The 288,358-nt window shown below is 44.4% G+C and overlaps 6 protein-coding genes, 1 long non-coding RNA gene and 1 pseudogene across 7 annotated transcripts in view; 1 reads left to right on the plus strand and 7 right to left on the minus strand.

Moving 5' to 3' along the window:
- The window catches only part of LOC140723045 (uncharacterized), a 283,480-nt gene extending 248,576 nt beyond the window's left edge, over positions 1-34,904 (minus strand). Inside the window, exon 1 of the mRNA XM_073037667.1 lies at positions 34,773-34,904. The gene's annotated coding sequence lies outside the window, so the exon portion shown is untranslated. The remainder of the gene's footprint in view (positions 1-34,772) is intronic.
- On the minus strand, positions 12,530-15,829 carry LOC140723055 (uncharacterized). The gene is made up of 2 exons (XM_073037672.1): positions 15,736-15,829; positions 12,530-13,863 (listed from the first exon to the last, which is right to left on the minus strand). Exons 1-2 carry the CDS (start codon positions 15,827-15,829, stop codon positions 12,566-12,568), a joined length of 1,392 nt encoding a protein of 463 aa, XP_072893773.1. The 3' UTR covers positions 12,530-12,565.
- A 5,841-nt stretch (positions 34,905-40,745) lies between the features above and the next one.
- Positions 40,746-46,414, minus strand: LOC140723040 (uncharacterized). Its single transcript, XM_073037660.1, has 2 exons — positions 46,349-46,414; positions 40,746-43,678 (listed from the first exon to the last, which is right to left on the minus strand). The coding sequence occupies exon 2, from the start codon at positions 43,286-43,288 to the stop codon at positions 41,957-41,959; it is 1,332 nt and encodes a 443-aa protein (XP_072893761.1). The 5' UTR covers positions 43,289-43,678; positions 46,349-46,414; the 3' UTR covers positions 40,746-41,956.
- A 7,743-nt stretch (positions 46,415-54,157) lies between these two features.
- Positions 54,158-59,554, minus strand: LOC140723047 (uncharacterized). The gene is made up of 3 exons (XR_012097791.1): positions 59,422-59,554; positions 55,499-55,671; positions 54,158-54,297 (listed from the first exon to the last, which is right to left on the minus strand). It is a non-coding gene; the product is annotated as an uncharacterized lncRNA (long non-coding RNA).
- A 7,271-nt stretch (positions 59,555-66,825) lies between these two features.
- Positions 66,826-71,063, minus strand: LOC140723056 (uncharacterized). The gene is made up of 2 exons (XM_073037673.1): positions 70,998-71,063; positions 66,826-68,328 (listed from the first exon to the last, which is right to left on the minus strand). The coding sequence occupies exon 2, from the start codon at positions 67,936-67,938 to the stop codon at positions 66,826-66,828; it is 1,113 nt and encodes a 370-aa protein (XP_072893774.1). The 5' UTR covers positions 67,939-68,328; positions 70,998-71,063.
- A 44,267-nt stretch (positions 71,064-115,330) lies between these two features.
- Positions 115,331-215,436, minus strand: LOC140723057 (uncharacterized). The gene is given in 7 exon segments (XM_073037674.1): positions 115,331-115,343; positions 116,870-117,788; positions 117,993-118,074; positions 188,682-189,047; positions 190,019-190,202; positions 196,833-197,966; positions 213,165-215,436. Coding segments are annotated over 7 exon segments (4,305 nt in total). The 5' UTR covers positions 214,772-215,436.
- A 214-nt stretch (positions 215,437-215,650) lies between these two features.
- Positions 215,651-230,562, minus strand: LOC140723058 (uncharacterized). The gene is made up of 3 exons (XM_073037675.1): positions 230,533-230,562; positions 224,368-225,457; positions 215,651-215,659 (listed from the first exon to the last, which is right to left on the minus strand). The coding sequence occupies exons 2-3, from the start codon at positions 225,085-225,087 to the stop codon at positions 215,651-215,653; spliced, it is 729 nt and encodes a 242-aa protein (XP_072893776.1). The 5' UTR covers positions 225,088-225,457; positions 230,533-230,562.
- A 40,958-nt stretch (positions 230,563-271,520) lies between these two features.
- On the plus strand, positions 271,521-273,167 carry LOC140723065 (uncharacterized; annotated as a pseudogene).
- The last annotated feature ends 15,191 nt before the right edge of the window (positions 273,168-288,358 follow it).

Here is a 288,358-nt window from a genome sequence, read left to right on the forward strand (position 1 = left end):
CGCTGGTTAGGTAAAATTTTTATAGATGCTTTATTTGTACGTAAGTTACCAGAAACAATTTATGAAGCATCTATTTATTTAATTCCTAAAAATGGTGAAGATCTCACTGAATGTGCATCAGACAGACCTATATCATTGTGAATGTTGAATCTAAAATCCTTTCTCAAATATTAGCAATTAGATTGGTGAAGATATTGCCACATATTGTCTCCAAGCATCAGATAGGATTTATTAAAAATCATTATACACATTTTAATGTTTGGAGGTTAATGAACATTGTATACACTACTTTATCTAAGACTCCAGAACGTGTTTTCTCCTTCGATGCCGAGAAGGCGTTTGATACATTTGAATGGGAATACTTGTTTAAAATTCTTGAGAAATTTAATTTTAGTCCAAAATTTATATCTTGGATCCAATTGATATAACATATACCTTTGGCTTCTGTTTCACTAATGATCAGAGATCCCCTTTCTTTAGGCTTTTCCAAGGTACTAGACAAGGCTGCCCTTTGAGCCCCTTACTAACAGATATTGGCCTGGAGCCCTTGGCAATTGCTATTCGTGATTCACCCAGTATATTTGGTGTTACTCATGGGAATGGGACGCGTAAAGTATCACTATATGCAGATGACCTTTCGCTATATATTTCTAATCCAGAGAAATCCATTCCTGCAGTAATAACACAACTTGCTCAGTTTAGTAGTTTTTCTGCTTATAACCTGAATCTTAATAAAAGTCTGCTTTCTCCATTAAATATGCAAGTCTCAATTTATAGACAGTCACCATTTAGATTGCTTGCTGATTATTTTATTTATTTGTTAAAATTACTAAGAAGCACAACGATTTATTTAAAGTTAATGTTTACCCTTAATTGATCATGCTAAACATTTGTTTACTAAATGGTCCCCATTGTCCTTATCCTTGATTGGTTCCATTAATGCTATTAAGATGATAATTTTACCTAAATATCAGTACCTATTTCAGGCGGTATCAATTTTTATCTAACTTTTTTATATATTATTGATTCTAAAATTTCTGCATATATATGGCAGAATAGAAATCCCAGGTTATATTAGAAATATTTACAGAAATCAAACAAAGGAAGGCGGCTTGGTTTTGCCGGATCCTAGATTTTATTATTGGGAATTAATATTCGATATTTAATGTTTTGGACACAAGAGTTGGATGAACCTTGAGCGGGAGTCTCGACCAAAGTTTTCATTGGCTTCTATTTTAGGGGCTGTGCTTCCCTTTGCACTTACTAAATTTATTAAGCAAATGGTAATTCCAATAATTAAACATACAATAGGAATATGGTTTCAATTTTGGTAATTTTTTGTCCAAATAAATATATACTGTCAAGTTCTATGACATCTGTTTTTTTTTCTTTCAAACATTTAGAATTGATCAAGCTTTTCTTTTATGGAAAACAAAGGGAATATCATGTTTTCGTGATTTATTTATGGATGATCTTTTATGGCTTTTGAACAGTTTTCTAATAAATATAATTTGCCTGGATCACACTTTTTCAGATATTTACAGATTAGAAACCGTTGAATGTAATTTTACCGTCTGTTCCGATATCACATCGAATTGAAGTTACGGAAAAGAAATAAGATTAAATCCATATCAGAAGAGTTTAATATCATTTATTTATGATTTAATTATGAAAATACGCTTAGATACTTCTGATAAAATTAAGAATGAGTGGAAAAGAGAACTTCGGATACCTTTACCTATACAGAAATGGGAGAAAATTCTTGAACTAGAAAATACCTCTTCAGTGTGTGTCAGACATGCCTTCATGCAATTTAAGGTGGTTCATCGGGCTCATATGTACAAGGATAAGTTAGCACATTTTTACTGCCATATAAATCCTGTCTGTGATAGATGTAATTCCGAGGTAGCTTCCTTCACACATACGTTCTGGTCCTGTCCTCTTCTAAAAAAAATATTGGAAGGGTATTTTGAGATATTATCTCAGTAGTTCTGTGTATTGATTTACAACCACATCCTATTACCGCTATTTTTGGAGGACCGGTGATAGACTGTAGTCATTTATTCTCGTCAACTTGTCGTCTAATTGCATTTGCTACATTAATAGCCATCAGATCTACTTAAATGGAAAGATTCCTATCTCCCTACTACATTTGAATGGTTTTCCCAAATCATAGCATGTCTAAACTTGGAAAGAATTAGGAGTGGTACTGTGGATCCTTCGGTTGAATCTGAAGAGACTTATAGGCCATTTATTCAATATTTTCATATGATTAAGTTGATCCTTTACGAATCCTGTGTAATAAGTTTTTGTTCATGTATAGACTAGCGGAGTTAACGCCAAATAATTTCAGCCGTTGTAATATGACAGCCTAATTTTGTCTGTTTTTTTTAGTTTAGTGTTTTTTCTAATTTACGATATTTTTCTCCTTATATAATATCTCTTTCATGCTTAGTTGCTATGAGATTGGGAGGTTAAAATATATTTGTCATTTGGAATCTGTGCTTTTACATGTTAACCGTTATTAATGTAATTCCGATCTCTTTGTAACATTATACTATTGCTATGCTTATTAAATTTGAAACTTAATAAAAAGATTGCAAAAGAAAAGGAAACTGGCTGCTGCCAAGTGGACCAATCACAGTTCTTGTCGTCTGCGTCGCTGCGACGCGTAGTTACATTTTTAGGAATGTACGCGTGAGGCTACGGCATACGGTACAGCCTAGGGTGCAGCGTCGGGTACGCGGCTACGTAGAGCCTACGGCGTAGCCTGGACGGAGAAGAATAATTCAGGCTTCAGTGTGTGGGAAGGGATTCACTTGGTCATCTCAACTACAGAGACACCAGCGAGTTCACACTGGGTAGAGACTGATCACCTGCGCAGACTTTAGGAGGAGATTTTCACAGCCAAATCAACCAAAAGCGCATCATTGAGTTCACACTGTGGAGAGGTTGTTCATCTGCTGTGAATGAGGGAAGCGATCCACTCAGTCATCTAACCTTACGTAACTTTCACTTCAGCTGGCAGTTTAATATACGGGGTTTATCTTCTGCCGCATATTCACCTTTAATGGGCCTAGATCTGTGACAAATAAATCAGTTCTATATTAAACACTGTCTCCGGTACTTAGTGAGTTTATAACACACCTAGTGTACAGCAGAGAGTCAACTCAGGCCGGCTGGACCCTGCCAGTGATTCTGTTCCACGACAGACCTTGCAAATCCTCCCCTGTTGTTCACCTCTGACTGTCCCTGTGAATGAGTTCCAAACAGTCACCACTCTCTGGGTGAAGGGGTTTCCCTTGAATTCCCTGCAGACCGAAGAAGTCGAGCTGACTGCAGTTCTGTCTGAGATGTTCTTCGCCCCTCAAATCCCTATGCATCACAAAGAGGAAGTAGTATTCTAAAGCTAAGGTGACAAAACCGTGGCTGATAAGAGAAACCAAAGAAAACATAAAAACCAAAGAGAGGGTATAGAGCAAAAATCACTAGTATGTTGGAGGATTGGGAAGATTTTAAAAACCAACAGAATGCAACTAAAATAGTTAAGAAGGAAAAGATGGAACACTTAAGTGAGCCAGCCGGTAATATTAAAGAGGATACCAAATGTTTCTTCAGGTAATTATAATGTAAAAGAAAGGCGGAAGCGGATATCGAACACTGAAAAGTGATGATGGAGAGGTAGTAATGGGCTGGGGGTGTAAGGTGATGGCAGATGAACTGAATAAGTATTGTACATCACTCTTATCTCTCGAAGACCCCGGCAGGAATACGGAAGTACCAGTTGTCAGTTGGTCAGAATGTGTGAAGTTACGTTACTCGGGAGAAGGTTCTTGGGAAACAGAGATGGTCTGAAGGTAAACAGGTTCCCTGTACCAGATGGTGTACACCCCAGAGATCTGAAAGAGGTGGCTGAAGAGATGTGGAGGCATTAGCAATGATTTTTCGAGAATCGTTAAGGAAATAAAATCCTGTGAAGTTTTTTTTTCCTTCACTGCTCCCCCTCTCGCAGTTTCACCCATCACCGACCACTTCTTCTACCCTTTTCACCCCCACACTTCTTCCTCTGACGTCTCATCTTTTTTCCCCCCAGTCCTGATGAAGGGTCTCGGCCCGAAACGTCGACTGTTTACTATTTCCCATATATGCTGCCTGGCCTCCTCGGTTCCTCCAGCATTTTGTGTCTGTGTTGCTTGGATTCCCAGCATCCACAGAAGTTTGCAGTTGATACAGATAAGAGACAGATAGTTTAGAGCAAAGCTGCAGTCTGCAAAATGACTTCGTTACTTTTGGAGAACGGACAACGAAGTCGTGGATGAAATGTACGGAAATGTACAGTGTATGTAAATGTACGGTCATGTTCAATTGGTGGAAGGAATAAGGGCGTAGAGAAAAATAAATAAATGGGAGAAAATTCAAAAATCAGAGGTATTTGGGAGTCCTTGAGCAGGAGTCCCTAAAGGTTTGCTTGCAGATTGTGTTGATGAAGGATGACAACTGTAATGTTAGCATATAAGAACAAGGATGTGACACTGTGGCTTTAAAACGCATTGGTGAGATCGCTCTTGGTGTATTGTGAACAGTTTACAACCTGCGAAAACAGATGTGCTCGTATTGGAGAGGGTCCGCAGAAGGTTCATGAGCAATGAAAGGGCTAACGTATGAGGAGCGTTAGCCGGATTTGACCCTGTACTCGCTGGTCTGGAAGAAAGAGAGGGGATCTCATTGAAACCTATTAAATATTGAAAAGCCTCGACAGAGTGGCTATGAAGAAGATGCACCCTATACTATGTGAGTCTAGGACCAGAGGCCACAGCCTCAATATATAGGGCATCCACTGACAAGAGATGAGGAGGGATTTCTTTAGTCAGGGAGTGGTAAATCTTTAGAATTTATTGCCACGGACGGAGCAGACACTAAGTCACTGAGTGTATTTTTAATGGATGTTCAAAGATCATGGGGAGAATGCAGGAGAATGGGGTTGAGAGAGATAATCAAGTGGACACGAAAGAATGGCGGAGCAGATTCGATTGGCTGAGCAGCCTCTGCGTGAAATCTCATGCTTCATGGTCTGAAGAAGTGGCGAGTGAGGTTGCATTAGGGTTAGGGTATGGTCAGTGTATCCGCGCCTGGATTATTGTATTCAGTTTTGGTCGTTCTGCTACAGGAGAGAGGACGTTAAGCTGGAATGAGTGCATTGGAGATTTCCAGGAGTGGTGCCGGTACTCGAGGGACTGAGTTCTGGAGAGAGGTTTGGCAGGTTGGGATTTCACAGCTTGAAGTGTAGGAGATTGAGGCTGACCTTGTGCAGTTGTTCCAAACTATGAGTGTACAGAAATGGGGAATGTGTGCAGTCCTTTTCCCCACCTTTGTGGAATCAGCAACCAGAGGGAAACGGTTTAAGGTGAGAGGGATTTAATCGGGATCCCAGGGGAAAATTATTAACCCACTCTCCCTTCCGGTTCATTGTTTAGCTAACACGATGAGTGAACTCTCAGTTTGGAGGAGCAACACCTCATATTCCATCCGGGTAGTTTACAACCTGATGGCATGAACTTTTCTTTTCATCAACCCACACGCCCGTCTCCTCCATTCTGTCTCCCCACTTCTTTCTTCTCCACTGCGGATCGTATCCCTCTAGTTCCTCTTTTACTTCCGTTTTCCCATTGTCAACTCTCCTTTCCTATCAGATTCCTTCTTTTCAGCCCTTTGCATTTTCCACCTACCACCTCAAAACCTCTCACTTCATCTCCCACCTCCCCCACCCACTCACCTTCACTCTTATCTGGCTTCACCTATCATCTACCAGCTTGGACACTTTCCACTCCCCGCAACATCTTATTCCGGCTTCTCCCTACTTCCAGTCCTGATGAAGGGTCTCGGCAGGAAATCTCTGTTTTGCTTTATCCCCTCTATAGAAGCTACCTGACCTCCTGACTTCCTCCAACATATTGTGTCTGTTACTCTGCATCTCCAACATCTGCAGAATCTCATCGGGACAGAGTGCAGAATGCAGAGACGACATCGGGTCTCACTAATGTCGAGGAGGCCAACCTGGAAAACTGGAAACAGTAGATGACCCCAACAGGCACGATGTTGAAAAGTTGTCTCATATGGAAAGACTATTTGGGACCCTGACTAGTGGTGAGGAGAGTGGTTTGGTGCAGGTCTAGCACTTCATCCACTTGTAGAGTTAGTTTCCAGCACCTACACCCCTCCTTATCGCTGTAAACCTCTCCCTTTTGTGGACAACACTGCCACTTAGTGGTGATTTACCACAATAACAGGACCTCCTGACTTGTGGACTCCATTGTCACCAGGTGCCGCTCTGCCGCAATAACGCTGAGAGACAGAAATGTGACGGGTTGTTTAATTCCATTTCCAGCAGACAAGTGTAAAGGAGGTCGAAATAATTATTACACAACACAATAGTAACAACATATATGCACAGCTTATATACCGTGCACGGTTTGATTGTATGTTCATTAAGTGAATAAAACCGGGGTGGGTGAGGAAGGGGTATCTATGGTCCACACTGTCAGGGTGTTGATTTTACCAAGAGACAAAGACTGCAGGGGCGAGAGGTTTTCTGTTGACTAATACAACGTGTGTGGACCCCGCTGGCAATTCTGGTGTTGTGACCCGAATCGAGACAAACACCACGCTACAACACACACAAAATACTGGTGGAACACAGCAGGCCAGACAGCATCTATAGGGAGAAGCGCTGTCGACGTGTCGGGCCGAGACCCTTCGTTAGGACGAAGCGTCCGAAACGTCGACAGCGCTTCTTGTTGTTTGAATTTCCAGCATCTGCAGATTTCCTCGTGCAAACACCACGCTGCCCACTCCACCAACAACACGGCAGAGCCAGACACAAACAGGGGACTTTACATCCCACAACACTGGATTCAGTGATGAAACCCGTGATTAATGTTGTCCCTCTGAAATCAGAAGAAACGTCCTTTAAGGTGTTTTGAAATACGAGCGCTCCGCCACATGTGACGTCGAACAGCTCCGCCCCCACGCGCCCGACGTCACACATGGGCTCCCCACACCGGGATCTGCCCTCATGTGCTCAGTACCTTCCGTCACCCAGGCGCTGGAGAGTTCGAGCTTTATCGGTTTAACGGCTGGGCTAACCACCCTCTCCTCCACCGTTGTAAAGCAGAACATCAGGAGCTGCCCTTTTGCCATTGGTGCACACGAATGTCAATCACTGGTTACACCCAATAGCGGAGGCGGACCAGCTGAGTGGGCGTTACCCCGCTGTGTCTGACTCTTGCTGCTGCGCCGGGCTCAGGTCAGAGCGGAACAAATCCCAAAGTAACTGTCACGCTTTTTGAATATGGTGTAAAATCCCGCTCCCCATACTAACACGGGTTATACAGACCAAAGAATAAACTACCGGAGGAACTCCGGTCGGGCAGCATCTGCTGAGGGAGATGGACCGTCAACATTTCGGGCCGACACCCTCCCTCTGGACTGAGAGTGGACGGGAAATAGTCAGAGAAAAGAGGTGAGGGGTGGGGATGGGGCAAGAGCTGGGGAGTGAGAGATGGATCCAGGTGAGGGGGGAGGTGGGAAGGTGGAAATAGTGATAGGGGTGGGAGGTGAGTGGTTGGGGCAACACGGGGCTGCAGAAGATGGAAATTAATTCCATAGAGGATTAACAAAGAGGTTAGAGAATATTTGTTATAGAGAGTGCAATGAAGATTCGCCAGACGAATCCCTTGAGCGGTGGGGTCATCATAGAAGAGAGATCAAATGTAATAACCCTTTCATTTGGAGAATCGAGGACTGAGAGGTGAACACATTGAAATGCACAACATCATTACTGGTTGAACCAGGGATCCCAGTCTCTGAAAAAGGGGGGTGGACCGTCCGGGACTGAGATGAGGAAATGTATCCACTCTGAGGCTGGTGAATGTCTGTAAATCCCCACGGCAGAGGGCGGTAAAGACTCGCTGATCGTCCTAAAGAAAAACAGAGGCCGCCGGATGTGTGGAGACCGAAGGGATAGAGGAAATGAGGATCCTGCAGAAACATGTGGCTGAGATGGGAGAGCAGCCGCCTTGTAGATGGTTAGAGGGGCTGAATGGCCACATCCCGCTGTTTTTCACTTGATGTTTCAGTGTTCCTGTACAGTGAAGCCGGAGGAATGTGAATAGGAATGTGCTGCGTCTGAAGGCTGAGTCCGGCGGCGCCGTGGAAGTCCATAGTGGGGATATTCCCTTCTGCCGATTGCGTAGGATGACGAGTCTATCGGGACCCTGAGGACTTGTGGAAACTGTCTGGTGGTTTCTTTTGAACTTATAGTTAACATCTTTGGACTATTTTTACTGTGCCCATGGTCTGTTTTTTTTTATCAATTTGGTGTTGGCTGCACTGTTGTAACTATGTGTTAACTATAACTATATGTAACTATGTGGTTTTATGTAGGTCTTGTAGCTTTAGTTTTTGGTTTGTTGGGTGGTAGAGTTGTCCCTTGACTTGGTGTGTCTGGGTATTCTTGTTTTGTCTGCTGGATTTGGATCTCCTTTCCGGGGACGCGCTGAGATGGTAGCACGATATTAATATGGAGCAGCCCCTCCGGACTCTGGATTTGGGGATTACCAAACATTATGTAGATTTTCTGGTGTAGTCTGTTTTGTCGTGTGCTTTTTGTGATATCATTCTGGAGAACATTGTCTCATTTTTTAACTGCATTGCATTTGTGGTTTCTAAATGACAATAAACTGAAACTGAAGAAATTAGTGTTGAAAAACATAGACTGATTTAAATGAAATCCGCACATTTCCCATTTGGGTCTGAATTGTGTGTTGGACCAGGATGGGAATCAATCCCATGAGTCTGTGACCTGGGGGTGGAGGGAAAGGGACAGGGAAGATATGGAGGAAGAAACTAAACATGTATCTGGTGTAAATATGGATTAATGTGGGAAATGCGGTGGATGGGTTGGGCAGAGTGTGAGGGGCAAGGAGCAGAGTCACAGGTTCAGGTGGGAGACCCTCCACCCGTCACCTGATCCCGTTTCCTGTTCACCTTTTCCGCAGATCTGCAGCATCTGCGGGTCACTGCTCTACGTGTACGTGTAGCTTCATCTTTCCCCGTTCAGACAAGACAGTGAGATCCGGATCTGTCACGTCCTCTCATTGTGGGTGAACTATGTGTTTTTTTTCCTGCAATATTTTCAGCATGTGTCATTCCACTGTTTTTACCTGCTGAAGTGCTGCCAATGTTTCTGGGTGTCTGACACATTTATGTGAAAATTTAGCCTTTTCTATTTCTCTGAGCTTCTCATAAATGTGTGCAGTTCAGTTAAGCTTCACTCCACTACTTCCAAAGCAACAACCCAGTCAGTCAAATAGTCGACAAAATTAAAAAAGTTTATTACATCTTTTTTTTTTCATTTGCCTGCTTCCTCAGCTTCAAAACACCTTTTTATTCTGCTTCTTCCCTCTGTTTGGCTGCCTCTCTAGCATCAAGCCCCCTCTGTCTCTCTTTCTCTTCAGCCTCTAATTTAAGTACATCAATCTTCAATTGTTCCAGTCGTAACTGGATCTCCTGTTTACTCACAGGAAACCTCTTTAACACCTCCTTTTCAAAGATCTTCATAGATATATGGCGCTCAACTATTTCCCCCTATTTCTGGCTTTCTCATAGCCACACCCCCCCCCCCCCCCCCCCCATGGCAGCTGCAATTACCAGCTGCACCATCAGCCGGGCATATTAAAGTGTACTGTAGCCGACCATCCTCCTGATACTCTGGGAAACGACTGAGCGGTTGCATTACACCAGCCTAAGTAGATGGGGCTGGATAATTGGATTGTGCTACAGCTAGAGGGGTGCTCTCTGGAGATACTTCATTTACCTCGTATCTGTTTAAGGAGTGGAATGTTTTCTCTCCCCTGCAATGTGCTATGGACTGGCCAGTATCGAATATAAACCCACAGTCAGGAGCTGAGTGATGTCTCTTGGTTTGAGGAGTATTTTGTTCTGTTGTAACCCAGTTCTGTTCAGTTTAGCTGATACAAGTTTGGACTCTGGAACAGTTCTGTTGAGTTTGTAAACATTTTGGTAATAAAACGCCTATTTTTTTCACCTTTACCTGCTCTCCTAGTTTTATGCTTCCCCTGGTCCTTCACACCCCCTTACCTCCTTAAGGTTCAGCCCATTAGCAATAGTCAGCAATTCATTCTTTTTGGCTTTTCCTAATACCTCAGGGGTTGGCGCTTCCAGCAATATATCAATCTCCACTGCTGCTGATTTCCACAAACAAGATAGATAGATAGATAAATAGATAGATACTTTATTCATCCCCATGGGGAAATTCAACTTTTTTTTTCCAATGTCCCATACACTTGCTGTAGCAAAACTAATTACATACAATACTTAACTCAGTAAAAAAAATATGATATGCATCTAAATCACCGTCTCAAAAAGCATTAAAAAGTTCTTAAGTCCTGGAGGTAGAATTGTAAAGCCTAATGGCTTTGGGGAGTATTGACCTCTTCATCCTGTCTGAGGAGCATTGCATCGATAGTAACCTGTCACTGAAACTGCTTCTCTGTCTCTGGATGGTGCTATGTAGAGGATGTTCAGAGTTATCCATAATTGACCGTAGCCTACTCAGCGCCCTTCGTTCAGCTACCAATGTTAAACTCTCCAGTCCTTTGCCCACGACAGAGCCCGCCTTCCTTACCAGCTTATTAAGACGTGAGGCGTCCCTCTTCTTAATGCTTCCTCCCCAACACGCCACCACAAAGAAGAGGGCGCTCTCCACAACTGACCTATAGAACATCTTCAGCATCTCACTACAGACATTGAATGACGCCAGCCTTCTTAGGAAGTACATTCGACTCTGTGCCTTCCTGCACAAGGCATCTGTGTTGGCAGTCCAGTCAAGCTTCTCGTCTAACTGTACTCCCAGATACTTGTAGGTCTTAACCTGCTCCACACGTTCTCCATTAATGATCACTGGCTCCATATGGGGCCTAGATCTCCTAAAGTCCACCACCATCTCCTTGGTCTTGGTGATATTGAGACGCAGGTAGTTTGAGTTGCACCATATCACAAAGTCCTGTATCAGTTTCCTATACTCCTCCTCCTGTCCATTCCTGACACACCCCACTATGGCCGTGTCATCAGCGAACTTCTGCACATGGCAGGACTCTGAGTTATATTGGAAGTCTGATGTGTACAGGGTGAACAGGACCGGAGAGAGTACGGTTCCCTGCGCCGCCCCTGTGCTGCTGACCAGCGTGTCAGACCTACAGTCTCCCAACCGCACATACTGAGGTCTATCTGTCAAGACAGATAGACAGACATTCTTTATTGATCCTGAGGGAAATTGGGTTTCATTACAGTTGCACCACCAAGACTAGTGTAGAAATATAGCAATATAAAACCATAAATAATTAAATAATAATAGCTAAATTATGCCAATTGGAAAAAGACCAGGACCAGCCTATTGGCTCAGGGGGTCTAACACTCCGAGGGAGGAGTTGTAAAGTTTGATGGCCACAGGCAGGAATGGCTTCCTATGATGCTTGGTGTTGCACCACAGCCAGGAAGGTATTCCACAAATAAATCAAAAGGGATTACCCCAATCAAGTCGATAATTAATCGATCAATACGTCCCCAAATTTGTTCATATCCTAGACGCAGGCTCCAATTTTGTTATGAACCGTAATGATTTAGAACCAAACCAGCAGCAATTGACTATACCTGGACTCTCGTTTTGATGTTAAAACCACTATCTTTATTAGTGACTACTTATAATATTGTAACTTAAACAAGATAAACAAAAGTTAAGTGTTATGTGTATAAATGTGTGTAAATATAACTACCAAACTGTTGAGCTCGGGGGAAACAAGGCTTACAGTCTTGAAATGGTAAAGTAGGAAAGTTCAGTTCATCCATGGAATAGGTGATGAGAGAGAGATACTTGTAATCCAGGGTAAATGTTGACAGAAGGCAATTATTTCAAATTCCACAGGTTCCATGGTGGTAAAACGAGAGAACAGTCACTGTAGATTTTATCTGCTGTTCCAAATCAACATAGGAATTATCACCAAAATTGACTTGTCACAAGGGGTATCGTCTTCAAGTGAACAACCAGGCAAGGGTTAATACATAAGTGGTCTTCACAGGATACCACAAATCAGATACACTCCTATGGATCAAAAGAGGTGACAACCACATATTCGATGTATGCTGAATCGATAATTAAACCACCCTTTTGGGCATAGGAAAGTTCTAAACAGTGATCCTTGGCCCTGATTTCAATCCTTCCATTTTTCCTCCATCTCCATCTGACTCTGAGTGTCTGTGTCCTCGGTTAAAACTAAACAAGCTGCGAGCGATGTAAACAAGCTGCAAGTCAGACTGATTCGCCTTCTTAATCTCTCTCTCTTAAAATGACAGTCCACAGCAAACAAAACCTAGAGATTCATAACAGCCACTCCCCATTACGAACTGACTGGTGTGCCAGTAGTTGGGATGACTGAGTGAATCCCTTCCCACAGACTGAGCAGGTGAACGGTTTCTCCCCAGTGTGAACTCACTGATGTACCAGTAGTTTGGATGACAGTGTGAATCTCCTCTGATGTACCTTCAGTTTAAATGAGCAAATGAATCTCTTCCCACAGTCTGAGCAGGTGAATAGTCTCTCTCCAGTGTGAACTCGCTGGTGAGCCAGCAGGTTGGATGACTGAGTGAATCCCTTCGCACATTCTGAGCAGTTGAATGGCTTCTCCCCAGTGTGAACTCGCTGATGACTCTGTAGGTTGGAAGACCGAGTGAATCCCTTCCCACATTCTGAGCAGGTGAATGGCTTCTCCCCAGTGTGAACTCGCTGATGTACCAGCAGGGCGGATGACTCACTGAATCTCTTTCCACAGACAGAGCAGGTGAATGGCTTCTCCCCAGTGTGAACTCGCTGATGTACCAGTAGTTTGGATGACAGTGTGAATCTCCTCCCACAGAATGAGCAGGTGAACGGCTTCTCCCCAGTGTGAACTCGCTGATGTACCAGTAGTTTGGATGACAGTGTGAATCTCCTCCCACAGAATGAGCAGGTGAATGGCTTCACCCCAGTGTGAACTTGCTGATGTACCAGTAGGGCAGATGACTCAGTGAATCTCTTCCCACAGTCTGAGCAGATGAATGGCTTCTCCCCAGAATGAACCCGCTGGTGATTCTGTAGGTTGGATGATTGAGTGAATCCTTTCCCACATTCTGAGCAGGTATACGGCTTCTCCCCAATGTGAACTCGCTGATGATTCAGTAGTGAGGATGACTGAGTGAATCCCTTCCCACAGACTGAGCAGGTGAACGGCTTCTCCGCAGGGTGAACCTGCTGATGTCTCTGTAGGTGGGATGAAAATTTGAATCCCTTCCCACATTCTGAGCAGATGAATGGCCTCTCCTCAGTGTGAACTTGCTGATGTCTCTGTAGGTGGGATGACAGTGTGAATCCCTTCCCACATTCGGAGCAGATGAACGGCTTCTCCCCAGTGTGAATTCGCTGGTGACTCTTTAGGTTGGATAACTGAGTGAATCTCTTCCCACACACCGAGCAGTTGAACGGTCTCTCCCCAGAGTGAACTCGTAAGTGTCTATGTAGGGGGGATGACAGTGCGAATCCCTTACCACATTCTGAGCAGGTGAACGGCTTCTCCCCAGTGTGAACTTGCTGATGACTCTGTAGGCTGGATGACTGAGTGAATCTCTTTCCACAGACCGAGCAGGTGAACGGTCTCTCTCCAGTGTGAACTCGCCAGTGTCTCTGTAGGAGGGATGACAGTGTGAATCCCTTCCCACATTCTGAGCAGTTGAACGGCCGCCCCCTGGTGTGAGCTCACTGGTGTGGCATTAGGTCAGATGATCCCCTCCCTGAAATTGAACAGATGACCACCCTCTGCCCAGTGCGATCTGAGTGCTGTGTCCACTGGTGGGAAGACCCACTGAATCCTTTCTCACAGACAGAACATGTGAATGGTCTTGCCCAGTGTGAACTTGCTGATGTACCTTCAATTCAGATAACTGAGTGAATCCATTCCAACTGTCTGAGCAGGAAGGATGGTCGATTGAATCCCATGCTCCACTTCTTAAATGTCTAGACAGAGACTGCAAAATTGGTGTGCCGTGTTTGAGATTCCAGAAGCCAAGTTCCTTTTCATTTTTAACCTGTAAAGATTTACAAAATCCATCAATGGGTGTAGGAAAACATCTCAGATGAGATTACTTGAGTTGCCAAGGTTTGATCTGGTATCACACTGTTACGAGGAAATTAGATGCAGCATCTCCAAGTTTGCAGATGACATAAAGCTGGGCAGTGGTGTTAGCTGTGAGGAGGATGCTAAGAGGATGCAGGGTGACTTGGATATGTTAGGTGAGTGGGCGAATTCATGGCAGATGCAATTTAATGTGGATATAGGTGAGGTTATCCACTTTTGTGGCAAGAACAGGAAAACAGATTATTATCTGAATGGTGGCCGATTAGGAAACGGGGAGGTGCAACAAGACCTGGGTGTCATTGTACACCAGGCATTGAAAGTGGGCATGCAGGTACAGCAGGCAGTGAAAAAGGCGAATGCTATGTTGGCATTCATAGCAAGAGGATTCGAGTACAGGAGCAGGGAGGTTTTACTGCAGTTGTACAAGGCCTTGGTGAGACCACACCTGGAGTATTGTGTGAAGTTTTGGTCCCGTAATCTGAGGAAAGACATTCTTGCCATAGAGGGAGTACAAAGAAGGTTCACCAGTTTGATTCCTGGGATGGCTTTCATATGAAGAAAGACTGAATCGACTAGGCTTATACTCGCTGGAATTTAGAAGATTGAGGGGGGATCTTATTGAAACATAAAATTCTAAAGGGATTGGACAGGCTAGATGCAGGAAGATTGTTCCCAATGTTGGGGAAGTCCAGAATGAGGGGTCACAGTTTAAGTATAAAGGGGAACCCTTTTAGGACCGAGATGAGGAAAAACTTCTTCACAGAGAGAGTGGTGAATCTGTGGAATTCTCTGCCACAGGAAACAGTTGAGGCCAGTTCATTGGCTATATTTAAGAGGGAGTTAGATATGGCCCTTGTGGCTAAAAGGTGTCAGGGGGTATGGAGAGAAAGCAAGTACTGGGTTCTGAGTTGGATGATCAGCCATGTTCAGATTGAATGGTGGCACAGTCTTGAAGGGCTGAAAGACCTACCCCTGCACCTATTTTTTATGTTGCTATGTTTCTACAGTGAGGTTAAACACAAGCTGGACAGAGAAATCATCTTCTGACTGGGCAGAATGCTGGGATCTGGAATGACCATCAATTCCCTGATGCTCTTCGTGTCTGTATAAGAATGGGGCATTTCTGCCATCTCCAATTTGTACCTTGGCTCAGTTTAACTCTCTCCATTGGTATTATTCCCTGTTCCTGCTGAGAAGTATGGGGGCCTGGCCACACAGTAACTGAAACAGTCTCACAGAAATAGTCTTTCTTGACGCACAGCTGGGAATTCTTTTATGTATCACAGATTTAAAGACTTAAAGTATCACAGATTTAACGCTATGTAGAAAATTCCTGCTGAGATGTATGGTTGGTCCACACCGCTGTTAAAAGAACTTTGAGTGATTTTTTGCAGAATTCCCAGAAGGGGAATACCGAGGATTATTCCCAGACAGGGAGGGAAAAATCCAATAAATCCCTAGAGTTAATGGCTCCACAAAGACAATTGCCTACCCGAATGCTGCCCAATCCACGAGCAGGAGGAGAGATAGCCCTCAGTGATCCCTGTGTATGCTCCCTGGAAGCCTCCGGAAATGATAATGATCATGAATCAGGCCCCAGATGGAAAAGAAAAACCAGCAGAGTTTGCTCCGTGTGTCCACAGTACTACACAAATGTTTAATGCGACTCCGCAAGATTTATTCAGTCTCTGCTGCATGATTCTCTCAGCTGCTGAGGGGCGGAAATGGAAGGCAGAATTGAGATACCAAACCTGTCAGGATTTACAGGCAGGAAACCATAATGACAATGAACATACAGACCAGATTATTCAAGCCTTGGAAAGGGCTCTCCAGCAACCTGTAAACATCACTAAAGTACTTGAATGCAAACGTAAGGCTGGGGAATCAGGACCAGACTATTGGGAGTGATTTGTGGCCTACTATGGCACTTTCACAGGAGACCAAACCTTTAATGATGGGTATCCATCCCCCTAGTTTATGCCCTACTGTTCCAATGGTTACCAACTAAGTTAGCCAACAAGATTAAAACAAATAATATGGATTGGCCTGACAATGGCCGAAATCGAATGCGATGAGCTTTGACATATTACTGGGACCTGACTTTCAAACCTCAATCAACCCCGAAGGGAACTAATATTAAAAGGTGAATACATTCAGCGGGAAGAAGGACGTGAGTGGGTTTTATCTTGGGATCAGAAATGGGATCAAAAACCTACCAAGGGACAGGTGAGGACAACAACCCGTTTAGAAATTGACAAGCAAGGATGCTTCCTACCATGAGTACCATCCCTCAGGAAGAGCCCAGTGTAATATTGCAAGTTGCTGGAAATCCAGTTCCGTTTATGATTGATATGGGGGCAACCACAACACTCTCGATCAGGAAATAGTATTGGAAAAGGGATTCCAGCTATCAGATGCTACAATCACTCTGTCTGGGTTTGAAGGCACGGTATGTACGTATTCACGTACCCAGCCACTGCAGGTGGAATTCCAGGGGAACCAGTGTGAGGTTTCATTTACAGTCACCAGCAGTCGGGGGTGTAGTCTTGCAGAGAGACACTTGCTCTGTCCGCTGGAAATTGAGATTCTATGCACGGGCAAAGGTATCACCACGGGGCTAGCGAACAACTAACAGCTTCTCCAGTTTCCGATCCCTCCAGTGTTGGGCACTTAATCTGGGCTCCACTGCATTCCAACCCCCTTTCCCAGCGGCCAAATCTCATGTGACTCTGTGCTGTGACAGGTGTATAGAGGGATATGGGCTGAGTGCAAGTCAATAGCACGAGGCAGAAAAATGATTCGGCACAGCCAAGAAGGGCCAAAAGGCATGTTTCTGTGCTGTAATGTTCTATGGTTCAATGAACCTACAGGGTGCTCAACTGAGGAAAGCCCATATCTCGAGGGACAGAACTTCCCAGTCACGGTGTTTGGAGATGTTACAGAAAGAGAGTACAGTGCATTACTGGCCGAAATTTCGGATTTCCTTTGGTGACAGTCAGGGCTTGTGATGAAAGTAAACAAAGGGGTACGTAACAAACTAGCTATCAAGCAACAATTCCACTGTGTACACCACCCATGGGCCGCTGGCAGAATGGAAAGAGCCAATGGCACTCTGAAGAGTAAACTGGCCAAACTAACAGCAGAGACTGGACTCTCTTGGTTGATGGTCCTACCAATACCCAGTTCCACATGAGGGTTACCCCACAGGGGAAAACAGGGTTGGCACCAGCTGAAATCATTTATGGATGGCCCATGAAGACACCCTGGGGACTAAGACCTTGTGTACCATTGTTCCCAGAAAGTCTACAAGCAAAATTGGATATACATACCTGAGGGGAAGACACTGGGAAATATATATGCCAACAAACCAAAATATTCTAAGCATTACATTCACAGGTATGACAGGCTTACAAGGAAGAGAACCACTCCACAGAGAGGAGTGACTATCCCACCATAGAACCTGGGATTTTTTTTCCTGATGAAGAACTGGGATTAAGGGAATCTTGGACCTCAGTGGAGAGGACCATATCAGGTGTTACCAACCACTCCCACGGCTGTGAAACTGAAGGGGCAATCTCAGTTGATACATCGATTAGGCGACAAACATGTTACTAAAGGAACTGAGTAGAAGGTCTCTCTCGGACTAATGGAAAATGTATTGGTTGTTAGAGCTTTAAAAAGAGGCCCAGTTTCAGGAGCGGACAGCGTTGGTGCGGGCAGCGGAGTGTGTGGGAGCAGAGTGCTGGGCTTTGGCTCAGCGGGCTTCGGCACAGGAGGACTTCGGTGAGAGGAAATCAGTGAGCCTGAGTACTTACTTGCTGAGGTAAAAAGGTAAGGTCAGTAGGTTCTTTTTTCATTTATTCTGACTAATCTGGGGTCAGGTAATGGGGGAGGCAGTTAGAGCAGTGTTGTGCTCCGTATGCAGTATGTGGGAGGTCAGGGTCAACACAGTTGTCCCTGATGACCACACCTACAAAAGGTGCATCCAGCTGCAGCTCCTATCAGACCGAGTTAGGGAATTGGAGCAGGAGCTGGATGAACTACGGATCATTCAGGAGGCAGAGGCAGAGAGAGATAAGAGTTATTGGGAGGTAGTCACACCGAAAAATCAGGAGGTAGGCAAATGGGTGACAGTCAAGAGAGGCAGGGGGAACAGACAAAGAGAGCAGAGCACCCCTGTGGCCGTTCCCATCAACAATAAGTATACCGTTTTGGATACTGTTGGTGAGGATGACCTACCAGGAATGAGTTGCAGTGGTCCTGTCTCTGGCACTGAGGTTGGACCCTCGACTAGGAAGGGGAGGAGGGAAGAGAAGAGAGCGGTAGTGATAGGGGATTCTATAGTCGGGGTCCGAGACATCTCAGATCAGGTGCAGGTTATTCTCGAGAGGGAGGGCAAGAATCCAGATGTTGTGGTCCATGTAGGGACCAATGACGTGGGTAGGATGAGTGAGGGGATCCTGTGTAGGGAGTTCAGGGAGTTAGGTGCGAAGCTGAAGAGCAGGACCTCCAGGGTAACAATCTCAGGATTGCTACCTGTGCCACATGCAAGAGAGGCAAGGAACAGAAAGATTATACAGATTAATACGTGGCTGAGAGGATGGTGCAGGAGGGAGGGCTTCAGGTTTGTAGATAATTGGGCTTTGTTCCAGGGAAGGTCGGATCTGTTCCGAAGGGACGGTTTACACCTGAACTGGAACGGTACTAACATTCTTGCAGGGAAGTTTGCTAGTGCTTCTTGGGGGGGGGGGGGGGGGGTGAGAGGGTGTTTAAACTAAATTTGCAGGGGGCGGGGATCAAGAATGAGAGAGAGGATAGTGAGATGAAGAACAAAGGACAGGGGGGGACAACACGGTTCTGGAATATTAAGTGTGTAGTAGAGAAACGTGAGGCGGAACAAGTGATAAGGAGGACACATGTACAGAGGGATGGTCTGACTGAACATGGAGTTAAATATGCAGAAAGAATAGGTAAATTTAGGAATGACAACAAAATTCTAGGGGCGTATAGCCCAATGGGAGTTTGGGGAGCTGGGTTAAGCACAATAGGCAGAGATTCAAACAGGGAGAGGAGAAATGGGCTAAAAATTCTATATCTGAATGCACAAAGTGTCAGAAATAAGGCGGATGAGCTTGAAGCTCAGGTGCGAATGGGTAACTATGATGTTGTTGGGATAACGGAGACATGGCTGCAGGGGGATCAGACCTGGGAAATGAATGTACAAGGGTATAAGTGCTATCATAGGGACACAAATGTGGGCAGAGGGGGTGAGGTGGCCCTGTTGGTGAGGAATGAGATTCGGTCCTTTGCAAGGGGGGACATAGGATCAGGAGAAGTGGAGTCTGTGTGGATAGAATTGAGGAACAGTAAGGGCAAAAGGACCCTAATGGGTGTTGTCTATAGGCCACCAAACAGTAGCATGGATATTGGGTGCAAGTTGAATAGGGAGTTAACACTGGCATGTGGCAAAGGTAATGTCGCAGTAGCTATGGGGGATTTCAACATGCAGGTGAACTGGGAGAATCAGGTTGGAGCTGGAACCCAGGATAGGGAGTTTGTAGAGAGCCTACGGGATGCATTCTTGGAACAGCTCGTACGAGAGCAGACCAGGGACAAGACTATTCTAGATTTAGTGCTACATAATGAAAAGGATTTGATAAGCGATCTTGAAGTAAAGGAGCCATTAGGAGGTAGTGATCATAATATGATGTTTTAATCTGCAATTTGAGAAGAATAAGGGCAGCTCGGAGATTGACACATCAAGAAAGTGGGCAGGATTTACACGGGTTCACCGACGGGTCGAAATGGTGATCTTCAAAGGCCTGTCTGGTAATATGTGGGGCATGATACTGCATTATGTCCTAATAGTTCTACATATCTTTGTTAGAATTACTGTTGTACACTGTCTTTACCCACTGATAAGTCAATGCTGTCGTCAGTTGCCTTCTCTGTAAAATGTTACTGTGTTGTTGATAATGTAATGATCAAAAGGAGGGAATGATAAAGTCTGTAAAATGGTTGACACTTCATTAAACAATAGCAGCCAGTTTTTCTGAAAGAAACTGCTGATGATCAACTGATGTGCTGAGCCATGTTTCTTCTCGTGGGTAGCTGGCTAGGGTTTCAAGATGCTTATCTCCTTGTGCATTCACATGTAGAGATAGGACAGCTTCAGTCTGTTCTCTGTGTGTAAACCATTATGACTATTTAGTAGTTTGTCTTTAGGGACTCCAGCCTGTCATGTAGTAAATATGCATTCTTGGAACAGCTTGTACGAGAGCTGACCAGGGACAAGGCTATTTTGGATTTAGTGTTATGTAATGAAAAGGATTTGTTAAGCGATCTTAAGTAAAGGAGCCATTAGGAGGTAGTGATCATAATATGATAAGTTTCTAACTGCAATTTGAGAAGGATAAGGGCAGCTCAGAGGTGTCAGTGTTGCAGTTGAACAAAGAAGACTATGGAGCCATGAGGGAGGAGCTGGCCAAAGTTGACTGGACGGATATCCTAGCAGAAAAGACTGTGGAACAGCAATGGCAGGTATACTTGGGAATAATGCACAAGGTGCAAAATCAGTTCATCCCCCGGAGAAGGAAGGATTCAAAGGGGGGAAAGGGGCCACAGTGGTTGACAAAGGAAGTCAGAGATTGAATAGCATTAAAAAAAGGAAGTATGACAGAGCTAAGGTGAGTGGGAGGACAGAAGATTGGGAAATTTTTAAGGAACAACAAAACTTAACTAAAAAGGTAATACAGGGAGAAAAAAATAAGGTACGAATGCAAGCTAGCCAGGAATATAAAGGAGGATAGCAATAGCTTTTTTAGGTATGTGAAGAGAAAGAAGATATTTAAGAACAATGTTGGGCCCTTGAAGAATGTATTGGGTGAAATTGTTTTATTTATTTATTTATTTATTAATTTTTTAGAAAATTACAAAGAATAAATGTGATGATAAAATAGTAAGAAAAAGAAAAATAATATTAATCCTCCCCTCTCCCCTTAACCCTCCCCCCCCCCCTTAACCCTTATCTAAAGAAAGAAAAGAAAGAAGAAAAAGATTAAAAGATTGCCTGGATATCGGAGGATCCCCACATGCTCCATGGAGTTCAAAATAATTTTAATATTTATTTTTACTTTCCCCAATTACTTTATAATTTTATCTTCAAAGGACCTATGTATTTAATCCTATCTTTTGTAGGTATGGGAGCCAAATTTTCAAAATTATATCATATTCATTTCTTAGATTATATGTAATTTTTTCAAGTGGAATACAACTATATATTTCATTATTCCAACGATCCATAGTTAAATATAAATCAGATTTCCAAGTAACTGCGATAACTTTTTTGGCTCCTGCCAATGAAATTTTTATAAATTTTTTCTGATACTTATTCAATTTAGGTTTCGGTATTGTCCCTTCAATATCTCCTAATAAAAATAATATTGGACTATGTGGGAGTTGAACTCCAGTAATTTGTTCCAATCAAAGTCTTAGATTTATCCAAAATGGTTGAATTTTAAAACAAGACCCAAGTAGAATGTAAAAAAGTACCAATTTCTTGATTACATCAAAAACATTGGTCAGACATATTTGAAATTAATCTATTTATTTTCTGTGGTATTATATATAATTGATGTAAAAAATTATATTGTATTAATCTAAGTCGAACATTTATTGTATTTATCATACTATCAGAACATAAATCTTGACCAACTTTTTCCATCAATTTTAACATTCAAATCAGATTCCCATTTTTGTCTTGATTTATGAATTCCTGATTTAATTGTCTGTTTTTGAATCAAATTGTACATACAAGATGTAATTTTTTTAATTTTTCCTTTTTGAATTAGTATTTCTATTTCACTAGGTTTTGGCATCAACATTGTTTGACCCAGCTTTTCTCGTAAATAAGCCTTAAATTGAAAATAACAGAAAAGAGTGTTGTTTGATACTTTATATTTATTTTTTAATTGATCAAATGACATCAATATACCTCCTTCAAAACAATCACCTATATATTTAATCCCCTTTTGGAACCAATTATGTAAAGGTTTATTATCCATTGTAAAAGGAATAAGCCTATTTTGAATTAAAGTTCTTTTCACTAATAAAGATTTATTTATCTCATCGTCCATATTTACCTTGTTCCATAAATCAATCAAGTGTCTTAATATAGGAGATTCTTTTTTTTTTCCATATCCATTTGGATTCCCATTTATATACAAAATCTTCTGGTATGTTTTCTCCTATCTTATCTAATTCTATTCTAATCCATGCCGGGTTTTTTTCATCAAAAAAAGACGCAATAAATCCAAGTTGATTTGCTTTATAATAATTCTTAAAATTTGGAAGTTGTAACCCTCCAAAATCAAATTTACATGTCAATTTTTCCAATGATATTCTTGACATCTTTCCTTTCCAAAGAAATTTCCTTGCATATTTATTCAGTTCTTGGAAAAACTTCTGAGGTAATTGTATTGGTAAAGTTTGGAATAAATATTGCAATCCAGGAAATATATTCATTTTTACAGCATTAACTCTACCTATTAATGTTATTGTTAACATCATCCATTTATCAAGATCCTCTTATATCTTTTTTAATAATGGCAAATAATTTTGTTCATATACATTTTTTACATCATTATCAACTCTAATACCTAAATATTTTATCTCATTTATTGACCATCGAAATTGAGTTACTAATCAACATTGATTATAATTTCCTTTGATAAGGGGTAAAATTTCACTTTTATCCCAATTTACTTTATACCCTGATACTTTCCCATATTCTTCCAATCTAAAAGATAATCTTTGCAAAGATTGCAATGAGTTTGTTAAATATATCAAAACATCATCAGCAAATAAATTAATCTTATATTCTTCTTGATTAACTCTAAAACCCCAATGTCTGAATCTGTTCTAATTAATTCAGCTAATGGTTCTATTGCCAATACAAATAAAGCAGGTGATAATGGGCAGCCTTGTCTGGTTGACCTCGTTAAGCAAAATGGTGTTGAAATCTGACCATTTGTAACTACTTTAGCTTGAGGATTAGTATTTACGGTTTTAATCCATTGTATAAAAGATTTTCCTAACTCATATTTTTCCAATACCTTAAATAAAAAATCCCATTCCAAATCATCAAATGCTTTTTCTGCATCCAAAGCAACTGCCACACTCATTTCCTCTCTTTTTTGTGCCAAATGAATTATACTAAGTAACCGGGTTATATTATCCATTGATTGTCTGTTTTTAATAAAACCTGTTTGATCCATATGTATTAACTTTGGTAAATATTTAGATATTTCATTAGATAAAATTTTTGCTATTATTTTATAATCTGTATTCAACAAAGAAATAGGCCTATATGATGTTGGTTTTAAAGGATTATTTTTTGTTGGCAATACAGTTATGATCGCTGTTAAAAAAGATTGTGGGAGTTTATGCATTCTTTCCACTTGATATATTAATTCCATAAAAGGAATTAATAAATCTTTAAATTTTTTTTATAAAATTCAGGAGGAAAATCATCTTCTCCTGGGGATTTATTACTGTGAAGTGATCCTAAAGCTTCTTCAACCTCTTTTAATGAAAAGGGCATATCTAATACTTTCTGTTCTTCCAAATTTAATTTTGGAAGGGTTATTTGTGATAAAAATTTATCTATCTCAGCAATCTTACTTTGTGATTCTGATTGATATAGTTCAGTATAATTTTTTTTTAAGTTTCATTAATTTCTAAAGGTTTATAAGTAACCTTATTTCCACTTGTTCTAATTGCATTTATTGTTTTAGAAGCCTGTTCTGTTTTCAACTGCTAAGCAAGAATCTTATGTGATCTTTCACCTAATTCGTAATATTTCTGTTTAGTTATCATAATTACTTTTTCTGTACGATATGTCTGGAGTGTATTATATTGTAGTTTTGTATTAACAAGTTGTCTTCATTTTTCATCTGTCATATATCTTTGAGATTCTTTTTCTAACTTTATAATATCTTTTTCCAATTGATCTATTTCTGCCATGTATTCCTTCTTAATTTTAGATGTATAACATAATCTGACCCCTTAAATATGCTTTCATCATTTCCCATAATATAATTTCATCCTCAACTGAATGTAAACTTGTATCCAAAAAAAATTGAATCTGTTTTTTCATAAAATCACAAAAATCTTGATGTTTTAATAAAATTGAATTAAATCTCCATCTATAGATTGATTCCTCCTTATCCATCATTATCATTGTCATTATCAAGGGGGAATGATCTGACTGTATTCTTGCTTTATATTCCACACTTTTCACTCTATCCTGAATATTTTTTGATAATAAAAAAAATGGGTGAAATTGTTATGGGAAACAGAGAAATGGCAGAAGAATTTAATAAGTACGGTAGATCTGTCTTCACTAAGGAAGACTCAAGCAATCTCCCAGATGTATGGATGGGCCAAGCACATAGGATAACAGAGGAAAGGAAACAGATTGACATTAGGAAGGAAACAGTGATGAGTAGACTGATGGGACTGAAGGCTGACAAATCCCCAGGTACTGATGGTCTGCATCCTAGGGTACTAAAGGAGGAGGCCCTGGAAATTGCGGATGCATTGGTAATCATTTTCCAATGTTCCTTAGATTCAGGATCAGTTCCTGAGGATTGGAGAATGGCTAATGTTATCCCACTTTTTAAAGAAAGGAGGGAGGGAGAAAACAGAGAACTATTGACCTGTCAGCCTAACATCAGTAGTGGGGAAGATGCTAGAGTCCATTATTAAAGATGAAATAGTGGCATATTTAGATAGCAGAGATAGGATTGGGCCGAGCCAGCATGGATTTACCAAGGGTAAATCATGCTTTACTAATCTACTGGAGTTTTTCGAGGATGTAACCAGGAAGTTAGACAAGGAAGATCCAGTGGATGTAGCGTACCTCGATTCTCAGAAGGCATTTGATAAAGTCCCACATAGGAGATTGATGGGTAAAATCAAAGCTCATGGCATTGGGGGAAGACATTGACATTGATAGAAAACTGGTTGGCAGATAGAAAGCAAAGGGTAGCGGTGAATGGGTGTTTCTCGGAATGGCAGGTGGTGACTAGTGGGGTGCCACAGGGCTCCGTATTGGGACCACAGCTGTTTACGATTTACGTCAACGATTTAGATGAAGGCATTGAGAATAACATCAGCAAGTTTGCTGATGATACTAAGCTGGGTGGCAGTGTGACATGTGATGAGGATGTTAGGAGAATTCAGGGTGACTTGGATAGGCTGGGTGAGTGGGCATATACTTGGCAGATGACGTTTAATGTGAATAAGTGTGAGATTATCCACTTTGGGAGTAAGAACAGGAAGGCAGATTATTATCCGAATGGTGTAGAGTTAGGTAAGGGAGAAATACATAGAGATCTAGGAGTCCTTGTTCATCAGTCACTGAAGGTGAATGAGCAAGTGCAGCAGGCAGTGAAGAAGGCTAATGGAATGATGGCCTTTATTACAAAGGGAATTGAGTACAAGAGCAAGGAAATCCTCTTGCATTTGTACAGGGCCCTGGTGAGACCACACCTGGAGTATTGTGTACAGTTTTGGTCTCCAGGGTTAAGGAAGGGACATCCTGGCTGTAGAGGAAGTGCAGCGTAGATTCACAAGGTTAATTCCTGGGATGTCAGGACTGTCTTACGCAGACAGGTTAGAGAGACTGGGTTTGTACACGCTGGAATTAAGGAGATTGAGAGGGGATCTGATTGCAACATATAAGATTATTAAGGGATTGGACAAAATGGAGGCAGAAAATATGTTCCAGATGCTGGGAGAGTCCAGTACCAGAGGTCATGGTTTGAGAATAAGGGGTAGGTCATTTAGGACAGAGTTAAGGAAAAACTTCTTCTCCCAGAGAGCTGTGGGGGTCTGGAATGCACTGCCTTGGAAGGCAGTGGAGGCCAATTCTCTGGATGCTTTCAAGGAGGAGCTAGATAGGTATCTTAAGGATAGGGGAATCAAGGGATATGGGGACAAGGCGGGAACTGGGTATTGATAGTAGATGATGAGCCATGATCTCAAATGGCGGTGCAGGCTCGAAGGGCCAAATGGTCTACTTCTGCACCTATTGTCTATTGGTGTTCAAGTTTATGTCTTTGAGAGGGCTCAACCCAGCATCCGAGTGCACCCATGTTAACACATTTCTGTCTTTCTGTCATACCTATGCCAAACAGGTAGAACTAGGGGCCTGCTGGGTTTGTGCTGAAATTCCACAGCATGGTAAAACTATGCTTCCAATGTCAGTAATCTTACTCAACCAATGTGAGGAACTCTCAGCCTGGGCTTTCTCAAATAAAATCCGGGGAAGTGAGATGAGGACCTGTGTTCCAGTCAGAGATGACTGTGGCTGTCAGTGTTTTGAGGAATGGTGTCTCAGGCCCCCACCAAACGGGACTTCCAATACTGGGAAACATGCATCCTGGCCATACCTGCAGGTGCCCATCAGAAGAGAGGAATAACTGAGACTGCTTGATTTTGGATGATTATTTTTCTCTCCTATGGAGTAGCCAGGAATTCATGACAGATAATCAATTTGGATACAGCACTTGAGGAGCTGGCCACAATACTGCAGGGGCCCTGTCAGAAACACAGGCCCAAGTAACAGAAATATCCACTGAAATGATTGCAATCCAGCAAACAGTCATACAGAATCATACGGCTTTAGAGTTTATCCCAGCTGAGAAAGAGGGAAGCTGTGCTATTATTGACACAGAATGCTGCACCTATATCCCTGATGAATTAACTAACATTACATCCCTCTCTGAGCACACTGCAAAGGAGATTGACACATCAAGAAAGTGGGCAGGATTTACACGGGTTCACCGACGGGTCGAAATGGTGATCTTCAAAGGCCTGTCTGGTAATATGTGGGGCATGATACTGCATTATGTCCTAATAGTTCTACATATCTTTGTTAGAATTACTGTTGTACACTGTCTTTACCCACTGATAAGTCAATGCTGTCGTCAGTTGCCTTCTCTGTAAAATGTTACTGTGTTGTTGATAATGTAATGATCAAAAGGAGGGAATGATAAAGTCTGTAAAATGGTTGACACTTCATTAAACAATAGCAGCCAGTTTTTCTGAAAGAAACTGCTGATGATCAACTGATGTGCTGAGCCATGTTTCTTCTCGTGGGTAGCTGGCTAGGGTTTCAAGATGCTTATCTCCTTGTGCATTCACATGTAGAGATAGGACAGCTTCAGTCTGTTCTCTGTGTGTAAACCATTATGACTATTTAGTAGTTTGTCTTTAGGGACTCCAGCCTGTCATGTAGTAAATATGCATTCTTGGAACAGCTTGTACGAGAGCTGACCAGGGACAAGGCTATTTTGGATTTAGTGTTATGTAATGAAAAGGATTTGTTAAGCGATCTTAAGTAAAGGAGCCATTAGGAGGTAGTGATCATAATATGATAAGTTTCTAACTGCAATTTGAGAAGGATAAGGGCAGCTCAGAGGTGTCAGTGTTGCAGTTGAACAAAGGAGACTATGGAGCCATAAGGGAGGAGCTGGCCAAAGTTAACTGGATGGATATCCTAGCAGAAAAGACTGTGGAACTGCAATGGCAGGTATTCTTGGGAATAATGTACAAGGTGCATAAGGATTCAGAAGGCTCGATTTTCAGAAGGCATTTGATAAAGTCCCACATAGGAGATTGGTGGGTAAAATTAAAGCTCATGGCATTGGGGGGAAGACATTGATATGGATAGAAAACTGGATGGCAGATAGAAAGCAAAGGGTAGCGGTGAATGGGTGTTTCTCGGAATGGCAGGTGGTGACTAGTGGGGTGACACAGGGCTCCATATTGGGACCACAGCTGTTTACGATTTACGTCAATGATTTAGATGAAGGCATTGAGAATAACATCAGCAAGTTTGCTGATGATACTAAGCTGGGTGGCAGTGTGACATGTGATGAGGATGTTAGGAGAATTCAGGGTGACTTGGATAGGCTGGGTGAGTGGGCAGATACTTGGCAGATGACGGTTAATGTGAATAAGTGTGAGATTATCCACTTTGGGAGTAAGAACAGGAAGGCAAATTATTATCCGAATGGTGTAGAGTTAGGTAAGGGAGAAATACATAGAGATCTAGGAGTCCTTGTTCATCAGTCACTGAAGGTGAATGAGCAAGTGCAGCAGGCAGTGAAGAAGACTAATGGAATGTTGGCCTTTATTACAAAGGGAATTGAGTACAAGAGCAAGGAAATCCTCTTGCATTTGTAAAGGGCCCTGGTGAGACCACACCTGGAGTATTGTGTACAGTTTTGGTCTCCAGGGTTAAGGAAGGGACATCCTGGTTGTAAAGGAAGTGCAGTGTAGATTCACAAGGTTAATTCCTGGGATGGCAGGAATGTCTTACGCAGACAGGTTAGAGAGACTGGGTTTGTACACCCTGGAATTAAGGAGATTGAGAGGGGATCTGATTGCAACATATAAGATTATTAAGGGATTGGACAAGATGGAGGCAGAAAATATGTTCCAGATGCTGGGAGAGTCCAGTACCAGAGGGCATGGTTTGAGAATAAGGGGTAGGTCATTAAGGACAGAGTTAAGGAAAAACTTCTTCTCCCAGAGAGCTGTGGGGGTCTGGAATGCACTGCCTCGGAAGGTAGTGGAGGCCAATTCTCTGGATGCTTTCAAGGAGGAGCTGGATAGGTATCTTATGGATAGGGGAATCAAGGGATATGGGGACAAGGCAGGAACCGGGTATTGATAGTAGATGATCAGCCATGATCTCAAAATGGCGGTGCAGGCTCGAAGGGCCGAATGGTTTACTTCTGCACCTATTGTCTATTGTTTATATCTTTGGCTCAAGCCTGTCTTGTGTGGGGGGTATATGGATGGAGATATCTGTGGTGTAAGGGGAATTGTTAGTCAGTTAGTGGATTTGGTGGGAACAGTCACAGACTGTTCCCGTTTCAGTGACTAACTAAGTAAGCCCCGGGTGCTTGGATTAAAGAGTTTGTACCGTACGGTCTCTGAGTGACTTTATCCGGATTCGACTTCCACAGAATAGGAGTGGTTTTAAAGGGCTGGGCTGCTAGAAGTTCATTACCAGACCTGGAGTGATTGCAACTGGGTCTGACAGAGACATAACTGGTACTTATGGGCACTTTCAGTCTCACTCCTACTATATCCCACCTTCCCTTATACAGGTATGTAATGTCTAAAGGACCAGTCTTTGAGTAAATGAGACTCACCAAACTTTCTCCTGACTGAATCAATGGAATCTCCGAGTCTCTTGAGTCAGAAGGCTTTCTCTCCAGTTAATGCTCTCAGTCCTCAGGCTGGTTCACTTGTTGCTGTTCCCTCGTCTTAAGCCGTGGTTTGCTTCTTGTTGGTGTTTTTCTTCAAATAAACCTCTCACCGCAGGTCTAACTTTAACCAGAGAGACAATGAAGCACAATAACAATAAAAAGGAGAACCAAACATTTCAGGTTAATGTTACTAAGAACAAAACGTTGAAGGCTGATATAATGATCTCAGTAAACATTTTTCTATTGTCACTCACACATCACAAAACAATATGGGATAAGGAGGAGCTATCATTCAGTCAGGAACAGAATTAGGTGATACGATCCATCTGGTCTGCCCCACCATTCAACCACAGCTGATTTTCATTCCAACACCATATTCCTGCCTTCCTCCTGTAACCCTGAGCTACTCAGCAATCATGAATATGTTAATCTCTGTCATAAATATACCCAAATGGCAGCTTCATCCAACCTCTGTGGCAACAAATTCCACAGATCAGACATCTTCTGGCCAAATTTTTTCTTCACTCAGTTTTAAAGGGAAGCTTCTTTATTCCGAGACTGTGCTGTCAGACCACAGTCTAATGGAAACATTCTTTCCATGTCCACTGTATCCAGGCTTTTCAGCATTTGGTAGGTTTACTTAACCATACATCCCTCCACCACCCACACCGTCCCTCTGAACTCCATTGAGCACAGGTCCAAAACAATCAAATGCTCCTCATACATAACCCCGAACATTCCTGAGATTATTCTTGTAAACCTTGTTCACAACAACTGTACTGAACACATTTCTAGGAATAATAAACTAATTGGCACCAGGGTAATTTGCAGGGAAAAGTTGTGGTTACTTTATTGTTCAACTATCACAGAGTGAGCCATTTCCACTTCCACATTAAAACTGGTACATTTCAGGAAACATAAACCAATCCAGAGTGAATGTAATAAAAATAAATTGGAATTACCAAACTACTCAGCATTTAAGGAACAGCTGTGGGGAGAGGAACAATCTTTACAATTCAGGTTAATAACATTTTGTCAGGATGACTTCAAACATTTTCAGTTTTTAGTGCAGATCTCCAGCAACTTGAGATTCTGCCCGATTTCCACCACTTTATCCAGATTTGACTTCCACAAAATGCGAGTGATTTTAAAGGGCTGGGCTGCTGGAAGCACATTACCAGACCTGGTGTGATTGCAGCTGTGTCTGACAGAGGCATAAATGGTTCTTCTGGGCTCATTCAGTCTCACCAACTATTTCCCACCTACTATTGTACAGGTATGAAATGTATAAAGGACCAGTGTTTGAGTAAATGAGACTCACCAAACTTCTTCCTCACTGACTCACTGGGAACTCTAAGTCAGCTGATTCAGAGTTGTTCTCTCCAGTTGATGCTCTCAGTCCTCGGGCTGGTTCACTTGTTGCTGTTCCCACAACTTTAGCCATGGTTTGCTTCCAGTTGGGGTTTTTCTTCCAATAAACCTCTCACCGCAGGTCTAACATTAACCAGAGAGATAATGAAGCACATTAACAATGAAAAGGAGAACCAAACATTTCTGCTTAATGTTACTAAGAACAAAACTCACTGAAATTTAAACGTTGAAACCAAATATAATAATCTCAGTGAACAATCTTTTATTGTCCCTCACACATCACAAAACAATATGGGATAAGAAGGAGCCATCATTCTGTCATGGTAATGCATAAGACACAGGAACAGGATTAGGTGATTTGATCCATCTGGGCTATAAACGTGCAGGAGCAATGTGTGGTTAAGTGCCATGCTCAAGGCTACAACACACTGCCTGGCCTGAGGCTCAAACTCATGACCTTCAGATTGCTTAACCACTTGGCCACGTGCACATCACAGAAACCACTCTCCCCCCTAGAATTTCCAGTCCCTCGGTAAAGCAGGCAGTGAAATCAAAGATCCCCAAAACCTGGGACATTCTCCTTTCTCACCCACCCCAATCCGGGAGAAGACACAACAGCCACAAAGCTCACGGACAAATGTGAGCAGCCTCAGGAAGTGAGGCGAGTTGGGGGAAGTTAACGGGACTCAGTGACCAATGTCAGATCCCCCAACACAACATAGAGGAAGCATCCTGACCCATCCGGGGACTCTGAGCAAACACCATGTCATCTTGCATCACAAAGTGAAGGGCAGGGCTGATCGACGGTAAACAGCCTCACATGACCTGTTGGTGGGTCTCCCATTTCAACTCTGCAGAAATAGACAGCCTGGGCTCCAGGCTTGGATCATTCAATGCAGATTAAGTGAAGTCTACACATTTTTGACCAGCCCAGATAATCAGAACATAAATGAGTAATTGGTCCTCAGTTCGGGGCTCACGGCCAACATCGGATCTCCCCGCTCGGGATCGGTCTCAATACTCACCGATGGGAACGCAATATCTTCAGCCCACAGACAGTGATCCCGACCCCTGGCTCCCCCACCCAGGAGGTGAGGACCCTTCCCTCGATCCCACAGATGATGCACTTCAGCACTGAGCGGAAAAGAAAACACCGCCCGGCCGGAGACAGTGAACATGCGCGAAGTGAGTGTCACATCATCCGGAGGGCAGTGCCTCAGAAACAGATGCACAGGTGCTGCCCATCTGCTGTTAAATGGGAGGGGCAAACGGGATCACGTGACCAGTTGGGTCTCCCACCCCAGGCAGAGTTTTCCAGCTACCCACCACTCTGTGTAGAGAAACAAACTTGCTGCTTACATCTCCTCTCACCATAAATATATTAGACATTTCAACCCCCAGGAAAAATAGATTGTCTGTCCACTCAGAATCAGAATCAGGTTTATTATCACCGGTGTGGGTCATGAAATTTGAAAACCATGCAGCAGCAGTTCAATGCAATACATAGTATAGAAGGAAAAAAAACCAAAATAAAATAATAAAAATAAACAACTAAATCATTTACAGTATATCTGGGACCCTTACTCTTTGTGATTTTGATAAATGACCTGGATGAGTAAGTGGAGGGATGGGTTAGGAGGGATGCGTTAGCAAGTTTGCTGATGACACAAAGATTGGGGGAGTTGTGGATAGTGTGGAGGGCTGTCAGAGGTTACAGTGGGACATTGATCGGATGCAAAAATGGGCTGAAAAGTGGCAGATGGAGTTCAGCCAAGATAAGTGTGAAGTGGTTCATTTTGTTAGGTCAAACATGATGGCAGAATATAACATTAATGGTAAGACTCTTGGCAGTGTGGAGGATCAGAAGGATCCTGGGGTCCCAGTCCATAGGACACTCAAAGTTGCTACGCAGTTTGACTCTGTGGTTAAGTAGGCATATGATGTATTGACCTTCATCAATCGTGGGATTGAATTTAGGAGCCGAGAGGTAATGTTGCAGCTATATGTGATGCTGGTCACAACCCACTGTGCTCAATTCTGGTTGCCTCACTACACGAAGCATGTGGAAACCATAGAAATGGTGCAGAGGATATTTACACAGATGTTGCCTGGATTGGGGAGCATGCCTTATTAGAATAGTTTGAATGAACTCGGCCTTTTCTACTTGGAGCAGCGGAGGATGAGAGGTGACCTGATCGAGGTGTATAAGATGATGAGAGGCATTGATCGTGTGGAGAGTCAGAGACTTTTTCCCAGGTCTGAAATGGTTATGAAAAGACAGCACAGGTTTAAGGTGCTGGGGAGTAGTTGCAGAGGAAATGTTACGGATAAGTTTTTTTACTCAGTGAATGGTTGGTGAGTGTGTGGAATTGGCTACCGGCAACAGTGGTGGAGGTGGGTAGAATATGGTCTTTTGGATAGGTACCTGGAGACACTGGAGAAAAATAAAGTCATACTAGCTTAGAAAAGTAGGGGGCTATGGGTAACCATAGTAATTCCTGAGGTAGGGACATGTTGGCACAACTTTGTGGGCCGAAGGGCTTGTATTGTGCTGTAGGTTTTCTATGTTTCTGTGAATAAATTAAAAATCGTGCAACAAACAGAAATACTATATATTTTATATGTGAGGTAGTGTTCAAGGGTTCAATATCCATTTAGCAATCGGATGGCAGAGGGGAAGAAACTGTTCCTGAATCACTGAGTGTGAGCCTTCAGACTTCTGTACCTCTTTACCTGCTGGTAACATTGAGAAAACCACATGCCCTGGGTGCTGGAGGTCCTTGATAATGGACGCTGCTTTTCTGAGACATGGTTTCTAATCCTCTGGTAATCTTATAAACGTCCATCCAGTCTCACTCCAGCTGGCACGACTCCGGAGAAAACGACACAATTTTGTCCAACCTCCCGTTAAAGCTCAGGCCCTCTAATCCAGGCAATATCCTGGTAAACCTCTTCTGCACCCTCTCCAAAGCCCCGATATCCTTCCGAGAATGGGAGCGACCAGATCTGTATGAAACATTCCAGATGTGGTCTAACTAGTTTTATAAAGCTGCAACACAACTTCCCGACTTTTGAACTCAATGCTTCAACTAATAAAGACAACCATGCCATTTGCCTTCTTAACCACCCGATCAATCTGTGCAGTCTCTTTCATGGAGCGATGAACTTGGAGTCTAAGATCCCTCTGATCATCAACAGTGTTCAGGGTTTTGCATTTAACAGTGTACTGTCTCATACATTCGACCTACCGAGCTGCCAAGATGATCATCACTAATCAAATCTCACTGAGATTTCTCAGGTCCTGTTGAATTTATTGCCAAGTGCACAAGTACGGGAACGTACAGGTACAGAGAAACACTGACTTGTGGCAGCATCACAGGCAAGTACATTCAGATAACACACGGGACACACACTATACGATTCTCTGTCAGTAACAAGATAGAAACATGTTTACGTCATCCTGCTAATAGGACCAGAACAACAGGGGCTGTGCGGCGGCTCATCTCAGACGGTTCGGTGTGAAGGTCTCACAACCCGGACCGACCCCGGCAGATTCTGTGAAGGAAGCGAGGCGAGGCCGCCAGTTCGGGAAAGTTCATCCCCTCCCCCTTCAGGTTTCACCGATCACCTTGTGTTTCTCTCTCCCTCCCCACCCCCACCTTTTATTCTCCAGTCCTGCCGAAGGGTTTCGGCCGGTAATGTCGACTGTATTCTTCCCCTAGATGCTGCCCGGACTGCTGAGTTCCTCCAGCATTTTGTGCGCGTTGCTCGCATTTCCAGCAACTGCAGATTTTCTCTTGTTTGAGTTCGGGAAAGTTAACTCACTACCCAACGTCAGACCTCCCCGCTCGGAACCGGCTTCAATACTTACCGAAGGGAAATTGTTGGTGTTGCCCCGCAGAGAATAATCCGTCTCCGGCTCCCCGTCCAAGGGGGCGAGAAGCCCCTCCCGATCCCGATCTCACCGCCGACCCGCTTTCACAAAGAACGAAAAAACACTGCCTTTCCCGGGAATGTGAGCATGCGCAATCTGCTTATTGCGTCACGGGCGTTGGGCGGAGCCTCGGAAAATGCTGACGATCCGCGGTAAAACAGGATCACGTGACTCGGTGACTGTTCCTCCCCCTTCACATATTGCCCGACCCACCGCCGCACTTCCCAAATTATTTCATTATTTCCCTATATTATTTCCATATTTACACCAGACTCGTATTTAATTTTTCCCTCCATATCTTCCCCGATCCCTTTCCCTCCAGCCCCAGGTCACAGAGTTCTCAGAGTTATAATTTCGATTCCCATCCCATCCCGACACACAATTCAGACCCACACAGGAAATGTGCGGGTTTCAGTAAAATCAGTCTATGTTTATAAACACTTAATTATTAGCCCAGCCGTTAAACCGATAAAGCTCGAGTACAGCAGCACGTGGGTGACGTTACACACCGCGCCCGTCAGGGCAGATCCCGGTGTGGGGAGCCCATGTGTGACGTCAGGCGAGTGGGGGGAGCTGTGTGACGTCACCTGTGGGGAGCGCTCGTATTTAAAATCACTTTAATGGATTTTTCGGTGGGACAACAACATTAATCACGGGTTTCATCACTGAATCCAGTGTTGTAAGATGTAAAGTCCCCTGTTATGTGTCTGGCTGTGCCGTGTTGTCGGTGGAGTGGGCAGCGTAGTGTTTGTCTCGATTCGGGTCACAACACCAGAATTGCCAGCGGGGTCCACACACAGTGTATTAGTCAACAGAAAACCTCTCGTCCCTGCAGTCTTTGTCTCCTGGTAAACTCAACACCCTGACAGTGTGGACCATAGATACCCCTTCCTCTCAGAGTCAGGGGATCATTCAGACAGCTGACCGCTGAGAGGAATTATATTTATTGGTCATTAAATTTCGCCCAGATTCGTTTGGACGGATTCGATGTGGAGTTCGGGGTGTCACAGTGAAAGGGCCGAACGCTCTCCGTTGTCCAAGCATCCTTCCAGGTGAGGCGACACTTCACCTGTGAATCTTCCGGGGTCGCCCGTTGTGTCCGCTGCTCCCGATGCGGCCGCCTCTACACTGGTGACACCGGCTCCTCCGCAGTTGTGCGGGGTAGGAGTGTTTTTTCTGGGGGTGGGGGCGGTCGATGATATTGTTCCCTTTTGTGCGGGAGGGGTGGGTTTTGGGAGTTTGATGATCGGGATGCTGTCTTTTTGAAGCGGGAGTTGAGGTGGGAGTTTGATTTTTCTCTCTGAACGACTTTCATGCTCTTTCTTTGTTTCGTGGTTTTCTGGAGAAGAGAAAAAGCTCAAGAATTGTTTACGGATACCTGCTTTGATAATAAATTAACCTTTGAACTATCCGCTCCGAGCGGGACTTCCTGGTGTCCAAACAGTTTCATTCCGATTCCCTCTGGGGAATCTATTGATGTTGAAAATGATCATTTCATGATAAGGAATGGCTACAAGTGGCGGATGCAACTTGTTCATTATCTGATCCAGAAACACGTAATGCCCAGATTGAAAAAGAATTGCTCAGCATTATGTTTCCTTGTGAGACATTTCATCAGTTTGTGTCAGGGCAATCTTTTGATGTTGAAAATTATCATAAACCTCTGATTGCATTGTTTTATGCGGGAGGTGGGGTGGGAGTGTGGTTTTTCTCTCTGATAGATGCTGCCCGGCCGGCTGAGTTCGGCCAGCGTTTTGTTTGTGTTGCTCTGAATTTCCAGCATCTGCAGACTTTGTCGTGTTTGTGATTTACCTCTCCGTTGTCCCTCCCGCCTCCGGTCACTGGTCCCTCTGTAGGGACCTCCGGCCACGGCTGGTGCAGCCCAGAACCTCCTGCTAAACGCAGGCGCAGTGCCGACTGGAGCTGTCGCCGCGGTTCTTCTGTTCAGGCGTCCGTGAAGAAGGGTCTGATCTCGGGTTTGTGGAAATCGGGGGCCGGTTGCCGTCGAATCACAACTTTGTGGGCCGAAGGGCCTGTATCGTGCTGTAGGTTTTCTATGTTTCTATGAAAAGTGCCGGGAACGAGTTCTGCCGGACGGCTGGAGGCTCCGGGCTCTCCGGTCCTGTAGCCCCGGTTTTAGCTTTGCGCCCGAGCCCGGGCTGTGGGATCAGTTAGTTGTGGTTCCCAGGCTGGGAGGGGTTAGGGGTGAGTAGGATCTGTCTGTGTGTGTGTGGGTAGAGGTTATGGGTGTAGTCGGGGGGGGGGGGGGGATGGGGGGTGTGGTTGCTGTTGTGAGAAAGTGGGATGATCGGACGTTCCGTGACCCGGGTCAAATAAAGTTGTGAACGGGGGAGGATCTGCTCCGTTGTATCGGACGCTCGAGTGTCCTTTCAGGAAGCAGCAATTATCTCTTCAAATGAATTACTGTCTAATCTTGCTGTTAACATTGTGTTTGTTACAAAGCCCCAGTGTCTGGAAGAGCTGTCACCGTCATGGGCTGTTGGTGCAGATTGGGATGGCGGTGGGGTGTCAGTGACCTCTGTATCAGAGAACAACACGGGTTTCTACATCCTCCTGTGAGATATAAATGTCCTCACAGTGGATGCGGATCAGCTGGCATAGCTGGAGTTTGCAAAGGGAAAGGGAATAGGGAAGGGGCTGAGGAGAGAGAGTTTTAGTCAGCAAACAATTGTCCGGGGTGGAGGGGTACAGGAGATGTCTGATAGATCGTTTTACAGTAATTGTATTTTTATATAATCTCACAGACGGTGACTGAGGAAGAAGCTTGTTGAGGGAGGATACCCGGAGGTGAGCAGGTCAGACACGGTATCAGGAGAGTGACAGTGATGTGATTTCCTGTGTCACGGGTACAGACAGTCGTCTCCAGTGGGAAGTTTGTGTGGAGATGCAGCTTCCCTGGAGGTGGAGGAAAGAGGACACACCAACAGGTGGAACCAGCTGTGGGAACACATGGTTTGTCAGGTCTGAGGACGAGCTGAATGTACCATAACTTTAAGACTGTATCAAAAAACCATTCTGAGGGTATTTGAATTGTCAGAAGCAGGGGAGATGTGATCACATGTGCAGAGGGCAGGGGTTGTGTCTGCATCAGACCCTCAGTGAGATGGTTCAAGTTACAATGTGCAGGGATGAAATCACGGTGTTTGGGGCCGGATTTAATCACTGATTCTGAAACAGTGAGAGGGTTAGTTTTGCTGTAAGCCGGCAACATTAATGGAAGAACACACAGGAACTTCATCAATTGCCAGTTGTTTAGCAAAAATGATCAATCTCTACGTTACCTTGACAGAAACAGATACTCACAGTGGTGACAAAGGGGTTCAGTCTGGTTTATTTCAGGTTGGAGAGGGATGTGGAGTTTTGAAATCAATGCCTTGCGGTGCCACCATAGTTAATTTAGCATGTCCGGAGTGGTGGATCACACAGCACGGAAACAGGCCTTTGGCCAGCCATACCTGTTCTGACCATCCACTCACTGTCTACACTGGTCCCATTTATCAGCACTTGGTTCATAGCCGACTGAATCTCGGCAGTTTCAATGCTCATCCTGTTCGTAAATGTTGTGAAGGGACCTGCCTCCACCACCACCTCGGGCAGCGAGTTCCAGATTTCAGCTGCACTCTGAGTGAAAAGTCTCTTCCTCAGATCCCTCTAAACCTCTTCATCCTCCGCTTAAATCCATGCCCTCTGATCTGTGACACATCTGTCCCAGGATTGGGGCCGATATGGGCATCAGTGAGGCCTTTGATAAGGTTCACATGGTAAGTTGCTGTGGAAAGTCAGATCACACGGGATCCAGGGAGAGCTGGCTCACTGGATGCACAGTTGTCTTGATGGCAGGAAGCAGAGAGTGATGGTGGGAGGCTGTTTATTGGACTCGAGGCCCGGGCCTAGTGAGGTTCCCCAGGGTTACACCCCATTGCTCTCATTACTCATTGATATTTAATGATATTTGCATTTGCACAGTTTGTTGAATTCTATGCTTCACCTGATCTTTCATTGATCCTGTTACTATTCTATAGATTTGCTAAGTGTTCCTGTAGGAAAAACAATCTCAGGGTTGCATGTGGTGACATATATGTACTCTGATAATAACATTTACTTTGAACATCAAACTTTGCTACTTGTCATCTAGATCAATAATTTGATTAAGAATGTACAGGGTATGGAGAGTAGGTTTGCAGCAAGTTCAAACAATTAGTTTTTCTGAAAGATATTATGTATAAACACTCCGCTCTGTTTCCCTCTCCGCACTCGACCACCCCTCGCATTACTGTCTTCCTTCTCTGCCTCGTCTCCCTCTCACCCTAACATTGGACATATGTTCAGGGTGAAAGTGAATTATTTTCGGGGAATTCTTCACTCAGTGGTTGGTGAGAGTGTAGAATGAGCTGCCAGTGGAAGTGGAGGATGTGGTTTTGATTTAGACACTAAAGAGGAATTTGGGTGAGGACGTGGATGGGAGGTGTATGGAGGCTCTGGTGCAGGTAGCTGAAACTAGGCAGTAACAACAAAAACAGGTCGGCATTGACTGGAACGGCCAAAGGGCCTGTTACATTGCTGCTGCTCTCTTTGACTCCAGTAATATAGTGATTTGTAACTTCCACATCAGTACTTTGCTGTTTATGACTGAACCCAGACATTTACCCAAACAAGAACTGTAAGACTCTTGGTTGGCTACAAAAGGCGTTTACAAGCTGTGTTTCTTGCCAAAGGGGTTGTTACTAAGTACCGACAATATAGGGCGCCCAAACTTTTGCTTCGGGCCCTTTTCCTTTTTTGTTATTTTGAAACTGTAAAAGATGGAAATTAAAATGTAATCTTGCTTAAAATATTAAAGAAATGTGTCATCTTTGACTTTGTTGCCTTTTGGAAATCAGGTCATCTTTTACTCGCTGAGCTATTCACAGGAACAGAAATTTTGACCAGGGGTGCCCAAACCTTTGCAAGCCACTGCTGGACTAAGTGTGTAAATGTAGGACGGGACCACGTTGAAAAATAAATGTGCTAGGTTTTCCAAAATTGACCCCTTCCATCCCGAGGCCACGAACATATCAATCACCCCTCAGATATGTTTTCATCCAAAATGAAGAGGATTCAGCACTCCATGTGTGTATATGCAATCGTGATAAGAAATACAGACCAGAACACGTACATGAGAGGCCAACTCAGAAAAATGAATCACCACTCTGGAAGAAAACATTAACCAATGGATGGGAGACATTAACCAATCCATGGGAGACATCCCAACGATCTGAGCAGACGAGATGGTGACAAAGGAGCCCTGAATAAGGACGTTCACTCCCAATGTCATTCTTCCTCAGCCAGAGATTTGAGGGGCGAAGAACATCTCAGACAGAACTGCAGTCAGCTCGAATTCTTCAGGAAATTCAAGGGACACATCTTCACCCAGATTGATGACAATTTGGAACCCATCACCACAGGGAGAGTGAGAGGTGAACAACAGGGGAGGATTTGAAAGATCTGTTGTGGAACAGAATCAGGTCCAGCCGGCCTGAGTTGACACTCTACTGTACACTAGGTGTGTTATAAATTCACTAAGTACCAGAGACAGTGTTTAAAATACAACTGATTTATTTGTCACAGATCTAGTCCCATTAAAGGTGAATATGCAGCAGATGAAACTCCTCCCATGCCCAGTGACCAGGGTGCAGAACTGGGTGTGGTCAGCAGCAGCAATAGTTGCAGAGTTCAGCACCGACAGACACTCTCGAAATTGCATTTAGCAATGGTGATGGACAAATATGCAGCATGCAGCTCATTGAAACTTTCTCCCCAGTGTGAACCCGGTAGTGTGTCATAAGTGTAACACGCTGTAAGGTTTCACTGCTGATGCAGTGGACTCTCTGCAATGTTTCACTGCTGAGTTAATGGCTTCTCTGCAGCAGCAATGCTTCGAGTAAGACTAGAGATAACAGGGTTTTGGAGTGTGGGACTATCCAATGACAGAAATGTTCTTCCTTGTGAGTCTGGAAGAGAGATTTCCATGGTCTTTTGCTGGGGAGAAATGAGAAGAGAGAGTGGGCCCTTTTTCTTTCTTTTTGATTACTTCACTAACCATATAGTCAAAGTAAGAATTATACATCTCAGTCATTTAATCACATATTGTGTACTGTTTGTTATTTCAGGGTACTGATTTGTAACAGGGGACACATCACACAGCATCCACCCAAACAAGATTTCTTAAGTTTGGTCGGGCTGGGGGGTTATCACCCCCTATATTTAGCTGTTAGCCGAAGCAAGAGTTGCATAGGGTTAGATTACTGAGTGAATCGCTTCCAAAATACACAGCAGGTGAACGGTCTCTCCCCAGTGTGAACTCAGTCATGCACATTAGCTTGATTTCACAGAGAGAATCTCTTCCCAAAGTCTGAGCATCAGATCGGCCTCTCCCCAGTGTAAACTCGTTGGTGTCTCTGTAGTTGAGATGTCCGAGTGAATCCCTTCCCACACACTGAAGCCTGAATTATGCTTCACCGTACGGTCCGCATAGCTGCGTATCTGATGCGGCACCCTAGGCCATACCGTACGCCGTAGCCTAAAGAACACCTTATGAAAATGTAACTGTGCGTCACAGACCGTGAGAACTGTGATCGGTCTGCTTGGTAGCAGCACATTTCCTCCGAGGTATTTCCTGTTGCTTCGAAGTTGGAAGATGGACCAAATCGAGGAGAGGTTACGTGAGGAAGTCAGAAAATATCTACATTTGTACGACTCTCCATTGGTACACTATAAAGACTTGCAAATGGCATGAAATTCGTGTAAAGAAATTTCCACAAACATCGGTTTGGACGTCGTGGACTGCACAAAGAAATAGAAAAGCTTCTCTTTTCTGCGCTGCAGTAATTTCAATAAAAGTAACTCTTGTTCAACATCAATTAGCTCCAACTCCAACAAGATGTACTCAGCAGTCGCCATCGTTCCCAACTCCAGATGAGTCAATTCAATACAGTGACATAGAACCCCAACACCAACTAGCGCTTTGCCAGAGCAATGCAGACACACAAACTCACAAGTAAAAATGCACACAACGGTGTAGGCCACTTGCATGGGCTACTGTGTATGCTACACTGTAGCGTCTACGCAGAGGTATAATTCAGGCTTGAGTCTGTGAACGGCCTCTCCCCAGTGTGAACTGACCAGTGTGCTTGCAGGTGGTATGACTGAGTGAATCCCTTCCCACAGTCTGAGCAGGTGAATGGCCTCTCCCCGGTGTGAACTCGCTGATGTACCTTCAGTTTAGATGACAAAGTGAATCCCTTCCCACAATCTAAGCAGGTGAACGGTCGTTCCCCAGTGTGAACTCTCTGATGTACCTTCACTTGAGATGACTGAGTAAATCTTTTCCCACAGTCTGAACAGCTGAATGGCCTCTCTCCAGTGTGAATTCGCTGATGTACCTTCAGTTGAGATGACCGAGTGAATCCCTTACCACAGTCTGAACAGGTGAATGGCCGCTCCCCTGTGTGAACTCGCTGGTGTGCCAATAGGTGGGATGACTGAGTGAATCCTTTCCCACAGTCTGAGCATGTGAATGGCCGCTCCCCTGTGTGAGCTCGCTGGTGAACCATTAGGTGAGATGACCGAGTGAATCCCTTCCCACAGTCTGAGCATCTGAACGGCCGTTCCCCAGTGTGAACTCTCTGATGTACCTTCAGGTCAGGTGAACAAGTGAATCCCTTCGCACAGACGGAGCAGATGAACGGCCTCTCTCCAGTGTGTACTCTCTGATGTACCTTCAGTTTAGATGACAGAGTGAATCCCTTCCCACAGTCCGAGCAGGTGAACGGCCGCTCCCCAGTGTGAACTCGCTGGTGAGCCATTAGGGTGGATGACTGAGTGAATCCCTTCCCACAGTCTGAGCATGTGAATGGCCACACCCCAGTGTGAACTGACTGATGTCTCAGTAGCTGTGATGACAAAGTGAATCCCTCCCCACAGTATGAGCAGGTAAACGGCCTATCCCCAGTGTGAACTGACCTGTGTGCTTGTAGGTGGGCTGACTGAGTGAATCCCTTCCCACAATCTGAGCAGGTGAACAGCCTCTCTCCAGTGTGAACTCGCTGATGTACCTTCAGTTTAGATGAGCAAGTGAATCCCTTCCCACAGTCTGAGCAGGTGAACGGCCTCTCCCCAGTGTGAACTCGCTGATGTACCTTCAGTTCAGATGAACGAGTGAATCCCTTCCCACAGTCTGAGCAAGTGAACGGCCTCTCTCCAGTGTGAATTCTTTGATGTACTTTCAGTTGGTATGAGCAAGTGAATCCTTTTCCACAATATGAGCAGGTAAACGGTCTCTCCCCAGTGTGAACTCTCTGATGTAGCTTCAGTTTAGATGACTTAGTGAATCCCTTCCCACAGTCTAAACAAGTGAACAGCCACTCCTCAGTGTGGACTTGCTGGTGAACCATTTGGTCAGATGACCGAGTGAAACCTTCCCTACAAATTCAGCAAATGACCAGCCTCTGCCCCAGTGTGAACTAACTGGTGTGTCCACAGGTGGGAAGACCAACTGAATCCCTTCTCACACACAGAACAGGTGGATGGCCTTGTCCCAGTGTGAACTTATTGATGTCCCTTCAGTTGAAATGTCCATCTGAATCCATTCCCACTGTCGTACCCGTTTAAAATGACAGGTGTGCCAGTCGGTCAGATGATAGAGTGAATCCCTCTCCACAGTCTGAGCAGGAATGCTGATCGAGTGAATCGCTTGCTCCACTTCTTAAATATCTGGACAGAGACAGCAAAACTGGTGTGTTGTGTTTTAGATTTCCGTAGAGAAATTCCTTGTGATTTGTAACCTGTAAAAAGATTTACAAAATCCATCAGTGGGTGTAGGACAGCATTTCAGATGAGATCACTGAGTTGTCAAGCTGTGAACTGACATCACACAGATACAGTGAGGTTCAACACAAGTTGGAGAGAGAAATCATCTTCCAACTGGGCACAGTGCTGGCATCTGGAATGACCATCAAACTCTCTCTGATGCTCTTCCTGTCTCTATAAGAATGGGGCATTTCTGTCATCTCCAATCTGTGACCTGGCTCAGTTTGACTCTCTCCATTGGTATTATTCCCTGTTCCCACTGAGCTGCATGGGTTCCTGGCCCCACAGTAACTGAAGCACTCTCACCGAAAAAGCCAGCAGTGCATTCCACACACTCACCACTCTCTGTGTAAAAAACTTACCCCTGACATCCCCTCGGTATCTATTTCCAAGCACCTTAAAACTCTGCTCCCTTGTGTTAGACATTTCAGCCCTGGGAAAACAAACCTCTGGCTATGCACACGATCAATGCCCCTCATCATCTTATACACCTAAAAAAGTCTCTAAACATAAACAAGGAAATTACACATTGCTTTGAGGATTTGTTGGAAGTATACAAGATGATGAGGGAGAAGATTGGGTAAATAAATGCAAGCAGCTTTTTCCACTGAGGTTGGGTGGGATGACAATCAGAGGTCATGGGTAGGTGGGGAAGGTGAAAATTTAATCGGAATATTTGGAAAAGCTCTTTACTGAAATGGTTGTGAGAGTGTGGAATGAGATGCCAGCACAAGTGGTGAATATGAGCTCGGTTTCACCGTTTAAAAGCAGTTTGGATGGGAGCCTGGATGGTAGGGGTATGGATTTGTGTAAAAATGGCCCAAAGGATATCGGGGACCAAATTCACCACAACCACAAACTGTTCCTGCTGCTACCATCCAGGAAACGGTACCACAGCAAAAGGACCAACAGGCTCCGGGACATCATTTTCCACCAGGCCATCAGACTGATTGATTGATTTCTATGTTTTCTAGACTGTCCTATATACAAACTAATTATTATAAATCAATTTCAATTACACATTGCACATTTAGACAGTAATGTAACGTAAATATTTCTACTCCTCATCCATATGAAGGATATTTGTAATAAAGTCAATTCAATTCACCCTCTCCACTATCTGTTCTGTCAATCTAGCTCCCATTCCCCCTACAACTTATTTAAACCACATCAACCCCCCCCCCCCCCCCGCACTACCTCTAGCAAGCCATATCACTAGGATATTAGTTGCCTCTTGGTCTGTTCCCCTAACTAACAAATCTCCTATCACCCCTTTGACTTTCCTCTGTCAGGCAATTACCCCCAACAGTGTCTAAAGTGGTCCACCTGCTGTTGTGCGGGATAGCAACAAAGTACTCTGCGATGGCTATTTAACCTCATTCACCTGCCTGACTCTCACACAGTTTCCTGTGTCCTGCACCTTGGGTGTAACTCACCTCTCTTCATGTCATATCTATCACCCCCTCCAACTGCTGGATGATCTGCAATTCACCCATTTCAAGATCCAACTCCTTAAAGTGCAGGATTACAAGCTGCAGCTGGATGTACATCTTGTAGGTGAGGACATCAGGGACACTTGAGCTCTCCCCTCCTTCCCTCCAATATCCCCTCTAATTTGTAATAACTGATGTGCAGATAAATCTTGCACTGTGCATTTTTTTTACCCAGTGACAAGATGTGCACAGTGAATTTTATATAGAGAGGTATTCATTTTCACAGCTAGCAAATCACTGTCAATAGGAACTTTGATCTCCTCTGGGTTTGATCGAGTTCATCTGCACTCTCACACAACCTATGTAGCAGGCCTGGAACGGGTAATGAAGGATTTTCTCACCAAAGCTTTTGCACATTGTCCATATGTGATTTGCTTGCTAAATTATGCTTTAAAAAGTCATATTTCCAAATAGCACTCCATTTCTTCCCACTTGCAAATTCTCCAGCAACTTTAGCATCACCACAATGCACACAGGTAACACCAGTTTCTGTATTGTACATAAATATTTCCCCTGAAGTCTCCCCCAAGTGACTAACGGTGGTGAACTCAGTGATGGCAATGCCAATGAACATGAAGGGAAGGGCAGTAGTTTGTCTCATTGGAGTCTGGCACATTTGTGAACTGGAAGCTACTTGTTGCCCAGGGCAAGGGTGTTTGATATCATTATGTACCCAGAGAGAATGGGACAAAACATGTTCTCACCGGTAGAAAAGTCCAGAGCAAGAACACACACAAAATTCTGGAGGAACTCTGCAGACCAGACAGCATCTATGGAAAACTGTACAAAAGCTGAGTTCATCCAGCAATTTGTGTTGCTTGGATTTCCAGCATCTGCAGATGTTCTCTTGTTTGTGATTGGAGATAGAACAAAGGTGATTTTCTCAACTGGTGATATAAAAGATTTTGTTCCCTTTCTCCGAGTTCCTAATCCTTGCATTTAGATAGCTGGAGCTCAGCTCTGTCTGAGAGATCCATCTGTTCCCATTCCCTCATCGGCCGGAAGCTCCCCGGGACCCATGTACAGATCGTGGGGCTGAGAGAGAGGGGAGAGAGCAGGAGTGTCCCGGGATTGCGGGTCACGGTGTCCGGATTTCACAGGAATCGTCCCTCAGTCGGTGTTTAAGATAAAAACACAGAGAATCGATCTTACCCGCAGACGGTATTTCCAAGGCCTTCTGTGTACTGTGCGCGTGCGTGATACTTGGTGACGTCATCAGCTCTGACGCCTGCGCATCTGTTCGGTGCTTCAGCGACAGCGAAATTTTAAACGCAGCGCCTTATGGGTAATCACGGTGCCAATTAAATATTTCTGCAGGCTCTGGTTCAATATTCATACCTCATTTTTTTCGTGTGTGTATAGAAAAATCTGCAGCTGTTTTAACTCAGAAAGCTCCCATAAACAATATACTCGATATCAACGTGTATCCAATGCCAAAGTAAAATGCAGATATAAAACACAGGAGATTCTGCAGTTGCTCGAAATACAGAGACGCACACACTCAAAATGCTACATTTTCCAGTGGATTTACAAACCTCTCCTCTCACTCACTTATTCCGTGGATTACTGAACTTTTCCACTTTACCATCTTACGACTTTAAGCATTGTTTCCCAAGCTTGATAGTTTGGGAGCTATATATATGCACAACACTTTGAACTTCTATTTATTTCGTTTAATCTTTTATATTTGGAGTAGATACAGATAAAGCTAGTGGTTTTCACATCGAAACCAGACTCCATTAGTGATCTATTGCTGCTGGTACGTAACAATTGTGCTGTCTGAGGCACAGTCCTTTAAAATTGGTGAAAATGACCCAAAACGTTGAAAAGAGCGGGGAAGAAGGAGTTTAACCAACTTCGTCCGGAGCCCTGAAGAACGTCACAACCGCAGTGAGCTCATCGTCTTATTCAGCCCGGAGAAAATCATGCAGGAAATTCATGCAGGTGTATAAGATGATGAGAGGCATTGGTCGTGTGGATAGTCAGAGGCTTTTTCCCAGGGCTGAAACGGCTAACACGAGGGGGAATAGGTTTAAGCTGTTTGGAAGTAGGTACAGAGGAGATGTCAGAGCTAAGGTTTTTAAGCAAAGAGTGGTGTGTGTGTGTGGAATGCACTGCCAGCGACGGTGGTAGAGGCGGATACAATAGGGTCTTTTAAGAGACTCTTAGATAGGTACATGGAGCTTAGGAAAATAGGTGGCTATGCGGTAGGGTAATTCTAGGCAGTTTAGAGACTAAGTTACATGGTCGGCACAACATTGTGGGTCAAAAGGTCTGTAATGTGTTGTAGATTTCTATGATTCTATGAAATTCAAGGGAAATCTCCTATTCCACGGAGTGGTGACTAGTTGCAACCTGTCATCTCAGGGAGAGTGAGAGGGGAATGGCAGGGATAGATTTTGATATTCTGATATGGAACAGAAACATGGGCCAGGAACAGAATGGCCGAGTGGACTCTCTAGTATACACAGTGAGTGTGGTAGAGACTGTAAGTACCTGACACACGGGATTTGATACAGACTGATTTATCTTTCACAGATCCACAATATTAAACACCAGTCTAGTTTAAGGCTAACATCAGCACCAGACTCCTCCAATGCTCAGTGACCAGGGTTCAGTCCTGGGTGCGATGAGCAGCCGCAAGAACTGCAGAATCTGACAGTAACAGTCCCTCATGAACCTGCAGCTGCCTTCAGTCACCGTGATGGTTAAACATTTAACACAGAGCTGGTTTGAACTTCCTCCCTGATGTGAAGTTGCTGGTGTTGCAGCAGCTGGGATGACTGAGTAAAACTCTTTGCTCACTCCGGACAGAAATGTGGCCTCTATTTATTGTGAACTCACCGGAGCATCACAAGGTGGGTTAACTGAATGAGTCTCTTCCCACACACGGAGCAGGTGAACGGCCGCTTCCCAGAGCGAAGCTGTTGGTGTATCTGCGATGGCTGACTGAATCCTTTCCAAAATGAGAGCCAGTGAATGACGTCACAGTGCTCTGAACGTCATGGCGGTGTATCCAATCAGATCACGGACATGGACACATGGATCACTCCTTGCAGCAAGTGGGGCGCTGTCTTCTCCAGCATCTCCGCCTCCACATTCAAGGATCGGTGGCATTCAAGCGCTGGTGAACTGACAGATACAGCGGAACTAACGTGCTGTTGTGTTGGGATTCCCATACACAAATCTTTTGACTTTTCTACACTGCTAAAATTTTACAAAGCACGTCAGTGGGTGAAGAACAGCAATTCAACTGAAATAATTTGAGTCTTCATGGTGCCTTCTGATAAAAACAATGTCACAACTCAAAACATTTTGAAGGAACAAAGCTTCCCAATGCCATTAGGCTTTACAATTCAACCGCCAGGACTTAAGAACTTTTTAGAAGCTATTATTAATGCTTTTTGAGATAGTGATTTAGATGCATATCATATTTTTTACTGAGTTAAGTATTGTATGTAATTAGTTTTGCTACAACAAGTGTATGGGACATTGGAAAAAAAAAGTTGAATTTCCCCATGGGGATGAATAAAGTATCTATCTATCTATCTATCTATCTATCTATCTATCTATCTATCTATCTATCTATCTATCTATCTATCATCTTTTAACTGGCCACAGTTCCGGTATCAGGCACAATATCAAACTCTCTGCTTCCCTCTCTGTGTCAAAATGGATCATTCCTCCCCTTCATCAGACTGTGACTTGGCTCAGTTTGTCTGTCTCCTTCGCATTCTGAGCATGCGCCACACACCTACTGAGATCACATTTTATTTACACGGCTGTGACTAGAGACTTTCTGATTATTATGTATCTCCCGGCATTTGACGGTGGTAAACTCAGAGTCAACAATGGTATTGAAGCTCAGGAGTAGGTGATTAGGCTTTTTCGTTGGAGATCGATAAACTGCCGGTAGTGTGTGTCTGGATGAGTGGGTCGTTTTCAGACTGGAAGGAGGTAGCGTTTGGAGTACCCCAGAGATCAGTCCCTGACCACAGTTGTTCACAGTTTAATGTCCTGGCGGAGGCAGCGAGATGTGAGATGCCCCAGTCTGCTGGTGACGCAGAGAGTGGAGTTGGGGGAGGGGAGGCCATTCACATGCAATTTCGTAGCTTTGCAATCAGTACATGGTGCACTGTGGGGAGCAGTGGCGGGTTCCAATCTGCTAATTAGATTTGCTGACGGCACTACATTGATCCGCCGGATCCCAAATAATAACGAGGCAGCCGACAGAGAAGTCATCACCCCGACACAGTGGTGTCAAGAAATCCACCTCTCCCTCATTGTGGCAAAACAAAGGAGCTGGTTGTGGATTACAGGAGGAATGGAGACAGGGACCAAATTCAACATTTCCAACTCTGTTATTGACACAAAATGCACATTTTTATATTGATCATGACAAAATGTATTTTTTCATACCGTTAATGACATAAAGCATATTTATAGATTGTTACTGACAGAGATGAAATAGTGGCATATTTAGATAGCAGAGATAGGATTGGGCCGAGCCAGCATGGATTTACCAAGGGTAAATCATGCTTTACTAATCTACTGGAGTTTTTCGAGGATGTAACCAGGAAGTTAGACAAGGAAGATCCAGTGGATGTAGCGTACCTCGATTCTCAGAAGGCATTTGATAAAGTCCCACATAGGAGATTGATGGGTAAAATCAAAGCTCATGGCATTGGGGGAAGACATTGACATTGATAGAAAACTGGTTGGCAGATAGAAAGCAAAGGGTAGCGGTGAATGGGTGTTTCTCGGAATGGCAGGTGGTGACTAGTGGGGTGCCACAGGGCTCCGTATTGGGACCACAGCTGTTTACGATTTACGTCAACGATTTAGATGAAGGCATTGAGAATAACATCAGCAAGTTTGCTGATGATACTAAGCTGGGTGGCAGTGTGACATGTGATGAGGATGTTAGGAGAATTCAGGGTGACTTGGATAGGCTGGGTGAGTGGGCATATACTTGGCAGATGACGTTTAATGTGAATAAGTGTGAGATTATCCACTTTGGGAGTAAGAACAGGAAGGCAGATTATTATCCGAATGGTGTAGAGTTAGGTAAGGGAGAAATACATAGAGATCTAGGAGTCCTTGTTCATCAGTCACTGAAGGTGAATGAGCAAGTGCAGCAGGCAGTGAAGAAGGCTAATGGAATGATGGCCTTTATTACAAAGGGAATTGAGTACAAGAGCAAGGAAATCCTCTTGCATTTGTACAGGGCCCTGGTGAGACCACACCTGGAGTATTGTGTACAGTTTTGGTCTCCAGGGTTAAGGAAGGGACATCCTGGCTGTAGAGGAAGTGCAGCGTAGATTCACAAGGTTAATTCCTGGGATGTCAGGACTGTCTTACGCAGACAGGTTAGAGAGACTGGGTTTGTACACGCTGGAATTAAGGAGATTGAGAGGGGATCTGATTGCAACATATAAGATTATTAAGGGATTGGACAAAATGGAGGCAGAAAATATGTTCCAGATGCTGGGAGAGTCCAGTACCAGAGGTCATGGTTTGAGAATAAGGGGTAGGTCATTTAGGACAGAGTTAAGGAAAAACTTCTTCTCCCAGAGAGCTGTGGGGGTCTGGAATGCACTGCCTTGGAAGGCAGTGGAGGCCAATTCTCTGGATGCTTTCAAGGAGGAGCTAGATAGGTATCTTAAGGATAGGGGAATCAAGGGATATGGGGACAAGGCGGGAACTGGGTATTGATAGTAGATGATGAGCCATGATCTCAAATGGCGGTGCAGGCTCGAAGGGCCAAATGGTCTACTTCTGCACCTATTGTCTATTGGTGTTCAAGTTTATGTCTTTGAGAGGGCTCAACCCAGCATCCGAGTGCACCCATGTTAACACATTTCTGTCTTTCTGTCATACCTATGCCAAACAGGTAGAACTAGGGGCCTGCTGGGTTTGTGCTGAAATTCCACAGCATGGTAAAACTATGCTTCCAATGTCAGTAATCTTACTCAACCAATGTGAGGAACTCTCAGCCTGGGCTTTCTCAAATAAAATCCGGGGAAGTGAGATGAGGACCTGTGTTCCAGTCAGAGATGACTGTGGCTGTCAGTGTTTTGAGGAATGGTGTCTCAGGCCCCCACCAAACGGGACTTCCAATACTGGGAAACATGCATCCTGGCCATACCTGCAGGTGCCCATCAGAAGAGAGGAATAACTGAGACTGCTTGATTTTGGATGATTATTTTTCTCTCCTATGGAGTAGCCAGGAATTCATGACAGATAATCAATTTGGATACAGCACTTGAGGAGCTGGCCACAATACTGCAGGGGCCCTGTCAGAAACACAGGCCCAAGTAACAGAAATATCCACTGAAATGATTGCAATCCAGCAAACAGTCATACAGAATCATACGGCTTTAGAGTTTATCCCAGCTGAGAAAGAGGGAAGCTGTGCTATTATTGACACAGAATGCTGCACCTATATCCCTGATGAATTAACTAACATTACATCCCTCTCTGAGCACACTGCAAAGGAGATTGACACATCAAGAAAGTGGGCAGGATTTACACGGGTTCACCGACAGGTCGAAATGGTGATCTTCAAAGGCCTGTCTGGTAATATGTGGGGCATGATACTGCATTATGTCCTAATAGTTCTACATATCTTTGTTAGAATTACTGTTGTACACTGTCTTTACCCACTGATAAGTCAATGCTGTCGTCAGTTGCCTTCTCTGTAAAATGTTACTGTGTTGTTGATAATGTAATGATCAAAAGGAGGGAATGATAAAGTCTGTAAAATGGTTGACACTTCATTAAACAATAGCAGCCAGTTTTTCTGAAAGAAACTGCTGATGATCAACTGATGTGCTGAGCCATGTTTCTTCTCGTGGGTAGCTGGCTAGGGTTTCAAGATGCTTATCTCCTTGTGCATTCACATGTAGAGATAGGACAGCTTCAGTCTGTTCTCTGTGTGTAAACCATTATGACTATTTAGTAGTTTGTCTTTAGGGACTCCAGCCTGTCATGTAGTAAATATGCATTCTTGGAACAGCTTGTACGAGAGCTGACCAGGGACAAGGCTATTTTGGATTTAGTGTTATGTAATGAAAAGGATTTGTTAAGCGATCTTAAGTAAAGGAGCCATTAGGAGGTAGTGATCATAATATGATAAGTTTCTAACTGCAATTTGAGAAGGATAAGGGCAGCTCAGAGGTGTCAGTGTTGCAGTTGAACAAAGGAGACTATGGAGCCATAAGGGAGGAGCTGGCCAAAGTTAACTGGATGGATATCCTAGCAGAAAAGACTGTGGAACTGCAATGGCAGGTATTCTTGGGAATAATGTACAAGGTGCATAAGGATTCAGAAGGCTCGATTTTCAGAAGGCATTTGATAAAGTCCCACATAGGAGATTGGTGGGTAAAATTAAAGCTCATGGCATTGGGGGGAAGACATTGATATGGATAGAAAACTGGATGGCAGATAGAAAGCAAAGGGTAGCGGTGAATGGGTGTTTCTCGGAATGGCAGGTGGTGACTAGTGGGGTGACACAGGGCTCCATATTGGGACCACAGCTGTTTACGATTTACGTCAATGATTTAGATGAAGGCATTGAGAATAACATCAGCAAGTTTGCTGATGATACTAAGCTGGGTGGCAGTGTGACATGTGATGAGGATGTTAGGAGAATTCAGGGTGACTTGGATAGGCTGGGTGAGTGGGCAGATACTTGGCAGATGACGGTTAATGTGAATAAGTGTGAGATTATCCACTTTGGGAGTAAGAACAGGAAGGCAAATTATTATCCGAATGGTGTAGAGTTAGGTAAGGGAGAAATACATAGAGATCTAGGAGTCCTTGTTCATCAGTCACTGAAGGTGAATGAGCAAGTGCAGCAGGCAGTGAAGAAGACTAATGGAATGTTGGCCTTTATTACAAAGGGAATTGAGTACAAGAGCAAGGAAATCCTCTTGCATTTGTAAAGGGCCCTGGTGAGACCACACCTGGAGTATTGTGTACAGTTTTGGTCTCCAGGGTTAAGGAAGGGACATCCTGGTTGTAAAGGAAGTGCAGTGTAGATTCACAAGGTTAATTCCTGGGATGGCAGGAATGTCTTACGCAGACAGGTTAGAGAGACTGGGTTTGTACACCCTGGAATTAAGGAGATTGAGAGGGGATCTGATTGCAACATATAAGATTATTAAGGGATTGGACAAGATGGAGGCAGAAAATATGTTCCAGATGCTGGGAGAGTCCAGTACCAGAGGGCATGGTTTGAGAATAAGGGGTAGGTCATTAAGGACAGAGTTAAGGAAAAACTTCTTCTCCCAGAGAGCTGTGGGGGTCTGGAATGCACTGCCTCGGAAGGTAGTGGAGGCCAATTCTCTGGATGCTTTCAAGGAGGAGCTGGATAGGTATCTTATGGATAGGGGAATCAAGGGATATGGGGACAAGGCAGGAACCGGGTATTGATAGTAGATGATCAGCCATGATCTCAAAATGGCGGTGCAGGCTCGAAGGGCCGAATGGTTTACTTCTGCACCTATTGTCTATTGTTTATATCTTTGGCTCAAGCCTGTCTTGTGTGGGGGGTATATGGATGGAGATATCTGTGGTGTAAGGGGAATTGTTAGTCAGTTAGTGGATTTGGTGGGAACAGTCACAGACTGTTCCCGTTTCAGTGACTAACTAAGTAAGCCCCGGGTGCTTGGATTAAAGAGTTTGTACCGTACGGTCTCTGAGTGACTTTATCCGGATTCGACTTCCACAGAATAGGAGTGGTTTTAAAGGGCTGGGCTGCTAGAAGTTCATTACCAGACCTGGAGTGATTGCAACTGGGTCTGACAGAGACATAACTGGTACTTATGGGCACTTTCAGTCTCACTCCTACTATATCCCACCTTCCCTTATACAGGTATGTAATGTCTAAAGGACCAGTCTTTGAGTAAATGAGACTCACCAAACTTTCTCCTGACTGAATCAATGGAATCTCCGAGTCTCTTGAGTCAGAAGGCTTTCTCTCCAGTTAATGCTCTCAGTCCTCAGGCTGGTTCACTTGTTGCTGTTCCCTCGTCTTAAGCCGTGGTTTGCTTCTTGTTGGTGTTTTTCTTCAAATAAACCTCTCACCGCAGGTCTAACTTTAACCAGAGAGACAATGAAGCACAATAACAATAAAAAGGAGAACCAAACATTTCAGGTTAATGTTACTAAGAACAAAACGTTGAAGGCTGATATAATGATCTCAGTAAACATTTTTCTATTGTCACTCACACATCACAAAACAATATGGGATAAGGAGGAGCTATCATTCAGTCAGGAACAGAATTAGGTGATACGATCCATCTGGTCTGCCCCCACCATTCAACCACAGCTGATTTTCATTCCAACACCATATTCCTGCCTTCCTCCTGTAACCCTGAGCTACTCAGCAATCATGAATATGTTAATCTCTGTCATAAATATACCCAAATGGCAGCTTCATCCAACCTCTGTGGCAACAAATTCCACAGATCAGACATCTTCTGGCCAAATTTTTTCTTCACTCAGTTTTAAAGGGAAGCTTCTTTATTCCGAGACTGTGCTGTCAGACCACAGTCTAATGGAAACATTCTTTCCATGTCCACTGTATCCAGGCTTTTCAGCATTTGGTAGGTTTACTTAACCATACATCCCTCCACCACCCACACCGTCCCTCTGAACTCCATTGAGCACAGGTCCAAAACAATCAAATGCTCCTCATACATAACCCCGAACATTCCTGAGATTATTCTTGTAAACCTTGTTCACAACAACTGTACTGAACACATTTCTAGGAATAATAAACTAATTGGCACCAGGGTAATTTGCAGGGAAAAGTTGTGGTTACTTTATTGTTCAACTATCACAGAGTGAGCCATTTCCACTTCCACATTAAAACTGGTACATTTCAGGAAACATAAACCAATCCAGAGTGAATGTAATAAAAATAAATTGGAATTACCAAACTACTCAGCATTTAAGGAACAGCTGTGGGGAGAGGAACAATCTTTACAATTCAGGTTAATAACATTTTGTCAGGATGACTTCAAACATTTTCAGTTTTTAGTGCAGATCTCCAGCAACTTGAGATTCTGCCCGATTTCCACCACTTTATCCAGATTTGACTTCCACAAAATGCGAGTGATTTTAAAGGGCTGGGCTGCTGGAAGCACATTACCAGACCTGGTGTGATTGCAGCTGTGTCTGACAGAGGCATAAATGGTTCTTCTGGGCTCATTCAGTCTCACCAACTATTTCCCACCTACTATTGTACAGGTATGAAATGTATAAAGGACCAGTGTTTGAGTAAATGAGACTCACCAAACTTCTTCCTCACTGACTCACTGGGAACTCTAAGTCAGCTGATTCAGAGTTGTTCTCTCCAGTTGATGCTCTCAGTCCTCGGGCTGGTTCACTTGTTGCTGTTCCCACAACTTTAGCCATGGTTTGCTTCCAGTTGGGGTTTTTCTTCCAATAAACCTCTCACCGCAGGTCTAACATTAACCAGAGAGATAATGAAGCACATTAACAATGAAAAGGAGAACCAAACATTTCTGCTTAATGTTACTAAGAACAAAACTCACTGAAATTTAAACGTTGAAACCAAATATAATAATCTCAGTGAACAATCTTTTATTGTCCCTCACACATCACAAAACAATATGGGATAAGAAGGAGCCATCATTCTGTCATGGTAATGCATAAGACACAGGAACAGGATTAGGTGATTTGATCCATCTGGGCTATAAACGTGCAGGAGCAATGTGTGGTTAAGTGCCATGCTCAAGGCTACAACACACTGCCTGGCCTGAGGCTCAAACTCATGACCTTCAGATTGCTTAACCACTTGGCCACGTGCACATCACAGAAACCACTCTCCCCCCTAGAATTTCCAGTCCCTCGGTAAAGCAGGCAGTGAAATCAAAGATCCCCAAAACCTGGGACATTCTCCTTTCTCACCCACCCCAATCCGGGAGAAGACACAACAGCCACAAAGCTCACGGACAAATGTGAGCAGCCTCAGGAAGTGAGGCGAGTTGGGGGAAGTTAACGGGACTCAGTGACCAATGTCAGATCCCCCAACACAACATAGAGGAAGCATCCTGACCCATCCGGGGACTCTGAGCAAACACCATGTCATCTTGCATCACAAAGTGAAGGGCAGGGCTGATCGACGGTAAACAGCCTCACATGACCTGTTGGTGGGTCTCCCATTTCAACTCTGCAGAAATAGACAGCCTGGGCTCCAGGCTTGGATCATTCAATGCAGATTAAGTGAAGTCTACACATTTTTGACCAGCCCAGATAATCAGAACATAAATGAGTAATTGGTCCTCAGTTCGGGGCTCACGGCCAACATCGGATCTCCCCGCTCGGGATCGGTCTCAATACTCACCGATGGGAACGCAATATCTTCAGCCCACAGACAGTGATCCCGACCCCTGGCTCCCCCACCCAGGAGGTGAGGACCCTTCCCTCGATCCCACAGATGATGCACTTCAGCACTGAGCGGAAAAGAAAACACCGCCCGGCCGGAGACAGTGAACATGCGCGAAGTGAGTGTCACATCATCCGGAGGGCAGTGCCTCAGAAACAGATGCACAGGTGCTGCCCATCTGCTGTTAAATGGGAGGGGCAAACGGGATCACGTGACCAGTTGGGTCTCCCACCCCAGGCAGAGTTTTCCAGCTACCCACCACTCTGTGTAGAGAAACAAACTTGCTGCTTACATCTCCTCTCACCATAAATATATTAGACATTTCAACCCCCAGGAAAAATAGATTGTCTGTCCACTCAGAATCAGAATCAGGTTTATTATCACCGGTGTGGGTCATGAAATTTGAAAACCATGCAGCAGCAGTTCAATGCAATACATAGTATAGAAGGAAAAAAAACCAAAATAAAATAATAAAAATAAACAACTAAATCATTTACAGTATATCTGGGACCCTTACTCTTTGTGATTTTGATAAATGACCTGGATGAGTAAGTGGAGGGATGGGTTAGGAGGGATGCGTTAGCAAGTTTGCTGATGACACAAAGATTGGGGGAGTTGTGGATAGTGTGGAGGGCTGTCAGAGGTTACAGTGGGACATTGATCGGATGCAAAAATGGGCTGAAAAGTGGCAGATGGAGTTCAGCCAAGATAAGTGTGAAGTGGTTCATTTTGTTAGGTCAAACATGATGGCAGAATATAACATTAATGGTAAGACTCCTTGGCAGTGTGGAGGATCAGAAGGATCCTGGGGTCCCAGTCCATAGGACACTCAAAGTTGCTACGCAGTTTGACTCTGTGGTTAAGTAGGGCATATGATGTATTGACCTTCATCAATCGTGGGATTGAATTTAGGAGCCGAGAGGTAATGTTGCAGCTATATGTGATGCTGGTCACAACCCACTGTGCTCAATTCTGGTTGCCTCACTACACGAAGCATGTGGAAACCATAGAAATGGTGCAGAGGATATTTACACAGATGTTGCCTGGATTGGGGAGCATGCCTTATTAGAATAGTTTGAATGAACTCGGCCTTTTCTACTTGGAGCAGCGGAGGATGAGAGGTGACCTGATCGAGGTGTATAAGATGATGAGAGGCATTGATCGTGTGGAGAGTCAGAGACTTTTTCCCAGGTCTGAAATGGTTATGAAAAGACAGCACAGGTTTAAGGTGCTGGGGAGTAGTTGCAGAGGAAATGTTACGGATAAGTTTTTTTACTCAGTGAATGGTTGGTGAGTGTGTGGAATTGGCTACCGGCAACAGTGGTGGAGGTGGGTAGAATATGGTCTTTTGGATAGGTACCTGGAGACACTGGAGAAAAATAAAGTCATACTAGCTTAGAAAAGTAGGGGGCTATGGGTAACCATAGTAATTCCTGAGGTAGGGACATGTTGGCACAACTTTGTGGGCCGAAGGGCTTGTATTGTGCTGTAGGTTTTCTATGTTTCTGTGAATAAATTAAAAATCGTGCAACAAACAGAAATACTATATATTTTATATGTGAGGTAGTGTTCAAGGGTTCAATATCCATTTAGCAATCGGATGGCAGAGGGGAAGAAACTGTTCCTGAATCACTGAGTGTGAGCCTTCAGACTTCTGTACCTCTTTACCTGCTGGTAACATTGAGAAAACCACATGCCCTGGGTGCTGGAGGTCCTTGATAATGGACGCTGCTTTTCTGAGACATGGTTTCTAATCCTCTGGTAATCTTATAAACGTCCATCCAGTCTCACTCCAGCTGGCACGACTCCGGAGAAAACGACACAATTTTGTCCAACCTCCCGTTAAAGCTCAGGCCCTCTAATCCAGGCAATATCCTGGTAAACCTCTTCTGCACCCTCTCCAAAGCCCCGATATCCTTCCGAGAATGGGAGCGACCAGATCTGTATGAAACATTCCAGATGTGGTCTAACTAGTTTTATAAAGCTGCAACACAACTTCCCGACTTTTGAACTCAATGCTTCAACTAATAAAGACAACCATGCCATTTGCCTTCTTAACCACCCGATCAATCTGTGCAGTCTCTTTCATGGAGCGATGAACTTGGAGTCTAAGATCCCTCTGATCATCAACAGTGTTCAGGGTTTTGCATTTAACAGTGTACTGTCTCATACATTCGACCTACCGAGCTGCCAAGATGATCATCACTAATCAAATCTCACTGAGATTTCTCAGGTCCTGTTGAATTTATTGCCAAGTGCACAAGTACGGGAACGTACAGGTACAGAGAAACACTGACTTGTGGCAGCATCACAGGCAAGTACATTCAGATAACACACGGGACACACACTATACGATTCTCTGTCAGTAACAAGATAGAAACATGTTTACGTCATCCTGCTAATAGGACCAGAACAACAGGGGCTGTGCGGCGGCTCATCTCAGACGGTTCGGTGTGAAGGTCTCACAACCCGGACCGACCCCGGCAGATTCTGTGAAGGAAGCGAGGCGAGGCCGCCAGTTCGGGAAAGTTCATCCCCTCCCCCTTCAGGTTTCACCGATCACCTTGTGTTTCTCTCTCCCTCCCCACCCCCACCTTTTATTCTCCAGTCCTGCCGAAGGGTTTCGGCCGGTAATGTCGACTGTATTCTTCCCCTAGATGCTGCCCGGACTGCTGAGTTCCTCCAGCATTTTGTGCGCGTTGCTCGCATTTCCAGCAACTGCAGATTTTCTCTTGTTTGAGTTCGGGAAAGTTAACTCACTACCCAACGTCAGACCTCCCCGCTCGGAACCGGCTTCAATACTTACCGAAGGGAAATTGTTGGTGTTGCCCCGCAGAGAATAATCCGTCTCCGGCTCCCCGTCCAAGGGGGCGAGAAGCCCCTCCCGATCCCGATCTCACCGCCGACCCGCTTTCACAAAGAACGAAAAAACACTGCCTTTCCCGGGAATGTGAGCATGCGCAATCTGCTTATTGCGTCACGGGCGTTGGGCGGAGCCTCGGAAAATGCTGACGATCCGCGGTAAAACAGGATCACGTGACTCGGTGACTGTTCCTCCCCCTTCACATATTGCCCGACCCACCGCCGCACTTCCCAAATTATTTCATTATTTCCCTATATTATTTCCATATTTACACCAGACTCGTATTTAATTTTTCCCTCCATATCTTCCCCGATCCCTTTCCCTCCAGCCCCAGGTCACAGAGTTCTCAGAGTTATAATTTCGATTCCCATCCCATCCCGACACACAATTCAGACCCACACAGGAAATGTGCGGGTTTCAGTAAAATCAGTCTATGTTTATAAACACTTAATTATTAGCCCAGCCGTTAAACCGATAAAGCTCGAGTACAGCAGCACGTGGGTGACGTTACACACCGCGCCCGTCAGGGCAGATCCCGGTGTGGGGAGCCCATGTGTGACGTCAGGCGAGTGGGGGGAGCTGTGTGACGTCACCTGTGGGGAGCGCTCGTATTTAAAATCACTTTAATGGATTTTTCGGTGGGACAACAACATTAATCACGGGTTTCATCACTGAATCCAGTGTTGTAAGATGTAAAGTCCCCTGTTATGTGTCTGGCTGTGCCGTGTTGTCGGTGGAGTGGGCAGCGTAGTGTTTGTCTCGATTCGGGTCACAACACCAGAATTGCCAGCGGGGTCCACACACAGTGTATTAGTCAACAGAAAACCTCTCGTCCCTGCAGTCTTTGTCTCCTGGTAAACTCAACACCCTGACAGTGTGGACCATAGATACCCCTTCCTCTCAGAGTCAGGGGATCATTCAGACAGCTGACCGCTGAGAGGAATTATATTTATTGGTCATTAAATTTCGCCCAGATTCGTTTGGACGGATTCGATGTGGAGTTCGGGGTGTCACAGTGAAAGGGCCGAACGCTCTCCGTTGTCCAAGCATCCTTCCAGGTGAGGCGACACTTCACCTGTGAATCTTCCGGGGTCGCCCGTTGTGTCCGCTGCTCCCGATGCGGCCGCCTCTACACTGGTGACACCGGCTCCTCCGCAGTTGTGCGGGGTAGGAGTGTTTTTTCTGGGGGTGGGGGCGGTCGATGATATTGTTCCCTTTTGTGCGGGAGGGGTGGGTTTTGGGAGTTTGATGATCGGGATGCTGTCTTTTTGAAGCGGGAGTTGAGGTGGGAGTTTGATTTTTCTCTCTGAACGACTTTCATGCTCTTTCTTTGTTTCGTGGTTTTCTGGAGAAGAGAAAAAGCTCAAGAATTGTTTACGGATACCTGCTTTGATAATAAATTAACCTTTGAACTATCCGCTCCGAGCGGGACTTCCTGGTGTCCAAACAGTTTCATTCCGATTCCCTCTGGGGAATCTATTGATGTTGAAAATGATCATTTCATGATAAGGAATGGCTACAAGTGGCGGATGCAACTTGTTCATTATCTGATCCAGAAACACGTAATGCCCAGATTGAAAAAGAATTGCTCAGCATTATGTTTCCTTGTGAGACATTTCATCAGTTTGTGTCAGGGCAATCTTTTGATGTTGAAAATTATCATAAACCTCTGATTGCATTGTTTTATGCGGGAGGTGGGGTGGGAGTGTGGTTTTTCTCTCTGATAGATGCTGCCCGGCCGGCTGAGTTCGGCCAGCGTTTTGTTTGTGTTGCTCTGAATTTCCAGCATCTGCAGACTTTGTCGTGTTTGTGATTTACCTCTCCGTTGTCCCTCCCGCCTCCGGTCACTGGTCCCTCTGTAGGGACCTCCGGCCACGGCTGGTGCAGCCCAGAACCTCCTGCTAAACGCAGGCGCAGTGCCGACTGGAGCTGTCGCCGCGGTTCTTCTGTCAGTCAGGCGTCCGTGAAGAAGGGTCTGATCTCGGGTCGGTTGTGGAAATCGGGGGCCGGTTGCCGTCGAATCACAACTTTGTGGGCCGAAGGGCCTGTATCGTGCTGTAGGTTTTCTATGTTTCTATGAAAAGTGCCGGGAACGAGTTCTGCCGGACGGCTGGAGGCTCCGGGCTCTCCGGTCCTGTAGCCCCGGTTTTAGCTTTGCGCCCGAGCCCGGGCTGTGGGATCAGTTAGTTGTGGTTCCCAGGCTGGGAGGGGTTAGGGGTGAGTAGGATCTGTCTGTGTGTGTGTGGGTAGAGGTTATGGGTGTAAGTCGGGGGGGCGGGGGGGGGAGAGGGATGGGGGGTGTGTTGCTGTTGTGAGAAAGTGGGATGATCGGACGTTCCGTGACCCGGGTCAAATAAAGTTGTGAACGGGGGAGGATCTGCTCCGTTGTATCGGACGCTCGAGTGTCCTTTCAGGAAGCAGCAATTATCTCTTCAAATGAATTACTGTCTAATCTTGCTGTTAACATTGTGTTTGTTACAAAGCCCCAGTGTCTGGAAGAGCTGTCACCCGTCATGGGCTAGTTGGTGCAGATTGGGATGGCGGTGGGGTGTCAGTGACCTCTGTATCAGAGAACAACACGGGTTTCTACATCCTCCTGTGAGATATAAATGTCCTCACAGTGGATTGCGCGATCAGCTGGCATAGCTGGAGTTTGCAAAGGGAAAGGGAATAGGGAAGGGGGCTGAGGAGAGAGAGTTTTAGTCAGCAAACAATTGTCCGGGGTGGAGGGGTACAGGAGATGTCTGATAGATCGTTTTACAGTAATTGTATTTTTATATAATCTCACAGACGGTGACTGAGGAAGAAGCTTGTTGAGGGAGGATACCCGGAGGTGAGCAGGTCAGTACACGGTATCAGGAGAGTGACAGTGATGTGATTTCCTGTGTCACGGGTACAGACAGTCGTCTCCAGTGGGAAGTTTGTGTGGAGATGCAGCTTCCCTGGAGGTGGAGGAAAGAGGACACACCAACAGGTGGAACCAGCTGTGGGAACACATGGTTTGTCAGGTCTGAGGACGAGCTGAATGTACCATAACTTTAAGACTGTATCAAAAAACCATTCTGAGGGTATTTGAATTGTCAGAAGCAGGGGAGATGTGATCACATGTGCAGAGGGCAGGGGTTGTGTCTGCATCAGACCCTCAGTGAGATGGTTCAAGTTACAATGTGCAGGGATGAAATCACGGTGTTTGGGGCCGGATTTAATCACTGATTCTGAAACAGTGAGAGGGTTAGTTTTGCTGTACAGCCGGCAACATTAATGGAAGAACACACAGGAACTTCATCAATTGCCAGTTGTTTAGCAAAAATGATCAATCTCTACGTTACCTTGACAGAAACAGATACTCACAGTGGTGACAAAGGGGTTCAGTCTGGTTTATTTCAGGTTGGAGAGGGATGTGGAGTTTTGAAATCAATGCCTTGCGGTGCCACCATAGTTAATTTAGCATGTCCGGCAGTGGTGGATCACACAGCACGGAAACAGGCCTTTGGCCAGCCATACCTGTTCTGACCATCCACTCACTGTCTACACTGGTCCCATTTATCAGCACTTGGTTCATAGCCCGACTGAATCTCGGCAGTTTCAATGCTCATCCTGTTCGTAAATGTTGTGAAGGGACCTGCCTCCACCACCACCTCGGGCAGCGAGTTCCAGATTTCAGCTGCACTCTGAGTGAAAAGTCTCTTCCTCAGATCCCTCTAAACCTCTTCATCCTCCGCTTAAATCCATCGCCCTCTGATCTGTGACACATCTGTCCCAGGATTGGGGCCGATATGGGCATCAGTGAGGCCTTTGATAAGGTTCACATGGTAAGTTGCTGTGGAAAGTCAGATCACACGCGGATCCAGGGAGAGCTGGCTCACTGGATGCACAGTTGTCTTGATGGCAGGAAGCAGAGAGTGATGGTGGGAGGCTGTTTATTGGACTCGAGGCCCGGGCCTAGTGAGGTTCCCCAGGGTTACACGCCCCATTGCTCTCAATTACTCATTGATATTTAATGATATTTGCATTTGCACAGTTTGTTGAATTCTATGCTTCACCTGATCTTCTCATTGATCCTGTTACTATTCTATAGATTTGCTAAGTGTTCCTGTAGGAAAAACAATCTCAGGGTTGCATGTGGTGACATATATGTACTCTGATAATAACATTTACTTTGAACATCAAACTTTGCTACTTGTCATCTAGATCAATAATTTGATTAAGAATGTACAGGGTATGGGAGAGTAGGTTTGCAGCAAGTTCAAACAATTAGTTTTTCTGAAAGATATTATGTATAAACACTCCGCTCTGTTTCCCTCTCCGCACGTCGACCACCCCTCGCATTACTGTCTTCCTTCTCTGCCTCGTCTCCCTCTCACCCTCAACATTGGACATATGTTCAGGGTGAAAGTGAATTATTTTCGGGGAATTCTTCACCTCAGTGGTTGGTGAGAGTGTAGAATGAGCTGCCAGTGGAAGTGGAGGATGTGGTTTTGATTTAGACACTAAAGAGGAATTTGGGTGAGGACGTGGATGGGAGGTGTATGGAGGCTCTGGTGCAGGTAGCTGAAACTAGGCAGTAACAACAAAAACAGGTCGGCATTGACTGGAACGGCCAAAGGGCCTGTTACATTGCTGGCTGCTCTCTTTGACATCCAGTAATATAGTGATTTGTAACTTTCCACAATCAGTACTTTGCTGTTTATGACTGAACCCAGACATTTACCCAAAACAAGAACTGTAAGACTCTTGGTTGGCTACAAAAGGCGTTTACAAGCTGTGTTTCTTGCCAAAGGGGTTGTTACTAAGTACCGAACAATATAGGGCGCCCAAACTTTTGCTTCGGGCCCTTTTCCTTTTTTGTTATTTTGAAACTGTAAAAGATTGGAAATTAAAATGTAATCTTGCTTAAAATATTAAAGAAATGTGTCATCTTTGACTTTGTTGCCTTTTGGAAATCAGGTCATCTTTTACTCGCTGAGCTATTCACAGGAACAGAAATTTTGACCAGCGGGTGCCCAAACCTTTGCAAGCCACTGCTGGACTAAGTGCTGTAAATGTAGGACGGGACCACGTTGAAAAATAAATGTGCTAGGTTTTCCAAAATTGACCCCATCCATCCCGAGGCCACGAACATATCAATCACCCCTCAGATATGTTTTCATCCAAAATGAAGAGGATTCAGCACACTCCATGTGTGTATATGCAATCGTGATAAGAAATACAGACCAGAACACGTACATGAGAGGCCAACTCAGAAAAATGAATCACCACTCTGGAAGACAAACATTAACCAATGGATGGGAGACATTAACCAATCCATGGGAGACATCCCAACGATCTGAGCAGACGAGATGGTGACAAAGGAGCCCTGAATAAGGACGTTCACTCCCAATGTCATTCTTCCTCAGCCAGAGATTTGAGGGGCGAAGAACATCTCAGACAGAACTGCAGTCAGCTCGAATTCTTCAGGAAATTCAAGGGACACATCTTCACCCAGATTGATGACAATTTGGAACCCATCACCACAGGGAGAGTGAGAGGTGAACAACAGGGGAGGATTTGAAAGATCTGTTGTGGACAGAATCAGGTCCAGCCGGCCTGAGTTGACACACTCTACTGTACACTAGGTGTGTTATAGAATTCACTAAGTACCAGAGACAGTGTTTAAAATACAACTGATTTATTTGTCACAGATCTAGTCCCATTAAAGGTGAATATGCAGCAGATGAAACTCCTCCCATGCCCAGTGACCAGGGTGCAGAACTGGGTGTGGTCAGCAGCAGCAATAGTTGCAGAGTTCAGCACCGACAGACACTCTCGAAATTGCATTTAGCAATGGTGATGGACAAATATGCAGCATGCAGCTCATTGAAACTTTCTCCCCAGTGTGAACCCGGTAGTGTGTCATAAGTGTAACACGCTGTAGGTTTCACTGCTGATGCAGTGGACTCTCTGCAATGTTTCACTGCTGAGTTAATGGCTTCTCTGCAGCAGCAATGCTTCGAGTAAGACTAGAGATAACAGGGTTTTGGAGTGTGGGACTATCCAATGACAGAAATGTTCTTCCTTGTGAGTCTGGAAGAGAGATTTCCATGTGTCTTTTGCTGGGGAGAAATGAGAAGAGAGAGTGGGCCCTTTTTCTTTCTTTTTGATTACTTCACTAACCATATAGTCAAAGTAAGAATTATACATCTCAGTCATTTAATCACATATTGTGTACTGTTTGTTATTTCAGGGTACTGATTTGTAACAGGGGACACATCACACAGCATCCACCCCAAACAAGATTTCTTAAGTTTGGTCGGGCTGGGGGGTTATCACCCCCTATATTTAGCTGTTAGCCGAAGCAAGAGTTGCATAGGGTTAGATTACTGAGTGAATCGCTTCCAAAATAGTACACAGCAGGTGAACGGTCTCTCCCCCAGTGTGAACTCAGTCATGCACATTAGCTTGATTTCACAGAGAGAATCTCTTCCCAAAGTCTGAGCATACAGATCGGCCTCTCGCCCAGTGTAAACTCGTTGGTGTCTCTGTAGTTGAGATGTCCGAGTGAATCCCTTCCCACACACTGAAGCCTGAATTATGCTTCACCGTACGGTCCGCATAGCTGCGTATCTGATGCGGCAACCCTAGGCCATACCGTACGCCGTAGCCTAAAGAACACCTTATGAAAATGTAACTGTGCGTCACAGACCGTGAGAACTGTGATCGGTCTGCTTGGTAGCAGCACATTTCCTCCGAGGTATTTCCTGTTGCTTCGAAGTTGGAAGATGGACCAAATCGAGGAGAGGTTACGTGAGGAAGTCAGAAAATATCTACATTTGTACGACTCTCCATTGGTTACACTATAAAAGACTTGCAAATGGCATGAAATTCGTGTAAAGAAATTTCCACAAACATCGGTTTGGACGTCGTGGACTGCACAAAGAAATAGAAAAGCTTCTCTTTTCTGCGCTGCAGTAATTTCAATAAAAGTAACTCTTGTTCAACATCAATTAGCTCCAACTCCAACAAGATGTACTCAGCAGTCGCGCCATCGTTCCCAACTCCAGATGAGTCAATTCAATACAGTGACATAGAACCCCAACACCAACTAGCGCTTTGCCAGAGCAATGCAGACACACAAACTCACAAGTAAAAATGCACACAACGGTGTAGGCCACTTGCATGGCGCTACTGTGTATGCTACACTGTAGCGTCTACGCAGAGGTATAATTCAGGCTTGAGTCTGTGAACGGCCTCTCCCCAGTGTGAACTGACCAGTGTGCTTGCAGGTGGTATGACTGAGTGAATCCCTTCCCACAGTCTGAGCAGGTGAATGGCCTCTCCCCGGTGTGAACTCGCTGATGTACCTTCAGTTTAGATGACAAAGTGAATCTTCACTTGAGATGACTGAGTAAATCTTTTCCCACAGTCTGAACAGCTGAATGGCCTCTCTCCAGTGTGAATTCGCTGATGTACCTTCAGTTGAGATGACCGAGTGAATCCCTTACCACAGTCTGAACAGGTGAATGGCCGCTCCCCTGTGTGAACTCGCTGGTGTGCCAATAGGTGGGATGACTGAGTGAATCCTTTCCCACAGTCTGAGCATGTGAATGGCCGCTCCCCTGTGTGAGCTCGCTGGTGAACCATTAGGTGAGATGACCGAGTGAATCCCTTCCCACAGTCTGAGCATCTGAACGGCCGTTCCCCAGTGTGAACTCTCTGATGTACCTTCAGGTCAGGTGAACAAGTGAATCCCTTCGCACAGACGGAGCAGATGAACGGCCTCTCTCCAGTGTGTACTCTCTGATGTACCTTCAGTTTAGATGACAGAGTGAATCCCTTCCCACAGTCCGAGCAGGTGAACGGCCGCTCCCCAGTGTGAACTCGCTGGTGAGCCATTAGGGTGGATGACTGAGTGAATCCCTTCCCACAGTCTGAGCATGTGAATGGCCACACCCCAGTGTGAACTGACTGATGTCTCAGTAGCTGTGATGACAAAGTGAATCCCTCCCCACAGTATGAGCAGGTAAACGGCCTATCCCCAGTGTGAACTGACCTGTGTGCTTGTAGGTGGGCTGACTGAGTGAATCCCTTCCCACAATCTGAGCAGGTGAACAGCCTCTCTCCAGTGTGAACTCGCTGATGTACCTTCAGTTTAGATGAGCAAGTGAATCCCTTCCCACAGTCTGAGCAGGTGAACGGCCTCTCCCCAGTGTGAACTCGCTGATGTACCTTCAGTTCAGATGAACGAGTGAATCCCTTCCCACAGTCTGAGCAAGTGAACGGCCTCTCTCCAGTGTGAATTCTTTGATGTACTTTCAGTTGGTATGAGCAAGTGAATCCTTTTCCACAATATGAGCAGGTAAACGGTCTCTCCCCAGTGTGAACTCTCTGATGTAGCTTCAGTTTAGATGACTTAGTGAATCCCTTCCCACAGTCTAAACAAGTGAACAGCCACTCCTCAGTGTGGACTTGCTGGTGAACCATTTGGTCAGATGACCGAGTGAAACCTTCCCTACAAATTCAGCAAATGACCAGCCTCTGCCCCAGTGTGAACTAACTGGTGTGTCCACAGGTGGGAAGACCAACTGAATCCCTTCTCACACACAGAACAGGTGGATGGCCTTGTCCCAGTGTGAACTTATTGATGTCCCTTCAGTTGAAATGTCCATCTGAATCCATTCCCACTGTCGTACCCGTTTAAAATGACAGGTGTGCCAGTCGGTCAGATGATAGAGTGAATCCCTCTCCACAGTCTGAGCAGGAATGCTGATCGAGTGAATCGCTTGCTCCACTTCTTAAATATCTGGACAGAGACAGCAAAACTGGTGTGTTGTGTTTTAGATTTCCGTAGAGAAATTCCTTGTGATTTGTAACCTGTAAAAAGATTTACAAAATCCATCAGTGGGTGTAGGACAGCATTTCAGATGAGATCACTGAGTTGTCAAGCTGTGAACTGACATCACACAGATACAGTGAGGTTCAACACAAGTTGGAGAGAGAAATCATCTTCCAACTGGGCACAGTGCTGGCATCTGGAATGACCATCAAACTCTCTCTGATGCTCTTCCTGTCTCTATAAGAATGGGGCATTTCTGTCATCTCCAATCTGTGACCTGGCTCAGTTTGACTCTCTCCATTGGTATTATTCCCTGTTCCCACTGAGCTGCATGGGTTCCTGGCCCCACAGTAACTGAAGCACTCTCACCGAAAAAGCCAGCAGTGCATTCCACACACTCACCACTCTCTGTGTAAAAAACTTACCCCTGACATCCCCTCGGTATCTATTTCCAAGCACCTTAAAACTCTGCTCCCTTGTGTTAGACATTTCAGCCCTGGGAAAACAAACCTCTGGCTATGCACACGATCAATGCCCCTCATCATCTTATACACCTAAAAAAGTCTCTAAACATAAACAAGGAAATTACACATTGCTTTGAGGATTTGTTGGAAGTATACAAGATGATGAGGGAGAAGATTGGGTAAATAAATGCAAGCAGCTTTTTCCACTGAGGTTGGGTGGGATGACAATCAGAGGTCATGGGTAGGTGGGGAAGGTGAAAATTTAATCGGAATATTTGGAAAAGCTCTTTACTGAAATGGTTGTGAGAGTGTGGAATGAGATGCCAGCACAAGTGGTGAATATGAGCTCGGTTTCACCGTTTAAAAGCAGTTTGGATGGGAGCCTGGATGGTAGGGGTATGGATTTGTGTAAAAATGGCCCAAAGGATATCGGGGACCAAATTCACCACAACCACAAACTGTTCCTGCTGCTACCATCCAGGAAACGGTACCACAGCAAAAGGACCAACAGGCTCCGGGACATCATTTTCCACCAGGCCATCAGACTGATTGATTGATTTCTATGTTTTCTAGACTGTCCTATATACAAACTAATTATTATAAATCAATTTCAATTACACATTGCACATTTAGACAGTAATGTAACGTAAATATTTCTACTCCTCATCCATATGAAGGATATTTGTAATAAAGTCAATTCAATTCACCCTCTCCACTATCTGTTCTGTCAATCTAGCTCCCATTCCCCCTACAACTTATTTAAACCACATCAACCCCCCCCCCCCCCCGCACTACCTCTAGCAAGCCATATCACTAGGATATTAGTTGCCTCTTGGTCTGTTCCCCTAACTAACAAATCTCCTATCACCCCTTTGACTTTCCTCTGTCAGGCAATTACCCCCAACAGTGTCTAAAGTGGTCCACCTGCTGTTGTGCGGGATAGCAACAAAGTACTCTGCGATGGCTATTTAACCTCATTCACCTGCCTGACTCTCACACAGTTTCCTGTGTCCTGCACCTTGGGTGTAACTCACCTCTCTTCATGTCATATCTATCACCCCCTCCAACTGCTGGATGATCTGCAATTCACCCATTTCAAGATCCAACTCCTTAAAGTGCAGGATTACAAGCTGCAGCTGGATGTACATCTTGTAGGTGAGGACATCAGGGACACTTGAGCTCTCCCCTCCTTCCCTCCAATATCCCCTCTAATTTGTAATAACTGATGTGCAGATAAATCTTGCACTGTGCATTTTTTTTACCCAGTGACAAGATGTGCACAGTGAATTTTATATAGAGAGGTATTCATTTTCACAGCTAGCAAATCACTGTCAATAGGAACTTTGATCTCCTCTGGGTTTGATCGAGTTCATCTGCACTCTCACACAACCTATGTAGCAGGCCTGGAACGGGTAATGAAGGATTTTCTCACCAAAGCTTTTGCACATTGTCCATATGTGATTTGCTTGCTAAATTATGCTTTAAAAAGTCATATTTCCAAATAGCACTCCATTTCTTCCCACTTGCAAATTCTCCAGCAACTTTAGCATCACCACAATGCACACAGGTAACACCAGTTTCTGTATTGTACATAAATATTTCCCCTGAAGTCTCCCCCAAGTGACTAACGGTGGTGAACTCAGTGATGGCAATGCCAATGAACATGAAGGGAAGGGCAGTAGTTTGTCTCATTGGAGTCTGGCACATTTGTGAACTGGAAGCTACTTGTTGCCCAGGGCAAGGGTGTTTGATATCATTATGTACCCAGAGAGAATGGGACAAAACATGTTCTCACCGGTAGAAAAGTCCAGAGCAAGAACACACACAAAATTCTGGAGGAACTCTGCAGACCAGACAGCATCTATGGAAAACTGTACAAAAGCTGAGTTCATCCAGCAATTTGTGTTGCTTGGATTTCCAGCATCTGCAGATGTTCTCTTGTTTGTGATTGGAGATAGAACAAAGGTGATTTTCTCAACTGGTGATATAAAAGATTTTGTTCCCTTTCTCCGAGTTCCTAATCCTTGCATTTAGATAGCTGGAGCTCAGCTCTGTCTGAGAGATCCATCTGTTCCCATTCCCTCATCGGCCGGAAGCTCCCCGGGACCCATGTACAGATCGTGGGGCTGAGAGAGAGGGGAGAGAGCAGGAGTGTCCCGGGATTGCGGGTCACGGTGTCCGGATTTCACAGGAATCGTCCCTCAGTCGGTGTTTAAGATAAAAACACAGAGAATCGATCTTACCCGCAGACGGTATTTCCAAGGCCTTCTGTGTACTGTGCGCGTGCGTGATACTTGGTGACGTCATCAGCTCTGACGCCTGCGCATCTGTTCGGTGCTTCAGCGACAGCGAAATTTTAAACGCAGCGCCTTATGGGTAATCACGGTGCCAATTAAATATTTCTGCAGGCTCTGGTTCAATATTCATACCTCATTTTTTTCGTGTGTGTATAGAAAAATCTGCAGCTGTTTTAACTCAGAAAGCTCCCATAAACAATATACTCGATATCAACGTGTATCCAATGCCAAAGTAAAATGCAGATATAAAACACAGGAGATTCTGCAGTTGCTCGAAATACAGAGACGCACACACTCAAAATGCTACATTTTCCAGTGGATTTACAAACCTCTCCTCTCACTCACTTATTCCGTGGATTACTGAACTTTTCCACTTTACCATCTTACGACTTTAAGCATTGTTTCCCAAGCTTGATAGTTTGGGAGCTATATATATGCACAACACTTTGAACTTCTATTTATTTCGTTTAATCTTTTATATTTGGAGTAGATACAGATAAAGCTAGTGGTTTTCACATCGAAACCAGACTCCATTAGTGATCTATTGCTGCTGGTACGTAACAATTGTGCTGTCTGAGGCACAGTCCTTTAAAATTGGTGAAAATGACCCAAAACGTTGAAAAGAGCGGGGAAGAAGGAGTTTAACCAACTTCGTCCGGAGCCCTGAAGAACGTCACAACCGCAGTGAGCTCATCGTCTTATTCAGCCCGGAGAAAATCATGCAGGAAATTCATGCAGGTGTATAAGATGATGAGAGGCATTGGTCGTGTGGATAGTCAGAGGCTTTTTCCCAGGGCTGAAACGGCTAACACGAGGGGGAATAGGTTTAAGCTGTTTGGAAGTAGGTACAGAGGAGATGTCAGAGCTAAGGTTTTTAAGCAAAGAGTGGTGTGTGTGTGTGGAATGCACTGCCAGCGACGGTGGTAGAGGCGGATACAATAGGGTCTTTTAAGAGACTCTTAGATAGGTACATGGAGCTTAGGAAAATAGGTGGCTATGCGGTAGGGTAATTCTAGGCAGTTTAGAGACTAAGTTACATGGTCGGCACAACATTGTGGGTCAAAAGGTCTGTAATGTGTTGTAGATTTCTATGATTCTATGAAATTCAAGGGAAATCTCCTATTCCACGGAGTGGTGACTAGTTGCAACCTGTCATCTCAGGGAGAGTGAGAGGGGAATGGCAGGGATAGATTTTGATATTCTGATATGGAACAGAAACATGGGCCAGGAACAGAATGGCCGAGTGGACTCTCTAGTATACACAGTGAGTGTGGTAGAGACTGTAAGTACCTGACACACGGGATTTGATACAGACTGATTTATCTTTCACAGATCCACAATATTAAACACCAGTCTAGTTTAAGGCTAACATCAGCACCAGACTCCTCCAATGCTCAGTGACCAGGGTTCAGTCCTGGGTGCGATGAGCAGCCGCAAGAACTGCAGAATCTGACAGTAACAGTCCCTCATGAACCTGCAGCTGCCTTCAGTCACCGTGATGGTTAAACATTTAACACAGAGCTGGTTTGAACTTCCTCCCTGATGTGAAGTTGCTGGTGTTGCAGCAGCTGGGATGACTGAGTAAAACTCTTTGCTCACTCCGGACAGAAATGTGGCCTCTATTTATTGTGAACTCACCGGAGCATCACAAGGTGGGTTAACTGAATGAGTCTCTTCCCACACACGGAGCAGGTGAACGGCCGCTTCCCAGAGCGAAGCTGTTGGTGTATCTGCGATGGCTGACTGAATCCTTTCCAAAATGAGAGCCAGTGAATGACGTCACAGTGCTCTGAACGTCATGGCGGTGTATCCAATCAGATCACGGACATGGACACATGGATCACTCCTTGCAGCAAGTGGGGCGCTGTCTTCTCCAGCATCTCCGCCTCCACATTCAAGGATCGGTGGCATTCAAGCGCTGGTGAACTGACAGATACAGCGGAACTAACGTGCTGTTGTGTTGGGATTCCCATACACAAATCTTTTGACTTTTCTACACTGCTAAAATTTTACAAAGCACGTCAGTGGGTGAAGAACAGCAATTCAACTGAAATAATTTGAGTCTTCATGGTGCCTTCTGATAAAAACAATGTCACAACTCAAAACATTTTGAAGGAACAAAGCTTCCCAATGCCATTAGGCTTTACAATTCAACCGCCAGGACTTAAGAACTTTTTAGAAGCTATTATTAATGCTTTTTGAGATAGTGATTTAGATGCATATCATATTTTTTACTGAGTTAAGTATTGTATGTAATTAGTTTTGCTACAACAAGTGTATGGGACATTGGAAAAAAAAGTTGAATTTCCCCATGGGGATGAATAAAGTATCTATCTATCTATCTATCTATCTATCTATCTATCTATCTATCTATCTATTTATCTATCTATCTATCTATCTATCATCTTTTAACTGGCCACAGTTCCGGTATCAGGCACAATATCAAACTCTCTGCTTCCCTCTCTGTGTCAAAATGGATCATTCCTCCCCTTCATCAGACTGTGACTTGGCTCAGTTTGTCTGTCTCCTTCGCATTCTGAGCATGCGCCACACACCTACTGAGATCACATTTTATTTACACGGCTGTGACTAGAGACTTTCTGATTATTATGTATCTCCCGGCATTTGACGGTGGTAAACTCAGAGTCAACAATGGTATTGAAGCTCAGGAGTAGGTGATTAGGCTTTTTCGTTGGAGATCGATAAACTGCCGGTAGTGTGTGTCTGGATGAGTGGGTCGTTTTCAGACTGGAAGGAGGTAGCGTTTGGAGTACCCCAGAGATCAGTCCCTGACCACAGTTGTTCACAGTTTAATGTCCTGGCGGAGGCAGCGAGATGTGAGATGCCCCAGTCTGCTGGTGACGCAGAGAGTGGAGTTGGGGGAGGGGAGGCCATTCACATGCAATTTCGTAGCTTTGCAATCAGTACATGGTGCACTGTGGGGAGCAGTGGCGGGTTCCAATCTGCTAATTAGATTTGCTGACGGCACTACATTGATCCGCCGGATCCCAAATAATAACGAGGCAGCCGACAGAGAAGTCATCACCCCGACACAGTGGTGTCAAGAAATCCACCTCTCCCTCATTGTGGCAAAACAAAGGAGCTGGTTGTGGATTACAGGAGGAATGGAGACAGGGACCAAATTCAACATTTCCAACTCTGTTATTGACACAAAATGCACATTTTTATATTGATCATGACAAAATGTATTTTTTCATACCGTTAATGACATAAAGCATATTTATAGATTGTTACTGACAGAGAATCGTACAATTTGTGTTCCGTGTGTTATCTGAATGTATTTACCTGTGATACTGCCACAAGTCAGTGTTTCTCTGTACCTGTACCTTCCCGTACTTGTGCACTTGGCAATAAATTCAACAGGACCTGAGAAATCTCAGTGAGATTTGATTAGTGATGATCATCTTGGCAGCTCGGTAGGTCGAATGTATGAGACAGTATACTGTTAAATGCAAAACCCTGAACAGTGTTGATGATCAGAGGGATCTTAGACTCTAAGTTCATCGCACCCTGAAAGAGACTGCACAGATTGATCGGGTGGTTAAGAAGGCAAATGGCACGGTTGTCTTTATTAGTTGAAGCATTGAGTTCAAAAGTCGGGAGTGGTGTTGCGGCTGTTACGAGCCTGCGGTCGTACTGTGACTGTTTCTTTAAGAGCGCCGGCATGAGGAGGCGGGATTATGACGTCAGTCACAGGCTGACAGCGCTGACTGTGGACTGAACCATAAGAGAGAGAGAGCGATCGGCAGACAGGCAGTCGGCCAGTCTAAAGAGAGAGAGAGAGAGACTGGAAAAGCTGATCGCTTCAGTTAGTCGCAGCTGAAGCTTGGAACTCTCCTATGCCCACAAGAGTGGGTTGATCATCGGTACACGGAACCACAACGAATGTGTGTGGCTGTCACTTCGTATAATCCATAGGAGTGGGTTTTGGAATATATTGTGTTAACCCTTGCCTGGGTATGTTGTGTGGTAACCCCTGGAAGACGGTATTCCTGTGACAGGTCACTTTCGCTGATAACTCGTCTGTGGACAGATTCAACGGATAAGAACTTCGTCTACGGTTATTTTGAAGTAACGGACTTTTCTCTACGTTTCACCCTGGATTACAAATATCTCTCTCCCTTCATTTATTCCGTGGATTTCTGAACTTTCCTACTTTACCATCTCAAGACTTAAAGTTTTGTTCCCTCAGGCTCGATAGTCTGGGAATTATATTTACACATATATACACAGAACACTGTTAACTTTCCTTTATTTCATTAAGTTACTACATCATAAGTAGATACTAATAAAGAGAGTAGTTTTAACATCAAAGTCAGACTCCACTGTGAACTATATTTCTGCTGTTTCGTTTCTAAAACGTTTCAGTTCGTAACACAGTTTTATAAAAGTAGTTAGACCACATCTGGAGTGTTTCATACAGTTCTGGTCGCCCCCATTCTCGGAAGGATGTCGGGGCTTTTGAGAGGGCGCAGAAGAGGTTTACCAGGACACTGCCTGGATTAGAGGGCATGAGCTGTAACGAGAGGCTGGACAAACTTGTGTTGTTTTCTCCAGAGCGGTGCAGGCTGGGGTGAGACTGGATGGACGTTTATAAGATTACGAGAGGAATAGATAGAGTGGACAGACGATATATTTTTCCTGGGGGTTGAAATGTCTAATACATTTAAGGTGAGAGGAGATGTGAGCGGCAAGTTTGCTTCTTTCCACAGAGTGGTGGGTAGCTGGTTCTCCGTCTGGGGTGGGAGACCAAACCGGTCACGTGATCCCGTTTCCTGTTCACGTTTTTCCGCAGATCTGCAGCATCTGCGGGTCACTTTACGTGTACGTGTAGCTTCATCTTTCCCCGTTCAGACAAGGCAGTGAGATCCGGATCTGTCACGTCCTCTCGTTGTGGTGGGCAATATGTTTTTTTTTCTGCAATATTTTCAGCATGTTTCATTCCACTGTTTTTATCTGCTGAAGTGCAGCCGATGTTTCTGGGTGTCTGACCCATTTATGTGAGAATTTAGCCTTCACTGCACTTCTTCCAAAGCAACAACCCAGTCAGTCAAATAGTCGACACAATTAAAATAGTTTATTACATTAAAAAATATTTTTGTACTATTTATATAATTTAACTACTTAAAATGTATATTTTTATTTTAAGTCACAATTGTTAAAATCTATTGTTATGAATTAGGTTCTACTGCTGCCGCAGGGACAACGAATTTCATGACATATGCCGGTGCTATTAAACCTGATTCTGATATTGATATGGGAGACCCACCACCGGTCACCTGTTCCCAGTTACTGCAGATCGTAATGTGAGTTTCAAGCCTTTTCCATATATTTGTATTCCACAGAAATGACAACAGTTAAGTTTCCTTCTGAGGTTCCAGAGCAGAAGCTCAGTCTGTCTAATATTTCCACACAATTAAAATGGGGAATTTCTTTATTCTCATCATGTAATGAGCTACAGTGAAAATCTTGCCTGACGTACCATCCACACAGATGGATACATTTCAACAGTACAATGAGCTGATATACGACAAAACAATAACTGTAACAAAGCATTATGGCTGCAGAGAAAGTGCAGTGCAGATAGACATATGGTGCAGGGTCACGTCGAGTTACATTGTGAGGTCGAGTCCATTTTATCATTCATTTGGCTTATAAACACAGGCAGGAAGCTGCCCTTGAGCTTGTCATTACTAAGAACTGCAGGTCTTCTTTTTTTCACACTTTCTCGTGGCACTGGACAGGGATGTCCGTTAAGCCATTTATTATTTAATCTTGTATTGGAACCTTTAGCTATAACACTACGTGAAGCTAAAAATATTCTTGGTATCTCTATGAATGGAACCATACATAAGATTTCTCTTTATGCAGATGATCTTTTGGTTTTTATTTCAGATCTTGAGGAATCAATTCCTAATCTTTTGGAAAAACAAGATTTCGCTAAATTTTCTGGATATAAACTTAACTTGGATAAAAGTGAATTGTTTCCATTAAATGTCCCTGTTAGTATATATAACGACATTCCTTTTAGAACTGTTAATACATTTAGATATTTAGGTATTATAATTACTAAAAAAATATAAAGATCTCTATAAAGCGAATATAGTTCCTTTAATGGACTCCATGAAACAACAATTTTCTAGATGGAACCCACTTGCTTTTTCTTTAATAGGTCGTATTCATGCTGTGAAAATGATTTTACCTGGATTTTTATGTATTTTCCAAAATATACCTATCGTTTTAACTGAAAGAAAATTCGATCAAATTGACTCACTTATTTCTTCCTTTATTTGGAACAATAAGAGTCCAAGAATTAATAAGTATCATTTACAAAAATCTGAAAAAGATGGTGGACTTGCACTTCCTAATTTAAGACTATATTATTGGACTGTGAATATTAGACAATTATGTTTTTGCTTATATTGGCTTGATAAGAACCAAAATCCATTATGGGTTGATTTGGAATTAAAAGCAGTTAAACTATTTCATTTAACTTCATTATTTGGAGCTACATTACTTTTACAGCTCTCCAAAATTCCAAATTTAAATCTTTACGCAGTTATTAAACAATCCCTACGGATTTGGGTTCAGTTTCGATTTTTAAAATTTTTTAAAGAGTTTAAGATGACTAATTTTTTACATCGAAACTTCTCGTTTATACCTTCAACAACTGACCCCATTTTTCTCCTATGGAAAAATAAAGGGATCCATTCTTTTACAGATTTATTTTGTGATGGTCCATTATGATCTTTGAAGAGTTAATTAACAAATTTCCTCTCGCTCATACACATTTTTTGCAATATGTTCAGTTTAGACATTTTTTACAATATTTACCTAAGATTCCATGTTTACAAGAATCTGATTTGTTGGATACCATTTTGAAATTGAATCCCTTAGTGGAAGGTTCCATTGGCAGAATTTATAATTTATTTTTGTTACAAAACGAGAACCTATCACTAAAGATTAAACAAGATTGGGAGAGAGAACTTAATATGACCTTTGTTAATGAAGATTGGCTTCGAGTTTTGAAAAATGTAAATTCTTCTTCTGTATGTGCCAACCATTGTTTAATTCAATTTAAATCTGTTCACCGTTATTATTTAACAAAGGGGAGACTATCTAAAATATTTCCTAGCATAGACAAATGCTGAGATAGATGTAAAACTCAAGAAGCTACTTTGTCACATATGTTCTGGTCATGTTCTTCATTAAAATAGTTTTGGAAATCTTTATTTTCTACAAGTTCTAAAGCTCTGAAAATTAATTTACAACCTGATAGATTGACTGTTCTATTTGGAATAGCTCTACATCATAATCAGGGTATTTCATCTTCAGATCAACATGTAATTGCATTTGTTACACTAGTGACAAGAAGGGCTATTTTATTAAAATGGAAAGATATTTCTTCCCCTACATTAATTGAATCGTTTTCTCAAGGAATGTTATGTCTTAGTTTGGAAAAACATAGAAGTAGAACTTTTGATCCTCGATTCGATTTTGAGAGAAGATGGGGTTCCTTTGCCAAATATTATCATTTAATTTGAATTATGTTATATGGTTTCCATCCAATTTTATATTTTATAAATACGAAATTACGGTTGATGATTCTTTTTTAAAAAAATTAGATGTTGATCAAACATATTGCTCCGGAGGGTTCATTCCTAATGGATTTTTCCTCTTTTTTTGTGGTTTCTTGGTTTTTCTCCGAGTTAGATGGGGTAATTATTTCCCTTATTTTTCTATATATATTTTTTCCATTTTTATATTTTACGATCAGTTTTTTCAGCTTTATTAATTGTATACATATTAATCTATTGACGTTTTGTATCATTTTATAGCTGTAGAAGTTTATGTATCAATAAAAAAGATTCTAAAAATGAAAAATGAAACTGGCAAAACAATCACTAGACATATGGTGCAGAGTCACGACGAGTTACATTGTGAGGCCGAGTACATTTTATCATTCATTTGGCTTCTAACCACAGACAGGAAGCCGTCCTTCAGCCGGGTGGTTCGCGCTTTAAGGCTTTTGTATCTCTTACCCGATGGGAGAGCGGGTTTGCAGCAAGAATGTCCAGATTGTGAGGGTCTTTGAGTACATGGCCTGCTTTTCCGAGGCAGGGGAAGTGTAGGGAGAGTCCATGAAGGGGAGGCTTGTTTCTCTGATGTTCTCTGCTCTCCAAAGTTCTCTGCAGTTCCTTGCAGTCATGGGCAGAGCAGTAGCCATACGAAGGTGTGAAGTATCGACAAGAAGCTCAGAGACCTCGGCCTTCACCCTGCCTTGTGTAGCTGGATCCTGGACTTCCTGTCAGATCCGCGGCAGGTGGTAAGAGTGGGCTCCCTCACCTCTGTCTCTCTGACCCTCAGCACACATACCCCACAGGGTTGTCTGTTTAGACCCCTCCTTTACTCTCTGTATTCCATGACGTGTCGCCACCCACAGCTCCAATCTGCTAATTAAATTTGCTGACGACACTACACTGACTGGCCTAATCTCAAATAATAACGAGGCAGCCTACAGAGAAGAAGTCATCACCCCGACACAGTGGTGTCAATAAAACAACCTCTCCCTCATTGTGACAAAAACACAGGAGCTGGTTGTGGATTACAGGAGGAATGGAGACAGGGACCAAATTCAACATTTCCAAGACTGTTATTGACACAAGATGCATATTTTAATATTGATCGTGAAACAATGTATTTTATATATTGTTAATGACCAAAACATATTTACAGATTGTTACTGAGAGAGAATCGTATAATTTGTGTTCCGTGTGTTATCTGAATGTACTTGCCTGTGATGCTGCCACAAGTCAGTGTTTCTCTGTCCTGTACCTTCCCGTACTTGTGCACTTGGCAATAAATTCAACAGGACCTGAGAAATCTCAGGGAGATTTGATTAGTGATGATCATCTTGGCAGCTCGGTAGGTCGAATGTATGAGACAGTACACTGTTAAATGCAAAACCCTGAACAGTGTTGATGATCAGAGGGATCTTAGACTCCAAGTTCTTCGCTCCCTGAAAGAGACTGCACAGATTGATCGGGTGGTTAAGAAGGCAAATGGCACGGTTGTCTTTATTAGTTGAAGCATTGAGTTCAAAAGTCGGGAGTGGTGTTGCGGCTGTTACGAGCCTGCGGTCGTACTGTGACTGTTTCTTTAACAGCGCCGGCGTGAGGAGGCGGGACTATGACGTCAGTCACAGGCTGACAGCGCTGACTGTGGACTGAACCATAAGAGAGAGAGAGCGATCGGCAGACAGGCAGTCGGCCAGTCTAAAGAGAGAGAGAGAGAGACTGGAAAAGCTGATCGCTTCAGTTAGTCGCAGCTGAGGCTTGGAACTCTCCTATGCCCACAAGAGTGGGTTGATCATCGGTACACGGAACCACAACGAATGTGTGTGGCTGTCACTTCGTATAATCCATAGGAGTGGATTTTGGAATATATTGTGTTAACCCTTGCCTGGGTATGTTGTGTGGTAACCCCTGGAAGACGGTATTCCTGTGACAGGTCACTTTCGCTGATAACTCGGATGTGGACGGATTCAACGGATAAGAACTTCGACGGCGGTTATTTTGAAGTAACGGCCTTTTCTCTACGTTTCGCCCTGGATTACAAATATCTCTGTCCCATCATTTATTCCGTGGATTACTGAACTTTCCTACTTTACCATCTCAAGACTCTAAGCTTTGTTCCCTCAGGCTCGATAGTCTGGGAATTACATTTATACATATATACACTTAACACTGTTAACTTTCCTTTATTTCGGTAAGTTACTATATTATAAGTAGATACTAATAAACAGATTGTTTTAACCATCAAAACCAGACTCCAGTGTGAACTCTATTGCTGCTGGTTCGTTTCTAAAACGTTTCAGTTCTTAACACAGTTTTATAAAAGTAGTTAGACCACATCTGGAGTGTTTCATACAGTTCTGGTCGCCCCCATTCTCGGAAGGATGTCGGGGCTTTGGAGAGGGCGCAGAAGAGGTTTACCAGGACACTGCCTGGATTAGAGGGCATGAGCTATAACGGGAGGCTGGACAACCTTGTGTTGTTTTCTCCAGAGCGGTGCAGGCTGGGGTGAGACTTGGTGGACGTTTATAAGATTACGAGGGGAATAGATAGAGTGGACAGACGATATATTTTTCCTGGGGGTTGAAATGTCTAATACATTTAAGGTGAGAGGAGATGTGAGCGGCAAGTTTGCTTCTTTCCACAGACTAATGAGTAGCTGGATTCTCTGCCTGGGGGGGGAGGGGGTCACCACTCCTGACACGTGATCCCGTTTGCCCCTCCCATTTAACCGCAGATGGGCAGCATCTGCGCGTCTGTTTCCGAGGCCCCGCCTCCCGATGATGTAACAATCTCTTCGCGCATGCTCACAGTCTCCGGGTGGACGGAGTTATCCTCTCCGCTCAGAGCTGAAGTGGGTCGGCTATGTGTTCGGGAAAGCCTTTCGTCTCTTCCGTCGGGATCTCTGTCTGCGGGCCGAAGGTATCACTTTCCCATCGGTGAGTATTGAGACCAATCCCGAGCGGGGAGATCCGATGTTGGTCGTGAGCTCCGAACTGAGGGCTAGTTACTCATTTATTTTCCAATTATCGGGGCTCGTCAGAAATGTGTCGAATTCACTTAATCTGCATTGAACGATCGAAACCAGGAGCCCTGGTTGTCTGTTTCCGCAGAATTGAATTGGAAGTCCCGCCGACAGGTCACGTGAGCTGCACATTTGCCCCGCCCTCCGCTTTGTGACGCCAAATCACGTGGTGTGATTTTGTCCACTGAGTTCCATTAACTTCCCCGAACTCGCCTCGTTTCCTGAAGCTCCTCGCATTTGTCCTGGAGCTTTATGGCTGTTGTGTCTTCTCCCGGAGTGGGGTGGGTGAGAAAGGAGAACGTCCCAGGTTGTGGAGATCTTTGATTTCACTGCCTGCTTTACCGAGGAACCGTGAAGTCTCGGGGGGAGAATGGTTTCTGTGATGTGCCGATCTGTATCCAAAGGTCTCTGCCGTTCCTCACAGTCACGGGCAGAGTAGTTATCGTGCAAAGCGTGAAGTGTCCGGATGGGAAACTTTCTATGGGGTGTTGATAAAAATTTGGTGAGGGTCAAAGAATATATGACAAAGTTCTTTTGGTTTCTTCTAACTTTGTTATTTCTGAATGTTTTATACAGTAGTATGTATCATTAATTCAGTAGCTGTGGTGTGTTCTGACGTCTCCGGATCGGCTTTTCCATGTTTACAACAGTAGAAATCGACCCGTGAGTCTGGTGTTCAAATCGTGTTTGGAAATCCCCCCCCCCCCCCTCACTGTCACTAGTCTGTCATTCGGTGGAAATCAGGCAGAATCTCAAGTTGCTGAAGATCTGCACTAAAAACTGTAAATATTTGAAGTCATTCTGACAAAACATCATTAGATAGATAGATAGATACTTTATTCATCCCCATGGGGAAATTCAACATTTTTTCCAATGTCCCATACACTTATTGTAGCAAAACTAATTACATACAATACTTAACTCAGTAAAAATATGATATGCATCTAAAATCACCCTCTCAAAAAGCATTAATAATAGCTTTTAAAAAGTTCTTAAGTAGTTTACTTAAATGCATTGAGTCCTAACCCCGGCACTTTAACATATCTTACTCCTGGCGGTTGAATTGTAAAGCCGAATGGCATTGGGGAGTATTGACCTCTTCATCCTGTCTGAGGAGCATTGCATCGATAGCAACCTGTTGCTGAAACTGCTTCTCTGTCTCTGGATGGTGCTATGTAGAGGATGTTCAGGGTTTTCCATAATTGACCGTAGCCTACTCAGCGCCCTTCGCTCTGCTACCGATGTTATACTCTCCAGTACTTTGCCCACGACAGAGCCTGCCTTCCTTACCAGCTTATTAAGACGTGAGGCGTACCTCTTCTTAATGCTGCCACCCCAACACGCCACCACAAAGAAGAGGGCGCTCTCCACAACTGACCTATAGAACATCTTCAGCATCTCACTACAGACATTGAATGACGCCAACCTTCTAAGGAAGTACAGTCGACTCTGTGCCTTCCTGCACAAGGCATCTGTGTTGGCAGTCCAGTCTAGCTTCTCGTCTAACTGTACTCCCAGATACTTGTAGGTCTTAACCTGCTCCACACATTCTCCATTAATGATCACTGGCTCCATATGAGGCCTAGATCTCCTAAAGTCCACCACCATCTCCTTGGTCTTGGTGATATTGAGATGCAGGTAGTTTGAGTTGCACCATATCACAAAGTCCTGTATCAGTTTCCTATACTCCTCCTCCTGTCCATTCCTGACACACCCCACTATGGCCGTGTCATCAGTGAACTCCTGCACATGGCAGGACTCCGAGTTATATTGGAAGTCTGATATGTACAGGGTGAACAGGACCGGAGAGAGCACGGTCCCCTGCGGCGCTCCTGTGCTGCTGACCACCGTGTCAGACCTACAGTCTCCCAACCACAGATACTGAGGTCTATCTGTCAAGTAGTCCACTATCCAATCCACCATGTGAGATTCTACTTCCATCTCCATTAGTTTGTGCCTTAAGATCTTGGGCTGGATGGTGTTAAAGGGACTAGAGAAGTCCAGGAATGTAATCCTCACAGCACCACTGACCCCATCCAGGTGAGAGAGGGATTTGTGCAGCAAATATGTGATAGCATCCTCCACTCCCACCTTCTCCTTATACGCAAACTGAAGAGGATCCCGGGCGTGCCTGGTTTGTGGCCTCAGATTCTGTATTATCAGCCGCTCCATGGTCTTCATCACGTGCGACGTCAAGGCAACAGGTCTGAAGTCATTCAACTCCTTTGGTTGTGGTTTCTTCGGTACCGGGACAATACAGGATGTTTTCCACTGTCTGGGTACTCTTCTCTGCTCCAGGCTCATGTTGAAGATGTGATGTAGTGGTTCTCCCAGCTCAGTCACACAGGCCCTCAGTAATCGTGGGGATACTCCATCCGGTCCAGCCGCCTTGTTGGTACAGATCTTCCTCAGTTGACCTTCCACCTTTGCAGCCGTAATCCTGGGCGTGGGCAAGGTCTCCTGTGAGTGGCTATTTTCCTGTGAGGGAAGTAAGAGGGAGGACAAGTAGAAAGACAAGCCTGGTGTGGAGTTCTGCGGTGAGGATGAGATTGTGCTGTCGAACCTATTGAAGAAGTTGTTCAGCTGGTTCGCTTTCTCCACATCTCCACTTATGTTTGCCCCCCCGCTTTGCACCGCATCCGGTGATGATCTTCATCCCATCCCACACCTCCGTCATGCTTTTTTTCTGCAGCTTTTGTTCTAGCTTCCTCCTATACTGCTCCTTTGCCCCCCTTATCTGTACTCTGAGTTCCTTCTGAACTCTTTTAAGCTCCAACCGATCACCATCTTTAAAGGCCCTCTTCTTCTGATTTAGGAGGCCTTTGATGTGACTAGTGATCCAGGGCTTATTATTGGGATAGCAGCGAACAGTTCTAACAGGAACAACGACATCCACACAAAAGTTAATATAGTCCGTTGTGCATTCAGTGACCTCCCCAACGCCCCCACAAAGCCCCCCTTGCAGTACATCCCAGTTAGTAGTACCGAAGCAGTCTCTCAGGGCCTGTTCATCTTCAGGAGTCCACTTTCTAAAAGAGCGTGTAGTAGTGGGATGCCTCATCACAATTGATTTATATCTGGGCTGTAACAAAACCAGGTTGTGATCAGCTTTCCCCAGTGCAGGCAGCGGGGATGCACTGTATGCATCCTCTACGTTTGCATACAGCAGGTCAATAGTCCTGTTACCCCTGGTGTAACAATCCACGTACTGGGAGAAAGCAGGTAGTGGGGTGAACCAAATTGGTAAGGGTGCTGAGGAAGAGGATTTCTTAGAATGTGTGCGGGATGGTTTTCTGAACCAACATGTCGAGGAACCAACTAGAGAGCAGGTCATTCTAGACTGGGTATTGGGCAATGGGGAAGGGTTAATTAGCAATCTTGTCATGCCAGGCCCCTTGTGTAAGAGTGACCATAATATGGTGGAATTCTTCATTAAGATGGAGAGTGACATAATTAATTCAGAACCAAATGTTCTGAACTTAAAGAAGGGCAACTTTGAAGATATGAGACGTGAATTAGCTAAGATAGACTGGCAAATGATATTTAAAGGGTTGATGGTGGATAGAAAATAGGTGCAGGAATAGGCCATTCGGCCCTTCGAGCCTGCACTGCCATTCAGTATGATCATGGCTGATCATCCAACTCAGAATCCTGTATCTGCTTTCTCTCCATACCCCTGATCCCTTTAGCCACAAGGGCCATATCTAACTCCTTCTTAAATATAGCCAATGAACTGGCCTCAACTGTTTCCTGTGGCAGAGAATTCCACAGATTCTCCACTCTCTGTGTGAAGAAGTTTTTCCTCATCTCGGTCCTAAAAGTCTTCCCCTTTATCCTTAAACTGTGACCCCTCGTTCTGGACTCCCCCAACATCAGAAACAATCTTCCTGCATCTAGCCTGTCCAATCCCTTTAGAATTTTATACATTTCAATAAGATCCCACCTCAGTGTTCTAATTTCCAGTGAGTATAAGCCTAGTCGATCCAGTCTTTCTTCATATGAAAGTCCTGCCATTCCAGGAATCAATCTGTTGAACCTTCTTTGTACTCCCTCTATGGCAAGAATGTATTTCCTCAGATTAGGGGAACAAAACTGCACACAATATTATAGGTGTGGTCTCACCAAGGCCTTGTACAACTGCAGCAGAACCTCCCTGCTCCTGGACTCAAATCCTTCTGCTATGAATGCTAGCATACCTTTCGCCTTTTTCACCGCCTGCTGTACCTGCATGCCTCCCTTCAATGACTGGTGTACAATGACACCCAGGTCTTGTTGCACCTCCCCTTTTACTAATCGGCCACCGTTCAGATAATAATCTGTTTTCCTGTTCTTGCAACCAAAATGGATAACCTCATATTTATCCACATTAAATTGCATCTGCCATGAATTTGCCCACTCACCTAACCTATCCAAGTCACCCTGCATCCTCTTAGCATCCTCCTCACAGCTAACACCGCCGCCCAGCTTCGTGTCATCCGCAAACTTGGAGATGCTACATTTAATTCCCTCATCTAAATCATTAATATATATTGTAAACAGCTGTGGTCCCAGCACTGAGTCTTGCGGTACCCCACTAGTCACTGCCTGCCATTCTGAAAAGGTCCCGTTTACTCCCACTCTTTGCTTCCTGTCTGCCAACCAATTCTCTATCCACATCAATACCATACCCCCAATACTGTGTGCTTTAAGTTTACACTCTAATCTCCTGTGTGGGACCTTGTCAAAAGCCTTTTGAAAATCTAAATATACCACATCTACTGGCTCTCCCCTATCCACTCTACTAGTTACATCTTCAAAAAATTCTATAAGATTCGTCAGACATGACTTTCCTTTCACAAATCCATGCTGACTTTGTCCGATGATTTCACCTCTTTCCAAATGTGCTGTTATCACATCTTTGATAACCAACTCTAGCATTTTCCCCACCACCGACGACAGACTAACTGGTCTATAATTCCCCAGTTTTTCTCTCCCTCCTTTTTTAAAAAATGGGGTTACATTAGCCACCATCCAATCCTCAGGAACTAATCCAGAATCTAAGGAGTTTTGAAAAATTATCACTAATGCATCCACTATTTCTTGGGCTACTCTGGGATGCAGACCATCTGGCCCTGGGGATTTATCTGCCTTTAATCCCTTCAATTTACCTAACACCACTTCCCTACTAACATGTATTACCCTCAGTTCCTCCATCTCACTAGACCCTCGGTCCCTTACTATTTCCGGAGGGTTATTTATGTCCTCCTTAGTGAAGACAGAACCAAAGTAGGTATTCAGTTTGGTCTGCCATGTCTTTGTTCCCTATGATCATTTCACCTGTTTCTGACTGTAAAGGTCCTTACATTTGTCTTGACCAATCTTTTTCTTTTCACATATCTGTAAAAGCTTTCACAGTCAGTTTTTATGTTCCCTGCCAGCTTTCTCTCATAATCTTTTTTCCATTTCCTAACTAAGCCCTTTGTCCTCCTCTGCTGGTCTCTGAATTTCTCCCAGTCCTCAGGTGTGCCACTTTTTCTGGCTAATTTATATGTTTCTTCTTTGGACTTGATACTATCCCTAATTTCCCTTGTCAGCCACGGGTGCACTACCTTCCCTGGTTTATTCTTTTGCCAAACTGGGATGAACAATTGTTGTAGTTCATCCATGCGATCTTTAAATGCTTGCCATTGCATATCCACCGTCAACCCTTTAAGTATCATTTGCCAGTCTATCTTAGCTAATTCACGTCTCATACCTTCAACGTTACCCTTCTTTAAGTTCAGAACCTTTGTTTCTGAATTAACTATGTCACTCTCCATCTTAATGAAGAATTCCACCATACTATGGTCACTCTTACCCAAGGGGCCTCGCACAACAAGATTGCTAACTAACCCTTCCTCTTTGCTCAATACCCAATGTGGAATGGCCTGCTCTCTAGTTGGTTCCTCAACATTCATATGCAATGGCAAGCATTTACAGATTGCATGGATGAACTACAACAAGTGTTCATCCCAGTTTGGCAAAAGAATAAACCAGGGAAGGTAGTGCACCCGTGGCTGACAGGGGAAATTAGGGATAGTATCAAGTCCAAAGAAGAAACATACAAATTAGCCAGAAAAAGTGACACACCTGAGGACTGGGAGAAATTCAGAGTCCAGCAGAGGAGGACAATGGGATTAATAAGGAAAGGGAAAAAAGATTATGAGAGAAAGCTGGCAGGGAACATAAAAACTGACTGTAAAAGCTTTGAGAGATAAGTGAAAAGAAAAAGATTGGTTAAGACAAATATAGGTCCCTTACAGTTAGAAACAGGTGAATTGATCATAGGGATCAAGGATATGGCAGACCAATTGAATAACTACTTTAGTTCCGTCTTCACTATGGAGGACATAAATAATCTTCTTGAAATAGTAGAGGACCGAGGGTCTAGTGAGATGGAGGAACTCAGGGAAATACATGTTAGTAGGGAAGTGGTGTTAGGTAAATTGAAGGGATTAAAGGCAGATAAATCCCCAGGGAACTCAGAGTACAGATAAGAGGGGCAAAGGAGCAGTATAGGAGGAAGCTAGAACAAAAGCTGCAGAAAAAAAGCATGAAGGAGGTGTGGGATGGGATGAAGATCATCACCGGATGCGGTGCAAAGCGGGGGGGCAAACATAAGTGGAGATGTGGAGAAAGCGAACCAGCTGAATAACTTCTTCAATAGGTTCGACAGCACAATCTCATCCTCACCGCAGAACTCCACACCAGGCTTGTCTTTCTACTTGTCCTCCCTCAAACTTCCCTCACAGGAAAATAGCCACTCACAGGAGACCTTGCCCACGCCCAGGATTACGGCTGCACAGGTGGAAGGTCAACTGAGGAAGATCTGTACCAGCAAGGCGGCTGGACCGGATGGAGTTTCCCCACGATTACTGAGGGCCTGTGCGACTGAGCTGGGAGAACCACTACAGCGCATCTTCAACATGAGCCTGGAGCAGAGAAGAGTACCCAGACAGTGGAAAACATCCTGTATTGTCCCGGTACCGAAGAAACCACAACCAAAGGAGTTGAATGACTTCAGACCTGTTGCCTTGACGTCGCACGTGATGAAGACCATGGAGCGGCTGATAATACAGAATCTGAGGCCACAAACCAGGCACGCCCAGGATCCTCTTCAGTTTGCGTATAAGAAGAAGGTGGGAGTGGAGGATGCTATCACGTATTTGCTGCACAAATCACTCTCTCACCTAGAGGGGGTCAGTTGTGCTGTGAGGATTACATTCCTTGACTTCTCTAGTGCCTTTAACACCATCCAGCCCAAGATCTTAAGGCACAAACTAACGGAGATGGGAGTAGACTCTCACATGGTGGATTGGATAGTGGACTACTTGACAGATAGACCTCAGTATGTGCGGTTGGGAGACTGTAGGTCTGACACGGTGGTCAGCAGCACAGGGGCGCCGCAGGGAACCGTACTCTCTCCGGTCCTGTTCACCCTGTACACATCAGACTTCCAATATAACTCGGAGTCCTGCCATGTGCAGAAGTTCGCTGATGACACGGCCATAGTGGGGTGTGTCAGGAATGGACAGGAGGAAGAGTATAGGAAACTGATACAGGACTTTGTGATATGGTGCAACTCAAACTACCTGCGTCTCAATATCACCAAGACCAAGGAGATGGTGGTGGACTTTAGGAGATCTAGGCCTCATATGGAGCCAGTGATCATTAATGGGGAATGTGTGGAGCAGGTTAAGACCTACAAGTATCTGGGAGTACAGTTAGACGAGAAGCTAGACTGGACTGCCAACACAGATGCCTTGTGCAGGAAGGCACAGAGTCGTCTGTACTTCCTAAGAAGGTTGGCGTCATTCAATGTCTGTAGTGAGATGCTGAAGATGTTCTATAGGTCTGTTGTGGAGAGCGCCCTCTTCTTTGTGGTGGCGTGTTGGGGAGGAAGCATTAAGAAGAGGGACGCCTCACGTCTTAATAAGCTGGTAAGGAAGGCGGGCTCTGTCGTGGGCAAAGTACTGGAGAGTTTAACATCGGTAGCTGAGCGAAGGGCGCTGAGTAGGCTACGGTCAATTATGGATAACTCTGAACATCCTCTACATAGCACCATCCAGAGACAGAGAAGCAGTTTCAGCGACAGGTTACTATCGATGCAATGCTCCTCAGACAGGATGAAGAGGTCAATACTCCCCAATGCCATTAGGCTTTACAATTCTACCGCCAGGACTTAAGAACTTTTTAAAAGCTATTATTAATGCTTTTTGAGATAGTGATTTAGATGCATATCATATTTCTTTACTGAGTTAAGTATTGTATGTAATTAGTTTTGCTACAACAAGTGTATGGGTCATTGGAAAAAAGTTGAATTTCCCCATGGGGATGAATAAAGTATCTATCTATCTGTCTGTCTGTCTGTCTATCTGTCTATCTATCTATCTATCTATCTATCTATCTATCTATCTATCTATCTATCTATCTCTGCATCCCAGAGTGCTTTAGAAAGTAGCCCAAGAAATAGTGGATGCATTAGTGATAATTTTTCAAAACTCCTTAGATTTTGGATTAGTTCCTGAGTATTGGAGGGTGGCTAATGTGACCTCACTTTTTTAAAAAATGAGGGAGAGAGAAACCGGGGAACTATAGACTGGTTAGCCTGACATCGGTGGTGGGGAAACTGCTAGAGTTGGTTGTGAAAGATGTGATAACAGCACATTTGGAAAGAGGTGAAATAATAGGACAACATCAGCATGGATTTGTGAAAGGAAAATCATGTCTGGCGAATCTTACAGAATTTTTTGAGGATATAACTAGTAGAATGGATAGGGGAGAACAAGTGGATGTGGTATATTTGGATTTTCAAAAGGCTTTTGACAAGGTCCAACACAGGAGATTAGTTAGCAAACTTCAAGCACACGGTATTGGGGGTATGGTATTGATGTGGATAGAGAATTGGTTGGCAAACAGGAAGCAAAGAGTGGGAATAAGCGGGACCTTTTCAGATTGGCAGGCTGTCACCAGTGGGGTACTGCAAGACTCAGTGCTGGGACCCCAGTTGTTTACAATATATATTAATGATTTAGATGAGGGAATTAAATGCAGCAACTCCAAGTTTGCAGATGACACGAAGCTGGGCGGCAGTGTTATCTGTGAGGATGCTAAGAGGATGCAGGGTGACTTGGATAGGTTAGGTGAGTAGGCAAATTCATGGCAGATGCAATTTAATGTGGATAAATGTAAGGTTATTCACTTTGGTTGTAAGAACAGGAAAACAGATTATTATCTGAATGGCTGATTAGGAAAAGGGGAGGTGTAACGAGACCTGGGTGTCATTGTATACCAGTCATTGAAAGTGGGCATGCAGGTACAGCAGGCAATGAAAAAGGCAAATGGTATGTTGGCATTCGTAGCAAGAGGATTTGAGTACAGGAGCAGGGAGGCTCTACTGCTACTGTACAAGGCCCTGGTGAGGCCACAGCTGGCGTACTGTGTGCAGTTTTGGTCCCCTAATCTGAGGAAAGACATTCTTGCCATAGAGGGAGTACAAAGAAGGTTCAACAGATTGATTCCTGGAATGGCAGGACTTTCATATGAAGAAAGACTGGATCGACTAGGCTTATACTCGCTGGAAATTAGAACACTGAGGTGGGATCTTATTGAAACGTATAAAATTCTAAAGGGATTGGACAGGCTAGATGCAGGAAGATTGTTTCTGATGTTGGGGGAGTCCAGAATGAGGGGTCACAGTTTAAGGACAAAGGAGAAGGCTTTTAGGACCAAGATGAGGAAAAACTTCTTCACACACAGAGTGGTGAATCTGTGGAATTCTCTGCCACAGGAAACAGTTGAGGCCGGTTCATTGGCTATATTTAAGAGGGAGTTAGATATGGCCCTTGTGGCTAAAGGGATCAGAGGTATGGAGAGAAAGCAGGCACAGGGTTCTGGGTTGGATGATCAGGCATGATCATACTGAATACGGTGCAGGCTCGAAGGCCCTAATTGCCTACTCCTGCACCTATTTTCTATGTTTCTATGTGTGGAAAATTAAAATCTCCCACAATCACAACCTTGTGCTTACTACAAATATCTGCTATCTCCTTACAAATTTCCTCCTCCAATTCTCACTCCCAATTAGGTGGTTTATAAGACACCCCTATAGGTGTTACTATACCTTCCCCATTCCTCAATTCCACCCAAATAGGCTCCCTAAATGAGCCCTGTAATCTGTCCTGTCAAAGCACCGCTGTAATATTTTCTCGGACAAGCATTGCAATACCTTCCCCTCTTGCCATTCTGATTCTGTCACACCAGAAGCAACAAAATATTGGAATATTTAGTTGCCAATCACACCCCTCCTGCAACCATGTTTCACTAATAGATACAACATCATCTTTCCAGTTATCAATCCATACTCTTAGCTCATCCACCTTTCTTACAATGCTTCTAACATTAAAATAGATGCATTCAAGAAACTTTCCACCTCTTCCTCTCTGTTTATCCCTAACGGTGCAAATAACTTTATTCTCTATTTTCTTGCCTTCTCCCCTACATCTTCAGTCTGAGCGCTCCTACATCAGGGAGGAAGTTCAAATCATCTCCGTGTTAAAAGTTTAGCCATCATGGTGACTGAAGGCAGCTGTAGGTTCATGAGGGACTGTTACTGACAGATTCTGCAGTTCTTGCGGCTGCTCATCGCACCCAGGATTGAACCCTGGTCACTGAGCATTGGAGGAGTCTGTTCTGCTGATGTTAGCCTTAAACTAGACTGGTGTTTAATATTGTGGATCTGTGAAAGATGAATCAGTTCTGTATCAAATCCCGTGCCTCAGGTACTTACTGTCTCTACCACACTCACAATGTACACTAGAAAGGCCACTCAGCCCATCTGGTTCCTGCCCATGTTTCTGTTCCATATCAGTATATCAAAATCTCTCCCTGTCATTCCCCTCTCACTCTCCCTGAGATGACAGGTTGCAACTAGTCACCACTCCGTGGGATAGGAGATTTCCCGTGAATTTCATGGAAACATATAAATGCACAACACATTACAGATGCTTTGTCCCACATTGCCGTGCCGATCATGTAACTTACTCTAGAAACTGCTCAGAATTACTCAACCACAGAGCCACCTATTTTCCTGAGCTCCATGTACCTATCTGAGAGTCTCTTAAAAGACCCTATTGTATCCGCCTCTACCACCGTCGCTGGCGGTGCATTCCACACACACACCACTCTTTGCTTAAAAAAGTTAGCTCTAACATCTCCTCTGTCCCTACTTCCAAGAAGCTTAAACCTATTCCCCTCATGTTAGCCATTTCAGCCCTGGGAAAAAGCCTCTGGCTATCCACACGACCAATGCCTCTCATCATCTTATACATCTGCTTGATTTTCACCAGGCTGAATAAGAGGATCTCACTGTGGTTTTGATGTTCTCTCTCTCTCTCCCTCTCTCTCCTTGTGTCTGACGTCACAGCCCCGCCTCACTCAGGCACTTAAAGCGACACTCACAGTAAATGAACCCGCGGTCTCGCAACACAATGCACCTCTAAAGTCTGACAGCAGACCAGTGAGTAAATCTTCGATGGTGCAGAGTCAAAAACCAAAAAAGTTGCCAGCCTGAGTCAGGGCTTTGGGGCTCCAGAGAGAGATGTGGTCCAGAGTTTACCAGGAGGAGGAGGAATCAGACCAACAGGATGTGGCTACAAAAGAAAGATCAGAAACATTTGTAAACTGGTTGACCGATAAAAAGGTGGTTAATTTCAGGCAGCAAATGTGGAGAGGAATAAAAAGACAATGTTTAGGCCGAGCCCCTTCAGCATACCTAGCCTGTGTACTCCGCTGCTTAGTTGCTGCCTGAACTGCACAGTTCCTCCAGCATTGTGTGTGTGTGTGCGTCTCTGTATTTCCAGCAACTGCAGAATCTCCTGTGTTTTTTAACTGCATTTTACTTTGGCATTAGATACACGTTGATATTGAGTATATTGCTTATGGGAGCCGCTTTCTGCGTTAAAACAGCTGCAGATTTTTCTATACACACGAAAAAAAATGAGGTATGGACATTGAACCGGTGCTTGCAGAAATGGTTAATGGCATCGTGATTACCCATAGGGCCATGCGTTAAGAATTTTGCCGGCGCTGAAGCACCAACGAAATGTGCAAGCGTCAGGCTGAGGACGTCCCTGAGTTTCACGCCTTGAAAATGTCGGTTGCAGGTAAGAGCGATTCTCCGTGATTTTATCTTAAACACCGAATTCACAACAATTCCTGTGAAATCCGAACACCGTGGCCAACAATCCCGGGACAGTCCTGCTCTCATCCCTGTCTCTCAGCCCCACGATCCATACACGGGCCCCGGGGAGCTTCCGGCTGATGAGGGAATGGGAACCGATGGATCTCTCAGACAGAGCTGAGCTCCAGCTATCTAAATGCAAGGATTAGCAACTCGGAGAAAGGGAACAAAATCTTTTACATCACCAGCTGAGAAAATCACCTTTCTTCTACCACCGATCACAAACAAGAGAAAATCTGCAGATGCTGGAAATCCAAGCAACACACACAAAATGCCAGCGAAATTCAGCATTAGTACTCTTTTCCATAGATGCTGCCTGGCCTGCTGAGTTCCTCCAGCATTTTGTGTCTGTTGCTTGTTCTACCACCTCTTGTTCTGGACTTTTTTACCCGTGAGAACATGTTTTGTCCCATTCTCTCTGAGTGCATTATGATATCAAACACCTTTGTCCTGGGCAACAAGTAGCTTTCACATCACAAATGTGCCAGACTCCAATGAGACAGACTACTGCCCTTCCCTTCATATTTAGTGGCATTGCCATCACTGAGTTCACCACTGTCAGTTTTTGTCTGATGTGTGTATTGTGGCGATGCAAACATTGCTGGAGAATTGGGGGAGGCTTCAGGGGAATATAGAAACTGAGTTCACCACTGTAGTCATTGGCGGGGGGGGGGGGGAGGGTTCAGGGGAAATATTTATGTAGAATACAGAAACTGGTGATACTTGAGTCCCCTGTGTGTATTGTGGTGTTGCAAAAGTTGCTGGAGAATTTGCAAGTGGGAAGAAGTGGAGTGATATTTGGAAATCTGACTTTTTAAAGCGTAACTTAGCAAGCAAACCACATATGGACAATATGCAAAATCTTTGGTGAGAAAATCCTTCATTACACATTACAGGCCTGCTACATAGGTTGTGTGAGAGTGCAGATGAACTGCATCGAACCCAGAGGAGATCAAAGTTCCTATTGACAGTGATTTGCTAGCTGTGAAAATGAATACCTCTCTATAAAAAAATTCACTGTGCACATCTTGTCACTGGGTAAAAAAAATGCACAGTGCAAGACTTATGTACACACTGGTTATTACAATTAGAGGGGGTATTGGAGGGAAGATGGGGAGACCTGTAGTGTCCCTGATGCCCTCACTTACAAGAAATGCATCCAGCTGCAGCTTGTAACCCTGCACTTTAAGGAGTTGGAACTTGAAACGCATATGGGGATTGATGGTCATTTCAGATACCAGCACTCTGCCCAGTCAGGAGATGATTTCTCTTCCAACTTGGGTTTAACCTCACTGTAACAGTGTGATACCAAATCAAACCTTGGCAACTCAAGTAATCTCATCTGAAATGTTGTCCTACACCCATTGATGGATTTTGTAAATCTTCTACAGGTTAAAAACGAGAAGGAATTTGTCTCCAGGGATCCCAAACACAGCACGCCAGTTTTGTTGTCTCTGTCTAGATATTTAAGAAGTGGAGCAAGGGATTCAATCAACCATCCTTCCTGCTCAGACTGTGGGGAGGGATTCACTCTGTCATTTCAACTGAAGGTACATCAGCAAGTTCACACTGGGCGAGGCCATTCATCTGTTCTGTGTGTGAGAAAGGATTCTGCCGGGCATCCCACCTGTGGACCCAAGAGTCAGATCACACTGGGCAGAATTTCAGAGTCATCTGCTGAATTTCGGGGAAGGGATTCTCTCGATCATCTGACCTAATGGCACACCAATGTGTTCACACCAGGGGGCAGCCATTCACCTGCACAGTCTGCGGGAAGGGATTCACTCAGTCATCCACCCTACTGGTACATCAGCGAGTTCACACTGGGGAGAAGCCATTCACCTGCTCAGAATGTGGGAAGAGATTCACTCAGTCATCCACCCTACAGATTCATCAGCGAGTTCACACTGGGGAGAAGCCGTTCACTTGCTCAGTCTGTGGGAAGGGATTCACTCAGTCATCCAGCCTACTGAGTCATCAGCGAGTTCACACTGGGGAGAAGCCATTCACCTGCTCAGACTGTGGGAAGAGATTCACTCAGTCCTCCCACCTACTGAGTCATCAGAGAGTTCACACTGGGGAGAGGCCATTCACCTGCTCAGTCTGTGGGAAGGGATTCACTCATTCATCCCACCTACTGAGTCATCAGCGAGTTCACACTGGGGAGAAGCCGTTCACCTGCTCAGAATGTGGGAAGAGATTCACTCAGTCATCCCACCTACTGAGTCATCAGCGAGTTCACACTGGGGAGAAGCTGTTCACCTGCTCAGTCTGTGGGAAGGGATTCACTCGGTTAGCTAACCTACAGAGTCACCAGCGAGTTCACACTGGGGAGAAGCCATTCACCTGCTTAGAATGTGGGAAGGGTTTCACTCATTCATCCAGCCTTCTGAGTCATCAGCGAGTTCACACTGGGGAGAAGCCGTTCACCTGCTCAGAATGTGGGAAGAGATTCACTCAGTCATCCACCCTACAGATTCATCAGCGAGTTCACACTGGGGAGAAGCCGTTCACCTGCTCAGAATGTGGGAAGAGATTCACTCAGTCATCCACCCTACAGATTCATCAGCGAGTTCACACTGGGGAGAGGCCGTTCAGCTGCTCAGAATGTGGGAAGAGATTCACTCAGTCATCCCACCTACAGAATCATCAGCGAGTTCACACTGGGGAGAGGCCATTCACCTGCTCAGAATGTGGGAAGGGATTCACTCAGTCATCCAACCTACTGGTACATCAGCGAGTTTACACTGGGGAGAAGCCATTCACATGCTCAGAATGTGGGAAAGGATTCACTCAGTCATCACAACTACTGGCACACCAGTCAGTTCACAGTGGGGAGTTATGAATCCCTGGGTTTTGTTTGCTGTATACTGTTATTTTAAGAGAGAGAGAGATTAAGAAGGCGAATCAGTCTGACTTGCAGCTTGTTTACATTGCTCGCAGCTTGTTTAGTTTTAACCGAGGACACAGACACTCAGAGTCAGACGGAGACGAAGGAGGAAAAACTGAAGGATCGAAACCAGGGAACTAGTGGCCAAGGGTCACTGTTTAGAACTTTCCTATGCCCACAAGGTGGGTTAATTATCGATTCATGTACATAGAATGTGTGGTTGTCACCTTGTTTGATCCATAGGAGTGGATCGGATTTGGTGTATCCTGTGGAGACCCTTATGTGTTAACCCTTGCCTGGCTGTGGTGTGGTAGTTCACTTGAAGACGATACACCTTCTGACAAGTCACTTTCGGTGAGAATTTGTATGTGGATTTGGAACGATGATGGATAAAATCTACAGCAACTGTTCTCTCGTTTTACCACCGTAGAACCTGTGGAATTCTACATATTTGCGTTCTCTCGCCATTTACCATGGATTACAAATCTCTCTCTCATCGTCTATTCTGTAGTTGAACGGAACTTTCATACTTTACCATCTCAAGACTCCAAGCCTTGTTTCCCCCGAGCTCAATAGTTTGGGAGTTACATTTACACACATCTATAAACTTAACACTGTTAACTTCTGTTTATCTTGTTTAAGTTGCAATATTACAAGTAGATTCTAATAAAGATAGATTTAACATCAAAACCAGACTCCAGGTGTAGTCTATTGCTGCTGGTTTGTTTCTAAAGCATTATGGTTTGTAAAAAATTTGGGGCGTGGGTCTGGGATATGAACAGATTTGGGGGCTATTGATCGATGAATTATCGATTTGATTGGGGAAATCCCTTTTCATTTATTTGTGTGGAAATCAGCAGCAGTGGAGATTTATAAATTTCTGGAAGCGCCAACCCCTGAGGCATTAGGAAAAGCCAAAAGGAATGAATTGCTGACTGTTGCTAATGGGCTGAATCTTAAGCAGGTAAGGGGGTGTGAAAGACGAGGGAAGCATAAAACTGGGAGAGGAGGTAAAGGTAAAACAATAGGGGTTATATTATAAAATATAGGCATCCATCCCCTTTTTCAGAGACTGTGATCCCTGTTTCAACCGGTAAAGATGTGCATTTCAATGTGTTCATCTCTCAGTCCTCGATTATCTAAATGCAATGGTTATCACATTTGATTTTTCTTCATATGATGACCCAACCATTTCAGGGATCAGTCTATTGAAACTTCATTGCACTCTCTATAACAAATACTCTCTAACCACTTTGTTAATCCTCTGTGCAAAAAATGTCCATCTTCTGTAGCCCCGTGTTGCCCCAACCACTCACCTCCTACCCCTGTCATTGGCCCCACTTGCAGGTCAACCGTCTGCCGGTGTTTCGCCCCCAACGTGAATCCATCTGCTCGCCACCAGCGTGGGCTCAGACATTTCCACAGATTTCCACCGGGACAAACATCCTGTCCGCCCCCTCTCACACCATCTTTTTCCTTTCAATAAAATCCCTCCTCTCCCTCCCCAGGGAACTGGCATCAAACTGACGGGCCGAGCGGTCTCCTCCTACCTCTCGGCGACACATCAGACTCCAGCCACAGAAGACGCTTCACAAACCCCCCAACTTTCCTTGGAGGAAAATGGAAATAAATCAAAAAACGGACATTTACTCCGCATGATGTGGAGTTTGAGGCCGGAGCGGGAGGCGAACTCAGCGGGGGTAACGCCCTCTGGACTTGTCCACCTCTGCGACTGGTGGTAACAAGTGATTGACATCGCTTTGCACCAATGGGAATAGCGCAGCCCCTGAATCCTCTGTTGACAGCGGTGGGGGAGGGCTGGTCACGTGATTATTAGCCCAGCTATTAAACTGATAAAGCCCGAGCTCACCAGCGCATGGATGACGTAAGATGCTGTGCACGTAAGGGCAGATCCCGATGTGGGAAGCCCATGCGTGACGTCAGGCGCGACGGGGGTCTGTGTGACATCACCTGTGGGGATGCGCTCGCATTTAAATGCACCTTAATGTGTGTTTCTTATGATTTGAGAGGGACAACAACATTAATCACGGGTTTCATTACTGAATCCAGTGTTGTGAGATGTAAAGTCCCCTGTGCCGTGTTGTTTGGGGGCTATTGATCGATTAATTATCGATTTGATTGGGGAAATCCCTTTTGATTTATTTGTGTGTGGAAATCAGCAGCAGTGGAGATTGATAAATTTCTGTAGGTTGGATGACTGAGTGAATCCCTTCCCACGTATTTCCTCATCCAGGTCATCCACTCTTGGTCTTCCTGGAATCATTCTTTGAAACTTCTCCGGACCCACTCCAATAAGAACACATCTTTTGCTCAGATAATAAGTCGGAAGTACAGGTCGGACTCTGCTCACCATACACCAACAGTGATCTGCCCAATGCGTTATAAAGCTATAGTATCGCATCCTTGCTCTTATATTGCTAACATTGCAGTTGTCATCCTTAATCAACTCCATCTGCAAGCAAACCTTTAGGGCCTCTTGCTCAAGGACTCACAAGCACTTATGCACCTCTAATTTTTTCAAGTTTCTCCCATTTATTTTTTTCCTACACCCAATTACTTCTACCAAATGTACATGACTTGCATACACTGTATTTCAACTGCTACTTTGCTGGCATTCTCCAGACCTATCGAAGTCCTTCTGCAGACTCCCGCTTTGCTCTAAACTACCTGTCCCCTACCTATCTTTGTATCAACTGCAATGTTCGTCACCAAGGTATCAATTCCATCATCCATATCATTCAGATTTAACATGAAACGATGCGGTCTCAATACTGACCCCTGCAGAACAGCATTAGTTACCGACAGCAAAACAGAATTGCCCACATTATTCTGACTCTTTCTCCCTTGTCAGTACAAGTTTCTTTCCTGTAATTCCATGAGCTGTGATCCTGTTAAGCAGCCTCACGTGCAGCACCTTAGAAACATAGAAAACCTGCAGCACGTTACAGGCCCTTTAGCTCACAAAGCGATGCCGAACATGTCCTTGCTCTAGAAATGCCAAGGGTTACCTACAGTTCTCTATTTTTCTCAGCTCCGTGTACCTATCCAGGAGTCTCTTAAAAGACCCTATCGTGTCTGCCTCCACCACCATTGCCAGCAGCCCATTCCAAGCACTCACCACTCTCTGTGTAAAAAAACTTACCCCTGACATCTCCTCTGTACCTACTTCCAAGCATCTTCAAACTATGCCCTCTCATGCTAGCAATTTCAGCCCTGGGAAAAAGCCTCTAACTATCCACACGATCAATGTCTCTCATTTTCTTGTACACCTCCATCAGGTCACCTCTCATCCTCCATCACTCCAAGGAGAAAAGACTGAGTTCACGCAACCTATTCTCAAAAGGCATGCTCCCCTATCCAAACAACATCCTCGTAAATCTCCTCAGCACCCTTTCTATGGCTTCCACATCCTTCCTGTAGTTTGGCGACCAGAACTGAGCACAGTACTCCAAGTGGGGTCTGACCAAAGTCCTATATAGCTGGAACATTACATCTTGGCTTTTAAACTCACGCCTGCGGTTGATTAAGACCAATGTAAAGCATGGCTTCTTAACCACAGAGTCAACCTACATAGCAGCTTTGAGTCTCCTATGGACTCCGTCCCCAAGATCCCTCTGTTCCTCCACACTGCCAAGAGGCTTACCATTAATACTATATTCTATCATATTTGACCGAAGAAAATGAACCACATCACACTTTGGGTTGAACTCCATTTGCCACTTCTCAGCCCAGGTTTGCAGTCTATCAATATCCCCCTGCAACCTAACCCAACCTTTGTGTCATCAGCAAATTTACTAACCCATACCTCCACTTCCTCATCCAGGTCATTTATAAAAGTCAAGAAGGGTAGGGGTCCCAGAACCGATCCCTGAGGCAGCCCACTGGTCACCGACCTCCATGCAGAATATGACCAGTCTACAACCACTCTTTGTCTTCTGTGAGCAAGCCAGTTCTGGATGCACAAAGCAATGTGCCCTTGGATCCCATGCCTCCTTACTTTCTCAATAAGCCTTGCATGGGGTACCTTGTTGAAGATCATGTGAAAATCCAAGTAAACAACATACGCTGCCTCTGCTTTATCTATCTTGCCTGTTATTTCCGCAAAGTATTCCAAGAGATTTGTCAGTCAAGATTTCCTCGAAACAATCCGGCTGACTTTGGCCTACTTCATCATGTTTCCCCAATTACAGTACCCAAAAAACACACTCTTAGTACACTCCTACATCTTCCTGACCACTAAGGTCAGACTAACTGTCCAATAATTTTCTTTCTTGTGCCCCCTCTCTTAAAGAGTGGAGTGACATTTGCAAATTTCTGTTCCACCAGAACCGTTCCAAAATCTAGTGATTTCTGATAGATCATTACTCATCACTTGAAGAGAAAACTAAGGGGGAGCTTTTTCATTCAGAGGTGGGGAGTGTGCACCGAGCTGCCAGAGCAAGTGGCAGGGACGATTGTAATCTTTAAGAGAAGTTTGCTTAGGTCACTGGATGAGAAGCATATGGAGGGCTATGGTCCAGGTGGAAGTTGTTGGAACTCAGAAGATTAATGCTTTAGCACGGACTAGACTGGCCGAATGGCATATTCCTGTGTTGTAGTGTTTTATGACTCTAATGCCTTCACAATCTCTTCAGCCTCCTCTTTCTGAACTCTGCGGTGCCTTATCTACCTTCAGGCCTTTCAGCTTCAAAAACACCTTCTCTCCTTGGTAAAAGCATGTATCCTCACTTCTGCCCCAGGTACTGCTGAATGTTTGGCATTTATGTAATAAATTTAATGACACAGCTGTAGTGGGTGACTTCAATCTGCAGGAGGATTGGGAAAGTCAGATTGGCGTGAGATCACAAAAGAGGGGATGTATTGAATGCAAACGAAATGGGTTTTTAGAGCAGCTGATGGTTGAGCCTACTCGGGGAACTGCTATCTTAGATTGGGTGTTGTGTAATAACCCAGATCTTATTGGGGAGGTCAATGTAAAGGAACCATTAGAAGGCAGTGATCATATATGATTGAATTCCTACTGCAATTTGTGAGGGAGAAGCACAGGTCACATGCGTAGTATCGCAATGGAATGAAAGGGAATTTTAGAGGCATGAGAAAGGTGATTCCCCAGGTGGATTGGAGGATGCTGGTGGAGATGGCGCCAGAGTAGAAATGGCTGACGTTTCTGGGAATAGTTCATAATGTACAGGATAGATATGTCCCACAGACGTAGTTCTCAAACAGCGGGGCTAGGCTATCGTGGCTGACAAAGGAAGTTAAGGACTGCATAAAAGCATATAAGGTAGCAAAAGTGAGTAGTAGGTTGGATAATTGGGTAGCTTTTAACATCCAACAACAGGCAAATTTAAAATAAAAGCTATAATGGGGAAGGTGAAATATGATAGCAAACTATACAATAATATAAACCAGTTATAAAAAAATACGAAAGGGAGGTGAGAGTTGATATTGGACCACTGGGAAATGATGCTCTTGGGGTACAAATGGGGAAGAGCTGGTAGATGAACTAGATAGGTACTTTGCATCCGTCTTGTCTGTGGAAGACACCACCAGTGTGCCAGAGATCCGTGAGTGTCAGGGTACAGGAGTGAGTGCCATTGCTATTACAAAGGAAAACGTGCTCGGCAAACTCCGGTTCTTAAAGTGGATAAGTCACCTGGACCAGATGGACTACATCCCAGAGTCCTGAGAGAGGTTGCTGGAGAGATAACAGATGCATTGGTCATGACACGTTAAGAAGCACTTGATAACAGATGAGGTTTTGGGGTACTGGGAGACTAATTATATAATAAGTCAAAGCCAGCATAGGTTCTATGCAGGGAAATCTTGCCTGACAAGTCTGTTACAGATCTTCAAGGAAGTCATAAGCAGGATGGACAAACGAGAGGCAGTGGATATTATTTACTTGGATTTTCAGAAGGCATCTGATAAGGTGTCACACATGAGACTGCTTAACAGGATAAAATCAGAAGAAATACTGGCATGGACAGAGGAATGGCTGACAGTCAAGAGGCAGCAAGTGGGAATAAAAGGGGCCTTTTCTGGTTGGCCAGCAGTGTCTTGTGGTCTTCAGGGGTCAGTATTCGGTCTGCTACTTCTCACATGGTTTGTCAGTGATCTGGATAATGGAACTGATGGGGTTGTGTGGCTCAGACTGTGGGAAGAGATTCACCATATCATCTCACCTACTGACTCACCAGTCAGTTCACACTGAAGTGAGGGACTTCACCTGCTCAGTCTGTGGGAAGAGATTCACTCATCATCTAACCTACAGAGTCACCAGCGAGTTCACACTGGGGAGAGGCTGTTCACCTGCTCAGACTGTGGAAAGGGATTCACACAGTTAGCTAGCCTACAAGTACACCAGTCAGTTCACACTGGGGCCAAGCCGTTCACCTGCTCAGTCTGTGGTAAGACATTCACTCAGTCATCCAACCTACAGACACACCAGCGAGTTCACACTGGGGAGAAGTCATTCACCTGCTCAGACTGTGGAAAGGGATTCACCACATCATCTCACCTACTGAGATCACACAGCAGAGAGAGATTTCACCCGCTCAGATTGTGAGAAGGGATTCACTCAGTCATCTGATCTGCTAGCACACCAGTGAGTTCCACTGGGGAGAGGCCGTCGACCTGTGAATGTGGGAAGGTATTTACACGATCATCTCGTCTACTAAAACACCAGCAAGTTCACACCAGTTGGAGGCTGATCGTCTGCTCAGACTTTGGGAAATGATTCTCTCAACCGTCTCCATCAAGGCTGCATCATTGTGTTCCCCTGGGGAGAGGCCGTTCACCTGCTGTGAATATGGGAAGGGATTCACTCAATAATCTAACCATGTAACACACGACCGGGTTCACATTGGGGAGAAAGTTTCAATTAGCTGTAGGCTGGATATTTGTCCATCCCCGTTGCTGAATGCAATTTCGAGAGTGACTGGGGGAGTCTAGTACAAGAGGGCATGACGTAAGGTTTGCAGGGCGCTCATTCAGAACAGAGATGCGGAGAATTTTTTTTAGTCAGAGGGTGGTGAATCTGTGGCATTTGTTGCCATGGCTAGCAGTGGAGGCCAAGTCATTGGGTGTGTTTAAGGCAGAGATTGATAGGTATCTCAGTAGTCAGGGCGTCAAAGGTTATGGTGAAAAGGTGGTGGAATGGGACTAAAGGGCAGATTGGATCAGCTCATGATGAAATGGTGGAGCAGACTCGATGGGCCAAATGGCCGATTCTGCTCCTGTGTCTTATGGTCTTATGTGATTTTCTTTCTCATGTGCGTTATTCCTTTTCCTCCTTCTGTCCAAGGTAGTGTTAATCTAAGTGGGTTTGAGTGTAAATAGTCTTTTCTAAACTTGTCATTTCAGTTCTTACTTATCTTTGTACATTTTACTGATTGAAATGGGACTAAGATATTTTCATTATAAAAAGTCAATGTCGGTGTTGATGGAAGTGTTTATTGCCTTTGTTGTATTTGTTAACTATTGAGCTCTGTTCGGCAGTTTTTTAAAGCCTTGAAATAAATTTTGTCAAAGGTTTTCCCAATATTGCGTTACTTTCTATTGTTTTTGCTTGTTGATTTTTTTAGATACGTGGTTATCAAGAGTCCCAAAGAAGGGTCATGGCCGGAAATGTTGATTCCCATCCATAGATGCTGCCTGACCAGCTGAGCTTCTCCTGCACTTCGTGTGAATTTCTCTTGAGTTCTTGCATCTGCAAGTCCCCTTGTTTCCCAGATATTTATATGTTTAGTGAAATAACAAGCTGGTCGTGGGGTTGTGTGGCTCTGTTGGTGAAATATTAAATAAAATCATTAAATAAGAGATGGCATAGGGTTGGGTGGTGTAGAATCTGTGGGTAGAATTAAGGAACAGAACAGCAAATGTACAAAAAAAAATCCCTGATGGGAATTGTATAGTGACCCCAAAACAGTAGTAAGTAAGTAGTCCACAAATTACAATGAGAGATAGAAAATGCGTACCAAAGGGTAATGCTACAATAGTCATGGGGGATTGTCATGCAGGTGATTAGGAAAATCAGGATGGTGTTTGTCTCAAGAGGAGGAATTCCTAGAATGCCTACACGATGCTTTTTTTTAGAGCAGCTCGTGGCTGAGCCCACTTGGGGGGTCAGCTATTCTGGATTTGGTGCTGTAATGAATCGGAATTAATTTGGTCACTTGAGTTCAAAGAACCCTTCGGGACAAGTGATCTTAATCTGATGAAATTCACCCCGACATTAGAGAAGGAGAAACTAAAGACAGATGTGGAATAAAGAATTAGAGAGGCATGAGAGAACAAATTGTCAAAATTGATTTGAAAAGAACACGGGCAGGAATGAAAACAGAGCAACAATGGCTGGAATTTCTAGAAGCAATTCAGAAGTCACAGAGAGGAAGTGGTATTCTAAAGGTAAGCTGACAAAACCGTGGCTGATAAGAGAAACCAAAGACACCATATAAAACAAAGAGAGGGCACAGAACAAAAACTTCTAGAAGTTGGAGGATTGGGAAGCTTTTAAAAGCAAACAGAATGCAACTAAAATCATTAAGAAGGATAAGATGGAATACTTCGGTGAGCTAGCCAGTAATATTAAAGAGGATACTATTTTTAATTCAGGCACATATAGTGTAAAAGAGAGACAGAGGCGAATATCAAACCAATGGAAAATGATGCTGGAGAGGTATTAATGGGGTGAGGGTGAAATGTGATGGCTGATGTACTGAATCAGTATCGTACATCACTCTTATTTGTAGAAGACACTGGCAGGAATATGGAAGTCCCAGATGTCAGTGGTCAGAATGTGTAAAGTTACGTTACTCGGGAGAATGTGGAAAGAAATGTGGGCAGTAATTTTTTTACTGGAAGGAGAAATCGATATTCATGCCTTCAGGTTGGAGCTATGCAGTTGGAATATGATGTGTTTCTCTTCAACCCTGAGGCTGTCAAGTGGAGCAACTCCAGCCATTGCTATTCTGCCATCATCCCTGCTAGTGTCCCCTTCAATCAACTTTAGTAATCTCCTCTCCCGTGCCTCCGTAGTTCCACTCACCCTACTAATAATGATGCATCTTGTTGTACCTTTCCCCTCTCAAAGTGCAGGGTGAATTGCAACATGTTATGATCACAGCGTCAACATGGTTCCTTTACCATAAGCTCCCTAATCAAATTTGGTTCTTTGGACAACACCCAATCTAGAATCAACATTTCTCAAGAGGGCACAATTACAAGCTATTCTAAAAGCATCTCATTAGTATTTTCCAAATGCCCTCTCTTGAGATCAAGCACCAATCTAATTTTCACGATCTACCTCCACCCATCCCACTCATGGACTATTCATCTCACTCTCATTAGTGGGTAGATGCGCAGGATCCTCACCAGGACTACCAGCCTCTGAGACAGCTACTTTTCCCAAGCAGTAAAGCTAATAAATATCTCTACCCTCTAACCCACCCTTCCACAACACCAAACACCTCGACTTTAACATTTCCTGTCTGTCATCTTATATGCAGGCGTCCTATGCCGAGCGTCACTTTATGAACATACAATCAGTCCGTGCACAGTATATAAGCTGTGGATATATGTTGTTACTATTGTGTTTTTGTGCTGTATTGGAGCCGGAGTAATAATTATTTCGACCTCATTTACACGTGTCTGCTGGAAATGGAATTAAACAACCCTGAATCTTGAATTAATATTTCAGCAGGCTGCAGCGTCACATTTCTGTCTCTCAGCGTTATTGCGGCAGAGCGCCACCTGGTGACAATGGAGTCCACAAATCAGGGGGTTATTGTGGTAAATCACCACCAAGCGGCAGTGTTGTCCACAAAAAGGAAAGGTTTGCAACGGTTAGAAGGAGTCCAGGGGCTGCAAGTCGATGAAGTTCCAGACCTGCCCCTAACCACTCTCCTCACCACGAGTCAGAGTCCCAAACAGTCCTTCCATATGAGGCAACTTTTCAGCATCGTGCTTGTTGGGGTCATCTACTGTTTCCAGTTTTCCAGGTGTGGCCTCCTCGACATTAGTGAGACCCGATGTCCTCTCTGCATTCTGCTCTCTGTCCCGATGAGATTCTGCAGATGTTGGAGATGGAGAGTAACATACACAAAATGTTGGAGGAAGTCAGGAGGTCAGGTAGCTTCTATAGAGGGGGATAAATCAAAACAGAGATTTCCTGCCGAGACCCTTCATCGGGACTGGAAGTGGCGAGATGCCAGAATAAGATAGTGTGGGGAGCGGAAAGAGTCCAAGCTGGTAGATGATAGGTGAAGCCAGATAAGAGTGAAGGTGAGTGGGTGGGGGAGGTGGGAGATGAAGTGAGACGCTGTGAGGTGGTAGGTGGAAAATGCAAAGGGCTGAAAAGGAGGAATCTGATAGGAGAGGAGAGTCGACAATGGGGAAGAAAGTAAAGGGGAACCAGAGGAAGACGATCCGCAGTGGAGAAGAGAGCAATGAGGAGACAGAATGGAGGAGGCTGGCGTGTGGGTTGATGAAATGAAAACATGGAGATAGAAGTTAAAGGTATCGATGCTCATGCTACCGGGAAGTAATATGAGGTGTTGCTCCTCCAACCTGAGAGTGCACTCATCGTGTTAGTTAAATAATGAAACAGAAGGGAGAGTGGATTCATAATTTTCCCCTGGGATCCCTATTAAATCAATCCCCCCTCACTTTAAAACCGGTGCTCTCTGGTTGTTGATTCTACAAAAATGGGGGTGAAGAAAAATAAACAGAAATACATATACAACCTACAGCACAATACAGGCCCTTTAGCCCACAAAGTTGTGCTGAGCATGTCCCTACCTTATAAATTACTGGGATTACCCATAGCCCTCTATTTTTCTAAGCTCCATGCACCTATCCAGGAGGCTGTTAAAAGACCCTATCGTTTCCCCTGCACGAACACTGCCGGAGCCCATTCCATGCACTTATCACTCGCTGTGTAAAAACGTACCCCGACATCTCCTCTGTACCTATTTCCAAACACCTTAAAACTGTGCCCACTGGGGCAGCCATTTTAGCCCTTGGAAAAAACCGCTGACTATCCACACGATCAATGCCTCTCATTATCTTATACACCTCTATCAGGTCACCTCTCATCCTCAGTCGCTACAAGGAGACAAGGCTGAGTTCTCTCAACTGTACACATTCCCCATTTCTGTACACTTATAGTTTGGAACACCTGCATAATGTCGGCCTCAATCTCCAGCACTTCAAGGTGTGAAGTCCCAACCTGTCCGACCTCTCTCCAGAACTCAGTCCCTCGAGTATCGGCAGCATTCTCGTAATTCTTTTCTGCACTTATTCTAGCTTAGCGTCCTCTTTCCTATAGCAGAACGACCAAAACTGAATACAATAATCCAGGCGTGGATACCCGAGCAATACCCTAACCCTAATGCAACCTCACTGGCCTCTTCTTCAGACCATGAGCCATGAGATATGAGACAGAGGCTGCTCAGCCAATCGAGTCTGTTCCGCCATTCCTTCCTGTCCAATTGATTACCTCTCGCAACCCCATTCTCCTGCCTTTTCCCCATAATCTTTGAGCATCCCTTTAAAATACACTCAATGACTTGGTGTCTACGCTTGGGTAGCTTTTAAAATCTAGTACAGGCAACTAAAAAAAAAGCTATATGAAGGGGAAAGGTGAAATATGAGAGCAAACTAGACAATTCAATAAACCATTATAAAAATGCGAAAGGGAGGCGAGAGTTGATATTGGACCACTGGAAAATGATGCTCATCTGGTAGAAATGGGGAAGAGATGGTAGATGAATTTGGTAGGTATTTTGCATCCGTCTTCTCCGTGGAAGACACTAGTAGTGTGCCAGAAAGAGTGTCATTGCTATTACAAACGGAAATGTGCTAGGCAAACTCAGGTTCGTAAAGTGGATAAGTCACCTGGACCAGATGGACTACATCCCAGCGTCCTGAGAGAGGTTGCTGAAGAGATAACAGGCGCAGTGGACATGACTTCTTATGAATCACTGGATCCTGGCATGGTCCCGGAGGACCAGAAAAATGCAAAAGTCATTTTACTCTTTGAGGAGAGAGGAAGGCAAAAGAAAGCAAATTATAGTCCACTTAGCCTAACCTCATAGTTTCTGCATAGGGAATCTTGCCTGACAAGTCTGTTACAGATCTTCGAGGAAGTCATAAGGAGGATGGACAAACGAGAGGCAGTGGATATCATTTACTTGGATTTTCAGAAGGCTTCTGATAAGGTGTCACACATGAAACTGCTTAACAGGATAAAAATCAGAATAAATACTGGCATGGATAGAGGAATGGCTGACAGCCAAGAGGCAGCGAGTGGGAATAAAAAGGGCCTTTTCTGGTTGGCCAGCAGTGACTTGTGTTCTTCAGGGGTCAGTATTCGGTTCGCTACTTTTCACATTGTTTGTCAATGATTTGGATAATGGAACTGATGGCTTTGTGACAAGGTTTGCGGATGATACAAAGATTGGTGGAGGCGTTGGTAGTGCTGAGGAAGCAATGCGATTGCAGCAGGACACAGACAAGTTTGAAGAACGGGCAAAAAGTGACTGATTTAATACAATATTTCGAAATGCACGATAATGCATTTTTGGAAAAGGAACAACGGTGAATAATTGTCTGATTGGGAGAAGGTTCAAAAACGGAAGTACAGAAGGAAATATCAGTCCTCGGGCAAGACTCCCAGAAGGTTAACTTACAGGTTGAGCCTGTGGTAAAGAAGGCAAATGCAATGCTGGCATTTATTTAAAGTGATGTAGAATATCTAAGGAGAAGGATATTGAATGGTGTAAGGTGTGGGAAACAAGTAAGGAAGTTATGGAACCTATGACAATTAAAGAGGTGGAAGTACTGGCGCTTTTAAGAAATTTAAAAGTGGATAAATCTCCGGGTCCTGACCGGATATTCCCCAGGACCTTGAGGGAAGTTTGTGTAGAGATAGCAGGAGCTCTGACGGAGATCTTTCAGATGTCATTAGAAACGGGGATTGTGCCGGAGGATTGGCGTATTGCTCATGTGGTTCCATTGTTTAAAAAGGGTTCTAGAAGTAAGCCTGGCAATTATAGACCTGTCAGTTTGACATCAGTGGTGGGTAAATTAATGGAAAGTATTCTTAGAGATAGTATTTATAATTATCTGGATAGACAGGATCTGATTAGGAGTAGCCAGCATGGATTTGTGCGTGGAAGGTCATGTTTGACAAACCTTATTGAATTTTTTGAAGTAGTTACGAGGAATGTTGACGAGGGTAAGGCAGTGGATGTAGTCTATATGGACTTCAGCAAGGCCTTTGACAAAGTTCCACATGGAAGGTTAGTTAAGAAGGTTCAGTCGTTAGGTATTAATGCTGGAGTAATAAAATGGATTCAACAGTGGCTAGATGGGAGATGCCAGAGAGTAGTGGTGGATAATTGTTTATCGGGATGGAGGCCGGTGACTAGCGGGGTGCCTCAGGGATCTGTTTTGGGCCCAATGTTGTTTGTAATATACATAAATGATCTGGATGATGGGGTGGTAAATTGGATTAGTAAGTATGCTGATGATACTAAGGTAGGAGGTGTTGTGGATAATGAGGTGGGTTTTCAAAGCTTGCAGGGAGATTTATGCCGGTTAGAAGAATGGGCTGAACGTTGGCAGATGGAGTTTAATGCTGAGAAGTGTGAGGTTCTACATTTTGGCAGGAATAATCCAAATAGAACATACAGGGTAAATGGTAGGGCATTGAGGAATGCAGTGGAACAGAGAGATCTAGGAATAACAGTGCATAGTTCCCTGAAGGTGGAGTCTCATGTAGATAGGGTGGTGAAGAAGGCTTTTGGAACGCTGGCCTTTATAAATCAGAGCATTGAGTACAGAAGTTGGGATGTAATGTTAAAATTGTACAAGGCATTGGTAAGGCCAAATTTGGAATATTGTGTACAGTTCTGGTCACCGAATTATAGGAAAGATATCAATAAATTAGAGAGAGTGCAGAGACGATTTACTAGGATGTTACCTGGGTTTCAGCACTTAAGTTACAGAGAAAGGTTGAACAAGTTAGGTCTCTATTCATTGGAGCGTAGAAGGTTGAGGGGGGATTTGATCGAGGTATTTAAAATGTTGAGAGGGATAGATAGAGTTGACGTGAATAGGCTGTTTCCATTGAGAGTAGGGGAGATTCAAACGAGAGGACATGATTTGAGAGTTAGGGGGCAAAAGTTTAAGGGAAACACGAGGGGGTATTTCTTTACTCAGAGAGTGATAGCTGTGTGGAATGAGCTTCCTGTAGAAGTAGTAGAGGCCAGTTCAGTTGTGTCATTTAAGGTAAAATTGGATAGGTATATGGATAGGAAAGGAGTGGAGGGTTATGGGCTGAGTGCGGGTAGGTGGGACTAGGTGAGATTAAGAGTTCGGCACGGACTAGGAGGGCCGGAATGGCCTGTTTCCGTGCTGTGATTGTTATATGGTTATATGGTTATATCTAAGCAAGGCGATAATACTGGTGTTTATAAGACACTACTTAAGCCGCACTTAGAATATTTGGGACCCATTTCTCAGAAAAGGTGTGTTGTCGTTGGAAAGAGTCCAGAGGATGTTCAAGAAGATGATTCCGGGAATGAAGGGGTTAAGATATGAGGAGCGTTTCCAGCCTTGGGCCTGTACTCCTGCACTGACTTATATTAAATAAATGTGGGTCGGGGTGTTAAATCTCACTGAAACCCACCGAATGTGGAAAGGTCTGGATAGCGTGGATGAGGAAAGGACTTTTCGTATGGTGGGGGTAGCCATAACGGAGAGCACAACTTCAAAACTGAGCAGCGACCTTTTGGAGTAGTCAAAGAGGATTTTATTTAGCCAGAGAGCAGTGAATCTGTGGAATTTTCTGACACAGACGGCGATGGGGGACAAGTCTGTGGGTACATTTCAGGCAGAAGCTAAAAGTTTGCTGATCAGTCAGGGCATTACAGGATATGCCGAGGAGGCAGGTGAATGGGGTTGAGTGAGAACCGGGATCAGCCATGATAGAACGGCAGAGCAGACTTGATGTGCTGAATGACCTAATTCTGCTCCTATGTCTTATTGTCTTATCCTGCTAGTGTCTTGCACAGTGAAGATTGACACAAAATACTTGTTACATTCGACCGCTATTTCTTTGCTCTATTACTAACTGCTCTATCATCTTCCAGCGGTACAATATCAACTCTTGCCTCTCTTTTACTCTTTATATATCTGAGCAACTTTTGATACGATATTATTGGCTCACTTACCTTAATTTATCATCTTGTCTCTCTTGTGTGTGTTTTTTGTTGTCTCCTGTTAATTATTTAAAAGCTTTCCAATCCTCTAACTTCCCACAGTTTTCTTGCTGTATTACATGACCCCGCTTCTGGTTTTATCAAAAACAGGAGAAAATCTGTGGATGCTGGAAATCCAAGCAACACAAACACAAAATGCCGAAGGAACCTAGGAGGCCAGGCAGCATATATGGGAAATAGTAAACAGTCGACGTTACGGGCAGAGACCCTTCATCAGGACTGGGGGAAAAAAAGATGAGACGTCAGAGGAAGAAGTGTGGGGGTGAAGCGGTGGAAGAAGTCTTCGGTGACAGGTGAAACCGCGAGAGGGGGAGTAGTGAAGTGTGAGGATGAGAGGGGTGGAAGAAGTGTGAGGGTGAAGGGGTGGAAGAAGTGGTCGGTGATAGGTGAAACCGCGAGAGGGGGAGTAGTGAGGTGTGAGGATGAGAGGGGTGGAAGAAGTGGTCGGTGATAGGTAAAACTGCGAGAGGGGGAGTAGTGAAGGAAAAAACTTATTAGGAATTTATTTCCTTAACGATTCTTGAAAAATCATTGCTAATGCCTCCACATCTCTTCAGTCACCTCTTTCAGATCTCTGGGGTGTACACCATCTGGTCCAGGTGACCTATTTACCTTCAGACCATCTCTGTTTCCCAAGAATCTTCTCCCGTGTAACGTAACTTTACACATTCTGAGCACTAACATCTGGGACTTCCATATTCCTGCTGGTGCCTTCGAGAGATAAGATTGACGTACAATACTTATTACCCCATTATTACCTGTCCAGCATCATCTTTCAGTCCACCCCCTTTTTCAGAGACTGGGATCCCTGGTTCAACCGGAAATGATGTTGTGCATTTCAATCTGTTCATCTCTCAGTCCTCGATTCTCTAAATGAAATGTAATCATATTTGATCTTTCTTCATATGATGACCCCACCACTCCAGGGATCAGTCTGGTGAATCTTCATTGCACTCTCTATAACAAATACTCACTAACCTCTTTGCTAATCCTCTTAGCAGTTAATTTCCATCTTCTGCAGCCCCGTGTTGCCCCGACCACTTCCGCCTCTCTTTTGCACTATATGTAGCTGAAGACAAATTTGGTATCCTCTTTAATATTACTAGCTACCTCACCGATGTATTCCATCTTTTCCTTCTTAATAATTTTAGTTGCATTCTGTTTGTTTTTAAAAACTTTCCAATCCTCTAACTTCCTAGTAATTTTTGCTCTATGCCCTCTCCTTGTTTTTTACGTTTTCTTTGGTTTCTCTTATCAGCCACGGTTTTGTCACCTTCCCTTTGGAATACTACTTCCTCGTTGTGATGTATATATCCTGTGCCTTCCGAATTGCTTCCAGAAATTCCAGCCATTGTTGCTCTGTTTTCATCCCTGCCCGTGTTCTTTTTAAATCAATTCTGACCAGTTTTTCTCTCATGCCTCTCTCATTATTCCGCATCAGACTTTTGCTTCTCCTTCTCTAATGTCAGGGTGAATTTAATCGTATTAAGATCTCTTGTCCCTAAGGGTTCTTTGAAATTAAGTGACCGAATTAATTCCGGTTCGTTACATCACCCAATCCAGAATAGCTGATCCCAAATTGAGCTCAATCACGAGCTGCTCTAAAAATGCATCTTGTAGGCATTCTAGGAATTTCTCCTCTTGAGACCAACCCCATCCTGATTTTCCTAATCACCTGCATGACAATCCCCCATGACTATTGTAACATTGCTTTTTTGGCACGCATTTTCTATCTCTCATTGCAATTTGTGGACCACATACTTACTACTGTTTGGAAATCTCTATACAATTCCCATCAGGGAGTTTTTTTTTTACATTTGCTATTCCTTCATTCCACCCACAGATTCTACACATTCAAACCCTACGCCGCCTCTTTCTAATTATTTTATTTAATATTTTACCAACAGAGCCACAAACCCCACTACCAGCTTGTTCTCTCAAGAAATATATAAGTATCTGGGAAACAAGAGGACCTGCAGATGCTAGAAATCTAGAGAACTACACACAAAGTGCTGAAGGAGCCTAGCATGTCAGGCAGCATATATGGATGGGAATCAACATTTCGGGCCAATACCCTTCATCGGGACTTTTTGTTGTAATTTATTTTTTTAATGAAGTTCATCATCAACAAACATTTCCATAAGATGTATTTCAGGTACTGTACATATATATTTGCCACAAATCTCCACATAATTTTCATCTGAGTTATACACTTATAGAAAAGAGAGGAAAGAAAGAACAAGCGAAAGGAGAAAACTATGTACAAGTAGGCAGTGATCTTTTTTTTTACAATATTTTCATTCATTTGTGAGAATAAAATCAGGTCTATGAAGTGTTATGTAGTTAAAACATTTTTCCCCAGTATGAATCAAATTGTTCCAACTTATGATTAACAGATGTTGTTATCTTCTCCATTTTATAAATGTCCATTGTAATTTTCATTCATGCGTTTAAGGTTGGGCTGTCCTGTGATAACAACTTCTTGGTAAAAAAAAATCTTTTTAACAGCAACCAGCAGAAAATTCATTAAATATTTATCTCTTTGTTAGCATTCTTGAGGTATATACCCAAAATATATGGTCTTACTTTCTAAAGGTATTTCACATTTAAAACGTCTTTCAGGGCATTGTGTATCCCACTCCTGTAGTCTTTGATAACAGGGCAATCCCAGAAAATATGATAATGGTTTGCATTTTCATTTCCACAATTTCTCCAGCAAACAGGAAGTTAACTATCATAATGGGATTTCTGAGAGGGTGTAATAAAATATCTTATCAAGGTTTTCTATCCAAACTCCGTCCATTTCTGTGAACTGGTATACCTCCATTGATAACTCCATAATATTGTCCATTCTTCCTCAGATATAATTATTCCTCATTCCTTGTCCCATTTTGTTTTAATGTACACGCTTGGAATTATTCTACAACCATTATCTGAATTATACTTTTCTTTCTTCTAAATAGCTCTATCAAACATGAATTTGCCTTGGTTAAATTTTTAACCCTCTTATTAATATATAGTGGAGTGGCGGAGCAGACTCACTTACTTCTGCTCCTTTGTCTTGTGATCTTGTAATATTGCCCTTTTGGTACGCATTTTCTATCTCCCATTGTAATCTGTGGACGACATACTTACTACTGTTTGGAGGTCTCTGTACAATTCCCATCAAGGAGTTTGTTTTTACATTTGCTATTCCTTCATTCTACCCGCAGATTCTACCAACAAACAAACAAAGCAGTAAGTGCAGAAAATGTCAAGAGAAACCAGAGACAATCGAAGACATTCCAGGCTCCTGCAGCAGTTTAACTCAATCTGATTACTTACAAAAGTACAATCAAGTGGCAAATATCATTCACCAAAATCTTTAAAATACAAACTCATGAATGCCCTCTATCACTTCATAAAGGCACCATAAATTCAAGCCTTATCCAATTTTAGAGACAAAATCTTACAAATTATATGATAATCAATACATTGTTTCAGATAGGACAATCCATAATACCCATCCGGATATAATACTACAACATAAACAAGCAGGAACAACAACCTTAATAGATAAAACCATTCCCAACACACACATGTTCCACAACCAGTGGAGCACCTCACCACAGTTATTGTTTCTCTCATCAGTCAGACAAACAAAAGATTTTCTCCGTCAATCAGCTTCCAAATGTTGCTACTCTGTCATTCGTTGCCACGCCCCGCTGCTGCTTCCCTTCTCATCATCATACGTTCATAATCCAGAGCCCCAAACTCTGCCCTGTGCAGACACCCCTCGGGTTTCTGACCCTGCTTCGTTGAACATCCAACAGATGGTTTTCCATTCTGCTTTCAGTCTTTAAAGGACAGGGGTGTTTTCAACAACTTTTAGAAGCAGGAAAAATGACACATAATGTGGAAATGAGTCGTGAATAAGGAGGTTAACTACCAAAGTCATTCTTCCTCAGTCCAGAGATGAGAGGGGTGAAGAACATCTCAAACAGAACTGCAGTCAGTTCGTCTTCTTCAGTCAGCAGGGAATTCAAGGGAAGCCTCTTCACCCACAGAGTGGTGACTGGAACCCATCCGACAGGGAGAGAGAGAGGGGAACAACCGGGGAGGATTTAAAGGACTGTCCTGGAACAGAATCACTGGCAGGGTCCAGCTAGCCTGAGTTGACTCTCTACTCTGCACTAGGCATGTTATAAATTCACTAAGTACCAGAGACAGAGTTTAAAATAGAACTAATTTATTTGTCTCAGATCCAGAATATTAAACTCCACTTGTCACAAGGTTAGATTACTGAGTGAATTCCTTCCCACATTCACAACGGGTGAACAGCCTCTCCCCAGTGTGAACTCAATGACGCACATTTGGTGGAGATGGCTGAGAGAATCTCTCCCGAAAGTCTGAGCAGATGATCGGCCTCTACCCAGTGTGAACTCGCTGGTGTCTCAGTAGATTAGATGACCGCGCGAATCCTTTCCCACAGTCTGAGCAGGTGAATGGCCGCTCCCCACTGTGAACTCGCTGGTGTCTGTGTAGGTTAGATGACTGAGTGAATGTCTTCCCGCAGACTGAGCAGCTGAATGGCCTCTCCCCGGAGTAAACTGACTGGTGTGTCTGTAGGTGAGATGCGAAAGTGAATCCTTTCCCGCAGACTGAGCAGGTGAACGGCCTCTCCCCAGTGTGAACTCGCTGGTGTCTTTGTAGGTCGAATGGCCGCGTGAATCCCTTCTCACAGACTGAGCAGGTGAATGGCCTCTCCCCAGTGTGAACTTGTTGGTGCTTCTGTAGGTCGTATGATCGATTGAATCCCTTCCCACAGTCGGAGCAGGAGAATCGCCTCTCCCCAGGGTGAACTACCCGGTGTCGCCTCAGGTAGGATGAATGAGTGAATCCCTTCCCACAGTCTGAGCAGGTGAACGGCCTCTCCCCAGTGTGAACACTCTGATGTACCTTCAGATGAGATGATCGAGTGAATCGCTTCCCACAGTCTGAGCAGATGAAGGGCCGCTCCCCAGCGTGAACTGACTCGTGTGCTTTTAGGTTAGATAACTGAGTGAACCCCTTCCCACACAAAAAACAGATGTATGGTCTCTCCCCAGTGTGAAGTCTCCGATGTGCCTTCAGCTGAAAGGACCGAGTGTATCCCTTCCCACAGTCTGAGCAGGTGAACGGCTTCTCCCCAGTGTGGACTGACTGGTGTTTCAGTAGGTGAGATGATTTAGTGAATCCCTTCCCACAGTCTGAGCAGGTGAACGGCTTCTCCCCAGTGTGGACTGACTGGTGTTTCAGTAGGTGAGATGATTTAGTGAATCCCTTCCCACAGTCTGAGCAGGTGAACGGCTTCTCCCCAGTGTGGACTGACTGGTGATTCAGTAGGTGAGATGATTTAGTGAATCCCTTCCCACAGTCTGAGCAGGTGAACGGCTTCTCCCCAGTGTGGACTGACTGGTGTTTCAGTAGGTGAGATGATTTAGTGAATCCCTTCCCACAGTCTGAGCAGGTGAACGGCTTCTCCCCAGTGTGGACTGACTGGTGTTTGAGTAGGTGAGATGACTGAGTGAATCCCTTCCCACAGTCTGAGCAGGTGAATTGCCCCTCTCCAGTGTGAACTCGCTGATCTGCCATTACGTCAGATGACCTTCCCCACAAATTCAGCGGTTGACCGGCCTCTCCTTAGTGTAAACCGACTGGTGTGTCCGTAATTGGGATGACCGAGTGAATCCCTTCCCACAGTCTGAGCAGATGAATGGCCGCTTCCCGGTGTAAAATGACGGGTATGCCAGTAGGTCAAATGACCGAGCGAGTCCCTTCCCAGTCGAAACAGGTAGGATCGGGAAATGAGCAGGAAGGATGATTGCACGAATACCCCATTCCACTTTTTAAATATCTGGGCAGACACAGCGAGACTGGCGTGTTGTGTTCGAGATTCCCGTAGACAAATTTCTTGTCGTGTTTAACCTGAAAAAAAAAGCAAAATCAATCAGTGGGTGAAGGACAACATTTAAGATGAGATCACTTTGGTCGCCGAGGTGTGATCTGACATCACACTGTTACAGTGAAGGTCAACCCAAGTTGGAGAGAGAAATGACCTTCTAACTGGGCACAGTGCTGGGAAATGGAATGCCCATGAAATTCTCTGATGCTCCTCCTGTCTCTATAAGAATCGGTGCCGGTGAGTTATCAGGCGTAAGATTTTTACACAGAGAGTGGTCCGTGTGTGGAATGGGTTGCCGGCGACGGTGGTGCAGGCGGATACAATTGGGTCTTTAAGAGGATCCTGGGCAGGTATATGGAGCTCAGAAAATTAGAGGACTATGGCTACCCCTGGGTAATTTCTCAGGTAATAACATGTTCGGCACAGCTTTGTGGGCCGAAGGGCCTGTATTGTGCTGTTGGATTTTTTTCCATGTTTCTGCTGTCTCCAAACTGTGACTTGGCTCAGTCTGGCTCTCGAATTGGTATTATTCCCTGTTTCCACTGAGCTGCATTGGTGCCTGGCCCCAGGGCAACTGAAACAATCTCACACAAGTAACCTATGTTGACTTTCTTTCATGTACTGTCAATTTAAAGTGCCACATTTTTAAAGCCATGTAAATATATCCTGCTGAGATGAATAGTTGATCCACACAGCTGTTCAAAGGATTTAGAATGAATATTAGTATTATTTCAGGTTCTTGTAACAGAGTCATACAAAGTACAAGACGGAAACAGGCCCGTTGGCCATCTGCCCACTCCCATATCGCTACCATCCAGGTACCTGTACAAACCTCCAACATGCCGAAATCGATCTCGCATGCACAACTTGAGCTGGCTGCTCATTCCACACTCGCACGATGACATGATGATGTTTCGCCTCATGTTGACCTTAATGTTTCACCTTTCACTCCTAACCCATGACGTTTGGTTGTGGTCCCACCCAATCTCAGTAGCAAAAGTCAGCTTGAATTTACACTACCTATGCCCTCATAATTTTGGTACACTTCCATCAAATCTCCCCTCAGTCTTCTGCGTTCCAAGGAATAAAGTCCAGTTCAATCTCTCCTTATAACCCAAGACCTCCTGACCTGGCAACATCCTTGCGAATTTTCTCGGAACTCTTTCAACTATTTTAAAATCTTTCCTGGGGATGGTGACCAAAGCTACACACAATACTCCAAATAAGGCATCATCATTGTCTTGTACAACGTCAACATCACATCCATCTCCTGTACTCAGTACTTCGGTTTATGAAGGCCTATGTGCCAAATTCTTTCTTTTTGTCCCTATCCAACTGTGACACATCTTTCAGTGAATTATAGACCTATTGCCCCATCCCTTTCTTCAACAATACTCCTCAGTGCCCTATCAGTCACTGTGTAAGACCTATCCTGGTAGATCCTACCAAAGTGTAATACCTCGAAATTGGCTGCATTAAATTCCATTTTCCATTTCTCAAACCATTTCTCCACCTGGTCCGGTTCGCACTGCAAGCCATGATAGTCTTCTATCAGTCTGCTAAACCCGCAGTCTTGTTTTCATCCACAAATTAGCTGATACGGCGATGCATGTTATTACCCGGATTACTGATATAGATGACAAACAACAACAGATCCAGCACTGATCCCTGTGGCTCACCACTAGTCACATGCCCCCAGTCAGAGAGGCAATCATCTGCTACCAAACTCTGAAATCTGCCAGAGACAGTGTCTCATCCAATTTACTGTCTCATCTTGAATGCTGAGTGACTGAATCTTCTTGACCAACCTCCCATATGAGACTTTGTCAATTGCCTTGCGAAAGTTCATGTAGACCAGGGGTGTCAAACTCATTTAGGTCACGGGTCGGATTGAGCAAAATGCAGCTTCATGCGGGCCGGATCAGTCGGACGCGTGCGAACGCAGCTTTCGTTGCCTCCGTTTTTTCAGCCTGCTCTCATGTGTCTCAGTCTCTGCTATAACTACAAAGTGTTTCACTTTACAAATTCCGTTTCTTATGAAGAAGACTGCCGAGCAAGACTGCCGAATAAACACTAAAACCCCTGAAAACTTGGTACCTGAATAAACTCAGCATTAGCCATATCATACGCCATAGGCGCTTCGATTACTGGTGCCAGCTTTAATAGTAATTAGATATTACCTCGCGGGCCAAAGATAATTCCACCGCGGACCGGATTTGGCCCGCGGGCCTTGCGTTTGACATATATGATGTAGACAATATCCACTGCCTTGCCTTCACCCACTTTCCTGATAACTTCCTCGAGAGACTAGAGAGAAGATTGGTTAGACATGACCTACCATGCACAAAGCCATGCCATCTATCCACGTAGATCCAAATACTTATATATTCTGTTTCTGCGCAAATGTTCCAATAAGTTTCCCACTACTGATGTCAATTTCCTCGTTTATTTTTAGAACCTTTCTTGAACAGAGGAACAACATTCGCTGTCCTCCAATCCTCCAGTACCTCACCTGTCACTAAGGATGGTTTAGATATCTGTGCTTAGGCCTCGACAATTTCTGCACTTATCTTATGCAGGGTCCTGGGGAACAGCTTGTCAGGCCCTGGGGATTGATCCACGCTAATTTTCCTTCAGACAGAAAACACCTCCACCTCTGTAATCTGTACAGGGTCCCTGAAGTTGATGCTGCCTTGCCTCACTTCTATAGACTCTGTGTCCATCTCCTGAGTCAATACGGATGCAAAACTACTATTTAAAACCTCCCCCATCTATTTTGTCTCCCGTATTGATTACCATTCTGATCGTCCAGAGTGGGCATGTTTCTGTTCTGACCTTCTCCATGTTTCTGTGACAGAGAAGCTGGCCAAACCTGACTGGAAGGGGAATCTGGTAGGAGTGACGACAGAGCAGCAATGGCTGCAGTTTCTGGGAGCAACTTAGGAGGTGCGTGGTAGATACATCCCAAAGAAGTGGAAGCATTGGAAAGGCAGGAGGACACAACCATGGCTGAAATGAGAAGCCAAATCCAACAGAAAAGCCAAAGAAAGGGCAAACAAACGAGCAAAACCCATTGGGAAGCTTTTAGAAACCAACAGAAGACCACTAGAAAATGACAACTGAGCACACGGCGTGGAATGATGTAGTCATGTTGTCATGATGCCATGATGTAGTCATTAATGACTCTTGGCTGCACCCAACAGTCTGAGGCATTTAGAGGAACAAAATATCCGGGGCCTCAATATTTCTTGAAAACCAAGGTAACCTGCACCAGTTCCCTTTCAACTTTTATTTAGGCAAGCATATACAAACTAGACATCCTCAATATTTCACTTCTGAAGGCCTCCCACTTACCAAGTACTCCTTTGCCAAAAATCATTCTGTCCCAACCCACACTTGTCAAATCCTTAAAATTGAGCTTTCTGCAATTTGGAATCTCAAGAGAGGTCCAGGCCTCTGTCTTTCCGTATTTACTTGGAATCTCATGGCATTATGATCACTAGACACAAAGTGTCCCCATTCACTAATATATGTCTCTCGTCCTGGATCATTTCCTAACCTCTACATCGAGAATTCTACGTACTGATTAAGGGAACATTTGACGCCTCTACCCCATCTATTCCTTTTACAGTATGGGAGTCCCAGTCAATATATGGAAAGTTAAATTCACTTACTAAATGAAAAATTGTTTCTTGGCATAGTCTGCGATCTCTCTATAAATAGGTTCCTCTAAATCCCTCAGACTAAATCCCTGACGTCTGAACAACATCTGTCTTTTGTCAACAAAACAACCTCTCCCTCATTGTCACAAAAACTAAGGAGCTGATTGTGGACTACAGGAGGAATGTAGACAGGCTGATCCCCTTTGACATCAGTGGATCTGGGGTTGAGAGGGTGAACAGCTTTGTCAGTACTCCATCAGTACTGGAAAGGAAGGGGGAAGGGCCAGATGTTTGATTGATTAGGGAGAAGTGGGTTGTGGTTCTGTGGGACTTGGTTCTGTGTGTCAGCTGCTCCCTATCCACGCAAACTCCAATTTACCCAACAACTCACTCTCGTTTGGGTATGATCAAAGCCGCTTTCATATTTCACTCAACCCGTTGCCCTGCGGGGAAACAGATAAAACCTATACCCTGATACAGGGGACACCACTTACCTCTGATGCTGTAACAGGATGGCGTTCGGTGCGGTCACGGGTAACCTCACTCTGACTTCCCGGTTGGGCGGCAGTGGATCTGGACCAGGGTGCTTAACCTGCGCGGAGAGTTCAGTCTGAGATGAGGCAGAGATTGACACTTTTCGGCACCAATGGAGCTAAATAACTCGCACGTCTCCTGACGACGGTTGTCTGGCAGATGACGGGCACACAAGGTTCCCCAAATCGTCTCAGTGTGAGCCCCGCACCTTAATTATAAATTAAATTTATAATTTAATAAATTAAATTATTTAAATTCCAGCTTTGTGTGTTGATTATTTACAGGCAGGAGAAAATAATCAACGCACGAAACTGGAAATTAAAACATAAATCGATTTATATTTGTTTCCAGTTCAACCCTACAATAAAATCCTATCCCTCTTCGCATGCCGTCATTATACTAAATTGCACTGATTAAATTGTCAGAGCTTTTCGTGTCAACATACCAATACGTAGAACTGGACCACACGGCCGCTCGAATGTGCTGCTGCAGATCATGAAGCCATGTCATATCTGATCTAAAATGTCATTACGCATTCTCCCCCCCCCCCCACACCCCCGTCCATCCCTGAAACATTTCAAACCCGCTGTTTATCAACAATATCGGCCGTAAACTGAGTCAAAGACTTTGCTCCCACTGGCCATTGAGGAGAAGAGTTCAAAGCTCTCCCAATCGGCACAGGAACAATCGATATATTCGCCTGAAATAAGACATTCTGAAAACGAAGCAGGTGTTTGCTGGACGGATCTCGTATCTTTGCTTTGAAACGGGCGGTCATTGTTCTACAGCTGTTCTTAATCTTTACTTAACTTGTGGAAAATGGCAATTGTGCAAACAGGTAACAGTCGGAAGACAAAAAGCACCACAGACAAAAGTGGCTTAAAATATCTCCTTGACCGCTGAATCGATGCACAGAGGACTGGCTAATTGGAAATAAAGATCCGAAATAAATATCAGAAGCTGAATTATTCTCACCGTAATTCCCCAAGAATATTCTGAGAGTGTGGATACCGTGTGTCGTTTCTGACAAATAACCCCGCCCACTACCCCACACGGATCTCTCGTAACCATGGCAACACACAATACTGGAGGAACTCAGCAGGTCAGGCAGCATCTATGGATGGGTGTAAATAGTCGACGTCACGGACCGAGTCCCTTCATTAGGACTGGAATGGAAAAGGCAAACGGCCAAATGATCGACTGATTGGGAAGGTGCGGCTTGTTCTGTGAGACTCGGAGCCCAGTGTCTGCGTGCAAGTATTTGCCTGCTCGTACACATTCCTCAGAACAGGGAGCGGCCGCTCTGCAGAAACTAAATCCAACCGGTTGGACAAAACACTGCCCTTCAAATCTGAAGGAAGTTTAACCCTTTCTGCTACAGGAAGAGATAGTCCCAATGACGTGCTGCACAGAACATCACGTGTGGTCGCGATCCCACAACGTTACCAGTTACTTTGCTACGAGTTTCCAGCATTTTGCGTTTAATCTCAGATTCGCTTCATCTGGAGATGTGATGAAATAATTCTCAGGCTTCCTTCAAATAAATCGAACCGAGGCATTACCAAAAGCGACATTCTGTAATATAACTGGGATCTCGTCCTGTTACTTTAAGTAGTTGTGTTTTAATGAGGGAGAGAGAGACCAGTGATAGGTCACTACCCCATGGGATTTCACGTGTCACTATCGGGGTGAAAGATGCCTTCAGTTCCCACTCATTAGAAACCACCCTGGAGAGTATTTCTGGTTGAAGGCAACGGCATCGTTTCTCTTAATCCATTTGGACAATGATTGTCTGGTTAACATGAACATGTCAGGACTCCCTTCTCCCACTAAATTCACTCCCGATTCCGATCAAAGCCGAGCCTCGCTGTAAACGCTGAATCGTTGTGCAGAATCATAGACAACACTTACCTCTGATGTTTAACCGGACGGCGTTCAGTGTGGTCCCGGGATATCACAGTCTGACTATTCGGGTGACCGACAATGGCCCTGCACTGATGTGCTCACCCTGTACGGAGAGTTGAGTCTGAGCCGCTGCTCCCGAGGCCACTCGGCTGTGATGTGTCCGTCGCTCATTACAGATGGACAGGGCCGGGTGAGCCGTGGAAGAGCGGGACTGCCGCAGTCGGGGTCACACTAACTCTCACCGGCTCAGGACGGGTCTGACAGCGGGAGGAGGCGGGAGTGGGATCAATGTAGCAACCCTAAAGAGGGAAACAAACAGGCTGCGTTAACCTTTCTGTCCGGATTTCCGTGTAGCTCTCTCCTTTTTCTTTCATCGTAACCAGTGGGGCGGAGTTTCTCTGTTTAACTCAGCGAGTCCCAGGCTGCGAATTTGATCCAGTCCGGGTTCTGGGAGGATCTGAGCTCCGCCCCGTGTGTAAATAGGACTGCCCGGCGTAGGTATAGTTTCAGCTCAAACGTCTGTCGCCTGTCCAGGTACAGGGAGCAGCATTTCTGTTGAAATTAATGCAGACACGTTCGACTACATATTCCAACTCAATTTGGAAAAAAAAATAAATGGTCAATGATTTTCTCAGCACCTCTCGATTCAGAGGAGTTTATTAACATTTATAAACTCCATCATTGAGAGATTATTGTATTTCCATCTGGACAACTGTTGTCACAAGAAATCCCCTCGCCCACGGTTAACAGCGGGTTTCGTTTCACAAGCAGTGATTGTTGATTCACACCCTGCCGGAAATACTTGTAGAATTTGTTTCACTTAAAATTCGGCTATTCCAAATGGTCAGATGTTTTACCAAGGGGGCGTGATGATGGGCTGATTAAAAATGAACTATCAGAGTGGGGTGGGGAGTAGTAGTGTGCTGATTAAAAACGGGACTCTCAGTTCGCTCTATCGCCTGACCTAAACCTTACTCTCCCCATCCCTCTACCCCATGTAACCTATCAATACCCTCATGAATGTGTAGACCTCTATTAAATCTCTCCCAGATCTTCTGCGTGTCATGAGCAAAGTCGTAACCTTTTCAATCTTCACTTATAACTCGGGTCTTCCAATCACAGTAACATACTTGTAAATTGTCGTTGTACTCTGTTAAACTTATTTACATTTTTCCTGTGGGTAGGTGACGTAAACTGCTCATAATACTCCAAATTAGACCTCAGAACCTTCTTAACTCACGGAATCTCCTGTACTGAATACTTTAACTTATGAAGGACAATGTGCCAAAGATTTCTTTACTACCATATCTAGGTCCGCCCCCACTTTTAACGAATTGTGGACCTGTATTCCCAGGCGCCCTTGTTCTACCGCAGTTCTTAGTGCCCTACCGTGCACCGTGTAAGACCTCTCCTGCTTGATCATACCGAAAAGCAACAACTCGCAGGCCTGCATTAAATTCCATCTGCCATTTTCAGCCCATTTTCCCACCTGATGCAGATCCCTCTGCAAGCTCTGATAGTCCTCCTCGCTGTCAACTGCATCCAAAACTATGGTGTCATCCGCAAATTTGCCGATCCAGTTAATCAAATTATCATCCATATCATTGATATAGATGACAAAAACAACGGATATCAGCACCGATCCCTGAGACATTCTGCCAGTCACAGGTCTCCAGTCAGAGAGGCAACCAGACCATCAGTCAGTCAGACCATCATCCGATGTGGGACCTTGTATAAAGTCCAGGTAGAAAATATCCAATGCCTCGCCTTCATCAATTTTCCTGGTAACATTCCTCGCACATTCTTCAAAAAAATCTATAAGATTGTCTAGAACACCCGAAATCCCTAATCAGACCTGTTGTTCAAATGCTAGTTATTTTGGTCATTCCAGTGCCTTCCACTACTGATGCGAGGCACACTGGCCTATAGTTTTCTAGTTTAAATTTAGAGCTTTTCTTAAAAAAAAGTGAACAAAATTAACAAAACAGAGTACAAATCCTCTGGTAGAACTCCTGTCGATAAACATAATTTGAACTTATCGGCTACGTCCCTACAATTTCCGTACAAGCCTCCTTCAGGGTCCGAGGGGGTTAACCTGTCAGTTGTTCGGGATGTATCTGCCTTAATTCGTCTAAGCGCCGCCTCATCCGTGACGTGTATAACGTCCATGGCCTCACTTCTACAGATTCCGTGTCCTCTTTACGAGTGAACACAGATGCAAACATCCACTTAGGAACTCCTCTATAGTTTTTTTTTTGGCTCCACGCATACATTACCATTCCGATAATCCAGAGGATCAGTTGTGTCCTCTGCAAACCTTTTGACCTGTATAATCCCTTAGGATTCTTCCTCATCTTCTCTGATAAGGCAAACTTATGCCACCTATTAACCTTCTTATTTTGTTTCTCCATGTTATCTTGCTTTTCCTCGACTCCATAATCATCTCATTGTTTTTCGTGGAACATGGATGGGAGGGGATGGAGAGCAGATCAATGGGATTCGATAGATTAACAGATCGACCTGAGACCGGGAACTGTACACAGTGAATCTCCTGCTGTGGGATACAGAGAATGGAAATCATGTGCGGTAAAGCATGGAATGGTGCGCGATAAGATTTATTGAGAATTCCCGTGTAGAATCGCAAACCAGGAACCTTTCGTGGTGAACATCCCCGCTGTGGTGTCCCAAGACAAGGAACAGCAATCTCACACTGGATTTGTTCAGTGACTCGTGAAAAGCCATGATGAACATCCTTGCAATTGTAGATAAATAAATACTTGTTCCAATAATTCTGACCTCGCCACTCTCTTTCTCTCCATCACCGTTATTCTCACCCTCCTGCCCCTCCGCAGCAAACACGTTCCCCCCTTTTGCCTCCAACCCGTCTCGCTCACTGTCGTCATTGATGCCATCTCACTCACTCGTTGTTCTTCGCCGTTCGACTTCGTCACCCTGTTTCTTCGCAGAGTCCACCATCCCTCCCTCCCTGCAGACCATCTCACGCATCCTCAGTTACATCCCTCCTTGCTCGCTACCCCTATCACACACCGATTTCTCCTCGACGCACACCTCTCCTTCCGCATCCCACTCCCTCAGCCCCTCCTCGCCCCCGTTATTTCCCCTCCCCCTTTCAATCTCCCTAATCCTGTCTCATACGCCATCTGTTTCTCCCTCACTACTACTCATGTTCCTCACTCTCCCTACCCCTTGCTCCTCCCTGGTCTCCTACCCTTCTCTCACCCTCGCTCTCCATTTTCCTAATGCTTTCTCCTCTCGCCTATCCCACTCTTCCCATACGCCTCTCATGACCCTCTGTCCCATTCCTCTGGCACCGTTCCTCGCAGCCCCTACACCTCCCCCATATCAGCTATGGCCCCTGCACTTTCCGCACTTGCCTCCCTCGGGGTCTGAGGGATCAACTTGTCAGTCTCATGGGATTTATCCACTCTAACTTGCTTCAATGAGCAAGCACGTCCTCTCTGTAATCTGTATCACGTCCATGACCTACTTCTGCTGTGTCTCACTTCTATAGATTCTGTCCGTTTCCTGGGTAAACACAGATATAAAATCTCCATTTACGATCGCCCGCATTGTTTTTCTTTTGTCTCCACGCCTAAAGTACCATTCTAAAAATCCACAGGTCAATTTTGTTTTTGAAATCCCTTTGTTCTTAAAATATCTGTATAATCCCATCGGATTTCCATCCCCTTGTCTGCTAAGGCAACCTCATGCTTTCTTATAGAGATGCTGATTTTTTTCTTAAGCATTCACTGTTATTCCTATACTCCACAGATACCACATTTATTCCAACCTGCCTCTGCATCACACACACCTCAATTTTTCTTTTTACCAGGGCTCAATATCTCTTGAAAATCAAGATTCCCAAAAAGTGTTACTTTTTCTTTTTATTCTGACAGACCCAGAAAAGCTTAAACTCTCAAAATTTTACCTTTGATGTTCTCCCACTGACATAGTATATTTTCTTTCCAGAAAAGAACCTGTTCCAATGGACACTTGTCGATTAAGGTGAGTATTAAGGTGGATCGGACCCAAAGTTTAATTAGCCCCGGGTTATTGAAGGAGACGGGAGTTGAGATTGCCGGCCCCTTGACCTGTATCCTTGTCATCTTTTGCCACAGGCAATGTCCCGAAGGACTGGCCAGTAGCCAATCTTGCTGTTCAGTTTGTGAAGGGAACAAGGGAAAGTCCAGGGTGAATCGGCTGCCTGAATTCGGAACTGTATTGCGTATAGAAGACAGGTGGTAGTGGTTGAAGGGACATTCGAGCGGGAGGTCTGTAATGAGGAGAGTCTGCAGCGATCGGCGCTGGAGCCTCTGTTGTTTGTGCTGTTTGTAAATAACCTGGTTTGGTGGTAGAGGCAGATACATTAGAGACTTTTAGGAGACGTTTGGGTAGGCACATAGAGGTAAGGAAGTTTGGGAGATATGGACATGACATACGTCGAAGGGATGTAGTGATTTGCATTTTAGCTTGTTCGGCACAACATTTTGGCTCATGTCCTGCTGCTGTGCTGTATTTTTCTGTGTTGTATGTGGACATGTTCTCCAGTCTGACCTGACTGAGTCATCATGACATTTTGCCTGAATAGTGACGCCACCAGCCCCTTTAATTACCCCCCCCCCCCACCCACCAACTTTGTTGAGTCTGAAACAACGGAGCTGCGGAACATTGAGGTGCCAGTCCTATCACATTCCCCGCTCTCTACCTCTGTTACTTATCGTCTCACCATTCTTCATAATCCAGTTCTTCTACACTCATCTCTTGTAACTCAAGCTCTCGCCCCCTCTAGTTACCCCGCTCTTTGTCGCTTACACTCCTCCTACTTTCCTCCCCCTCCTCACACACACTCTCTCTCCTCTCTTTCCATCTCTTTCTCTGTCGCTTCTTCTCATTCTCTCAACCTACTCACAGAGGGAAACACATCTTCAGCTTCCCCCTCACGAACTTCCACACACACCCCCTGCCCTTCCCCTCCCCCTTGATACAGTTCTTTATATTGTGTCATGTCGCGGTTGGGACTGCCGCGGGTTGATTTATTTAAAGACATCGTGAAAACAACAGCAGGTAATTCGAATTTGAGGGGAGCATAAAATCATCCGGTGCCTCTCCTGTCGCTAAGCGTATTTTCAATATGTCTGCTACGACCCTTACAATTTCTGTAATTTCATCTCTCAGTATCCAAGGGAACAACTTGTCTCGCGTTGGGGATTTATTCACCCTGATTTGCCTCAAATCCGCAAACTCCTCCTCCCCCGCATTCTGTCCAGGGTCCATGACGTCGCTGCTGCTTTGCCTCACTTCGGTAGATTCTGTGTCCGTTTCCTGAGATAACACAGATGCAAATAAACCATTTAAAATCTCCCCCATTTTGTTTGTCTCCATGCATAAATTGCAATAAATTGTATAAATTGATAATCAAGAGGGTCAATTTTGTCCCTGACGATCATTTTGTTCTGCAAATATCAGTATAATCCCATAAGATTCTCCATCACCTTGTCTGCTAGGGCAAATTCATGCCTTCCTTTAAACATTCTGGTATCTTTCTCAAGTATTTTCTTATGTTCCCTCGACCCCAAACATACCGCATTTGTTTCTAACTATCTATACCTGTTATGCACCTACATTTTCTTTCTTTACCAAGGCCCCAATATCTTTTGAAAACCTCGGTTTCCCCAAACTGATACACTTAGTTCTTATTCTGAGAGGCACGTACAGGCTTTGAACTCTCACAGTTTCCCTTTTGGAGGTCTCCTGTTTCCCACGTACAGATTTGCCAGAAAATTGCTGCTCCCAATCCACACGTCAAATCCTTTCCGATAGATTTCTCCAGTTTAGAATCTCAACACGGTGCACTGTTTTTCCATAGTTCAGTTGGATTTACTGGCTTTGTGATCTCTAGGAGCAAAGGGTTTCCCTAAACAAGCCTCTGTCACGTGCAATAGGGCCATAATACGGGAAGATATAGGAGCAGAGTTAGGCCATTTGGCCCATCGGGTCTGCTCCGCCATTTCATTATGCTGATTCATTTTTCCCCACAGCCCCAGTCTACTGACTAATCTCCGTATCCCTCTTGCCTTGATCGATCAAGAATTTGTCAAACTGCCTTAAATATAAATAAAGACGTCGCTTCCCTAGCTGCCTGTGGGAAATAGTTCCACTGATTCACCACTCTCCGGCTAAAGCCGTTCCTCACCAGCTCCGTTTTAAACAATGCATCTCAATCCACACACGAGGAAATCTGCAGGTGCTGGAATGCAAGCAACACACACAAAGTGGAACACAGCAGGCCAGGCAGCGTCTATAGGGAGAAGCACTGTCGACGATTCGGGCCGAGACCCTTCGTCAGGACTAACTGAAAGAAAAGATAGTAAGATATTTGAAAGTAGGTGGCGGAGGGGAAATGCAAAATGATAGGAGAAGACCGGAGGGGGTGGGGTGAAGCTGAGAGCCGGAAAGGTGATTGGGAAAAGAGATACAGAACTGGAAAAGGGAAAGGATCATGGGACGGGAGGCCTACGGAGAAAGAAAGGGGGAGGGGAGCACCAGATTGAGATGGAGAACAGGCAAAGTGATGGGCCGAGAGAGAATAAAAAGGGGAGGGGGAGCTAAATAAATAAATCAGGGAAGGAGCATTTCTGATGAGTTTTGGCGTGATGTGGGTCAACAAGCGCTGCTTGTGAAATGAAGCCCGTTGTTGACGGCCGGCGACGGTTTTCTTGTGAAACATTTGTCCGGATGAAGACGCAATAATACCTTAATGTTAGTGTTAATAAAGCAATATTAATAGATTTTCTGTAATCGAGAATCTCTCAGAAATATACGTCAAAAGTTGTTCAGATTTCCTCTGGGGGAAATTTGTCCAAAGTGCTTGGTTTGATTTCAGCAGAGCTGCGACTCCCGGTACCGAGACAGGTCAGGAATGTTTGAGCTCAAACTCGTCCAGCGTCGGGAAGCCCGTCCTCACGCAGGGTAAAGAACAAAACCTTTCAGAATCCCTTCCACAGCCTGGGAATCACTAAATTAAACAGCGAACCTCCGCCCCATTGGTTGTGATGGAAGAACAAGGGAAATGTGAGATCTACACGGAAATCCGGACAGAACCGAGCTGCCACCGCGACTGACAGTCACCCCAGTCTTTAATATTCCCGACTGTGCCTCCTCCATTTGTCCCAGTCCCCTCTCCTCCCGATATCCGACACGTCCCAGACTGGCGAGGGTTTGCGGAGACAGAACTGCTGTAATCCACATTTACCCCGTCTCACTCGAACCTGTGTATCTGTAATGAGCGATAGACGCAATATAACCGAATCGCCTCGGGAGCAGCGGCTCAGACTGAAATCCCGGTGCATGGTGATCACACCGGTCACCCGGGAACTCACTGAACTCCGCCCCGTTTCAACATCAGAGGTAAATGGTGTGTCCGCTGCTCAGGAACCAGTGAGCGTTTACCCCGCCGCTCGGCATCTGTCGGGATAGGGAGGGAATACTAGGGGAGAAGGGAAATGTTCAAGTGAACGAATTAATTTTTGACCAAATGGATTGAAAGAAAAGACATTGTTAACTTCAATCACAAACATTCTCTGATTGGTTTGTACTGAGTCGGCGCAGAAGAACCTTTCGCTCCGACAGCGACATCCGAAATCTCTCAGAGGACAGAGTCCCGTCTCTGATCTCTCTCTCTCTTGATCTTTAACACAGAGACGCGCGCGCACACACACACACACACACACACACACACACACACACACACACACACACACATACAATTCAGAATAACTGAGGGACTGTTCGGAATGTCTCCGGTCAGAATGCCACAGTTCACAGATCGATTTCTTTAATTAAATTGCACAAAACGCACATTAAAACAGTAGATGATGGGAGTTTGAGGTAACATTAAAATACTGGAATCTAATAAGTCTGATAGCAATTATAGCAAGTGGACATCAGATTGCAGACACCGGAGATCCTGCGTTTCTATATCATTCTTTTTATAGTTTATTCCCTGTAACAGAAGTATTTAAAGACAGTATTGAGACAACTTTGTCCACAGTTGACTGTGAGCGCGGAATGTCGAACCATTTGGATTTGGTTTCAGCAGAGAAGCCGCTCCCGCTCTGAGGAATGTCTGCGTGTCGGAATCCGCCCTGCCGACAGGCAGCAGCTTGACACAGAAACCCGCGCTGTGAGTCTCACAGAACAGCAACCCGGTCCCTCCCCCATATGTACGAAATGATCCTCGCCTGATTGTCTGTATGAAGGGGGAAGAAAGCGACCTGAAAATAATATCCAGATGGAGACAGAACATTCTTGGATAATTGAGGTGAGACGAATTCAGCTTCTGATATTTATTTCCGATCTTTACTTCTAATCAGCACCTTATCTGTGTTTTGGATTGCAACCCTCCACTTGCGGAGGTGGTGTTATTGACGCTGCAGTTTTCGTTTGAACTATTGAGATCGTCGCGATTAAAAAAAGATACAGTTCTCAGATCAGGGGTTACGATTTCAATCACACGGGCGAAAGGCTGTTTCGGCAGTAGGAGCTTCGTTTCAAAGTCTTATCACTTCAGATGAATTCGTGTTGTTTTCTCTTTGCGAATGTGTTTATTGTGGGTGTTTCAATCTGATTTCCTCAATGTCCTGCGGAAGCAAAGACTTTAATTCTGTTCAAGGACTCGATACGTAGTCAGCAGTTGTGGGGGAAGGTGGGAGGTGACCAGTTACAGTCAGAGGCGGGCGGCGCTGCGGAATAAAAACCATGATTTCTCTGCGTGGGGCAGAAGGCTGGATGGGCAAAATGGCCAATTTCTGCGTGGTATGTTCACAGGAAAATCCCTGACCACAGTTATTCTGAACCGGTTTAATGAGTACAGTCCAAGGCACATATGTTACCTCTCGCAAAACCGAAAACAAACATTGCAGTAATTATATCATCCACTGCGCTGACATAGATGTTACGCAACAATGGACCCAGCGCCGATCCCCGCGGCACCCGACTACTCACTGGCGAGGATCAGTCCATCTTCTACCCCTTACTGACTTCTCCCGAGAAGCCGATGTCAAAGCCAGTTTAACACATCATCTCGAATGCCAGACCTCTGAAATCTCTTAACTAACCTCCCACGTGAGTCTCTGCCAAATACCTTGCTAAATTGTTCAAAATTATTCTGGAATATTTTTAATTCGGTATATCAAGTGTCCTTTCTCCCAGATCATGAAGGAGACAGACAGACAGAGTGTCAGACAGAGTGGTCAGCAGCACTGGGGCTCCACAGTGGACTGTCCTGTCTCACTTTCTCTTCACCATCTACACCTCGGACTTCAACTACTGCACAGAGTCTTGCCATCTTCAGACGTTTTCTGATGACTCTGCCATAGTTGGATGCATCAGCAAGGGAGATGAGATGAGATGAGCTGAGCCGACAGTGGGAAACATTGTCACTTGGTGCAAGCAGAACATTCTGCAGCTTAATGTGGAAAAGACTCAGGAGCTGGTGGTGGACCTGAGGAGGGCTAAGACACCGGTGACCCCTGTTTCCATCCAAGGGGTCAGTGTGGACATGGTGGAGGATTAACAATACCTGAGGATACGAATTGGCAATACACTGGACTGGTCAAAGAACGCTGAGGCTGTTTACAAGAAAGGTCAGAGCCGTCTGTATTTCCTGAGGAGACTGAGGTCCTTTAACATCTGCCGGATGATGCTGACGCTGTTCGACGAGTCTGTGGTGGCCAGTGCTATCATGTTTGCTGTTGTGTGCTGGGGCAGCAGGCTGAGGGTAGCAGACAGCAACAGAATCAACAAACTCATTCGTAAGGCCAGTGATGTTGTGGGGGTGGAACTGGACTCTCTGACGGTGTTGTCTGAAAAGGGGATGCTATCCAAGTTGCATGCCATCCTGGACAACGACTCCCATCCACTCCATAAGGTACTGGTTAGGCACAGGATACATTCAGCCGGAGACTCATTCCACCGAGATGTAACATTGAGCGTCATAGGAAGTCATTCTTACCTGTGGCCATCAAACTTTACAACTCCTTCCTCGGAGTGTCAGACACCCTGAGCCAATAGGCTGGTCCTGGACTTATTTCCACTTGGCATGATTAACTTATTATTTAATTATTTATAGTTTTATATTGCTATGTTTCTTCACTATTCTTGGTTGCTGCGACTGTAACGAAACACAATTTCCCTCGGGATCAATAAAGTATTTCTGTCTGTCTTTTTGTCTTGCCACAATCCGGTCCGCTAGCCACTCCTTTTCCCTGTGTTCCACTGGGCTCCTTGATTAGGGCACCTGATCCTTTTTCGAACCGGCAGTACAGAAACTCCGGCTCACATCTACCCGCTGCGGGTGCGTCTCCGGGGTTGTGTGGCAATGCTCGTTCCGGGCCGCCAAGAATTTGGACCATCTTACAAGCCAGTGCGGCAATTCACTTTCCGGGACGCCGAGAATAGTGGACTCTAAGTTGCTTCGGTGCCCGGGGTTGCTTTGTGAATTCTGTTGTTTTCCTGGCCAGCTGATTTGCCGGCCGTTTACCGCCACTCTGAGCCACGATACGAATGGACTGTCATTGTTTAGTTTTGTCGTATCGTGTCCAGCTGAGGATTGCAGGTCGTTTGCCGCTATTTCAAATCAAGATCCGAATTGTCTGTCGTTGTTTGTTTTTGTCCTCTTGTGTCCAGCTGAGTGTTGCAGGCCGTTGTGCCGGTACTCCGAACCAAGATACGAATGGACTGTCGTTGTTTGGTTTTGTCGTCCCCCGTCCAAATCCAAGTCCAAGTCCAGGCTCCGTGTCTGTGACCACTCTTTTCCTTCAGTGGGCAAGCCAGTTCTGGATCCACAAGGCAATGTCCCCTTGGATCCATTGCCTCCTTACTTTCTCAATTAGCCTCGCATGTGGTACCTTATCAACTGCCTCACTGAAATCCATATACACTACATCTACCGCTCTACCTTCATCAATGTGTTTAGTCACATCCTCAAAAAAATCAATCAGGCTCGTAAGGCACGACCTGCCTTTCACAAAGCTATGCTGACTATTCCTAATCATATTATGCCTCTCCAAATGTTCATAACTACTGCCTCTCAAGTTCTTCACAATTAACTTACCAACCACAGAATTAAGACTCACCTGTCCATAATTTGCTGGGCTATCCCTACTCCCTTTTTGAATGAGGGAACAACATCCGCAACCTTGCAATCATACTTTTGTTATCCTGCTTTATATTATTGGCTAGTCTGCTCTCATATTTCATCTTTTCTATTTTTATAGCTGTTATTAGTTGCCTTTTGTTGGATTTTAAAAGTTTTCCAATCATCCATCTTCCTACTCAGCTTGCTGCCTTATTTGCCATTTCCATGGCTTTTATGCAGTTCTTAACTTCTTTTGTCAGCCATGGTTGCCTACCCGTAGCATTTGAGAATTTGCTCCTTTGTGGGGCATAATAATCCTGTGCCTTGTGAGCTTCTCCCAGGAACCTCAGCCATCTCTGCTCTGCCGTCATCCTGTCAGTATCCTCCTCCAAACCAGCTGGGCAAGCTCCCCTCTCATGCCTCAGTAATTCCCTTTGTTCCATCGCGATGCTGATACATGTGAGTTATGCTTCACCTTCTCCAACTGCAGTATGAATTCGATCATATTATGCCCACTGCCTCCTAAGGGTTCCTTTACGTTAAGCTTCCTAATAAGATCTGGATTATTACTCAAGACCCAGTCTAAGAGAGCCTTTCCCCGAGTGGGCTCAAGCACAAGCTGCTCTAAAGAGCCATCTCGTAGCCATTCAATAAATTCGCTCTTACCAATAGAGACACACTACAGCCAATGACCTCCTGCCTGTCCTTTCGAAAATAAATGCATATCCTTTGATATTTATCTCCCAACTATGGGCTTCTTTCAGCCACGAATGTCTCCCAACAGCTCTAGTAAATATGCCCACGAGAATATAGGGCCCCCTCGGGTTTGGTACAGTTCCCACCCGTACAAATGTGAAATTACCATGTACAGCAGCAGTATTTCATTGACTTTCTGGTCATTGCAAGCTGCAATGATATACTGACACTCGAGTGTATTGTTGGGCAGCCTCTGCTGAGAGCAAGCCCTCTTGGAGCGACATGTCCCAACTTAGCATTTCTTTTAGTCCTGTGCAAATACCAACCAGTAATTTACATTTATATACGTCAGGTATCCTTAGGTATTTTCTATGAATTGAATTGTCAGATTCTTTGACCCTGTGATTAAGGAGAAGTGGGAATTGGAAGGAAGCTCTGTTCCCATTTCAACGTGTACAAAGGGAACGGGATATACCTTGCAGGCAGTTCTGCTGGAGTTGCTGGTGTCTGTTTAAACTCGGCTGATATGAAGGATGGAAGCTGCATGTTAGGTCAAATGATGGAGCAGTGGATAGAAGTGTAGACTAGACATTCAGAGAGACTGTGTCAGGATAAGCTGTGGACTGGGCATCATGTACTCAGTTGGATGCTTTGAAACGTGTTCACGTCAATACTGTCAGTATGAAGAATGGCAGTAACTTAGTACAATGTTCAGTAGATAAATGATACATATTTACACCATCTTTTATATGTGAAAGTGAGAAATGATCACACTGGGAATGCTCTATAGTACCTCCCCACCCCAGTGTTCACTGGGACAATGAGTAGCCGGCACGTATTCAGTGTAGGTGAATGTCAGAAACAGTAAACCTGTAACACACACAAAACGCTGGAGGAACTTAGCAGGTCATGTAGCAACTATGGAAAATAAAATAAATGTCGACGTTTCAGACTGAATCCTTTCGAGGGGACTAGTGTAATGGCAGGAAAGGAATAATCGCTCTGGAAGTATTCGGTAGTCTTCCCTACCCCTAATGACATTGGGACAATGAGCAGATGATAAACTGGTAGCTTCTGGAAAGGTGAAAATATAACCTGAATGTTATAGTTGATGATTTCAATTCCCCCAGTGTTTATTTCCACCTCTTTATTAAAACATGTTTCAGTAAACGGGGCAGAACGCTATGCGAATCCAGGAATGATTCCGGACATAGTTTGTGGATGAGATGCCGTAGTGTGTCTGACACTAGGCAGTGAACTTGATTAGGCGCCTGACCTCTAGGTGGGCTTCCTTTTTGGAGGTGGAACCCAAATTGGGAGTGAGATTTATGGTGAGAGGGGAATATTTAAAAGGGATATGATCCACCACTTTTTCAAGCAGACTTTGTAGAGTATGTGTAGTGAGCTGCCAGAGGGAGTAGCTGAGGTACGTCGTTTTATGCAGTATTATTCAAGAAGCAGTTTATATTGGTACATGGAGGCGCGGGACACTGATCGATCTGGGACTATCAGGGGAAGTTGGGAGCATCATGGTGGTCACTGTGGTCATTGGGCTGAAGGGACTGTATACGTGACTATGACTCTATCATTGGGATGCAACAGATATCAGTGGACAGGCATGAAGACATGGTGTGGACGTTGATGGTACTGAGGAATGTTTGCTCCCTACGCCGACGGCTGATCCGATACAGAGGATGGAGATACTGCCATGTTTGCAAAGTGATCGTACTCTCTCTGACTCACCAATAAGAGACAATCTGACTCAATGTCTGCCCGTTTTGTGTAATTCAGGACGTCACCAGCAGGTGGAGCTTTCCTCCGCCTGGACCAAAGTGTAAACAAGAAGACGACAATCAACAATCGTCAGTCAGATTCAGAATGGACAGGGATTTTTATACTTAAAATTCTATCCTGTTGGTGCACATGCAACTAAAATATCAGAGAAAGAAGCATACACAGAGAAAATGCCATCAATACTGTAAATCGGCCTTGAGCACAGGAATAATCAAACAGTTCCAGCACAGGGACGTTGTACCGGGAATGGTCGAACACTCTGCTGAACGCGTAAAGCCTCACCTGAGTGAAAGGATCAGGAGGTCCTGAATCATGTGGACGTGGATGGAACAGACAGGAAGTCAACAGTGATTCTGTGAGCGACGTCAGTGCTTAGACAACAGGCAGGGTCTGTTTCACCCCCAGACTGTTCCTGAAAGAAAAGATGCTCCAACTGCAATTATAACAGGGAGAAGCAGATGTCTGGAACATTGCCAGGCGGTCACAAATGTCAGAGTATTGTTCAGGGTTCGGAGGGCCGACGATCAATTTCCCAGCGTATTTCCTGGTTCCTGTTCAGTGAATATTAGCGGAGTTTCCCGGAGGTGTTTGCCCTGCCAAGCTCAGCACGTTTCCAGTGAAGGGAACTGGGAGTGAACGCTAGCCGGGAGACGATAGGTGTGTGGGAAAGGACAAGGGCTGGAGAAAAAGGGATGCAATTGGACAGGAGAGTGGAAAACAGTGGAATAGGAAGGAAGCGGGACCCTGAGTGAAGATACAGGTAGGTGAGAAGAGGCAAAATGGCAGTTTGGGGAATAGAGCGAAGTTTGTTTAACCGAAGGAGAACGTGATTTTCATGCATTCATGTTGGAGGCTACCAAATGGGATACAGGGTAAAATCGCAAACAAGAGAAATTCAGTGGATGCTGGACATTAAAGTAATTTACATGAAATGCTGGAGGAACCCAGCCAGCAACTACGGAAAAGAGTAAACAATCGGCGTTTCGGGCAGAGACCTGGAGTCGTGATGAAGGACTTTGTTTAAGTTCGAGACAGCATCAGATCAGTGAACAATGGCCATTGGTTCAATGGTAGTAAATCACAGGAATGGCCGTGTTTCTCGCTGCCTGTGACACGTCCATGGACCTTGTTCCTAACTGCATCAGTCGCTGTGTCAGAGCTTCACAGCCTCTTTCTGTTCAGGGCCAGGAGAGGGAGGGGGGTACATCTGTGGCATTCTGCTCACCCCGTTCCCCTTCCTGCGTGAGTTACTATCATCACTCTCTCCTGCAAGACTCTTGTCATTCCCGCCACGCCAGCCATCCGGATTTCTTGTCTCTCTCCATTGTCGGCCTCATTTCAAACCACCCCTTCCTCTGCGATTCACTTCCTCAACCCCCTCCACTGGTGAGATCTCTTTTTCTCAATCCTCTCCCTCCTGTGGGGATCTCTCTTCCCCATCACCCCCTCCTGCGCAATCCCTGTTGTCCTCCCCTCTCCCGTGTGAATTATCCCACTAACTACTTTGGATTATTTCCCACCCATACTCCACCTTCTATAGGACTTCCTCGCATCCATCCCCCTAGTCCCCTCTGACCCTCTCATGTCAGAAATATTTCCCTCCGTCGGCGAGTCAGTTTACCGAGCACACTGGAGCTGGGGTGTGAGGGGCATTGACAGACTGACATTTCCGGAAGGTTTGATGCTTCGTGAATTTTACTTTATTTTATTGTAAAGATAAGGAAGAGGAACAGGACCTACGGACCCAACAATTTCTTCCTATCCAATTACACTAATATGACCAATTAACCTACGGAACCGTACACCTACGGGAAGTGGGAGGAAACTGGAGCACCCGGAGAAAACACACACAGTGACGGGCAGAATGGACAAACAGACAGTCTCAGGAATGGAACCCGGATGTTGGTGCTTTGATAGCAGAATGCTCACTGCTACACTACAGTGCAGATCCTAAATTACCCAATGGCAGAGAAACTCCTCCGGACCCAGGGTTTGAGTCACTTTGTTTTTGTTTGTTTAGACTTGTCTGGAATGACGTGATTGATTCAGTGTGGAACCCGAGTCTGCGGCTCTGAGGAACCCGGAGTGTAAAATACAGAAACTGTGGTAAGTACCAGACTGTGGGAGATTGTGTTTACAGTCACTGGGTGTCTGACACTGAACATTAATGTGATCAGTAATTGTTTTACTGATAAACACTGGGGATTTGTACCGCTTTTGAGCAGCGGCCAATCTGAATCCGCAGTGTCCGATGAATCCGAAGACGTCGCCCAATCAGGTTCGCCGACTGAGTACGTAAAGCATCGGCGCGCGGCAGGGAAGCTGGGAAATGTACAGAAGAGTCGGTTTGCCCCTGAACTTGGGGGGCGGGGGGAATAAATCCCCAGCATGGAATAAATCCTTGGTCGCTGATTCACAAAAGTCCACGGGTTGATTACACAAAGATCCGATGTAAATATCAGAAGTTGTATTATTCACTCCTGAATTCCCCAAGTATGTTCTTGGATCCGTTTTGAAGTCGTTGAAACTGCCCCGCCTACGACACCAAACGCTCCCTCTCGCCAGTCTGGGAAGAGGCCGGATTACTGATTGATTCGGAAGGTTCGGGTTGTTGTTCTGAGAGACTCGGGGCTCAGGTCTGTGTGACAGCAGCGGCCTGTCCGCCCACATTCCTCAGGACAGGGAGCGGCCTTTCTGCTGAAATCAGATCCTACCGCTTCAACGATTCACTCTCATTCAGGTGTGCACAACGCCACTTTAATATTGTATTTAACCATTTCTGCTGCAGGGAAGAGTGATAGGATCATTAACGTGATTCAAAGAAAACTACCTGGGGTCTTCAACTCGCAACTTTACCAGTCACTCTACCCCGTTCGCAGCGAGTTTCCTGCATTTTATTTTTACTCCAGACTCGCGTCATCTGCATTATTTTAAAATATTTTTTAAATATAAAAAGAACAAATTTTAGAAGAATTGAGTTGTGAGGAAAGATCAAATAGGTTCGAACGTTATTCCTTTGAACGAAGAGGATCGAGAGGAGAAATAACAGAGGTAGAGAAAGTTATTAGAGGGATTGAGAGGGTAAATGCAAGCAGTCGTTCTCCACTGCGGTTGGGTGGAGCTACAGCCAAAGGTCATGGGTGAAGGGTTGAAAATGAAAAGTTTAAGGGGATCATGAGGGGAAACATCTTCACTCAGAAGGTCCAGAGAGTGCGGAACGTGCTGCTGGCTACACAGGTTACAAGCGAGTTCGATTTCAACCGTTAAGAGACAGTTTGGATGGGAGGGGTGTGGAGGGGTGTGGAGGGCTTTGGCCCCGGTACAGCTCGAAGGGATTAGGCAGTTTAAATGGCTCAGCCGAAAGGCCTGTTTTTGTGTTGTATGTTTCTATGTCTCCTTGATCTCTGATTCATAACAGAGAACGGGTTAACTAAACAGAGATCAGAAATAATTATCAGAATTTTAATTTTTCACAGCTTAATTCCACAAGAATATTCTAACAAGGAGGATATGTTCTGAAGACTTTTCAAGCTGCTCTTCTCTCTGCCCCACGCGCTGATCTTTCGTAACCATGGGAACACACAAAATGCTGGAGGAACCCAGCAGAACCGGTCACATCTTTGGAACGGAGAAATAAGTCGAGCTTTCGGGCCAAGACCCCTCAGTGGAACTGGGAAGGAAGGGTAAAGAGGACAGATCATGGATGCGGGTTGTTGTTCTGTGAAACTCAGAGCTCAGGGTCTGTGTGGAAGCATCGGATGGACCCGCACATTCCTCGGAACAGGGAGCGGCCTTTCTGCTGAAATCAAATCCGACCGGTTCGACAATTCACTGTCATTCATGTGTGAAATCACTCACTTTTATAATGTATTTAACCATTTCTGCTGCAGGGAAGACCGATAGAACCATTAATGTGTCTTTAAGAAATTTACCTGGGGTCTCGAACCAGCAACAATACCCGTTACAGTACTGCGAGTTTCCAGCATTTTATGTTCCCCTCGGACTCGCATCAGCTGCAATTATTTTACAAGTATTTTCAGGATTCCTTCAAATAATTCCTAACCGCAACATTAACTTGGCTGTGTTCCCAGTTACGGCTGCCAGTAATTTTTAAATGTTTCCTGAAACCGCGAGGGTGAGGGGGGGGGGGGGGAGGGAGAGGCGGATGGAAAGGAGGAGCGTGCGGGTTGAAGGGGTGAGCAGGCGGAGGAGGGGCAGGATGAGTGTGTGGAAGTTGGAGAGGGGGAAGATAAAGTTGCGTCAGGAGCAGGAAGAGTGGGAGAGAGTTAAAGAGATGGGAGACATGGAGAGGGTGAGAGAGAAGGGAGAGACAGAGGAAGAGGGGACAGTGAAACAGATGGAGGGAAAGGGGAGAGAAAGGAAGGGGCAGATAGAGGGCGGAGAGAGAGGGAGAGTTTGAGAGAAAGGGTATGAGGCATCGGGAGAGGGTAACTGAGAGGGGTATCGAGCGCGTCTGGGAGAGATGATAAAGAGTTGGAAAGAGGGTGAGTCACGGGTAAGGAGGGGAATAGGATCAGAGAGAGAAGGGTGGGAAAAGGGGAGAAGGGAGAGAGTGGCGGGAGAGGGTTCAGCAGAATGGGAGAGACGATGATGGAGAGGGGTGCGAGGAGGGTTTGGTGAGGGAGAGGAAGGGGTGTGCACGAGGAGGCGTGGGAGGGCTGAGAGGGAAGTGCAGTGAGCAAGAAGGGTAAGTGACCGGGAAGCATAGAGGAGAGGAATGAGTGAGGTAGGCGCCAAGGAGAGAGAGGTGTGGAGGGGTACTCTTTGCATCTCGTAATCACAATGGCACCGTAATCAAAGAAAATATGGAAAAGCGTATCTGCATGGGTTGCGATTAAAATTTGGAAAGGACAATTTGATGGTATCAGGAATGACCTGGCCACTGTGGAATGGGTCAGGCTGTTTTCTGGCAAAGGCATTCTGATAAGCGGGGTCCTTCAAGGGAGACATTTTGAGAGTATAATGTTTTGAATGTGCCTATCAGAATAAAAGGCAAGGATAACTGGCTGAGGGATTGTTGTTTTATTTTTGAGAGATGTTGAGGCTCTGGTTCCTTAAAAGGAGTTCCTTAGTAGGTTAAGGGTGGCAGGTACTTACTGAGTATACGAAATGCTAGGTAGCACTTTAAAAGAAATCAAGTGTGCTAAATGAATGCTTTGGGTGAAGGTTAGTACTAACGGATTATGCAGATTAGAACAAAAGGATTACAAGGAATAACACTGGTCGCCTGGAAGATCAGAACAGTAAACCATACATGGAGCCAAAGGAGATGCGGAGATGACAAGATGGTAGAGATGGATGTTCTGCATCTGTAATTCCGCAGGAGATGGATACAGAGTCTGTATAAGTACTGAGGTCCTGGATCCTCTGTGGATTAGAGAGGATCCTCTGTTTCAGAAAAAGTCTAAAACTCTGTGAGAATGTTATAGGCAGGAGAGTCTCATATCAACAGTGGGAAAGATGTTGTGAGCTATTCTAAGCGATAGGACATATGAATTATTTGATGGACATTGACTGATTATGGATAGTCAGCATGGCGTCGTACGTGGTTGGTCTCGTCTCAGCAAACTTATAGATATTTTTGATGGTGTTACCAAGAAAGTTGATGAAGACAAGGCAGTGGATATAGTCTTCATGGACTTTAGAAGAGAATTGCAAAGGTCTGGCATGGGAGGATAGTCAAGAAGGTTCAGACACTCGGCATTCAATAAACTGGATAAGACATTGCCCTGGTGGTAGAAATCAAAAAGTAGCAGTTGATAGTTACCTCTCTGACTGGAGGCCTGAAACTAGTGAAATGCTGCAGAGATCAGCGCCGGCTCGGTTGTTCTTTGTCATCGAAAGCAACAATCTACATGATAATGTCGTTAACTGGATCAGAAAATTTGCAGAGAACGCTAAGATTAGGGGTGTAGTGGATAGTGAGGAAGGTTATCATGGCTTGCAGCGGGAATTGGATCAGCTGCAAAAATGGGCTAAAAAACCCAAAAGTAATTTAACGCAGTGCGAGGTTTTGCACTTCAGCAAGACCAGCCAGGGTAGGACTTAAGCAGTGAACGACAGGATACTGAGGAGTGTGGAGGAACGAAGGGATCTGGGGTTACAGGTCCATAATTCATTGAATGTAGCCTGACAGTTAGATAGGGTCGTAAAGAAAACAATTTCAAACATTAGCCTTTATAAATCTATGTATTGAGTACAGGAGATGGGATGTTATGTTGAACTTTTATTAGACTTTGGAGTACAGTGTGAACGATTGGTCACCGACCTGCAGTAAAGATGTGAATAAGGTTGTAGAATACTAAAACAATTTACAAGAATGTTGCCGGGTCTGGATGACCTGAGGTATAAGGACAGATTTAATAGGTTAGAAAATTGAGAGGGGATTTGATCGAGGTATACACAATTATGAGGCATATAGGGCAAGTTTAAACAATCTTTTTCTACTGATGGTGAGTGGGACTGCAACCAAAGGTCACGGGTGAAGAGTGAAAGATGAAAAGTTTAAGAGGAACATGAGTGGAAACTTCTTCACTCAGAGGGTCGTGGAATGAGTGGCCAGCAAAAGTAGTGCATGAGAACACGGTGTCACTGTTTAACTGATCGATTGGATGGTAGGGGTATGGTGAGCTAAGGCCCTGGCGCAGGCCGATGAGAGTAATCATTTGGATGGTAGGGGTATGGTGGGCTATTGTCCCGGCGCAGGTCGGTGGGATTAAGCATTTGGATGGTAGGTGTATGGTGGGCTATGGCCCCGGCGCGGGTCGGTGGGATTAAGCATTTGGATGGTAGGGGTATGGCGGGCTATGGTCCCGGCGCAGGTCGGTGGGATTAATAATTTGTATTGTAGGTGTATGGTGGACTATGGCCCCGGCACAGGCCGATGAGATTAGGCAGTTTACATTCCTCGGCCGAAGGACCTGTTCCTGTGCTGTACTTTTCTATGTCTCCATTTGCTCCTAGATCTCCGATCCATAATACAGACAAGGGGCTGATTAAATGATTGTCCAAAATAAATATCAGAAGTTGAATTATTCACACCTAATCACGCCGCCCAAATAAAATCCAACAGCATGGATGTGTTTTGAAGTAGTTTCACACTACCTTGTCCACTGTCCCACAAGTTTCCACTCGCTGATCTTTCGTAACCATGGTAACACACGAGATGCTGCAGGAACTCAGCAGGTCTGGCAGCATCTATGGAACTGAATCATTAATCAATGTTTCGGAATGAGGAAGAGGCCAGATCATTGTCCGGGCCCATTCCTCAGAACAGGGAGAGGCTTTCTGCTGAAATCAAATCGGACCAGTTTGACAATTCACCCTCATGCGGGTGTGAAACAAAGTCACTTCAATAATGCATTTAACCATTTCTGCTGCAGGATAATGCGATTAAAAGCTGAAACATAATTTATAGTAAATTGCCTGGGGTCGTGAACCCGCCACGTTACCGGTTACAGTTGCTGCCCCGTTTGCTGCGAGTTTACAGCACTTTATGTTCACCTGAGACTCACATAATCTGCTGCTGTTTGAGAAACTATTTTTCATGATGCCTTTAAATAATTCAACCTTTGGCATTCCCAACCTCGACGTTCCACAATGTAAACAACTGTATCAAGTATCTGGAAACTGGTTCATACCCAGTCACAGTTACCAGTAAACTTTTAAATGGGGCTGATTTACGGGTGAGAGTGAGGGGAAGGGGCTCTGTGATGTGCATGGTCAGGGGGTGAGCAGGGTAGGGTGTGGGTGTGGAAGTTGGAGAGGGGAAAGCTGAAGATGTGTTTCACTATTTGGGGCAGGTAGAGGAAGGGAGAAGGGGGAGCGAGCGAGCGAGCTAGGGAGAGAGATGGAGAGAGAGGAGAGAGTGAGAGGTGAGGAGAGAGAGAGAGCGGAGAACAGCGAGGGGATAGAGGGTGAGTTAGAGGAGGAGATTGTGAGAGAAAGGGTCTGGAGCATAGTGAGAGGGTGAGTAAGAGGGGTAGAGAGTGTGTAAGTGGGATAGAGAGAGATTGGTGGACTAAAACGGGGATAGGGGAGGGAGTAAGGAGTGAGGAGAGTGAGGAATCTAAAGGTTAAGAACGATATGATAATGTCCTGATGGTGATATGACTAATATTTCAGTGTAATAATCACTGAAGGACAGGCAGATGAGCTACTGTAGCCATTAGACTTGTTTACAGGCCGACAGGCCTGGCAGCTCAGAATTTCGGGGTTCCGTTGTTTTAGACATAAAGCTGTGGGAGAGATTAAAGGGGGGTTGCGGCGTTACTAGTCAGGGAAAATGTCACGTCATTGCTCAGTCAGGACAGACTGGAGAACTCGTCCACAGAGAACACAGAACAGCACAGGAACAGACCATTCGGCCCACAATGTAGTGCCGAAGCACCTCAGAGGCAAATCAAAGCACACAGACACTAATCCCTCCTACCGACACCACGTCCATATCCCCAGTCTTCCTTACATCAATGTGCCTATCCAAACGTCTCTTAAAAACCTCTAATGTCTTTGCCTCTCCCTCCATACCAGGCAGCACATTCTCTGAGCAGGACTCTGAATGAAGAAGCTTACCCCTCACATCCCCCTTGAAGCTACCCCCTCCTGCCTTCAATACATGCCCTCTGGAATCAGACATTGCAACCCTGGGAAACAGAAAACCCCTGTCCACTCCATTTAAGCCTCTCATCATGTTTTAAAACTCTATCAGATCTCTGCTCAGCTTTGTTGCAACAGTGAACAACCTATTTATCTAGCTTCTCATGTTAGCTCATACGCTCTGTACAGGGCAGCATCTGTGTAACCCTCTTCCACACCTTCTCCAGAGCCTCGACATCCATTCTATAGTGAAATGACCAGAAATGTACCAGTTCTCCAGATGTGGCCTTACTAGAGTTTTATAAAGTTGCAATATAATCTCCTAACTTTTTAGCTCAGTGCCTCGACTGATATAGACAAACATTCCATAAGTCTCCTTAACCACCTTATCGACCTGTGTAGCCACTTTCACTGTGTTATGAACTTGGATCACACATCTCTCTGCTCAGCAACACTGTTAAGGATCTTGTTCCTAAGAGTGTACTGTCTCCTTGCATTTTGCCCTACCGAAGTGCTGCATCTCATATTTATCTGAGTTAATCTCCATCTGCCATTTCTCAGCCACATCTGTGACTGTTCTACATCACGTTGTATTTATTGCCAGTCTTCTACACGACCGACAATTCCACCCGTCTTAGTATGATCCACAAATGTACTAAATGACTCCTCTGTATTTTCATGCGGATCATTTATATACAGCACAGACAGCAGAGCTCCCGATGCAGATGCCTGCGAAGCTCCACTAATTCCAGACCATCAGCTCGAGTTAGTCTCTTCAGCCGCTACCACCTATCGTCTATGCACAAACCAGTTCTGAATTCAAACAGCGAATTCGCTGCGGATCCCGTGCACCCTCCTCTTCTGGATTAGCCTGCCATGAGGGACTGTCAAAAGGCTACTAAAATCCATGTAGACAACATCCAGTGCCCCACTCTCATCAATCTCTCTAATCGTCTTGTCAAAACGCTCAATCAATTTGGTACGACACGACCTAACAAACACATAGCCAAGCTGGCTCCCCCTAATTTGGCCATGGTTTCCCAATGCTCAAAAATCCTAACCCGAATAATTTCGTTTAGCAACTTCATTCCAACTGACGTGAGACCCACCGGTCTACAGTTCCAAGGATTTTCCCCTCACTCCTTTCATAAAGAGAGTTACACAATTATCGGATTGCCTGTTCTCCGGGACCTCGCTGGTGGCTAGAGAGGACAGAAAGATACTGGGCAAGGGCCCAGCAATCTCATCTCTTGTTTCGTTCAATAAAATGGAGTAAACCCCATAAAGCTCTGGGAACCTATCCACCGATCAAACGTTATGGGGAAAAGTCCAGCGAGCAGGTCTAAGGGGTAAATAAAAAGATCAGACACTATTAAATGGCGAAGCGGACGATGGGCCAAATGGCCTAATTCTACTCCTACGTCTTATGGTCTTATAGTCTTAATACTCATTAGGAGGCCCAACACCTCATCATGTGTTCTGTTTGATCCTAACTTCTGAAGCTTAAAATAGGTTTTCTTTTCCTTCTTGACTAAATTTATCACTTCGCTGTTCGTCTGACCTTCTCTTATCTTTCCATCCCCGTCCTTACTTTTAACAGGAACATACCTTTCCTGTTCTCATTAATTGACCATTCAACACCCTGTACATATCTGATGTTTTCTGTCCAGACAATATGTTCCCAATTAACGCTTCTTACTTCCTGTCTAATACACTCGAAGTTTGCCCTACTTCAATTTAAAACGTTCCCACTGGAACTATGCTTCTCCTGAACCATCACTATCCTGAAAGTTAAGGATTTCTTTTCAATGTTCCCTGACTGTTCACCCACGGAAAGGAGAAACTCGTTATCCAACACCATATCAACTATGACCCATCCTCTCGTTGGACCGTCCACATGTTACTTTAGGAAACCTTCCTGTATGTACTTAAGAAATTCTGCCCCATCTAAACCCCGACACTAAAAAGGGCCCTGTTTATATTAAGGACGTTGAAATCCACCATGACAACAACCCTACGTTTTACACATTTCCTTAAACTGATTACATATCTGTGCCTCAGTGTCCCGGTGGCTATTAGGGCGTCTGTAGTACAAAAGCATCAGTTTGATTACACCCTCCCTCGTCCTGAGTTCCACCAAATGGACTCTGTCTGACCCCTCCATTATATCTCCCCTGAGTGCAGCTATGATATTGTCCCTGATTAGTCGTGCAACTCCCTCCTGCCACTTTCACCACCTCCTGTATATTTTCTATAACTTCGAAAATCTAGTACATTTATTACCCGTTCCATCATAGTTTCATGTCCTGATCCATGCCGTAAGTTAATCACCTTTACCCATAATGCTCCTAGTATTAAAATATACACACTCAACCTATCCGATCAGTCATACCAGTTACATCCATAATGCGAGGCAGTCGATGTTGTCTACTTTGCATTTGACAAGTTCCAGCGTGAGAGGCTGACTGAGAAAAGTCATTTGCCTGACATTCAGAGTGAGGTAATAAATTAGAGTAGATATTGGCATTGTGGGAGAAGGCAGAGAGCGGTAATAGATGTTTGCCTCTCCTGTGTAGACTTGTGACCAGTGGAATACCGAAGATATCGCTGCTGGTCTGTTGCTGTTTGTCATGTATATCAGTGATGTGGATTTCAATGTGGTTAATTGAATCATCACGTTTGCGGATGACACCAAGATTGGGGCTGCAGTTAACAGCGAGGAAGACTATCAATTTGCATTGGGATCTGGACCAGCTGGAAAGCTGTGCTGAAAACGGAAGATAGAATTTAATACAGACAAGTCTGAGTTGTTTCGCTTGTGTAGAATCAACCAGGGTAGGTCAAACACAGTGAACGGTAGGGCACTGAGGAGTGCGGTAGGGCAAAGACGTCTGGAATACAGGTCCATAATTCATTGAAAGTGGCGGCACACCTTGATACGGTAGTAAAGAAATCTTCTGGCACATTGGCCTTCATAAATTATTCGGTACAGGAGATTGCATGTTATGTTAAAGTAGCATTAGAGGTTTATGAGGCCCTATTTGGACTGTTGAGTGCAGTTTGCGTCATGTACCAACAGGACAGATTTAAATAAGGTTGACAGAGTAGAGTGAAATTTGACAAGGATGTTGCTGCGATTAGAGGACCTGAGTTACAAGGGAAGGTTAATAGTTTACGACTTGTTCATTTTGTACGGTTCTGATCACCGAATTATAGGAAAGATATCAACAAATTAGAGAGGGTACAGAGAAGATTTACTAGAATATTACCTGGGTTTCAGCATCTAAGTTACAGAGAAAGGTTGACCAAGTTAGGTCTTTATTCTTTGGAGCGTAGAAGGTTGAGGGGGGACCTGATGGAGGTATTTAGAATTATGAGCGGATAGATAGAGTTGACGTGGATAGGCATTTTCCATTGACAGTAGGGGAGATTCAAACAAGAGGACATGATTTGAGAGTTAAAGGGCAAAAGTTTAAGGGTTACAGGAGGGGAGAGTTTCTTAACTCAGAGCGTGGTAGATGTGTGGAACAAGCTTCCAGTAGAAGTGGAAGAGGCAGGTTCGGTATTGTCATTTAAAGTAAAATTGGATAGGTATATGGACAGGAAAGGAATGGAGGGTTATGGCAGAGTGCGGGCAACTGGGACTAGGTGAGTGTAAGCGTCGGCACGGACTAGAAAAGCCGAGATGGCCTGTTTCTGTGCTGTAATTATTATATGGTTATATGGTTAAACGCAGAAGATGTTGGGAGACAATTGACGGAGGTCTACAAAATCATGAGGGGTGTAGATGTGGTAGATGGGGTAGAGGGACGGGGAGAGTGAGGGGTAGATCAAGGGATAGTGGGGAGTGAGGCTCCCATTTTAAAGCAGCACACTATTCCCTCTCTGGCGCTGATTTTCAATTACTACGTCACTCCCTCCCAGGCGGCCATTCTGACAGCGGTCTTACTTAAGTTTTTGCATCACTCCCTCAGTAACGCCCACTTTCAATCAGCCCATCCCCCCCCCTCCCCGCCCCTCTCGGTAAATCTTCTGGTCATTTAGAACATAGGACTTTTCAGAGAAACGAATTCCACAAGTATTTCCGGCGGGGTGTGGATCAACAATCTGCTTGTGAAATGATCCCCCGTTAACTGTGGGCGAGGGGGATTCTTGGGACAATAGTAATCCGGGTGGAAATGCAATAATTTCTCAATGATAGCGTTAATTAATGATTTTTGGTAAATTACCCTGAATCGAGAAGAGTTGAAAAATCTTTGACCAGATTTATTCCAGTTGAATGTAAATGCATATATATAGCCGAACTCTTTGGTTTAATTTCAACAGGAAGGCGGCTCCCTGTACCCCAACAGGTGAGGGATGTTTGATCTGAAACTGTACTGACGCCGGGCAGTCCAGTTTACACACAGGGCGGAGCTCAGACCCTCCCAGAACCCAGAATGAATCAAATCCGCAGCCTGGGTCTCGCTGAGTTAAACAGAGAAACTCCGCCCCACTGCAGCGGTGAAAGAAAAATGAGAGATCTACGCGGAAATCCGGACAGAAAGGTTAACGCAGCAGCTCAGACTTAACTCCCCGTACAGGGTGAGCACACCGGTGCAGGACCATTGTCGATCACCCGGGTAGTCAGACTGTGATTTCCCGGGACCACACTGAACACTGTCCGGTTACAACATCAGAGGTAAGTGTTGTCTATGATTCTGCACAACGATTCAGCGTTTAGAGCAAGACTCGGCTTTGGTCGGGGTCGGGAGTGAATTTAGTGGGAGAAGGGAGTCCTGACATGTTCATGTTAACGAGTCAGTCACTGTCCAATTGGATTAAGAGAAACGATGCCGTTGCCGTCAACCAGAAATACTCTCCTGGGTGATTTCTACTGAGTGTGAGCAGAAAGCATCTTTCACCCCGGTAGTGAGATGTGAAACATCCCCCGGGGCAGTGACCCGTCACCGATCTCTCTCATACAAGAGAAAAGAGCAAATGCTGGAAATCCGAACAACATAACACAAAATGGTGGAGGAACTCTGCAGGCCAGGCAGCATCTATGGAAAAAAGTACAGTTACATTGGAGGTTACAGGTAATGTTCTTTACATCGCGCCATGAAGCAAAAAGGGTTAAATACAATATTAAACTGTCTTCACATTTGAACAACAGTGTCTTGTCGAACCGGTTGGATTTGATTTCAGCGGAACGGCCGCTCCCTGTTCTAAGGAATGTGACGGACAGACAGCTGCTTGCTCGCAGACCGTGAGCACCGAGTCTCACAGAACAACAACCCACACCTTCCAAATCAGTCAATCGTCTGCCCGCTTCCCCTTTCCATTCCAGACCTGATGAAGGGGCTCGATCGCCAACGTCGACTGTTTACACCCATCAATAGATGCTGCCTGACCTACTGAGTTCCTCCAGCACTGTGTGTGTTGCCATGGTTACGAGAGATCCTTGTGGGGCTGTGGGCGGGGCTATTTGAAACAAACGACACACAGTATTCACATTGTCAGAATATCCTAGGGGAATTCAGGTGACAATAATTCAGCTTCTGATATTTATTTTAGATCTTTATTTCCAAACAATCGGTTGTCTGTGCATTGGATCAGCGATCAAGGCGATATTTGTTTTTTAAGCCACCTCTGGCAGCGGTGATTTGTGTGTTCCTACTGTTGCCTGCGTGCACGATTTACGTTTTCCACAGGTTAGGTAAGGATTAAGAATAACGGCCACCAGTTTCAAAGCAAAGGTGTGAGAGATGTACAGCAAACACCTGTTCCGTTTCCAGAATTTCCTTTTTCAGACGAATGCATCTACTGTTCCTGTGCCGATTGAGGGTGTTTTGAAATCTGCTGCTCAATAGCCAGTGGAAGCAATGTCCTATTCTGTTTAATGCCGAGATTTTTGATAAACAGCAGGTTTGAAGTGTTACAGGGATGGACATGGGGAAATAGAGAATTACATTTTGGATCACTTCAGCCGTGATCTCATTATCTGCAGCAGCAGTTTCGAGGGGCCGGGTGGTCCAATTATGCATGTTGTTGTGTTGACTGGAAAAACTTTGACAATTTAATTAATGTAAGCTTACTAGTATGTGAAGGGAGATATGATTTTATTGATATAGTTGAACTGAGCACAAGAAGTTTGCTTGAATCAACGATTTGCATTCAGCTTTGTGCGTTAAATGTGTGCTCCAGCTGCATTGGGGTGTCGAACTTTTGACTCATTCGGTGAGCTGGCCAGCACGGTACGGGACCGACGGACGCGTTTCCTATTCCTTGTCCCTGACTCAACAGTCTGCTCATCTGCCGCGCGCACCAGCTCACCGCCCCGCCCACTGCGCACGCGCGCACTACATGTGGCCAAAGTATTTGAGCTTTTCAAGCCTCCTCATCAGCAGTCTGGCTGTACTTCTTCAAGTATAGTCTTATTAGGTCTTCTTGCTGGCTAATGCACTCTTAACACTTTCCTCCAGCATCCGATTTCAACGATGTTGATTCTTTTGTATTCAGCCTCTCTGATAGTCCAGCTTTCGCAGACATAAATCATAACTGGAAATATCATATACTTGACAAAACGGATCTTCGTAGACAATGTTCTGTCTCTGCTCTTCAGTATTTTGTCTAAATTCCCATTGCTGCCCTCCCCAGAAGTAAGAGATCTTTAATTTTGTGGCTGCATTTAGCCTCCATAGAAAACTTTGAACCGACAAAATCTGTTAACTGTTTCCACTTCGTTTCTATTTATTACCATGAAGTTGATAGGGCTGTTTGGTATTCTTAATATTGAACATCACGTCAACATTTCCACTTTCTTCTTTCGCTTTCATTAGAAGCTTCATCAGATCCTACTCACTTTCAGCCATTACAGTAGTATCACCTGCATATCTGAGGTTGTTAATTTTTCATCCGGCAATTGTGATTCCAACACTTTGAGTCCTCGAGACCAACATTCCTCATGAAGTGTTCAGCGTATAGATTAATTAAGTAGGGCGACAGTACGCAGCCTTGTCGTACTCTTTTCCCAATGTTGAACCAGTTTGTTGTTCCGTGTTCAGTACTAACTGTTGTTCTTGATCTTCGTACAAGATTTTCATAAGGCAGATCAGATGTCCAGGTATCTCCATTTCTTTAAGGATTTTCCATAGTTTCAAGGTTTTAGAGTCTTCATGAAAACATAGATAACTACTTCCCTGAAATTCCCTGGATTTCTCCATTATTCAGTGTAAGTTAGCAATTTTGTCTCTGGTGCCTCTGCCTCCTCTAAAACCAGCTTGTACATCCGGCTGCTCACGTTCCATATATTGCTGCAACGCACACAAAATGCTGGTGGAGCGCAGCAGGCCAGGCAGCATCTATAGGGAGAGGTGGAGTCAATGTTTCGGGCCGAGACCCTTCGTCAGGACTCTTATATTGCTGTACTCTGGCTTGCGTGAGCTTTAGTATTACCTTGCCACCATGTGAAATTGTTTGGTAATTTGAATATTCCTTTACATTTCCCTCTTTTGGAATTGGGATATAAACAGTTTTTTTTTTACCATTCTAAAGCCCATTGTTAGGTTTACCCGATCTGCTGGCAAATTACATGCAACACTTTTACATCATCACCTTTCAAAATTTTAAACAATTCAACAGGACTCCTGTCACATCGTGCAGCTTTATTATTGGCAAAGTTTTCTATAGCCCATTCGACTTCACTTTCCAGAATGTCTGGCTCTAGATCGACGGGGGAGTCCATATAACCGTATAACAATTACAGGACGGAAACAGGCCATCTCGGCCATTCTAGTCCGTGCCGAACGATTACTCACAGCTAGTCCCACTGGCCCGCACTCAGCCCATAACCCTCCATTCCTTTCCTGTCCATATACCTATCCAATTTTACTTTAAATGACAATACCCAACCTGCCTCTACCACTTCTACTGGAAGCTCGCTCCACACAGCTACCACTCTCTGAGTAAAGAAATCCCGCCTCGTGTTACCCTTAAACTTTTGCCCCCTAACTCTCAACTTATGTACTCTTGTTTGAATCTCCCCTACTCTCAATGGAAAAAGCCTGTCCACGTCCCCTCATAATTCTAAATATCTCTATCAAGTCCCCCCTCAACCTTCTACGCTCTGTTACGCCTGCGCCCCAACTCTGAGGGGCCGAAGGTTTGAAAGTAGCCCCCTCCTTTGTGAGAATCGCAAGATCGCTATTAATGCAGGTCAGGAGACCCAGGAAATGAGAGAAAGACGCAGAATCCACAGTGGGTTTGGAATGTCCTGGCCCCTCAACGATACAAAGCCACGGGAAACGGCCATTGTCTCTTGGAGACGGAATTGTGTATTGAGCGCTGTGCTATTCATCGATGCCCTCAAGGAATGAGCAACGTGGGCTGGTTGGGGGGATGGCATCCTCCCAACCTGATTGACATCTGAGACCCCGTGAGTAAGGATAAAAGAGGGTCTGGGGAACAATCCCTTTCAGACGCACCAGGAGAACGCTAGAAATCCCGTGACAGCGTAGAAGCGACAGCCGGTGGAAAGCCCACGTGCGTCCTTTTCCATTTGCCTCGGAATTGGTGGGACTGACCACGGAAGACGGCTTAGCTAAAAAGAAAAGGACACCGACGACATTTCGAAAGGATCGACATCATAGAAAGGAAATCGGGCAAGTTCTAAACCCCGTCTCTCTCTCCAACCAAAAGCTGCAGCCTAAATGAACTTGAGTGACTTTTATATTTCCATCGGACAATACATTATCCCCTAGACAACGATAGAGCTATTTCTTATTGATTATTATTATACCCGCGCTTTTAGATTTAGTATTGACGACGTATATTATCTGTATGTTTGCATTGATATTATTTCAGTGTATTTTTATCAATAAATTCTGTTAAAAATAGTACCATCAGACTTCAACGTACCTCTCTATCTTTGCTGGTAAGTGACCCAGTTACGGGGTACGTAACAGCTCCAAAGAATAAAGACCTAACTTCTTCAACCTTTCTCTGTGACTTAGGTGCTGAAACCCAGGTAACATTCTAATAAATCTTCTCTGTACTCTCTCTGTTTTGTTGACATCTTTCCTATAATTCTGTGACCAGAAATGTACACAATACTCCAAATTCGGCCTTACTAATGCCTTGTACAATTTTAACATGACATCCCAACTCCTATACTCAGTGCTCTGATTTATAACGGACAGCATACCAAAAGCTTTCTTCTTCACTCTATCCACATGAGATTCCACCTTCAGAGAACTATGCACCATTATTCCTAGATCACTCTGTTATTCTGCATTCTTCAGTGCCCTACCATTTACCATCTATGTCCTATTTGGATTATTCCTACCAAAATGTAGCATCTCACATTTATCAGCATTAACCTCCATCTGCCATCGTTCAGCCCACTCTTCTAACTGGCCTAACTCTGTCTGCAAACTTTGAAAACCTATTTCATTATCCACAACGCCATCTACCTTAGTATCATCTGCATACTTACTAATCCAATTTACCACCCCATCAGCCAGATCATTCATGTATATGAGAAACAACATTGGACCCAGTACAGATCCCTGAGGCCCACCACTAGTCACCGGCCTCCAACCTGACAAACAGTTATCCACCACTACTCTCTGGCATCTCCCATCTAGCCACCGTTGAATCCATTTTACTACTTCAATATTAATACCTAACGATTGAACCTTCCTAACTAACCTTCCGTGCGGAACCTTGTCAAAGGTCTTACTAAAGTCCATATAGACAACATCCACTGCTTTACCCTCGTCAACTTCCCTCGTAACCTCTTCAAAAAGATTTGTCAAACATGACCTTCCACGCACAGATCCAAGCTGACTGTTCCTAATCAGACCATGTCTATCCAGATAATTTTATATATACCATCTGTAAGAATACTTTCCATTAATTTACCCACCACTGACGTCAAACTGACAGGCCTATAATTGCTAGGTTTACTCTTAGATCTCATTTAAAACAATGTAACCACATCAGCAATACGCCAATCCTCCGGCACCATTCCCGTTTCTAATGATATTTGAAATATTTCTGTCAGAGAACCTGCTATTTCCACTCTAACCTCCCTCAAGGTCCTGGGGAATATCCTGTCAGGATCCGGAGATTTATCCGCCTTTATATTCCTTAAAAGCGCCAGTACTTCCTCCTCTTTAATCGTCATAGTTTCCATCACTTCCCTACTTGTTTCCCTTACGTTACACAATTCAATATCCTTCTCCTTAGTGAATACAGAAGAAAATAAATTGTTCAAAATCTCCCCCACCTCTTTTGACTCCACACATAGCTGTCCATTCTGATTCTCTAAGGGACTAATTTTATCCCTCACTATCCTTTTGCTATAAAATTTAACTGTAGAAACTCTTCGGATTTATTTTACCTTACTTGCCAAAGCAACGTCGTACTTTCTTTTAGCTTTTCTAATTTCTTTCTTAAGATTTCTTACATTCTTTATATTCCTTGAGCACCTCATTTACTCCATGCTGCCTATATTTATTGCAGATATCTTTCTTTTTCCGAACCAAGTTTCCAATATCCCTTGAAAGCCATGGCTCTCTCAAACTTTTAACCTTTCCTTTCAACCTAATAGGAACATAACGATTCTGTACCCTCAAAATTTCAGCTTTATATGACCTCCATTTCTCTATTACATCCTTCCCATAAAACAAATTGTCCCAATCCACTCCTTCTAAATCCTTTCGCATCTCCTCAAAGATAGCCTTTCTCCAATCAAAAATCTCAACCCTTGGTCCAGTCCTATCTTTCTCCATAATTAGCTTGATACTGATGAAATTGTGATCACTGGACCCGAAGTGCTCCCCAACACATACCTCCGTCACTTGACCTATTTTATTCCCTAACAGAAGATCCAACACTTCCCCTTCTCTAGTTTGTACCTCTATGTATTGCTGCAAAAAACTATCCTGCACACATTTCACAAACTCCAAACTATCAACCCCTTTTACAGTATGGGCTTCCCAGTCTATGTGTGGAAAATTACAATCTCCCAAAATCAGAACCCTGTGCTTACTACAAATATCTGCTATCTCCTTGCAAATTTGCTCCTCCAGTTCTGGCTCCCATTAGGTGGTCTATAATAGATAGATAGATAGATAGATAGATAGATAGATAGATAGATAGATAGATAGATAGATAGATAGATAGATAGACACTTTATTCATCCCCATGGGGAAATTCAACTTTTTTTCCAATGTCCCATACACTTGTTGTAGCAAAACTAATTACATACAATACTTAACTCAGTAAAAAATATGATATGCATCTAAATCACTATCTCAAAAAGCATTAATAATAGCTTTTAAAAAGTTCTTAAGTCCTGGCGGTAGAATTGTAAAGCCTAATGGCATTGGGGAGTATTGACCTCTTCATCCTGTCTGAGGAGCATTGCATCGATAGTAACCTGTCGCTGAAACTGCTTCTCTGTCTCTGGATGGTGCTATGTAGAGGATGTTCAGAGTTATCCATAATTGACCGTAGACTACTCAGCGCCCTTCGCTCAGCTACCGATGTTAAACCCTCCAGTACTTTGCCCACGACAGAGCCCGCCTTCCTTACCAGCTTATTAAGACGTGAGGCGTCCCTCTTCTTAATGCTTCCTCCCCAACACGCCACCACAAAGAAGAGGGCGCTCTCCACAACTGACCTATAGAACATCTTCAGCATCTCACTACAGACATTGAATGACGCCAAACTTCTTAGGAAGTACAGTCGACTCTGTGCCTTCCTGCACAAGGCATCTGTGTTGGCAGTCCAGTCTAGCTTCTCGTCTAACTGTACTCCCAGATACTTGTAGGTCTTAACCTGCTCCACACATTCTCCATTAATGATCACTGGCTCCATATGAGGCCTAGATCTCCTAAAGTCCACCACCATTTCCTTGGTCTTGGTGATATTGAGACGCAGGTAGTTTGAGTTGCACCATATCACAAAGTCCTGTATCAGTTTCCTATACTCCTCCTCCTGTCCATTCCTGACACACCCCACTATGGCCGTGTCATCAGCGAACTTCTGCACATGGTAGGACTCCGAGTTATATTGGAAGTCTGATGTGTACAGGGTGAACAGGACCGGAGAGAGTACGGTTCCCTGCGGCGCCCCTGTGCTGCTGACCACCGTGTCAGACCTACAGTCTCCCAACCGCACATACTGAGGTCTATCTGTCAAGTAGTCCACTATCCAATCCACCATGTGAGAGTCTACTCCCATCTCCGTTAGTTTGTGCCTTAAGATCTTGGGCTGGATGGTGTTAAAGGCACTAGAGAAGTCAAGGAATGTAATCCTCACAGCACAACTGACCCCCTCTAGGTGAGAGAGTGATTTGTGCAGCAAATACGTGATAGCATCCTCCACTCCCACCTTCTCCTTATACGCAAACTGAAGAATACACCCCTGTAAGTGTTACTACACCTTTGCCATTCCTCAATTCCACCCAAATAGACTCCCTAGACGATCTCTCTAATCTATCCTGCCAGAGCACCGCTGTAATATTTTATCTGACAAGCAACGCAACACTTCCCTCTCTTGTCCCTCCGATTCTATCATACCTGAAGCAACGAAATCCAAGAATATTTAGTTTCCAATCACACCCCTCCTGCAACCATGTTTCACTAATATCTACAACATCATATTTCCAAGTATCAATCCATGCTCTAAGCTCATTCAGCTTTCTTAAAATGCTCCTAGCATTAAAATAAATGCATTTAAGAAATTCTCCACCTCTTCCTCTCTGTTTATCTCTAATAGTACAAAGAATGTTATTGTCTTCTTTTTCTTCCTTCTCCCATACATCTGTTCCTGCACTCTGGTTCTCCTCCCGTCTGATATCTAGTTTAAATCCACTGGAGATTCTCAGGCAAATCTACCTGCAAGAATATTTGTCCCTCTCCAGTTCAGATGTAAACCGTCCCTCTGGAACAGTTCCCACCTTCCCTGGAAAACTGCCCAATTGTCTATAAATCTGAAACCCTCCCTCCTGCACCACGTCTTCAGCCACGTGTTGATCTGCACTAACTTATTATTTCTCAACCCATCTGCACGTGGCACTGGTAGCAACTGTGGAGACCATTACTGTAATGACTGAACTACGGACAACTGTTAAAAATGATTCTTTCTGAACAGGCTGACCTTCGAGTCAGCTGCAGGCAGAGGGGCACAGTAAAATCTGGAGAAAAGGAATGCCTCCTGTTCAAAAGAGAACATTATTCCAAATACATAATATTCCATCAGTGTTGAGAGCGCCCTTCCTTCTGCTGTCTCTGTGGAAGTAGCTGATGAGTTTCCGTAACACTCATACTACACGGTCTGGCACCAACAATCACTCCACGGTACACTGCAGATGCTGTGGTCAAATCAAGACGTACAAAAAAGCTGGATGAACTCAGCAGGTCGGGCAGCATCCGGTGAAAGAAGCAGTCAACGTTTCGGGCCGAGACCTTTCGTCAGGTCTAAAGAAGGAGGGGCCCTATAAAGAACGTGGGGGGGGGGGGCGGGTGGAAAACCAAACAGAGGAAAGATCAAGGGTTGGGGGAGGGGAAGCAGGGAGGGGATAGGCAGGAGAGAAGAAAAAGGAATCTAAGGGGAAAGCACTATGGGTAGTAGAAGAAGACAGAATCATGAGAGAGGTGATCGTCAGCTAGAGAGGCGGCAGAGTGAAGGTGGGATGGTGGAAGGGAAAGGGAGGGAATTACCGGCAGTTAGAGAATTCAATGTTCATACCAAGGAGCTGGAGACTACCCAGACGGTATATGAGATGTTACTCCTCCTGCCTGAGTTTGGCCTCATCATGGCAGTAGAGGAGACCATGTATGGGCATATCCGAATTGGAATGTGAAGGAGAGTTGAAGTGAGTGGCAACCGGGAGATCCTGTCTGTATGTGCTCAAGAAAGCGGTCCCCCAATCTGCGTCTGGTCTCGCCGATGTAGAGGAGACCGCACCGGGAGCACCGGATGCCGTAGACCACCCCAACAGACTCACAAGTGAAATGTTGCCTCACCTGAAAGGACTGATTGGGGCCCTGAATAGTGGAAGTATTTTTACCCGCAGTGGTGGCAGAGAGAGACAGGGTCCGTTGGTATCTCCGCATGGCGGTGAGCGTGGTTCGGAGAAGCGGAGGGAGCAACGGTCAATAAAACGGCGGTACCAGGGATCCTCGTTGGGCCCAAATCGGTGCAGGAGTAGGCCATTCGGCCCTTCGAGCCAGCACCGCCATTTAATGTGATCATGGCTGATCGTCCACAATCAGTACCCCGTTCTTGCGTTCTCCGCATATCCCTTGACTCCGCTATCTTTAAGAACTTCATCTAACTCTTTCTTGAAAACATCCAGAGAATTGGCCTCCACTGCCTTTTGAGGCAGAGCATTCCATAGATCCACAACTCTCTGGGTGAAAAAGTTTTTCCTCAACTCTGTTCTAAATTGCCTACCTCTTATTCTTAAACGGTGGCCTCTGGTTCTGAAGTCCCCCAACATCGGGAACATTCTTCCTACCTCTAGGGTCTCCAATTCCTTAATAATCTTACATGTTTCAATCAGATCCCCTCTCATCCTTCTAAATTCCAGTGTATATTCCGGTCAATGTCACTTACATGACATTTATTTCCTATTCAGATGTTTGGCCTGAATAACAACTGAACTCGTTGACCATACCTGCATGTGTTTATGCTTTCATTTGCAGGCAGATGATTAACAGATTCGCATTAATGAGCTGGTGTACAGTTGTACCTAACAAAGAGGCCATTTAGTGCATTTCCCATTTAGACAAACACTCACCCATCTCGAATCTGAACAAGGGCCTGGGCCTGATTATTGACTATTTGCATGCATGCAACAACGAGTTGTCGCTAGCAAGGCAGTGGACTGTACACTGTTATAAGGCGGGGGTCACTTGGAGAGAGAGACCCGTCACTGTTCCCTCTAAACTGCGCATCCGCGTAACCAAACTGCTTCCGCGAACGGAGCCTTTGTTGCAGCGCCGATTGAATTAAACACTGCCGGATAAACGTTTATGAAACCTGAAAGTTCTTCTTTGTTGTACTACATTTTTATCCTAAACTTTAATTAATAATTTAAGTCAAAACAATGTTTTCTTTCCGTGTTTGTCTTCATTCTAAATATGCATAGAAGCACATTACAAAAAAAGAGCATATATACGATGTTGCACTATATTGAGGCCGCATGAAAATTTCCGGCTCAGAGCAATGTTTGATCCACGCAGCTGAAAAAATAGTAATTAGTGGGAACATTGAAGACCGAACTATGTTACTTTCTATGCATATTAATCACGATTGAATGTTGTACATTATCGTGCTCCCTGTTATAGACGAGATGTTAAAAGTCAATAGAGTGGTCAAAACTGTTCCACCGGAAGCCTCTCTGGTATCTGGGAAATAGTAATGAATAACGCAAGAAAAATTAATAATAATTTCGCCTTGTCCGAGGGAGCATACTGTGAGGCAATGAGGCTCAAGTGATTAACAATACAGAACTAATGTTGAACAGCGAATAACTAGAAGGTCCATTTACGATGAACTCAAGAGCTTTTTGTTTTCGTTTCCCGAATGATCACTATCAATGCCCCGATAAGCACTTTTACTACCTTTTCAGAACACTGGGTGTAGTACCTCCCCCATTATAGGTATCAGCAAGGATGAGATCCGGGCCAAATTGCGCAATTAAAAGTTCAGCATACCACGCAGCATCTTGGACAATCCCAGTTCTGATACCACAGTGTCTTTTTACACAGATCCAATCTGATTTACCGAGTTTCCAGCACTTTATGAGAGGAAGGCAGGAATACGGCGTTGGGGTGAGAAAAAGAATCAGCTATGATTGAATAATGGAGCAGACTCGATGGACTGAATCACTTCATTCTGCTCTGATATCATGACTGAATGATGAGTCCTTCGTATCCCGTATCAGGATTTGTGACGTGTGAGGGACTATTACAGATTTGTTCACTGAAATCCTTTTATTTGTCTTCAACGCTTAAATTTCAGTGAGATTTGCTTTTGAAACATTGAGAAGAAATATATATGTTTTTCTCCTTTGTATTGTTAATGTGCTTCATTATCTCTCTAGTTAAAGTTAGACCTGCGGTGAGAGATTTATTGGAATGAAGCCCACAACTGGAAGCAAAACACGACTGAAAACAAGGGAACAGCGATAAGCGAACCAGCCCGAGGACTGAGAGTACGAACTGGAGAGAACCTTTCTGATTCAGACTTTCCATTGATTTAGTCAGGACAAAGTTTGGTGAGTCTCATTTACTTGAACACGGGTCCTTTAGTCATTATATATCTGTACAAAGGAAGGTATGTGATAGAATGGACTGAATATGCCCAAAAATACCAGTTATGTCTCTGCCTGACCTAGTTCCAATCACTCCAGGTCTGGTAATGTGCTTTTAGAAGCCCAGCTCTTTAAAATCACTCACATTCTCTGAGTGTTTGCTCATTTGAAGGTCCTGCATCATCTGAAGTAGCTTTTGGTCAGTTCTGATATTTCCTTGTTACGTCATAGTCATCTCAAAATGTGTTGACAAATTCCTCCCTTTATAAGAAGCCCCAAGTGCGTCGTACTGTAGTGATCGTAGAAAGGTGGAATTATCATGAACTGCAGCAGCATGCCATTGATTCCTCTGGCTATAGCAATCTGCAATGATATACTTACCCTCGAATATATCTTTGCGTAGGCCTCTGCTGAGAACAGACCTTTTGTAAAACAAAACGTCCCAACATCGCAGTTTATTCAGTCCTCACTAGCAAATGGCAACCAATAATTTACATTTACATACCTTGGCCTTGTCAAGTACTTTTCTACTAATTACACTGTCAGAACCTGTGAACGTGACATTAAGCAGAGGTGGAAATTCAAAGTTATGCTCCCATGGATGTTGTACATGGGACGTCTCAAAGCCTTTGACAAGGTGTCACAGGACAGCTCGGTCTCGATGATCAGGTCCCATACGGTCCGGAGAGAGCAAGTGGGATGTTTTCAAAATTAGCTTCAAGGTAGCAAGCAAAGAGTGCTGGTTGAAGGTTTTTCCTTGAAATGGAGGCGAGTAATTAGCGGTGTGCCACAAGGCTACAGGTTGGGACCTTTGATATTCCTTATTTTATAGCAATGATTTGGATGCGGTTGCACAAGGACAGGTAAGTGTGCAGAATGAACAAAATTAGTAGTTGCTTTCACAGAGATTATCATATGAAATCTAAATGGACAGGGAGTCAAAACCAACTCGAGCAGCAACGGATTCATGCAGATGTTGGGGAATATGTGGAGGAAACAGCCAAAGGAAGTGGGTGAGGCAGACACAGCCGCATAATTCAAAAAGCAGCTGGGTTGTGTAAATGGAGTGAAAAGGCCAGAAGGGAGATGGCCCCATCACAGGAAATTGTGACCATCTCAGTGGGCACTGTGGTTGGCATTGTCTCGTTGGGCTGAGCGCTCTGAATTTCGACTCTACTGCTCTGTGGCTCTGTCAGTAGATGCGCCAGGTATCACTGGACAGACATACAGATATGGTGTAGAAGTTGTTATTAACGGGGAATGTTTAGTCCCAAAGCTAACTGCTGCTCTGATACAGGAGATGGAAATACTATCATATTTGCAAAGTAATCCTACTTTCTCTGACTCACTGTCTGCTTGTTGTGTAATTCATGGCATCACCAGCAGGTGGAGCTATCCGGCACCGGGACAAAAGTGTAAACAAGACGACAATCAGCAATCGTCAGAATGGACACAGGTATGATCACAGGGATCTTTGAATCAAACTTTTGTCGTGTTGGTACGCAGTATGTACGTGTATGAAGAAACTTGCACAGAGTTAATAGGGCATAGAAAAGTTTCATCAAGCAGTGACATTTATCCCACTGGTAAAGCGGCGTTGAGTAATTGATTAATCTAACAGTTCCAGCGCAGGGAATTGACACCGGTAATGGTCAAATCACTCCACTCACCATGTAAAGATTCACCTGAGTGAATGAAACGGGGACTCCTGAATGAGGTGGTTGTGAGTGAAACACAGACAGGAATGCGACAGCGATCTTGTGGTTCATGTAACTGTTCAGGGTCAGGGTCCGTTTCACCTCCAAACAAGTAGTGAAGTGTAGGACATCTCCAACTTTCATTTATAAAATTCAGAACCAGATAATAGGAGCATTTCCGGGATTTCAGAGATTGTGTGATAACAGAGCATTTCAGGATTTGGAAGGAAAGCTACCAACTCCCCCCTGGTTTTTCTTGGCTGCTGCACAAACGAGAAGTGGGGTGTTTCCAAAATCTGTTTTCTGTAGCTGAGCGGAGATCATTGCCGGTGTTGGGAATGGCTGAGGATCAGGAGACAGCTCATTGTAGATACACTTGTGGTCTGCTTCGGAGTTTTAACACCCTATTGAATGTCTGGGCTGTGGAGAAACGGTGAACGTGAGTTTCTAAATATTTCACTCTTCAGATAATCTTCTACCTGAATTTAAATTCTCAGGATCTCTGCTGGGAGACCTGATATAACCAATGACTAAATGTCTCTGTCACCTGTAGACATTGTGATTGTGTTCAAATCTGTGATTCCAGGTGGAATAAAAAAGATGTTACAGCCTGGAAACGGGTCCTTCTGCCCATCTAATTCATGCAGTTCTAAATGTCTGAGCTTGCCCCATTTTCCTGCATTTTTACCAAATTTCCCCTGGAAACTTCTTCTATCATTTTTCCTGCTCACATGCTCTCAACTTCGTAATTTTATTAGTGTCTGTAGCCTCCTCTGGATGCACGTCATTTATATCCATCACCCACCACGTGGAAAAATGCCCCTTTGATCCCTTTTAAATGTCTGTGCTGAAGTCTTAGACTCCCCTACTCTGTGAAAAAGGTTGTGATCATCTACCCTATCTGCACCCCTGATTATGGTATGTGTGTGTGTAAGGTCACCCTTCAAGCTCCTGAGCTCCAGGGCTAACTGTCCCAGCGCAACCATATAACACAAAGAACAACAGCCTACTCCGGTACCGTAGTGTTCATTCTCCGCTACACACGTTCCAGCTTAATCACCTCCATCCTATAGATTATCAACTGCTACTACACGCAAAGCTCTATAACCAAGACTTTGCCAGTGACTTGCATAGTTGTTACATGACGATCATCAGGCGGGGGATAAGATGGGAACCAGGGGAGCGGTCAGCATAGATCTCAAGGTAATGGTCAGTCTGCGACCCAGGGGACCGGACGATGTGCGTCTCAAGGGAATGGTCAGTCTGTGACCAAGGGGTCTGGACATCGTGTGACAAAGCGATCAGAGAATGTGTGATCCAGCAGACTAGACGATGTGTAAACCCGTTGCTGGTCTGTGTGTGGCACAGACTACCGGACAGTTGGTGACCCTGGGAGATTTTAGCTTGTGGAAGATAATCGCAAAATGTAGCGGGGGGGGGGGGGGGAAGTGTGGGTGTGGTACATGTTGTGTAGTGGGCAGCCATTGCCCCACTACAGGAAATGTCCTGCCTGCTCTGAGGATTTCCAGGATGTGTATTGGAGGAATGCAGCTGTCCAGATGAGGAGAGTGTTTCCAGGATGTGAATCAGGGGAAATGTATTCGCCAGGATGGAGAGAGTATCTTTGGGAAGCGAATATTACCGACAGTCCCAACATTTATGCCCATCCAAAATTGAAATAGGTGAGTGGGTCGCATGGGGGAATGGACTGGTTTATATTAAATGTGGTCCTTCTATTACGTAATGCCTAGAACATTGTTGGGTAGGTTTTAGGGCAAGTGTTAGAGTCAAGTCCAGTCAAGTCACTTTTATTGCCATTTCGACCATAATTGCTGGTACAGGACATAGTAAAAATGAGATGTTTTTCAGGATCATGGTGTTAAAAGACTCATTAAAAAATAGACTGACCTACGTAAAAAACAACACAGAGGAAAAGAAAAAGAAACACACACACACACACACACACACACACACACACACACACACGCACACACACGCGCACACACACGCACACACACGCGCGCGCGCACACACACACATACACACACACACACACACACACACAACAAAAACTACACTAGACTACAGACCTACCCAGGACTGCATAAAGTGCACAAAACAGTGCAGGCATTACAATAAATAATAAATAGGAAAATGGGGCAATGTGTCAGGCCAGGCGCTGGGCATTGAGGAGTCTGATAGCTTGGGGGAAGAAACTGTTACATAGTCTTGTCATGAGAGCCCAAATGCTTCCGTGCCTTTTCCCAGACGGCAGGAGGGAGAAGAGTTTGTATGAGGGGTGCGTGGGGTCCTTCATAATGCTATTTGCTTTGCGGATGCAGCGTGTCGTGTAAATGTCCGTGATGGCGGGAAGAGAGACCCCGATGATCTTCTCAGCTGACCTCACTATCCGCTGCAGGGTCTTGCGATCCGAGATGGTGCAATTTCTGAACCAGGCAGTGATGCAGCTGCTCAGGATGCTCTCAATACAACCCCTGTAGAATGTGATGAGTATGGTGGTTGGCAGATGGCTTTTCTCAGCCTTTGCAGAAAGTAGAGACGCTGCTGGGCTTTCTTTGCTGTGGAGCTGGTGTTGAGGGACCAGGTGAGATTCTCCGCCAGGTGAACACCAAGAAATTTGGTGCTCTTAACGATCTCTACCGAGGAGCCGTCGATGTTCAGCAGGGAGTGGTCGCTCCGTCCCCTCCTGAAGTCAACAACCATCTCTTTTGTTTTGTTCACATTCAGAGACAGGCTGTTGGCTCTGCACCAGTCCGTTAGCCGCTGCACCTCCACTCTGTAAGCTGACTCATCGTTCTTGCTGATGAGTCCCACCACGGCCGTGCCATAGGCGAACTTGATGATGTGGTTCAAGCTGTGTTGCAGCACAGTTGTAGGTCAGCAGAGTGAACAGCAGTGGACTGAGCATACACCCCTGGGGGCCCCCGTGCTCAGTGTTTGAGATGGGGAATTAATCCCATTTTGTATCTGTAGGCAGGTTCAAGGCACGTTTTTTGTTGAGTTGGGTGAGAGCGGTGGAGATGAGGGATATATGAGTTCAAGCCTACTTTTTCCTTTTTATATTCACAGAGCCAGGGTTTACAATCTCCGACCTCCTGGCACAGGGGGAGGAATATCGACTGTATCAACTGACAAAGTTCTACAGGGACAGGATAAAACAAGCAATTGAAGAAAAGGTTGAGAGACTCGGTTTGATGTTGACAGAGGAGGGACATTTCAGTAGAGAAGAAAATAAAGTGAGTGCAGTTCGTGTATTGTCACCGAACTGTTGGTATCAGAGGGAATAGTGATCAACATTAATCTGCTGCTTGTTTAAGGAGATGACTTGGGAATGGAGACTTTGATCTCTGACTTGTCTCCAGCAGATGTGGTTTCAGCTGTTAAGGTGGGGAGCACTGGGAATTACAGGTTCAGCGTCACCCTTTCCTCTCACACCTGCTGCATTTATCAGTGTGAAGTAAGATCAGTGGCTGCATATCTGGACTTCCAACAGGCATTCAGTCTGAAACTAATTTCAAATCTTGGCTGAACCGTCTGGCAGATTTATCTCATTTCATTAATCCAGGATGAATATTAAACTGTCAGATTTGGCCAACTGACTTCACTGCCGTACCTGAGGGAAAGAAATCGGCTAACCACAGCTGGCCTTGGCTCCATCAGTTCCCAAACAATGTGTGGCTGACTTGTCATAGTCATAGAAAATTACAGCACAGAAGCAGGCCGTTTGGCACATCTATTCCATACCGGACTACTGTAACTGCCTATTCCCATTGACCTGCACCGGGCCATGGTGCTCTATACCCTTATTACGCATTTATCTATCCACACTTCTCTTAACCACTTGTACTGCTTGCGCTGCTAGCTCGTTCCACAATCTCAGCATCCTCTAAGTAAACAGTTTTCACCTCTGTACCCTTTGAACTTTACACCTTCCCCCTTTACTGAGAAGCTCTTGTTGTAGTATCTCTTTACCTCAGTACAAAATGCCTACTTGCATTTATGGTGTCTATACCCCATGTAATTGTGTAAACTATCAAATCTCCGCTCAATCTTTCATGTTCTAATGAATAAAGTCCTAACCAGTTCGCCCTTTTCTTATAACTTAGGCCTTCAAGTCCTGGCAACATCCTTGTAATGTTTTTTTCTGTACTCTTTCAAACTTATCTCCATCTGTCCTGTAGGTAGGTGAGCAGAACTGCACATAATATCCAAATTAGGCCTCACCAACGTCTTATACAGCATCATATCCCATCTAATGTACACGATATTTTCATTTACGAATGTTAATGCGCTAAGAAACCTGCTTTTAGAGCCTATCAACATTTGCGGCCACTTCCAATGGCTTATGTACCTGTATTCCACGATCACTTTGTTCTACCAGTCGCAGTGTATGATCTACCCTGCTTGGTCTATCTAAAGTGCAACATCTTGCACCTGTCTGCATTAAATTGCATCGGCGCCTTTTAAGCCCATTCTCCAGTTGGTCTAGATCTCACTGCAAGCTCTTGTAGTCTTCCTCTTTGTCCACTGCACCTTCCCGATGTTGGTGTCATCCGCAAATTTGCTGATTCTGTTAACCATAATTTCATCCAGATAGATGACAAACAACAACAGACACCGGCAGAGCACCAATCCCTGTGACACTGCACAAGCTACAGGCGCCCATCAGAAATACAACAGTCTATAGTGACACTCCGGATTCTTCCAAAAATAATAGTCTAATCCAGTTGACTACTTTATCTTGAATCTTGAACAATTGAATCTTCTTGACTAACCTCCTATGCGGAACCTTGACAAATACCGTGCTGAAGTCCACGTAGACAATATCCACAACCTTGCCTTCATCAACATTTCTGGTAACTTCCTCGAAAATCTCTGAGATTGTTTAGAGGTGAAAGATCAAGCACAAAGCTGATAATCTCAAGAACACAAACATCAACAGTTTGACCTAAAAGGGAAGAAGAAAGAACAAAACATAAAATAAAGCTGCTGACTGGCTGATATCTCATAATCCCAAAAATCAACATGTTGTCCTGTCACGTCCCTAGTGACCGGGTTAAAGAACCAGCAGAAATGGAAAACACTCTGGAGTCTGGAATTACCATGAACTAATGGTGTTTATTAGTAAACTACACAATACAGGACTATAAATGCAAATATAGCAAACAGGTTAGCAAATATCTATATCTATATATATACACACACACAGAAGTGTGGAAATAGGAACCAGAAATAGGCTCTTTCAGACCTAGGAGTAAATGGATACAGTCTTATAATGTGATGAAGAGAGTCCAGTTCAGTTCGAGGTAGCTGGTTGAGTAACGTTGGAGAGAGAGAGAGAGAGAGAGGTGATGAGAGGTGATACCGTTGCCGTCGATCGTCCCATTGTCTCCCGAAGTCCTGTGGTGGTCACCGACTATGGCCATACTACATATGACCGTTCTTCGCGGTGTAACTATCACCCTGGCAAGGATGGACACACAAATAATTCCCCACCGGTCGCACCTTTTCACACTGTGAGCCACTGATCGATTCCTGAATCGATCATCCAAGACCCCTACCTTCACGAGGGTGCATAATGCTCGTTCAGTCTCACCATGCTGGACACCGGCTGTCCATCAACCTGCTCCGCCCTGCTCTCTCTGCAGGAATCTTAACAAGCAGTCAAAATGTCCTTGGGGAAAAGGTAAACAAGCTGGCAGAAGAAACCATAACATTAATTATCTCTCTCTCTCTACCTCTACCTCCACCTCTCTCTCTCCCTCCCCCTACCTCTCTCTCTCTCTCTCCCTACCTCTCTCTGTAACAGCTCAAACAGTGACCAAAAGCCAGTCTCATTCTCCCGACATTTTAAAGTGATTGTCCACAGAAAATATGAGCCCTCGGGGTACGTAACAATCCTAAAAAGGAAGAAGATCAATTGGTTGTCCTGAAAGAGAAAGGAAAAAAAAAGAAAAGGACATCTGCTAACCTGCAGAATATCTAACTAATGAGAGACAGGGACACACTATTTTAGGTCCTCTTTGGACTTTTCACAATTACATCACATATTTTCTCTGATCAGCGTCTAACACCATTCACAATATGCCAGTGCGGTCTAGCAAGTGCTTGTTCTGATATCCTAATCCTCTCGAAATGAATGCTAACATTGTTTTTGCCTTTCCTAACACCGACTCAGACTGCCCGGAATCCTGCACTAGGTCTCCTGAGACTCTAAAACATACTCTATATCTTCATTATTTTTGCCAAAGTGTATGGTCATGTACCTCCCTATACTACTTTCCAATTGCCAATAATTTGTCCATTTTTTCATCAGTGGAAATCCCTGCTTCCTCAGCGCTTCTCCCTCCGCATAACTTCGTAACGTGCGCAATCTGGGCCATAAAGCCTTCAAATTATTGACATAATAGAAAAAGAAACTGTCCCAAAGCCCTATTTGTTCCCATTCTGTGCGTCCTGACAATTAGACAAAATCTGTCTGGAGAAAACATGATTCCTCCATCCAAACTGTCGGCCTTTGTCTTGCTAAACAGCTTCATGTGGGGCACCTGGTCAAAGGTCCTCGGGAAGTCCAAGTAAACAACTTGCACAGACTCTCCGTTGTTTACCCAACATGCTATTCTCTTCAAAAATTCCAACAGTTCTATCAGGCAAGATTCCCTTCCATGGATTTTGGCCTTTTTTATCATGTGCGTCCAAATACCCTGAAACCTTATCCTCAATTATCAACTGCTGACATCTTCCCAAACGCTGATCAGACTAACTGGCCTATAATCTAAAGAACCATTCCAAAATCTAGTGATTCGTGAGCGATCATTACTAATGTCAGCACAATCTCTTCAGTCTCCTCTTTCAGAAGCAATCGTGTGCAGTTGATCTGGACTCATCTATCTTCAGTTCTTTCAGCTTCCCGAGCGGCTTCCCCTCAATGATTGCAAATACACTCACTTCTACCTCCTGACCTTCTCAAATATCTGGCACGTTCTAGTGTTTTTTGTACAGTGAAGACTGACACAAAATACTTACTAATACCTTCCGGCATTTCCTTGTCCCCTGACAGTACCTCACCACTGTCATTTTAGAGCAGCCCAATATCCATTTTCCTCTCTTTCACTCTTCATATATCAGGCGAACCTTTTGCTAAGCAATTTTACATTATTCGCTAGCCTACCTTCATATTTCATATTTTTTCTACTTACGGCTTTTTAATTACCTTCTGTTGGTTTGTAAAAACAACCCAGTCCACCAGCTTTCTGCTATACTTTGTAATATTCTGTGCCCTCTCCTTTGCTTTTGTGCTGCTTTGACTACGTCGTCAGCCATGGTTGATCATCCTCCCTTTAGAATAATTCTTCATCATTGTGATCATTTGTCCTGCGCCTTCTGAATTGCTCTGAGAAACTTCAGCCGTTCCTGCTCTGCCATTGTCCCTGTTAGTGTCACCTTTGAGGTTATTTGCTCAGTTCCTCTCTCATGTCTCTGTAATTCCTTTATCCAATTGTCATACTGATACATCTAATTTTACCTACTCCCTCTCAAACCGCAGTGTGAGTTCTGTTATTTTATGATCACCCCTCTTAAGGGTTTATTTACCTGAAGCTGCCTAATCAAATCTGCTGTAATACACAACACCAAATCCAGATCCGCCTTTCCTATAGTGGGATCAACCATAGGCTTCTCTCAAAAGCCATCTGATAGGCATTCTATAGATTCCCTCACTTGGGATTCAGCACCGACCTGATTTTCCAAAGCTACCTGCATATTGAAATTCCCCATGACTATTTTCACATTCGCCTTTTTTCATGCCTCTCCTCTCTCCCATTGTAATTTGTAGCTCACAGACCTGTATACAATTTCCAACAGGGTTATTTTACCTATGCAGTTTCTTAAAATTTCCTTCGTTCAATCCAATATCAACTCTTTCTCGGGACATTGCATTTCTCATGACAACATAGTAAACCCAACCCTTTCATCTACCTGCCTATCCGTTGGATTAAATATTTATCCCTAAATGTGAGCACACAACTATGATTTTCTTTCAGCCATGATTCAGTGATTCCCACCATCCATTTTTTTTGCTCTCTCACTCTCCCCTCTCTTACCATCTTGTTGTCATATCTTGTTGATGTAATGCTGCACATTGACAGATCGAGGAAATTAATCACATTGCATCTACTGCAGGGCGTCAGTGAATCCTTATTCTTTCACACTATTGATTTAGAATTTCCTTCAGTTACTGTTTCTCTGTTAATGACTGAACCCAGAGAGGATGAGGCAGCAGCCCAGTGACTGCATCTGTTCTGAAGCTACCGAGACCATGAACAGATATTTTCCTCCACATTCTCCATGTCTGTCTGTCTGCTCCACAATAAATACATTGTTTCCTTTTTGTAGAAAGTCACTGAACTGACAGAGAAGGGAAACCGGACAGAGAGTTCCAGACTCTTCCTCAGTTTGGTGATGGGCAAAGGCTCCCGGGCCCGGAGGGCGATGTGGGAATCCTTTGTGACATGGAGGACTGAGTTACCGAAGCTGGACAGAATACTGAGGGAAATACAGGAACTCGGTATGTTAAAACCACGCATTGAACACAAAGGCACATTGAAATAAACATTTTAGTTATTTTAATTATTTTAGCTCTGTTTCCATGGATTTTGTTTTATATTTAAACAGGTCCTGATCCACAGGAATACATGAACATCACCCAAGGGTTATCTGAGTTACCCACTCAACTGATTGGTGAGTGATGCAATGCACAGTTCAAACCACATCTCAAATGTTAGTCTGTGACTTTGTGAAATCTGGGAATGAAAATTTGCCAATAGTCATTCGCTGATCTCTGGATTCAAGTAACAATTCAAAGAATCTCTCTGCAGCCTGAATATTGTACAATGTATTTTTCTAATAATCCAATCCAGCTGTTGGTTCTGCTGAAGACTTCACTCCAGGTCCTCACGCTCTGGGATTCCCCGCACTCCCCAGGCAGGCTCCTGATACACTGTATCTTCCAGTCCAGGTGACTTTTCTATCTTCAGACCTTTCAGATTCCGAAGCACCTTCTCCTTCGTAACAGCAAATGCACTCAATTCTGTCCGTTGATGCTCTTTACATTTTGGAATTCTGCTGGTGACTTCCACAGAGTTTGTCTGCCATTTCATCTTCACCCGTTACTACATCTATAACAACTTTTTCAGCAGTCCGATAATGACACTCTCCCTTTTTCCTTTACTCTTTATATGTTTGGGAAAGAGAAAAAAAATAAACTTTGGTATCCTTTCTTACATTATTGACCATATCCTTGCATTTCCTGTACATTCATGTATATCTAGGAGCATCTGTAATATAATTGCCTCCGACATGACCCAGACAGTAAATTCCAGCACCCACAGCTCTGTGAAAACACTACCCACAATTGCTGTAAATTTACCCCATCTCACCTTAACCAAATGCCCTCTGGTATTAGACACCCGTCTTAAGTGAAAAATAACAAACAAAGTACAGATTGTCGACCCAAACTCTCATCTCTCAAACTTGCACACCTCAGTCAGATGCTTATTGCACCACCAGAGTAAACAAACCAAGTTTATCAAACCTCTACTTGTAGCACATGTCACCGAATCCAGGGAGCGTCCTGATGAACCTGTTCTGCACCCTCTCCAATCCTTCCAAGAGCTGGACTATCAGAAGTGAATACAATACTCCAGATGCTCCCTAAAACCATAAGACGTAGGAGCCATTCGGCTCAGTGAATTTCCTCCGCAATTCCTCTGAACCCCATTATACTGCCTTGTGTAAATGTTGACACTCTTCCGAATCAGGGACATATCAAGCTGCATTTTAAATGCATCCAATGTTGTGTCTTCCTCAGCCCTCTATGACAATAATTTCACAGATTCACCACCAACCAGCCAAGAAATTTCTCCTAGTATGGGTCCTCGCAAGCCAGGACAATTCACACAGTTCCCAAGCACGTTAATGTTCTGTATGAACCTCCCATGTGGGACCTTGTCAAAGACTCTACCAATATACAAGTAGAAAATCTCCATGTGTAACTTCATCCATCACCTTTGTCACTTCCTGGAGGAACTCAATCAAGTTGGCAAGACACAAACCCGACCCAAAGCTTTGCTACTGAACCCCAAACCACCTCAAACATTCTCTCTTTCATACTCCCATGGAGCAGAAGATATAAAAGGCTGAAGGTGTGTACCACCAGCCTCAAGGACAGATTTAATTCTGCATTTATAAGACTATCGAATGGTCACCTACTATGTTATTATTGGCTCTTAATAATAATAAGACAATTATATATATATATAAAATTGTAGCATCGTGCATCTCGTAACTAATAACAACTCACTCAGATAACCAGAATATACTGGTATATAACAGAATATAACCTTAGAAGGTTGGCGTCATTCAATGTCTGTAGTGAGATGCTGAAGATGTTCTATAGGTCAGTTGTGGAGAGCGCCCTCTTCTTTGTGGTGGCGTGTTGGGGAGGAAGCATTAAGAACCTGGTAAGGAAGGCGGGCTCTGTCGTGGGGAAAGTACTGGAGAGTTTAACATCGGTAGCTGAGCCAAGGGCGCTGAGTAGGCTACGGTCAAATATGGAAAACTCTGAACATCCTCTACATAGCACCATCCAGAGACAGAGAAGCAGTTTCAGTGACAGGTTACTATCGATGCAATGCTCCTCAGACAGGATGAAGAGGTCAATACTCCCCAATGCCATTAGGCTTTACAATTCAACCGCCAGGACTTAAGAACTTTTTAAAAGCTATTATTAATGCTTTTTGAGATAGTGATTTAGATGCATATCATATCTTTTACTGAGTTAAGTATTGTATGTAATTAGTTTTGCTACAACAAGTGTATGGGACATTGGAAAAAAAGTTGAATTTCCCCATGGGGATGAATAAAGTATCTATCTATCTATCTATCTATCTATCTATCTATCTATCTATCTATCTATCTATCTATCTATCTATCTATCTATCTATCTATCTATCTATCTATCTGTCTATCTATCTATCTATCTATCTATCTATCTATCTATCTATCTATCTATCTATCTATCTATCTACTCACAGGAGAGCAGAAAGAATACCGTTTGGGTGTGAACAACAGACAACAGATTATGTAATTCTGTTTCAAGCCCTGTGGAAAGCAGAAATATTTCAGTGATATATTGTCTATCAAAACATTTGATTCTGTCCCTCGCGTGTTTAAGAGATATTCCAAATATATATAAAATTCATCCAATACTTGTGAAATTTCGGCAACATCTGATGAAGCATTGGCGTAAAATAGTCATCCTATTAACAACCACAGAGGAACAATCACCATTATCAAAATAAATTGAGAGATTTTCCAGAGCGACTCAGTTAGCCTAAAATGGTTCTGTCTAGCTTTGAATCCACTCATAATTTACTGAAACGGACAAAAATCAGGTATCAAATCAGGAAAAAAAACGAATTATACCTTGACACAGCTATACATTGATGAATTGAAATTATTTGCTCTTGCGTCAGTAAACCTAAAACAAATAATTCAAATAATGGAACTGATTTCCAAAGATATAAGCATGAGCTTGAGACTAGAAAAGTACAGAACATGAAACATAACGAAAGGTGCAATAGAACCAGTAGAATATCAAACAGAGCATCAGGACACAATGCAACAGAATATGAAACATATATTTAGGATATCAATTAGCAAAAAAAATAGATAGTCGTGTGATAAAAGAAAACCTTCCAACAAAATTTACTTCATGGCTGAAGAAAATCTGAATTTACTGCAATCCTGAAGAAAATCTGAATTTACATCAAGAATCCTGCAGTAATTTAACTGAATCTCATGACTTGCACAAGCAAAATCAGGTGGTGGACAACATTTACTAAAATCTTACTGATGAAAAACACAATGATTACTATAAGTACAAGCCTGCTCCACTTTTAGAGTTTTTGCGGCCTCTGTCTCGTGAGATCATGGATTTACACCTTGGAAGGTATGGAAGTACTGGAAGTTGCCCATGCTGCAAGTCTCCACTCTCCACGCCACCAATATCCAAGGGCTTGGCACCGGTGACATCGCAGATGTGTGGTTAAGTGCCTTGCTCAAGGACACTACAGTGCCTCAGCTGAGGCTTGAACTGGTGACCATCAGATCACTAGACCTACGCTTTAACCAGTTGGCCACACGCCACCTGGTTAAGAATTAGAGTCCTTCATATCATACAGTGACCGATCATTATTTCAGATATGACAATCCATGGTAACCGTTCGGATGTAATTTTACAGGATAAACAAGCAAAAACAACTTTTTAAATATATATAACCATTCCAAACACACATACAGAAATGAATAAGGAAAAACACCAGAAATATGCTGAATGAAAAGGGAAAAATGAAAGATCTATGGAACACGAACAGGTTATTCATTATCCCAATCGTAATATTGATAACCGGTATCATCCCAAGGGCTTTACACAATAGTGTTAACCAATTAGTCCCCTACCCGGCAATACTTGTGTAAAACTTTGAAACCCCACAATACTATACACCATGAGAATAGTCTGAAATTTCCTGTCAATTCAGACATGAGTGTTCTTGGCCATGCCCGTACCTCAAGTTTTCCCAGTTTAGGCAAATCAATTAAATAAAGCTTTTAGAGGGGTGCAAAGTTATGGAGAAATCGAGATCTAGAGGACAAAGATGAGGGGAGAGATTAAATAGGAATGTAAGGCGCAACTTTTTCATCAATAGAATGATATTAGTTAACTCCTGTTCCACGTTCACTTTCTGCTTTCCCTTGAAACACCTGAACATATATGTTCTATACCTTAATCCTCATGAAAGTCACAGTGATGGCTGATTTCATGCAACGCTAAAGCTCTAACTATGCATATCTTCAGCATGCCAGGGACTTGCTTACTGGATCATTTGTGTTTCATGAGATTACACCAAGGCCTGTGGACGAATTTCTCAAGGAGACAACAAGCTACATTGTAAGCTATTTTTCCCATGTCGGCAAGCTCCTTCTGACATATTTGTTCTGAGGTGCAAAGTAATCTTGGAGCACCAGCTGATGCAACTCATCCTGGTCCTAATTGGTCAAGATGGCGCCTGTGCAATGCTCCTACAGTCGACGTCATCTGAATAGATCATGAGACCATATATTTCACTTCTTTCAACGTTTCTGCTTCATCTTGAATATGATTCTGGAACTGTGTGAGCCCGTGATTTGCTGTTTTGAGATTGTTTGGGTGTTACAGCACTCTGCAGTCTCCGAGAGGCAGGCTGCGTGATGGGGCACGACCCGATGTTCGACTCTGTTGTCAGTACTTCAGACTTCTGCACAATACTGTAGTTTTAAGTGTTGAATTCTACGCTTTGGGAGCATAGATCCAAAAACCAAACCCTGACCTCCAAATGATTCTTTGGCCTTCTACCTTATTGTCTGCCTGCACTGCATTTTCTCGGCAACTGAAACGCTGTTTCCCTGAACTATTCTGTTCCGTTTTTCCTTGTACGACCTCATTGCACCGATCTGATGTAATGATCTATTTGGATCGCGTTCAGAAAAGTTTTCCATTTTACCATTGTGCATGTGACAATAATAAAACAATTTACCGATTTACTGTTGTCAATAGTACATAGCCCCTTGCTTGCTTAAGATTGTGATAGTATTGGGGATGAGCTGCCATGACCTGTTAAATGCTCCCAGTGGAGTGCAACTAAAATAGTCTCTGACAACAAAGTCCAGCTCCTGGTCTTCACGTGTGGTTTAGCCACTAAGCCCGGTGGAAGTGTTTCTTCTGACAGGAGAAGGGGCAAAGGCGGGTTACTGGAGCCTTACAGCCATTCACTTTGGGCAGATGGAGCTCATCGGCCGTGATTGGCAGCTCACCCAGGAGTAGGAAAACTCTGATCTCAAAACTCCACTGCCGTGCAAATGTAACCCTTATGGCGAGGAGTTTGGGAGTAAACCCACTGGGAAAACTCTTCACCTGGAGCCCCTAAGTCAGTGTTAAATGGTGTTCAACGCAGACTGGCATCTCCTGCGACACCTCTGGTGCCAATTTGTGTCAGGCTCTGCCGTTCCTTTGTGTTAATCAGATGCATGGAGAGAGGGAACTTGCTACATCGGCAAAAGTTTCTTCTCCATATCGGAGTGTCCCGGTTTGCAGGGGCAGGACATCCACGGTCGACTCTGACAGACGGAGGCCTCATAGGACAGCGCCCTACACCCCCACAGCAAGACTGAGGAGTAGCAGTTGCCAAGACTTCACCATCCTCTCCCACAAACACGATGTGCATCACTGAGACAGACGCTTGTAGTTTCTTCCATTAACACAGATTTCATCTTTCCACCAATCCTCCATCACTGCGATTGAAAACTACCCATTTTCTTTCTTGTCATTCCGATGGATTATCGATCCGCAACTTCACTGTGATCCTCCCCCAGACGCTGCCCGACTTGAGTATTTTCCGCATATTCTGCTCCTGTTTTGATGCAAGAGCAGTGGACACCTGTGACTCCCCAGTGTTCAGACTTGCCAAATGCACAGTGTCCTGCTCTCCGTATTTCCACACCAGATCAACATTAACATCGTCTGTTAATGATGCAAACAACGCTTTAATTATAGTGAAATGTTGTTGTAACGGGGCTTCAGTAAAGATTGCAATAGGATATCAGGGGAAAGCTCACCATCACAAGTCATTAGTACCAGAACATGAGAACTGGACATTTTCTGGGACATCCTTCGCTGTCAGTTTCGGTATCTTTGAACAGAATTTCAAAGCATGAATTAATGGCAGCATTGAATTAATTCATGTAATCTCAAACACAGATATTTGAATTTATAATTTTTTTTGGTCTGTTGAGCCATTTAACATTTTGACCATGTTCTCTGTTCCCATTGAAGATGTTCAACAGAAACACAAGGAGACTCTGCGGGCACAAACTGAAACACTGAGAGTGAACACGATCCTGATGAGGGAGAAGGTGAAGGATTTCCAGCTGGTTGATCGATACGCTGAGCTCACGGTCATTTCTACTCTTCGAGATCGGACACTAGTGGAACATGAGCTACTGGCAAGAGGCAGAGACCATGAAGAATTGAAAGGGCAACATCTCCGCCGAGAGCTGGAAAAAATACGGACTGATCAGTTGTTCCAGAGCAGCTTTTCCCGGAGTAAATCAAGATCTGGGAGTTCGGCAGCAGTGGCCGGAGTCGCGGGGATCGGGAAAACAACAATGGTACAAAAGATTGTTTATGACTGGGCCACGGGAAAAATATACCAAAAGTTCCAGTTTGTCTTCAGTTTCAAATTCCGGGATTTAAACACCATTAACTGTAGAATAAACCTAAAGGAACTGATTCTGGATCAGTATCCTTACTTTAGGAATATCCTGAGAGAGGTCTGGAAGAACCCAGAGGGATTGCTGTTTATATTCGATGGTTTGGATGAATTCAAACACAAAATCGATTTTGCTGAGAGTCGGAGAGATACAGAACCCAAGCACCAGTGCCCAGATCCCGAGTGGTGGTGTGAAGTGTCTGACATTGTGTACAGTTTAATCCAGGGCAAGCTGCTCCCACGGTGTTCAGTGCTGGTGACCACCCGCCCCACTGCGTTACATTTATTAGAAAAGGCAAAGATCAGTGTCCGGGCTGAAATCCTGGGATTTACTGGAAAGGAACGGAAGGAATATTTCATCAGACATTTTGAAGATCAGACAGTAGCAGCAGCTGTTTTCAAATATGTGAAGGAGAAGGAGATCCTGTACACCATGAGCTACAACCCCTCCTACTGCTGCATCCTCGCTCTGGCACTGGGCCCCTTCTTCACACAAAGAGTCAGGGACCCACAGCGAGTTCCCAAAACCATCACCCAACTGTACTCCTACTATATTTACAACATCCTGAAAAATCACTGCCGTGAGATTGAGAACCCCCGTGATGTGTTACTCAGGGTTGGTCAGATGGCCTTCAGAGGAGTGTCCGAGAAGAAGATTGTGTTTACTGATGGAGATTTGATGAAGTACAATCTGCAGCCTTCCCAGTTCCTGTCCGGGTTCCTGATGGAACTTCTGGAGAGAGAGGATTCTGCCCGGAGCGTGGTGTACACATTTCCACACCTCACCATCCAAGAGTTTGTAGCTGCACTCGCACAATTCCTGAATCCACATCCCGGGGATATCCTGATATTCCTCACTGAAGCCCACAACACGACAGATGGGCGATTTGAGGTATTTCTCCGTTTTGTTGCTGGTCTCTCCAACCCAATGGCAGCTCGGTGCCTGGAGGAGTTTCTGGGCCCATTTCCTCTTGAAACAACTTGCCGGGTGATTGACTGGGTGAAGGAGGAGGTTAAACGCCAGAGTGGAAACACAAGGAGTGAAGCTGGTAAAAGGAGCCTCCTGAACACATTGCACTACCTGTTTGAGTCTCAGAATCGTGGGCTGGCTCAGGCCACACTAGGATCTGTGGAAAAAATTTCATTCAGTGGAATAACACTGACACTGATTGACTGCGTGGTCCTGTCTAATGCCATCGGACTCTGTGATACAATAAAAAACCTCAACATGGGAAACTGCCACATTCAGTGTGAAGAAATCCAGCGGCTGGGACCCGGGCTGCACAAGTGCCAGGAATTGAGGTAACTTGATTCATCTCTCACTCTGAACTGTGAAACTGTTCCATTGTGTTGTTTTAATGTAAAGGGATTTGGGTAAAACTGTAGTAAATCAGATTGTGAAGAATTGTGACAAATGCCCAGAGGATCGGTCAGTAATTCCCCAAGGACGGGACGGTTCTGTGGTTCCTTGTGAAGGGATGTTGGAGACTTCATCAGATCAGTGAACAATGGCCATTGTTTTAATGGTAGTAAATCACAGGAATGGCCGTGTTTCTCGCTGCCTGTGACACGTCCATTGACAATGTTCCTTCTCACTGTTACTGACACCCAGACCGACACTGACTGCAGCAGGTCGGTCAGAACTTCACACCACCTTCCCGGTGAGGGACAAGAGACCGTCAGCAGACTGTCCCAGTGAGAAGGAAAGAAATACCATTGTGAGATTGTCCTCACCTGCCATTCCCCGTGTTTGACTTTGCTCACTTCCAGATACGCAGAGAGAGAGGGCGCATCTCCTCTGGGGCTCTGTTCAGACCCAACACACACGTACAAACATTTATGCATCCACTCGTCTTGTAGGATTATCGTTTACCCTTGGAGTCCTCCAGTAGGACCTCTCATCCCAATCCCACTTCCATTCTTAAGGATTTCGTCCCCATCCCCATTCCTACTGTGGGCTCACTATTACACTTTCATCATTCTCCTGTGGGATGTCTTTTCCCCACACCCCTTCCTCCTGTGGGATCTCTCTTCCCAATCCCCCTTCCTCCTGTGGGATCTCTCTTCATCATCTCACTTCTTTCTGTGGGATCTCTCTTCCCCATCCCACTTCATCCTGTGGGATCTGTCGTCCCCATCCCCCTTCCTCCTGTGGGATCTCTCTTCCCCATCCCCCTTCCTCCAGCGGGATCTCTCTTCCCCATCCCTCTTCATCCTGTGGGATCTCTCTTCCCCATCCCCCTTTCTCCTGTGGGATCTCCCTTCCCCATCCCACTTCTTCCTCTGGGATCTCTCTTCCCCATCTCCCTTCCTCCTGTTGGATCTCTCTTCCCCATCCCCCTTCCTCCTGTGGTATCTCTCTTCCCAATCTCCCTTTTCCTATGAGATCGCTCTTCCCTATCCGCTTCCACATGTGGGATTTATCATCGACTCCCCGTTCTTCCTGTGGGATCTCTTTTCCCCATCCCCCTTCCTCCAGTGGGATCTCTCCTCCCCTTCCCCCATCCTCCTGTGGGATTACCCTTCCCTATCTCCCTTCCTCTTGTGGGATCACTCTTCCCTGTCCCCCTTCCTCCGGTGGGATATCTCCTTCCCATCCACTATCCTCTTTGGGATCACTCGTCCATCCGAAATCCTCCTGTGGGCTCTCCCTTCCACATCCCGCTTCCTCCCATGGGATCTCTCCTACTGATTCCCCCATCCTCCTGTCTGATCTCTCCTCACCATACTCGATCCTCCTGTGGGTTTCCCTTCCCCATCCACTTTCCTCATGTGGGATCTCTCTTCCACATCCCCCATCATGTGGGATCTCTCTTCCGCATTCCCCCATTTTCCTGTGAGATCTCTCTTCCCCATCCCCCTTCCTCTTCTGGGTCATCTGTTCCATCTTCCCACTTCCTGTGGAATCTCTCTTTCCCATCCCTATTCCTCCTGCGGTAGCTTCCCTACTCATACCCCATCCTGTTGCATGATCTCTCTTCCCCATCCCTCTTCCTCCAATGGGATCACTCTTCTCTATCCGCCTTCCTCCTCTGGGATCTTTTGTCCCCATCCACCTTCCTCCTGCGGGGTCTGTATTCCCATTCCCACCCCCACTTCCTGTGGGATCTCTTTTCCCCATCCCCCATTCTCCTGTGGGGCCTCTGTTCCCATTCCCCTTCCTCCTGTGGGATATCTCTTCCCCTTCCCCTTCCTCCTGTTGGATCTCTCTTCCCCATTCCCCTTCCTCCGGTGGAATCTCTCTTCCCCACCCCTTTTCTCCTGTTGGGTTTCTCTTCCCCATCTCCCTTCCTCCCGTGGGATTTCTTCTCCATCCTCCTTTCTCCAGTGCAGCCTCTATTCCTCCCCCCCCCCCCCTCCTGTGGGTTCTCTCTTCCCCATCCCCCTTCCTTCCGTGGGATATCTCTTTCCCATCCACCCTCCTCCTTTGGGATCGCTCGTCCATTCGAAATCCTCCTGTGGGCTCTCCCTTCCACATCCCTCTTTCTCCTGTGGGATCTCTCCTACTGATCCTCCATCCTCCCGTCTGATCTCTCTTCACCATTGTCGATTCTTCTGTGGGATGCCCCTTCCCCATCCGCTTTTCTGCTGTGAGCTCTCTCCTCCCTATCAAATTCCTGCAGTTGGAAGCCTCTTCCTCATCCCCTTTCCTCCTGTCGGATTCCCTTCCCCATCCACTTTCCTCTCGTGGGATCTCTCTTCCCTAACGCCCTTCCTCCTGTGGGATCTCTCCTCACCATCTCCCTTCCTCCTTTGGGATCTCTCTTCCCCATCCCCCTTCCTCCCGTGGGATCTTTCTTCCCCATCCCGCTGCCTGCTGTTGGGCCTCTGTTCCCATTCCCCTCCTCATGTGGCACCTGACTTTCGCATCTCCCTTCCTCCTGTGGGATCTCCCTTCCCCATCACCCTTCCTCCTGTGGGTTTCCCTTCCCCATCCACTTTCCTCTTGTGGAGTCTCCCTTCCCCATCCCTCTTCCTCCTTTGGGGTCGCTCGTCCATCCGACTTCCTCCTGTGGAGTCTCTCTTGCCACACCCCGATCCTCCTGTGGGTAATCTGTTCCGATGCCCATTCTTCCTGTGGGAACTTTCTTCTCCATCTCCCTTCCTCCTGAGGGATATCTCTTCCCTTTTCCCCATCGCCCTGTGGGATCTCCCTTCCCCTTTCACGTTCCTCGTTGGATCTCTCGACTCCATCCTCCTTCTTCCTGTAGGATCTCTCTTTCCCATCTTTCCTCCTGTCGGATCTCTCTTCCCCATCCCCCTTCCTCCTGTGGAATCTCTCTTCCCCATCCACTTTCCTCCTGTGAGATCTCTCTTCCTCATCTCCCTTCCTCACTGTGGGACTTTTTCCCCTTCAGCCTTGCCCCTTCCAACCCTCTCACATTAGGAATATTTTGTCTGGCCTTCAGGGAATGAGACAGTATATGCGTGGTTTACAGTATATGCGTGTCACACCGACAGACTAAATTACTGACATTCAGTGAATACCCTGGGTCTGGTCAGTGAGGGACATTGACAGTGATAGGAACTCCGATCAGTGATATACTGAAGGGTTTAATGTTTCCTGAATTATCTGAGTGGGAGAAATACCCTCAGAATCACGGTTTGAATCAGTTTGTTCATCAATTTGTTTGTTTGTGTTTAGACTGAGTTTTAATAAATTGGGAGATTCAGGAGTGAAACTGATGTCTGCGGCTCTGAGGAACCCAGAGTGTAAAATACAGAGACTACTGTAAGTACCAGACTGTGGGAGATGGTGTTTACAGTCACTGGGTGTCTGACACTGACCAATAATGTGATCAGTAATTGTGTTACTGATGAACACTCGGGATTTGTACCGTCTCCTGTCTCTCTGTGTCCTTTACTGTCACACTCTCTCTCATCTCCAGACTGTGGGATGTCGGTCTCACAGATTCTGGTGCCGAGGATCTCGCCTCCGCTCTCAGTACAAACCCATTACTGATGGAGATGGACCTGGGTGAAAATAAACTGGGAGATTCAGGAGTGAAACTGGTGTCTGCGGCTCTGAGGAACTCGGAGTGTAAAATACAGAAACTGTGGTAAGTACCAGACTGTGAGAGATTGTGTTTACAGTCACTGGGTGTCTGACATTGAACATTAATGTGATCAGTAATTGTGTTACTGATAAACACTGGGGATGTGTACAGTCTCCTGTCTCTCTGTGTCCTTCACCCTCACTCTCTCTCATCTCCAGGCTCAGCAACGTAGGTCTCACAGATTCTGGTGCCGAGGATTTCGTCTCCGCTCTCAATACAAACACATCACTGACGGGGCTGGACTTGAGGTGGAACTCGCTGACAGACCTATCTGTCCCCGCTCTCCGCCGCCTCATACTGACCCACCCGAGTCTGGAGTGGATCTGGTGAGTGTTTGTGTTAATGTTCAATGTGATAAAATATCAGCGGATCCGCGGGTTTTCTGGTGATATTTGTCTGTGAGTGTTGTTGAAACATTAACCCCAGTCCCCTGTTGCTGACACTGTTGTGTAATCTGTTTATTGCATCTTTATTCTACCATCTGTTTCAGGCTGTGGGGGAATCCGTTCAGTGAGACCGGAGAGAAGGAACTGAGATCTCTGGAGGAACCCAGACCCGGACTGACAGTGATCCTGTGACCATCTTAATGTGTGAACATCCCCGCCAGCGGGGTGGGGATATTTTTGCCGATTCCCCGCCCTCCCCTTTAACCCCTGCTTTAACTCCCGCCCTTATCTTTAATAGCCGCGCCCCAGGTTTAATTCCCAAATATTTTAAGGGAACCAGCTCAGGTCTTGCACTGTGTGTCGCTCAGAACAGTCCCGCAGTGACGCATTTCCGCCTGTTGTCCGGCGGCGCAGCTTCCGCCGGATGTCCGGGTTCGAGACTCCCCACGTGACACCCCGGGGAATTACACAGACAGGAAGAGCCCGGGGGCCGGGGCTCAGTCTGAGACTCTGGTGTCCCGGGGTGGAATTATCCCGGGAGAGAATCCTTTTGCTCCCTTTGCTGAGGACGGTGCATTCGGCAGTCTGGCCGATTTAATTATGTTAAATTTACAAATACCTCGGCAGTGACCCTGGATCTGCAGCAATCCCGGACACAGCCCGGAAATGTGATTTTACAAACATCGGTTCCCCAATGCAGAGTGACGGTGAGAAACGGGACTGATTATTCAACCGGTCACTCGGTCAGTTAATTGTGTGTAACTGTGAGTGAGTCGATTTACATTTGTCATGAGGAAATCAATAAACCACTGCAACTTCCTGACTTGAGTCTCATTAGAGGAGAAACAGTGACCTGGGGTTACTGCTGCCCCCTGCACACAATGAACTGAAATAACACATGGTAAATGGTAGGGCATTGGGGAATGCAGTAGAACAGAGTGATCTAGGAATAATGGTGCATAGTTCCCTGAAGGTGGAATATCATGTGGATAGGGTGGTGAAGAAAGCTTTTGGTATACTGGCCTTTATAAATCAGAGCATTGAGTATAGGAGTTGGGATGTAATGTTAAAATTGCACAAGCATTGGTAAGGCCAAATTTGGAGTATTGTGTACATTTCTGATCACCGCATTATAGGAAAGATGTCACCAAAACAGAAAGAGTACAGAGAAGATTTACTAGAATGTTACCTTGGTTTCAGCACCTACGTTACAGGGAAAGGTTGAACAAATTAGGTTTTTATTCTTTGGACCGTAGAAGGTTGAAGGGGGTCTTGATAGAGGTATTTAAAATTATGAGGGGGATGGATAGAGTTGACGTGGATAGGCTTTTTCCATTGAGAGTAGGGGAGATTCAAACAAGAGGACACGAGTTGAGAGTTAGGGGGCAAAAGTTTAGGGAGAACTCCTTTACTCAGAGAGTGTGGAACGAGCTTCCAGTAGAAGAGGCAGAGGCAGGTCCGGTATTGTCATTTAAAAAAATATTGGATAGGTATATGGACAGGAAAGGAATGGACGGTTATGGGGTGAGTGCAGGTCGGTGAGACTTGGCAGAGAGTGAGCGTTTGGCCTGTCCCATCACACACTCCTGGGGTCAGACATAGACGGAAGCTCACTCTACACAGTCACAATACACACTCCCGGGCTGAGACACAGAGTGAATCTCCTTCTGCACTGTACCATCACACACTCCTGGAGTCAGACTCAGACTGAATCTCTTTCCCCTCCGTCCCATCACACACTCACGGAGTCAGACACAGTTAATCTCCCACCACACCGTCCCATTACACACTCCCGGGATGAGACACAGAGTGAATGTCCCTCCACACCGGCACAACACACACTCCTGGGGTGAGACACAGAGTGAATCTCCCTCTGCACTGTACCATCACACACTCCTGGAGTCAGACTCAGAGTGCAGCTCCCTCAAAACCATCCCATCACAAACTCCCAGGTTCAGACACAGAGTGAATCTCCCTCCACACCGTCCCATCACACACTCACGGAGTCAGACACAGTTAATCTCCCTCCACACAGTCGCATTACACACTCCCGGGATGAGACACAGAGTGAATGTCCCTCCACACCGTCACAACACAAACTCCTGGGGTGAGACACAGAGTGAATCTCCCTCTGCACTGTACCATCACACACTCCTGGAGTCAGACTCAGAGCGTAGCTCCCTCCACTCCATCCCATCACACACTCCTGGGGTCAGACACAGAGTGAATCTCCCTCCACACCGTCCCATCACACACTCCCGGGGTCAGACACAGAGTGAATCTCCCTCCACACCGTCCCATTACACACTCCCGGGATGAGACACAGAGTGAATGTCCCTCCACACCGTCACAACACACACTCCCGGGGTGAGACACAGAGTGAATCTCCCTCTGCACTGTACCATCACACACTCCTGGAGTCAGACTCAGAGTGAAGCTCCCTCAAAACCATCCCATCACAAATCCCAGGTTCAGACACAGAGTGAATCTCCCTCCACACCGTCCCATCAGACACTCACGGAGTCAGACACAGTTAATCTCCCTCCACACCGTCCCATTACACACTCCCGGGATGAGACACAGAGTGAATGTCCCTCCACACCGTCACAACACACACTACAGGGGTCAGACACAGAGTGAATCTCCCTCTGCACTGCACCATCACACACTCCTGGAATCAAACTCAGAGTGAAGCTCCCTCAAAACCAACCCATCACAAACTCTCAGGTTCTGACACAGAGTGAATCTCCCTCCACACCGTCCCATCACACACTCCTGGGGTGAGACACAGAGTGAATCTCCCTCCACACCGTCCCATCACACACTCCCGGGGTCAGACACAGAGTGAATCTCCCTCCACACCGTCCCATTACACACTCCCGGGATGAGACACAGAGTGAATGTCCCTCCACACCGTCACAACACACACTCCCGGGGTGAGACACAGAGTGAATCTCCCTCTGCACTGTACCATCACACACTCCTGGAGTCAGACTCAGAGTGAAGCTCCCTCAAAACCATCCCATCACAAATCCCAGGTTCAGACACAGAGTGAATCTCCCTCCACACCGTCCCATCAGACACTCACGGAGTCAGACACAGTTAATCTCCCTCCACACCGTCCCATTACACACTCCCGGGATGAGACACAGAGTGAATGTCCCTCCACACCGTCACAACACACACTACAGGGGTCAGACACAGAGTGAATCTCCCTCCACACCGTCCCATCACACACTCCCGGGGTCAGACACAGGGTGAATCTCCCTCCACACCGTCCCATCACACACTCCTGGGGTGGGACACAGAGTGAAGCTCCCTCAAAACCATTCCATCACACACTCTCTGGGTCAGACACCGAGTGGAGCTTTTCTGAATGCGCTGGGAGAAATCGAGGAAAAACTGCTGTATTAAGGTCATGAGATACTTTGGAGATGCTTCGAAACGTCTCTTGAACATCTAAGTGAGCGTCTGGTTTATTGTGGAAGCTTCGTTCGGAGTTTTTCTGCCAGTTTGGACGGGGTCCGTTGACGGCTGCGAACTGCGTAGCACCCAGCTGTGGCCGCTGGCAACTCGCCAGGAAGCCGGGTCGCTCCAAAAACCGGAGACAAATGCCGTTGTTCCCCCACTGACATCGGTACAACATCCTTCCATCTCTATCGTCGGGATTCTCGTTCGGTGTAGGAGCCGAAACATCGTTTGAGACGTCTCGACCTCTCACGGTCTGGAAGTTCTGCAGGACTAACGGAGCCTTTCCTGGCGTTGGAATTTCTGGCACTGAGCCAGCAAGGTACTGTCGAGTACAAACTTTTCCGGCCAGTTACTCAACTCGCTCCAGGACTTTATAAGCAGCACCACCACCGTATCATTCTCGATTCGGACACATAAGTAACATGCCGGACAAGTCTACAGGGAGTCGCAGGCCTTCGGGGAGTTATGCCAAGGCGGCTGCCTCTCCAGCCTCGGACAACGCCCTGTTTCGGTCGGTGAAAGTGGAACGCGGGGTGCAATGTATTTTGCGAACTGGAACTACCCTGGAAAAGTGCGCGGAGGCTATGGAGGACTTGTTGGGGAGAGATGGTGTTTTGGCCACTGAGAAAGAGTTCGGGAAGGCAATGTTTTACCTGAGGAATGATGAGTTGGTGCATCGGGCCCTCAGTAGAGGGATCACGGCGGAGAATATCTTTTTACAGATGAGCTGGTGACAGCTCCCACACAACGCATCGCCCTCGGTCACGTAAAGCCTTTCATCCCCAACGAGGACCTGCTTCCCGCACTAGCCCGCTTGGGGCAAGTAAGTTCAGAAATAACTGCCATCAGACACAAATTCAGGAGACGCACCCTTCGTACCGTAATCTCTTTCCGGCAACAGGTATTCATGCAGCTAGAAAAGGAGGACGAAGTTGAGGGCCGGTTTCCGCCGAGCTCAATAGTTCGGGAGTTACATTTACACACCTACACATAACACTGTTAACTTTTGTTTATCTTGGTTAAGTTGCTATATTATCAGTAGATACTAATAAAGATAGTGGTTTTAACATCCGGGCACTCCAGTGACCACTGCCGATGGTGCCGCTAAGCTGGGGGCTCCCTGGACTTTGAACGGGACCCGCTGGGTTTGCGGCCAGCACGCCTACCCGTGACTCCCCGCGAGCTGGTCCGGCTGTTGTTTTATGTGCCATAATTGTTGTCCTTTATCCACCCCCTGAACGATCTGGGGGTGCACCCGACACACAGCGGCCACCGGGACAAGAGGGCCATCACGGAGGCGGAGAGGTTCTGGTTGATAGCTTCTCCCAGATACGGCACGGCCCGATTGCCCCATGAGGTGATCCAGATGACCAGTGTGCTCGGGACGCCGGCCAACGAGACGGCAGTGGCACTGCCACACACCGAAGATGCCCTCACCCGAACGGCGGCAGAGCTGGCGGCCGTCCGGATGGTCACCCTGCAGTATCGACAGGCCCCGGATTACCTACTGGCGGCTGATGGTGGTACCTGTGCAGTGATTGGTAAGGGGTTCTGCACGTTTACCCCTGACGTGTGGAGCAACATCACCCACTTGGCTGGTCACATTCGGGACTCGGTGGCTAAAATTCAAAAATCGGGGGACCAGCTCCTCCGGCACGACACCTCATGGGGAAACTGGTGGCCGTTTGGGTCCTCAGTGGGGTGGTGGGCAACTGTCATTCACTGATCGATTGCACGCAATCTCGTTATCATTCTGTGTGTATATTATGCTGTGCTTGTCAAACTATCCAGACCACGTCTGCCTTTCTTTAGAAATAGTTAAGTGTAAGACTTCCATTAAGATATATTACTTTCCTTCTCACTGCGTTACATGTAATGAATTGGGAGATTCAGGAGTGAAACTGGTGTCTGCGGCTCTGAGGAACCCGGAGTGTAAAATACAGAAACTGCGGTAAGTACCAGACTGTGGGAGATCGTGTTTACAGTCACTGGGTGTCTGACACTGAACATTAATGTGATCAGTAATTGTGTTACTGATAAACACTGGGGATTTGTACCGTCTCCTGTCTCTCTGTGTCCTTCACCATCCTTCTCTCATCTCCAGGCTGTGGGATGTCGGTCTCACAGATTTTGGCGTGGATCCGAAGGGTAGACTGTATTGGAGGGGTCGTGACTGTCACATGACGGAACTGCCCACTACCTGGTCGGAAGGCACGCCACCTGCCAATCAAAGTTTGACCCCTCCTCGTCCATCAATGCGCACCTCACCATTGTTCCCTTTAAGTAGCCTTCCTTGTACTTGGCCTCGAGCAATTGGCCTTTGTAATCGGCTTAACTCTGCTGGCACCCAGCCATTGCCCCCACTGTGAATTACCAGGGCGGGACCCTCCAGCCCTGCTGCACTATAAAGGGTGCCACGTGTGCTGGACCCTTTCCCTTTGCCAACTCCGAGGGACCACCCTACTTCACCCCAGGCTGAGAACCGTGGAACGGAGCTGGAGGAATTGTTGGTGAGCTGTGTATTGAATACTGTTGGGAGCGTTGATTACTGTCGCTAATAACATAGAGCCGAGCCTGCACAGAGTCAAGGGGTGGAAAGTATCGTATTGACTTTTCCCTTGGTTGTGCATGTGTGTGTGTACTTTGTTCCCAGGCGATTTTCCCACGTTCGATAGTAATTGTCCGTGTGTGTTTTATTGCCGATCTGACTTTCCCCACGACTGCTGTAAATTGTGTGCGTGTTGCTTCTTTTGCCATTTTCCCACGCTTGACTTCTGTAAATAAAATCCTTTACTACCATTACTGTGTGTGTCCGAAGTCCTTGCCTTTGAGACCTACCGAATCTGTTTCCCCACTTAAACAATTGCTCAGCCAATTTACATTTTACTATGTTCATGCGATATGGGTGTTGTTTAATCGGTTTGGCTTGACCAATATCTATGTCATGTACTGCGACCGTGGTTTGCTTGGGAACATCGGGAAATAAATCTTTAAACTTCAGAATTAATTCCTTCAGCTGATGTTCTTGCTTTGGCTGCAGGTGAGCCAACTTGTTCTCAATGTTTTCTAGAACAACCGAGTTCATTAGCCTAACTGGGACCACGTTTGGCTTGTGAAATGTCTCAGACGAGTCAATTGTTTCATTCTCAGGGTTGCCAGATTCATATGATTTGACAACAACACTCACTGCCTGTCAAAAAAAAGGCTTTATCATATTATCTGTAACACCTGTGTTAGTTTACGTCGGTCGGGTGTTTTAATAACATAATTCACATCATTAATTTGAGAGACTATTTCATACAGTCTGTTGAATTTCGCCTGAGGTGGATTCGTCAACATTGGAGAAAAAATAAGTTAAGATAAGATAAGATATCCCCCACCTGGTATTTTCTTTCGCAAGCCCGCTTATCAAACCAACACTTCATTTTGTTTTGAGAAATCTTTAAGTTTTGTCTTGCTAGAGTACAGGCCTGGTGTAGTTTATTTTTGAACTTCAAAACATAGTCTAACAAGTTAACATGTACATTCCAATCAACCCACTGTCCCTTTAACAAGGTCAAAGGTCACCTCACTCTGCGACCAAATACAAGTTCAAATGGACTAAAGCCCAGTGATTCCTGTACCGACTCTTACTGCGAACAAAAGCAAATATATTCCTTCATCCTAGTCTTTTCCATTTTCAACACAGTATGTCTTTTGTTGGCGTGTGCGTGCGTGCCTCCGATTATGTATTTTTCAAGCCTTTACAAGGCACGGAGCGAGAGAGAGAGATTGTGTGGTACACATTATGTCTTAATCATTGTTTTGAGGGTAGAATGAAATCTTTCTAGAACCGACTGTGATTCCGGATGGTACGCGGACGATGTAATTTGTTTAGCTCCCAGTTCATAAACTACCTGCTGGAATAATCCAGATGTAAAATTACTTCCTTGATCAGACTGGATTTCTTTAGACAAACCAAATAAAGTAAAAAAAACTTGGTAACAGCCTTCACCACAGTTTTAACTTTAATATTTCTGAGAGGTATTGCCTCTGGGAATCTGGATGCAGTACACATAATAGTGAGCAAATACTGATGGCCAGCTTTAGTCTTTGGCAATGGGCCAACACAATCCACTATAACTTTAGAAAAGGGTTCACCGAATGCAGGTTTAGACCACAGTGGGGCCACTGGGATGACCTGATTAGGTTTACCCACAACTTGACAAGTGTTATAGGTTCTGCAAAAGGTCACAACATCTTTCCTCAAATTAGGTCAGTAAAATTATTTCATAATCCTGTTTACAGTTTTATTCACTCGAAAATGTCGACCTAATGGCATACTATGGGCCAAAGTTAAAATTTCAGCCCTATAAACTTTAGGAACTACAACTTTGTGAAAAATTGCCCATTCCTCACTCGCTGGTATAGCAGGTGGCCTCCACTGCCTCATTAACACTCCATCCTCGAGATAATACCTTACTGGCACTTTCTTAATCTCATCATCTGAGACAGCTGTTTCTTTCAAAGCTTCAATCTCAGGGTCTCGGTTCTGTTCTGCTATAAACTCCTTCCTACACTGGGATAAATCTTTCTCATCAGACTTACTACCTGAATCCTGTTGAAACAATGAAGGCAGAAAAGTCCCTGACAAGTCATCATAACCTGAATCCCGATTTTGGCTATCATGGGTAGGTATCAGAATCATGCTGCACAGAACTGTCTGTGTCGGCAGACATTTTAGCCATACTTCGAGTTACTTTGAGTTACTGCGCTGGAAGGATAAATGTTAAAATCCATCTGTGGGTCGTCAGTGGTTGGCTTAGTTGTCAACTACACTACAGGAACAACTTTACCATCTGCCAGGTCATTCCCTAACAGCAAAGTAACATCTTCCACCGGTAAACTGGAGCATAATCCGAACTTAACAGGTCCAGAAACCAATCCTGACTGTAAAGTTACCTTGTGCAATGGCACAGAAACCATGCCACCCCCAATGCCTTTAATAAGATTTATCTCATCAGTGTCAGTCTCATCACCAAACTTTAGAACGCTGTCTAATATAAGTGACTGAGAAGCCCCTGTATCTCAAACAATTTTCACTGGTACCGGGGTTGACCCTTCCTTTACTAATACAAACCCATCTGACATAAAATAATCAAATCCCTTCTTAACTCGGTCAGACCTCTCAGTCCTTAACTGAACCTCAACAGAATTTTCAGAACCCTGTGGGTTTATAGGTGCATCAACATACTGAACACAGGCATTTGGGACTGCCTCCTTTTCCTTTTTCTTCTTCAGGATGGAACAATTAACCATCATATGACCAGCTTTCTTACAATCGTAACAAGTAAGACCAGAATATTTCTCCTTCAACTGCTTCCCTTCATCCTTACTGTTGTCACTAGTCACAGCTTTAATTTCTGGTTTACCCTGCTGATCCCTGCTATTCTTTTGGAAGATCTTATTTGGGGTGAACTTAACCTTATGAGTTAAAGCAAACTAATCTGTTAATGTAGCAGACTCCCGTAAAGTGGCAGCATCCTTTTCATCTGAATATGTCTTTATGTCATCATAGACGCACCTTTTGAATTCTTCAATTAAAATCAACTCTTTCTATCTGTAAAAATCATCATTTATATTTTTATATGTGCACCAGCGGTCAAAGCACACAAACTTCTCAGAAGCAAATTCCATATAAGTCTGATTCACAGATTTCCACAAATTTCTAAACTTTTGCCTGTATGATTCTGGGACCAACTCATAAGCTTTGAGCACAGCCTGTTTCACTATGTCATAATTAGCTGCATTTTCAATTGATAGGGCAGAATTAGCTTGTTGAGCCTTACCCTTAATTATACTTTGTAACTAAAGAGTCCAGCTTCCTTTCGGCCACTTTTGACTTTGAGCCACTTTATCAAAATGCTGTAAGTATTTACCAACCTCAGTCTCATCAAATGGAGGGACCAATTTAACTTCCTGGCTGGCAATAAACGGTGCAACCAACTCCTTTGAGACAGCAACTTCTTTCTCGAGCCTTAACTTCTCTATCACAAACTGCCTCTGTCTTTCTCCTTCTTCCCTCTGTTTTTCTGCTTCCTCAGCTTCAAAACTTTTTTATGCTTCTTCTGTCTGTTTGTATGCCTCTTGAGCATCAAACCCCCTCTTTCTCTCGTTCTCTTCAGCCTCTAATTTAAGTACATCAATCTTCAATTGTTCCAGTCGTAACTGGATCTCCTCTTTACTCACAGGAAACCTCTTTAACACTTCTTTATCAAATACCTTCATAGATATATAGTGCTCAACTATTTTCCTCTGAATTTCTGGCTTTCTCATAGCCCCCTATGGTGGCTGCAATTCCCAGCCGCACCATCAACCGGGCATATTAATGTGTCCTGTAGCCGACCGTCCTCCTGATAATCTGGGAAACGACTGAGTGGCTGCATTACACCACCCTAAGTAGATGGGGCTGGATAATTGGATTGTGCCATTCTACTACAGCCAGAGGGGTGTTCTCTGGAGCTACTTCATTTATGGCATATCTTTTTAAGGAGAGGAATGTTTTCTCTCCCATGCAATTTACTATTGAATGGCCAGCATCCAATATAAGCCCACAGCCAGGAGCTGAGTGCTGTCTCTAGGTCTGAGGAGTATTTCACTATGTTGTTGTAACCCAGTTTTGTTCCGTTTAGCTGATTCAAGTTTGGACTGTAGAACAGTTCTGTTGAGATTATAAACATTTTGGGTAATAAAACCCCTATTTTTTTCACCTGTACCTGCTCCCCCAGTTTTATGCTTCCCCTGGTCCTTCACACATTCTTTCCTCCTTAAGGTTCTGCCCATTCGCAATAGTCAGCAATTCATTCTTTTTTGCTTTTCCTAATGCCTCAGGGGGTTGGCGCTTCCAGACATATATAAATATCCATTGCTGCTGATTTCCACACACAAATAAATCAAAAGGGATTTTCCCCAATCAGATTGATAATTATTTGATCAATAAGCCCCCAAATTTGTTCATATCCCAGACGTAGGCCCCAATTTTGTTATGAACCATAATGCTTTAGAAACAAACCAGCAGCAATAGACTACACCTGGAGTCCAGTTTTGATGATAAAACCACTGTCTTTATTTGTAACTACTTATAAAATTGTAACTTAAACAATTTAAACAAAAGTTAAGTGTTATGTGTATAAATGTGTGTAAATATAACTCCCAAACTACTGAGCTCGGGGGAAACAAGGCTTTGAGTCTTGAGATGGTAAAGTTCAGTTCATCCACAGAATAGGTGATCAGAGAGAGATAGTTGTAATCCAGGGTAAATGTCGAGAGAAGGCAATTATGTCGAATTCCACAGGTTCCACGGTGGAAAAATGAGAGAACAGTCGCTGTAGATTTTATCCGTCATTCCAAATCCACATACAAATTATCACCGAAAGCGAATTGTCACAAGAGGTATCGTCGTCACACCCAGGAAAGGGTAAGACATAAGTGGTCTCCACAGGATACGCCAAATCCGATCCAAACCTATGGATCAAACCAGGTGACAACCACACATTCGATATACGGTGAATTGATAATTAACCCGCCCTTGTGGGCATAGGAAATTTCTGAAAAATGACCCTTGGCCACGAGCTCCCTGGTTTCGATCCTTCCATTTTTCCTCCATCTCCGTCTGACTCTGAGCGTCCATGTCCTCGGTTAAAACTAAACAAGCTGCAAGTCAAACTGATTCACCTTCTTAACCTCACACTTTCTCTCTAAAAATGACAGTCCACAGCAAACGAAACCTAGGGATTCATAACAACGGCCACTCCCTGTTGTGATCTGACTGGTGTGCCAGTAGTTGAGATGACTGATTGAATCCTATCCTACATTCTGAGCAGGTGAACAGCTTCTCCCAGTGTGAACTCGCTGATGTCTCTGTAGGTAGGATGACTCAGTGAACCCCTTCCCACAGACTGAGCAGGTGAATGGCTTCTCCCCAGTGTGAACGCTCTGATGTACCTTCAGTTTAGATGAGGTAGTGAATCCTTTCCCGCACAGTGAGCAGGTGAACGGCTTCTCTCCAGTGTGAACTCACTGGTGCACCAGTAGGTTGGATGACGGAGTGAATCACTTCCCACAGACTCAGAAGGTGAATGGCTTCTCCCCAGTATGAACTGACTGGTGTGCCAGTAGTTGGGATGACCGAGTGAAACTCTTCCCACAGTCTGAGCAGGTGAACGGCTTCCCCCCAATGTGAACTTGCTGATGACTCTGTAGGTGGGATGACTGAGTGAATCCCTTCCCACAGACTGAGCAGGTGAACGGCTTCTCCCCAGTGTGAATTCGCTGATGTCTCTGTAGGTTAAATGACTCTGTGAATCTCTTCCCACAGACTGAGCAGGTGAACAGCTTCTCCCCAGTGTGAACTCGCTGGTGTCTCTGTAGGTTGGATGACTCAGTGAATCCCTTCCCACAGACTGAGCAGGTGAATGGCCTCTCCCCAGTGTGAACTCGCTGATGTCTCTGTAGGTAGGATGACTCAGTGAATCCCTTCTCACAGACTGAGCAGGTGAATGGCTTCTCCCCAGTGTGAACTCGCTGATGTCTCTGTAGGTTGGATGAATCAGTGAATCTCTTCCCACAGACTGAGCAGGTGAACGGCTTCTCCCCCGTGTGAAATCGCTGATGTCTCTGTAGGCTGGATGACTCAGTGAATCTCTTCCCACAGACTGAGCAGGTGAACGGCTTCTCCCCAGTGTGAACTCTCTGATGACTCTGTAGTCTGAATGACTGAGTGAATCCTCTCCCACAGACTGAGCAGGTGAATGGCCTCTCCCCAGTGTGATCTCGCTGATGTACCAGTAGGTTGGATGATGCAGTGAATCTCTTCCCACAGACAGAGCAGGTGAATGGCTTCTCCCCGGTGTGAACTCGCTGATGGACCAGTAGGCGGGATGACAGTGTGAATCCCTTCCCACATTCTGAGCAGGTGAACGGCTTTTCTCCAGTGTGAACAAACTGGTGTGCCAGTAGTTGGGATGACCAAGTGAATCTCTTCCCACAGACTGAGCAGGTGAACGGCTTCTCCCCGGTGTGAACTCGCTGATGTACCAGTAGGTGGGATGACACAGTGAATCTCCTTCCACATTCTGAGCAGGTGAACGGCTTCTCTCCAGTGTGAACTCGCTGATGACTCTGTAGGTTGGATGACTCAGTGAATCCCTTCCCACAGGCTGAGCAAGTGAACGGCTTCTCCCCAGTGTGAACTCGCTGATGGCTCAGTAGGTGGGATGACTGAGTGTATCCCTTCCCACAGACTATGCAGGTGAACGGCCGCCCCCTGGTGTGAAGTCGCTGGTGAGCCATTAGATCAGATTACCGAGAGAATCCCTTCCCCGAAATTCAGCAGATGACAGCCTGTGCCCAGTGTGATCTAACTGATTGGTGTGTCCACAGGTGGGATGACCAACAGAATCATTTCCCACACACAGAATGGCCTTGCCCAGTGTGAACCTGCTGATGTACCTTCAGTTGAGATAACCGAGTGAATCCATTCCCACTGTCTGAGCAGGTGAAAGGCCTTTCTCCTGTGTAAAATGACGGGCGTGCCAGTCGGTCAAATGACCAAGTGAATCCCTCCCCCCCCCCCCCCCCCCCACAGTCTGAGCAGGAAGGATGGTCGATTGAATTCCTTGCTCCACTTCTTAAATATCTAGACAGAGACAACAAAACTGGTGTGCCGTGTTTGAGCTTCCTGGAGACAAATTCCTTCTTGTTTTTAACCTGTAAAAAGATTTACAAAATCCATCAATGGGTGTAGGACAATATTTCAGATGAGATTACATGAGTTGCCAAGGATTGATCTGGTATCACACTGTTACAGTGAGGTCCTACCCAAGTTGGACAGAGAAATCATCTCCTGACTGGGCAGAGTGCTGGTATCTGGAATGACCATCACTTCCCTGATGCTCTTCCTGTCTCTATAAGAATGGGGCATTTCTGCCGTCTCCAATCTGTGACCTGGCTCAGTTTGACTCTCCATTGGTATTATTCCCTGCTCCTGCTGAGCAGCATGGGTGCCTGGCCCCACAGTAACTGAAACAGTATCACACAAATAGTCTTTCTTGACGTGCAACTGGGATGTTCTCTTATGTATTATTAACTTAAAGTGCCACAATTTTAACGCCATATAAAAAATTCCTGCTGAGATGAATGGTTGGTCCGCACAGCTGTTAAAAGGGCTTAGAGTGAATGTTTGTAATATTTCAGGTTCGTGTAGAAAAGTACAACACAGAAACAGGCCCTTTGGGCCATCTAGTTTGTGCTGAACTATTTAAATAGCCCACTCTCATATATCCCTACCATCCAGGTACCTACACGAAGCTCTTAAATGTTGAAATTGAGCTCACATGCACCACTTGTGATGGCTGCTCATTCCAAACCCAGATGACCATCTGTGTGAAGAAGTTTCCCCTCATGTTCCCCTTAACATTTCACCTTTCACCCTTAACCAATGGCCACTGGTTGTACTCCCACACCAATCAGTGGTAAAAGCCAGCTTGAATTTACACCTTCCCTTTAGTTGAATATACTCAAACGGCGCTTTCTAAATGGTCACCTATGTCAATGTCATTGATAGGTCGAATAAATGCTATAAAAATGGCTATTCTACTGAAATTTTTATATATATTTCAAGCAGTTCCCTCTTTTGTTCCAAAAACATTATTTGATAAAACAGATTCTTTGATTTTATCTTATGTTTGGAATAATAAAGGCTCTAGAGTGAATAAACTTTTATTGCAAAAATCAAAAAAAGATGGAGGACTGGCTTTACCAAACTTTAGATGTTATTATTGGGAAATTAATATTCGTTATATTACTTTTTGGATTTATGATACAGACGACCAAGATCGCCCTTCATGGTTACAGTTGGAGGAAAATCCAGTAATGGGGTTTTCGTTAGCTTCTTTATTAGGAGCTCCTCTTCCTTTTTCGTTCTCCAGAATAGGTAGACAAGCTCTTAACATTATTGTTAAACATACTTTTAAAATTTGGTTTCAATTTCATAGATTTTTTGAATTAAATTATTTTTTACTTTCTAGTAATGTTTATTCTAATTTCTTTTTTAAACCATCAACTTTGGATAAGGCTTTTTTAACATGGAAAATTAAGGGAATAAAGACTTTTTTAGATTTGTTTTTACAAGACTGTTTAATGTCTTTCTCACAGTTAATGGATAAATATGATATCTCTAATACACATTTTTTCAGGTATTTACAGGTTAGGAATTTCTTACATGATTTTTTACCGAATTACTCCTTGGCCTGCTCTTCAAATTTGGCTTATGTTATTTTTCAGTTTAAACCTTTTCAAAAGCAATTAATAGCTATCATGTATAAACAGTTAATGAATGCTCACATGTCGCCTAATAATTGGGTTCAACGTACCTGGGAAGTAGAACTTCAACATTCACTTTCAGATAATCAACGGAGTAAAATGTATTACTTAGTCAATAATTCATCTATCTGGTCACGCTATATCTTAATTCAGTTTAACATAGTACATAGGGCTCATATGTCCAAAGACAAATTGGCGCATATTTTACCGAATATAAGCCCTATTTGTGACAGATGTAACACAGAAATGGCTACTTTAACTCATATGTTTTGGTCATGTGTAAGTTTAAATAATTTTTGGAGGAATGTGTTTGGAATATTATCTGAAGTTATAGATATGGATGTTTAACCTAATCCACTAACAGCAATTTTTGTGATTATTCCAGAGGAAGCAAGCAAAGTGTCTGCTTCCACCCAACATGTGATAGCTTTTTCAACTTTACCGGCTAGGAGAGCTATTTTGCTACATTGGAAAGAATCTAACCCACCTACTGTTTTCTATTGGCTCTCCTCCATTATGTCATGTCCAAGCTTGGAGAAAATTAGAAGCTGAACATTTGATACATCCTTTAATTTTGAACAAGTCTGGCGACCTTTTATTCAATATTTTCACATGATTTAAATTTTTTTTTTTTTTTTAAATTCTCTTCGGGAAAATCCTTATCCATGAAGGTTTGGAGATGACTGGAAGGATGTGTTTTTTTTCTCTCTGTTTTCTTTAATTTTATCCTCAATTGGACTGCCCAATCTTTCTTTTTCTTTCCTTTTTTTTCTCTTTCTTTTTTTTTGTTTTTTGTTTCAGTTTAGTTAGTGGGTTTTTTTTCCTTATCAATAAAATCTCCAATCTTTTTTTATGATTATTATGAGTTATAGTTTTTTTTGACCATTGTATATATAACAGGATAATATTTTACTTATTTGATTTTGATATTATATACTTTTTGTTTTTACTGTTGCTGTTTATATGTCTTTTATATTATCTACTTGTTAAACTCCTCTTCCGATTTGTATATTCTTTATTTGGAAATCAATAAAAAAGATTGAAAAATGAATTTACACCATCTATGCCCCTCTTTCACAATCAAATCTCCCCTCAATCTTCGACATTCCAAGGAATAAAGTCCTGAGAAGATGAACTGATCTCCAAAAGTCATGAAGTTAAAGATGAAACATTCTTTTCAACATTTTAAGCAAGATTAGAGTATTATTTTTGTTTTTACAATTTCAGAGTGGAATAAAAAGGAAAGGAGCACCATGCAAAAGTTTGGGAACCCCAAGAGATTTGAGCTCTCAGATAACTTTTACCAAGGTCTCAGATTTTAATTAGCTTGTTAGAGCAATGGCTTGTTCACAGTCTTTTTTTTTTATTAAACTTTTTTATTGTGTTTTCAAGTAATTACAGTCTTCATTAGGAAAAGCCAGATGTTGCAAATTTCAAAGCTCTATAAATACCCTGACTCCACAAACTTTGTCCCAACAATCAGAGCCATGGGCTCCTCTAAGTCCCTGCCTAGCACTCTGAAAATTAAAATACATGATGCCCACGAAGCTGGAGAAGGCTATAAGAAGATAGCAAAGCGTTTTCAGGTAGCCATTCCCTTAGTTCGTAATGTAATTAAGAAATGCCAGTTAACAGGAACGGTGGAGGTCAAGTTGAGGCCTGGAAGACCAAGAAATCCTTCCGAGAGAACTGCTCATAGGATGACCAGAAAGGGAAATCAAAACCCCCGTTTGACTGCAAAAGACCTTCAGGAATATTTAGCCGACTGAAGTGGTGGTGCACTGTTCTACTGCGCAGGGACACCTACACAAATATGACTTTCATGGAAGAAACATCAGAAGAAAACCTTATGCATTTTGGAAACAAGTCCTCTGGACTGATGAATTTAAAAAAGAACTGTTTGGCTGCAATGAGCAAAGGTATGTTTGGAGAAAAAAGGGTGCAGAATTTCATGAAAAGAACACCTCTCCAACTGTTTAGCACGGGGGTGGATTGATCATGCTTTGGGCTTGTGTTGCAGCCAGTGACACGGGGAACATTTCACTGGTAGAGGGAAGACTGAAATCCATTCAATACCTGCAAATTCTGGAAGCAAACATCACACCGTCTGTAAAAAAGCTGAAAATTAAAAGAGGATGGCTTCTACAACAGGATAATGATCCTAAACGCACTTCAAAATCCACAATGGACTACCTCAGGAAGCGCAAGCTGAACATTTTGCCATGGACCTCACAGTCCCCCGACCGAAACATCATCAAAAATCTGTGGATAGACCTCAAAAGAGCAGTGCATGCAAGACGGCCCAAGAATCTCACAGAACTAGAAGCCTTTTGCAAGGAAGAATGGGCAAAAATCCCCAAACAAGAATTGAATGACTCTTAGCTGGCTACAGAAAGCAGTTAGAAGTTGTGATACTTGCCAAGGGGGTTGCTACTAAGTACTGACCATGCAGGGTGCCCAATCTTTCACTTCAGGCCCTTTTCCTTTTTTATTATTTTGAAACTGTAAATGATGGATACAAAAGAGTAATCTTGCTTAAAATATTAAAGAGTGTGTCATCTTTAACTTTATGCCTTTTGGAAATCAGGTCTTTGTTTTACTCGCTTAGCTATTCACAGGAACAGAAAGGTGCCCAAATTTTTGCATGTCACTGTATGCAATTTTCTTGCTAAATGATGCTTTAAAAAGTCGGACTTCCAAATATCACTCCCCTTCTTCCCACTTGCAAATTCTCCAGCAATTTTTGCATCACCACAATACACACAGGTAACACCAGTTTCTGTATTGGACATACATATTTCCCCTGAACCCTCCCTCAGGTGACTGACGGTGATGAACTTGGTGATGCCAGTGAATATGAAGGGAAGGGCAGTAGTCTGTCTCATTGGAGTCTGGCACATTTGTGATCTGAAAGCTACTTGTTGCCCAGGGCAAAGTTGTTTGATCTCATTATGTACCCAGAGAGAATAGGTCAAAACATATCCTCACGTGTACAAAACTCCAGAACAAGCAACACACACAAAATGCTGGAGGAACTCAGCAGGCCGGGCAGCATCTATGGGAAAGAGTACTAATGCTGAGTTCCTCCGGCATTTTGTGTGAAATTCCCCCGGATTTCCAGCAGCTGCAGGTTTTCTCTTGCTGCGGTTGGAGGCAGTACAAAGGTGATTTTCTCAACAGCTGATAGAAAGATTTTGTTCTCTTTTTCCGAGTTCCTAATCCTTGCATTCAGACTGCTCGAGCTCAGCTCTGTCTGTGAGATCTATCTGCTCCCATTCCCTGATTAGCCGGAAGCTCCCCGGGGCCTGTATACCAATCGTGGGGCTGAGAGAGAAGAAAAAGACCTGGCCTGTGCCGAGTTTGCGGGCCACAGTCTCCGGTTCTCATAGCAATTGTCACTCAATTAGAGTCGAAAAATCCCTTACCTTTCCGATTCTCCCGACATTTTGTATACTGCGCGCATGCGTAATTATCGGAGACGGCAGCAACCCTGCGCCTGCGCATTTGATCGGTTCTTCAAACGACAGCGAAATTTTAAACGCGCGGCTTTATGGGTAATCATGGTGCCATTAAAAAATTATGCAAGCACCGGTACCATGTCCATATCTCAGTTTTTTTTGTGTGTGGAAAACTCAGCAGCTTTCTTAACGCAGAAAGCGGCTCCCATAAATGATAGACTCAATATCAACATGCACTTCGTGTATCTCATGCCAAAGTACAATCCTCTTACAAATGCAGATGTGAAACAAAGCGATTTTGCAGTTGCTGGAAATACAGACAGACACACACACACACACACACACACACACACACACACACACACACACACACACACACACACAATACTGGAGGAACTCTGCAGTTCAGGCGGCAACGAAGCAGAGGAGTGCACAGTCTTGACATGCAGAAGGGGCTCGGCTTAAATGCTGCCCATTTATTCCTCTCCACATTTGCTGCCTGATCTGCTGATAACTTGCAATGTTTTGTAGAAATTAACCATTTTGTTTTTCAATTAACCAGTTTCCAAATGTTTCTCATCTTTCATTCATAGCCACATCCTGCTGGTCTGGTTCCTTTTCCTCCTCCTGCTCGTAACCTCCAGACCCCGTCTCTTTCCTGAGCCCCAAAGCCCTGACTCAGGCTGGCAACTCTTCGGTTTCTGACTCTGCACCATCGAAAATTCACTCGCTAGTCTGCTGTCAGGCTTTAGAGGTGCATTACAACAACTCAGATGTCTGAAGCACAGTCCTTTGAAATTGGTGAAAATTTGAAAAGAGCAGGGAAAAAGGAGTTTAACCACCTTAGTCCAGAGCTCTGGGGAAGATCAAATACTCACCGAGCTCATCGTGTTAATTAGCCTGGGGGAAATCATGCAGGAAATTCATGCAGGTGTACAAGATGATGAGAGGCATTGATCGTGTAAATAGAAAGAGGGATTTTTCCCAGGACTGAGATGGCGAACACGTGGGGGGCATAGTTACGTACACAACGCTGGAAGAACTCAGCAAAAGGTGGGAGGGCATAGTTAAGGTGCTTGGAAGTAGTTCAAGGGAGATGTCAGAGATATATTTTTTTATACAGATAGTGGTGGGTGTGTGGACTGCACTGCCAGCGACGGCGGTACAGACGGGTACAGTAGAGTCTTTTATGAGAATCTTAGAGAGGTACATGGCCCTTAGGAAAATAGAGGGTTCTGTGGTAGAGTAATTCCAGGCATTTTCTAGAGTTGGTTACATGGTCGGAACAACATTGTGGGCCGATGGGCCTGTAATTTGCTGCAGATTTCTCCGATTCTAAGAAATTCAAGGGAAATCTCTTCTCCCACGGAGCGGTGACAAGTTGCAACAGGGAGAGTGAGAGATAAATTTTAAAATACTGATATGGAACAGAAACCTGGGCAGAGAACAGATGGACCGAGTGGCCTCTCTAGTGTACATTGTGAGTGTGGTAGAGACTAAGTACCTGACACACGGGATTTGATACAGAACTGATTTATCCTTCACAGATCCACAATATTAAACACCAGACTAGTTTAAGGCTAACATCAGCAGAACAGACTCCTCCAATGCTCAGTGACCAGGGTTCAGTCCTGGGTGCGATGAGCAGCCGCAAGAACTGCAGAATCTGACAGTAACAGTCCCTCATGAACCTGCAGCTGCCTTCAGTCACCGTGATGGTTAAACATTTAACACGGAGCTGATTTGAACTTCCTCCCTGATGTGAAGTTGCTGGTGTTGCAGCAGCTGGGATGATTGAGTAAAACTCTTTGCTCACTCCGGACAGAAATGTGGCCTCTATTTATTGCGAACTCACCGGAGCATCACAAGGTGGGTTAACTGAATGAGTCTCTTCGCACACACGGAGCAGGTGAACGGCCATTTTCCAGTGCAAAGCTGTAGATCTCGGTCTTCGGTCTTGGTCCGAAACGTTGACTGCTCATTTACACGGATGCTGCCCGACCTGCTGAGTTCCTCCAGCATTTTGTACGTGTTGCTTTGACCATAGCATCTGCAGTTTACTTTGTGTTCAAGCTCTGGTGAACTGAGAGATAGAGCGGAACTAACGTGCTGTTATGTTTGAGATTCCCATACACAAATCCTTTGAATTTTCTACACTGTTAAAAGTTTATAAAGCACGTCATTGGGTGAAGGACAACATTTCAACTCAGGTCAGCAATGGTCTTGAACATCGGGAGTAGGTGATTAGGCTTTTTCGTTGGAGATCGATAAACTGCCGGTAGTGTGTGTCTGGATGAGTGGGTCGTTTTCAGACTGGAAGGAGGTAGCGTTTGGAGTACCCAGAGATCAGTCCCTGACCACAGTTGTTCACAGTTTAATGTCCTGACGGAGGCAGCGAGATGTGAGATGTCCCAGTCTGCTGGTGACGCAAAAAGAGTGGAGTTGGGGGAGGGGAGGCTATTCACATGCAATTTCGTAGCTTTGCAATCAGTACATAGTGCACTGTGGGGCTGCAGTGGCGGGTTCCAATCTGCTAATTAGATTTGCTGACCACACTACATTGATCGGCCGAATCCCAAATAACGAGGTAGCCTGCAGAGAAGAAGTCATCACCCCGACACACGTTGAGTTTCTTTTCCTTCTCCAGAGAGCCACGAAACAAAGAAAGAGCACGAAAGTCGTTCAGATAGAAAAATCAAACTCCCACCCCAACCCCAGCATAAAAAAGAACGACATCCCGATCATCAATCCACAACCCCCCCCCCACACACACACACACACAAAAGGGAACAATAACATCGAACCTCCGAAAATAAACACCCCTACCCCGCACAACTGCGGAGGAGCCGGTGTCACCAGTGTAGAGGCGGCCGCATCGGGAGCAGCGGACACAACAGGCGACCCCGGAAGATTGACAGGTGAAGTGTCGCCTCACCTGGAAGGATGTTTGGACAACGAAGAGAGTTCGGCAGTCCGGCCCTTTCACTGTGACACCCCGAACTCCACATCAAATCCGTCCAAACGAATCTGGGCGAACTTTAATGACCAATAAATATAATTCCTCTCAGCGATCAGCTGTCTGAATGATTCCCTGACTCTGAGAGGAAGGGGTATCTATGGTCCACATTGTCAGGGTGTTGAGTTTACCAGGAGACAAAGACTGCGGAGACGAGAGGTTTTCTGTTGACTAATACACTGTGTGTGGACCCCGCTGGCAATTCTGGTGTTGTGACCCGAATCGAGACAAACACCACACTGCCCACTCCACCAACAACACGGCACAGCCGGACACATAACAGGGGACTTTACATCCCACAACACTGGATTCAGTGATGAAACACGTGATTAATGTTGTTGTCCCACTGAAAAGTCCATTAAGGTGCTTTTAAATGCCAGCGCTCTCCCACAGGTGACGTCAGACACAGCTCCCCACGCGCCTGACGTCACACATGGGCTCCCCACACCGGGATCTGCCCTCACGTGCGCGGTGTCTTACGTCACCCACGCGCTGCTGTGCTCGAGCTTTATCGGTTTAACGGCTGGGCTAATAATCACGTGACCAGCCCCACCCCTCCCCCACCGCTGTCAACAGAGGATTCAGGCGCTGCGCTATTCCCATTGGTGCGAAGCGATGTCAATCACTGGTTACAACCAGTCGCGGAGGCGGACAAGCCGAGTGGGCGTTACCCCGCTGAGTCCGTCTCCCGCTCAAGCGCCGACCGCCTCCTCAGAGCGGAGAAAACCTCAAAGTAAATGTCCGCTTTCTGATTTATTTCCATTTCCCTCCGAGGGAAGTTGGGGCGTTTGTGAAGCGTCTCCTGCGGCCGGAGTCTGATGTATCGCTGAGAGGTAGGAGGAGACCGCTCGGCCCGTCGGTTTGATACCGGTTCCCCGGGGAGGGATTTTATTGAAAGGATGAAGATGGTGAGAGAGGGGTGCGGACAGGATGTTTGTCCCGGTGGGGCAGGAGGGGCTCATCTGTGGAAATGTCTGAGCCCACGGTGGTGCCGAGCAGAGGGATTCACCACATTGGGGGCAAACACCGGCTGAACCAGGGATCCCAGTTTCTGAAACAGTGGGTTGACTGTCCGGGACTGAGATGAGGGGAAATGTCTCCATTCCGAGGGTGGTGAATATCTGTAAATCCCCACCACAGAGGGCGATGAAGACTCAGAGATCGTCCTCACATAAAAGTGAGGCCGGCAGATGTGTGGAGACCGAAGGGATCGAGGAAATGAGGATCGGACAGAAACATGTGGCTGAGATGGGAGAGCAGCCGCCACCTTGCTGATGGTTAGAGGGGCTGAATGGCCTCCTGCTGTTTCTCATTTGATGTTTCTGTGTTCCTGTCCACTGAGTCCGGAGGAATGTGAACAGAAATTAGTGTTTATAAACACAGAGCTGATTTAAATGAAACGTGAACATTTCCTGTTTGGGTCTGAATTATGTTTTGGACCAGGATGGGAATTGAGCCGGTGACTCTGTGACCTGGAGGTGGAGGGAAAGGGATCAGGGAAGATATAGTGTGGAAAAGTAGACATGTATCTGGTGTAAATATGGAATAATGTGGGGAATGCGGCGGATGATAGATAGATAGATACTTTATTCATCCCCATGGGGAAATTCAACTTTTTTTCCAATGTCCCATACACTTGTTGTAGCAGAACTAGTTACATACAATACTTAACTCAGTAAAAAAAAATATGATATGCATCTAAATCACCATCTCAAAAAGCATTAATAATAGCTTTTAAAAAGTTCTTAAGTCCTGTCCCATACATTTGTTGTAGCAAAACTAATTAAAACTAATTAGATGGGTCGGGCAGCGTGTGAGGGGCGAGGAGCAGAGTCACCGGTTCAGGAGGGAGACCCTCCATCCGTCACCTGATCCCGTTTCCCGTTCGTGTTTTTCTGCACATCTGCAGCATCTGCGGGTCACTGCTCTACGTGTCCGTGTAGCTTCATCTTTCCCCGTTCAGACACGTCAGTGAGATCCGGATCTGTCACGTCCTCTCGTTGTGGGTGGACAATGTCTTTTTCTCTGCAATACTTTCTGCATGTTTCATTCCACTGTTTTGAGGCGCTGAAGTGCAGCCAATGTTTCTGGGTATCTGACCCATTTATGTGAGAATTTAGCCTTTTCTATTTCTCTGAGCTTCTCATAAATGTGAAAAGTTTAATTCAGCTTCACCTTAGAATTTCCAAAGCAACAACCCAATCAGTCAAATAGTTCCACACAATTAAGATAGTTTATTATATCTTTATTTTTTTTTCTATTTTTGTACTATATATGTATATTCTTATTTTAAATCACAATTGTTAAAAACTATTGTTAAGAATTAGGTTCTACTGCTACCGCAGGGACAACGAATTTCATGACATATGCCGGTGCTATTACACCTGATTCTGATATTGATATGGGAGACCCACCACCGGTCACCTGATCCCAGTTACCACAGATCGTAATGTGAGATTGAAGCATTTTCCATATATTTGCTTTCCACAGGAATGACAACAGTTCAGTTTCCTTCTGTGGTTCCAGAGCAGAAGCTCAGTCTGTCTAATATTTCCACACAATTAAAATGGGAAATTTGTTTATTATCATCATGTACTGAGCTACAGTGGAAATCTTGCCTGACGTACCATCCACACAGACAGATACATTACAACAGTACATTGAGCTGATATACGACAAAACACTCACTGTAACAAAGCATTATGGCTGCAGAGAAAGTGCAGTGCAGATTGACATATTGTGCAGGGTCACGTCGAGTTACATTGTGAGGTTGAGTCCATTTTATCATTCATTTGGCTTGTAACTGCAGACAGGAAGCCATCCTTTAGCCTGGTGTTACGCGCTTTAAGGCTTTTGTATCTCTTCCCCGATGGGGGAGCGGGTTTGCAGCAAGAATGTCCAGGTAATGAGGTTCTTTGAGTACATGACCTGCTTTTCCAAGGGAGGGGAAGTGTAGGAAGAGTCCATGGAGTGGAGGCTTGTTTCTCTGATGTTCTCTGCTCTCCAAAGTTCTCTGCAGTTCCTTGCAGTCATGGGCAGAGCAGTAGCCATACAAAGGCGTGAAGTATCGACAAGGAGCTCAGAGACCTCAGCCTTCACCCTGCCTTGTGTAGCTGAATCCTGGACTTCCTGTCAGATCGCCGGCAGGTGGTAAGAGTGGGCTCCATCTCCTCTGTCTCTCTGACCCTCAGCACACATACCCCACAGGGTTGTCACTTTGGCCCCCTCCTTTACTCTCTGTGCACCCATGACTTGTGTTGCCACCCACAGCTCCAATCTGCTAATTAAATTTTGCTGACAGCACTACATTGATTGGCCTAATCTGAAATGCTGATAACAATCAATCATATGCCTTCTGACAAGGCTCAGTCCAAATAAACTTTTCACCCTTCTTCAGGAGATCAGTCAGAGGCGGAGCGATAGCAGCAAAGTTCTTACAGAACTTACGGTAACATCCATCCATTCCCAGAAACCTTCTAAGAGCCTTCTTAGCAGTCAGAATAAGAACTTGAGAAATTGCCTGGGCTTTTGCCTGAACAGGAGCCAACTTGCTTTGACCTACAACATAGCCAAGACAGGTCACACTGGCATGGCCAAATTCACTCTTAGCCAAGTTAACTGTAAGGTTGTCTTAGGAAAGCCTGTCAAATAGCTTTTCTACTGCAGAGATATGCTCTTCCCAAGTGCCACTCCCTGTAACTAAGTCATCAATATAGGTTTCTGTGTGTTCTAACCCTCGAATTACAAAATCAATCATTCTCTGGGATGTTACTGGAGCATTTTTCCTTCCAAAAGGCAAAACATTGTATTCATACAACCCAGATGGTGTCACAAATGCAGAAATTTCTCTACCTCTGTCCGTCAATGGAACACACCAATACCCTTTCAACAAATCAATCTTTGTAAGAAATTGGGTTTTCCAGCCTCATCGATGCAATCATCCACTCTAGGGATAGCATAGGCATCTGTTTTTGTTACTGCATTTACCTTTCTATATTCAGTGCAAAATCTAACACTACCATCAGGTTTGGGCACAATAATGCAGGGTGACTCCAATCTCATTTTGAAGGCCAAATAATACCATTCTCCAGCATATACTCAATTCCCTGGTCAGCCAATTTACACTTTTCTACGTTCATGCAAAGTGGGTGTTGTTTAATCAGTTTGGCTTCACCAACATCTACATCATGTACTGCGACCGTGGTTTGCTTGGGGACATCGGGAAATAAATCTTTAAACTTCAGAATTAATTCCTTCAGCTGTGGATGTTGCTTTGGCTACAGATGAGACAACTTGTTAGCAATGTTTTCTGGAACAACCGAGTTCATTAGCCTAACTGGGACCATGTTTGGCTTGTGAAAAGTCTCAGACGAGTCAATTGTTTCATTCTCAGGGTTGCCAGTTTCATTTGTTTTGACAACAACACACACAGATGGTACCTGCTTGTCAAAGCAGGCTTTATCATATTTATGTGTACCACCTGTGTTAGTTCAAGTCAGTTGGGTGTTTTAATAACATAATTCACATCATTAATTTGGGAGACTATGTCATACGAATTTCACCTGAAGTGGATTCGTCAACATAAGACAAGCACGTTATCTCCCACCTGGTATTTTCTTTCGCAAGCCCTGTTATCAAACCAACACTTCATTTTGTTTTGAGAAATCTTTAAGTTTTGTCTCGCTAGACTACAGGCTTGGTGTAGTTTATTTTTGAACTTCAAAACATAGTCTAACGAGTTAACTTGTACATCCCCATCAATCCACCGTTCCTTTTAACAAGGTCAGAGGTCCCTCTGTGACCAAATTCAAGTTCAAATGGAGTAAAGCCCAGTGATTCCTGTACTGACTCTCTTTCTGTGGACAAAAGCAAATGTATTCCTTCATCTGGACAAAAGCAAATGTATTCCTTCATCCCAGTCTTTTCCATTTTCAACACGATATGTCTTAATCATTGTTTTGAGGGTAGAATGAAATCTTTCTAAAGCCCCTTGTGATTCTGTATGGTACGCAGATGATGCAATTTGTTTTGCTCCCAGTTCAGAAACTACCTGCTGGAATAATCCAGATGTAAAATTACATCCTTGATCAGACTGGATTAATTTAGGCAATTCGAATAAACTGAAAATTTTGGTAAGAGCCTTCGCCACAGTTTTAGCTTTAATATTTCTGAGAGGTATTGCCTCTGGGAATCTGGATGCAGTACACATAATAGTTAGCAGAAACTGATGGCCTGCTTTAGTCTTTGGCAATGGGCCAACACAATCAACTATAACGTTGGAAAAGGGTTCACCGAATGCAGGTATAGTCCACTGGGGTGAGCTCATTAGGTTTACCCACAACTTGACAAGTGCCTTTTGGAAACTCTTATTCAGGGTAAACATAACTTCATGAGTTAAAGCAAACTGATCTGCTAATCTAGCAGATTCCTGCATAGTGGCAGCATCATTTCCATCTAAATACGTCTTTATGTCATCAGGGACGCACCCTCTGAATTCTTCAATTAAAACCAACTCTTTCAAGCTGTTAAAATCATCATTTACATGTTCAGATGTGCACCAGCGGTCAATGCACACAAATTTCTCATAAGCAAATTCCGTATGTCTGGTTCACAGATTTCTTCAAATTTCTAAACTTTTGCCTGTCTGCTTCTGGGACCAACTCGTAAGCTTTGAGCACAGCCTGTTTCACTATGTCATAATGTGTGGCGCGTGACCATGTGGTTAAGGTGTTTAACTAGCGATCTGAAAGTCATAAGTTCGAGCCTCAGCTGAGGCAGCGTGTGTGTCCTTGAGCAAAGCACTGAACCACACACTGCTCCTGCACATTTATAGCCCAGTGGCGATGATTGGGGCAGCATAAATAAATAAATTTTGTGTGTGTTGTTTGAATTTCCAGCATCTGCTGATTTCCTCGTGAGTGATATGTGTATAAATATAACTCCCAAACTATTGAGCTCGGGGGAAACAAGGCTTGGAGTCTTGAGATGGTAAAGTATGAAAGTTCTGTTCAACCACAGAATAGGTGATGAGAGAGAGATATTTGTAATCCAGGGTAAATGTTGAGAGAAGGCAATTATGTCGTATTCCACAGGTTCCATGGTGGTAAAATGAGACCAACAGTTGCTGTAGAGTTTATCTGTCATCCTTCCAAATCCACATACTAATTATCACCCGAAGTGACTTGTCATAATTGGTATCATCTTAATGAATTACCACACCACAGCCAGGCAATGGTTAACACATAAGTGGTCTCCACAGGATACCCCAAATCAGATCCACTCCTATGGGTCAAATGAGGTGACAACCACACATTCGATGTACGGTGAATCGATAATTAGGCCACCCTTGTGGGCAAAGGAAAGTTCCAAACAATGACCCTTGGCCACTAGTTCCCTGGTTTCGATTCTTCCATTTTTCCTCCTTCGTCTCCGTTTGACTCTGAGTGTCTGTGTCCTCGGTTAAAACTAAACAAGCTGCACACGATGTAAACAAGCTGCAAGTCAGACTGATTCACCTTCTTAATCTCTCTCTCTTAAAATGACAATCCACAGCAAACAAAACCTAGGGATTCATAACAATGGCCACTCCCCATTGTGAACTGACTGGTGTGCCAGTAGGTGGGATGACTGAGTGAATCCTTTCCCACATTCTCAGCAGGTGAACGGCCTCTCTCTAGTGTGAACTCGCTGGTGTCTCCGTAGGGTGAATGACTGAGTGAATCCCTTCCCACAGACTGAGCAGGTGAACGGCCTCTCCCCAGTATGAACTCGCTGATGTACCAGTAGGGTAGATGACTGAGTGAATCCCTTCCCACAGAATGAGCAGGTGAACGGCTTCTCCCCAGTGTGAACTCGCTGATGTACCAGTAGGGTAGATGACTGAGTGAATCCTTTCCCACAGACTGAGCAGGTGAACGGCCTCTGCCCAGTGTGAACTCGCTGATGTACCAATAGGGTAGATGACTGAGTGAATCCTTTCCCACAGACTGAGCAAGTGAATGGCTTCTCCCCAATGTGAACTCGCTGGTGTCTCTGTAGGGTGGATGAGCGAGGGAATCTCTTCCCACATTCTGAGCAGGTGAATGCTTTCTCCCCAGTGTGAACTCGCTGGTGACTCTGTAGTTGGGATAAATGAGTGAATCTCTTCCCACAGACTGAGCAGGTGAACGGCCTCTCCCGAGTGTGAACTCGCAGGTGATTCTGTAGGTGGGATGTATGAGTGAATCCCTTCCCACAGACTGAGCAGGTGAACGGCTTCTCCCCAGTGTAAACTCGCTGGTGTCTCTGTAGGTTAGCTAACCGAGTGAATCCCTTCCCACAGACTGAGCAAGTGAACGGCCTCTCCCCAGTGTGAACTCGCTGATGACTCTGTAGTTGGGATAAATGAGTGAATCTCTTCCCACAGACTGAGCAGGTGAACGGCCTCTCCCGAGTGTGAACTCGCTGGTGACTCTGTAGTTGGGATAAATGAGTGAATCTCTTCCCACAGACTGAGCAGGTGAACGGCCTCTCCCCAGTGTGAACTCGCTGATGACTCTGTAGGTGAGATGAATGAGTGAATCGCTTCCCACAGACTGAGCAGGTGAATGGCCTCTCCCCAGTGTGAACTCGCTGATGACTCTTTAGGGCGGAAGAGTCAGCGTATCTCTTCCCACATTCTGAGCAAGTGAATGGCTTCTCCCCAGTGTGAACTCGCTGATGTCTCTGTAGGCTGGATAAATTAGTGAATCTTTTCCCACAGACTGAGCAGGTGAACGGCTTCTCCCCAGTGTGATCTCGCTGATGTCTCTGCAGGCTGGATAAATTAGTGAATCTCTTCCCACAGACTGAGCAGGTGAACGGCTTCTCCCCAGTGTGAACTCGCTGATGTACCAGTAGGGCAGATGACTGAGTGAATCCTTTCCCACAGACTGAGCAGGTGAATAGCTTCTCCCCAGTGTGAACTCGCCGGTGTCTCTGTAGGGTGGATGAGCGAGTGAATCTCTTCCCACATTCTGAGCAGGTGAACGCTTTCTCCCCGGTGTGAACTTGCTGGTGACTCTGTAGGTGGGATAACTGAGTGAATCCCTTTCCACATTCTGAGCAGGTGAATGGCCTCTCCCCAGTGTGAACTCGCTGGTGACTCTGTAGTTGGGATAAATGAGTGAATCCCTTCCCACAGACTGAGCAGGTGAATGGCTTCTCCCCAATGTGAACCCGCTGGTGAGCCATTAGGTCAGATGACTGAGTGAATCCTTTCCCAGAATTTCAGCACATGACCAGCCTCTGCCCAGTGTGGTGTGAACTGATTGGTGTGTCCACAGGTGGGAAGACCGACTGAACCCCTTCCCACACACAGAACAGGTGAATGGCCTTGCCCAGTGTGAGTTTGCTGATGTACCTTCAATTGTGATAACCGAGTGAATCCATTCCCACTGTCTGAGCAGGTGAAAGGCCTTTCTCCTGTGTAAATTACAGGCGTGCCAGTTGGTCAAATGACCGAGTGAATCCTTCCCCACAGTCTCAGCAGGAAGGATGGTCAATTGGATCCCTTGCTCCACTTCTTAAATATCTCGACAGAGACAACAAAACTGGCGTGCCATGTTTGAGCTTCCTGGAGACAAATTCCTTCTCATTTTTAACCTGTAAAAAGATTTACAAAATCCATCAATGGGTGTAGTTCAACATTTCAGATGAGATCACTTGAGTTGTCAAGGTGTGATCTGGTATCACACTGTTACAGTGAGGTTCAACGAAAGTTGGACAGAGAAATCATCTCCTGACTGGGCAGAGTGCTGGTATCTGGAATGACCATCAAATCCCTGATGCTCTTCCTGTCTCTATAAGAATGGGGCATTTCTGCCGTCTCCTGGCTCAGTTTCACTCTCTCCATTGGTATTATTCCCTGTTCCCACTGAGCTGCATGGGTTCCTCGCCCCACAGTAACTGAAACACTCACACAAATAGTTTTTCTTGACGTGCAGCTGGGATCTTCTTTTTATGTATTATTAACTTAAAGTGCCACAGTTTTTTTTAAAAAAAATATTTAATTGAGTTTTTAGGTAATTACAAGTGTGGAAAAAAATGTATATATCCCTTCCCCCCTCCCCTCTAACTTCCCTATATCAAAAGAAGAGAAAGTTAGAAAGAAAGAAAAAGAAAGTGCCTGGTTGTTGGAAGATCTCCACATGCTCCATGGAGTTCTTAATAACTTTAGTATGTATATTTATTTCTTTCCCCAAGTAACCAATTGTTTCATCTTCAGAGCACCTATATATTTAGTCCTGTCTTTTGTAAATAAGAGCACCAAATTTTCAAAAATGTTTCATATTTATCTCTTAAATTATAAGTAATTTTCTCTAATGGAATACAGCCATAGATTTCTTTCTTCCAACAATCTATACTTAAATATGTATCCGATTTCCAAGTAACTGCAATAGCCTTTTTGGCTACTGCCAGTGCAATTTTTATGAATTCTTTCTGATATTTATTTAGTTTGAGTTTCGGTTTTATCCCTTCAATATCACCTCATAAAAGTAATATTGGATTATGAGGAAGTTGTATTCCCGTAATTTGTTCCAGTAAAATTCTTAAATTTGTCCAAAAATGTTGAATTTTAGAACAAGACCATGTAGAATGTAAAAATGTACCAGTTTCTTGGTTACATCTGAAACACTGATCAGATAAACTTGGATTTAATTTATTTATTTTTTGTGGTGTAATATATAATTGATGTAGAAAGTTATATTGCACTAATCTTAACCGAACATTTTTTGTATTTGTCATACTATCAAGACATATTCTTGACCAATTTGTTTCTTCAATTTTAATATTCAAATCACTTTCCCATTTTTGTCTTGACTTATGGACTCCTTGTTTAATTGCCTGGTTTTGAATCAAATTATACATACAAGATATAAATTTTTTAATATTTCCTTTTTGAATTAAAATTTCTATTTCATTAGATTTTGGCAATAACATTGTATAACCTAGATTTTCTCTTATATAAGCCCTTAGTTGAAAGTAACAAAATAAAGTGTTTCTTGATACTTTATATTTATTCTTTAATTGATCGAATGACATTAATATACCTCCTTCAAAACAATCTCCTATGTATCTAATCCCTTTTTGAAACCAATTATATAAAAGTTGATTGTCCATTGGAAAAGGAATAAGTCTATTTTGAATTAAAGATCTCTTTGCTTATAAAGATTTTTTTGTCTCATCATCAACATTTATCTTATTCCATAAATTAATCAAATGTTTTAATATAGAAGCTTCTTTCTTTTCCCGTATCCATTTAGATTCCCATTTATATATAAAATCTTCTGGTACGTTTTCTCCTATTTTATCTAGTTCTATTCTAATCCATGCCGGTTTATCTTTCTCAAAAAAAGATGCAATAAATCTAAGTTGATTTGCTTTATAATAATTCTTAAAATTTGGAAGTTGTAACCCTCCTAGATCAAATTTCCATGTCAATTTTTCCAACAATATTCTTGACATCTTACCTTTCCAGAGAAACCTCCTCACATATTTGTTTAACTCTTGAAAAAACTTCTGGGGTAATTGTATTGGTAATGATTGAAATAAATATTGTAGTCTCGGGAATATATTCATTTTTATAGTATTTACTCTACCTACTAATATTATTGGTAATGCCATCCATTTATCAAGATCTTCCTGAATTTTTTTCAAAAGTGGTGAATAATTTAATTTGTATAAGTTTTTTATATCATTATCAACTCTTATACCTAAATATTTTATACCATTTGCCGGCCATCTAAATTGAGTTATTAATCGACATTGACTATAATCTCCATTAGTAAGAGGTAAAATTTCACTTTCATCCCAATTTACTTTATAACCTGATATTTTCCCATATTCTTCTAATCTATAAGATAATTTACATAATGAATGTAATGGATCTGTTAAATAAAGTAGAACATCATCAGCAAATAAATCAATCTTGTATTCTTCCTGATTAACTCTGAAACCCTTAATATCTGGGTCCATTCTAATTAATTCAGCTAATGGCTCTATTGCCAACACAAACAAAGCAGGTAATAATGGTCAACCTTGCCTAGTTGATCTTGTTAACTGAAATGGTGTCTAAATTTGACCATTTGTCACTACTTTAGCTTTGGGATTAGTATTTAAGGTTTTAATCCATTTTATAAATGATGTTCCTAATCCATATTTTTCCAATACTTTAAATAAAAAATCCCATTCCAATCTTTCAAATGCTTTTTCTGCATCTAAAGCAACTGCCACACTCGTTTCCTCCCTCTTTTGCGCTAAATGGATTACCGTAGATTCCGGATTTTAAGCCGCTACTTTTTTCCCACATTTTGAACAGCTTTGAACTTTGCGGCCAATAATCCGAAGCGGCTAATGCATGGTTTTTTTTCATGCCGCCTCGTAAACATTTTGCCTCGTAACAGTAGACCAATAAAATTGATGAGTAGTTCACAGAGGTCCAATGAAATTGTACGATAAATCAAGCGCACTTTCACAATTAAATTATTGTAAATCAGTCATTTGTACTCACCCTCATCAACATGGAAAACACTCGAAGCATTGTGCTACCTACCCTACTTAGTTTAAACTATATTTGTTTTCTGTACTACATCGCGGGATGCTATGACGACACACCCGGTTTCGCGGTGTCTTGTGGGAAAATGCCATTTGCGATGAAACGGGACGGAGGGGGGGAGCGCATTACGCGAGCGGCTTTGGATCCGAGCGAAATCTGCTTTTAAATGCCGTTTGCGATGAAACGGGACGGAGGGGGGGAGCGCATTACGCAAGCGGCTTTGGATCTGAGCGAACTCTGCTTTTAAGTTAAAGGTATCAATAACTTTTCCTGGTAGGCTGCAGTATATATATTTTTTACCAGTCGTTAGGAGATATTGGAATGTTGTTCAGTAAAGAAGTATACGCAACGTATATTTAAAAGTAGCCGCGTACGGGCACGGTTCGAAAAAAAGCATTTGCAATATGTATTTGTTTTTGTTACCATATGGATTTAATTAAAAGTTAAAAAAATCCTCACGTGTAATATCTTTCTGTGTAAATATCTCATATTACAACGTGGGACACCTGCGGCCGAAAATCCGGTGCGGCCTTTACAATTAAAAAAATGATTTTATTTCTAAAATTAGAGCCAGCGGCTTAAAATCAGGTGCGTTCTGTAGTCCGGAATCTACGGGTATACTAATTAACCGGGTTACATTATCTGCCAATTGTCTATTTTTGATAAATCCTGTTTGATCCATATGCACTAATTTTGATAAGCATTTAGATAATCTATTAGATAAGATTTTTTTAAAAACTTTTTTTATTGTTTTCAAATTTTATAATCAGTATTTAATAAAGAAATAGGTCTATATGATGCTGGCTTTAAAAGGTCTCTATCTTTTTTTGGCAATACTATTAAAATAGCTGTTGAAAAAGATTCTGGAAGTCTATGCGTTCTTTCCACTTGATGTATTAACTCCATAAAGGGAGAAATTAATAAATCTTTAAACTTTTTATAAAATTCAGGTGGAAAACCATCTTCTCCTGGAGATTTATTACTTTGAAGTGATCCCAGAGCTTCTTCAACCTCCTTCACTGTAAAAGGCATACCTAATCCCTTCTGTTCTTCCGTATTTAATTTAAGTGCCACAGTTTTAACGCCATATGAAAAATTCCTGCTGAAATGACTGGTTGGTTCACACAGCTGTCAAAAGGGGTTAGAGTGAATGTTTGTATTATTTCAGGTTCTTGTCACAATCATAGAAAATTTCAACACAGAAACAGGCCCTTTGGGCCATCTAGTTTGTGCTGAACTATTTAAACAGCCCACTCCCACACCTCTACCATCCAGGTACCAACACAAACCTCTTAAATGTTGAAATCGAGCTCGTATGCACCACTTGTGCTGGCTGCTCATTCCACAGCCGGATAACCGTCTGTGTGAAGAAGTTTCCCCTCATGTTCCCCTTAACATTTCACCTTTCACCCTTAACCCATGGCCGCTGGTTGTCATCCCACCCAATCTTCGTGGAAAAAGCCAGTTTGCATTAACACTATCTGTGCCTCCATATCAGAATCAAATCTCCCCTCAATCTTCTGCATTCCAAGGAATAAAGTCCTGATTTGTTCAATCTTTCCTTATAACCCAAGTCCTCCAGACATGGCAACATCCTTGTGAATTTTCTCTGAAATCTCTGAACTTCTTTTACATCTTTCCTGTAGGTAGGTGACCAAAACTGCACACAATACTTCAAATTAGGCCTCACCAATGTCTTCTAGAAGTCAACATAACATCCATCTATTGTTATCAGTACTTTGGTTCATTAAAGGCAATGGGCTGAAATCATTCTTTCCATCCCTATCTACCACTTTCAGTGAATTAAGGACTTGTATTCCCAGGTCCCTTTCTTCCACAACACTCCTCCGTGCCCGACCAATCACTGTGAAAGACCTCCCTTGGTAGGTCATACCAAAGTGCAACAACTCACACTGGTCTGCATTAAATTCCATTTTCCATTTCTAAAACCATTTTCCCATCTGGTCCAGATCACACTGCAAGCCATGATAGTCTTCTCGCAGTCCGCTAAACCCCCAGTCTTGTTGTCATCCTCAAATTTGCTGATCCAGTTAACCACACTATCATCCAGATTACAGATATAGATGACAAACAACAACAGATCCAGATCTAAACATAGTCTAACAATTTAACAGGTACATCCCCATCAATCCATTGTTCCTTTAACAAGGACAAAGGTCCCCTCACTCTACAACCAAATACAAGTTCAAATGGAGTAAATCCCAGTGATTATTGTACCAACTCTCTTACTGTGAACAAAAGCAAATGTATTCCTTCATTCCAGTCTTTTCCATTTTCAACACAATATGTCTTAATCATTGTTTTGAGGGCAGAATGAAATCTTTCCAAAGCCCCTTGTGATTCTGGATGGTATGCAAATGTTGTAATTTGTTTAGTTCCCAGTTCATAAACTACCTGCTGGAATAACCCAGATGTAAAATTACTTCCTTGATCAGACTGGATTTCATTCGGCAAACCAAATAAAGTAAAAAAAAAACTTGGTAAGAGCCTTCGCCAGTTTTAACTTTATTATTTCTGAGAGGTATTGCCTCTGGGAATCTGGATGCAGTACACATAATAGTTAGCAGATACTGATGGCCAGCTTTAGTCTTTGGCAAAGGGCCAGCACAATCCACTATAAATTTTGAAGAGGACTCACCAAATGCAGGTTTAGACTGCAGTGGGGCCACTGGGGTGACCTGATTAGGTTTACCCACAACTTAACAAGTGTGATAGGTTCTGCGAAAGGTCACAACATCTGTCCTCAAATTAGGCCAGTAACATTTTTTTGATAATCCTGTTTAGTTTTATTCACTCCAAAATGTCGACGTAAGGGTATACTGTGGGCCAAAGTTAAAATTTCAGTCCTATAAACTTTAGGAACTACAACTTGGTGAACAATTGCCCATTCCTCACTCGAAGGTACAGCAGGTGGCTTCCACTTCCTCATTAGCACTCCATCCTTGAGATAATACCCTACTGGCACTTTCTTAATCTCATCATCTGAGAGAGCTGTTTCTTTTAAAGCTTCAATATCAGGGTCTTCGTTCTGTTCTGCTATAAACTCCTTCCTAGACAGGGATAAATCTTTCTCATCAGACTTACTACCTGAATCCTGTTGAAACAATGAAGGCAGAAAAGTCCCTGACTGGTCTTCATAACCTGCATCCCGATTTTGGCTATCATGGGTATCAGAATCATGCTGCACAGAACCGTCTGCGTCAGCAGACTGTTTAGCCATACTTCAAGTTACTGCGCAGGAAGGATAAATGTTAAAATCCATCTGTGGGTCGTCAGTGGTTGGGTTAGTTGTCAACTGCACTGCAGGAACAACTTTACCATCTGCCAGGTCATTCCCTAACAGCAAAGTAATATCTCCCACCGGTAAACTGGAGCATAATCTGATCTTAACAGGTCCCGAAACCAATCCTGACAGTAAAGTTACCTTGTGCAATGGCACGGAAACCATGCCGCCCCCAATGCCTTTAATAAGATTTACCTCAGCAGTGTCAGTCTCATCACCAAACTTTAGAACGCTGTCTAACGTACAGACAGACAGACATACTTTATTGATCCCGAGGGAAATTGGGTTTGGTTACAGCCGCACCAACCAAGAATAGTGAAGAAATATAGCAATATAAAACCATAAATAATTAAATAATAATAAGTTAATCATGCAAGTGGAAATAAGTCCATGACCAGCCTATTGGCTCTGGGTGACTGACACTCCGAGGGAGGAGTTGTAAAGTTTGATGGCCAGAGGTAGGAATGACTTCCTAGGACGCTCAGTGTTACATCTCGGTGGAATGAGTCTCTGGCTGAATGTACTCCTGTGTCTAACCAGGACATTATGGAGTGGATGGGAGTCATTGTCCAAGATGGCATGCAACTTGGACAGCATCCTCTTTTCAGACACCACCGTCAGAGAGTCCAGTTCCACCCCCACAACATCACTGGCCTTATGAGTTTGTTGATACTGCTACCCTAGCCTGCTGCCCCAGCACACAACAGCAAATATTATAGCACTGGCCACCACAGCCTCCTAGAACGAGTAACTGAGGAGCCCCAGTAACTCGAAGAATTTTCACTGGTACCGGGGTTGACCATTCATTTACTAATACAATCCCATCTGACATAAAATGTTCGAATCCTTTCTTAACTCAGACCTTAACTGAGCCTCAACAGAATGTTCAGAACCCTGTGGGTTTATAGGTGCTTCAACAGACTGAACACAGGCATTTGGGACTGCCTCCTTTTCCTTTTTCTTCTTCAGGACAGAACAATTAGCCATCACATAACCAGCTTTCCTACAACAGTAACAAGTAAGACCAGAATATTTCTCCTTCAACTGCTTCCCTTCATCCTTACTCTTATCACTAGTCCAAACTTTAATTTCTGGTTTGCCCTGGTTATCCCTGCTACTCTTTTGGAAGCTCTTATTCGGGATAAACTTAACCTTAGGAGTTAAAGCAAACTCATCTGCTAATCTAGCAGACTCCTGCAAAGTGGCAGCATCCTTTTCATTTAAATATGTCTTTATGTCATCAGGGACGCACCTTTCGAATTCTTCAATTAAAACCAACTCTTTCTATCTGTAAAATCATCATTTATATTTTTATACATGCACCAGTGGTCAAAACACACAGACTTCTGAGAAGCAAATGCCAGATAAGTCTGATTCACAAATTTCCAAATTTTTTCCTGTGTGATTCTGGGACCAACTCGTAAGCTTTGAGCACAGCCTGTTTCACTATGTCATAATCAGCTGCTTCATCAACTATCAAAGCAGAACAGGCCATGGCCTCCTCTACTGTCAAGATGAAGCCACACTCAGGTTGGAGGAACAACACCTTATCTACTGGTAGCCTCCAACCTGATGGCGTGAACATTGACTTTTCTAACTTCCGTTAACACCACTCCTCACCTTCTCACTCCATCCGTGATATATTTAGATTTTTTGTTCCCTGTCTCTGCCCATCACTCTGCCTGTTCTCCATCTCCCTCTGGTGCCCCCCTCCCCCTTTCTTTCTCCCTAGGCCTCCCGTCCCATGATGCTGTCCCTTCTCCAGTTTTGTATCCCTTTTGCCAATCACCTTTCCGGCTCTCAGCTTCACCCCACCCCCTCCGGTCTTCTATCTTTCACATTTCCCCCTCCCCCTCCTACTTTCAAATCTCTTACTATCTTTCCTTTCAGTTAGTCCTGAAGAAGGGACTCGGCCCGAAACGTCGACAGTGCTTCTCTCTCTAGATGCTGCCTGGCCTGCTGTGTTCCACCAGCATTTTGTGTGTGTTGCCCAAACTATTGAGCTCGGGGGAATCAAGGCTTAGAGTCTTGAGATGGTAAAGTAGGAAAATTCAGTTCATCCACAGAATAGGTGATGAGAGAGATATTTGTAATCTAGGGTAATTGTTGAGAGAAGGCAATTATGTCAAATTCCTCAGGTTCCACGGTGGTAAAATGAGAGAACAGTCGCTGTAGATTTTATCTGTCGTCATTCCAAAATCTCACATACTAATTATCACCCAAAGTGACTTGTCACAAGGGGTATCATCTTCAAGTGAATTACCACACCACACCCAGGCAAGGGTTAACACATCAGCAGTCTTCACAGGATACCCCAAATCAGATCCACTCCTATGGATCAAACGAGGTGACAACCACACATTCGATGTATGGTGAATCGATGATTAATCCACCCTTGTGGGCATAGGAAAGTTCCAAACAGTGATCCTTGGCCATTAGTTCCCTGGTTTTCATCCTTCCATTTTACCTCTTTCATCTCCATCTGACTCTTGAGTGTCTGTGTCCTCGCTTAAAACTAAACAAGCTACAAATCAGACTGAATCACCTTAATATCTCTCTCAAAATGACAGCCTACAGCAAATGAAACCTAGCGATTCATAACAATGGCCACTCCCCAGTGTGAACTGACTGGTGTGCCAGTAGTTGGGATGACTGAGTGAATGCTATCCCACATTCTGAGCAGGTGAACGGCTTCTCCTCGGTGTGAACTCGCTGATGTCTCTGTAGGCTGGATAAATGAGTGAATCTCTTCCTACACACTGAGCAGGTGAACGGCCTCTCCCCAGTGTGAACTCGCTGGTGACTCTGTAGGGTGGATGACTGAGTGAATCCCTTCCCACAGACTGAGCAGGTGAACGGCTTCTCCCCAGTGTGAATTTGCTGGTGTCTCTGTAGGGTGGATGAATCAGTGAATCTTTTCCCACAGACTGAACAGGTGAACGGTTTCTCCCCAGTGTGAACTCGCTGGTGTCTCTGTAGGGTGGATGACTGAGTGAATCTCTTCCCACATTCTGAGCAGGTGAATGGTTTCTCCCCAGTGTGAACTCGCTGGTGACTCTGTAGGGTGGATAACTGAGTGAATCTCTTCCCACAGACTGAGCAAGTGAATGGCTTCTCCCCAGTGTGAACTTGCTGATGTCTCTGTAGGGTGGATAACTCAGTGAATCCTTTCCCACATTCTGAGCAGGAGTACGGCCTCTCCCCAGTGTGAACTCGCTGATGACTTTGTAGGTTGGATAACTCAGTGAATCTCTTCCCACATTCTGAGCAGGTGAACGGCTTCTCCCCAGTGTGAACTCGCTGATGACTCTGTAGGTTGGATAACTCAGTGAATCCTTTCCCACATTCTGAGCAGGTGAACGGCCTCTCCCCATTGTGAACTCGCTGATGACTCTGGAGGTGGGATAACCGAGTGAATCTCTTCTCACAGACTGAGCAGCTGAATGGCCTCTCCCCAGTGTGAACTTGCTGATGTACCAGTAGGGTGGATGACTCAGTGAATCCCTTCCCACAGACTGAACAGGTGTACGGCTTCTCCCCAGTGTGAACTCGCTGATGTTTCCATAGCGTGGAAGAGTGAGTGAATCTCTTCTCACAGACTGAGCAGGTGTACAGCCGCTCCCTGGTGTGAACTCGCTGGTGAGCCATTAGGTCAGATGACTGAGTGAATCCTTTCCCAGAAGTTCAGCAGATGGCCAACCTCTGCCCGGTGTGGTGTGAACTGACTGGTGTGTCCACAGGAGGGAAGACCAACTTAATCCTTTCTCACACACAGAACAGATGAATGGCCTTGGCCAATGTGAACTTGTTGATGTACCTTCAATTGTGATAACTGAGTGAATCTACTCCCACTGTCTGAGCAGGTGAACAGCCTTTCTGCTGTGTAAAATGACGATTGGTCAAATGAAGAACGGTCAATTGAATCCCTTGCCCCATTTCTTAAACATCTAGGCAGAGACAACAAAACTGGCATGCCATGTTTGAGATTCCTGGAGACAAATTCCTTCTCATTTTTAACCTGTAAAAAGATTTATAAAATCCATCAATGGGTGTAGGACAACATTACAGATGAGATTACTTGAGTTGCCAAGGTTTGATCTGTATCACACTGTTACAGTGAGGTTCTACCCAAGTTGGACAGAGAAATCATCTCCTGACTGGGCAGAGTGCTGGTATCTGGAATGACCATCAATTCCCTGATGCTCTTCCTGTCTCTAAAAGAATGGGGCATTTCTGCTGTCTCCAATTTGTGCCTTGGCTCAGTTTGACTCTCTCCATTGGTATTATTCCCTGCTCCTGCTGAGCTGCATGGGTGCCTGGCCCCATAGTAACTGAAACAGTCTCATGCAAACAATCTTTCTTGACATGCAGCTGGGATCTTCTTTTATGTATTATTAACTTAAAGTGCCACAATTTTAAAGCCATATAAAAAATTCCTGCTAAAATGAATGGTTGGTCCACACAGCTGTTAAAAGATCTTAGAGTGAATTTTTGTAATATTTCAGGTTCTTGTAGAAAAGTACAACACAGAAACAGGCCCTTTGGGCCATCTAGTTTGTGCTGAACTATTTAATTTGCCCACTCCCATATCCCTACCATCCAGGTACCTATACAAACCTCTTAAATATTGAAATTGAGCTCACATGCACCACTCATGATGGCTGTTCATTCCACACCCGGATGACCATCTGTGTGAAGAAGTTTCCCCTCATGTTCCCCTTAACATTTCACCTTTCACGCTTAACCCATGGCCACTGGTTGTAGTCCCACATCAATCAGTGGTAAAAGCCAGCTTGAATTTACACCTTCACTTTAGTTGAAAATACTCAACAGGCGCTTTCTAAATGGTCACCTATGTTGATGTCATTGACAGGTCGAATAAATGCTATAAAAATGGTTATTCTAATGAAATTTTTATATATATTTCAAGCAGTTGCCTCTTTTGTTCCAAAAGCATTTTTTGATAAAATAGATTCTTTGATTTTATCTTAGGTTTGGAATAATAAAAGCTCTAGAGTAAATAAACTTTCATTACAAAAATCAAAAAAGATGGAGGACTGGCTTTACCAAACTTTAGATTTTATTATTGGGCAATTAATATTAGTTATATTACTTTTTGGATTTATGATACAGACGACCAAGATCACCCTTCATGGTTACAGTTGGAGGAAAATTCAGTAATGCGGTTTTCGTTAGCTTCTTTATTAGGAGCTCCTCTTCCGTTTTTGTTCTCCAGAATAGGTAGACAAGCTCTTAACCCTATTCTTAAACATACTTTAAAAATTTGGTTTCAATTTCGTAGATTTTTTTAATTAAATGATTCTTTACTTCCTAGTAATATTTATTCTAATTTCCTTTTTCTACCATCAACTTTAGATAAGGCTTTTTTAACATGGAAAATTAAGGGAATTAAAACTTTTTTAGATTTGTTTTTACAAGACTGTTTAATGTCTTTCTCACAGTTAATGGATAAATATGATATCTCTAATACACATTTTTTCAGGTATTTACAGGTTAGGAATTTCTTACGCGATTTTTTACCGAATTACCCCTTGGCCTGCTCTTCAAATTTGGCTTATGTTATTTTTCAGTTTAAACCGTTTCAAAAACGATTAATAGCTATCATTTATACACAGTTAATGAATGCTCGCATGTCGCCTAATGATAGGGTTCAACGTACCTGGGAAGTAGAACTTCAACATTCACTTTCAAATAATCAATGGAGTAAAATTTATTATTTAGTCAATAGTTCATTTATCCGCGCACGACATATCTTAATTCAGTTTAAGATAGTACATAGGGCCCATATGTCCAAAGATAAATTGGCGCATATATTTCCAAATATAAGCCCTATTTGTGACAGATGTAACACAGAAATGGCTACTTTAACTCATATGTTTTGGTCATGTGTAACTTTAAATAATTTTTGGAGGGATGTGTTTGGAATATTATCTAAAGTTATAGATATGGATGTTCAACCTAATCCACTTACAGCAATTTTTGGGATTATTCCAGAGGAAGCAAGCAAAGTGTCTGCTTCCACCCAACATGTGATAGCTTTTTCAACTTTACTAGCTAGGAGAGCTATTTTGCTACATTGGAAAGAATCTAACCCACCAACTGTTTTCTATTGGCTCTCCTCCATTATGCCATGTCTAAGCTTGGAAAATTAGAAGCCGAACATTTGATACATCCTTTAATTTTGAACAAGTCTGGCGACGTTTTATTCAATATTTTCACATGATTTAATTTATTTTTATTTATTTATTTTTTAAATTCTCTTTGGGGAAAATCCTTATCCATGAAGGTTTGGAGATGACTGGAAGGATGTGTTTTTCTCTCTCTCTCTCTCTCTCTCTCTCTCTGCTTTCTTTAATTCTATCCTCAATTAGACTGCCCAATCTTTCTTTGTCTTTCCTTTTTTTCTCTTTCTTTTTTTTTGTTTTTTATTTCAGTTTAGTTAGTGTATTTTTTCCCTTATCAATAAAATCTCCAATCCTTTTTTTATGATTATTATGAGGAGTTGTAGTTTTTTTTACCATTGTATATATAACAGCATAATATTTTACTTATTTGATTTTGATATTATATAATTTTTGTTTTTACTATTGCTGTTTATATGTCTTTTATATTGTCTACTTGTTAAACTCCTCTTCTGATTTGTATATTCTTTATTTGGAAATCAATAAAAAAGATTGCAAAATGAATTTACACCATCTATGCCCCTCTTTCACAATCAAATCGCCCCTCAATCTTCGACATTCCAAGGAATAAAGTCCTGAGAAGATGAACTGATCTCTAAAAGTCATGAAGTTAAAGATGAAACATTATTTTCAACATTTTAAGCAAGATTAGAGTATTACTTTTGTTTTTACAATTTCAGAGTGGAAAAAAAAAGGAAAGGAGCACCATGCAAAAGTTTGGGAACCCCAAGAGATTTGAGCTCTCAGATAACTTTTACCAAGGTCTCAGACCTTAATTAGCTTGTTAGAGCAACGGCATGTTCACAGTCTTCATTAGGAAAAGCCAGATGTTGCAAATTTCAAAGCTCTATAAATACCCTGACTCCACAAACCTCGTCCCAACAATCAGAGCCATGGGCTCCTCTAAGTCCCTGCCTAGCACTCTGAAAATTAAAATACATGATGCCCACGAAGCAGGAGAAGGCTATAAGAAGACAGCAAAGCATTTTCAGGTAGCCATTTCCTTAGTTCGTAATGTAATTAAGGAATGGCAGTTAACAGGAATGGTGGAGGTCAAGTTGAGGTCTGGAAGACCAAGAAATCCTTCAGAGAGAACTGCTCGTAGGATTACCAGAAAGGGAAATCAAAACCCCCGTTTGACTGCAAAAGACCTTCAGGAATATTTAGCCGACTCTGAAGTGGTGGTGCACTGCTCTACTGCGCAGGGATACCTACGCTTGAGTGCTAGGCAGGGACACCTATGACTTTCATGGAAGAAACATCAGAAGAAAACCTTTCCTGTGCCCTCGCCACAAAATTCAGCTTCAGATATTTGCAAAGGAACATCTAAACAAGCCTTATGCATTTTGGAAACAAGTCCTCTGGACTGATGAAGTTAAAAAAGAACTGTTTGGCTGCAATGAGCAAAGGTATGTTTGGAGAAAAAAGGGTGCAGAATTTCATGAAAAGAACACCTCTCCAACTGTTAAGCATGGGAGTGGATTGATCATGCTTTGGGTTTGTGTTGCAGCCAGTGGCACGGGGAACATTTCACTGGTAGAGGGAAGAATGAATTCAATTAAATACTAGCAAATTCTGGAAGCAAACATCACATCGTCTGTAAAAAAGCTGAAAATTAAAAGAGGATGGCTTCTGCAACAGGATAATGATCCTAAACGCACTTCAAAATCCACAATGGACTACCTCAGGAAGCGCAAACTGAACATTTTGCCATGGCCCTCACAGTCCCCCGACCGAAACATCATCAAAAATCTGTGGATAGACCTCAAAAGAGCAGTGCATGCAAGACGGCCCAAGAATCTCACAGAACTAGAAGCCTTTTGCAAGGAAGAATGGGCAAAAATCCCCAAACAAGAATTGAAAGATTCTTAGCTGGCTACTGAAAGCATTTAGAAGTTGTGATACTTGCCAAAGGGGTTGCTACTAAGTACTGACCATGCAGGGTACCCAAACTTTCACTTCAGGCCCTTTTCCTTTTTTATTATTTTGAAACTGTAAATGATGGATACAAAAGAGTAATCTTGCTTAAAATATTAAAGAGTGTGTCATCTTTAACTTTATGCCTTTTGGAAATCAGGTCTTTGTTTTACTCGCTTAGCTATTCACAGGAACAGAAAGGTGCCCAAATTTTTGCATGTCACTGTATGCAATTTTCTTGCTAAATGATGCTTTAAAAAGTCGGACTTCCAAATATCACTCCCCTTCTTTCCACTTGCAAATTCTCCAGCAATTTTTGCATCACCACAATACACACAGGTAACACCAGTTTCTGTATTGGGCATAAATATTTCCCCTGAACCCTCCCTCAGGTGACTGACGGTGATGAACTTGGTGATGCCAATGAATATGAAGGGAAGGGCAGTAGTCTGTCTCATTGGAGTCTGGCACTTTTGTGATCTGAAAGCTACTTGTTGCCCAGGGCAAAGTTGTTTGATGTCATTATGTACCCAGACAGAATAGGTCAAAACATATCCTCACGTGTAGAAAACTCCAGAACAAGCAACACACACAAAATGCTGGAGGAACTCAGCAGGCCGGGCAGCATCTACGGGAAAGAGTACTAATGCTGAGTTCCTCCGGCATTTTGTGTGAAATTCCTCCGGATTTCCAGCAGCTGCGGTTTTCTCTTGCTGCGGTTGGAGGCAGAACAAAGGTGATTTTCTCAACAGCTGATAGAAAGATTTTGTTCTCTTTTTTCCGAGTTCCTAATCCTTGCATTCAGATTGCTCGAGCTCAGCTCTGTCTGTGAGATCTATCTGCTCCCATTCCCTGATTAGCCGGAAGCTCCCCGGGGCCCGCGTACGGATCGTGGGCCTGTGCCGAGTTTGCGGGCTACAGTCTCCGGTTCTCACAGCAATTGTCACTCAATTAGAGTCGAAAAAGCCCTTACCTTTCCGCTCCTCCCGACATTTTGTATACTGCGCGCATGCGTAGTTATCGGAGACGGCAGCAACCCTGCGCCTGCGCATTTGATCGGTGCTTTAAACAACAGCGAAATTTTAATCGCGCGGCTTTATGGGTACTCACGGTGCCATTAAAAAGTTCTGCAAGCTTCGGTTTCATGTCCATATCTCAGTTTTTTTTTGTGTGTAGAAAACTCAGCAGCTTTCTTAACGCAAAAAGCGGCTCCCATAAACGATACACTCAATATCAACAGGCATTTCGTGTATCTAATGCCAAAGTTCACTCCCCTTACAAATGCAGATGTGAAACAAAAGAGATTCTGCAGTTGCTGGAAATACAAAGACGCACACACACACAATACTGAAGGAGCTCTGCAGTTCAGGCAGCAACTAAGCAGAGGAGTACACAGTCTAGACATGCTGAAGGGGCTCGGACTTAATGCTGCCCATTTATTCCTCTCCACATTTGCTGCCTGACCTGCTGATTACCTGCAATGTTTTGTAGAAATTAACCATTTTGTTTTTCAATTAACCAGTTTCCAAATGTTTCTCATCTTTCATTCATAGCCACATCCTGCTGATCTGGTTCCTCTTCCTCCTAATGCTCGTAACCTCCAGACCCCATCTCTTTCCAGAGCCCCAAAGCCCTGATTGGTGCTGGTAACTCTTTGGTTTCTGACTCTGCTCCACTGAAGATTCACTCGATAGTCTGCTGTCAGGCTTTAGAGGTGCATTGCAGCAACCCAGCTGTCTGAGGCACAGTCCTTTGAAATTGGTGAAAATGACACAAAATTTGAAAAGAGCAGGGAAATAGGAGTTTAACCACCTTAGTCCAGAGCCCTGGGGAAGGTCAAATACTCAGCGAGATCATCGTGTTAATTAGCCTGGGGAAAATCATGCAGGAAATTCATGCAGGTGTATAAGATGATGAGAGGCATTGATCGTGTGAAAAGTCAGAGGCTTTTTTCCCCCCAGGGCTGAGATGGCTAACACGTGGGGGGCATAGTTACGTACACAACGCTGGAAGAACTCAGCAAAAGGGGGGGGGGGCATAGTTAAGGTGCTTGGAAGTAGTTCAATGGAGGTGTCAGAGATATATTTTTTTATACAGATGGTGGTGGGTGTGTGGACTGCACTGCCAGCGACGGTGGTATAGACGGGTACAATTGAGTCTTTTAAGAGAATCTTAGAGAGGTACATGGAGCTTAGGAAAATAGAGGGTTCTGTCGTAGGGTAATTCTAGGCATTTTCTAGAGTTGGTTGCTGTGGGCCGAAGGGCCTGTAATTTGCTGCAGATTTCTCTGATTCTAAGAAATTCAAGGGAAATCTCTTCTCCCACGGAGTGGTGACAAGTTGCAACAGGAAGAATGAGAGATAATTTTTAAAATACGGATATGGAACAGAAACCTGGGCAGAGAGCAGATAGACCGAGTGGCCTTTCTGGTGTACATTGTGAGTTTGGCAGTGACAGTAAGTACCTGCGACATGGGATTTGATACAGAATTGATTTATCTTTCACAGATCCACAATATTAAACGCCAGTGGGGCGCTGTCTTCTCCCGCATCTCCAACTCCACATTCAAGGATCGGTGGCATTCAAACGCTGGGAAAGGCAACACGTACAACACACTGGAGGAACTCAGCAGGTCGGGCAGCATCCATGAGAACGTTGTGTAGAGGGGGTTTCTTATTAGTATAAGGGGGTTTATTTTTCTTTTTTGTTACTGCGTATGTTAATCAAATGGCTTCTTAGTTTTGTTATAAAAGAGTGCTGGAAGCTTGTTTGAGTTAAATTTACTGATAACGGAAATTGTATTCATTTGTTAACCAATTGGAATTAATGTTATTCTCTCTTCTGGTTCTGTAAGCTACTGTTGGCGGGCTTTTGGGGAGATCGCCGCGAGGGGGTGAGAGAGAGAGAGAGAGGACGGGATGCTGTAAACTGGGTGAGGAACGGACCCCGAGTGGGGCTCCGAGGCCAGGATGTTCGGCGAGGAGAGAAGACGAAGATAGATGTGCTTGGTTGATCACTTCGAGTGGTCCTGAGCTACGAGTCGAGGAGTTCGGAGGGGATCAAATAGTGGCCAGAAGACTTTGTTAATTGAGCTCCAACGGTTGTACACGAAGTGGTTTGGACTTTGATAAGTTTGGCGCCTTTTCTTTATTTTCTTTTCCTTTATATATATTGTATCATTATTAATCACATAGTTCTAGTAATATCTATAAAGTGTTATCATTTAATCGCATATGGTGTGCTGTCTATTATTATTTATTAAACCCAGAGTTTCGAGCTGCTTGGGAGGACTTGTGTAATAGCCACGGGCCGGTACCGAATTCAAACGAGAGCCGGTGGTGGTACTGCCTGGGGCAAGTATCTGAGGGTGAGACCCTCTTAGTGGACGCTCCGAAATACCACGAGGGAGGGGAGTTGACCGCTGAAGACACCTCGGTGAGAGAGAGAGAGGTCGCGGCGACTGGGCCCTGAAGCCGTGGGAGACGTAGGCAGCGTGTGTGTGGATTATATTGCGCTGAAGAGGCGCACTGTCAGTGACCAGAATACGGCCCCGAGGGCCGACGAGGCGATGGCCTGTCTGAGTGGTGCGACGTGGTTTAAGGTGCTGGATCTGAGGAGTGGATGTTGCCAGATCCCGATGAGTGAGGCCGACAAGGAGAAGACGGCCTTTATAGATCCCCTAGGATTCTTCCGGTACGAAAAGATGCCAGAGGGCATATCCGGAGCCCTTGCAAACTTCCCGCTGGGCATGTGGAAGACCATGGGGGATGTGGAGGTGTTTGGAGTTTTGGCGTATGTGGATGTTCTCCTGGCATTTGGATTTGCCTCGGGAGAATCTGAAGCGAGACTGTTGCAGGAGCGACTGAGAACTAAAGAGCTAAAGCTTTCTCTGGTCACGTGTCAGGTCTGGCGAAGGTCGCAGCTCGTGAGTGACTGTCTCTACGGAATCAAGTTTGATGTGGAGATGGAGAGGCCGAATTCTCAGCAGAGACCGGAGAAAGTGATCCGGTATCAGTTGGGAGAACAAGAAAGTTATCTGATTAAGAGTAACAGCAAACCGAGAGAGCGGAGAGGGGAGTTTGAGGAGGTGAAGCAATTGCGGACAGATCTTGGAAGAGGGAATCGGAAGTTTGAAGGGAACCTGAAGATGACCATCGACAGTCCAAATGAAGTGGAAACCCTGAAGGTTGACCTTGAAGAAGTCATCAGGAAGGAAAAGCTGGAGATAAGTGCAGTGAATACAGAATTGTTGAGACTGTGGCGGGAGTTGGAGGAGCCAGAGAGGAAGCTGATGTTTCGATTGCGGGAGGCTGAAGAGGCTGGGGGAGCAGTGCAGGCCACGTGCTTCCGTTTGGAGAAGATCAAACAGCAGCTACCGATCGCAGAAGTGAGGAAGAATACGGATTCGAAGGATGATGCGCTGAATGTGTGGTACATGCTGCCTTTTGCTAAATTCTCCTCGATTGAGGAAGAGTCCTTTTGGCCCTTCTACCACTGAGTCAGGTGTAGTGGGGAGGATTAGCCGTGTACAGCAGGGGGCTCAGAGTTGCAAGGGGTTATGAGTGAGAGATTGAGAGAGTTGGCAAGCGGACCCGAGGTATCCCCGGTTGTGTCCGAGCCCGGAGGGTTTTGCTGAAGGGGTACGGAGATCTCGGAGGGTTAAGGAACTCCCAGATAAGTTGACCTATGTAGCGCCTGAGGAACAGGGCGTGAGGTCTACTGTTTGGGGAGCAATATCACAGTTTGTGCCTGGGTTAGGGTTTGTATTGGCAGGAAGAGTTGGGGAGTTATTTAGAAGTCATGAGGACATGACTTTTATTTGGTGGGGGGAGAGTGTAAATGGCGTTTCTTCTTTGTTACTCCGTCTGTTAATCAAAATGGCTTCTTTGTCTTGTTAAAAGTAAGAATGCTTCTTTGTTATAAAAGAGTGCTGGAAGCTTGTTTAGGTTAAAATTTACTGATAACGAGAATTGCATTCATTTGTTAACCAATTGGGATTAATGTTATTCTCTCTTCTGGGTCTGTAAGCTAATTTTGGCGGGCTTTTGGGGAGTCGGCCCGAGGGGATGAAGGAGAGAGGACGCGATGCTGTAAGCTGGGTGACGGAACCGAGGCCAGGTTGTAGATGTACATCTGTACAAAAATGACAGGAAAAATATAAATGGACCGTGAGCAATGGCTACAACCGCGACAGCGCAGGGATCTACCTGCAAATTAACTGTGATTGTGCAGGTAGCTCATTGCATTAGTTTCCATTCATTAGTACCGATTACAGAAACAACATACCATCTCGATTTCAGACAAAACCTAGGTTCAGCAGCAGATTCTATTAGTGCCAGATATTGTTACAATCAGAAACTATTTCTGCCCAATCAATTCTAAGTGCTGACTATAGACAGCGCAATGCGACAGATTATGTGAACACATGACAGGGCCTTTCTGTGAAGTTTCTGTCCATATTCCACTTCAATCGACCGCTTAAACGTCCAAGTTTTGCAATTCCCGCGATGTGCTCTTCGGTGAGATTAAAGAATGTTTCAGTGTCGTCAGGGACAGTGAATATGGAGCACAGAAACAGATATAACGGCGGTCTGAAGTTATTTATTTATAAGTCAATTTGCCAGATTTTTAAAATATCCATTTTAGTAATGCAGTGAATAATGTTCCATGTTTGCCGGAGCATAGAGAGCAGGTGTTACTGAGGTTAAAGTAATGGAGAGCCCTGTCTGTTTACCTATGTCAGTAACCGAGGGATATACTGTGCCCATGATTGTAAGCAGGTTCCTCAAAGTCGTTCTGCACAGCAGCCGCTTCATGTGACGTCACCGCCGACTGTGCAGTGAAGCTCCTGAAGTTTTGAGAGGTAGTTATGCCTCTCAGAATGCAGAATTCTGAGCAGCGCCAGTGTGACCACGGAGTTAATGTTACAATCCGCAGCCGCTTGCCATACTACAATTACCTATCATGGAGCATGAGAGTCTGTGGAACGCTCTGCTACAGTCTGCGGTGGAGGACAAGTCTTGCTTTACATCTCAAGCGCAAGTCTGTCGTTTCCTGAAAGGTCAGGGCATCAAAGGATATAGTGTGAAGACACTATATGGGGTTGCGTGGAATCCAGGATCAGCCATGAACTGGCGGAGCAGACTCGATGCCCAATTCTGACATTTCGTCTTCTGATCTTATGGTCCTCTGGAGCTAAAACTGGAATATGGAGAGTCCTCCATATCCCTCCCGTCCATGTGTATTTTGTATTAGATTAATAAATCGGGAAGATGGGGAGTTAGAATCTCTGCTGAAATTAGAGAAAACACGTTCGACAATTAACTCCCACTCAACAGGAACAAATGTTGGCAATTATTTTCTCAGTGATTCTAGAACTAAAGGAGTCTATTCACGTTCATTATTTAACACAAACATTAAGAGATTATTGCCATACCATCCGGGCAACTGCTGTCGCAAGAAACCCCCTCCTCCACGGTAAACAGCGGGTTTTATTTCACAAGCAGGGGTTGTTGACCCCACCCAACCGGAATCATCTGTGGAATTTGTCTCCCTGAAAGTCCACAAGACAAAATGACCATAAGACATCGGTGCAGAATCAGCCCATCAGATCCATCGAGTCTGTGCCGCCATTTCATCATGACTGATTCCATTTCCGTCTGAGTCCCAGTCTCCTGCCTTCTCCGTGCATCCATTCATGCCCTGACCAATCAAGAGACGATCAAACTCTTCCTTAAATATACATAAAGATTTGGCCTCCACAGCAGCCTGTAACAAAGAATTCCACACATTCACCGCTTCCTGGCAAAATAAATGCCTTCCAGAAGGACGCCTCTCCATTGTGAGGTTGCGTCCTCTGGTCTCAGACTCTCCCACCAGAGGAATCATCCTCTCCACATCCACTCCGTCAAACTCTTCAGTCAGGCTTCAATGACGTCACCTCTTATCCTTCTGAAATCCAGTGAATACAGGCCCAGAATCAAACACTTTTCATATGAAAAGCCGTTCAATCGCAGAATCGTTTTCGTCAACTTCGTCTGAACTCCTTCCAGGTTCACAGCACTTTTTCTAAGGTAATGGCCTGAACTGCTGACAGTGCGGCCTCACCAGTGCTTTACAGAGTCTCAACAGGACATCTTTGCTTTTATATTCTATTCCTCTTGAAATGAATGCTAATATTGCACCTGCCTTCCTCACCACGGACTCACCCGGAAATCTCACCTTTAGGGAATCCTACACAAGGACTCCCAAGTGCATTGGCGCCCTCGTGTTTTTTCGTAATTTCCCTCCGTTTCGAAAATACCCAATCCTTCCACTTCTTCAACCAAAGTGCCTGACAGTACATTTGCAGACACTGTGTTCCAACTGTCATTTCTTTGTCCACTCTCCTAATCTGGCTGTCCGTCCCCCTGTACCTCCTCAACTTCCTCAAAACTACCTGCCCCTCCACCCTTCTTCATCTCACCTGAAACTTTTCAACAAGGTAATCAATTACATCATCCAAATTCTGGCGTACAACGCAAAAAGAAGCAGTCCCAACACATGTCCCTGTGGAACACCACTGGCCATCGCCAGCTAACCAGAATAGGCTCGATTTATTCCCGCTCTTTGCCGCCTACCAATCAGCCACTGATTTATCTATGCCAGAATCTTTCCTGTAATACCACGAGTTCGTAACTTGTTAAGCAGCCTCACTATAGGAAGGATGTGGAAGCATTCGAAAGAGTACAGAGGAGATTTACCAAGATGCTGCCTGTTTTAGAGAGTATGGATGATGATCAGAGATTAAGGGAGCTAGGGCTTTACTCTTTGGAGCGAAAGAGGATGAGAGGAGACATGACAGAGGTGTACAAGATATTAAGAGGAATAGATAGAGTGGACAGCCAGCGCCTCTACCCCAGTGCGCCACTGCTCAATACAAGAGGACATGGCTTTAAGGTAAGGTTCACGGGAGATATTAGAGGAAGGTTTTCTACTCAGAGAGTGGTTGGTGCGTGGAATGCACTGCCTGAGTCAGTGGTGGAGGCAGATACGCAAATAAAGTTTAGGAGACTACTAGACAGGTATATGGAGGAATTTAAGGTGGGGGGTTATATGGAAGGCAGGATCGACACAACATTCTGGGCCGAAGGGCCTGTAATGTGCTGTACTATTCTATGTTCTATGTATGGAATCTTGTCAAAGGCCTTCTGAAAATCCGAGTACACAGTTTCGATCGATTCTCCTTTTCCTCTCCTGCTTGTTATGTCTCCAGATAATTCCAACAGATTTATCAGTCGAGATTGTCCTTTGAGGAAACCATGCTGACGACGGCTTACCTTATCACGTGACTCCAAGTACCGTCAGAGCTACTTAATAATAGACACCAACACCTTTCCAACCCGAGGTCAGCCTAACTGGCCTACAATTTCCTTTCTTCTGACTCTTTCCCTTCTGGAAGAGTGGAGTGACACATGCAAACTTCCAGTGTTCTGGAACCTTTCCAGAACCCAGTGCTTCTTGAATGATCATTACTAATGCTTCCACTATCTCTTCAGACACCTCTTTCAGAATCCTGGGATCTACACCATCTGGTCCAAGTGACTTATCTTCCTTCAGACCTTTTAGTTCCCCAACAACCTTCTCTCTAATGATGGTAACTTCACACACTTCATGAACCATGACACCGGGAAATCCCACCATATTGCTCGTGTCGTCCACAGTGAAGACTGATGCAAAATACTCATTCAGTTCGTCCGCCATTTCCTTTCCCCATTACTATCTCTCCAGCGTCTTTCCCCAGCGTCCGACACCTAGTCTCACATCTTGCATCCGACTGTATGTTTCGAAAGAAACTTTCGATGTCCTCTTGAAATGTCGCTTATTCCAAAGGGCCAAATGATTTAACACGGGAAAGAGTGATGGGCTGATCCAAAATGGGAACCATGGAGGGAGTGAGGCACGAACTTGAGTAAAAAATTGTTGTCAGAATGTCGTCTGGGAGGGAGAGATGCACTCACTGAAAATTTTCACCTGTGTTAAAATGCCCGAAGGGATGGTATAACGACCTGATTGACAATTAGCGAAGGAGTGAGCCGCGGATTGAAAATGGCCACCTGTGATGAAATGCACTGACCTCTTCAGGCTGTAGACCGGGGAAGGTGTCTTCAATGGATTTCTGTGCCAACTGGAGGCGAGGTTTAAAGGTGCGAGTTGGTTAGCGTCAATCAAGACCATCTTCTACAGGGGACATGGAGAGCGGGAGAGGGTGATGGGAAGAGATTGGGGAAGAGAGTGGGGAAAGCGAAGTGTAGAAGAGGAGGAAAGATGAGTGAAACCATCATCACCCCTGTGTGCTCCATCTCCACTTACCCTTCACATTTCTGTCCCTCTCTCCACCAGTCTTTCCACCCACTCTGCACTCTCTCAACCCCCTCGCTCTCCGCCCACACTCTCGCCTCTAGCTCTGCACCGCTCCGTCAGCACCCCCCTCACCACCACTGTACTATCCTCTGCACATTCTTCGTCCTTCATTCCCCTTTCCCGCGGTCTATCCCTCTCTTCCCATCCCTCCGCTCCATTAACCCTACCTGTAATCCTCATAATTTGTATAATCTCTATCAAATGTCCCGGAAATCTACATTCCAAGGAATAAAGTCCTAACCTATTCAATCTTTCCTTATATCGTAGGTCCTCCAATTGCGGCATTATCCTTGTAAATTTTCAATGTATTCTTACAAACCTATTTACATATTTCATGCAGTTAAGTGACCAAAACTGCAGACAATACTCTACATTAGGCCTCACCAACTTCAACATAACATCCCATCTCCTGCACCCAGTACATGAAGTCCAATGCGTCAAAACATTTCCTTACGACCCTATCCACATAGGACGCCATTTCCAACGCATTGTGACCTTGTATTCCCCGAACCCATTGTTGTACACACTCATCAGTGTCCGACTTTTAATCTGTAAACCCTGGCCTCTGGTTCCTACCGAAGGTCCATTTGCTATTTATCCAGCTGATCCAAATCCCTCTGCAAGATATGATGGCCTCCTTCGCTGTCCAATATACACTCACTTGGTGTACATACAGAAACTTGGTTAAGTACATGGATGGGAGGGCATGATCTGACGGATTTACAGTTCGACACAGAGACCGGGAGCAGTGCGTGGAAATCGCAATACCCCCAACCCCCCGCCTCACCCCACAACACCCCCTACCCCACCCCAGCGTCGGGTTGCAGAACCGGGGCCATGTGCGGTAAAAGTTTCGCTGTGGGATTCCGAGACGAGGGCCACAATCTCAACCGTGACTAACATATTCGCCACTGTGGATAAATAACTGGTTAGTTTAATCATTCTGACCAGACGCACCGCCTCTCACTCATCCATGACTCCTCACTGCCGCTCCCCGTCACAATGGACTCTTCTTCCAGCCTCACCCTCTTCCCTTCCAAATCGCTCCACTCTCCTCGCCACCCAAAACACTGAACCCTCCTTTCCACGAACCCGGTCAGTTTACCACACCCTCCACACTGCACTCATTCACTCATTTACGCTGCAAACTCGTCTCCCCCTCTCCTTTCTCTTGACGCCATTTTCACTCACATCTCCTTCCTCGCCACCCCTATAGCTCACCCCCACCACCTCGGTATCCTGCACACCCATCCTTCCTCACCCCTTTCTGTAGCCCACCACGCCGCCTCCCCCTCCCCCACCAATTCCACCTTTCCATCCAAGTCCGTAAAAAAAAAACTCCCACTCCCTTTCTTTTAGCCCTCTATCCCTTTCTCTCTACCTCGCTCTCCTCACTCTCCAGCTCTCTCCCCTCGCTCCAACCATCTCTAAATCGCCCTCTCTATACCCCCCGTGACTGTCCACTCTCAACATCATACATTGCCAGGTGTGATGATGCGCCCATCACTGAATCGTGGCTGAAGGATGATTGCAGTTGGGAGCTGAATGCCCAATGTTACATGTTATATCAGAGGGATAGGAAGGCAGGCAGAGTGGGTAGTGCGGCTCTACTGGTAAAGGTAGGGAGATGTTACATAGGACCGGAAGATGTTGAATCCTTGTGGATTGAGTTAAGAAACAGCAAGTGTAAAAAGACGCTGATGACAGTTATATAGAGGCCTCTAACAGTGGTTGAGAGGTGGACCACAGGTTACAACAGGTAATAGAAAAGGCGAGTCAAAAGGCCAATGTTATGGTAGTCATGGGACATGTTAACATGAAGGTCAACTGGGAAAATCAAGTTAGTAATGGATGTCAAGGGAGTGAGTTTGTTGAATGCCCGAGGGATAGCCTTTCAGAACAGTTTGTCGTTGAGCCTACTACGGAATCAGCTGTACTGGATTGGGTGCTATACAATGAACGGGAGGCGATTAGGGAGCTTAAAGTAGAAGAACTTTGGAAAATGTGATCGCAACACGAGTGCGAGCAACTAAAATCATTAGAAGGGAAAAGATGAAATATGAAAGCAAGCTGAGAAATAATATCAAAGTGGAATATAAAAGTTTTTCCCCAAGTGTATATTAAAAATAAAAGAGAAATTGGAGTGGATCAAGGACCGCTAGAAAACGAGGCAGGAGAAATAATAACCGGGTACAAGGAGATGGCTGATGAAACTAATTGAGTATTTTGCATCATTCTTCACTGTGGAAGACACTAACAACACGCCTGATATTGTGGTGTGGGAAGGAAGAGAAGTGGGTGCAGTTACTATTACAAGAGAGAAGGTGCTCAAAATACTGAAAGACCTAAAGGTACACAAGTCACCGTGACTAGAAGAACTGCACCCCGGGGTGCTGAAAGAGGTAGCGTTATTGATTCTGCTGGCATTAGAAATTATCTTGCGATAATCATTAGACTCCAGCATGGTGTCGGAGGACTGGAAAATTGCAGATGCCACTCCACTCTTTAAGAAAGGAGGAAGGCAGCAGAAAGGCAACTATAGACCAGTTAGCCTGACCTCAGTTGTTGGGAAGATGTTAGAATCAATTGTTAAGAATGAGGTGATACAGTATCTGGTGACACAGGACAAGATAATACAAAGTCAGCATGGTTTCCTTCAGGGACAATCATGCCTGACGACTCTTTCGGAATTCTCGAAGGAGATTACAAGTAGATTAGATAAAGGTGATGAATTAGATGCTGTACATTTGGAACTCCAGAAGTCCTTTGACCAGGTGCACACACATGAACTGCTTACCAAGTTAAGAGTCCATGGTATTACAGGAAATTCACTGAAGTGGTTAGAGCATTGGCTGATTGGCAGGACGCAGGGAGTTAAAATAAAAAGGACCCTTTTCTGGTTGTTTGCCAGTTACTAGTTCCACAGGGGTCAGTGTTGGGACCGCTTCTTTTTATGCTTTATATAAATGAGTTAGATAATGGAATAGATTGTTCTGTTGCCAAGTTTTCAGATGATGCGAAGGTTGGTGGAGGGGCACCAGTGTTGAGGAAACAGGTAGGATGAAGAAGGACTTAGATTAGGAGAATGGGGAAGAAAGTGGCAAATGAAATACAATGTGGGAAAATGCATGGACATGCAAATTGGTAGCAGAAACAAATGTGCGGACTATTTTTTAAACTGGGAGAAATTCCAGGAATCTAAGATGCAGGGGGAGATGGGAGTCCTTGTGCAGAACACCATGAAGGTTAACTTACAGGCTCATTCGGTGGTGAGGAAGGCAGATGCCATGTTAGCATTCATTTCAAGAGGTCTAGCATACAAGAGCAAGGATCAGATGCTGAGGCCTTATAAGGCACTGGTGAGGCCTCACCTTGAGGATTTTGAACAGCTTTGAGACCGTCATCTGGGAAAAGATGTCCTGCCATTGGAGAGGGTCCAGCGGAGGTTCACAAGGATGATTCCAGGAATGAAAGGGTTATCACACGAGGAGCGTTACATGGCTCTGTGTCTGTACTCGCTGGAATTCAGAAGGATGAGGGGGAATCTCATTGAAACCTTTCGAATGTTGAAAGGCCCAGACAGAGTAGGTGTGGGAAGGATGTTTCCATCGTGGGAGAGTCTAGGACAAGAGGGCACAGCCTCGGGATAGAGGGGCGCCCTTTCAAAACAAATATCCGGAAAAATTTCCCGAGCCAAAGTATGGTGGGTGTGTGGAATTGGTTGCCACATGAAGCTTGGGTGGCCAGATCGTTGGGTATATTTAAGGCAGAGATTGATATGTCCTTGATTGGACATGACAATGAACATTACGGGGAGAATAGCGGGAACTGGGATTGAGGAGGTGAAAGGTTTATTCATGATTGAATAGCGGAGCGGACTCGATAGGCCAGATGGTCTCATTCTGCCCTTCTGTCTTATGGTCTCTCTTTCTCCTCCTCTCTTTTCCTCACCATCTCTCCACACACTCACTTTCATCTGCAGCTACCCGCTCTCCACTTTGCACGCACAACTTTCTCAACACCTCTCTCCACTTCACACGCCTCCTATTCTTCAGCCTCATTCTACCTCTACCTTTACCCTCATATAAAGATCACTTAACAAGTCAGTAGCTCTGTAACCGCGAACGCTGCAGATTCCAGATTCTCGGTAATGTTCGTTATATTGAGGAAATCACAGTTAGGAACGCAACGGGCTGGTTTATATATGTTGCAAGGGGGGCGCTGGTAGCGGACCCAAATGCAAGACACAGACACTGAAGTACTGGGAGCAGGGCTAAGATTATCCAGAATGCAACGGAAGTCAGGAGGAAAGGACGCTGGACATGGACACCGCTCCTGGACGAGACAAGCAGACCGAGCCTGGGCTAGGACACAGACTATGAAAGCGGGACCTGGATGAGGAACCTGGAACTAAATGTCTGCACTAGGACTCCGAGCCAGAGACTGGACAGGGACCCGGAACATGGGTCTTGACTCGGGCTCGGAACCCGGCGAGGACTTGGGACTAGGAACAGACTAGACACAAGATAACACTGGGATCACAGGGACGTGGCTTGGACTAGACCAGGATCTTGGACGTGTCTAGGGCTGGACGAGGAATCCCCAGGACCAGGCTGGGCGAGGTACTCCTGGGCTCAGTGAGGCACCAGAACTGGATGAGGACACGAAGCTCAGACTTGGACGGGGCTGGAACACGGCGCCCTGACTTGATCTTGGAACACAGAGCCTTGGTGTTGGAGTACAGGGTCACAGAGCCGGGACACCTCCTTGGAAACAGGTCTGAGAGCCGGGGTTCTACACAGAACACAGAACCAGGACCCCTCCTTGGGAACAGGACTTAGAGCCGGGGATCTATACAGAGTCAGGACCCCTCCTAAGGCCGGGACTCTTTCCTTGACGGACACTAAACACAGGGACACAAAGAGACAGATCCAAACTCAGTAATAGATACCTCCATATCTTGGCATGCTGAGGCTCCAGTCTCACTCCGGCGGTTGAACTTAACGGCGATACAGGCAAGGACGCAGTCGAGGTTACAGGCAAGGTAGCAGGCGCAGGAAACTGACGAAGGTTAGTGCCAAAATAACTGTTGAGATAAGATGCCGAACTAACTGCCAGAATTTCAGAAGTGCAGGGACAGGAAGAAAGGAGAGAACAGTCCAGCAGACGGAAGATGAATCCCGAAGCTATTTATGGAGCCAGCGCAAAACGAGAATCAGGTGCCTCAATTAAGGCAGCCACTGGACCCAGGGAAAACAGGAAATCCCGGAATGAGGATCGATGAACCGGACCGTAAACCGGAATGCGGATTTCACGGACCGGACCATGACACTCACTCCAGTACAATCGCATGTTTATTGTGATTGTTTTTCTCAGTTAATCTGAGAGGGGGTAAGTTCAAAGGAGATGTGAGAGGCAAGTTCTTTCACACAGAGATTGGTGGGTGTCTGGAATGCCTGGGCTGAGGTAGCGGCAGATATATTAGAAACTTTTAAGAGACGCTGAGACAGGCACATAAATGTGAAGAACATGGAGGGAGATGGACATTGTGCAGGCACAAGGAATCAGTTTAGTGGCCATTTAGTTGCTAATTTATTTGGTTGAGCTCAACATGATGGGCCGAACTTTGTTGACGTACTTTGTTACGTCAGCAATATTTCAATGTTATTTTCAGTTCGGTGCATTGTTTTACCGTACCGAGCTGCAGAAATTCTTTCAGCCTTTTGTCCAACTTTGCAAACTCATTCCTGATTCCCACATCACTCTCTGGGACTGGGAGCCTTTCCCCATCACCAGGTCTGAGGAAAAGCGGGGAATCCTCTGTCGCGGTTTCCTTCTCTGTGAGTTCTGTGATTTCCTGTAAACATGGAAGGTGTTGAGTGATGGACTGAGTGAAGGAGAATGGTGAAGACATTATCTGCTCAATGATGAGACGTCTCAGTGACTTTGATCACAGGAACAGTCACTGGGCAGCCTCTACACCCATGCTGTAAATTATTGGGTTCGATAATTAGCAGCAAAGCACATGACTGTGGAAATTACAAATCAGAATGCTATTAGAGTCACAGAGCCCAGCAGCACTGGAACAGGCTCTTCGGCCCTTCTAGTCAATACGGACCTGTTTTTGTTTTTACTGTCAACAACCTGCATACAGTTCCCATCCATGCCCTTACCCAAATTTCTCTTTAGTTTCTAACTCGTACCCACATCCACCACTTCCATTGGCAGCTCATTCTACACTCTCACCAACCTCTGAGTGAAGAATCCCCCTTCAGATTCTCCAAAAATATTTCACCTTTCACCCTGTGACAGTGGGAGAGTGGGTATGGAACCGGAGGAAATAGCAGAGGTACTTAATGAATACTTTGCTTCAGTATTCACTATGGAAAAGGATCTTAGTGATTGTACTGATGACTTGCAGCAGACTGAAAAGCTTGAGCATGTAGATATTAAGAAAGAGGATGTGCTGCAGCTTTTGGAAAGCATCAAGTTGGATAAGTCGCTATGGATATGAACATTTGGAGTGCTATAATATGATTAGTAATAGTCAGCATGACTTTGTGAAGGACAGGTCGTGCCTTACGAGCCCGGTTGAATTTTTTGATGATGTGACTAAACACATTGATGAAGAAAGAGCAGTAGATGTAGTGTATATGGATTTCAGCAAGGCATTTGATGAGGTAACCCATGTAAGGCTTATTGAGAAAGTAAGGAGGCATGGGATCCAAGGGGACATTGCTTTGTGGATCCAGAACTGGCTTGCCCACTGAAGGCAAAGAGTGGTTGTAGATGGGTCATATTCTGCATGGAGGCCGGTGACCAGTGGAGTGCCTCAGGGATCTGTTCTGGGACCCTTACTCTTTGTGTTTTTTATAAATGACCAGGATGAGGAAGTGGAGGGATGGGTTGGTAAGTTTGCTGATGACACAAAGGTTGGATGTTTTGTGGATAGTGTGGATGGCTGTCAGAGTTTACAGCGGGACATTGATAGGATGCAGAACAGGGCTGAGAAGTGGCAGATGGAGTTCAGCCCAGGTAAGTGTGAAGTGGTTCATTTTAGTAGGTCAAATATGATGGCAGTGAAAATGTCGGGACTGAGATGAGGGGAAATGTCTCCACGCCGAGGGTGGTGGATGTCTGTAAATCCACACCACAGAGGGTGTTGAAGACTCGGTGATCGTCCTCACATAAAACAGAGGCTGGCAGATTTGTGGAGACCCAAGGGATCGAGAAAATGAGGATCGATAGAAGCATGTGGCTGAGATGGGAGAGTAGACTCCATCTTGCTGATGGTTAAAGGGGCCGAATGGCCCCCTCCTGTTGTTTCTCACTTAATGTTTCAGTGTTCCTGTCCAGTGAGGCCAGAGGAATGTGAATAGAAATGAGTGTTTATAAACATAGACTGATTTAAATGACAAACACGAGGAAATTTGCAGATGCTGGAAATTCAAGCAACACACACAAAATGCCGGTGGAACGCAGCAGGTTAGGCAGCATCTATAGGGAGAAGCGCTGTCCACGTTTCGGAACGTTTCAGGACTGACGAAGGGTCTCGGCCCGAAGCGTCGACAGCGCTTCTCCCTATAGATGCTGCCTGACCTGCTGCGTTCCACCAGCATTTTGTGTGTGTTGACTGATTTAAAAGAAACCAGCTCATTTTCTGTGTGGGTCTGAATTGTGTGTCGGGATGGGAAGTGAATCAAAACTATAACTCTGAGAACTCTGTGACCTGGGGCTGGAGGGAAAGGGATCGGGGAAAATATGGAGGGAAAATCTAAATACGTATGGAAATGATATAGGGAAATAATGAAATAATGTGGGAAATGCGGCGGTGGGTGGGGCAGTATGTGAAGGGCGAGGAACAGTCACCAGTCACATGGGAGACCCTCCAGCGAAACGTGATCATGTTTTACCGCAGATCGGCAGCATTAGCGGGTTTGTTTCCGTGGCCCCGCCCACCGCCTGTGACGCAATGAGAATCACATTGCGCATGCTCACAGGCCTGAGCCGCCAGGCAGTGTTTTTTTCGTTCTTTGTGGAAGTTGGTCAGCGGCGCGTCCGGGTCCGGGTCCGGGTTCGGGATCGGGATCGGGATCGAGAGGGGGTCCTCGCCCCCTTGGACGGGGAGCCGGAGACGGATTATTCTCTGCGGGGCAACACCAACAATTTCCCTTCGGTGAGTATTGAAGCCGGTTCCGAGCGGGGAGGTCTGACGTTGAGTGGTGAGTTAACTTTCCCGAACTCAAACAAGAGAAAATCTGCAGATGCTGGAAATGCGAGCAACGCGCACAAAATGCTGGAGGAACTCAGCAGTCCGGGCAGCATCTAGGGGAAGAATACAGTCGACATTACCGGCCGAAACCCTTCGGCAGGACTGGAGAATAAAAGGTGGGGGTGGGGAGCGGAGAGAGAAACACAAGGTGATCGGTGAAACCTGAAGGGGGAGGGGATGAAGTTTCCCGAACTGGCGGCCTCGCCTCGCTTCCTTCACAGAATCTGCCGGGGTCGGTCCGGGTTGTGAGACCTTCACACCGAACCGTCTGAGATGAGCCGCCGCTCAGCCCCTGTTGTTCTGGTCCTATTAGCAGGATGACGTAAAACACGTTTCTATACTGTTACTGACAGAGAATTGTATAATTGCTGTTCTGTGTGTTATCTGAATGTACTTGCCTGTGATGCTGCCACAAGTCAGTGTTTCTCTGTACCTGTACCTTCCCGTACTTGTGCACTTGGCAATAAATTCAACAGGACCTGAGAAATCTCGGTGAGATTTGATTAGTGATGATCATCTTGGCAGCTCGGTAGGTCGAATGTATGAGACAGTACACTGTTAAATGCAAAACCCTGAACAGTGTTGATGATCAGAGGGATCTTAGACTCCAAGTTCATCGCTCCCTGAGAGAGACTGCACAGATTGATCGGGTGGTTAAGGAAGCAAAGGGCATGGTTGTCTTTATCAGTTGAAGCATTGAGTTCAAAAGTCGGGAAGTTGTGTTGCAGCTTTATAAAACTAGTTAGACCACATCTGGAGTGTATCATACAGTTCTGGTCGCTCCCATTCTCGGAAGGATGTCGGGGCTTTGGAGTGGGCGCAGAAAAGGTTTACCAGGATATTGCCTGGATTAGAGGGCCTGAGCTTTAACGGGAGGTTGGACAAAATTGTGTCGTTTTCTCTGGAGCCTTGCCGGCTGGGGAGAGACTGGATAGACGTTTATAAGATTACCAGAGGATTAGAAGCCATGTCTCAGAAAGGCAGCGTCCATTATCAAGGACCTCCAGCACCCAGGGCATGTGGTTTTCTCAATGTTACCAGCAGGTAAGGAGGTACAGAAGTCTGAAGGCTCACACTCAGTGATTCAGGAACAGTTTCTTCCCCTCTGCCATCCGATTGCTAAATGGATATTGAACCCTTGAACACTACCTCACATTTAAAATATATAGTATTTCTGTTTGTTGCACGATTTTTAATTTATTCACAGAAACATAGAAAACCTACAGCACAATACAAGACCTTCAGCCCACAAAGTTGTGCCAACATGTCCCTACCTTAGGAATTACTATGGTTACCCATAGCCCTCTATTTTTCTAAGCTAGTATTTCTTTATTTTTCTCCAGTGTCTCCAGGTACCTATCCAAAAGACCATATTCTACCCACCTCCACCACCGTTGCCGGAAGCCAATTCCACACACTCACCACTCTCTGAGTAAAAAAACTTATCCGTAACATTTCCTCTGCAACTACTCTCCAGCACCTTAAACCTGTGCTGTCTTTTCATAACCATTTCAGACCTGGGAAAAAGTCTCTGACTATCCACACGATCAATGCCTCTCATCATCTTATACACCTCTATCAGGTCACTTCTCATCCTCCGTTGCTCCAAGTAGAAAAGGCCGAGTTCATTCAAACTATTCTAATAAGGCATGCTCCCCAATCCAGGCAACATCTGTGTAAATATCCTCTGCACCATTTCTATGGTTTCCACATGCTTCTTGTAGTGAGGCAACCAGAATTGAGAACAGTGGGGTGTGACCAGCGTCACATATAGCTGCAACATTACCTCTCGGCTCCTAAATTCAATCCCACGATTGTTGAAGGTCAATGCATCATATGCCTTCTTAACACAGAATCAACCTGCGTAGCAACTTTGAGTGTCCTATGGACTGGGACCCCAGGATCCCTCTGATCCTCCACACTGCCAAGAGTCTTACCATTAATGTTATATTCTGCCATCATGTTTGACCTAACAAAATGAACCACTTCACACTTATCTTGGTTGAACTCCATCTGCCACTTTTCAGCCCATTTTTGCATCCTATCAATGGCCCACTGAAACCTCTGACAGCCCTCCACACTATCCACAACTCCCCCAACCTTTGTGTCATCAGCAAACTTGCTAACCCATCCCTCCACTTCCTCATCCAGGTCATTTATCAAAATCACAAAGAGTAAGGGTCCCAGATATACTGTAAATGATTTAGTTGTTTATTTTTATTATTTTATTTTGGGTTTTTTCCTTCTATAATATGTATTGCATTGAACTGCTGCTGCACGGTTTTCAAATTTCATGACACACACCGGTGATAATAAACCTGATTCTGATTCTGAGTGGACAGACAATCTATTTTTCCTGGGGGTTGAAATGTCTAATATATTTAAGGTGAGAGGAGATGTAAGCAGCAAGTTTGTTTCTTTACACAGAGTGGTGGGTAGCTGGAAAACTCTGCATGGGGTGGGAGACCCGACTGGTCACGTGATCCCGTTTGCCCCTCCCATTTAACAGCAGATGGGCAGCACCTGTGCATCTGTTTCTGAGGCACTGCCCTCCGGATGATGTGACACTCACTTCGCGCATGTTCACTGTCTCCGGCCGGGCGGTGTTTTCTTTTCCGCTCAGTGCTGAAGTGCATCATCTGTGGGATCGAGCGAAGGGTCCTCACCTCCTGGGTGGGGGAGCCAGGGGTCGGGATCACTGTCTGTGGGCCGAAGATATTGCGTTCCCATCGGTGAGTACTGAGACCGATCCCCAGCGGGGAGATCTGATGTTGGCCGTGAGCCCCGAACTGAGAACCAATTACTCATTTATTTTCCGATTATCTGGGCTGGTCAAAAATGTGTCGACTTCACAATCTGCATTGAACGATCCAAACCTGGAGCCCAGGCTGTCTATTTCCGCAGAGCTGAAATGGGAGACCCACCAACAGGTCATGTGAGGCTGTTTACCGTCGATCAGCCCTACCCTTCACTTTGTGATGCAAGATGACGTGGTGTGTGCTCAGAGTCCCTGGCTGGGTCAGGATGCTTCCTCTTTGTTGTGCTGGGGAATCTGATGTTGGTCACTGAGTCCCGTTAACTTCCCCCAACTCGCCTCGTTTCCTGAGGCTGCTCACATTTGTCCTTGAGCTTTCTGGCTGTTGTGTCTTCTCCCGGACTGGTGTGGGTGAGAAAGGAGAACGTCCCAGGTTTTGGGGATCTTTGATTTCACTGCCTGCTTTACCGAGGGACTGGGAAGTCTAGGGGGGAGAGTGGTTTCTGTGATGTGCATGTGGCCGAGTGGTTAAGCAATCTGAAGGTCATGAGTTTGAGCCTCAGGCCAGGCAGTGCGTTGTATCCTTGAGCATGGCACTTAACCACACATTGCTCCTGCACGTTTATAGCCCAGATGGATCAAATCACCTAATCCTGTTCCTGTGTCTTATGTATTACCATGACAGAATGATGGCTCCTTCTTATCCCATATTGTTTTGTGATGTGTGAGGGACAATAAAAGATTGTTCACTGAGATTATTATATTTGGCTTCAACGTTTAAGTTTCAGTGAGTTTTGTTCTTAGTAACATTAAGCAGAAATGTTTGGTTCTCCTTTTCATTGTTAATGTGCTTCATTATCTCTCTGGTTAATGTTAGACCTGCGGTGAGAGGTTTATTGGAAGAAAAAACCCCAGCTGGAAGCAAACCATGGCTAAAGATGTGGGAATAGCAACAAGTGAACTGGCCCGAGGACTGAGAGCATCAACTGGAGAGAACAACTCCGAATCAGCTGACTTGGAGATCCCAGTGAGTCAGTGAGGAGGAAGTTTGGTGAGTCTCATTTACTTAAACACTGGTCCTTTATACATTACATACCTGTACAATAGAAGGTGGGAAATAGTTGGTGAGACTGAATGTGCCCAGAAGAACCATTTATGCCTCTGTCAGACACAGTTGCAATCACACCAGGTCTGGTAATGTGCTTCCAGCAGCCCAGCCCTTTAAAACCACTCCCACTCTGTGGAAGTCGAATCTGGATAAAGTCACTCTGAGACCATACGGTACAAACTCTTTATTCCAAGCACCCAGGGCTTACTTAGTTAGTCGCTCAAACAGGAACAGTCTGTGACTGTTCCCACCCAATCCACTAACTGACTAACAATTCCCCTTACACCACAGATATATCCATCCAGATACCCCCACACAAGACAGGCTGGAGCCAAAGATATTTACTACATGACAGGCTGTAGCCCCTAAAGACAAACTACAAAATAGTCATAATGGTTTACACACACAGAACAGACTGAAGCTGTCCTATCTCTACATATGAATGTGCAAGGAGATAAGCATCTTGAAACTCTAGCTAGCTACCCACAAGAAGAAATATGGCTCAGCACATCGGTTGATCATCAGCAGTTTCTTTCAGAAAAACAGGCTGCTATTGTTTAACGAAGTGTTAACCATTTTACAGACTTTATCCTTCCCTCCTTTTGATCATTACATTATCAACAACACAGTAACTTCTTACAGAGATAGCAACTGATGACAGCATTGACTTATCAGTGGGTAAAGACAGGGTACAACAGTAATTGTAACAAAGATATGTACAACTGTTAGGACATAATGCAGTATCATGCCCCACATATTACCAAACAGGCCTTCAAAGGTCACCATTTCGACCCTTCGGTGAACCCGTGTAAATCCTGCCCTACTTTCTTGATGCTGTCAATCTCCTTTGCAGTGTGCTCGGAGAGGGGTGTAATGTTAGTAGATTCATCAGGGATATACGTGCAGCATTCTGTGTCAATAACAGCACAGGTTCCCTCTTTCTGAGCTGGGATAAACTCTAAAGCTGTACGATTCTGTATGACTGTTTGCCAGATTGCAATCATTTCAGTGGATATTTCTGTTACTTGGGCCTGTGTTTCTGTCAGGGCCCCTGCAGTATTGTGGCCAGCTCCTCAAGTGCTGTATCCAAATTGATTATCTCTCATGAATTCCTGGCTACTCTATAGGAGAGAAAAGTAATCATCCAAAATCAATCAGTCTCAGTTGTTCCTCTCTGCTGCTGGGCACCTGCAAGTATGGCCAGGATGCATGTTTCCCAGTATTGGAAGTTCCGTTTGATGGGGGCCTGAGACACCATCCCTCAAAACACTGACAGCCACAGTCATCTCTGACTGGACCACAGGTCCTCATCTCACTTCCCCAGATGTTATTTGAGAAAGCCCAAGCTGAAAGTTCCTCACTCTGGTTGAGCGGGATTACTGAATTGGAACCATAGTTTTACCATGCTGTGGAATTTCAGCACAAACCCAGCAGGCCCCTAGTTCTACCTGTTTGGCATAGGTATGACAGAAAGACGGAAATGTGTTAACTTGGGGGCCCCCGGATGCTGGGGTGAGCCCTCTCAAAGACATAAATATGAACACCCCTAACAACCAATACATTTTCCATTAGTCCGAGAGAGACCTTCTATTCAGTTCCTTCAGTAACATGTTTGGCGCAAAATGATGTATCCACCGAGATTGCCCCTTCAGTTTCACAGCCATGGGAGCGGTCGGTAACACCTGATCTGGTCCTCTCCACCGAGGTCCGAGTTTCCCTCAATCCCAGTTCTTCATCAGGAAAAAAAATCCCAGGTTCCATGGTGCAGAGTAGTTCTCTTCCTTGTAAGCCTGTCATACCTGTGAATGTATGCTTGGAAAATCTTGGTTAGTTGGCATATATATTTCCCCATGTCTTCCCCTCGGGTATGAATATCCAATTTTGCTGGTAGACTTTCTGGGAGCAATGGTACACAAGGTCTTAGTCCCCAGGGTGTCTTCATGGGCCGTCCATAAATGATTTCAGCTGGTGACAACCCTGTTTTCCCCTGTGGGGTAACCCTCATGTGGAACTGGGTAACGGTAGGACCATCAACCATGTGAGTCCAGTCTCCACTGTTAGTCTGGCCAGTTTTCTCTTCAGAGTGCCATTGGCTCTTTCCACTCTGCCAGTGGCCCGTGGGTGGTGTACACAGTGGAATTGTTGCTGGATAGCTAGTTCGTTACGTACCCCTTTGTTTAACTTCATCACGAAGTGTGGGTCATTGTCAGAGCTCAGCATCTCTGGCAGGCCGTACCTGGGAAGTATTTCCCGTAATAATACCCTCACAACAGTCATAACAGTATTATTGGTAGTTGGAACAGCTTCAACCCATCTACTAAACACATCACTAATATCTAAGCAGCATCTATAGCAATGTACTCTAGGTAATTCAATAAAATCAACTTGTAGACACAAAAAGGTCCACCTGGCAAGGGAGTCGTACCCGGTGTGCAGGGTACAGGTTACCAACCATTCCCTCCTTTCCCAGGTGTGTACAATTATGTATATAATCGGCCAATATTGGTAAAAACTGTGTAGGAACACAAACCTGTTCCACTGGGGTGATCCAAAAACCTAGGTTGGGGTCTTTCTGGCACCCCATCTGGGACCACAGTTTTCACTCCTCCTCAGAGGCGCCCCCTGAGAAGAACAAAACTCGAGATAGCTGTACAGCAGTGAGTAAGTTGTTTACAAAGGTGGCATTACTAATGGGGTGGCCAGAGGAAGTTAGGAATCCCCACGTTCCCAGAGAGCCCCGTAGTCATGTACAATTCCAAATGCATAACGGGAGTCTGTGTAAACGTTCCCACTTTAGTCCGTTGCTGGGATACAGGCACGAGTCAGAGCAAACAGCTCAGCCTTCTGGGCGGAGACAGCTGCTTCAAAAGAGGCTTGCTCAATTACTTCATCGTCCGTCACTATCGCATCGATTCCCTGCTGGATCCACAAAAGAGCTTCCATCCTCATGAAACGGTGTCTCGGGATTGAGGGGATATTGCTAAATGGATGGGAGCGTCTGTCCTTCTTTCGTGGTGATCCGGACAGGGGGGCAGTTGGTGCAACAGACTTCTTGGCCTGAAATTGCACAGAGATGGGGTACAGCGTCTTGGGATCGGTCAATATTAAAAGGTTGTCTTACCAGATATCCCGTCTTCACCTCAGACTCCTTCCCATATTGGACTAGACCCACGGCCAAGTCTTGCCAGTCTCCCTCGGTGCTGGAGGCTTGTTCTTTTAGGGTGTAGGCCAGGAACCCTGGGCTCTTTGGCTTGAACCCACTGCAAACCCTAATGGTGGTATGGGGAACTACCAGTTCTGTCTGTCGCCAAAGGAAATCTGGAAATTCGGCCAGTAATGCAATACCGTCTCTTCCTTTAACCTGTCTAATCACCGTGACTGGGAACTTCTGTCCATCGAGGGGTGCACAATATTGGCTTTCCTCAGTGGCGCACCCTGTAGGGTCAAAGCACAGAGTCACATGAGGGTCGGCTGCTGGCAGAAGGAGTGGAGTCCAAATTAAGTGCCCTCCACTTGGGGGTCAGAAACTGGGGAAGCTGTCGGTTGTCACCTGTCAAGGGTGACAGCATTGTCTGTGCAAAGAATCTCGATTTCCAACAAACAGAACATGTCTCTCCCTGCTAGATTACACCCCCGTCTGGTGGTGACTGTAAATGAAACCTCACACTGGCTCCCCTGGAATTCCACCTGAGTGGCTGGGTACATGAATATGTACGTTCCGTGCCTTCGAACCCAGACAGAGTGATTGTAGCATCTGATAGCTGGAATCACTTTTCCGATACTATTTCCTGATCGAGAGTGGTTGTGGTTGCCCTCATATCAATCATAAATGGAACTGGATTTCCAGCAACTTGCAATATTACATTGGGCTCTTCCTGATAGTTGGCACTCATGGTTGGAAGCATCTTCTTGTCAATTTCTAAACGGGTTGTTGTCCCCACCTGTCCCTTGGTAGGTTTTTGTTCCCATTTCTGTTCCTCAGATATAGCCTGCTCGCGTCCTTCTTCCAGCTGAGCATATTCACCTTTAATATTAGTTCCCTTCGGGGTTGATCGATATTCGAAAGTTGGGTCCTAATGATATGTCAAAGCTCGTCGCATTAGATTTCGGTCATTGTCAGTCCAATCCATATTATTTGTTTTAATCATGTTGGTGAACTTAGTTGCTAAGCATTGGAGCAGTAGGGCATTGAACTGGGGGGACAGATTCCCATCATTAAAGTCTTGGTCTCCTACGAAGGTGCCATAGCAGGCCACAAATCGCTCTCAATAGTCTGGTCCCGATTCCCCAGGCTTAGGTTTGCATTCAGGTACTTTAGTGATGTTTACAGGTTGCTGGAGAGCCCTTTCCAAGGCTTGAATGATCTGGTCCATCTGTTCATTCTCATTATGTTTTCCCATCTGTAACTCCTGATAGGTTTGGTATCTCAATTCTGCCTTCCATTTCCACCCCTCATCAGCTGAGGGAATCATGCAGGAGAGACCGAATAAATCTTGCAGAGTCGCATTAAACATTTGTATAGTACTGTGGACACACTGAGCAAACTGTGCTGGTTTTTCTTTTCTATCTGGGTCCTGATTCATGATCATTATCATTTCTTGAGGCTTCCAGGGAGCATACACAGGATTCACTGAGGGCTGTCCCTCCTCCTAGTCCTAGGGGGAGCATTTGCTACTGCTGTTGTTACGTATTCAGGCAACAATAATTATAGATGAGTTAGACGAAGGGTTTTATAACAAATAACACGTTTATTAAACACTGATAACAAACCCCCTTCAAATGTAAACAAACCCAAACAATGATCCGAGCTCAGCTGCTCAAACAGTCCTTAATAGCGTTGCAGTCCCAAACAGTCTTTAAAGCGGTATTGAAAAGAACTCAGTTCGTTAAAACGGTATGCCGAAAGAAAACAGACTTTAAAACGATATGCCGACAGTTCAAAAGCTCACGGTACTTTTAAAAGGAGAGACTTTTTAAAGCGATGTAAATTCTCTTCCACGTCGATGTCCTTCGATTCCCAGCGTCGAACTCCCACGTCGAATTTTATTAAATATAACAACTTAAAGTGACTGACCTTCCTTCCACAATATTCTCAATCTCCCGCTTTTTCCAGCGGAGACTATCATGAGAATAGTAAACGAAATCCTTCCGAATGAGGATCACACAAGGTCGAAGTCAATCCATCGAAAATCGATTCTTCTCGATTTGTCTTCCAAACTTCACTCTCCATTAGCAAAGTAACCGTTGGCTCTGACCTTTTAAACTTTAGGCATTATATAAAACTTCATTTTTAACTAAACTGCGTCATCACATTAAATCACACAGTAATATGAAGTCATCTTGGCAAATCCTGCCACGAACTGCCCCACCTGACAGGGTGGGTCTTCCTTTTGTACCCTGTAGAAAAAACCTGTCACATGACCTCTACTGGCGGGAAAATGACATCACTCCACCATTACCTCATGTCCAGTATAACTTCAACCCCAGTCACGTGACAAGGGTACCACTGTCACGTGTCACGGGTACGTAACACCTCCCTCCAAAAAAAACATTTTTGGTCTGACAAGAACAAAAATTTTAACAATCACTTACAAGAAAAAAAACAAATGTATAAATCATATAACATACACAATATACAATACAGTAGGAGTGTTACAATAAAAAAAACCACTCCAAAAAAAAAACATTGTACATTCAATATCGAGATAGACAATCAGCAACCACATTATCTCTACCTTTAATATGAGTTATCACAATATTGTACTCTTGTAACATCAAACTCCAATTTAACAATCTTCTGTTTTTGTTTTTCATCTTACTCAGAAAAACTAACGGATTATGATCAGTGTAAACAATAAGTGGTTTTTGAGTTGTACCAACATATACCTCAAAATATTCCAAAGCTAAAACAAGAGATAACAATTCTTTCTCTATTGTTGAATAGTTTCTTTGATGCTTATTAAATTTCTTAGAAAAGTATGCTACCGGATGATCAACCTCATCACCCTCATTCCTTTGCATCAATACTGCTCCCGCAGCTTCATCACTAGCATCTACAGCTAATGAAAAAGGTTTTCCAAAGTCAGGTGCCTTAAGCACAGGTTGTTCACATATCATTGTTTTCAATTTTTCAAATGCTTCCTGACAAAACACTGTCCACACAAACTTCACATTCTTCTGCAGAAGGTTAGTTAATGGAAGGGCAACATTAGCAAAATTCTTACAAAATTTTCGATAATATCCTACCATTCCCAAAAACCTTCTGAGAGTTTTTTTCCCCGTCGGAGTGGGAATTTCTAAAATTGCCTGAACTTTTGCCTGAACAGGAGCTACCTTACCTTGACCCACAACATAACCAAGGTAAGTCACAGTAGCATGTCCAAATTCACTCTTGGCTAAATTAATAGTCAAGTTAGCTTTTGAAAGCTTTTCAAACAATTTCTCCACCGCAATAATGTGTGCTTCCCAAGTATCATTTCCTGTCACTAAATCATCAATATAAGCATCAGTATCTTTCAATCCCTGAATCACAGAATTAATCATCCTCTGAAAAGTACCTGGGGCATTCTTCATCCCAAATGGAAGAACATTATACTCATATAACCCAGATGGAGTTACAAATGCAGAAATCTCTCTACCTCTGTCCGTTAATGGAACACACCAATACCCTTTCAATAAATCAATCTTTGTAAGGAACTTTGCTTTTCCAACCTTATCTACACAATCATCTACTCTAGGAATTGGATATGCATCTGTTTTCGTTACAGCATTCACCTTCCTATAGTCCGTACAAAACCTAATACTACCATCAGGTTTTGGCACCATTACACATGGCGAACTCCAATTCGAGTTAGAATGTCTAATAATATCATTCTCTAACATGTATTCAATTTCTTTCTCAGCAAGTTCACATTTTTCCATGTTCATCCTATATGGATGTTGTTTAATAGGTTTGGCATCTCCAACATCTACATCATGTGAAGCTATAGTAGTCCTTCTCGGAACATCTGGAAACAAATCCTTATACTTAAAAATCAATTCCTTCATCTGTTGTTTCTGCTCTAGCTGTAAATGTGCTAATTTCTCATCCATATTTTCCAAAATAGTTGAATTAGGTAACCTAACAGAAACAATGTTAGATTTAGAATGAAAGTCAGATGAATCATCTATCATGTTCCCAGTTAAATCCAACTCATTCTCACTAACCACAACAGTCACAGTATCAGATTGTTTCTCAAAATATGGTTTAATCATATTTATGTGGCAAAGTTGTGTTGACCTTCTACGATCTGGAGTTTTTATTACATAATCCACATCATTAACTCTAGACACAATTTCATAAGGTCCATGAAATCTAGCTTGTAAAGGATTTGTCTGCACTGGGAAAAGAACCAACACCTTATCTCCAGGCTTAAACATCCTCATCCTAGCTTCCTTATCATACCAAGTTTTCATTTTCTCCTGAGCCAACTTTAAATTTTCCTTGACTAAGCTACAAGCTCTATGTAACCTGTCCTTAAATTTCAAAACATAGTCCAACAAATTAGTATGCACTTCCTTACTAATCCACTGTTCCTTCAATAAAGCTAAAGGTCCTCTAACTCTATGTCCAAACACAAGTTCAAATGGACTAAACCCTAAAGATTCCTGTACCGATTCCCTTACTGCAAATAAAAGTTTATACTCTCATCCCAGTCACTTTCATTCTCCACACAATATGTCCTAATCATATTCTTGAGAGTAGAATGAACCCTCTCCAAGGCACCTTGCGATTCTGGATGGTATGCAGACGAAGTAATTTGCTTAGCTCCCAATTTATAAACTATCTGTTGAAACAATCCAGACATAAAATTACTACCTTGATCAGTTTGTATTTCCTTAGGCAATCCAAAATAAGTAAAGAATTTTATAAGAGCCTTCATCACAGTTTTAGCTTTTATATTCCTAAGTGGTACTGCCTCTGGAAACCTAGACGAAGTACACATGATAGTCAACAAATACTGATAACCAGTTTTTGTCTTTGGTAATGGACCAACACAATCTACAATAACTTTAGAAAACGGTTCACCAAATGCTGGAATAGGTTGTAATGGAGCTACTGGTGTAACCTGATTTGGTTTACCCACAATTTGACAAGTATGGCACGTCTTACAAAACATCGCCACATCTTTTCTTAAACCAGGCCAGTAAAAATGTTTTAAAATCTTGTCCACAGTTTTCCTTACCCCTTGATGTCCACCTAAAGGCACACTATGAGCTAAAGTCAAAATCTCATTCCGATAAACTTTAGGAACAACTACCTGGTAAACAACATTCCATTCCTCACTTGCAGGAATTGTAGGCAACCTCCACTTCCTCATCAACACTCCTTTTTCCAAGTAATATCCTACTGACACCTTCTCAATTTCACTACCTAGTAAAGCTTGTTCCCTTAATTTTACAATCTCAGGATCTCTATTCTGCTCTGCTATCATCTCCTTCCGAGACAGAGATAAATCTTCATAGTCAGACTTACTCCCAGAATCTTGTTCAAACAACGAAGGTAAGAAAGTTTCTGACACATCCTCAAAACTCAAATCCTAAGTTGAACAGTCATGAGTAACAACCTCATTCTGCACATCAATCTTTTTAGCCATAGCTCTAGTCACAACACAAGAAGAATCTGTGTTAGAATTCACCTCTGGTTCCTCTGATTCCATTGTCAAATGCACTTCAGGAAAAACTTGTCCACCTGCCAAGTCATTACCTAACAATAAAGAAATACCCTTCACAGGTAAGCTATGCTGTAATCCTACCTTAACAAATCCTGTAACTAACCCTGACTTTAAATTTACTTCATGTAAACGTACAGGCATAAAATCACTTCCAACACCTCTTATGTAATTTACCTCACCAGTATCACTCTCTTCATTAAACTTCAACACACTATCTAACATCAGTGATTGAGAAGCTCCAGTATCCCTAAGAATCTTTATTGGCACCAGAGTAGATCCTTCTTTCAAGGATACAAACCCTTCAGTTATAAAATGATCATATCCCTTTCTAACTTTGTCAGACTCTAACAAATCCTCATTTGTGTTTACCAACCCCTGTAACTTTACAGGTGCTTCAGTATGTTGCACACAAGCATCTGGAACTGCTTCCTTCTCTTTCTTTTTCAATTTGAAACAGTTAGCTATTACATGGCCAGGCTTCTTACAATAGTTACAAATAAGACCAAACTGTCTTTCCTTCACAGGTTTTCCTTCCTCCTTACCTCTCTCATTAACCTCTGATTTAATTTCTGATTTACCTTGAGTCTCCATATTATTTTTCCTCTTAAAAATTCTACCCTGAGGAAATTTATTCTTATGGATTAAAACATACTCATCAGCTAATCTAGCACAGTCCTGCAATTTATCAGTATCCCTCTCATTTAAGTAGGTCCTTACTTCAACAGGAATGCTTCTTTTAAATTCCTCCATTAAAATCAGCTCTCTCAATGTCTCATAGTCCCCATTTACATTTTTAGAAGAAACCCATCTCTCAAAACACATAGCTTTATCATAGGCAAATTCCACATAAGTCTTTTCCACAGACTTTTTCAAACTTCTGAATCTTTCCCTGTACGCTTCTGGGACCAATTCATACGATTTGAGAATATTTTCTTTCACAATATCATAATCTAATGCTTGCGCAGCAGTTAAAGCTGTGTAAACCTGTTGTGCCTTGCCTTTGATTACACTCTGTAATAACACTGACCATTTATCTTTCGGCCACTCTGACATCCGAGCAATAGTTTCAAAATGTTGAAAATATCTCTCCACTTCTGTTTCACTAAATGGAGGGACCAATTTAATTTCTTGGCTAGCAACAAACGGTTTTCTAGAATCAGAAGACTGATTCTCAGACCTTAAATTCACCATTGCATATTCATATTCTCTTTTCTTCTGCTCAGATTCCAATTTACACCTCTCTAACTCTGCTTTACTTTGTTCCAACCTCATTTGTTCAATTTGCAACTGCATCTCCAGATTACTTATTGGAAACGATTCTAAAATCGATTCTTCAAAAGCACCCGAAGCCACATAGTGAGACGCGATTTTTCTCTGTATTACAGCTTTTGATGTAGTTGGCAAAATCCCTTTAAGATGCAACCGATTAGCAAGTTCAGAGACTTCAGTTTTTTTCGCCTTCGCTAACAAATCCGCGTCTGGCGAATCCAGAAACTCATCAATATTCATCGTTGCCGAATACCACTCACAAGCCAATCAAACAAAAAAAAATCGAGCAATCCCCGTTACCAAAACACCGACTCAAAATTCAAAAAGCTTATTAAACTCAAACAATTCAATTCCGGACATAGCCCCCATATTTAATGTTACGTATTCAGGCAACAATAATTATAGATGAGTTAGACGAAGGGTTTTATAACAAATAACACGTTTATTAAACACTGATAACAAACCCCCTTCAAATGTAAACAAACCCAAACAATGATCCGAGCTCAGCTGCTCAAACAGTCCTTAATAGCGTTGCAGTCCCAAACAGTCTTTAAAGCGGTATTGAAAAGAACTCAGTTCGTTAAAACGGTATGCCGAAAGAAAACAGACTTTAAAACGATATGCCGACAGTTCAAAAGCTCACGGTACTTTTAAAAGGAGAGACTTTTTAAAGCGATGTAAATTCTCTTCCACGTCGATGTCCTTCGATTCCCAGCGTCGAACTCCCACGTCGAATTTTATTAAATATAACAACTTAAAGTGACTGACCTTCCTTCCACAATATTCTCAATCTCCCGCTTTTTCCAGCGGAGACTATCATGAGAATAGTAAACGAAATCCTTCCGAATGAGGATCACACAAGGTCGAAGTCAATCCATCGAAAATCGATTCTTCTCGATTTGTCTTCCAAACTTCACTCTCCATTAGCAAAGTAACCGTTGGCTCTGACCTTTTAAACTTTAGGCATTATATAAAACTTCATTTTTAACTAAACTGCGTCATCACATTAAATCACACAGTAATATGAAGTCATCTTGGCAAATCCTGCCACGAACTGCCCCACCTGACAGGGTGGGTCTTCCTTTTGTACCCTGTAGAAAAAACCTGTCACATGACCTCTACTGGCGGGAAAATGACATCACTCCACCATTACCTCATGTCCAGTATAACTTCAACCCCAGTCACGTGACAAGGGTACCACTGTCACGTGTCAAGGGTACGTAACACTCTTCAGGAGGATTTAAACTAATGTGGCAGGGGGATAGGAACAAGTGCACAGAGACAGAGGGGTGCAAAATGAGAGTAGAAGCAAAAAGTAGTAAGGTGAAAAGTAAAAGTGGCAGGCAGTCAAATCCAGGGCAAAAATCAAAAAGGGCCACTTTTCAACATAATTGTATAAGGGCTAAGAGTGTTGTAAAAACAAGCCTGAAGGCTTTGTGTGTCAATGCAAGGAGCATTCGTAATAAGGTGGATGAATTGAATGTGCAGATAGTTATTAATGAATATGATATAGTTGGAATCACAGAGACATGGCTCCAAGGTGACCAAGGATAGGAGCTCAACATCCAGGGATATTCAATATTCAGGAGGGATAGACAGGAAAGAAAAGGAGGTGGGGTAGCTTTGCTGGTTAGAGAAGAGATTAACGCAATAGAAAGGAAGGACATTAGCCTGGAGGATGTGCAATCGATATGGGTAGAGCTGCGTAACACTAAGGGGCATAAAACGCTGGTGGGAGTTGTGTACAGGCCACCTAACAGTAGTAGTGAAGTTGGGGATGGCATTAAACAGGAAATTAGAAATGCGTGCAAAAAAGAAACATCAGTTATAATGGGTGACTTCAATCTACATATAGATTGGGTGAACCAAATTGGTAAGGGTGCTGAGGAAGAGGATTTCTTAGAATGTGTGCGGGATGGTTTTCTGAACCAACATGTCGAGGAACCAACTAGAGAGCATGCCATTCTAGACTGGGTATTGAGCAATGAGGAAGGGTTAATTAGCAATCTTGTCATGCGAGGCCTCTTGTGTAAGAGTGACCATAATATGGTGGAATATTTCATTAAGATGGTGAGTGACATAGTTAATTCAGAACCAAATGTTCTGAACTTAAAGAAGGGCAACTTTGAAGATATGAGACGTGAATTAGCTAAGACAGACTGGCAAATGATATTTAAAGGGTTGACGGTGGATAGAAGCATAGAAAATAGGTGTAGTAGGCCATTCGGGCCTTCGAGTCTGCACCGCCATTCAGTATGATCATGGCTGATCATCCAACTCAGAACCCTGTACCTGCTTTCTCTCCATACCCCCGATCCCTTTAGCCACAAGGGCCATATCTAAATACAGCCAATGAACTGGCCTCAACTGTTTCCTGTAGCAGAGAATTCCACAGATTCTCCACACTCTGTGTGAAGAAGTTTTTCCTCATCTCGGTCCTAAAAGTCTTCCCCTTTAACCTTAAACTGTGACCCCTCGTTCTGGACTTCTCCAACATTGGAAACAATCTTCCTGCATCTAGCCTATCCAATCCCTTTAGAATTGTATACGTTTCAATAAGATCCCCCATCAATCTTCAAAATTCCAGTGAGTATAAGCCTAGTCGATCCAGTCTTTCTTCATGTGAAAGTCCTGCCATCCCAGGAGTCAATCTGGTGAATCTTCTTTGTACTCCCTCTATGGCAAGAATGTCTTTCGTCAGTTTAGGGGACCAAAACTGCACACTAGGTGCGGTTTCACCAAGGCCTTGTACAACTGCAGTAGAACCTCCCTGCTCCTGTACTCAAATCCTTTTGCTATGAATGCTAGCATACCTTTCGCCTTTTTCACCGCCTGCTGTACCTGCATGCCTCCCTTCAATGACTGGTGTACAATGACACCTAGGTCTCATTGCACCTCCCCTTTTCCTAATCGGCCACCGTTCAGATAATAATCTGTTTTCCTGTCCTTGCAACCAAAGTGAATAACCTTACATTTATCCACATTAAATTGCATCTGCCATGAATTTGCCCACTCACCTAACCTATCCAAGTCACCCTGCATCCTCCTAGCATCCTCCTCACAGCTAACACTGCCGCCCAGCTTCGTGTCATCCGCAAACTTGGAGATGCTGCATTTAATTCCCTCATCTAAATCATTTATTATATATTGTAAACAACTGGGGTCCCAGCACTGAGCCTTGCGGTACCCCACTAGTCACTGCCTGCCATTCTGAAAAGGTCCCGTTTACTCCCACTCTTTGCTTCCTGTCTGCCAACTAATTCTCTATCCACATCATACCCCCAATACCGTGTGCTTTAAGTTTACACACTAATCTCCTGTGTGGGACCTTGTCAAAAGCCTTTTGAAAATCTAAATATACCACATCTACTGGCTCTCCCCTATGCACTCTACTAGTTACATCTTCAAAAAATTCTATAAGATTCGTCAGACATGACTTTCCTTTCACAAATCCATGCTGACTTTGTCCGATGATTTCACCTCTTTCCAAATGTGCTGTTATCACATCTTTGATAACCGACTCTAGCATTTTCCCTACCACTAACATCAGACTAACCGGTCTATAAATTCCCGGTTTTTCTCTCCCTCCTTTTTTAAAAAGTGGGGTTACATTAGCCACCCTCCAATCCTCAGGAACTAATCCAGAATCTAAGGAGTTTTGAAAAATTATCACTAATGCATCCACTATTTATTGGGCTACTCTGGGATGCAGACCATCTGGCCCTGGGGATTTATCTGCCTTTAATCCCTTCAATTTACCTAACACCACTTCCCTACTAACATGTATTTCCCTCAGTTCCTCCATCTCACTAGACCCTTGGTCCCTTACTATTTCCGGAGGATTATTTATGTCCTCCTTAGTGAAGACAGAACCAAAGTAGTTATTCAGTTGGTCTGCCATGTCTTTGTTCCCTATGATCAATTCACCTGTTTCTGACTGGAAAGCTCCTTACATTTGACTTGACCAATCTTTCTCTTTTCACATATCTGTAAAAGCTTTTACAGTCAGTTTTTATGTTCCCTGCCAGCTTTCTCTCATAATCTTTTTTCCCTTTCCTATTTAAGCCCTTTGTCCTCTTGTACTGGTCTCTTAATTTCTCCCAGTCCTCAGGTGTGCTGCTTTTTTGTTTGCTAATTTATATGTTTCTTCTTTGGACTTGATACTATCTCTAATTTCCCTTGTCAGCCACGGGTGCACTACCTTCCCTGGTTTATTCTTTTGCCAAACTGGGATGAACATTTGTTGTAGTTCATCCATGCGATCTTTAAATGCTTGCCATTGCATATCCACCATCAACCCTTTAAGTATCATTTGGCAGTCTATCTTAGCTAATTCACGTCTCATACCTTCAAAGTTACCCTTCTTTAAGTTCAGAACCTTTGTTTCAGAATTAACTATGTCACTCTCCATCTTAATGAGGAATCCCACCATATTACCCTTACCCAAGCCTCGCACGACAAGATTGCTAACAAATCCTTCCTCATTGCTCAATACCCAATGTGGAATGGCCTGCTCTCTAGTTGGTTCCTCAACATTCATATGCAATGGCAAGCATTTACAGATTGCATGGATGAACTACAACAAATGTTCATCCCAGTTTGGCAAAAGAATAAACCAGGGAAGGTAGTGCACCCGTGGCTGACAGGGGAAATTAGGGATAGTATCAAGTCCAAAGAAGAAACATACAAATTAGCCAGAAAAAGCGGCACACCTGAGGACTGGGAGAAATTCAGAGTCTAGCAGAGGAGGACAATGGGATTAATTAGGAAAGGGAAAAAAGATTATGAGAGAAAGCTGGCAGGGAACATAAAAACTGACTGTAAAAGCTTTTATAGATAAGTGAAAAGAAAACGATTGGTTAAGACAAATGTAGGTCCCTTACAGTTATAAACAGGTGGATTGGTCATAGGGAACAAGGACATGGCAGACCAATTCAATAACTACTTTAGTTCTGTCTTCACTAAGGAGGACATAAATAATCTTCCGGAAATATAGAGGACCGAGGGTCTAGTGAGATGGAGGAACTGAGGGAAATACATGTTAGTAGGGAAGTGGTGTTAGGTAAATTGAAGGGATTAAAGGCAGATAAATCCCCAGGGTAAGATGGTCTGCATCCCAGAGTGCTTAAGAAATTAGCCAAAGAATTAGTGATAATTTTTCAAAACTCCTTAGATTCTGGATTAGTTCCTGAGGAGTGGAGGGTGGCTAATGTGACCTCACTTTTTTTAAAAATGAGGGAGAGAGAAACCGGGGAATTATAGACCGGTTAGCCTGACATCGGTGGTGGGGAAAATGCTAGAGTTAGTTGTGAAAATGTGATAACAGCACATTTGGAAAGAGGTGAAATAATCGGACAACGTCAGCATGGATTTGTGAAAGGAAAATCATGTCTGGCGAATCTTATAGAATTTTTTGAGGATGTAACTAGTCGAATGGATAAGGGAGAACAAGTGGATGTGGTATATTTGGATTTTCAAAAGGCTCTTGACAAGGTCCCACACAGGTGATTAGTGTGGAAACTTAAAGCACACAGTATTGGGGGTATGTTATTGATGTGGATACAGAATTGGTTGGCAAACAGGAAGCAAAGAGTGGGAATAAATGGGACCTTTTCAGATTGGCAGGCAGTCATTAGTGGGGTACTGCAAGGTTCAGTGCTGGGATCCCAGTTGTTTACAATATATATTAATGACTTAGACGAGGGAATTAAATGCAGCATCTCCAAGTTTGCGGATGACACCAAGCTGGGCGGCAGTGTTAGCTGTGAGGATGCTAAGAGGATGCAGGGTGACTTGGATAGGTTAGGTGAGTAGGCATATTCGTGGCAGATGCAACTTAATGTGGATAAATGTGAGGTTATTCACTTTGGTTGCAAGAACAGGAAAACAGATTATTATCTGAATGGCTGATTAGGAAAAGGGGAGGTGTAACAAGACCTGGGTGTCATTGTACACCAGTCATTGAAAGTGGGCATGCAGGTACAGCAGGCGGTGAAAAAGGCAAATGGTATGTTGGCATTCGTAGCAAGAGGATTTGAGTGCAGGAGCAGGGAGGTTCTACTGCTGTTGTACGAGGCCCAGGTGAGGCCACAGCCAGAGTACTGTATGCAGTTTTGGTTCCCTAATCTGAGGAAAGACATTCTTGCCATAGAGGGAGTACAAAGAAGGTTCAACAGATTGATTCCTGGGATGGCAGGACTTTCATATGAAGAAAGACTGGATCGACCAGGCTTATACTCACTGGAATTTAGAAGACTGAAGGGGGATCTTATTGAAATGTATAAAATTCTAAAGGGATTGGACAGGCTAGATGCAGGAAGATTGTTTCCGATGTTGGGGGAGTCCAGAGCGAGGGGTCACAGTTTAAGGATAAAGGGGAAGCCTTTTAGGACCAAGATGAGGAAAAACTTCTTCACACACAGAGTGGTGAATCTGTGGAATTCTCTGCCACAGGAAACAGTTGAGGCCGGTTCATTGGCTATATTTAAGAGGGAGTTAGATATGGCCCTTGTGGCTAAAGGGATCAGGGGTATGGAGTGAAAGCAGGTACAGGGTTCTGAGTTGGATGATCAGGCATTATCATACTGAATGGCGGTGCAGGCTTGAAGGGCCTAATGGCCTACTCCTGCACTTATTTTCTATGTTTCTATGTGTAGAAAATTAAAATCTCCCACAATCACAACCTTGTGCTTACTACAAATATCTGCTATCTCCTTACAAATTTCCTTCTCCAATTCTCGCTCCCAATCAGGTGGTTTATAATACACCCCTATAAGTGTTACTATACCTTCCCCATTTCTCAATTCTACCCAAATAGGCTCCCTAAATGAGCCCTGTAATCTATCCTGTCAAAGCACCGCTGTAATATTTTCTCAGACAAGCATTGCAATACCTCCCCCTCTTGCCCTTCTGATTCTATCACACCAGAAGCAATGAAATCCAGGAATATTTAGTTGCCAATCACACCCCTCCTGCAACCATGTTTCACTAATAGATACAACATCATATTTCCAGTTGTCAGTCCATACTCTAAGCTCATCCACCTTTCTTACAATGCTCCTAGCATTAAAATAGATGCATTCAAGTAACTTTCCACCTCTTCCTCTCTGTTTATCCCTAACGGTGCAAATAACTTTATTATCTCTTTTTTTCCCTTCTCCCCTACATCTTCGGTCTGAGCGCTCCTACATCAGGGAGGGAGTTCAAATCATCTGTGTGTTAAAAGTTTAGCCATCATGGTGACTGAAGGCAGCTGCAGGTTCATGAGGGACTGTTACTGTCAGATTCTGCAGTTCTTGCGGCTGCTCATCGTACCCAGGACTGAACCCTGGTCACTGAGCATTGGAGGAGTCTGTTCTGCTGATGTTAGCCTTAAACTAGACTGGCATTTAATATTGTGGATCTGTGAAAGATAAATCAGTTCTGTATCAAATCCCATGTCTCAGGTACTTACTGTCTCTACCACACTCACAATGTACACTAGAAAGGCCACTCGGCCCATCTGGTTCCTGCCCAAGTTTCTGTTCCATATCAGTATATCAAAATCTCTCCCTGCCATTCCCCTCTCACTCTCCCTGAGATGACAAGTTGCAGCTAGTCACCACTCCGTGGGATAGGAGATTTCCCATGAATTTCATGGAAACATATAAATGCACAACACTTTACAGATGCTTTGTCCCACATTGCCGTGCCGACCATGTATCTTACTCTAGAAACTGCTCAGAATTACTCTACCGCATAGCCACCTATTTTCCTAAGCTCCATGTACCTATCTGAGAGTCTCTTAAAAGACCCTATTGTATCCGCCTCTACCACTGTTGCTGGTGGTGCTTTCCACACACACACCACTCTTTGCTTAAAAAAGTTAGCTCTGACATCTCCTCTGTACCTACTTCCAGGCAGCTTAAACCTATTCCCCCTCGTGTTAGCCATTTCAGCCCTGGGGGAAAAGCCTCTGGCTATCCACACGACCAATGCTCTCATCATCTTAGACACCCGCATGATTTTCTCCAGGGTGAATAAGACGATGAGCTGACTGTGGTTTTGACGTTCTCTCTCTCTCTCTCCTTGTGTCTGACGTCACAGCCCCGCCTCACTCAGGCACTTAAAGCGACACTCACAGTAAATGAACCCGCGGTCTCGCAACACAATGCGCATCTAAAGCCTGACAGCAGACCAGTGAGTAAATCTTCGATGGTGCAGAGTCAAAAACCAAAAGGTTGCCAGCCTGAGTCAGGGCTTTGGGGCTCCAGAGAGAGATGGGGTCTAGAGTTTATGAGGAGGAGGAGGAATCAGACCAGCAGGATGTGGCTACAAAAGGAAGGTCAGAAACATTTGTAAACTGGTTGACTGAAAAAAAGGTGATTAATTTCAGGCAGCAAATGTGGAGAGGAATAAAAAGACAATGTTTAGGCCGAGCCCCTTCAGCATGCCTAGCCTGTGTACTCCGATGCTTAGTTGCTCTCTGAATTGCAGAGTTCCTCCAGCGTTTTGTGTGTGTGCGTCTCTGTATTTCCAGCAACTGCAGAATCTCCTGTGTTTTATAACTGCATTTTACTTTGGCGTTAGATACACGTTGATATTGAGTATATTGTTTATGGGAGCCGCTTTCTGCATTAAAACAGCTGTAATTTTTTTCTATACACACTATAAAAAAAATGAGGTATGGACATTGAACCAGTGCTTGCAGAAATGGTTAATGGCACCGTGATTACCCATAGGGCCATGCGTTAAAAATTTCGCCAGCGCTGAAGCGCCAATGAAATGCGCAGCCGTCAGCCTGAGGACGTCCCTGAGTTTCACGCATGCGCGCAGTACACTGAAGGCCTTGAAAATGTCGGGTGCAGGTAAGAGCGATTCTCCATGTTTTTATCTTAAACACCAAATTCACAACAATTCCTGTGAAATCCGGACACCGTGGCCAACAATTCCGGGACAGTCCTGCCCTCTTCCCTCTCTCTCAGCCCCACGCTCCGTACACGGGCCCCAGGGAGCTTCCGGCTGATGAGGGAATGGGAACCGATGGATCTTTCAGACAGAGCTGAGCTCCAGCTATCTAAATGCAAGGATTAGGAACTCAGAGAAAGGGAACAAAATCTTTTACATCAGCAGTTGAGAAAATCACCTTTGTTCTACCTCCAATCACTAATAAGAGAAAATCTGAAGATTCTGGAAATCCAAGTAACACTCACACAAAATGCCGGCAAAATTCAGCATTAGTACTCTTTTCCGTAGATGCTGCCTGGCCTGCTGAGTTCCTCCAGCATTTTGTGTGTGTTGCTTGTTCTACCTCCTCTTGTTCTGGACTTTTCTACCCGTGAGAGCATGTTTTGTCCCATTCTCTCTGAGTACATAATGATATCAAACACCTTTGTCTGGGGAAGCAAGTAGCTTTCACATCACAAATGTGCCAGACTCCAGTGAGACAGACTACTGCCCTTCCCTTCATATTCATTGGCATTGCCATCACTGAGCTCACCACTGTCAGTCATTGGGGGAGGCTTCAGGGGAATACAGAAACTGGTGATACTTGTGTGTATTCTGATGTTGCAAAAGTTGCTGGAAAATTTGCAAGTGGGAAGAAGTGGAGTGATATTTGGAAATCTGACTTTTTAAAGTGTAACTTAGCAAGCAAACCACATATGGACAATATGCAAAAACTTTGGTGAGAAAATCCTTCATTACCCATTACAGGCCAGCTACATAGGTTGTGTGAGAGTGCAGATGAACTGGATCGAACCCAGAGGAGATCAAAGTTCCTATTGACAGTGATTTGCTAGCTGTGAAAATGAAAACCTCTCTATAAAAAAATTCACTGTGCACTTCTTGTCACTGGGTAAAAAAAATGCACAGTGCAAGTCTTATGTACACACTGGTTATTACAAATTAGAGGGGGTATTGGAGGGAAGATGGGGAGACCTGTAGTGTCCCTGATGCCCTCACTTACAAGAAATGCATCCAGCTGCAGCTTGTAACCCTGCACTTTAAGGAGTTGGAACTTGAAACGCATATGGGGATTGATGGTCATTCCAGATACCAGCACTCTGCCCAGTCAGGAGATGATTTCTCTTCCAACTTGGGTTTAACCTCACTGTAACAGTGTGATACCAAATCAAAACTTGGCAACTCAAGTAATCTCATCTGAAATGTTGTCCTACACCCATTGATGGATTTTGTAAATCTTCTACAGGTTAAAAACGAGAAGGAATTTGTCTCCAGGGATCCCAAACACAGCACGCCAGTTTTGTTGTCTCTGTCTAGATATTTAAGAAGTGGAGCAAGGGATTCAATCAACCATCCTTCCTGCTCAGACTGTGGGGAGGGATTCACTCAGTCAGCTAAGCAAGTAGCAAGCCCGGCATTTTACACAGGAGAAAGGCCGTTCACCTGCTCAGACAGTGGGAATGGATTCACTCTGTCATTTCAACTGAAGGTACATCAGCAAGTTCACACTGGGCGAGGCCATTCATTTGTTCTGTGTGTGAGAAAGGATTCTGCCGGGCATCCCACCTGTGGACCCAAGAGTCAGATCACACTGGGCAGAGGCTGGTCATCTGCTGAATTTCGGGAAAGGGATTCTCTCGGTCATCTGACCTAATGGCACACCAACGTGTTCACACCAGGGGGCAGCCATTCACCTGCACAGTCTGCGGGAAGGGATTCACTCAGTCATCCACCCTACTGGAACATCAGCGAGTTCACACTGGGGAGAAGCCATTCACCTGCTCAGAATGTGGGAAGAGATTCACTCAGTCATCCACCCTACAGATTCATCAGCGAGTTCACACTGGGGAGAAGCCGTTCACCTGCTCAGTCTGTGGGAAGGGATTCACTCAGTCATCCAGCCTACTGAGCCATCAGCGAGTTCACACTGGGGAGAAGCCATTCACCTGCTCAGACTGTGGGAAGAGATTCACTCAGTCCTCCCACCTACTGAGTCATCAGCGAGTTCACACTGGGGAGAGGCCATTCACCTGCTCAGTCTGTGGGAAGGGATTCACTCATTCATCCCACCTACTGAGTCATCAGCGAGTTCACACTGGGGAGAAGCCGTTCACCTGCTCAGAATGTGGGAAGAGATTCACTCAGTCATCCCACCTACTGAGTCATCAGCGAGTTCACACTGGGGAGAAGCCGTTCACCTGCTCAGAATGTGGGAAGAGATTCACTCGGTTAGCTAACCTACAGAGTCACCAGCGAGTTCACACGGGGGAGAGGCCATTCACCTGCTCAGAATGTGGGAAGGGATTCACTCATTCATCCACCCTACTGAGTCATCAGCGAGTTCACACTGGGGAGAAGCCGTTCACCTGCTCAGAATGTGGGAAGAGATTCACTCAGTCATCCACCCTACAGATTCATCAGCGAGTTCACACTGGGGAGAAGCCGTTCACCTGCTCAGTCTGTGGGAAGGGATTCACTCGGTTAGCTAACTTACAGAGTCACCAGCGAGTTCACACTGGGGAGAGGCCATTCAGCTGCTCAGAATGTGGGAAGAGATTCACTCAGTCATCCCACCTACAGAATCATCAGCGAGTTCACACTGGGGAGAGGCCGTTCACCTGCTCAGAATGTGGGAAGGGATTCACTCAGTCATCCAACCTACTGGTACATCAGCGAGTTCACACTGGGGAGAAGCCATTCACATGCTCAGAATGTGGGAAGGGATTCATACTGTCATTCTACCTACAGAGACACCAGCGAGTTCACACTGGGGAGAGGCCATTCACCTGCTCAGTCTGTGGGAAGGGATTCACTTAGTTATCTAACCTACTGGTACATCAGCGAGTTCACACTGGGGAGAGGCCGTTCACCTGTTCAGTCTGTGGGAAGCGATTCACTCAGTCACACCATCTGCAGAATCATCAGTTAGTTCACACTGGGGAGAAGCCGTTCACCTGCTTAGACTGTGGGAAGGGATTCACTCAGTCATCACAACTACTGGCACACCAGTCAGTTCACAGTGGGGACTGGTCGTTGTTATGAATCCCTGGGTTTCGTTTGCTGTGGACTGTCATTTTAAGAGAGAGAGATTAAGAAGGTGAACCAGTCTAACTTGCAGCTTGTTTACATCGCTTGCAGCTTGTTTAGTTTTAACCGAGGACACAGACACTCAGAGTCAGATGGAGACGAAGGAGGAAAAACTGAAGGATCGACACCAGGGAACTAGTGGCCAAGGGTCACTGTTTAGAACTTTCCTATCCTCACAAGGTGGGTTAATTATCGATTCACCGTACATCGAATGTGTGGTTGTCACCTTGTTTGATCCATAGGAGTGGATCGGATTTGGCGCATCCTGTGGAGACCACTTATGTGTTAACCCTTGCCTGGCTGTGGTGTTGTAGTTCACTTGGAGATGATACACCTTGTGACAAGTCACTTTTGGTGATAATTTGTATGTGGATTTGGAACAATGATGGATAAAATCTACAGCAACTGTTCTCTCGTTTTACCACCGTAGAACCTGTGGAATTCTACATATTTGCGTTCTCTCGCCATTTACCATGGATTACAAATCTCTCTCTCATCGCCTATTCTGTAGTTGAACGGAACTTTCATACTTTACCATCTCAAGACTCCAAGCCTTGTTTCCCCCGAGCCCAATAGTTTGGGAGTTACATTTACACACATCTATAAACTTAACACTGTTAACTTCTGTTTATCTTGTTTAAGTTGCAATATTACAAGTAGATTCTAATAAAGATAGATTTAACATCAAAACCAGACTCCAGGTGTAGTCTATTGCTGCTGGTTTGTTTCTAAAGCATTATGGTTTGTAAAAAATTTGGGGTGTGGGTCTGGGATATGAACAGATTTGGGGGCTATTGATTGATGAATTATCGATTTGATTGGGGAAATCCCTTTTGATTTATTTGTGTGGAAATCAGCAGCAGTGGATATTTATAAATTTCTGGAAGTGCCAACCCCTGAGGCATTAGGAAAAGCCAAAAGGAATGAATTGCTGACTGTTGCTAATGGGCTGAATCTTAAGCAGGTAAGGGGGTGTGAAAGACCAGGGAAGCATAAAACTGGGAGAGGAGGTAAAGGTAAAACAATAGGGGTTATATTATAAAATATAGGCATCCACCCCCTTTTTCAGAGACTAGGATCCCTGTTTCAACCGGTAATGATGTGTATTTCAATGTGTTCATCTCTCAGTCCTCGATTCTCTAAATGAAAGGGTTATCACATTTGATTTTTCTTCATATGATGACCCAACCATTTCAGGGATCGGTCTATTGAAACTTCATTGCACACTCTATAACAAATACTCTCTAACCACTTTGTTAATCCTCTGTGCAAAAAATGTCCATCTTCCGCAGCCCCGTGTTGCCCCAAACACTCTCCTACTACCCCTGTCATTGGCCCCACTTGCAGGTCAACCGTCTGCAGGTGTTTCGCCCCCAACGTGAATCCCTCTGCTCGCCACCAGCGTGGGCTCAGACATTTCCACAGATTTCCACCGGGACAAACATCCTGTCCGCCCCCTCTCACACCATCTTTTTCCTTTCAATAAAATCCCTCCTCTCCCTCCCCAGGGAACTGGCATCAAACCGACGGGCCGAGCGGTCTCCTCCTACCTCTCGGCGACACATCAGAATCCGGCCACAGAAGACGCTTCACAAACCCCCCAACTTTCCTTGGAGGAAAATGGAAATAAATCAAAAAACGGACATTTACTCCACTGTGATGTGGAGTTTGAGGCCGGAGCGGGAGGCGAACTCAGCGGGGGTAACGCCCTCTGGACTTGTCCACCTCTGCGACTGGTGGTAACAAGTGATTGACATCGCTTTGCAACAATGGGAATAGCGCAGCCCCTGAATCCTCTGTTGACAGCGGTGGGGGAGGGCTGGTCACGTGATTATTAGCCCAGCTATTAAACTGATAAAGCCCGAGCTCACCAGCGCATGGATGACGTAAGACGCTGTGCACGTAAGGGCAGATCCCCGTGTGGGAAGCCGATGCGTGACGTCAGGCGCGAGGGGGTCTGTGTGACATCACCTGTGGGGATGCGCTCGCATTTAAATGCACCTTAATGTGTGTTTCTTATGACTTGAGAGGGACAACAACATTAATCACGGGTTTCATGACTGAATCCAGTGTTGTGAGATGTAAAGTCCCCTGTTATGTGTCCGGCTGTGCCGTGTTGTTTGGGGGCTATTGATCGATTAATTATCGATTTGATTGGGCATATCCCTTTTGATTTATTTGTGTGTGGAAATCAGCAACAGTGGATATTGATAAATTTCTGTGGGTTGGATGACTGAGTGAATCCCTTCCCACGTACTTCCTCATCCAGGGCATCCACTCTTGGTCTTCCTGGAATCATTCTTTGAAACTTCTCCGGACCCACTCCAATATGAGCACATCTTTTGCTCAGATAATAAGTCGGAAGTACAGGTCGGACTCTGCTCACAATACACCAACAGTGATCTGCCCAATGCGTTATAAAGCTATAGTATCACATCCTTGCTCTTATATTGCTAACATTGCAGTTGTCATCCTTAATCAACTCCATCTGCAAGCAAACCTTTAGGGCCTCTTGCTCAAGGACTCACAAGCACTTATGCACCTCTAATTTTTTCAAGTTTCTCCCATTTATTTTTTTTCTACACCCAATTACTTCTACCAAATGTACATGACTTGCATACACTGTATTTCAACTGCTACTTTGCTGGCATTCTCCAGACCTATCGAAGTCCATCTGCAGACTCCCGCTTTGCTCTAAACTACCTGTCCCGTACCTATCTTTGTATCAACTGCAATGTTCGTCACCAAGGTAACAATTCCGTCATCCATATCATTCAGATTTAACATGAAACGATGCGGTCTCAATACTGACCCCTACAGAACAGCATTAGTTACCGGCAGCAAAACAGAATTGCCCACATTATTCTGACTCTCTCTCCCTTGTCAGTACAGGTTTCTTTCCTGTAATTCAATGAGCTGTGATCCTGTTCAGCAGCCTCACGTGCAGCACCTTAGAAACATAGAAAACCTGCAGCACGTTACAGGCCCTTTGGCTCACAAAGCGATGCCGACCATGTCCTTGCTCTAGAAATGCCAAGGGTTACCTACAGTTCTCTATTTTTCTCAGCTCCGTGTAACTATCCAGGAGTCTCTTAAAAGACCCTGTCGTGTCCGCCTCCACCACCATTGCCGGCAGCCCATTCCAAGCACTCACCACTCTCTGTGTAAAAAACTTACCCCTGACATCTCCTCTGTACCTACTTCCAAGCATCTTCAAACTATGCCCTCTCGTGCTAGCAATTTCAGCCCTGGGAAAAAGCCTCGAACTGTCCACACGATCAATGTCTCTCATTTTCTTGTACACCTCCATCAGGTCACCTCTCATCCTCCATCACTCCAAGGAGAAAAGACTGAGTTCACTCAACCTATTCTCAAAAGGCATGTACCCCAATCCAGACAACATCCTCGTAAATCTCCTCAGCACCCTTTCTATGGCTTCCACATCCTTCCTGTAGTTTGGCGACCAGAACTGAGCACAGTACTCCAAGTGGGGTCTGACCAGAGTCCTATATAGCTGCAACATTACATCTCGGCTTTTAAACTCAAGCCTGCGGTTGATTAAGGCCAATGCACAGTATGGCTTCTTAACCACAGAGTCAACCTACATGGCAGCTTTGACTGTCCTATGGACTCCGTCCCCAAGATCCCTCTGTTCCTCCACACTGCCAATATTCTATCATATTTGACCGAAGAAAATGAACCACATCACACTTCTTTGAGTTGAACTCCATTTGTCACTTCTCAGCCCAGGTTTGCAGACTATCAACATCCCCCTGCAACCTAACCCAACCTTTGTGTCATCAGCAAATTTACTAACCCTCCACTTCCTCATCCAGGTCATTTATAAAAGTCACGAAGGGTAGGGGTCCCAGAACCGATCCCGGAGGCAGACCACTGGTCACCGACCTCCATGCAGAATATGACCAGTCTACAACCACTCTTTGTCTTCTGTGAGCAAGCCAGTTCTGGATGCACAAAGCAATGTGCCCTTGGATCCCATGCCTCCTTACTTTCTCAATCAGCCTTGCATGGGGTACCTTGTTGAAGATCATCTGAAAATCCAAGCAAACAACATACACTGCCTCTGCTTTATCTATCTTGCCCGTTATTTCCGCAAAGTATTCCAAGAGATTTGTCAGTCAAGATTTCCTCGAAACAATCCGGCTGACTTTGGCCTACTTCATCATATTTCCCCAATTACAGTACCCAAAACACACACTCTTAGTACACTCTAACATCTTCCTGACCACTAAGGTCAGACTAACTGTCCAATAATTTTCTTTCTTGTGCCCCCTCTCTTCTTAAAGAGTGGAGTGACATTTGCAAATTTCTGGTCCACCAGAACCGTTCCAAAATCTAGTGATTTCTGATAGATCATTACTCATCACTTGAAGAGAAAACTAAGGGGGAACTTCTTCATTCAGAGGCGGGGAGAGTGTGCACCGAGCTGCCAGAGCAAGTGGCAGGGACGATTGTAATCTTTAAGAGAAGTTTGCTTAGGTCACTGGATGAGAAGCATATGGAGGGCTATGGTCCAGGTGGAAGTTGTTGGAACTCGGAAGATTAATGCTTTAGCACGGACTAGACTGGCCGAATGGCATTTTCCTGTGTTGTAGTGTTTTATGACTCTAATGCCTTCACAATCTCTTCAGCTACCTCTTTCTGAACTCTGAGGTGTCTTATCTACCTTCAGGCCTTTCAGCTTCAAAAACACCTTCTCTCCTTGGTAAAAGCATGTATCCTTACTTCTGGCCCAGGTACTGCTGAATGTTTGGCATTTATGTAATAAATTTAATGACACAACTGTAGTGGGTGACTTCAATCTGCAGGAGGATTGGGAAAGTCAGATTGGCGTGAGATCGCAAAAGAGGGGATGTATTGAATGCAAACGAAATGGCTTTTTAGAGCAGCTGATGGTTGAGCCTACTCGGGGAACTGCTATCTTACATTGGGTGTTGTGTAATAACCCAGATCTTATAGGGAGGTCAATGTAAAGGAACCATTAGAAGGCAGTGATCATAATATGATTGAATTTCTACTGCAATTTGTGAGGGAGAAGCACAGGCAAGATGCATAGTATCTCAATGGAATGAAAGGGAATTTCAGAGGCGTGAGAGAGGTGATTCCCCAGGTGGATTGGAGGATTCTGGTGGAGATGACGCCAGAGCAGAAATGGCTGACGTTTCTGGGAATAGTTCATAATGTACAGGATAGATATGTCCCACAGACGTAGTTCTCAAACAGCGGGGCTAGGCTATTGTGGCTGACAAAGGAAGTTAAGGACTGTATAAAAGCATATAAGGTAGCAAAAGTGAGTAGTAGGTTGGATAATTGGGTAGCTTTTAACATCCAACAACAGGCAAATTTAAAATAAAAACTATAAGGGGAAAGGTGAAATATGACAGCAAACTATGCAATAATATTTACCAGTTATAAAAAAAAATAGGAAAGGGAGGTGAGAATTGATATTGGACTACTGGAAAATGATGCTCATGGGGTACAAATGGGGAAGAGCTGGTAGATGAACTTGATAGGTGCTTTGCATCCGTCTTGTCTGTGGAAGACACCACCAGTGTGCCAGAGATCCGTGAGTGTCAGGGAGCAGGAGTGAGTGCCATTGCTATTACAAAGGAAAACGTGTTAGGCAAACTTCGGTTCTTAAAGTGGATAAGTAACCTGGAGCAGATGGACTACATCCCAGAGTCCTGAGGGAGGTTGCTGGAGAGATAACAGATGCATTGGTAATGACACGTTAAGAATCACTTGATAACAGATGAGGTTTTGGGGTACTAGGAGACTAATGATATAATAAGTCAAAGCCAGCATAGGTTCTGTACAGGGAAATCTTGCCTGACAAGTCTGTTAGAGATCTTCGAGGAAGTCATAAGCAGGATGGACAAACGAGAGGCGGTGGATATCATTTACTTGGATTTTCAGAAGGCATCTGATAAGGTGTCACACATGAAAATGCTAAACAGGATAAAAGTCAGAAGTAATACTGGCATGGACAGAGGAATGGCTGACAGCCAAGAGGCAGCGAGTGGGAATAAAAGGGGCCTTTTCTGGTTGGCCAGCAGTGACTTGTGTTCTTCAGGGGTCAGTATTCGGTCCGCTACTTCTCACATGGTTTGCCAGTGATCTGGATAATGGAACTGATAGGGTTGTGTGGCTCAGACTGTGGGAAGAGATTCACCACATCATCTCACCTAGTGACTGACCAGTCAGTTCACCCTGCAGTGAGGGATTTCACCTGCTCAGTCTGTGGGAAGAGATTCACTCATTCATCTAACCTACAGAGACACCAGCGAGTTCACACTGGGGAGAGGCTGTTCACCTGCTCAGACTGTGAAAAGGGATTCACACAGTTAGCTAGCCTACAAGCACACAGCCAGTTCACACTGGGGAGAAGCCGTTCACCTGCTCAGACTGTGAAAAGGGATTCACACAGTTAGCTAGCCTACAAGCACACAGCCAGTTCACACTGGGGAGAGGCTGTTCACCTGCTCAGACTGTGAAAAGGGATTCACACAGTTAGCTAGCCTACAAGCACACAGCCAGTTCACACTGGGGAGAAGCCGTTCACCTGCTCAGACTGTGGAAAGGGATTCACCACATCATCTCACCTACTGACTCACCAGTCAGTTCACACAGCAGAGAGAGATTTCAACCGCTCAGATTGTGAGAAGGGATTCACTCAGTCATCTGATCTGCTAACACACCAGTGAGTTCCACTGGGGAGAGGCCTTCGACCTGTGAATGTGGGAAGGTATTTACATGATCATCTCGTCTACTAAAACACCAGCAAGTTCACACCAGTTAGAGGCTGATCGTCTGCTCAGACTTTGGGAAATGATTCTCTCAACCGTCTCCACCAAGGCTGCATCATTGTGTTCCACTGGGGAGAGGCCGTTCACCTGCTGTGAATATGGGAAGGGATTCACTCAGTAATCTAACCTTGTAACACACGACTGGGTTCACATTGGGGAGAAAGTTTGAATTAGCTGTAGGCTGGATATTTGTCCATCCCCATTGCTGAATGCAATTTCGAGAGTGACCGGGGGAGTCTAGTACAAGAGGGCATGACGCAAGGTTTGCAGGGCGCCCATTCAGAACAGAGATGCGGAGAATTTTTTTTAGTCAGAGAGTGGTGAATCTGTGGCATTTGTTGCCACGGGTAGCAGTGGAGGCCAAGTCATTGGGTGTGTTTAAGGCAGAGATTGATAGGTATCTGAGTAGTCAGGGCATCAAAGGTTATGGTGAGAAGGTGGGGGAATGGGACTAAAGGGCAGATTGGATCAGCTCATGATGAAATGGTGGAGCAGACTCGATGGGCCAAATGGCCGATTCTGCTCCTGTGTCTTATGGTCTTATGTGATTTTTTTCTCATGTGCGTTATTCCTCTTCCTCCTTCTGTCCAAGGTAGTGTTAATCTCAGTGGGTTTGAGTGTAAATACTCTTTTCTAAACTTGTCATTTCAGTTCTTACTTATCTTTGTACATTTTACTGATTGAAATGGGACTAAGATATTTTCATTAAAAAAAGTCAATGTCGGTATAGATGGAAGTGTTTATTGCCTTTGTTCTATTTGTTAACTATTGAGCTCTGTTCAGCAGTTTTTTTAAAACCTTGAAATAAATTTTGTCAAAGGTTTTCCCAATATTCCACTACTTTCTGTTGTTTTTGCTTGTTGATTTTTCAGATACGAGGTTATCACGAGACCCAAAGAAGGGTCACGGCCGGAAATGTTGTTTCCCATCCATAGATGCTGCCTGACCTGCTGAGCTTCTCCAGCACTTAGTGTGAATTTCTCTTGATTTCTTGCATCTGCAGGTTCTCCTGTTTCCCAGATATTTATATGTTTAGTGAAATAACAAGTTGGTCGTGGGATTGTGTGGCTCTGTTGGTAAAATATTAAATAAAATCATTAGATAAGAGGTGGCATAGGGTTGGGCAGTGTAGAATCTGTGGCTGGAATTCAGGAACAGCAAATGTACAAAAAAATCCTTGATGGGAATTGTATAGTGACCCCAAAACAGTAGTAAGTATGTGGTTCACAAATTACAATGAGAGATAGAAAATGCGTGCCAAAAGGGCAATGTTACAATAGTCATGGGGGATTGTCATGCAGGTGGTTAGGAAAATCAGGATGGTGTTGGTCTCAAGAGGAGGAATTCCTAGAATGCCTACAAGATGCTTTTTTTAAGAGCAGCTCGTGGTTGAGCCCACTTGGGGATCAGCTATTCTGGATTGGGTGCTGTAATGAACCGGAATTAATTAGGTCACTTGAGTTCAAAGAACCCTTCGGGACAAGTGATCTTAATATGATCAAATTCACCCTGACATTAGAGAAGGAGAAACTAAAGACAGATCTGGAATAAAGAGAATTAGAGAGGCATGAGAGAAAAAATTGTGAAAATTGATTTGAAAAGAACACGGGCAGGAATGAAAACAGAGCAACAATGGCTGGAATTTCTAGAAGCAATTCAGAAGTCACAGAGAGGAAGTGGTATGCTAAAGGTAAGGTGACAAAACCGTGGCTGAGAAACCAAAGACAACATATAAAACAAAGAGAGGGCACAGAACAAAAATTACTAGAAGTTGGAGGATTGGGAAGCTTTTAAAAGCAAACAGAATGCAACTAAAATCATTAAGAAGGAAAAGTTGGAATACTTAGGTGAGCTAGCCAGCAATATTAAAGAGGGTACTATTTTTTCTTCAGGTACATATAGTGTAAAAGAGAGACAGAAGCGGATATCAAAACAATGGAAAATGATGCTGGAGATGTTGTAATGGGGTGAGAGTGAAAGGTGATGGCTGATGAACTGAATAAGTCTTGTACATCACTCTTATCTCTCGAAGACCCCGGCAGGAATATGGAAGTCCCAGATGTCAGTGGTCAGAATGTGTAAAGTTACGTTACTCGGGAGAAAGTAGAAGGAAAGGCGATAGGCAGTGTTTTTTTTTACTAGAAGGAGAAATCGATATTCATGCCTTCAGGTTGGAGCTATGCAGTTGGAATATGATGTGTTTGTCTTCAACCCTGAGGGTGTCAGGTGGTGCAACTCCAGCCATTGCTATTCTGCCATCATCCCTGCTAGTGTCCCCTTCAATCAACTTTAGTAATCTCCTCTCCCGTGCCTCCGTAGTTCCCCTCACCCTACTAATAATGATGCATCTTGTTGTACCTTTCCCCTCTCAAAGTGCAGGGTGAATTGCAACATGTTATGATCACAGCGTCAACATGGTTCCTTTACCATAAGTTCCCTTATCAAATTTGGTTCTTTGGACAACACCCAATCCAGAATCAACATTTCTCAAGAGGGCACAATTACAAGCTATTCTAAAAGCATCTCATTAGTATTTTCCAAATGCCCTCTCGAGATCAAACACCAATCTAATTTTCACAATCTACCTCCACCCATCCCACTCATGGACTATTCATCTCACTCTCATTGGTGGGTAGATGCGCAGGATCCTCACCAGGACTACCAGCCTCTGAGACAGCTACTTTTCCCAGGCAGTAAAGCTAATAAATATCTCTACGCACTAACCCACCCTTCCACAACACCAAACACCTCTACTTTATCATTTCCTGTCTGTCATCTTATATGCAGGCATCCTATGCCGAGCGTCACTTTATGGACATACAATCAGTCCGTGCACAGTATATAAGCTGTGGATATATGTTGTTACTATTGTGTTTCTGTGCTGTATTGGAGCCAGAGTAATAATTATTTCGACATCATTTACACGTGTCTGCTGGAAATGGAATTAAACAACCCTGAATCTTGAAGAAACATTTCAGCAGGCTGCAGCGTCACATTTCTGTCTCTCAGCGTTATTGCGACAGAGCGCCACCTGGTGACAATGGAGTCCACAAATCAGGGGGTCCTGTTATTGTGGCACATCACCACCAAGTGGCAGTGTTGTCCACAAAAGGGAGAGGTTTACAGCGGTAAGAAGGAGTGCAGGGGCTGCAAGTCGATGAAGTTCCAGACCTGCCTCTAACCACTCTCCTCACCACGAGTCAGAGTCCCAAACAGTCCTTCCATATGAGGCAACTTTTCAACATCGTGACTGTTGGGGTCATCTACTGTTTCCAGTTTTCCAGTGTGGCCTCCTCGACATTACTGAGACCCGATGTAGTCTCTGCATTCTGCACTCTGTCCCGATGAGATTCTGCAGATGTTGGAGATGCAGAGTAACAGACACAAAATGTTGGAGGAAGTCAGGAGGTCAGGTAGCTTCTATAGAGGGGGATAAAGCAAAACAGAGATTTCCTGCCGAGACCCTTCATCAGGACTGGAGGTGGGGAGAAGCCGGAATAAGATGGTGTGGGGAGTGGAAAGAGTCCAAGCTGGTAGGTGATAGGTGAAACCAGATAAGAGTGAAGGTGAGTGGATGGGGGAGGTGGGAGATGAAATTAGACGCTGTGAGGTGGTAGGTGGAAAATGCAAAGGACTGAAAAGGAGGAATCTGATGGGAGAGGAGAGCGGAGAATGGGGAAGTAAAGGGGAACCAGAGGGAGACGATCCGCAGCGGAGAAGAGAGAAGTGAGGAGACAGAATGGAGGAGACTGGCGTGTGGGTTGATGAAACGAAAAGGTGGAGATAGAAGTTAAAGGTATCGATGCTCATGCCATCCGGATGTAATATGAGGTGTTGCTCCTCCAACCTGAGAGTGCACTCATCGTGTTAGTTAAACAATGAAACAGAAGGGAGAGTGGGTTAATAATTTCCCCCTGGGATCCCTATTAAATCAATCCTCCCTCACCTTAAAACCGGTGCTCTCTGGTTGTTGATTCTACAAAAATGGGGCTGAAGAAAAATAAACAGAAATACATATAAAACCTACAGCACAATACAGGCCCTTCAGCCCACAAAGTTGTGCTGAGCATGTCCCTACCTTATAAATTACTGGGGTTACCCATAGCCCTCTATTTTTCTAAGCTCCATGCACCTATCCAGGAGTCTCTTAAAAGACCCTATCGTTTCCCCCTGCACGAACACTGCCGGAGCCCATTCCATGCACTTATCACTCGCTGTGTAAAAACGTACCCCGACATCTCCTCTGTACCTATTTCCAAACACCTTAAAACTGTGCCCACTGTGGCAGCCATTTTAGCCCTTGGAAAAAACCGCTGACTATCCACACGATCAACGCCTCTCATCATCTTATACACCTCTATCAGGTCACCTCTCATCCTCAGTCGCTACAAGGAGACAAGGCTGAGTTCGCTCAACTGTGCACATTCCTCATTTCTGTACACTCATAGTTTGGAACACCTGCATAATGTCGGCCTCAATCTCCAGCACTTCAAGGTGTGAAATCCCAACCTGCCCGACCTCTCTCCAGAACTCAGTCCCTCGAGTATCGGCAGCATTCTCGTAAATCTTTTCTGCACTCATTCTAGCTTAGCGTCCACTTTCCTGTAACTGAATACAATAATCCAGGCGTGGATACCCTAACAATATCCTAACCCTAATGCAACCTCACTGGCCTCTTCTCCAGACCGAGGCATGAGATATCAGACAGAGGCTGCTCAGCCATTCCTTCCTGTCCAGTTGATTATCTCTCTCAAACCCATTCTCCTGCCTTCTCCCCATAATCTTTGAAGATCCATGGAAGACACACTAGTAGTGTGCCAGAAAGAGTGTCATTGCAATTACAAATGGAAATGTGTCAGGCAAACTCAGTTTCTTAAAGTGGATAAGTCACCTGGACCAGATGGACTACATCCCAGAGTCTTGAGAGAGGTTTCTGAAGAGATAACAGGCACAGTGGTCATGACTTCTCAAGAATCACTGGATCCTGGCATGGTCCCGGAGGACCAGAAGAATGCAAAAGTCATTTTGCTCTTTGAGGAGGGAGGAAGGCAAAAGAAAGCAAATTATAGTCCAGTTAGCCTAACCTCATAGTTTCTGCATAGGGAAATCTTGCCTGACAAGTCTGTTACAGATCTTCGAGGAAGTCATAAGGAGGATGGACAAACGAGAGGCAGCGGATATCATTTACTTGGATTTTCAAAAAGCATCTGATAAGGTGTCACACATGAGACTGCTCGACAGGATAAAAATCAGAATAAATACTGGCATGGATAGAGGAATGGCTGACAGCCAAGAGGCAGCGAGTGGGAATAAAAGGGGCCTTTTCTGGTTGGCCAGCAGTGACTTGTGGTCTTCCGGGGTCAGTATTCGGTCCGCTACTTTTCACACAGTTTGTCAATTATTTGGATAATGGAACCGATGGCTTTGTGGCAAGGTTTGCGGATGATACAAAGATTGGTGGAGGCGTTGGTAATGTTGAGGAAGCAATGCGATTGCAGCAGGACACAGACAAATTTGAAAAACGGGCAAAAAGTGACTGATGTAATGCAATATTTCGAAATGTACGATAATGCATTTTGGGAAAAGGAACAATGGCGAATCTGACTGGGAAAAACTTCAAAAGCGGAAATACAGAAGGAAATATGAGTCTTCGGGCAAGACTCCCAGAAGGTTAATTTACAGGTTGAGCCTGTGGTAAAGAAGGCAAATGCAATGCTGGCATTTACTTAAAGTGATGTAGAATAGCTAAGCAAGGAGATAATACTGGTGGTTATAAGACACTACTTAAGCCGCACTTAGAATATTTGGGACCCATACCTCAGAAAAGGTGTGTTGTCGTTGGAAAGAGTCCAGGGGATGTTCAAGAACATGATTCCGGGAATGAAGGGGTTAAGATACGAGGAGCGTTTCCAGCCTTGGGCCTGTACTCCTGCACTGACTTATGTTTAATAAATGTGGGTCGGGGGTGTTAAATCTCACTGAATCCCACGGAATGTGGAAAGAGCTGGATAGCGTGGATGAGGAAAGGACTTTTCGTATGGTGGGGGTAGCCATAACGGAGGGCACAGCCTCAAAACTGAGGAGCGACCTTTTAGAGTAGTTAAAGAGGATTTTATTTAGTCAGACAGCAGTGAATCTGTGGAATTCTCTGACACAGACGGCGGTGGGGGACAAGTCTGTGGGTGCACTTTAGGCAGAAGCTAACAGTTTACAGATCAGTCAGGGCATTACAGGATATGCCGAGGAGGCAGGTGCATGGGGTTGAGTGAGAACTGGGATCAGCCATGATAGAATTGCGGAGCAGGCTTGATGTGCTGAATGACCTAATTCTGCTCCTATGTCTTATTGTCTTATCCTGCTAGTGTTTTACACAGTGAAGATTGACACAAAATACTTATTACATTCGGCCGCTATTTCTTTGCTCTATTACTAACTCACCAGCATCATCTTCCAGCGGTACAATATCAACTCTTGCCTCTCTTTTACTCTTTATATATCTGAGCAACTTCTGATACTTGATATTATTGGCTCACGTACCTTAATTTATCATCTTGTCTCTCCTGTGTGTTTTTTGTTGTCTCCTGTTGGTTATCTAAAAGCTTTCCAATCCTCTAACTTCCCACAGTTTTCTTGCTATATTATATGACCCCGCTTTCGGTTTTATCCAAAACAGGAGAAAATCTGTGGATGCTGGAAATCGAAGCAACGCAAACACAAAATGCTGAAGGAACCGAGCAGGCCAGGCAGCACATATGGGAAATAGTAAACAGTCGACGTTTCGGGCAGAGACCCTTCATCAGGACTGGGGGAAAAAAAAAGATGAGACGTCAGAGGAAGAAGTGCGGGAGTGAAGGGGTGGAAGAAGTGGTCGGTGACAGGTGAAATCGCGAGAGCGGGAGTAGTGAAGTGTGAGGATGAGAGGGGTGGAAGAAGTGTGAGGGTGAAGGGGTAGAAGAAGTGGTCGGTGATAGGTGAAACTGCGAGAGGGGGAGTAGTGAAGGAAAAAAACTTATTAGGATTTTATTTCCTTAACGATTCTTGAAAAAATCATTGTTAATGCCTCCACATCTCTTCAGTCACCTCTTTCAGATCTCTGGGGTGTACACCATCTGGTCCAGGTGACCTATTTACCTTCAGACCATCTCTGTTTCCCAAGAACCTTCTCCCGTGTAACGTAACTTCACACATTCTGAGCACTAACATCTGGGACTTCCATATTCCTGCTGGTGTCTTCGAGAGATAAGATTGACGTACAATACTTATTCAGTTCATCTGCCATCACTTTGCACCCCAACCCCATTATTACCTGTTCAGCATCAGTTTTTCAGTCCACCCCCTTTTTCAGAGACTGGGATCCCTGGTTCAACCAGTAAGGATGTTGTGCATTTCAATGTGTTCTCCTCTCACTCCTCGATTCTCTAAATGTAAGGGTTATCATATTTGATCTTTCTTCATATGATGACCGCACCACTCCAGGGATCAGTCAGGTGAATCTTCATTGCACTCTCTATAACAAATACTCTCTAACCTCTTTGCTAATCTTCAATGGAGTTAATTTCCATCTTCTGCAGCCCCGTGTTGTCCCGACCACTTCCGCCTCTCTTTTGCACTATTTGTAGCTGAAGAAAAATTTGGTATCCTCTTTAATATTACTAGCTAGCACACTGATGTATTCCAACTTTTCTTTCTTAATTATTTTAGTTGCATTCTGTTTGTTGTTAAAAGCTTCCCAATTCTCTAACTTCCTAGTAATTTTTGCTCTATGCTCTCTCCTTGGTTCTTACGTTTTCTTTGGTTTCTCTTATCAGCCACGGTTTTGTCAACTTCCCTTTGGAATACTACTTCCTCGTTGTGATGTACATATCCTTTGCCTTCCGAATTGCTTCCAGAAATTCCAGCCATTGCTGCTCTGTCTTCATCCCTGCCCATGTTCTTTTCAAATCAATTTTGACCAATTTTTCTCTCATGCCTCTCTAATTATTCCACATCAGACTTTTGCTTCTCCTTCTCTAATGTCAGGGTGAATTTAATCGTATTAAGATCACTTGTCCCTAAGGGTTCTTTGAAATTAAGTGACCTAATTAATTCCGGTTCGTTACATCACCCAATCCAGAATAGCTGATCCCAAAGTGAGCTCAATCACGAGCTGCTCTAAAAAAAAAATCTTGTAGGCATTCTAGGAATTCCTCCTCTTGAGACCAACAACATCCTAATTTTCCTAATCACCTGCATGACAATCCCCCATGTCTATTGTATCATTGCCCTATTGCCCTTTTGGCACGCATTTTCTATCTCTCATTGTAATTTGTGGACCACATACTTACTACTGCTTGGAAATCTCTATACAATTCCCATCAAGGAGTTTTTTTTTTACATTTTCCATTCCTTCATCCTACCCACAGATTCTACACGTTCAAACCCT

The sequence above is a fragment of the Hemitrygon akajei genome, unplaced genomic scaffold (genome assembly GCF_048418815.1).
Source record: "Hemitrygon akajei unplaced genomic scaffold, sHemAka1.3 Scf000099, whole genome shotgun sequence".
Taxonomy (NCBI): Eukaryota; Metazoa; Chordata; class Chondrichthyes; order Myliobatiformes; family Dasyatidae; genus Hemitrygon; species Hemitrygon akajei.

Coding starts and splice junctions, on each gene's coding strand:
- LOC140723058 (XM_073037675.1), bottom strand. CDS start 225,087: ATGGCTCACCAGCGAGTTCACACCAGGGAGCGGCTGTACACCTGCTCA.
- LOC140723056 (XM_073037673.1), bottom strand. CDS start 67,938: ATGGTTCACCAGCAAGTCCACACTGAGGAGTGGCTGTTCACTTGTTTA.
- LOC140723055 (XM_073037672.1), bottom strand. CDS start 15,829: ATGATCATTATCATTTCCGGAGGCTTCCAGGGAGCATACACAGGGATC. Junction 13,864..15,735: donor GTGGATTGGGCAGCATTCGG/GTAGGCAATTGT, acceptor CACACCAGTGAG/CTCACACCAGGGGGCGGCCG.
- LOC140723040 (XM_073037660.1), bottom strand. CDS start 43,288: ATGGTTCACCAGCAAGTCCACACTGAGGAGTGGCTGTTCACTTGTTTA.